Consider the following 288,358-nt stretch of genomic DNA (forward strand, 5'->3'; position numbering starts at 1 on the left):
CAAGGAAAAGGAATATGCAGTTTCAACTGGCAGAGATGGGTGAAAAGGCATCCAGCCATGTGCACACAAGCCTAGAGTGGGAATCACAAGAGCTCCAGCCACAATTCACTGAGCTGAAGCCCAGAGAGGGGAAGCAAGTCACACAGCAGGGCAAAGACCCAGCCAGCCCTCTGCTCGGGGATCTTCCCTCTGCTGCAGGCTGCAAACTAGACCCCAGTGAGGTGAGAAGGATAATTTGGATTTCAGATGGGTCTCCCCAGGGATATTTGGGTGAAACCCTGGAACAGCAGAGGAGCAGCTCTAACGGAGAAACGAGGGGCTGTGACAGGTTGGAACAGGCGACAGAGGGAGACCGTTGGGACAAGGTGGGCTGCCTCCTGCCTTCCAGCCCCTCTCCTCTGGATCTGGGAGTGCTCCTGGGGAAACCAGCCTCCAGTTGTCACCCCAGACAGAGAGACAGAGGCTGTTCCCATAAGAATGACAGTCACAGAGGTGAGGGTCCTCCACGGTCAGCCAGCCCGGCTGAGTCAAGCCTCCCGTGTCCTTTCCCTCCTGCTTCATTCCCCCGGGGGCCCAGTTACTTGGCCCCGGCCCCCCCAGGACTGGGAGTCAGTGGCATTAAGGAGGATGATTCTACTCGAGCTCTGTGGTGGACTGGCCAAATCCTCCACAGAGGGTTAGCAGAGCTCAGAGGGGACAGTGACTCTCCAAAGTCACACAGCAAGTCAGCAGAGGACCGCAGACTGCAATCTGGGCTTCCTGAGTCCTAGCCCAAGACTCTTTCCTGGGGCTTCCTATGCCCAAAGCCCAGCCCAGAAGGGCTACGGGCAGGAGGACAGAGCTGGATGGACGGGAGATGAGTGAGCCCACTTCAGTGCCCGGCAGCATGGAGACAGGGGGTCAGGATGTTGGTGCTGCATGAAGACCCCAGAATCGCCCAGAATTGTGGTTGTGAAAGGCAGGTCAAGAGAGGGGGCACTTGTAGGAGGGTCTCTGCCTGGAGTAAGGGGTGTGCTCCCTGGCCCCAGGTGTTCTCCCAGAGAGGGCTTCCTGGGAAATCCTCCAGAATCACCATGACAGAGGCTTTGGAAGATGATTCCAGAAAGCAAGATCAGGCCTCACTGGTAGCCTGAAGAGCTATTTCTGAGCCCTGGGAGCCTCAGACACAGAAGTACAAAACGTCTTTATTTCACAGAAATGAGAGCCATTTCCACGGTTGGAGGGAGGGAGATGTGAGGCAGGATGGGAGGTGCTGAGTTGATTGTCCTTTTCAGAAGGGTCTTCTGAACTGAATTGAGTGGGAGGCCCCCTAGGACCCCAAAGCCACGGCTGAGCTCCAACCTGGACATAGTCTGAGCTCCGAGCTTGGCTGGAGGGTGGGGCAGGTGTGAGAGCTGGAGGGGTCAGCCCCTTACTGCAGATTCCTGTACAGAGAAGGAGGGGCCTGGACATCGGGCACAAGGAAGCAGGGGTCACATTGGGGTGCTGCGGACCTTGCCCTCCTCCTCCAGGTTGTTCTCATAGGCATTCTCGTGCTCACTGGACCTGAAAGAGGATGACAGGGGTCATTGCTCCTCCTGTCCCATCCCCTTCTCCCTGACCCATCCTGCATTTGTGAGGGCAGTGTCTTCCAGAATAAATGTCTGAGCCTCAGAAGGGAGTTCCCCTGACCACATCTGGTCTTCTGCACCTGAGACCTGAGGCCTCTCCCCACCACCCCTGAACCCCTTCTCTCTCTTCCACCTAGCCCTTCCCCCACTGGGCCCCATTGAACCCACCTCCCCACTGAGCTCCCTCCCCTACAGATCCTCCCCCCACACACTGAGTCCCCCAACTCATCCCTTCAGAGTCCCCTTCCCGCGCTGAGCCTCTTTTCCCCACTGCACCCCTATGAGTCCCAATCCACCCCCTGAGGCCCCCACCAAGTCCCCATCCCCTTACTGAACCCTCTTCCCAAGCTGAGGCTGCATGTCCCCGTGGAGCCCTGCAGTGCCCTCAAAGCCCCCATCGCTCACCATCTCCCCGCACGGAGCCCCCTCTCTTCACTGAGCCCTTCCCCATATGAGCCCCCATCCTCTGAGCCCTCTCCCCTTCAGAAGCACCTGGTCCTGAGGTCCCCAGGGGACCCTGGAGCACAGGGTAGCCAGCCGTATACTAGCACCTCACCTGAAACTGGCCTCAATCGAGGAGTACTTGCCGTCCGTTCCTACCAGGATCCCATCTGCTTTGTTTCCGACGGTCATGACCATGTTCACAGGCTCCCTGGGGAAAGAGCTCACCATCAGGGCTCTCTGGGTCCCCTCTCCCTCGGTCCCCCCTCCTCCCTCTAGTCCAGTCAGGCCCTGTTCTATAGGCCCTAAGGCAGAAGCTCCTCTCTCCAGCAGGGCCCTGTCAACAGCCTGATTCTGGCCGTGGGGCCGCACACCTTTCTCCCTGCTCCACTGTGGGGCCCTCAGGTCCCAGCCTGAGATCTACCAAAGATGCACCCCAGGCCTTGCACCGGCCACCTCCTGGCCTCCCTCTGCTGTTCTCCTCTGGCCTCAGCTCAGCTCCAGGGCAGACCCAGCAGGACTCAGTGTCTGCCCTAGATTTCCGGAAGGTTCTCCTAGGCGGTAGGAGCGGTCACTGACGGCAGAGCTGGGGCCAGTGGAGAAAAGCAATATTTCCGACAAAAATCTCCTCGCCTCTTACTCAAGTGTGTCCTCTGTCCCCAGCTCCCCAGACACCACTCTTATGAGGGTCACAGGGACCCTAACCACTGCTCATCTTTCCTCGGACATCCCATGGGCACCTCAGACTTAATATGTCCCAAACTGCCCCAGATCTGCCTCTTGTGGCCTGTGTCTCAGTGGGTGGTCCCATCAGAAGCCTGGACGTAATCCCTGTCCTTCCTCCCTCCTGTTCTCAGTGTCCCCACCCCCTCCTAGAAAGCTCTTAGACGTGTACTCTCTCTCTATCTGCTCTGCCGCCTCCACAGCTCAGACTCTCCCCTGACCTCACCCTCATTGCTCACCTCGCCTGCAGACTGGCCCAAAGCATCCGCCACGGGGCAGCCAGTGATTCCATTCCGGCCACATCTCATCCCAAGACTGGCTTACAAACTTGCCCTGGATTCCTACTGCACTGAGGATAAAGCCCAAAGTTCGGGGCTTTGGTGCCCAAGGGTCTGCTTGGCCTGGGCCCTGCCGACCTCAGCAGTCTATCTCGGGCCTCTCCATCCATGAGCTGCTTCTGTTCCCTCAGTGGGTCCTACACTGCTGCTGGTACCCAGGCACCAGGCTGCCGGTGTGAGAGCTGGGGGCAGATGCAGCCTTGCCCCAGAGTCAGCAGGTGTGGAGTGAGCTGGATTTCAGCCCAACCCCTTCTACCTTTGTGCTCTGCTCCGAACTCAGGACCCCCAGTGACTCTTCCCTCAATGGCAGTGCTCTCCCACCCCACTCAGCTCCTGCCTGGGCTTCAGGATAAACATACAGTAGGAAGCCTTCTCTGACCCCCCGGCTCAGGCCCACACTGCTTTCTGCCTTCTCCTTAGCGTCAGCACTCACACTGCGATCACCCCTTCCATGTTTGCCTTCCCTTCTGGTCTGGGAGTCTGTGCGCACAAGAGTAGTGTCCATCCCATTGCCCCCCTGTAGCCCCTGCATGTGACACAGGAGCAGACTCTGAAGAAGGGCAGAACATTCCTGTCCAGGGGTTTTCACGGTGTCCATCACAGATGGGCCACTGTCCCAACTATACAGATAGAAACACTGAGACTCCAAGAAGAGAAGACGGCTCCCCGAAGCGCAGCAAGTGCGCTCGCAGGGCTCCAGCAAGCCTCAGCTCTGGTCCCTGAGACCTGGGGCCTCAGTGCCCCTTCCACACAGTGAGAGGAATGGGCTCAGGGTTTCTGCGGCCCTTCTCACTGCTACCAGAGCAGTGGCCGTGGTCCTGGGACCTCCCGGCTTGCGCCGGTGCAGCTCCCAGGGCCCCCGCACAGCACTCACTGTTCTTCCTGGCACCAGAAGTGGTTGACGGCAAAGGCGATTGCAACGAGGACCAGGAACACAGCCACGGCGATAAGGCCCTGCATCCAGGGCTGCAGGTTCCCCAGGCCTGGAAAGGGAGGAGTGGGGGCGGGTGCTGCAGCGGGCTGGGCACAGGGGGGCTGCCAGTGCAGGTGGGGCCTCACGCCCCCCGGGGCTGCTCAGAGGCTACCAGCCTGCTGCCGGGACCAGTGGAGACCTTCTGGGGAACGAGGACCCCTCTGACCCCTGGGCTTATAAAAGGGACTGTGGTTTGGAGGAGGACAGGATTGGGAAGAAGGAAAGGAGCTGAGGAGGGAACAAGCCTGAGAGAGCAGCATCTGAGGTCCAGGCAGCCCAGAGCGTCCCCTCACCCCCCCCACCCCTCCCCCGCTGCAGTGGGTCAGTGCAGGGCCCCCGGGGAGTGCCTAGGCCCCAGGGACCAAAGGGCAGCCCCCTGAACAGACGGCCTTGGCCTTTCCAGTGAGGGTGGCTCCCCTCCTCCCCGGCTCCCAGGCTAAGGCAGCCCAGAGCTAATAGGACTAGGCTGGCATCTGGAAGATCCTGTTTCGTAACAGAGGTTTCTGTGGGGTTGGGTAGGCGTGGGAGTGCAGGCGGACGGGGCTGGGGTGCCAGGAGTGCCCAGAGAAAGGGGTGGGACAGAACGTCTTTGGAAAGTCAAGACAGAGGGGCAAGCTCTCCTCTGGGTCTTTTGTCTTCTCTGGCTCAGCGCCCCAGGGACTGACTGGGCCAGAGACCAATTTGAGACCCCTTCCAGGCACCTTCTCTGCCTTTTGCCCCTTGCCCCTTGACACCACCTCTAACCCTCGGGTTTCCCAGAAGTCTCTGCCCTCAGCCACTGGCAGCCCCAAAGGGCTTTCCTCTCCCCGGACATCCCTGTGCTCTGTGAGCCCGAGGGGGCCCGGCCCCGCAGAGGACAGACACACGGTAGCAGTTAGAGGTCTCAGGAGGGGAGAGAGGCCAACAGGAGACTTTTGAAGCATCCTGCCTCCAGGCCAAAACACCTGCCTCCCTAGTGCCATCCTGTATCTTGAGGGGCCCAGGCTGAACATCAAAAATCTCCTTCTGCCTCACTCCTGCTCAGAAGTCCTTCCTTGAGTCTACCCGAAAGCTCTCCTGCTGCAGGGAGGCTCTGCCTCTTCTCCAAGCGCTCTCTGAGCCTGGCAGGTGTTGGGAAGGAGGGAGGGCTCTGGGAACTCTGTCCTGCGGCCAGGTCAGCCCTTGCTTATTTCCTTGGATAACAAAAGATACGCAGTATGCTTACTGTAAGTTCCGTACTTGCCAAAAAGCTGTATTTTGGACTCATTGTTTCCCCAAAAAACAATAGTTCAGACCCATTGTCTCCTCAGGTCAGTGGTTACTCAAGAACTGGGAGTTAGGGCTTAAGCCCTGGGAGGCTTGTCCTTGCTTCTTCCAGACCCTGCAGCCAATTCCTTCCAGACACACCAGGGACACTGCTCCTCCTTCCAGGTGGCTCTGGGATGAACATATAGCATAAGGGGCAGAGCCTGGGGCAGGAGAGAGGTGAACTGAGCCCTGTCCCTTCTTGCTCTGCTGTGTGACCCACACAAGTTACTCCACCCCTCTGATCTTCGATTCCCACAGAGGGCTTCTAAGACCTGAGAGACAGAGTTGAAGCAGACATGCATGAGAGCTCAGGGCATCTGCAAAGGAGGGGGGCATTGGGAGCATCTCTGCCAACCCGCCCTGGCCCCAAATCCCACCGGCAGACTCCCCACAGCTCAGGGCTGACACCGGATGGTGGGTGTGGTGCTTTACCAATGTGAAGTCCTTCCCCACCCCTGAGTGGAAGCTGCCCTGGGAGGTGGGTGGGGCAGGTTTATTGTCCTCATTTTATGGATGAGAAAACTGAGTCTCAGAGAGGGACAGTGATTTGCTCAAGGCCACACAGCAAGACAGAGGCAGAGCTGGACAAAGAGCTCAGGCACATGGTGGGGGCCACACTGGGACACTTGTCTTCTGGGTAGGAAGCGGAAACAACTTAGGCCAAAGCCATGGGCAAATGCCTGACAGCACTGCCCACCCCTGAAACAATCCTGCCGTTGAGAGTGGCTCACACACTATTCCCACCCCCCTTATAGCCCCCGACGCTCTGTCCTCAGCAACCAGCCACCTCTAGGGCAATTCCTGCTCCTGGAACGTGGGTCTCAACTCCCCTCCCCGACCCTAGACCCTAGATCCAATATTTCCCCTGCTGCCCCCATTTCTCACTCGTGGGAAACAAGTCACAGACAGAAGCCTGTGTCTCCTTTGGAGGTTCCTCTGGCTAAGCCCGTCCCTGCTCCCCCTCCAAAGCGTAGGTGCCAAGGGTGATGAGACGGGCCAGAAGGCCACCCCTTCCACCCCGGGGCTCCCAGCACCCAGTACTGCAGCCCCTATCCCCACCCCAGGCTGGCCCAGGCCTGTGCTACCTTGCTGACCGCTGGCGGGTGGCACTGCCGTGAGCAGGCCCAGGATGACCAGGCCGAGGGCTGACATGGCTGCAGGCAGCTCCCAGGCCTTCTCTCCGGCCGCTGGAATCTGGGCTCCTGGAGCTGCCCTGGGGCCTGTCGGTGTCTGCTGAGATCAGCCTGGTCTCCGTCTGACCCTGGAGGAGAGGTGCTAGTAAGGAAGGAGGAGAGGGAAGGGACAGGGCTCAGTTCACCTCTCTCCTGCCCCAGGCTCTAGTAAGGAGGACGGAGGCGGGAAGGTGGAGCGAAACTGCCCTCCCTCCCATGGTAATGTGCCAGGCCTGGCCTCCCCTGGCTGGAGCCCAGCCCACTCAGGCTGGCTTTCGGGGTCATCTTCTAGAGACCATGGGTCTGAGGTCCTGGGAGACGTGGGGAGAATCGGGGCCTCACCTCCAGGCCTCAGGCCTCCTGGAGTCTTGCGTCAGCTCCCCTTCCTGGCAGCGGGGCTGGGCTCTGGGGATAGAGTGACACATTCTTCTCCTGCCTTGAATGAGCCCAGTGGGTGGGGCCTCTGGGAAGGCTGAAGGTGGGATTAATTAATTTGCTGGCTGGCCCGGGGACACGGGGAAAATCCCGGAGGCTAGGGAAAGGTCAAAGCTCCTGCTCCCCGAGAGCCTGGCCCATTTCCTGTTCTTCCCCTCACCTGTCCCCAGTCAGCCAACCCAGACCCCGGGGCCCCAGTCCTGGGGCACAGCCCTGGCTTCTGTCCCTGCACTCCCTGCCCAGCTCAGCAACTCTCTAAATGCGGCCTCTCCCATGGGGATCACAACAGAGGGCCCGAGGGTCCCAGTCCCAGCCTTCCCCACACAGCCCAGCTGACCTGACCCAGTTCAGCTCCTCCTCCTGGCCCCAGAGGTGGTCCCTGGAAGCTGGGACAGGATCTGGGCTTGGTCAGAGGCCTCTGCACACACCTTCTGATCCCTCTCCACCCATCACAGGGAGAGAAGTAAGTGAACACAGCCGTGCTCTAGAGGACGAAAGAAGGACACCCCAGGTGGAAGGTCCAAGTCTGGGGCCCTGAACCCCTGGGCCCTCAACTCCTAAGATCCCGTGGAGCCCATGAGACCCTCCAGCTCAGGAACTGAGAATGACCCAAGTACCTGTCGAGGCCCCGGGGCCAAGGGCCATACTGGGTTTCCTTTCTCCCCACCCCCTCCCCTCCCCCAGGAGTACAGGAAGCCAGGGATGCTGGAGTTTGGCTCCACAGATGTCAAGAAAGAAGGAGGCAGAAGACTGGGGCAAAGTCTCAGAGATGGAGGGTCCTCAGAAGCCAGGGCGTGAGCTGGAAGCCCCTCCACAGCGTCCCTGCCCAGAAGCCACCAGACGGCTGCTCACAAGACCTCCTGGGCAGCCCTTTCTCCTGCCAGTGGTAGCACCCAGACATCATGCCTCGTCCCTGCTTCCTGTGTGTGTATGTGTGTGCCCCCTACCATGGGTGGTACACACAGCCATGCAATGACGGGGTCTCAAGATGACGTAGGGGAACGTGGCTTGGAGGTGAGTGACGCCTCCTATACCTAGACAGTTGTTGTCTGTCCTACCCCAACTGGGTGTCTTCAGAGTGTTCACGGCACAAAGTTTGGCCAGAGTAGGCACCCTGTGCGTTAATGAACAGCCAGGGAATCACTGATTAGAATGCAGGGAACTGGGTTGAATGTAACAAACAACCACTGACGCCTTCTTCTAAGCAGGGGAGTCACAGGGTCAGATTTGCATTCAAGAAAACACCTCTGGACAGCGTGGAGAATGAAAGGGGAGCACAAAGACCGGAGAAAGGGAGGTCATGGGGAAGCTGCTGTAACAGCTGGAGACGCGGGCTGCAGCAGGGCAGGGCAGAGGGGATGGGCTTGAGCCATATTTAGGAGGATTAAATGGACGGGACATGGTCACTAGAACACTGACAGCTGGGTGTGGGGAGTGAGGGACGGAGGGAGCTGAGGGTCATTCCCAGTTTCAGGCTTGGTAGTGCCTCCGAAGGGGCCAGACCAAGTTTCAGGAGGTAGGGCGGGATGCCGAGCTGCAGGTTCGGATGCTGTGCTTGTGGATGCTCCAGAGGGAAGCACCAAGAAGGCAGCGGGATCCCTGGGTCTGGAGTAGAGAGGCGCGTTTTGGGAGCCGCCTTCGGCATGGCGTTCGTAGCTGAGGCACGGGAGCACGTGGTCTCCCCGGGGTGTGTCTGTGTGGGTGTGTGCACGCGCATGCAGCAAGGAGAGAGCCAGGGCAAGGAGGGAAGCAGTGAGAGACCCAGACGCAGTCGAACGCATAGGGTCTTTCAGAGGAAGAGGAGTCAGGGTGTAGCAGGAGGGGAAACTCCAAGAGAGTGGGTGTCCCAGAAAGTGTGGAAGGTGAGATCCAAGAAGAGATGACAGGCAGGGACCCCCATCCAGCCAGTGCCCCCCCAGAGCAGCCCAGCCTCTCCCATCAGTCCCCAAGTCCCAGCGCCTGCCTCTCTCATCCAAGCACCCCCCTTCCCTATAGAACCCAGGGAAGGACAAGAACTCCCTGGGCCATGCTTGGGGACCCTGCGGGAGGGGGGTGAGCAGGAAGGACATCAGGTGACCAAGAGGAGGAAAACACACCTCCCAGGTCAAAGTCCCAAGCTTTAGAGCAAAACAAGTTGTTCCGGAAAAGGGGGGTGTGGGTGGACACTTGGCTTTGAGGCTGGTCCCTTCTCTCTAGGGGTCCTCATCCAGCTGAGGGGAGGGGGGGTCATCTCCCCAGCTATATGGACACAGCCCTGGGTCCCCATGGTAACAGGTTGGAGCCCCTGCTGGTCTGGCTTGGGTCCAAGATCTGGGCTCAGGCCTCAGCCGCCCCACAGGGCTGGACCCCGTGTCCTCATCGCTGAGCCACTGTTCCATCAACGCTCAGTTCCTCCCTCCTGTTCCCAGCCCAGCTCTGCCACTCCGTGTCATCAGGCCCCCATATGCCCTCCACACAGCTAGGTCTTGTGTGATTACCCTTCAGAAAAGCCAAAGTGGGCCTCACTGCTTCTAGGGGTCCCCTTTCTCCGCACCCCATCCAGCCTGCCATTCCACTTGTTGCCAGCAGGTGGCAGAGTCTAGCCCCGATCCCAGACTAGTTGGGGAGGGGATGGAGGGGAGCCAGTTTGCCGCTGAAGGTTCTGCAACTTCCTCTCTCCAGCGCCCCACTTCCGACCCCTTCCAGGGGTAGTTTGAAGGAAGGGAGGGTGGACGCTGACAATTAAACAGTCAGTGATGCTGTGAACAGCGCACCTGGCATGCTCAGGGCTATGCTCTAGGGAAGCACTACAGCTAAATCGTTAGGGATGGCGTCCTGGCGGGGCTGATGCTAGGAAAAGTTTAGCTGAATTGTTGGAACTAGCAGAGAGACAGCTAGGGGGAAGGCATCCAGGCAGAGAGCTCAGCCTGAGGAAAAGCACGGAGGCACGTTCTCGTTGGGGCTTAGAGCACAGAAGTAAAATGTTTCTTAATTCATTCTTATATTTCATCTTGCTAATGTCTTTGCTGCAAGCCCGAGAGCTCCTGGAGACCTTGTTTTATTTATTCAAACAGATCCTACTTAAACCCCTTCAGGGCTGCCAGTGACTTCAGATTATACGCAGTCTTCTTAGCATCGGCTTGAAGACTCCACCACCTGCCCTTACCCTCCTCTCCAGCTTCATCTGGCCCCAGGGCCCTTGTCACTTCCTAACAGCAGCCAAGCTCTCTCCTGCATCAGGGCCTCCTCCACAATTGCTCTTCCCCTCTGTTTGCCTGGAGGATTCTAACCACTCCTCCAAGTCTTGCATTCGGTGTCACTTTCTCCAAAGGGCTTTCTTTGATCTCCCTTCTCCCCCATCTGAAGTCACTCCTTCTGTGAGTCCCCTGTTCATCTCTTCACAGCCGTTATCACAAATTGCAATGACATGTTGATGTGTGTGTTTACTCATTTAGTCTCTGTCTCCCTGGAGAGAAGGCATCGTGTCCGTTTCAGCCCCAGCACACTAGTACTGAGCACACACGCAACAAATGTAAGTCTCAGTATATCCAGCGCCTACCTCTGGCCTGGCGGAGAGCAGCTCAGAGAATGACTGTTGAATGAGTAAGGTATTTTAGCTCTAGTCAGGATCTTATCTTTCTCTGTCCTCTAGCTGTGGGCACAGAGCAGGGATCTGCTTCATCTCTGGGTGAGAGGAGACAGGGTCACGGCTGTGCAGGGAAGCTGGACCTGGCCAGCCCGGGATGAGCATGAGTTCCCATCCCTAGAGGTGCACCAGCCAGGGTTGGGAACCAGGTCCCCCAGTGGGGGCAACTACAGAAGGGGTTCTGGCCCTTCCGTCTCTGGAAGCCTGTGATTCTGTGACTCTGTTAAAAGACTATGGTAGATTTTTGTATTTTAATCAGGTTCTGAGGAAGTGGGCTGGTTAGGGGTGAGTCTCTCTCCTCTCAGACTCAGCATTTGGTTCCCCCAGCTCACTTCACTTAGCACTCCCTCCACAAGAGCCCATGGGCAGTACTCGGTTCACGAACTTGCATGGGAAAAACATTACATCTGTATCTCACTAACCTCTAACTGAAATTCACCATATTCTGCCATTAGGAATGAAGGCATTAAACCACAGTCCCTCTGTGACCTTTTCCTGTCACCATACAATTGTTGCAGATATCTGGATGGATTATTTCTGCTCATCACTATGGAAATATAACAGTCATTGGGACTAGACTTCCACTAGGTCTTATCATAAAATACATATAGTTACTATATTGCAAACTTGTATTTTTAATATTTTAATAACTGTATTTCAATGTAATTGGTTTCCTTGCAATGCCACGCATTTTATTTTATGCATTTAAGAACATTACTGGGCTTCCCTGGTGGCTCAGTTGTTAAGAATCCACCTGCCAGGGACTTCCATGGTGGCACAGTGGTTAAGACTCCGCCTGCCAATGCTGGGGATACAGGTTCGAACCCTGGTCCGGGAGGATCCCACATGCCACGGAGCAACTAGGCTCATGCACCACAACTACTGAGCCTGAGTGCCACAACTACTGAGCCCACATGCTTGGAGCCCGTGCTGCACAACAAGAGAGGCCACCGTAGTGAGAGGACCACGCACCGCAACGAGGAGTGGCCCCTGCTCGCCACAGCTAGTGAAAGCCCGCGTACAGCAACAAAGACCCAACGCAACCAAAATTAAATAAATAAATTTATTAAAAGAAAAAGAATCCGCCTGCCAATGCAGGGGACACGGGTTCGAGCCCTGATCCAGATGCCGCAGAGCAACTAAGCCCCATGCATCACAACTACTGAGCCTGCGCTCTAGAGCCTGCGAGCCACAACTACTGAAGCCCACATGCCACAACTACTGAAGCCCACGAACCTAGAGCCCATGCTCCACAAGAGAAGCCATTGCAATGAGAAGCCCGTGCACCACAACGAAGTGTAACCTCTGCTCACCGCAATTAGAGAAAGCTCGTGCACAGCAACGAAGACCCAACGCAGCCAAAAATAAATAAATAAATAAATAAAATCTCAAAACTAAATAAATAAAATCTATTCAAAACTAACTAAATAAAAGCGCTACTCTGAGAAGGGGTCCATAGACTGCCCAAGGTTTCCATGGCACAAAGAGTTAGGAAGTCCTGACACAGGGAGCCTGGGGCAGGTCTGCTCAAAGCAAAGCCACACGATCTCAAGGTCAGACCTGAAGAAAGATTGTCACTTTCTGGACAGAGGTTTTCTGGGGCTCAGAGCTGGGGGCTACAGTCAGATTGCCCATAGAGGGCCCCAGTGCCCCGGGGGGCTGCAAGGAGCAGAAAGCAGAAAGGAATGTACTGGCTGGACTCCTGGGTCCTAGGCGACCCCACTGGGCTGGTGAGATTTAGGGCCAGGACCCCCCAGTGGGGGAAGCTCAATCACCTCCTGCTGCCCACTCACTGGGCCAAGAAACTAAAGGGCTGGCCCTGGGCCAAGAGCCCAGCCTGCCAGCAGAGGTCCCGAGACCAAATTTTTGCCCAGTGGTTCCAGCACGGCCCTGCTCCCCTGCCCCAGGCTGTAGGTCGACAGTGGAACCACATGGTGGGTGTGGTTTCTCGAATCACGGTCTCTCCTGGCCTAAAGGCTCCTCCTGAGTAGCGTGATCTTGCCCCTCACTTTTCAGCTGGGGAAATTGTGACCCAGAAAGAGATAGTCACTAACTGGAGGTCACACTGTAAGTTATCAATAGCAGGCAAGATAGGGCTAAAGCCCAAGCATTCCTATGTCCAGCCCAGTCCCACTGTGAAGCACCTACTTGTTGGTCAGCAATCGGTTGCTTTCATTCATTCACTCAGCACACATGTACTGTCTCCCATGGGCTGGAGACACAGTAGTGAACAAGGTAGCGCTTCCATTATACTATTATCTAATTACCGTCGCACCTAATATTTCACAGGAGATGGAAGGGCGCAAAGAGTATATAAATGGGTATGCCCTCTAGTTTACGAAATCAAGAAAAGGTAGTATTAAGTCTAAAATTCACTTCTTCATTCATTCCGCAAATGTTTACTGAATGCCTTCTGTGGACCAGGCACTCTTCGAGATGCCAGGGATAGAGCAGTGAACAAAACAAAGTCCCTGCCCTCACAGAGCTTATATTCTAGAGAGGTTAGCCAGGAAGCAAACAAATAAACAGATAAAATAGGTCACATGGCAGTAGGGGAAAGGCCAGACAGGATCAGGAAGATGGGGTCCTGGCAGGGAGGGTGTGCTGCTTTACACAGACACTTCAGGGAAGGCTCCTCCAGAGGTGACATTTGAGGAGAGCTGAACGTGGGGAAGCAAGGTATTCAGCTGTCAGAGGGGAGAGGACTGCAGGCAAGGAGAGCAAATAGCACGTACAAAGGCCCTGGGAAGGAGCAAGGAGGGAGGTGTCCTTGTGGCTGAGGGAAGTGAGCGCAGGGACAGGGCAGGAGAGGAGGGTTGAAAGGCTGCAAGAGGCCACTCCTCTGGGGCCTGTGGGCGCCAGAAGGACTTCAGCTTTTAGTCAGACTGAGACGAGAAGCTCTTCGAGGACTCTGAGCACAGAAGACGTGATCTGGCTGCTGTGTTGAGAAAAGGCCACGGGAGCAAGAGGACCAGAAGCAGGGAGGCCGGTTAGGAGGCTACTGAACACTCCAGGCAAGAGGTTCCAGTGGCTTAGGTCAAGGGCAGCCATGAGCTGGGGATAACGCCATTTGAATCTAGGTGTCTTTTGAGGGTAAAGCGACATGACTTGGAATGTGAGGGAAAGAGGATGGCATCAAGGTTTTGAGTCTGCTCAGCGCACTGGGCTGCGATGGGGAAGGCTCAGGAATGCCGGCCATTCTTGCTCAGAAGGGGCAGGATTTGCGAGTTTGGTTTGGAGACAGGCACGTGCATCTGGAGTTAAGAGGCAAGGTCCAGGCTGGAGATGTACATTTGGGAGATGTGGGGCAGTGATGTAAGGCTCCCCTGGGTCCCAGCGAGAGAAGATCTGAAGTGCTGGGCTTGGGCAGTGGTAGGGAGGAGCCCTTCCAGGCTGGATAAAAGCCTATGGGAAGGAGCCCCAGCAGGAGGAACTGATGGGGGATGGGCTTGGCCGGAGAGCAGAGGGTGGTTGGGAAAGGGGTCTTGAGGGCCTTGCAGGACCTGTTAAGAGGTTTGGTCTCTACCTTACAGAGGATACTGAGCCATTATGGGGTTATAGGCAGTCTTGCATTTCAGCAAGATCTCTCCAACCACAGCTTGAAGAATGGGTTAGATAAGGCAGGAAGCTGTAAGCAGGCTGTGTATGGGGGTAGGGGAGTAGGGGGGCGGGAATCCAGGAGAGAGATGGTGTGGCAAGGCTTAGAGCAGTGCGTGGAGAAAAGTGGGAGGATCAAAGATCAATTGAAGGGGTACAACTGGCAGGCTGCGGTGACCGCATGGATGCAGGGAGGAAGGGCCTCCAAAGAGAAGAGTCAAGGCGGCACCCGCGTCCCCACCTTGGACAATGCTTGGATGTTGGTACTGGTTTTTAAACCAGAGAATACTGGAAGAGCAGCAGTTTAGGAGTGAGGAGAGAGCATGTATTCCTTCATTTAACAAAACACTCAAAGTGTCTGCTCTGTGCCAAGCACTGTTCTAGGCACTACAGCTATGCAGCCCTGCCCTGGGGGAACCCACATGTTAGTGGATAGGACAAGCAATGAGCAATGAAACATATCCGGGCTTCTAGTGCAGAAAGGCTGAGTTCGCAGGGCCTGGGGGACAGTTCTCAGGATGCAGCTAGGGGTGTCGGTCTGGTGTTCCTGAGAGAGATCTGAGCTGGAATTAGAGGTTTAGAATTTAGCAGCGCATGAGTGGTGGCTGAGGCCTTAGGCAGAGATGATATGGCCATGATAGGGAAGGATGAGACATCAGGCTGGGCCCCAGCCTTAAGAAATGCCCTAATTAATATGGGGACGTGTGTACGCACATGGCTGATTCGCTTTGTTGTGCAACAGAAACTAACACGGTATTGTGAAGCAATTATACTCCAATAAAGATCTATTAAACAAACTAATTAATTAATTAATTTTTTAAAAAGAAAGAAATGCCCTACTTAAATGGATGGAGCGTGGGTCTCCATCTGAACTGAAGGGAAGATAAGCCGCACATACAGCCTTTATATCCTTACGATCTACAAGCATCAGGCATGCCTCACATTTCAGGGCCTTTGGAGTCATGGAACTGATTCTATTTCATCCTAACTAAAACTGTTTTCTTCCCTTGTTACTAATTTTGCCATTGGTCTATTAAATATTTGGAGAAGCTGAGCTTTCAGCCTGAAAAGGAGCCGCCTCAGAGGGTTCTGTCTCCAGATCCGAGAGCGAAATTGTGCCGTGTGCCCTCTGAGCGCCGAGCTGGGGGTGATGAGAGGAGTCACACAGAGGCTGGGTTTGGTTCAGCGAGAGGAAGGCTTGTCTAACAGAGCTGTCTAGTGATAGCAGAGATGACTCTGAAAGGTGCTCAGCTCCCCATCACTAGAGGTGTGCAAGCAGGAGCTGTGAGCTTGCAGGGGGGAGGTAGAGCACAGCAAGGGGCAGGGGAGGGATGAATAGACTCAATGCCTAGTCCCTGGGGACCAGGAGGTGTGAGCTGAGGGTCAAGGCTATCACCCACCAGTAGTTGTGTGATCTGAACAAGTCTCTTCGTTTCTCTGAGCCTTCGTCTCCCAGCAGTGCTGCACCAGATTGGTTGGAGGGTAATGCATCTGAATACCTTGTAGCTTTAGATACTCGATCAATGTTAGGAGCTCCCAGATCTGAACAAGGTGTCAAGTGTTTGAGCTGTACTGCCCTGTCCCAAACCGCTCCTTTTTCAGAACGGAAGCACCAGCAGGGTGGAGAGGGGTACGTTCTGCTGGCCACATATTCACCACCTCTAACTCAGTCTAGAAGGAACCACACCCAAACCATCGGGCCACTTCACGCTTGGAGCTTTTATCTGAAAGGTCAGACTTTGACCTTCAATATGAAAATAACTTTCAAAGGCTGCATGCAAAAGTTAAACAAAATGCAATTGCAATTTCACAGTTGGGAAAAGAAAAACATGGGCTTTTTGCGGGGGGGGGATGTGGTTTAAGGGAGGAAATACATGAAAACATTCAGTGGTGACCTGGGCTGAGTTTGTGTTTGTTTGTTTTTAATATATTTTTTATTTATTTAATTTGGTTGCACCGGGTCTTATTTGTGGCAGGCGGGCTCCTTAGTTGTGGCATGAAAACTCTTAGTTGTGGCATGCATGTGGGATTTAGTTCCCTGACCAGGGATCAAACCCAGGCCCCCTGCATTGGAAGCTTGCAGTTTAACCACTGCACCACCAGGGAAGTCTCTCTCTTCCTGTTCCTTCCAGATTTTCTATAACAAGGAATGTTTGTTTGGGGTGGAGGGTAGGGGGCAGTGGCGAGAGATCTTGTAGTTTAAAAATAAAATAAAATGTGCATTAAAAAGGCAAAATCAAGTTACTTTTCCAAATTTTTACTGATGCCCTTAAGTAGCCCAAAAGTTAACCCAGAGCCTTTCTTTGCCATCCCTGGCCAGGCAGGGCCACTAGAGTTCTGTGGAAGAGCCCAGTCTGTATGGCTAACTGGAGGCTTCCCCCACCATACTCTTCTACAGGGGCCGCTCAGGTGCCAGGACACACACAGGAAGCACCTGGGTCCTGCCATCCAGCTCAGTCCATGGTGAGAGAGAGGCATGTCCCATCAGTGATGCTGCCACTTCCAGAAGGAATGTTTACTGTGGGCCAGGCTCTGTACCAGGCGCCTCAGATCCATTGCTCATCTAATCCTCACAACAGTATGAGGGGAGTACTAGATCTGCATTTTACTGACAAGAACACTGAGGTTCGGAGAAGTTAAACTCGTTAAGTAAATGGATCTAGAACTTGAATCCACATCTATTTGATTCTAAATCTCTTAAGTATACATTACAATGCCTCCTCACATAAACAAAACAAAACCAAACAATACTAAAAAGCAATGAGTTCTGTGAAGAAGGTATACAATTAGAACCCCAAAGAAGGAGCCATTAAACACCCCTGGGAAAAGGAAGAATCAGGGAAGACTTCCAAGAAGAGGTGACATTTGAGTTGGGCTTTGAAAGATGAATAGGAATTTACCAGAATGGCGTAGCACACAACCAGACAGAATGGATATTCAGTAGATATTAATTTAATCAACTAATAGAGATTTTAACTGAATTTACAGATGAAATAACATGATGTCTGGGATTTGATTCATAATAATCCTTTTCAAGGACAGGGAGTGTGGGGAGGGATGAAGGTATAAATGAGAGAAGATTACCCATGTGGACAATTGTTGAAGTTGGTGATGGATTCCTGTCATTTATTATATGATCCTCTCTATTTTCATGTATATTTGAAAATGCCCACAATAAAATGACGGTAATGATCCATTTGTGCCCACTCACCCCAAGGATCTGATGAAATAACTCAGTAAACATTTACTGAGCACCTGTGTACCCCTCACACACACTGGGCCTGACGGAGGCACCAGTGACACACTGTCCCAGCAATGACCAACTCACAGACAAATAGGGAGATGAGGCCAGGATTCAAACATGGGCAGATGGCAGACAGCACCCAGATCTGGTTTAAGGGTCTCTGTGAGTTCAGAAATAGGAGAGACCCCGGTCCGGGGCGGGGCGGGAGGTGGACCAGCAGATGCAGCCTCAGATAAAGTTTAACACACAGAAGTGTTACTGGTGGTGGGAGTCTACAGAGAGGGCATCTCGGGTTTATACAAAGGCTTAGAAGAGGGAAAGTAAGGATGGATGTGGAACACTTGGGGAGCTCAACAGGCCCTAAAGAGAGTTTGGAGGAGAGAGAATGGGGCCACATTTTTCGCTCAGCTCTTAAACTAGCCTATTTTTTAGGATACTCCCTGGAAAACACAGCGGGGGGCGGGCACAGGACCATACTTGCTCCCCCTTCCCTCCCCGAAACTCTGTCCACACCCCCAGAGCACGGGGAGCCATCAAAGTGAGTGGCGGCAGGCTAATCATGGCCACTTGGGTGTGAGGAGGGTCCCTTGTCTCTCTCTGAGGACCCCAGCATGGACAAGTGCAAGACAAAAGCGGTACCTCCCCCTCCTCGCCTGCCACTGCCTTCATTAGCATCAGACAGAAAGCCTGCCAGCCAGGCTCCCCGCTTAGCCGCAGCCAGGCAACTGGACCGGCAGCCCAGCTTTGGCCGAGCCCCAACCGAGCAGATGTGAACCCTGAAGGGGCCTGTGGCCAACCCTGGCCCCCCTCCTCAAAATATAACCAAGCCAGGCAATCCCCACCCGACTCTGCCCACCCCATCAGCCTCTCCTTGCATTGCCCCAGGGAACCTGCTGCGGCCGCCAAAAAGCCAAAGGGAGTCCAGTAAGCGTGTGATCCCTGAATGACAGCTCCTAGGGCGATGGGACCTGAGGATCGTAGAGACATCAACGTCTACCTGTCATTAGACTCATGGAGTCAAATCTTAGCTCAGTTCAGGGTCATCACAGCATGTCGCCCCTTGTTTGGACCGCTGCTCTAGAATGCGCCATTGCTCAACAACAGAATTGCAGCCTCAGGACCTAGAGTCTTGAGCATGGAAGGCAGGTAGCAGGCATCATAGCTGCGAGGTCCCAGGAGGTCCTGGGAGAGATTGCCTGGGGGCTTGGGGCTGGGAGTGCCAGTGTCTGTCTGGATCCCACCTATTCAGGGGTAGTGGGGAAGGGGCGTGAGAGTGATGAGGAAGCCTGATAGCCCATTGAAGGCGGCAGCTCACGGGGGACTGATGGAGAAGGGGCGGAGCGCTGAGAGAAGGAACTGGGGCTGCCGGTGTGGGAACGGCCAGAGGGCAGAAGGCCTGGCCCCCGCCCCCCGCCCCCCACCGAGATCCCACAGAGCCTGGGACCCGGGAGCACCACAGGTCCCAGGCTGCTGGGGGTGAGCTGGGGAGGGCTGAGGACCCTGGGCTCCCGGGTCTCAGCTGGCTGGGCTGTCACCAGGCATGGGGTGGGAAAGGGTTTTCTACCCTGGTCCCGTAACTCCACTGGGTCTCAGAAACGCAAGGGTCTTGCAGGGGGCAGGGGGTGGTGGCAGTTATGGGATAAGAAGGGGGTGGGGGCCAATTGGGGGAGGGGGTGTTATCTTCAGATCACCATCTGCAGAACTGAGACTGAGTCAGGAGAGATTGTGTCTCCCCCATAACAGGGACTCACAAAAATAACATATAACAAAACATCCCCCCAACAATGTACGGGGGGCAGCCCTCCTCTGATGGCTCCTCTGAGTAGGCTTACACTAACAGCCAGGGACTGGGTGGTGCCCCTCTCAGTAATCCCGGCAGTATTCAGGGGCTCATCTGCATTGGGGTGAGGGAACAGGTTCCCCAAACAGCCCGGATCAGAATCCCAGCTGGGCTTCTCCCTCAGCCACTCGACCTTGGCCAGGTCGCTTAACCTCTCTGACCTTGGAATTTCCTCATCTGGGAAATGGGAGTGACTGTCCCCTCACGCCGGGTTCTTGGGAGGAGTCAGTGAGATGGCAGAGCTGAAAGCACAGCCCTTCGGTATAAACTGCAGACACTGAGCACAGGTGAGGCTAACCTTGGTGACCAACATCTTCTTCCCAAGCTCCCCAGGTCTGGGGCCAGGGGACACTTGGCCTCGCTCTACCAAAACCGGCTCTTCCCTGAGGGGATGGTAGTTTAACAGGTCTACATTAAGGTTAATTCAAATTAAACAAACTTCAAAATTCAGTTATGCACTAGCCACATTTCAAGTGCCGGAGAGCTGCACGCTCTGATCGAGAGGCTTCCATACTGGACAGGGCAGATAGAACGTGCTCATCACCACGGAGTTCTGTCGGACCGCACTGGCCTAAGGGGCTGAGGCAGCTCCAGGTTGCAGGTCAGGACGGCTGGGTTCTAGCTCCAGCTTAGCTCCTAGTTCATGCTGAGTTCAGACATTCCCTTTGCCTCTCGGAGCCTCAGTTTCCCCCTATGGCGGCCTACCCCACACTCTGTGCAAGGCAGAGCAGAGTCAGTGCTTGATGAGGACCTCTTGGTTGACCCTATCGCCCCGCTGCCTTGGATCAGGCCCACGTGGAAACAGGCGGTGGGTGAAGCCTGAGGGAACCACCTGCCCACCCACAGGCTCTGGCAACTCCAGAAAACACCCTGGAGTCCCGAGCTTGTCAGGCCAGGCTCCCTGAGTCTCAGCGTCTCAGACAGGCCAGCAAAGCCAGAGCCAGGAGGCAGGCCGTGCAGAGGGCCAGTGTGTATCTCTCCATGGGCTTACACAGGCCTGAGTCAAGCCTGAAGACCCCAAACTCATCCCTCCCAACGGGGAGAGAGGCCCAGGCAGACAGGGCCTTGGACAGGAGGCGGCCTCAGGGGCTGGTCCAAAGGGGAGGGGAGGCACGGAGAGCGGAGAGTCAGAACCTCGCTATCAGCACTGCCCGTCCTCCCCACTTCCTCTCTTCGAACGGATCACATCCTGTTATTGTGTGGACAGAGAAGGCCAGGAGCTGGGGAGGGAGGCAGGGCTCGGACCAAGTGAGTGGGGAGAGAAAGGAGGAGCCAGAGGGAATGTCCTGGTGGGCATGGATAGCTCCAGCAGCCCAGCCCTGCCCCAGGTGGCTTGGACCAGAGCAGGGCCTCCAGGACGGAGGACCAGCATCTCTGGAGCAGCTAGCCCCTGCCATTGAGAGAAGATGCTGGGGCTCGGGACAGGCTGTGCGAACCTGCAAAGGCACCCGGAAGAATGGAAATGACACCGTCTCTAGGAAGCCTTCCCCAGCCTCCTCCCAGGCTCCTTCAATTCAGCAAACATTTACTCTGGGCCTCCACTGCCAGAGCCAGGTCTCCCACACCCACTGGGCCTCCCTCTCACAGCACTTGCCTCCAGGGTTGTCCTGCTCTGGATCTCCTCCCCTACATCTCACTTCCACCCAGCCTGCAAGCGCCCTGAGGACAGGGACAAGGAAGGTCCCTTGCTGGCTCCCCAGCATTGCCCAGCATGGGGCAGGTCCAGAGGAATTCCTGCTGCTGTGAATGAGTAATGTTCCCACTTCCCCTCTGTCCTCTTTCTCTCTTCTGCCATTCCAAATACAGCCCTATCCCAAACCCATTTCCAGCGAGAGTAATGGTTCTTTCTACAAGACACAAGCACTTACATATATTATTGAAGTCCCATGACCGTCCTGTAAGATACGTGTTAATAACTTCATTTAACAGATGAGGAAACTGAGTCTAAGAGAGATTAAGTGATTTACCTAAAGTCACACAGCAGGCACAAGAAGCGGCAGCCCTGGAACTTAACCCCAAAGGCCAGGTTCTTTCTGTGGCCCTGCTGCCTTTCCTGCTCAGTCCCATTCCTGTCCTGGCCTCTCCCTCCCTGAGCTGATACCACATCAACTGTCCTCACTGCCCGCGAGCCTGTCCTCCAGCCGGGCCTGTAGCTATCGGCAAGCTCTCCAGCGCCCACACTGATTGCTCATGGTCCTGGGCAGATTGCTGGACACACCGAGCTGCTATCTGCCCCCAGCCTAGCACAGGCCCACCTGCTCTAAGAGCACTAACTACCTGTTGGCCATTTCTTCTTCCTCTCCTGAGGGGCCCTGAGCACTGGCTCTGGATCAGACCTGAATTCAAATCCTGTGTAACCTTGGTGAAGCCCATACCCTCTCTGGGCCTCATTTCCTCCTCTGGACGATAGAGAGGGTGCCTGGGTGATCTTGACTGACTCCTGTCCTTACAGTCATGATGGCTGAGCCTCTACTGCTGGACACGGTGCCCAGCACCAGGGCCCGTCCCCAGCAGTCTGGTCACACAGCCAGAGGGGGAGAGCTGGTTGCTGGGGAACACTTAGTTGTTTTGCAAGCTGGGGAAAGGGGAGTGGGCAGCATGGGGAGGTAAGGCTGCTATGGGCAGACCAGATCACCAGCCTCCTGATCTTCATTATACCCACCTCACCCCAACCCGGATCCAGTACGAGAACCAGGCTAGGGGGGCCCAACCCAAGAAAATACATACCCCACCTTCCTATCCACCAACCAAAGCAGCCCAAGGTCCTCTACCAGCCCAAAGGGGCAGAGCTGTCCGTCTGCCCCTGACCAGCCCAGGACCACGGTTTTAGGCGGAGGGCATCTTTGCAGTAATGACCCAGCCTCCCACCCATCCATCCCTCTACCCTTTCATTCCACACTGGCCTCAACACCGAGCTGAGAGATTCCATGCAGGGGAACCTCTTCATTCAGCAAATGTTGAAAGGGCCCCATACCGGGTCTGACACAGGGCGCTGGAGGCGAACAGACAAATCAGGCACGGCCTCACCTTCAAGGAGCTCGTGTTTTAGTGGGAAAGCAGATAAGTGGACAAGCAGACAGAGAGTGAAGGAAGGCCTGTGGGGACACAAAGGAGGCAGCTGACCCCAGTGAGTCAGGACAGTCTCCTGATGCTGAAGGCAACTTACCTAGATGAAAGGACGGTGGGAACAGACGATGGGTAGAAACCAAAAGTGCAAAAACTGGACAGTTAAAAAAAATAGTAGCAGGAGCAGAAAGGCTAGTGAAATACGAGCAGAGAGAACGAAGGGTAGAGTGGTGAGAAATGAGGCTGGAGAGACCATCTGGGCGAGGCCCGTGGCCACCCCTCCCCCTCACAGGCACAGCGGGGGGGGGGGGGGGGGGAGGGGGAGGGGGGCAGGAGGCCCGGCCCTGCCCTGCCTGCCGCTGTCCAAGGGATGTGTGGCCCTGGGAAGATTCCTCTCCTCTCTGGCCTCAGTCTCCCCATCTGGAGATGGGGCACCAGCCAGCCTGGGCAGTCGATGGCCTCGTAGTCTCTACCTGGTAGCCACAGAGCTGATGGGCTCTTCCTGAGCTCTCTGGACATGGACTGCCTCGCTCTCTCCTGAGAAAGGTCCTCCTGGAAATGGGTGCTCCTCCCTTCCGACTCTGTGTCCGCGACAGTCAGACTGTTGCCTCCACCCCTCCCCTGCTGCTGTTCTCGCCAATGCCACCAGTGACTTCCACGTTGCCAGGTCCAGCCAGCACTCTCAGACCTTTGCTTGCTTGCCCTCTCGGCTGCCTCGGGCTTGGCTAACCACTTCCCCAAACACCCTTTGGCCTTAGCCTCTGACACCCCACACTCACACTCTGCCAGTAGTTCTCCTACTCCTCTGACTGCCCTGCCCTGTCTCTCTCTCATGTCCCTTCACCATGCTGCTCCCACCACCAGCGCCAAGACCTGCAACCCACTCCCCCTGGTGTCCCCATGCCATGACTGAGTTTCACCATCTCTCTGCCCAGGGACCTCCTTGCTCTGGGCTGGCGAGAGGCACACTTGGCGTCTTTCAAAAGCCGAGGAGCTTCCCTACAGGCCAGAGCAGTGTCCCCATGCCCTGTTGTGCCTTTGCCCTCCTAGCAACGGTTGGAAGCACCCCCGGAACAGGGGCGGCCAAGATCAGAGCCTGGCAGGATGAGCAAGGCTCACCCCAAAAGAGCCAAAGTTATCTGTGGGCCCCTTGAGCTCCCCCCTTGGCTCATCTTCTTCCCTTAATACTAACCACCTTCTAACCTACTATACAATCAACATATTCATATGGCCGTGTGTCTGTGGGTTACCGTCTCCCTCCTAGAATTTAAGCGACACAGAAACAGGGATCTTGGTTTTCTTCACCGCTAGATCCTAGTAACCTAGAGCAATACCTGGCCCAATAGGGGCTCAATAAATATTTGCTAAATGAACCAAAGAAAGAAGGATTGGTACTTCGTTGGAAGTGCCTACCTGACCTCCTGAGGTTCCCGAAGATCCAACAGTCTGCACGCAGAGGCCTCACTGGCCTCCACAGTCCCTGCATCTGAACGGCAGCTCTCTGCCTGAGCCTCCACTCACTGCTCCCAAAGCCTCAGCCCCTGTCGCTGAGCCCCACGTAAGACCCGCACCCCCAATCCTCAAGAGCAGCCTCCACTGAGTCACTGGGGAGCCTGGGACCATTCTCTGGTGAGAACTTAATCTGCCCTGAACCTATGACAAAAGCCACTGCCCCAGCCATGGAGCTGAACCCGACACGCAGAGAGGACTCTCCAGCCCGAGGCCCCGTGCCCGAAGTGTGCGTGCACAGCACTGAGAAGAGGCCCCCCTCCATGAGGCCTGGCAGAGGGAAAAGAACAGAAACCCTAAGGGGGGAGCCTCAGGGTAGAAGGTGGGAGCCCCCCCCAGGAGAACCCATTTCAGGGGAGACAGGTTCGTGCCACGCCTTTCCTTTAATGTCCCATCCTAGGGGTGCAACACGCAAGCACAGAGTCTAGGCCCCTTTGTAAAACTTTTATTTAGAAATCTTCCCAATATATCCTTATATATATACACACATCATCACCACATGGGTTTTGTCGCTAGAGTCACACGCCCACAGTGTTGGCCTCTGGGCTGTACAAAGGTCAAGGTACCTGGAGCGGTTACTCCTCTTCTGCAGAAAAATGCAGAGACCAACGCAATGCATCACGTACAGTACAACATTGACGGAAAGTGCTGGGCCCGCCCGCAGGAACGATGCGCTATGTACATGGGCTGGGGGGCAAGCCTTCGGCGGGGGCCACGTACCATTGACATCACAAGTACGACACGACCACCCCCAAAGGCCGAGACAGTTGTCGGCTGACTACCGATGCTGTGCCCTTTGTTTTGCTTTCGGAAAAGGATAAAGGTTGTACCATCTTGTCGTTTGCCACTACAAATAAAAGAATACGAATTTGTCTTCAAAGACATGATTCCCTCCAGTCATTAACAGTCATCTTTGTCCTCCTCATGTTTTTTTACATTTTTTCCTTTTTGTACAGATATTATTCTTGGATGGAGAATGTTCATGGGTGAAGAGGAGGCAGAGGAAGGAGAAGAGTATGGTGGGGGGAGGTGCTGGAAAGGAAAGTGAAAATTATGGATCTTTTCTAGTACTTAACAAAGACACAAAGCTTTGCCCACCCCTACCCAGGCCTGTCTCGGGTAGCTGTAGTACTTTTTACATATTCTGCCTCTTTCCCATCTCTCTTTTCTAGTCTCCCTCCTGTGCCTTGCTTTGGAATGAGACTGAAATGAGGTCAATCTGGAGAGATAAGGATAACCTAGATAACTCAGGATAAAGTGGTTTAGAACCTAAATTACCCAAATGCTATGCAGACAGGCAGACTGGCCCACTGCCTAGGTCCCGGACTCAGGGTGGGAAACCCCACTGCAGGAACGACAGTGAGGGGGACAGAGTTCCATACGATCTCAAAATGCTTCTACTGTCACGATTCCATTCAGTCCACAGCACAGCCCTAGGAGACAGGCCAAGCTAGCGTATTTATGAGAAGTTGACTTTCAGAGAGAGAACTTTTCCAGGTCACACTGCAAGTCTGAGAGAAGAGGAAGCCAGTAGCTGGAGTTCCTCAGAGAATGTGTGATCCATCTCCTAAAACCCATCCACCTATGCTCACCGTGGCCACTTTTCACTCCCAGGTCAAATTAACCCACCGGAAGCAAACGCAGCCTTAGGACCTAGAACAGGTGCTCCATCTTTAGACAGGTGGGATTTTTCACAGGAGCGTCCAAGTATCAGAAAGGAACGAATCCTAATGTTCATCAAAATATGATTGGGGGGGGCGCTGAAATGGGACAGACAGAGTGCTACAAGGGTAACCATGTTGCTCCCACCCCCACAAACTGGACCTCTCCTCTCACAACTTAAAAGGAAGGGGAGGAGAGCAGGGATCATTCCCCATGGGCATGTGGCTGTCCCCAAGGTCCTGCCATGGTGAAGGCGAACCACCAGGCGGGAGCCCATAAGGTGTGAGGGCCTTTCCCGACAGCCGCAGCGATGGTTCTTCCACATTGCTATGGACAGGGCAAAGTCAGAGCATTGTTTTCCCTCTGACCTCAAAGGCAGCGCCTGGTCAGAGCCGGTTGGGGTGACTTGAGGGCACAATGACAGGTATGTAGGACTTGTGTGCGGTTTGTTCCAGGGGCTTGCGAGGTGGGTCACAGGCAGGCGTCACCTTAAGAAAACCATGTCCCACCATCTGGATTGACACGGGAGATCAATGAGGGGGCAGCAGTCCACTCTACAGAAGGATTCTCCACTTTACCAAGGGACTCGTGGCAGTATTTCTTTAAAAGGTGAAGATAAGGATTTGATTTACAAAAATGTCATGTACAGCTTCTGGGGGGGAGTATTCCTACTGCGTCACGCCAGCCTCCCATACACACCCTGGATGACCAAAATTTGTGCGCTCAGGAATGCCGAAGGTTCTGCTAAGTGAATGTCAATGTGTTTGGGTCTCCGCCAGGGCCTGGTCTCTCACTGGGCTCCCCAGGCCCTAGAAGTGGGGCTAGATCCTGGGTCATATCAAGACCTAGAGATCCCACAAATACCTGAAGTTAAGCAAAATCCCAAATGCCAGGAATTCATAGGACAGAGTTTGTTGTCGATTCAGTTTCAGGACACAGACCAGACCATCAGCAAACAGACATCCTGCAGCAGGGAGGCCCCTCTGAGGAGCTAGGAGAACGCGAGATGGGGCCGCACGTCTACTCTCAGCATCAACACACACCGATCAGCACACTGGCATCTGCTCCCTGCGTGAACAGCGACGTGTCGCTGAGGACGCAGGCAGGTAGCTCTGAGGCACCGCCACGATTTGAAGCCCACGTGCCCCAAATAGCTCTTGCTCAATTTCACTCTCATCATTCCTCCTTTGTCTGCCTTCGAACAAAGCTCACAGGGCACGCTCACAGCCGCAGACTCAGTCCCCACAGCCACAAGGATGAGGAAGGCAAGTCTCAGTGGGGAGAGAGCAGAGCTTCGATCCCCAGGGCAAGGAGTAAGGGCTTCTGGGTTTCTGACCCTCTGGCCCAGCTAGTCGAGAGCAGGCTGTCCACTGGCCGTCTTCTTCAGCCAGGCCCTGAAGAAGGCACCTCGAGGCTTGTGACTCTCTGCAGCTGGACGGACCAACAGGGGCCTGGGTGAAGACGGGGCTCAAGAAACGGGCAGCTATTGGGTACCTGTGTATTTGGACAGTGTGGCCACAAAAGCCACCCCAGCGAGTTTGGGAGGGGTTCAAGGCGAGGCAGAGGCTGCCGGACACAGGAGAGAGCTGACAACCCCAGGTCTCAGCGAAGACAGGGCTCCCGTGCGCCAGGCCGAAAGCGACGCCACTCCAGCCTCTCACTGGAGAAGTCTTAGGGATATGGAAGAGGGGGAAGACCGTGCCATCTTCATAAAAAGTACCTACCACTTTGCTCCATGTTTCTGTTCTCCTACTGAGGCAGGAAACAGGAAAGCCAGCCCCAGAGGCAGCTGGGACTTCCCACAGCTCAGACATCAAGGAAAGCTCATCAAAAGTCCATGCCCTGCTTCAGAGCTGCCCAATCCTCACCCCACCTGCCCTAAAGCCCATGGTGCCCGTGGCCTGAGGGCACCCTCCTGGCTGGTCCTGGGTGGCCCCAGACCCATCACCGAGGGCCGGCTCCATCCGCGGCGGGCAGCATGGCAGGATGGAGGCTGCGGGCCGTGTGCTTGGGTGCCGGCTCTTCCGTGTAGCTGTCCGGGCTGGCTGCCCCATCCAGGGAGCTGCCACAGCTGGAGTTCGGGGACAGCACGTCCTGCAGGAGGTCATCTGGAGGTGCAGCGCCCCCTCCGCCACCACCCCCTCCACCAGCCCCCACCGCAGGGTCCTTGCCAGGTTTGGCCCGCTGGCTGCCCTCCTCCTCCTGGTCATTGAGCAGCTTGGCCAGGAAGTTGATGTACTTCATGGCCAGGCGGAGGATCTCATTCTTGCTGAGCTTCTTGTCTGGGGGATGCGTGGGGATCAGCTTGCGGAGCTCAGCGAAGGCCCCGTTCACATTCTGCTGCCGCCATCGCTCCCGGCTGTTGGTGAAGATGCGCCGCACGACTTTGGTGTGGGGACCTGGAGGTAGGAGGACAAGGGTTAGGACAGTGGGTCGGGGATCCCCCAGGGCGTCTTCTCCTGTGGGGAAGCGGAGAAGCCATCCACCTGGAAACTTGGGAAACCTAGAATGCCCTCTTTCCTTTTACTCAGAAAACTCTTTACTTGTCCTTCAAAACCCTGTTTATCTGTTTCCTCCTCTCTGAGAACTTCCCTCATCCCTCCAGACAGATCTAACCAACCACCATGGCCCTATAATCCTGTAATCTCCATCACTCTTGATCATCACTTATGTTTCCATGTTTGTCCCCCTCTCTGAGCTGTGAGACATTTGAGGACAGGAACCATATATTATTCATTCATTCACTTGTGCTAAGAGGCCATATGGCACTAGTTAGAAAGATTAAACTCTGGAGCCAGACGTTCCAGGTTCAATTCCTGACTGTTACTCCCTAGATAGTAACTCTGGGCAAGTTACCTGAACTCTCTGTGTCTTAGCATCATCACCTGTACCATGGAGATAACACTAGTAACTCAAGTCATAAGATTGTCTTGTGAATCTAACAACTAATACAGTTAAAGTACTTAAGATAATACCTGGCTCTGATGAAACAGTCAATAAATGTTAGCTATTATTATCCATTCATCAGTTATTTCCTGACAACCGGCACTGTGCTCGGCATTAAGGAATAAAGGTGCACAGAGTCCCTGCCCTCGTGGAGCTTACATGTTAATGGGGATGACAGATGATGAACAATCGGCAAACAAATAACAAACAAACGGGAAGCTGAATGTAAACGAAAGATGGAAAGGAGCGGCCATGTTTACCTGAGGTGGTTGGGGACATCCTTTTGGAGGAGGTGACATCTATAAGGGAAGAACTTAAGGCCGAAGAAGAGCCAGCCAGACACAGGAAGGGAAGTTGGAAGGGCATGTGCACATGCCCTGAGCTGGGAAATGGCTGAAGCCAGCCCGGAGAGATTAGTGTGGGTAAGATCAGAGGAGCCTGAGTCCAGATCCCATAGGGCCCTGTGGTAAGATGTAGGGATTTTATTCTAAGGGTGATGGAAGCACAGAGTAGGCAGGAGCTCAATAAATATTTGCTGACCAACTGATCATGCTGGCAGGTACGGAATGGAGGAGAGAGCAGAGTGGTGGGGAAATGACTTACACTGCAGGCTCTCTTCCCCAGGAGAGGAGTGGAGAGACAGCCATGGCACAGAGACGCCATGGCCTGAGGCTCTAGGCAGGCGTCTGAGGGCTGCCTCCGTCTCCCCGTGTCTACAGTGCACTGATCACAGACTAGAACAGTATTCACTAGCGCTCATGTATTAAGACTTGCAGAGCAGGGGCAGACACCAGTGTGCATGTATCGAGCACCTATGGTATACAAAGCACTGCACTAAATGTCCAAGCGTGACCTGGGATTCCCAAAGCCAGCAAAGGCAGAGGAGCGCCCCGCTAGTGCTCCCAGGCTCCTGGGCTGAGGCGGCTGCTTCCTTCCGCAACCCTGAGGCACAGAGCCAGCTCCTGGCAGTCCTCAGGAAGCTCTGAGCACTGAAGGAACTGCCAGTACTGGGATGGTTGCTTGCCCTCTTCTGATGACCCTGGAACCGGATCTCAGAACGTGGAAAGCTGGGTAGGAGAGAAGACATCACCTAAGACCCATTGCTCATTTCACAGCTATGGAGACGGCGGCCAGGACGGAGGCAGACCTTGCCTCTGCAACCCAGCTCATCCGCGCCGACACTTCCCGCTTAATCATCTCTTACACATACACACACCAGTCTTACACACACACAGACACACACACACCATGTTTCCCCCAGGGAGAATCACTCATCCTCTGCCCACAGTGCCTCAGAAGCTATCTTTCCAAACCCCAGCAGGCCCCAGCCCAGCTGACTCTTTGCCAAAGGCCAGACCCAGGCTGGGAAAAACACAGCACGCCTGCTGGGCAGTCCTACCCTGGGTGCCTCAGAGGAAATAACTTGCTGTTCTCCGGCCTCCAGGACAGACAGAGGGGAGTCCCTCAGCTGTGCCACCAGGAGGACCTCTGCTCTGTGGCTGAAGCTGGCTGATCTTGAGGGAGCTCCTAGGTGGGGAGAGAGGCATTATGGCCGCTGTCACAACTAGAGCTACACAGACTCCAGAAGCCGTGCCTACCCCAAGCCAGGCCCTAAAAGCACTTTACCCCACTGTGCTCCTTCAACAACCTGTGAGGAAGCTATTATTCTCCCTACGTTACAAATGAGAAAACGGAGGCCCAGAAAAGTTCAGCAACAGGAATGCACGTCGAGTCCTGGCTTTAGACCTTGTGTTAGCCCCACTTTTATGGACTCTTTTCATTTAAATCTCTGATTTCAAAATCCTGTGGGCATATCCTGCACCCCTCCACCCTTCCCTTCACCTCCATTTCTGTCTATTCCTCTCTGGTCCTTTCCAGAGAACCACCCACCTCTCCACACCTTCCTCTTTCCTGAGTCTGTACCTCCCTCCATGTCCTCTGTCTCACGCTGGCAGGGCACAGAGTAGGTGCTTGGTAAATATTGGCATCATTCATGGGTAATCTCCTCTCTACACTCCTGCACTCCCCCCAAACCCTCACCCCTTGCCCCTTCCTCTGTGCCTGATTTCTGTCGTCTCTGACCTTTGTAGAAAATGCCTCTTCCCTGGGGAACTTCAGGGCTGGTCTTGCCTACTTCCTGTTTGGTACACCCACCTCCTGTCTCTAACCTAGCAGCACTGACACTCCAACACCCTTCCCTCCCGGCCCTACACCCCTGTGCCCCAGGCTGGCTGGGTCTTTTGAGATCTGTTCCTTGTCCAGATGCTAGCTTGCCTCCTCTCCAGAACACCACAGAGGGATCCCCTCCAGAAGCCCCAGCTCAACATACATCCCTCCCACCAGCAACTTGCAGAAATCCCAGTCTGGCTTCAAGGCCTCCGGTGTGCACCAGGAGCTCCAGGAAGTCCCTCGGCTCTGAAGAGCCTGCTCTCCTGCCCCCTGGTGCTGGGCCCCATCTACTACATCTAGTCAACCTTGGGAAGAGGGAGGGGGTCCTCCAAATTTCCCACTCATCCAACTCCTTCCCCCAAGTTCGGGGCCAAAGACTACTCGGGTAGTTCACATTAAAAATGCTGAGGCCTTTGGGGTCGGGGGGAGGGAGGGAGCAGGGTAGAATCTATGATGTCAGGAAGGGAACTCCGAGTCTCAGCTCAGAGTGTGGAAAAGGGCACAAGAGGGCCCCACTCTGCAGGGACCTGGGACAAGACCCTTAAAGGTGCAATTCCAGGCAGGGAGAAGACTTCAGATTCCAAAGAGGACTTGGGAGGAGATACAGAGAATCCCTGGAGGTTGGTGCTTAGAAACACTGTGTGTTTCTGCCCTCCCGGGGGATCCTTACCAACTGTAGGAATGGAGCTAGAGTGGGGACTACAATTGACGGTGGAGGTTAGGGCTAAGTGCCACAGTGTGTCCTCACTCCCATGCACTCTCTTCCCAGGACCGTGGTAAACCCCCAGCCCCACCCATGACCTCCCCTAGTCCCAGGTCAATAGGGCAAGGACTTCAACAGCTTCTCTTGGCTCCAAGAGAGCTGCCCATCTATGTGAGACACCTAGGGAGTAGTCCCCGATGATTCCTCCTTCAGGGTTCTAACACCTTGAGGGAGTGAGTACACAAGTGGAGCGGGGGGGTTGACTCACCATCAGTAATCTCCATCTCATAAGGGGAGGGTCTCCTCTTCACTCGGTTGTTGGTGGCAAACATAGGGAAGGCATCTGGCTCCCCAAAGAACCCACTGTGGGAGGGAGCAGGCAGATCACAAGATCACATGTGGGTGGAGGGGAGAGAGGGGCTCCATACAGATCCTCCCCACATGTTCTTGAGCCCCCGCCCCAAAAAACAAGGGCAACCCTGGTCCCTTCACATCGGAACTGGGGATAGAAGAAGCATGAAACACACACACACACACACACACACACACACACACACACACACACAACACCCCCAGACTCTCTCTGTGGTGAGACAAACAAGGGGAGGGTGGCCACACACCCCTACACACACACACACTCAGACACACACAAACACACATACACAGAATTAATGGTGAACACAGGGAGCAAACACAAAAATGAGCATACACCCCCCACATACAAGCGCACAAGCCATAGGCACCTCCACTCCCAAACAGGTGCTCACACAGGCAGACACGGCCTTCACACCTGGCAGTGTGCAATTCCTGCACCACATAAGGGCACCCTGTTCCTTACCCCCAACTTCACCCCACCTTCACTCCAGCCCCATGGGGCCCAAGGACAGACAACAGACAGGAAACCCTGACTCAGCCCCACTGACATGCCCCCCCATTACCCACTCGACTCTCCGTAGCTTCTTCCTCCAGTGTCCCACAGACTCACCGACTGCCCCCCACTGTCTCTCCCTGCCTCATCTTCCTGTCCCCACCCCAACCGTGTCTCCTGCTCTCCACCACCTCAGTGGCCCCAGCAGGGAAATGGATACCCTCACACCAAAGGGAGCACAGGTCCTGGCCAGAGATCGCAGCTAGGGGCAGAGGAGCTCAGGAGAGGAGGGAGGGATCTATTCCCCAGGCAGGCCCTGGCAGGGAGTTTCAGAGGAGGGAGACCTCTTGCAAGCACATCTCTTACCTGTCCACCGAGGGCTGCAGCTTCCAGAAGAATTTCACAGCGGAGCGCATTCAGACACATTCCTTCCTGGTACTCACACTCAGACTCCTCCTGTCCACCCCACGCCCCCACCACCACCACCACCAGGCAGCGCCCCGCGCTTCTGCTCACAGCCAGCCGCATGCCGGTACTCCCCCTCTTTGGCTTCCAAGCTCGCAGCACGCCGCGTTAACAAGACACCTGCACACCGCCCCCCGCGTGCGCACACATACACACACACACTAGCAGAGGGCTCGTTCCTCACTTGCACGGGGACTCCAGCCAAGACTTTTCCAACCCCGGGTGTAAAACGTCCCCCTCTCCCCCTCTCCTAGCGCGCTCAGCCACACTGCCCCGCCGGGAGGAGGGCAGCCGGCTCCCGACGTGCGGAAGAGGAGCCCCGGCGCCCATGCCTCCTGCCCACCCGCCCCTCCCGCCGGCCCTGACCTGCCGAGAGAAGCCAGCGGCTGGCTGAGACTGTAGAGCAGCGCGCGGCCGGGGGCGGCCGGGGCCGCCAGCGCGGGCGGGCTCAACTGCACCATGCGGCCGTCGCCGGGCAGCTCTGCGGGGGCCGAGGCGGGCGCGGGCCCAGGAGGTCTGCACAGCTCGGTGGTGGGTACCCGATGGCGCGCTTCGGCAGCCGCAGCGTCGCGGCCCTTTAAGTCTCGCGCGGCGCCGCCCCCACCGGCGGGGCCGCCCCCCGGGCCGCCGCCGCGCGCGCCCAGCTCGATGACCGGGGGCTCCGCCGGGGCCGCGCGGCTCGTCTCCTTGGCGACGCCGTTCAGCAGGACCAGGTGCGGGGGGGCCATGCGGGCCTCGGCCGCGTCCCGTCCGTCTAGCGGGGGGTCACTGCGTGCCGCCTCGCTCGGCGGCCGCTCCGTCATCCTGCGGGCAGACAGACAAGCGGACACCCGCTCTGACCACCGCCCCCGGCCCATCCACGTGGGGTGGGATCGGAGCGGGGGGTGCGGGAGGGGGTAAAAGGCAGAGAGAAACTCACGCACCGAAACGTGAGAAGAGGCGGACAAACTTAGCGCCACGTGGACACACACCCGCCCGCAGTGCTGGGGCAGGAGGGAAAGGGGGCCTCTGGTTTGGGAGAAGAGAAGAGGGTGCCCGGGAGACAGAGACTGAGGGCCAAAAGGACAGAGGTGGAGAAGGACGACAAAGACATTGGAAGAAAAGGAATACAGCCAGCGAAAGAAAAACAGAGGGTGGGGGGGAAGGAGGAAGGAAACGTAGAAAGAGACGAGAAAGAAATATCACCCCGTGCCCCTTCTCAGGCCGCAAGGGAAGAGGAGGGAACAAATCCCCGACCGTGTTCTTCCCGCCCCCCTTTTGGTTTTGGCGGGGAACCTGTCGCGCGGAGGTGGGGTGCTTTTCGAACCTCCCTTGCCTTTCAGCAATACCTGCCCCCAGCCTACCGCCACACACATACACCCAGAAACCTGGTGGGGGTGTGTGTGCAAGAGGGATCAGAGCTGGCAGAGAATTATCCGGAGGAGCCAGCTCTCCCTTTCAACACATATTCACCCCTGCGGGGACGGCGTCCGTCTACACTCCGCAAATCCACCTGTATTCTGTGTAGCCGCCAGAAACCCCAGTGGCCCTTTACTTTTACTCCTCCTGGGACTGGAGACGGGACATAAGGAAGGGAAGAAGATGATCCCGGCCATACCTCCCCGCACACTATATATACCCGCTTCTGCTCAGCTGAACTCAAAAGTGAGGTGGGGTCTAGAAGGGAAGCCTGCCTGAGGCAGTGTGAAGCCCCGACGTTCAAAGGGTGCTCCTGAGGCCACTGGGGTCTGGGCTCCCATCCAGGAGTGTGGGGCGAAGGGGTGTCATGATGGCTGCTGAACTCGTCCAGCACTCCCCCATCCCCCTCTCCTACCTCGGTGTTGTCCTCTGGGAAATGGGAGGTGTACCTCATATATGCATTTAAAAGCACTGTGCAAATGCTCAAGTAAACATTATTATAGACTGGGAGACTGGGCCAGCAAGGAGACTACCTTGCCCAAGGTCACACTCGCCTGTTTGCCACAGAGCAGGACTCGAACTCCAGTCTCGCTCTGTCTTTGTTATCCTCCCATATACACCCTCTCACATATCCTGCCCGCCCCCCTCCAGCAAAGGACAGTCCTCTCCTCCTCAACCATACTCCTGGGTGACCGCAGGCAGAGGCTCCACTCCCCACTACCGCTCCCTCCAGTTCTTCCAAAACCCACCACACACACACACCCCACCCCCGCAAGAATGAAAACAGAAAAACTATGAGACTCTGGGTCCAGAGTGAGGAAATGCTTGTGAGTTTTAATAAAACAATAAAAATATAATCAACTCAACAGGCTTCATAAGATGTTCAAAATAAGATTTCTGCTGTTGGAATTATATAATTGGCGTATTTTATAGCAGAAAACAAATACACAAAAATCCAACTCAGCACCAAGCAGAGTCCATCTGATCATTCCTGGCAGCCACTCTGCCACTGCACCACTCTGGACTGGAGTCGGCCTGGGAACCATCCTCCCACCCCAGAAGAGAGACCCGACCTTCTGAAACCTCCTCAGGAGCTCAGCTCAATGGCCACTGGACACACAGCTGATGGAGAATCACCATTCAGATTAAGCTCCTGCCCTAGCTCTGCCAGCCCCATGGGCAGTGCCCCAAAATGACAAAATTCCCCCAGACCTGGTGCACCCTGGCTGCAAAGGCAGTAGGTCTGCAACACTTCATTGGAAACGAGTTTATGTTCATGGTGGAAACAATAGGTCTGTCTGTATCCACAGAATGGGACCGACCGTCAAGACACCGCGGCCACTAGAAATGCACCAGTGGTATACCACTGGAGACTTCCTGGCTCCCCTGCAACAGTGAAATGCATTAGAAATATACCGTCCTCTGGCAAAGCGTACAAGCCCCAAGGAGCTGGCTCCCTACCTTACTGTCCCCAGGCACCGTTGTGCACCCAGTGACACGTGCTTAAGTCCCAGCTCCTAACCGAGTGACAAACCGTTCACTCAGCAATTGCCAGAATGAGCTCAAGCTCTCCATATGACACATTTGTACCTTCTGATTAATTCCGAGACTCTGAGTAGGAGCAGATCCCAGAGGGGCAAGGGGAGCACTTATCTCAGATGAGCTGACTCTGGCCCCAAATGCCCTCTCCAGACGCCTATAAATATCTATATCTCTGAGCCCCCCCACCAAACCTATGATTGGTCCCCAGGGGTCTGTGGTCAACCTCTCCCCGCCCCTCCCAGGACCTCAGGAAAACCCTGCCGGTTCATCTGCAACCAGGATCACCCAGGCCAGAGGGCCAGGCTCTCGAGGAAGCTGCCAGAGAACTCACAAGCACTTTCGGTGGTCGGTGACTAAATCCCATCACTTGGCTTTGGTTAAGATTATTAAAAGGAAAGCCGGAGTGATGTTTATTTATTTTTATTAGGGAAAATGAAAAAGGGGGTGAGAAGGTTTCAGATTTCGAACCGAACAGCACTAGACTATTGGACCATTACAACTCCTCTTTGTGCAACCAAGACCCAGCTCAAAGCCCCCTACACCGGCTCATCTCCTGCTGCCAGACAGCCAGCCACATAACTTCCATGTGTGTCTGAACACGACAGGGGAACCCGAGAGCTCCTGGGGGACAGGCACCTGGTCTCCGGCAGCTTCCAATTCCCAGCAAGGAAAATTTCTTATGTGAAAACAGCCTCCGCCATGCCCCGGCTAGAGCCGCCGCCTTAAACACAGCCTCTGGTCCCTGATACTGCATCCACACCCGCATGACCCACTGGGGGAGCCCCAAGCCTGCACGCAAACCCAAATCGCCCGTGAACAGAACCACTTTCCCGCTGCTACTGGAGTGGAGCGGTGTTTGAACGCAGCCCCACCCTAGGCCTTAGGCCCCAGCCTGGGCCCACCCGAGTTGGGACTGCGTTAGCCAGGATGGCTGCGGCCTTCTTCCTGCCAGAGCCCCGGGAGCACACAGCCTGCGCTATCCGGATATAGCCGCCCCAAAGTTATGAGCCCGGTGAAACGTCCACGGAACCAGGACAGAGGGGGACCTTGGGTGAGGGGGGACTAAGCCCAACTAGCTGTTTTCACCCAGGGCCAGGAAACGGCCCTGCTGGAAGCCACAGTGGCACAGAGGCCACAGTCAGTGGCAGAGTCAGATCCCGGATTCCCAACTCTGGGTTCGTCCTCCCCTCCTCCTCCCCAATCTGAAACTGGTCTGTCCTCTGTCCCAAGCTTTCCCCACCTCAGGCCAGATCCCAAGGCCTTCCTGGTGACTGTTTCCACCAGTACTATTCCCCCAAAAACTCACCTGGGGCATATTTAGAGAGAGCGGCCCCTCTGAATAGGATCTCCACTCCTCCTCCGGCGGGAGAGGGGCAGGAGCCGAGGTCCAGGTTGTGGAAGGGGTCTTTGCTTTCCCCCTCTCTCACTGAGAGACCGGCAGTTAGGCCGCGGTGTGGTCCTGGGCGGTCTGCCGCGCCCAAAGCGAGTTTCCAGGAAAGATGGGGGTGGAGAGAAAGAGGGAGGGCGAGAGGGAGGGAGAGAGAGAAATGGGGGTCAATGGCTGGGAATTACCTCATGTCCTCGCCAACCCGCCCCGGGAATCGCCAGCAGCTTTCCGCCCCCAACCTGCAGGTGTTTGAAGCCTCCCCCGCACCCCCATAAAAAAGAACCCTACACCTGACCAATCAGGAATAACTATCTAGTCCAACAACAACAACCCAGCCGCAGACTGCCCGGAACATTATCGGACCCTCCAACCGGGATGTCTGGTTCAGTGTGGCCATTTGTTTTCTAAGCAGACTCGTCTACGCCGTTGGCTCGGGAACCGAAGTCAGGCCGGAGCTGTGGCCACAGCGCGGAGTCGTCCGCAGCCTGGCATGGGTGGGTAGGGGGATGTGTGTCCGAAAAGGGGAATCCGATCTTCAGACCCTGGTCGGTGGGACAGAACCTCTGAGGACCCCATTCTCTCCATGACTCTCACCTGCCCACCTCCAACCCAAAGCGAAACCAGAACCCAATTCCAAAGGCTACTTTCCCGAAGGGATACAGTCTGAACGGCGCAGATCCCAGAGAAAGGGGTGGGTGGGGGGATATCTGATGTAACCCAGTCCCTTTTTTTCTTCCTACAGATTAAGGGGGGCGGGGAAGAGGAGGGAGAGGAGGAAAAGAAAGAAAGGAAAAGAAAAGAAAGGGAAAAAGAAAGAAAGGAAAGGCCCTCGCCTTTCCCTCAACAATCCCTACACAAGATTTTCGATTTATCGGCATTCAGATCGTCAGAGAAGGGGAGAATTTCAGTAATTCTTTTCAGCAATAAACAAGGAAAGGACGGAGGGTAAAAATAAATCCAGTACTGCTTCCCAGGGTGTAGCGGTAGTGAAATTTAGTTCACCTTTTTTTCCCTCCCTCCGGAAGGGAGGGAAACAAATTGTTTAATTTGTTTTGCCTAAATTGTCCAGTTTATGGTCACACATCGAAGTCTTGGATTAATTGCTAAGGCCACCTCCTTTTTGCCCCGGCTTTAGTGGAAATACAGTAATAATTATTCCCTGCGGTTTCAGTCCAATGCGGGAGATTTTCTTTCTCCTCTTCTAATCCAAATGAGGGGGGAGGTGTGGGAACAAGAAGGAATCCAGTCACGCCCGGTGTCTGAGGTCGGGTTTAATTTCTGCTTTAGGACGGAGTCTCTGTGTTCGTCCCTCTCTCCATTTTCTCTCCCTACCACAAACCCAGCAGTTTAAAGATCAGCGCTGGCGGGAGGAAACCCGCGCTGCTTTGTTATCGCCCCGAAGAAGCTAAAAGGGACAAGCCGCTTCGCTCCTGGACGATTATTTTAATTAAAATACGATGATGATGATGATGACGGTGGTGGTAGTAGTGGTGGTGGTGATGATGATGACATTAGCAACCACAGTAACTGGCAAAACAAAATCCTTTCTTTCGGAGCTAGGGCAGCACTGACCCCGTCCCTCCAGGAAGCCCGGTCCCGGTCATCGATGTGACGGGTACCTGACCCACGCGGGAATGTCGCTCACCCGGGGAGGGGGTAGAAAAATGTTCCTTGGAGATGATCCCGAAGGTCCCCACCCGAGGCGCGAGGCCTGGAGAATGCGCCCATTGTCTTTTCCGGGCCTCTCCCGCAGACCCCGGCGGCCGTACCCGCGAAACTGACCAGAAATGGACGAAGCCTGAATGCGGCGAGAACCGAAGCCGGCGGCTACCGGCCTGAAGGCGCTGGCCTCCGCGAGCGCTGCTCAGCTTCCAGCCTGGAAGAGCCTCCCACTCACTAACAACCCCTCCAACACCGAGGCACAGAGTGGCCTCTGGACAGAGCAGGGCTGCTCATCCAAGCCAACGCTGGCTTCCGAATACATCATAATTTGGAATAAAACGTGAAATCCCTCTCCCCGCCCCCATGCCGCCTCCTCAACTCGCGCATCCATCTCTCGCTCGCTCGCCCTCCCCTCCACCCCCCAGCGATTTACAAACGCACTTCCAAAGGACACCAGCACACAGGCACACACCCCGGTGCGGACAGGGCCACACGCGGTCCAGCTCCATAGAAGGGAAGCGAAGTAAGCACAACGCAACACTGCCCCACAAGCCGACTCGGTCAGGCCCACACATTGTCCAGCACGACACAACGAAATCGATCAAACGCAATCGCTCAGGGACGCACAACCCAACGCAGTCAGGCTCACACACGCCCGACACAACGAGACACAAACACAATCGCAAAGGCCAAGCAACCCCGCACACATGTCGAGAAGGCAAACGAGCGTAATTATATACAACGATGAAAACGCAGAAGGGCCTCGGAGAACTCAAATCTACACCCTAAAGAGGGCAAACACCATCACACTTGGACACACAACCTATCGCCTAGAAGACCACACTCAGAAGAAGTCAACACTGCCCACAGCTCACACACTCCCTCTCACAATCCCACCGCATGCACACAACCACTAAGGAGAAATGAAAACCAACCACCGCCTCGCGCATTTCTGTATATTGCGTAAGGAAAAGGGGAAGGAAGGAAGAGAGTCTCCGAGGCGGGAGGGGCGGCGGCGGCGAGCTCAAGGGCGTCGGTGGAAAATGCCCCCCATCGAAAGAAACCGAGGGAAAAGGAGCGAAACCTCTTCTGCGAGCGGGCAAAAGAGGGAGGAACTGGATGGGGATTCCGTGGGAGGTTGCAGGTTGCCTGCCCCTAGAAAAAGGCCAGAATGCTCACGTTTTGCCGCTAAGGGGGTACGCGTGTGGCCATTTTGAGGCCTGGTCCTTAGTGCCGAGCCCTCCCCCAGCCCCCCCCCCTCCAGTCCCCCGCTTCCGCGCCGCGGCGCGCCCGGCTCCTCCACCGCCGCGCTCTAATCCCGCTCACGTTCTAGGCCTCGTTAGCATGGGCCGAGGCGCGCGGGGGCCGTGTGTGCCGCGGAGATAAGGCACTGCCGCGGGTCCGCTCGCCCCCGATAAGCGCCTCGGCCATTACGGGCCAAATGATTCATTTTAATTTGGCAATTTCACCGGAGGGAGTGGGGACTGGTTGCGCGGCTCTGGGACCGTCTCCGTAATGCGCCACGGAGAGAGTTGGGCGGGCGCTCTGTCTAGGACCCGCCGGGTCCAGCCTCATTACTGATCCCGAGGCCTCTCGGGAACCCGGGCTCCCCACAACCTCAGTCCCTCGGCCTTCCAGACACATTTCTCCAACGACTCGCACCCCAGCAAGACCACAACACCAAAATGATCACATCCAACCCTTCCTTCCCTGACATTCATTCATACCAGTGTCCTGGATACTCGGATTTCAATGGGCAGTTCCTCTTATCCCAGAAAGCTCCCCAGTTCCCCCCGACTCTCACCCGCTTCAACCCTGGCTCTTTTCTGTTCTAAAATGGAGCCTGCTTGCCTGAATGTTGGGACTGAGGTCACACCCAAGAGGCTCTATGGAGGCAGAACTGGTGTCAACGAAGAGTTTAAAGTATCCATTATACCGAGTTTCAGGCTGAGCCCAGAGCTGGGAAACATCCCTCCCCTCATAATTTAACATTTTAATCTCGATACTGAAGCAGTCTTCTGAGCAGGGTGCAAATATTAACTCATTTAGTTCTCATAAACAGTCCTAAGAGGTTGGTGCAATTATTCAGTTTACAGATGAGGAAACTGAGGCAGAGTGAAAGTAACTTCCCCAGTGTCACGTATCTAGTGAGTGGTAGAACCTGGGTTTGATGGAAATCTGGCACCAGAGTCCTCTGGAGCCCAGCTAGAGCCTAGGCTTGGAGGAGGGATCTGGGCTCAACTCGCAGCAGGAGCTGAGATCTGTACTGTGTCCTAGAAATCTGGGTTCAGTGAGGGGTAGGCAATGGGCTCAGCCCATGGAGGGTATCTGGGTTCATTCTTTTAGGGTGGAGTCCCAAAGTCACTTAGGGACTTCCCTGGTGGCACAGTGGTTAAGAATCCACCGCCAATGCAGAGGACATGGGTTCGATCCCTGGTCTGGGAAGACCCCACATGCCACGGAGCAACTAAGCCCGTGCACCACAACTACTGAGCCTGTGCTCTAGAGCCGGCGAGCCACGACTACTGAAGCCCACGTGCCTAGAGCCCATGCTCCGCAACAAGACAGGCCACCGCAAGGAGAAGCCCGTGCTCCTCGCCACAACTAGAGAAAGCCCCCGCGCAGCAACAAAGACCCAACGCAGCCAAAAATAAATAACTAGAAGTCACTTAGTTCCAAACCTCAGTTTCACCTCAGAGAGCTGTTACGAGGATTATATAAGATGATCTTTAAAAGGTGGTGAGGGCAATAATCTGTGGAAACTTACCAGCCTGGAGCCCAGCATGACATCATGTGCACTTGCACACAGGAGTTCTGGTCTATCCTTATAGGGAAGGAAATTAGGTCATGAGGAGATGTGACTTGACCAAAGCTTACAGTGACCTAGAGGAAAAGCCAAGACCCAAACTCAATTATCCAGTTCCCAGTCCACAACTCTACCCAACATGCCAGGCTGCTTTGTCCTTCTAGCATCTCTGGTTTTGAGCTCCTTTTGGCGCCTGAGAATTCACAGACTGAGTGCCAGTCGAGGACTGAGCCCAGAGTGTGGCTGCAGTCTGAGTCTGGCCCCTCCTTGGCCATCAGGCAACTCTCCGTGAAGATACAGTTAATCCAGTGCAGCCTGTTCCCTCTGTTCCTGTCATGCTCTCTGGCGGAAGTCAGGATGCCATGTGGATACAGGTAACTTTTACAGAATCCCATGGGAGAAGGGCTACCCATGTCCTGAGGAAAAGAGTCTAATTCCTGGACTTGCCACAAGGCCTCCCCTGGCCCAGCCACACCAACTGCTCAGCAGGGACTCAGGGGACCGACCTCTGTGGTTTGCTCAGCCCCATCTCATACTCTCTCCCCGCGGCTCTAGCCACACATCACCCACTGCTATCAAATTCAACTCACCCTCCATTATGTGTCAGCCTCTGCTTTACCGCACCCTCTCCTCTCACATCCATCCTTCAAGACTCAGTCTTTCTGCTCCATCCTTCTTGAAGCCTCTCTGCAACGGGGGTTGGTTTTCATCTCTCCCTCCCCTGGTCCCTGTTGTCTTTGCTTGATTGCATCACTAAATATAATTCTGAATTCAAAGCCCAGCGCTGCCACCCTTGGGCTGTGGCACCACTGGGCCAGTCATTTCACATCTTTGAGCCCCTCCAAAAAAGGAGAGCCCATCCAGGGAATGCTTCTCTGAAAACTGATGCCTGGACTGAGATCGGAGAGTGGGTTCTGAGGGTAGGTAGAGGAGTGAGCATTGGGAACCTTCCAGGTAAGCCAAGGGCTGGAACCGAAGGGCTTGAGGTTCATGAAAGGCATAGAGAAGAGCCCAGTACTGGCTGGAGCAAGGCTGTGGACAATTCAAAGAATTGTGGGGGGGCACCATTTTGTTCATTAGGTTAGAGGGGGTGCGTAATGTCCTATAAAAGATCAGCTTTGCATTTCTAGAAAGCTCTTTGGCTGCACGGTGGAGAAGGGGTATGTGGGGGAGCGTGGACTAGGGTGTCGCCAGGAGAGATGGTAAGAGGCAGATGCAGATGACATGTATTTAGGATACAAAATCGGGTTTATAAGAATTGGGTTTGAGGGATGAGGGGGAAGGAGAAATCCAGGAACCCTCTGGGTTTCTGGCTGTATTTGCCTAGATGGGAGTGTTATTCCAGGTGATGGGGGCTTGGAAGCCAAGAGAAACGGAGAGGGATTCTGCATTTGGTTTTAAATTTCTTGAGTTTAGGTGCCTTCGAGGCACCTACAGGCTGTTGGACAGGCAAGGCTTTTGTCAGCCCTGCCGAGCGGGGAGAGAGAGACGCGAGGGGAGGTGATGTTCCCCATCCCCCTCTATTCTCGAAGCTCCAGATTCTGACAGTCTGGCAGCCATCCTGACCTGTCCCCCAACTCCCTGCCTGGGGTTGGGGGCTCGTGACGTCTACACTCTCCCCCCTTTCCCCGTTTCCGACGGTCGATGGAAAAACGGAAACTGCGCGTTGAGCCGAGAGCCGCCCGAAATAGCGTCTGGTGCCTGTCGATCAGCGCGCTGTCCGAGTGTCCGGGAGCGAGTGACGCTGCCCACGGCCCCGCCAGGAAATGCCACCCCTCCTCCGCCTGCCCCAAGCAGGGGCCTCGGACGGGCAGGAAACCCGGAGCTCCTGGGCTGGGGATGTCGAGGGGGAGGGGACGTGGGGACCCAGACTTGTGCGTCCGGAGTCTGGTCCTGGAGGGAGCAGCCTGGAGAGGACAGCCTAGCCCGGCTCTGGGGCTTTGGGCCTGCGGGCGTCGTCGCCACTCTCCGACCTGTCCCCTACCCCCACCAAAGGCCGGATTCTCCCCCAGATTCGAGGCTTTAAATTTTTTTCAAGTGTTTTCTGCCTACCCTGTCTCTGCGTCCTAGGCAATCTCTGAGCTTTCTCCCCAGAGCTAGTCCCCTGGAGGGATGCAGTGTGTGTGCACCGTTGTGGGCAGCCAGCTTTGTTTTCAGTACACGTATATGGTGGTGCTATGTGCCAGGTGCTGTCCTAAACACCTCATAAATATTAATTTCAGTTAATCCTCACAACAACCCAGTGACGAGGGACTACCGTTACCTCCATTATTGTAGGTAGCCAGTTGAGGCACAGAGAAGTTGAGCAACTTGCAGAGAACACCCAGCTGGTAGGTGGTGGAGTCAGATTGCACACCTAGGGCAGCAGAATGAGTACAATAGTCAGGCAGTCCTGAGTTCCCACCCTGCTCCCCAACTTGCCCGATGTTTCCAGGAAAGTTACTTCATCTCTGAGTTTCACTTTCCTCATCTGTAGAAGGGAGTTGATAATTGTCTATACATCATACTGTTCTTAGGATTATTTTTAACAGTAAAAACTCTGATTTGAGATGTCATTGTTTCCCCCTTCTACCTCCATATGACCACTGTCTCCATTCCTTGCCCTGGAAGAACCTCGCCTCCTCAGTAAGCACATCTGAGCCCAGAATTCCAAGCTTGAGATGTGAGGAGAGTCATCTCTGAGCTGCCAAACCCAGCGCTGCCATCACAATGCTCAGGGATGGAAAGGACTTCACTCTAATTCAGTTGTTCTCAAAGGGAACCATCACCATCACCTGGGAACCTGTTAGAAAAGCAAATTCTCGGGCCTCACCCCAAGCCTGCTAAATCAGAAATTCTGGGAGTGAGGCCCAGAAATCTGTGTTCCAACAGGACAACCAGGTGATTTCTGATGAGCACAAAACTGTGAGAACCACTGCTCTGGTTTACAACCCTCGTGTCACAAAGACCAATGTAAAAGAATTGAATGTATTTAGAAAGCTCTGTGCTTCCCAATGTTTTGAAGCCATTTCCCTTTCCCTAACCCATGCTTTGTACAGGAGCATCCAGAAGACCAGAGCTGCTCCCCAGACTTATAGAGCCGATAGTACCTAAGTGGGTCTGTCCTCACAAGGCGAGAACCCCACACAGCTCTGCCATAAATGATTTCGCTCCCAGAACTGTCAGAAAAGGACAGAAGAACATGTGTGCAGCCACCAGCCCTCTGGCCAGCAAATAGTTGTTACTGGTCACCCAGATGGGGCCCTGGCCCTTGTGTAATGTAAATACTTGTGGGTGGGATCAATGAGGGTGACTACCTGCTGTGTGTGCCTGCATTGCTCCTCGCTCTGCCTCTGTTGGTTACTTCATCCTCCACAATAACCCTGCTGGGCTGCTAATGTGACCCCAACTTAAGAGGTGAGGAAACAACTTACCCAAGGTGATTCAGCCAGTCGCACCCATGTCAGCTCGGACCCAGTGACCTTTCCATTCCTGCTGGCTATAAGGAAATATTTGCTACATTGGGAGAACTACTTAAAAATCTTGTGGTACGTCCTGGTTTAAATCCCTTGTGACCCTAAAGAAGATAAACAAATAGCCAAAATGTCATGGGAAGATGTGCAAACTTGCATTTGGGAAATGCAAATTAAAACTACAATGAGATACCATGATACATTCGCTAAAATGGTTAAAATTTAAAAGGCTGACAATCCCAAGTCCTGGTGAGGATGTGGAGCAACTGGAATTCTCATACGTTGTTGAAGGGAGTGCAGAAATGACTCAACCACTTCGGTGGGTCTTTAGCAGTTCCTTATAAACATGCAGTTTATAAACATACACTGACGTGGGAGAATCGAAAAACATACATCCACAGGACCCCTTGTACAGAAATGTTCATAGCAGCCTTATGCATAATAGCTAAAACCTGGAAACAATCCAAATGCCCAGCAACAGGTGAATGGATAAACTGTGGTACATTCATGCAACAGAATACCACACAGCAATAAAAAAAGAACCAAACTACGATACAGGCAAGCATATGGAATCTCAAAAACATTATGCTCGGTGAACGAGGCCAGACACAAAAGAGCGTGTTAGTGTCTGATTCCACCTATAGGGAACTCTGGAAAAGGCAAAGCTAATCTATAATATGACAGAGCTCAGATTGGGGTGGTGGGAGAGGGAAGATGACAGCAAATTGCACAAGGGAACTTTCTGGGTAATGAACATATTCTATATCTTGATTGTGGTGGTGATTATATGAGTGTATGCATGTCAAAACTCAACAAACTGTACACTCAAACAGGATGTGTTTTATTGTACATAAATCATGCCTCAATAAAGTCATTTATAAACCTTTTTTTGTGGCCCAGTTTCAATCGTATCTTGTCCAGGGAGCCTTCCCTGGTCAATCCTGCGTGGATATTTCCTCTTACCTCTTTCTCTTCTGATGAGCACCCCCCTGAACCCTCCACTACAGTCCAACTCGTGCTGCTCAGGGCCAGCACAGGAGGCAGTCGTACGTATCTGGGGACACGAGAGGAACTAAATGAATGGTGTTTAGAAAAGTGACAGAGACATCTGCCAGGAAGTAGTGTCATTCCCTCTGACTCTCAGTTTCCCCATCTGTAATAGGGAATGTAATGGGGTGAGGGGACCACAGGATCCCTCTCTCCCTTTTATCTCTTATCATTTCTTTCACTCTGCCTCTCATCTCTGCCACCTCTATCTCAAGCTTGCGCTCTCTGTCTGTCTCTGTTTCTCTCCCTGGGTCTGCTCTTTATCCTGCCTCTGGTCCTCACTCTCTGTCTCTGTCTTAATTTACTTCTCATCTTTGCCTCCTTCCTCTTTTTTCGGTCTCTGCTCCGACTCTCACTGAGAACTCCAGTTCCCCCACAGGTACCCGTACCAACAGACATCTCGGTTCCCTTGTCATATTTCTAACAAGTCAGACCAGATAGAGAGTTATAAGCTGGTCTGTCAGTTGTTCTGGGCCAGGGTGAGGGGGTGGGTGATGGAAAGGAAGGTGGAAAGGGAAGGGGAGAGTTTATAAAGTCACCATTTAAAGACACACACGGGCCTACTGGACTCTGTCACCAGCTCTGAGTCACCAGGAAAACATTGCAGCAGGAGCCCTCTTGTCCACATGGCCTGGGTCCTGTGTATCCAGCCCGGAACCCTCCCACAGGGCAGAGCCTAATGGTGTGGTTAAGCATATGTTACTGATTGTTAGGCCAACCTAGGCTAGAGTTCCTCCTTGGCTACTCAGTAGGTGGTGTCCCTATGCAAGTTACATCACTTTTCTGTGACTCGGTTTCCTCATCTCTGAAGCGGGGGTAAAAATAACATATGATTCACAGGATTGTGGGAAAGCTTATGAGACATATAGAAAGAACTTAGCACAGAGCCTAGCACCATCTGATACACAGAAGCTCTTATTTTTTATGAGGAGCCTCTACTTTGCACCAGCTCTGTATTTAGACCTAGGGATCCTAAGATGGAGGAGACAGACACACAAGCAAAGAATTATAGTGCAGCTTAATCAGTATGCTACTAGGGCGGAGTGTGCACAGTGTGCTGGGAACCCAGGAGAGACTCTGTGTGTGTGTGTGTGTGTGTGTGTGTGTGTGTGTATGTTTATTCTGCCAGGAAGGATAAGACCAGACTTCACAGAACTGGTGTCATCTGTCTTGCACTGTGAGGAACAGGGGCAGATGACAGGGAAGAGTAATAGCAAGTACAAAGGCCCAGTGGTGGGAAGTGAAGGGCACAGATGGGGACAGCAAGCAGCTCAGTGTGACTGTGGCTCAAGTGATCCGCAGGGACTCCGTGGTAGATGCAGCGAGAATGGGGGGCCAGGGCTCTCCACATCGCATGCCACCCAGCTCCATTCGTTCATTTTATTCCACATTTGCTAAGCATCTAGTTCGTGTCAGACAACATCTTAGGTGCCTGGGTGACAGAGACAAATAAGACATGCTCCCCTTTCTTAGACAGCATGCCCTGTCCTAGGGTAAGAAACCTGGGCTCCTTCTCATTCTGTTACTAAAAGCTGTGGTGGGGGAGCAATCTCCTGTCCTGTCTGGAATTCAGTTTCCTCATCTGCACAGTGGGCACAGCCCCTGCTCGTTTGTCCATTTTAAGCAAACACTTTTGGAGCGGTAGTTCTGGACCCCATGCTGGCTGCGGGGGATGGGAGAGGATGCAGAGCCCAGCTGGGCTGCCCTCAAGGAGCCAAGGCTCACCTTTAGGAGAACGGAGAGGAGTCGAATGAAATCATGTCCTTTGGCAGCACACAGTCGGGTACCTTGCTTCTCCTGGATTAATCCCAACACTGTCTTGTTTTCCCAGGACCGTGCGCTGGGGCCCTGCTGCACAGGGGAGGCAGGAGGAGGCGGGGGACAAGGGTGAACACCAGGTGAATCTCCTGGAGGAAGACAGAGGGAGCCAGGGACTCTGGTTGGCCTGGGACTTCCAGCAGAGTAGGAGTTCCTGCCTCCAGCTCCTTCTCCTGTGGCCCTTAAACCTCCCTCCATTGTGGTACCAACCACACGCGATGGGTTTCTGTGTACCCCAATGGGGGCCTCGGAGACAGGGACCGTGTCTGGTTTGTCCACGTCCCAGCCTATCACAGAGACAGAGCAGGAGCACCACAAATGTATTTTGAAGAAATAAGAGCGACAGAGACAGGACTGGAGAAAGAAATTGAGGGAGAGCGACACCACCCAGCAGGAACCTGGGCCATGAACTTAGAGGAAACAGAACTGGTCAGCCCTCCGGCTTCTAGAAAACAGCCCCAGAGAACGTGCAAGTGCGTCCTGTCTGGCCCTTGTAGGAGAGAGAAATGGTTCCGCGATTACACAGGCTGTGAGTCGCAGCCCCTTCCTGGGCGGCCCAGGGAATGCAGGCCTTGATGGGGGTGGGGCGCTGGACTCTCCCTGGCTCGGTGGTACTCTCCGTGCTGGGGGTGGGGGAGGGGAAGGAGGCAAGAGTCACAGCGCACCCCCTGGGGGTGATTCTGGGCGTTTGGAGCAAGTTACTCACCAGGATTGACTCAGCTGTGGTGAAGCCAGCATGTATGACCTGGTATCACCTTATCAAGGTAGGAACAGGATCTTTAGGGAATGGACACACATGCTTCCCTCAACCCTCTGCTCTGAGGGAGGAGGAGAAAAAGGAGAAGAGAAGCCAGACAGGCCTATATTCAAATCCTGCCTTCCACCGTGTGCCCCTTGGGCACAGCACTTTATCACTGAGTGTCCATTTCCTCTCAGGGATAGTCCCCATAGAATGCTCCAGCGAAGAACGAGGGCTCTGGAGCGAGATTGCTGGGGTTTGAAACCTGGTTCTTCACATTGGCTGTGTGACCTTGGGGAAAATTACGTAACCTCCCTGTTCCTGTTTCCTACTCCCTAAAATGGGGGATAATAAGAGTATCTACCTCATATTGTTGTTGTGAGGAATAAGTAAGCTAACAATGTAGGGGGCTTAGTACATAGCAGATGTAGTCAGTAAATGTTAACTATTGTTCTTAAGTCACTGGGTTGTTATGGTGATTAGATGAGAGAACAAATGTAATTGTGCTTTCCTCTGTGACCTGAAGGATCCGCAAGGCAGTAAGCAAACTGTACTGACTCTGTAACAGGCAGTTTCTGATCTTCAGAAAGATCTCTAAGAATAATCTTGTGTTCCTTTCCCCCATCACATGCTCCTACCACAGCCCTCAAGCAGGATCTTGCCTCTCGCTGCAGGTCTTTTCCTCTGCTTTTGTTCCAGTTTTCTGTGGTCGTGAGTACCTCTGTGACTGCATGAGAAACTGCACATTTGCTGCTGTTACCTCGCAGGACTGGGTGAGGTCTAACGAGACTGAGTAGGACTAAGATAAGTGTTCGATGAGTGGGATTCTGCACCTATGTCCATGCACGCATAGATGCATCTTTACAGTGGCAGGTGTCTACCAGAAACCTTCTCTTTCTTGGTTTTGCTCCCAAGGGTCTAGCACAAGGTCCCAGACATAGTGGGGACATTCAACAGACTTGTCCCTGTGACTCTTCATTGGACAAGGCGATCATACAGGGTCCCTGCCCTCAAGAAGCTCCCAGCTTGGATACTCACTACCAACATACAAGCTGGCTGTAATCATCTGGAAGAGGACAAGAAGAGGACCAGAGAGAGGGTAATGAGAAGTCAAGAGAGGAAAAAAATCACTCTCACAAGAAGATTCTGGGAAGGTTTCCTGCAGGGTGGGGAGGAGTCATGGAGCGGGGAAGCATCTAACCTGAGCTTTGAGCCCATGGAGAGTGTGGAGGCAAAGGGAGCAATTGGAGTGTGTGTGTGTGTGTGTGTGTGTGTGTGTGGTGTGTGTGTGTGTGTGTGTGTGTGTGTGTGTGTGTGTGTGTGTGTACGTGCCCGCGTGCACACAGAGCCTTTTCGTTCCTTTATGGTAGAAAGGCAAATGGGGGTCAGGGGAGGCAAGGCTAGGTTTGATGCTTGGTACTTGATTTACTGACTCAAATACCATGGCATATGACAGCATGCTCTGAGAGGCTGGAGTCCTGAGTTCCAGCCTGAGCTCTGTGCTTACTGAGCTGTGTGAATTTGAGCAAGTCCCTTTTCTTGGGGCCCTGATGTCCTCATTTGTACAGTGAGGACCAAGTGATTTCTGAGGGCACTGCAGCTCTGAATACCTGACATCGCCTTTTCCATTGTGTTTTTAATTAGTTCCTCTTGTCCTCCTGGTCCCAGACCTCCCGTGAAGAGGCAGGACACAGGGCTCTCCCCAAATCCATCCTTTTCCTGGAGTTCAGCCTCTTACCAGGAGGTGGGAAAGCAGGATTTCCTGTGAGGATGTTTTCTGTGATCCAAACAGTTCCCGTTTGGGGAGCGGAGAGGAGATAGGGAACATCACCCAGGCCTGCAAACCCTTAAGCCCCTTTCTGTGGGTTTGATGTTTTCTTCCACACTGGAGTTTGAGCTCCTTAAAGTCAGGGAATGTATTAATTCAGAGCTGGAGAACGAGATGTTGGTACCTCTTTGAACAGATATTATTACTCAACATTTTGGTGGTGAAAACGGAATTCTTTTTCTTTTTAAAGTGTTAAATAATTAGGTATTATTAAAAGTAAGGAAATCTTTTCCTCATCGATGACTGTGGAAATCCTTCAAAATGCTTCAAGGCCCAATTCCAATGCTATCTCTTGCAGAAGCCTTTCCCTCCTCTGGCCTTATAAATCACTCCTCACAGCCTATTTCTGTGTTAACATTTCATACAATCACAGAATGTTAGAGATACATGGCTAACCCCTTCACCTAAAAAACTGGGAAATAAACCTAGTGATATGAGGTGACTTGCCCAATGTTATGGAATTTTGAGCAGAGGGACAAGTGGAACCCAAATGTTGCTGACTCCTAACTCAGTGTTCTAGATGTGTCTTTTTTCCCTTCCTATCTTTGGTTTCCTGCCCCAAACCCCCTCCTCCAATGCTATACCTATTCAGATCTCCATGCTTTCCAATAAGCTGTTCCCTCTGTCAGAAATATCACATCTTCCCCTTCTCTTCCATATTGCTCCTGTAAGATTTTGGAAAAACCTGGAGCATTCGCAAAATAACTGTCCTCTTAATATATCCTCACGTCATATAGTTTTATTATAAGCCCTGACCTCACTGTATTGCTAATGTTTGCATGTGTCTCCCCCATTAGATCGAGATCCTACAGGACAAGTTGTCTTGTTCATCACGGTATGCTCAGCATCCCAGCCCAGAGCCCAGCAGAATCAACATTAGACACCTGCTGAATGACTAGGGGTATAAAAGGTGCCGGTGGGGAGAGGAAGAATGGAGGGAATGGCTACTGCTGGGCTGGATGCTATGAAGGGCTAGGTGTTAACTATAAGTGTGTGACCTTGGCCCACTTATACCTTATTTGTGTCTGTCTCATCATCTGTAGAAAGAGGTTGATGATGTCTGCCATACATACTTCAGTTGGGTTTTTGTTGTGAGGATTATATGAGGAAATGTGTGGGAAAGCACTTTGAAGAGTGTGAAGCAGTCTGCAAATCTAAGACATTATCATTAAATTTATTTTGCAGGCATAAAGGTCTCTGTTAATCTAGGAGCTAGGAAAGGTTCTGCCCTCAAGAGTAATGTCTAGGGGCTTCCCTAGTGGCACAGTGGTTAAGAATCCACCTGCCAATGCAGGGGACACAGGTACGAGCCCTGGTCCGGGAAGATCTCACATGCCACGGAGCAACTAAGCCCGTGCACCACAACTACTGAGCCTGCGCTCTAGAGCCCGCGAGCCACAACTACTGAAGCCCGCATGCCAGAACTACTGAAGCCTGTGCACCTAGAGCCTGTACTCCACAAGAGAAGCCACCACAATGAGAAGCCCACACACCACAACGAAGAGTAGCCCCTGCTCACCGCAACTAGAGAAAGCCTGCTCACAACAACGAAGACCCAACGCAGCCAATAAATAATTAATCTTAAAAAAAAAAAAAAAGAGAAATGTCTAGAAAACAAGGGCACAGAAAACTCTTTTGCTCCTCTAATTTCCTGGAGCCGTTACAGTACTCAGTAGAGGTTACCACGATGTAAAATCATTGACGTGAACTCTTTAATATTAACAGAGCTGGGGTTCCCTTCTTTAGGACTGTTGACTAAAAAACCAGTAGTTTCTAGTCTTGGCTAAAGGGCAGGGGGACTTCTTGGCAGAAAATAAGGCCGGCAGCTTGGAGGACAGCACATACCTGAAATAGCACTGACTGTAGTATTCAAAATCATTCATTCAGCTCAAGATCTGTGCCTCGTAGGCATGTGAAGTGCTCTGCACAGCGCCCTGTGAGCATGTAGTTAAGTCTTAAAAGATGGAAGCTATCGTGATTACACTGTTGTGGCTCTTCATAGTCCGAATCACTCGTTTTGGCTTTTCATCATACACTGTCTCATACTGTTGTGCCACTGTTTCCAGTGTGCATCTGTTTCCCCTAGAGCCTTTACAACTGGCAAAGGCAAGACTTATGTCTAACATGTCTACATCCACTTCTCTGGAGCTTATTTAGCACAGGCAGGGAAAGGCAGAGGACAAGTGAGCATAGAGTAATTAACCATCAAGGGGCTCAGAGGTTGAGTGAAGGGACATTTGATGAAGGGTGTGGAGGTGCCGACTGGCCAGGACCTAGACTAACAGGTTTCTTTCCCAGGTAATAGAAGCTCCATCATTTCCTTATTCCATTTGACGTAGCGCCCACATATCTATAAACAGTATTCTGTGGGACTGGATGAAAGAAAGAAATTCAGACAAACGTCACTTGAGAGGCAATCATCTCCAAAGTCTTTTCATCCAACTTTTCCCGTATTAATGCTGTTTCCAAAGATGCCGAAAAGCTATTGTAGATAGCTAATTTGTCAGATAGCTTCCAGAGTGAGTTCTCTTCTTAGAGAACTTCTAGAGAGGCTTCAGTGATGGTCCCTCTTCTCTGGATGTTAGTAGGAGACATGTTTTATTGAATTAATCTACAGTCTAAATTCAGTCTCCAAAACTGCTTAAGTGTCTTATCAGAGGCCTTGAATTAGATGTGCTAACAGTAGTGATGGAATTAAAAGCCTTGGGTTCAGTTTTTATTGCTAAAAAAAAAAAAAGCCTAAAAAGCCTTGAGTTCAGTTTTTATTGCTCAGATAGAGAGCTTCTTGTTTGGTGTGAAAATTACAGGATTCCCAGAGATAATGGTATAGTTAATGAGGTTGTCAGTGCATCAGCATTCTCTCAGTTTTTTAAATAATATGCAATATAAATTGTACTTACACCCACTTCTTGGGTGAAACACTGAGGGCTAAAGTTAAACAGAACACACTTGAAGTGGCGATGACAATTCCATTACTTAAAAATTTACTCCAATGAAACCTATAAGTGGATTTTTAAAATATTTATTAAAATAACCGAAGCCCCAGACATTGCCAATGGGAACAAAGGTAAACACAGAGAATCACCATCAGTGACATTTCTATATCTTGATTTTAACCTGAAAGGGCAATGTAACAGGGAAGTGTACACTAACTGGTGCCTGGCTCCAGTGGGGAACAGCAGAGAGCATCATGTTGCCATACTTTGGCTGGATAAGTATAAATTGTTTCATCAGATTATTACCTTACAAGGCCCCAGCTGGGTATTTAGAGACCCAAAGTCCATTTCTCTCCAGTTTACGTATCAAATTTTGATATAAGGCAACGACGTCTTAATTTAACTTCAGCAGAAGAGCTTTCTCTCTCAAGTGAATGAGGACTTTTTCATTTACGTTCAGAAATAACAATTTAAAACTTATTTCTTAAGAAGGTGAGGAAAGGAAGCAACTACTGATGCACTAAACAAGTTGGATGGATCTCAAGGATATTATGCTGAGTGAAAACCAGTTTCAAGAAATTACATACTATGATTCCATTTATATTAGCATTCTCAAAATGACAAAACTTCAGTGATAGAGAACAGATCATTGGTTGTCAGGAGTTAGTGTTGGAGGGAGGCTGTATTTTAAAAGAGCAGAACTAGGGAGTTTCTTTGTGATGATGGGACAGTTCTGTATGCTGATTGTGGTGGTGGTTATGCAAATCTATAAGTGATAAATTTTCATAGTTATACACCAAAAAGTAAATAAATGAGTGCAGCAACTTGTGAAACCTGAAAAGTCTGTGGTTTAGTTACTAATATTGTACCCAATGTCAATTGCTTGGTTTTGATCATTTACTATGGTTATATAAGATATTATCATTGGGGGTTGCTGGATAAAGGGTACACCTGAACTCTCTGTATCATTTTTGTAATTTTTGGGGAGTCTAAAAAGTTTTTTTTTTAAAGTGGAGAAGGATATGCTACAGCAGAGGACAAAGGAAAGTAGTCAATCTAGACATTTTTATTAAGTTCCATTAAAAAATATTAAAACATCTGAAAAACTCACAAAGTTTATAAAACACACTCATACTCAATAATTTTATTATGTGATCGCTAGTGCTGTATGTTGAAAATGTTACATTAACATCAACCCACAAGAGTGCAAAAGTTTTACTTCCACAGTATTTAACAAATATGCATCTTAAGACAACATCTATACTCCTTGTATAAAAGATCTTAAGTTACTTTTAAAAATAAAACTTTCCCCTTAAATTCAATAAGGGTTGATTTAGCTAATTTACTCAGGGTCATGATAACTTTATATTCTTTTGGTGATAATGGGTAGATGCAAAATGCTAGGAAAACAGACTTACTTTTCAAAATGTACAGTATAAAAGAGCAATTCAGATTCATAGTTGGATAGCATCTGCTTATCTAAATTTGTTGAAATAACTGATCTTAGGATTTGTTTAAAAAAAAAAAAATCCAGTGATGCTGAACACCACTATTTGAACAAAGGGCATTTAGCCCTCCTAATAGCCAGCCATCTCATAGACAATCAGGTCACTTGTTCAGCTCTTTGCCATCAGCTGCTACCAAGAAAGAGTGATCCCTAGAATGACTAGGAATTCCAAAACTACCAAAAGGCTCTGGCTTCCATAAGTATCTTCAGGAGACATCCCATCCTCATATCAGGAGGGCGGGGGAATTAAAAGTTTAAAATAATTTTGGCAACTGTCTGAGACGCTTCACATCTAAGAAGGTGCCTACTGAATTCATACTATTCATTTGCTTTAAAGTGTCAGAAGGTTTCAAACTTTCAGGAAAAATCGGAGTGTCCCTGACATTTTCTTTCTCAGGATGTTGGGTGAACTCTGCTTTTCCAGTTCGGAGTTTCACTGCAGGACTTGATTTAAGGTTCTTTAATAAGAAATCTGGGTTTTCATTCAACTGTGGTGTTGCTTTTGGCTGAACAACTTCATTTGTAATATTTCTCAATACTGGCATATCTGTGTGGGTGCCCATGGAGTCACAGTTACAAGTAGTTATCTCCCAAGCATTCCTAGAAGGCTCTTTCTGACAATCAAGTTGTTCAGCTATGCATGTAAGGTTTTGATTCGCTAAATGTTCACTCTTGGTATCTGTATTGTTTGGAGGCTCCTCTTCATCTTCACTATTGTCACTGCTTTGAATCAGTCCATATCTCTTCATGTATTTTTTGGTTGCAAATGACATGTTGTTTGGTGAAATTAAACTAAGGCCCACTGTGTTTCTGTCTGTATTAATATGTAGAAGACTAAAAGATGAGTCACAGTTATTTTGGTTTGATCGAGTGAGAGACAGTTGTGACAGCTGATTTTCATTTAAATATTTCAGAGCTATAGCATTTGCCTCCATGCTCAAATCCACACCGTTGGGGCTTAAGCCACTCATGCCAACATTAGCAAATGACATGCAGTTTAATCCAGAGATCACTGCTTCAGGGCTGATGCATGCCAACACACTGAAAGACAGAACAGAGCAGGCCATCATTTATCTTATTTTGAGTACTAAACAGTGTAATTGTAAATATGTTCCATTCTATGAAGGTAACAGTAAGTCTTCAGCTTTAAGCTTGATGGTGCTTTTTATCTGAAAGCTCAGACATCTAAGTCTTGATGATCCAGATACATTCAAGGGGTAACTATGATAACCTAGAAGGTAATCCATGATGCAAAGACTGAAAGTGGAACACAAATTAATTTTCCTAAATTTATATCAGTTATGGTTTTAAGACCAAATATAAGACCCCAAAATGTAAAGCTTTTTAATACTGGTAAAATAAAAATAAATAAAATCAAACAGAAAACACATCTGATAATATAACAAGATTTGGTGAGTAGCTCAGAATGTTACATTGTTCATAGTTGAAGAGATTCCATTTGTAATGAATGAAAAATATCAACCAGTCTCTGGATATGGACATGTGTGCGTGTGTGTGTGTATACACCAATTTTCTTTTGTTAGATATAATCCTCACTCACTTTGGCTGGTGTATCTCATTAACAGTAATCAACTGACTTGCCTTTTCCTGTATATCACATATACAATAATAGCTGCTAATTTTTATTGATGCCTTATTATGTGCTAGGCACTCTGCTAAACATTCAGTGCCTTATTTAATCCTTGCAGAAACCTTTCTCTGGGAGGTTGTCCCTATCATGTATTTCAAACTTATTCTCCATTACAACAATTCACATTTCTCTTCCCCTACTTTTCTGTTTTCTCCTCGGCACTTATGGCTACCTATATATTTAACTCACAGTTCTTATTTATAGTCTAGCTCCCTCATGAAAATCCATGAGGGCAAGGGATTTTTTGTCTCTTTCCCCCACCACTGCAGTATCCTTGGTGCCTGGAACAGTGCCTGGCACAGGGTAGGCATTCAATAAATATTTACTGAATGAATAGGTATTATTATCTTTATTTTACAGTTGAGAAAACTAAGGAATAGAGATTTTAACTAATTTCCCTAAGTTGAACAGCTAGTAACTGGCAAGCTGAGCCCAGGTCTGCCTTACTCTCTGGGACTCTATAACCACTGTTTCACTACACTGTATTCAGCAATTTGTATTTTGCTATCAGAGTTTTTCTATGCCCTAAAAATCAGAGTCCTCTGTGTACTATTATATTATATATATAATATTACAATATAGTATATTATTATTATATTACAGTCAAACAATATGCTATGACTTTCCATACCATCCAACGAAGAAATTCAGCTGTTTTATACATGCCAGCCACTGCCTGCATCCCTACCCTCACAAAACCCAAATAACTATCAGGTATTTTTATTCTCACAAGTACATGAAATTCTGAAGAAACTATTTTCAGCCATCAATATCCCCTAAAACCAGTGATGTCATTACCAAACAATGGAAGAATGTGCTTAATAATGCTGTTCTTTATAACTAACTTGGAATTCTTCCTCAACCTTCTTGGTATTTACTGCTTTGGAGACTGTCTTAATAAGATGGAAGAGATAGTACCAATCTATCTAGATATTATTCTTTTATGATATATTCATAGTGCTAATATCTTCTGAATATAAAGTCATTTTTCTACTTTCTTTGCCTATTTCCTCAAAATTATAAGCAATTTGCATATTAAATCAGACTTGTACATATTAAAAATATATCTATAGATAATATTAATGTAAATAATATGAAGGCAAATAAAAACTTCTAATTCAAAATGTTAAATATTAAGAAAAAGTAGATCTAATTTGAATTAGATCTTTTCTTTTAAACCATTTTTAAAAATTGAAGTATAGCTAATTTACAATGTTGTGTTAGTTTCAGGTGTACAGCAAAGTGATTCAGTTATTTATATATATATTCTTTTTCAGAGTCTTTTCCATTATAGGTTATCATAAGATATTGAATATAGTTCCCTGAGCTGTACAGTAGATCCTTGTTGTTTATCTATTTTATATGCAGTAATATGCATACGTTAATCCCAAACTCCTAATTTATCTCCTCCCCCCATCCCCTTTGGTAACCATAAGTTTATTTTCTATGTCTGTGAGTCTATTTCTGTTTTATAAGTAAGTTCATTTCTGTCATTTTTTTTTAGATTCCACATATAGGTGATATCATATGATGTTTGTTTTTCTCTGTCTTACTTCACTTAATATGATAACCTCTAAGTCCATCCATGTTGCTACAAATGGCATTATTTCATTCTTTTTTTATGGCTGAGTAATAATAGATCTTTTATAGAATGGTTAAAAGATCCATATAAATCCATGAAAACAATCAATACCAGTTCAAAAGGTTCTTCAAGTTTCATTGTCTAACACAGCTAGCTAGTTTCGATTTGGGGTCTGGAGGAAACACCATTACTTTGAAAACAAAACAAATCAATAATACTCAGGACAAATGCATATAAACACTAGTGTAATTAAGATGAAAAGCAAAAGTAGGCCATTCCACTGATCAAATCCTAAAAGCCTTGATCACAGATATACTATATTAGAATCTCATTAGATATACAGTCACAAAAGGATGATGAGAGTCCATTTATGTTTAAATATGAGAGTCACATGCCAACAATTAAGGGAACGATTCCAGCTTACTTAAAGATGAAAACCAACCCTGACTACTGTCCTGTTTGAATCCCAATTAGTTACCTCCTACTTATCCTACATAGGGTTTTCAACTAGAGGAAACATACCATTTTCAAGTAGAGAGCAAGGAAATAACTAGAGAGACTGCTAAGGATCTGTTTTGAATTCAAAATGTCACTCCAATTGGGAATATGCCTGTAGAGGCTGCTGCCAGTCCTCCATCTTCCCTACAATTTCTAGGTATGTCTGGGACCTTCTTTCATTGTTTTCCTGTTTTTGGACCTTCTTAATCTGCAGTGTTACGGAACAGGAAAACAGAAAGGAAATCTTCCTTCCCCTGTCTCAGCTACTCTTCTGGCTAGAAGATATGCTCCTGCAGTCCAGAACTAGAACGTGAAATAAGTTTTCACATAGGTACAATGACAAAGGTAGCTGGTTTATAGAACTAGGACAACAACAGGCATTACAAGGATTACAAAGATTACTTTTCTGGAATACCAAACTACAATTTATACACTATTTCTATAGGAAAAATGTGTCTTAAATTCTAAACAACTGCCTTATGAACTTTCAGCACACCAACTATATTATACCAATATCTGTTAAAAGATAACAACACAAGGCCATAAATACTGACAATAAGTATTACAGAGGTACTTATAAAAATAAGGCATTCATTGTAAACCTCAGTGATGACCCGAGTAGTTTGGATTTCCTTCCTTTATCAATTCATGAAGACCCACCAAATGTGGTAGAAGCAATGAGGATTCACAGATAGATAAAACTCACAATCTTGCTGGAAAGGCTATCACAAGAACATGCTATATAATTTATTAGAAACAAGGTACTCTGAGAGTACAAAACATCAATATTCTGGTGAGAGGTCCCAGAAACATTGACAAAGGAGGTGACGTCTGAGTTCAGCTTTGAAGGATAAGGATTCTGGCAAGCAGAAAGATAAAAAAGAGCATCCCAGGTAAAACTAACAGCAAGGAACTTTGCAAATGCCAAAGAGGGGTAAACTGGAATTTGGTAGAGAGTGGTAGGAGATTATACTAAAAGAACTAAGTTCAAGACAAACTGTGAAACAACGTGAATTAATTAGGTAGGCTTTAGATAGTCTTATGCTTGGAATCTCCTCTCAGCCTAAGACTACTGACAACAAAATATGACTTATATGTGTTAGAGAAATAGTTTCAGTGCAGTTTCATTTTTAATCACAATAACATAGAGAATCCATTAATAATGCATAAAATATAAATTAAAGATAATTTAAGAATTTTTGGTCTAATTTAGCACAGATCTTTAAAATGGTCAATTTTAATATAGGGTAATTATAATACAGTATGAAAATATGCTAGGTACCTCTCCTATGTGCTTCCATGATATACTATATCCTTCCTTTTCATAGCAGGTATCAGAGTATTTTATAATTGACTATTTATTTGTGCATCTTCTCCACTGAACTATAAGATCTATGAGGGGAAAGATGTCTTTCCTAGGTTATCTTGTATACCATGATATTTCTCATAGCTGGCTCACAGTAGCAGCTCATTGTATATTTATTGAAGTAAAATGAGTAAAAGTATTGGTGAACTACTAACACATATAGCTGGTAGGAAGGTAAAAATCTTACTCTTTCAGAAAGCAATGTAGTGACAGCCTTAAAATTTTCCTACCATTTGACTTAGTCTTTCTACTTCTGAGACTCTAGTCTAAGGAAATAATCCTAAACCTAAAAAATGCAATCTTGGCAAAAGGATGTTTATTATAGCAATATTTAAAATAGTAGACATTGAAAAAAATTTGACTCAGTTCTGACAAGAGGGGAAGGGTTAAGTAAACAAATACTATGCCCTACTTACTGGTTTATTAGTTCCCCACTAAAGATGATGCTTAGAAGACGTTACAACAACTTTGAAAACGTGATTATTTTCCAGTGTAAAACCAAAAACACTTTTTTGGGAGGGTATATACAGTATGGTCAAAACACAAAGCAGCAAAATATACACCACCGTTAAGACCCCACCAAAAACTTAAACAAGCAATAAGCATAGAGCAAAATAGTAAAAAAACAAAACAAAACAAAAAAACTATGGACTTTGGACTTAGAAGAGTAGGTTTAAAATTACAGGTGTGGGGTCTTGAGTAAATTGGTACTTAATTTCCTCATCTATAACACATGTATAATAATAGTATCTATCACACAGATTATTGCAAGGATTAACTGAAATAATGTTGCATAAAACTTCAGCACAGTTCCTCATACATTATGAGCACTCAATAAATGGTTGCTGTTAAAATTATTTTAGAAAAATAAAAGGAAATACAAAAGCAAAATTTTTAATAGTAAATGAAGTTGGTTGGTATGAATATGTTTTGTTTTGATTTTTTTGGCCTTGCGGCTTGTGGGATCTTAGTTCCCCGACCAGGGATCGAACCCAGGTCCTCAGCAGGGAAAGCACATAGTATTAACCACTGGACCACTAGGGAATTCCCCTGAATATGAGTTTTCCTTGTCTACTTTTCTAAATTTTCCAAGGTTTCCAAAACAAACATATTACTTTGACAATGGAAACAAAACAAACTCTATTTCCAAAGCTCTACAATATTTTACACAATTTATAACATAAAATAAAGCTTTTTAAAAAAAGTTTTCATGTGAAGATATAGCTATATCATTGTAAAATTTTAGCCAGTTTACCCCTCTATGGAAATGATTAATTTAATATATTGTTTTGAACTGAAAATAATTTTTTTCACATCAGCTTTTACTTCCTTGAGAAAATCATCTTACATGAAACTAAAATCCTATCTATGAATGTATATCTATGGATTTTTCAACTCATATAGGTAATTGAATTTTAAAAATGGGAACAGCCCACAATATTAAATGAAAATGTCTATTTTGTAATGGTAAGTAAAGAAAAATAAACAAAATTATATATATAGGAAAACAGCAACTATGTTTCCTAATTTTCTTTGGGTGTTATTAGTTCAGATGACATTTTCTTCACTTTGTAAAATTCCAACCCCGAGCATGTATTATTTTTATAGCATAAATTTATAATATAAACTGTCATTTAAATAAAGAGAAGAATGTGACTACTCCACACTGATACATCAAAAAGGCGTTACTTTCCATTTCATTATAGGCATTTAAAAACAGAATCAAGTTCATTATATACTGAAAATTTATTCATTTCAATGTTTCATACTTAAGAGATTAAAACAGGGTGGCCACTATGAAGAAATACATTACTTAGAAACTATTCCCGGGCCTCCCTGGTGGCGCAGTGGTTGAGAGTCCGCCTGCCGATGCAGGGGACACGGGTTCGTGCCCCGGTCCAGGAAGATCCCACATGCCGCGGAGCGGCTGGGCCTGTGAGCCATGGCCGCTGAGCCTGCGCGTCCTGAGCCTGTGCTCCGCAACGGGAGAGGCCATGACAGTGAGAGGCCCGTGTACGGCAAAAACAAACAAACAAACAAACAAACAAACAAACAAAAAAACTATTCCCTACAGGCAGCCATACCAAAACGTAAGGGCTCCACACAGATAGCAGGGTGATTTATGCATTTTAACAGATGTATATAGCCTCTATCCCAAGAGTATTGAAATAAAACCTTCAAAAATGCTAGACTCATTCCTACACTGGTGGTAGGCATATAAACTAGTAAAACTATTTTGGTCGGCAATGGCAACATCTACCAAAACTTCAGATGCACATATCCTTTGATCCTGCTTATTTCCAGGAATTTATCCTACAAAGACACTTGTACAAGTATATGTAGAATGATGTTCACTTAGCATTGTTTGAGATAAGAAATAAGAGATTCAGCCTAAAAGTCCATTAATAGAGAACTTGGGTTCACTATATTATAGTACATGGGCACAACAGAATATTATCCAGCTGTTTAAATGCATGAGAAAGAACTGCATATACCTATAAAGAAAAGTACCTAAGATATAACGTTAAGCAAAAACCCCAAATTGCAACACTTATCACACAGATACATACTTGAACATGCCTAGAGCATTTCTAGAAGAATACCAAAGAAACAGTTAAGAGAAATAATCTAGGAGGAGTCAGACTGAGGAGTCTGGGACGTGGGGGCTTTTGCATTCTATCTGATATTCTTGCATGTTATTTGATATTTTTTTAAATCATGAAATTGTATTATTTTTGTAACTAGAAAATGACATCAAAAATAATTAATAGAAAGCACACTAGCCTTAATAACATAATTTCCAGATTTTATCCTCTTTAAAACAAGTATGTGTTGAGGTGATCTTTGATGAAGAGGAATCTAAACAGAAGAACATGGCCAGTTGGAACTGGTGAGCAATAAGTAAGGTTCATATAACTATATTCTTCAAAACACATTTCTACAAAAAGGAATTTTTTTTTAAAGGAAATAATCTTGTTTTAAAATTTATTTACTTTGGGCTGCGTTGGGTCTTCGTTGCTACGTGCAGGCTTTCTCTCTAGTTGCGGCGAGAGGGGGCTACTCTTCGTTGTGGTACGTGGGCTTCTCATTGCAGTGGCTTCTCTTGTTGCAGAGCATGGGCTCTAGGCGTGCAGGCTTCGGTAGTTGTAGCACACAGGCTCAGTAGTTGTGGCTCGTGGGCTCTAGAGCGCAGGCTCAGTAGTTGTGGTGCACGGGCTTAGCTGCTCCACGGCATGTGGGATCTTCCCGGTCCAGGGCTCGAAGCCGTGTCCCCTGCATTGGCAGGCGGATTCTTAACCACTGCGCCACCAGGGGAGTCGCACAAAAAGGAATGTTTTTGCCTTTTAGATGGCATAACTGCATTAACTGTACATCCAGTAGCTGGCGCAGACTCCATCACCTCCAGGAAAACTTTTCCAGACATCAAAAATGAGCAAAAGCTCATTTCTCTTTCTATAAGACTCCCAGAGCATATTGTTGGCCAATATCCCTCAAGTTACTTAGGTATATAACCTGCTCCTCTACTAGAAAAATCTAAAGGGTAGAAACAATCTCTTATATTCATCATATAGTAGACCCTGAAAAAAGGATAAGCCAATTGAATTGAGTGGCAAGCTTATACCTTTTTTCATGAGACAGCTGCAATACATTTAAATTTTTCTTTATCTTTTAAAACAAATTTTAAAGTTACCTGGCATGATCCACTTTATGTACATTTTTCTTCATTTTAGTAGGAGAATCAATTTTTACTCCAAGGCTTCTTAGTTGCTTAAGGGTTGCATTAAGAACACAATCTTTGTCCACCGGTCCTGAATCATGGTTTTTTTTTTTAGTATGGTAAACATTCTGCATTCTGGTGCATTCGTGACTGATAATTACTGCTTTGGTGGATGGCTGCTCAGTTTCCTTGTGGGAGTTATTCAATAGGTGGTTCCCTTGACCCTGATGAAAAAAGAAAAAGGACATATTTGAAAAATCACTATTAACAGTCTTAGGAAACAAAAATGCAAATAATAGTGGTAAGTAATGCCAGAGAAGAGCAAAATATTATCCTGCTAAATTCTACAAAATATCAAATACATTTGCCAAGTTTTATGGAGTTTTTATAAAAGAAGCCCATCTTAATGAATGAATGATTTCATCAGATCCTACAGAAAACTTAGAATGTTTGTTCAGAATTTGTTCATTTTAAAACCAAAAGATTTAAAATCATTTGAGTAATATTTCAAGTATTTTTAAGGATTTATAGTAAATTCTTTATAAACAAAAGTTTAAAATCATGCCTTCATTTGAAAAATGATAATGTTTCAGAGTTATAAGTTTGATCTTTATGTTACTTTGAGAATTTGACTCCTCTCTTTTCTCGCTTTGAATGAGAATGACCTGTGATCCTATCTCTGCCTTCCTGACATTAAATCATATTTCATTCCCTTGAGCACACGGCTGCTAGCACCAGTCTAGGACCTAGCAGGCAAATAACAAATATGTGTTAACTCATGAATACTTAAGGCCCTATGACATATGTTTAATTAGCCTTCAATTATAAATGGAGAAATCAAATGTTCCAAAGTCTACAATTGGTAAGCGACAGCCACGGTCATTTGACCTTCAAGTCCCAGTTTACATTCTAGCTTTTCCAAGATGACTATTTCCTCCAACCAGAATTACCCCTTTTTATTGTGTATTGCCTTTGCTTACAGCACTTCTCAGCCTGTCCTATAGTTATTTGTTACTGGTATCCATGGGCTATTATCCATAGGTTTTCAAAGGCAGAGACGGTCATATTCATCTGTATATTATCCACTTAGTTCATTTTCTTATACTAAGCTAAATATTCAATAAAAATCTGCTTATCTGAACTAAAGTCAGTAAATATTATCATAAATATTCTACTACTTTCCAATTTTCAAGTTTCCTGCAAACTCTCGCTTATTTTTCTGGTACTAACTTTAGTTTGAATTTGGCATAATGTCAACATATTTTTAAAATAAGACATTTTTTCCCTGGCTATCTAAGTATCTGATGACTGGCATGCTTACAATGAGTTACTGAATTTAGGTTATCATAATTTATGAAAAGCTAAAAGAAATAAGTGACATATCATTAATTTGGGGAAAAACTTTTTATATCAAGGTCCCAATCAGTTTAAGGATAGGAAAGGCTTAACTCACATATCCTAGACTAAATAACCATCTCACAAAAGGTGAAATGCTTTACATTTTCTTACCAACACATCCTGGAATAGTTTCTGGTTATCAGATGGTTGATGAGGCAAGGGTTGCATTACTTGCTCAGTTTTGGGTTCCCCTGATGTTACAGAGCTATTAGTGGCACCCTCTGTTGGTCCACTTTGGAAGCACATGCTTACACTCTCCGCCAGCAGAGGATTTGGAAAGAATACAGGCACATCAGGTTCTTTTTCCACAAGTGGAGAAGAGCTGCTTGAAAGGACATACATATATAAAGTAAGTGTTAGTTATCAAGGTATCTTTAATGTATATTTGAAGTGCAGTAACTTTGGGAGAACGGGGTAAGACTCGGCAGCATTCTGGTTTGTACCGTCAGCTCTTAGTGGTACTAGATAAGCATTTCATCTTGATTGGCTGTATATAAATGGTTAAGATGGTAAATTCTATGTTATTTTGTTTTACAACAACAACAAAAAAACAAGCAAAAACCTTAAAAGGTTTATTAAAACAAACACAATTCCTTATACTGTCAGTCAAAGCTCTCTGAAATTTGGTAGTCAACTTGGCTTTTCAGCCAATCTCTTTCAATGCCTGTTTTATTTTATATTCTGAACAAACTGGATTACTAACAGTACTCTGAATTCTGCCCATAAATTTTGTCTACAACAGAACAGTTCTCAATCTTGGCTACAAATCAATATCACTTGTAAAGTTTTAAAAAATACAACTGTTTGGACTTCTCCCTTCAGAGATTCTGAATTGGTGAAGGGTCCAAATTTACCTGTATTTTCAAGCGCCACTGAGCCAAGACTTACTGTTCTAATGCCTTTAAATTGGCACACTCTCATCAAAATCCTATCTACTGCTTGAGGGACATTTTAAAACTTTGCTTCCTCTATGATGTTCTAAAACCTTAACTGGGTATGTCCTCTTGCTTCTTTCAACCCCCATTAGCACTTCCTTTTATCTCTTAGGTCACATATATTCTCATTTATAATATAGTTTGTTCATTGTGTCTGGGGCAAATTTCTTAATCTCTCTGGGCCTCAGTTTCCTCATTCATCAAATGCGAAAAATGATATCCACCTCCCTGAGTTGAAAAACATGAGACAGGATTACAGGAGATACAAAGTACCTAGCATAGTACCAGATAAACATAGTGGGTGCTCCATAACTGCTAGTTCTCTTCATCTCCTGCTGCTATCCCCTTGCTTCCTAAATATCACATTGAACCTTTATCTTCAACCATGTTAACTAATTTCACTTTAGTGAAAATACCAAAACTCAAATGTAGAAGCAGAAATCCAGCCTTTAGAGATTTTATGGCTTTTTGGGAAAGTACTTGTACTGAGCAGGATTTTTATCATGCAAACATTTGCAAAAGCACTTTATAAGGAGAGGCCATGTCAGTTACTGAGTTTGCCTTATACTACCTTTAGCTAAATGATGACAATAATTAGGTACTAATTCTGGTACTATTCTATGTGTTTTAAATACATCAACTCATCTAATCTTTACAATGCTGATAGGTACTACTTTCACCGTCTCCATTTATAGACAGGAAAACAGAGTCATCTAGACATTATGAGACCTGCCCATGGTCACACTGCTGTGATTCAAATCCAGGCAGTTTGGCACCATGCTCTTAATCACTCTACTATATTGCATTTTCAAGAATTTAAAAATATGTGTCTTGGTGTCTAACCTACCAAACAAAAATAAAAGCTAAAAAAGAAGACAAGAACCAAAACATTAAAGATTTCAAATTAAAAAAAATTGTTTAAAGATGATTCTAATATGGCAAGTATTAGTAGGTATGTCCAAAGCACGACTTCTTAAAAAAAAAAAGCAAGCTTGTGTCAAAAGAAATATCATCTACCACTCTCCCCTGGGAAAAAGCAACCAATTATCATATATGCTGCAAGCCAAAAAATTTATCTTTCACAAACTGCTTTAACATTAGACTGATTCAGCAAGACATCCAAAGAGGGCAGGGAACCCAGGTGGCCAGGTGCCATGTATGAATACTTAGCACTGGGAACCACAGCATGAATCAGACCAGATGTTTGGGAAGAATCTCCTAAAGAAGCACCCAAACCACCATATACCACACTGGAGATACTATTTAATCCAAGTCATATATTAAGCTGAACAAAAATCAGATTTACATCTGTTATATGTTGGAATCAACAGAGTTAGTTAATTGTCCTGAAAAAGCAATTAACTGCATTCTATCAATGAACTCAGATCTGTTTCTGAAGTTAAAAACCAAAATGGCTTGGAGATTTTTTTTTTTTTTGGATGTGGATCATTTTTAAAGTCTTTGTTGAATTTGTTACAACATTGCTCCTGTTTTATGTTTTGTTTTTTTGTCCAAGAGGCATGTGGGCTCTTAGCTCCCCAACCAGGGATCAAACCCACACTCCCTATATTGGAAGGCAAAGTCTTAACAAGTGGACTGTCAGGGAAGTCCCTGGATTGGAGACTTTTTAAAGTTCTGACTTAAAAACTATTTCAGGGGTAAAACCTCCTAATTCCTGATAGTCTACAGTTTACAGAAGTTAGGGAGAATAAATAAGGATAACCACAGTTCATGCCTCTTTGTTCTCAGTTTCTATAATTATTCCAAATAAAATGTGGACTTATTTTGGGGCTCACCCCAAATTGCTCTTCCTATCACTGAACGTTTATGAAGGAGCTAACATGGGGAACCAGACACTGGGTCAAGTCCTAAAGATATAGAAATGAGTAGGATCCCTATCCTGTAGGAATTCAGTCTAGTCGGGGAGACACATATACAGATCTTTTTAATACACTTGTGGTACATACTATGAGTACTTAATTGAATTGTAAGGTTAAGACATATACTCTACTGAGCAAAGCAGATAAATATTTCTAGTTTTCTGGAGGGGTGTATTTATTGTTTTAATCATTATTGTAACCAGAATAATTTAAAATGTCAAATATTATCAAAAGGCTTATAATTTTAAAAAGTAATCAACGGCCTGCCCCATGCCACCCCCACCACTGAATTCACCTCTTTTAAAACTGTTTCATGTGATATATTACCCTGTAGTGTTTTAACTTACATTATTGCACTACCTTTAACATTTATGCTACACCTGATCCCTTCCACCACAGTCAATTCCGAGGCACCTTCACCTCACTTGGTCTTTAGTCTATTAACGAGTCTCCCTACTTCCACTCTTAATCCTCATCAGTTCACTTGCCACAAAACAGCTAGAATGGCCTTTAAAAAAAGAAAATCAGATCATACCAGCCCATCATTTAAAATCCTCCCTGGTTCTAATGAACACAAAATAAATTCAGAACTCCTTTTTACAACCTACAAAGCCCTACATAATTTGGTTCCTGCCTGTTATCTCTGACCATATTTCCTGTGCTCTCTCAGTCACTAAGTTCAGCCACAATGGCTTTCCTGCTTGTTTCTGGAACTCTCAAGCTCACGCACACCTCAGGGTCTACACTTGCCATTTCCTCCACCTGGAACACTCTTTGCCAGATATTGTCATGGTTGGCTTCTTCTCATCATTCAAGCCACTGCTCAAATGTTACCCCCTCAGGGAAGGCTTCTTTCACCACCCTACTTAATAATGCCTCCTCACTCCCATGCCACTATCCCAGTTACACTCCACTTGGTCACCCTGGTTTATTTTCTTCAGGCAGTTGTCATTATATGAAATTATATGATTTCCTGCCGATGTGGTTACTGTTTGTCTCTACAACTCATGGAAATTCCATGATGTCAGGAGCTTTGTCTGACCTACTGCTCAATCTCTAGGGCCTAGTTCTGTGGCAGCACATACCAGAAACTCAAAGAATATTTGTTGAATTTATTTCCAAATTTGCTAAGGATCTAAATTACTTCACAATCCTTATCTTTTTTTAATGAAAATTTCATAATGAAAAATTTCAGACACAAGAGGGAATAGTTTAACAAATCACTATGTACCATCACTTTTTAAAATTACCTACTCAGTCTACCTTACTTCAACTATACCCCTAGCCATTTCATCCCCACCAGCTTATTCTGAAGTATATCTCAGGTAACAGGTTGTATCTCTCAGAAATAAAGACTTAGCTATACATATATAATTGCAATATGGTAAATCTTTAAAAATTTACAAAATTCAGGACCCCAGCTCCAACTGGGATCTAGTGTTATCAGAATCTCTACAGTGAGGCCTGAGCATACATATTTTTGAAATTTTCTTCAAATGTTCTGATTCAGCCAGACTGTTTTACACATCCAGTGAGCGACATCTGGGAATGGTTCTAGAAGGCTCAGAATTATCTGTTACAGGGAATTCCCTGATGGTCCAGTGGTTAGGACTCCTCGATTCCACTGAAGGGGGCACAGGTTCAATCCCTGGTCAGGGAACTAAGATCCCGCATGCCACGCAATGCGGCCAAAAAAGAAAATTCAAAAAAAAGAGAAAAGAATTGTCTGTTACATAGGAATCACATTAGGAAAGACACCAATGAAAATACTTTTAGAAAACAAACAGTTTCTGAGTTAGAGTACCAGAAGAATATTAGAATTTAAAAAGAAAAAAAGAGGTAAGATGAATACTGAATCAAAGAGATCTTACTTGGATATAGAAAGTTGCTGATTAAATTCTTCCACAGCAATGTTGCTCTCTTCAAAACTGGGAATATCAACAGCTTTTAATGAAGGTGCACTACCAGGAGTACTTGTGACTTCATTATTAATATCGACAGAAAAATTCATGTCCTCACTGGAAATCTTGGTATCATCTTGTCTCAGCTGAGATTCAGGCTCTTGATCATCACCTGCCGCATTCCAAAACAAGCTGGCACCTAGACGTTAGATGATTTAACAGATACTGAAACAAACATTCACTTATAAAAATAATTCTCTGACAAACCTTTGTTAAGTAACACTAGCTATATTAGTTTAACACAATTACCCAGAACTGTTTTCAGATTATATTTTCTCAGAAATGCCATGAAGAGGTAAGTGAAAGGTGAAAAGAGAGAAAACTGGGGTACAAAGGGAAAGAGGACATTCTGGGCCCTACCTCTTCAAGAGGTGTGGCTCTCAAATGATGTGTTTTACCTATCAAGGTTCTAAATATGATTTGGGGTGTATATGTGTTTTGAAAACTGCTGTTCTGAAAAACAGGAGAAAATATATAAAATGCAAATCCCTAGGCTCTCTGATTTTGATTCTTAAATACAATATTTATGATGCTATATTAGAGATGTATCAGACATACATAATATCAGGCGAGTATTTAAAAATCAAATGTCGGGACTTCCCTGGTGGCGCAGTGGTTAAGAATCCACCTGCCAATGTAGGGGACACGGGTTTAAGCCTTGGTCCGGGAAGATCCCACATGCTGCGGAGCAACTAAGCCTGTGCGCCACAACTACTGATCCTGCGTACCACAACTACTGAAGCTCGCGCGCCTAGAGCCCGTGCTCCACAACAAGAGAAACCACCGCAACGAGAAGCCTGCACACCGCAATGAAGAGTAGCCCCCACTCGCCGAAGCTAGAGAAAGCCCGCGTGCTGCAACAAAGACCCAACACAGCCAAAAATAAATTAAAAAAAAAAAAGGCCTTCTATTTTGCTTACCAAATGAAGTAGACATGGCTTTGTGAAATATGCAGTAAAGTCTCTCCATGACACAGTAATGTGTAGAGTACCAGACAACTCAGAACCCTGTGTTTCCCCACTGAGCCCTATTTTCTCTACCATCTGTTCTGCCATCTCTCAATTCCACCAAGATTCTACATTCCCTTCAAAGCCCAGAATCAATAACACTGCATAGATGAAACCTTCCCTGATCCCTCAAACCACAGATGACTTCTCTCATTAGAACTGGGGGTTCATCTTGAGAAAGCAGCAAAAACAAACAATATATTATGTTATATGGTTTCCAATCTGTTTTCAGGTATAGTTTTCAGAAAGAGTAAAATTACACAAAGACTTAAGTTATACTCTCATCACCTTGGTTTTGACATTATGTGTACCATGTACAAATTTAAAAAATGAAATTACCTGTGCTTACAGCAATGCTTACACTTTTTCTCATGTGCAAAGCAGGAGGAGATTGTGCTTCCATGGAAACCAACTCCATTTGTCTGGCAGCTTGCACTGTGTCTTCAACAGTGGTTGTCTTAGGGGAACAGGGCTGCAGAGACTGTGCTTCCAACAAACGCTGAATCTGTATCAATTAAAAACATACTTTACACTGACAGTGAAGTAATCAACCAAACTGGCATAAGAGTTTAAAAATGAATTACAAAGTGCCCCCGTTATAAATAACTGACTTTTAACTATATTTTCTCACATTTCAACTACATTATACCATAAAACTTAATCAATGTCGAAAATCATTGTCATTAGTTATTAAGAACTTAAGTGGGCTACCTATAAATTTAAAAATAAAAACATACAGGTGTTTAGATTAGCATTCATAAATTGACACTCACATAGAAAAGCCTTAATGTTAACACTTCAAACATTTTATTCCTATTTCACTTACAAACCAAAAGTAAGATAGGAGGCATACTCTAACTCCATATACCAAATTTGAACAATTTTTTACACAAGATTCATCTTATAAAAGCTAACCAGAATTGCCCGCATTTGGTCATGCTGAAACTGGAAATATTAATAACAGTCTCTAACACTGAGTGCTTCCTGTTTACAAGACACTACAATAAGAGCTCTTATGTATGATTTTTACAATGACTCCATGAAGAATGTACTACTATTAAGCACACTTTACACAGAAAAAAACTTGAGGCACTAAAAATAAAGTTACTTGCCCAGATCACATAACTAACAGGTAGCAAAGCTGAAGTTCAAACACCAAAAGCTTCCCCTACTCCTTTTAAAATTGAGATGTGATTCACATACAATAAAACTTATCCCTTTGAAGTATACAATTCCATGGTTTTTAGGATATTCACAAAGTCTGCATCCATCACCACCATCTAACTCTACAATATTTTCATCAACCCCCGAAAAATCTCTGTACCCATTAGCTGTCACTCTCCATGGCCCCAGAACCTAGCCTTTGGCGGCAACTAATCTACTTTCTGTCTCTGTAGATTTGCCTATTCTGGACATTTGATATAAATGAAACCAAACAATATGTGGCCTTACATCTTGCTTCTTTCACTTAGCATAACGTTTTCAAAGTTCATCTGTGCTGTAGTACCTATCAGTACTTCATTCCTTTTGATGACTGAAATATTCCATTGTATAGATAATGTCACACTGTGTTCATCTATTCATCAGTTGATAGACTTTGGATTATTTCATCCTTGGCTATTATAAATAATGTTGCTATGAACATGTGTATACAAGTTTTTGTGTGAACATATTTTTTCATTTCCCCTGGATATACACCTAGGAGTGGAAAAGCCTCCCTTTTTAAACACTGTAATTTTCTATTTCCCTGTAAGTTATACTGTTGTGTTCAACTCATTAACTTTAGTAGATTAACTTTATTAATATAGGAAAATAAGTATTATCAATAATTGTTGAGATCAATAGAAATACGACCTGCATTAATAATACAAAGTGGCATATGTACTTATAGTGGTTTGGAGCATGGGCTTTAGTGTCATGAGGATATAAGTTTAAATCCTACTCTGCTACCGTTTGGAAAAGCTATTTAGCTACTATGAGCTTCAACATTACCTAAAACTAAGGTTGTTGTGAGGACTAAGAGATAAACAAAATAACTGTAATTTGTTGAGTGTTTACTATAGCCTCATCCTACAGTAAGCACTTTATCTAGACTGACAGGTGTGTGTGTGTGTGAATATATATACATATACATATAAATTCATTTAACCATCAAATCTACATATAATACCAATCACTGCCCTCAATTTACAGCTGAGAAAAGTGAGGTTTAGAAAGACTGCCTAGGAAGTACTCGATAAGAGATTTATTATAAAGCTATAGAGATTAAACTGAATGGTAATAGTGCTGGAATAGACAGGCAGATCAATGGGGAACACAGTACAGAAACAGATACAAACACATGATACTTTAATTATACAATAAAAAATGCATTTCTAAATCACTAACAAAAAGATATATTATTCAGTAAATATATGGAGTCAGTCATCTAAGGATTAAAAATAAAAAAATCTTTTATCTCATATACCAAAATAAAGCAACAAATATAATCCTGGGGGCGTGGTGGTAATGAAGACTAAATTTTTTATGATCTTAAAGGGAAGAGGCTCTTCTAAACATAATACAAAACCCAAAAAGAAAATGACTGATAAATCTAATTATGTCTAAGCTGGAATATTCTGTACAAATGATTAAAACACAAAACACTTAAGACAAACTGTAAGAAATACCACATACAGATGATAAAGAACCAATTTCCTTAATATACAATAAGCTCTTATAAATTGATTAGAAAAGAACTTAATAGAAAAATGGGTAAATAGCAGAGACTTTATAGAAAGAAAATACAAATGGCCAATAAACAATAAAATGATCACTCATAATAATACAATGCAAATCAAACATTTCTATTAATAAAGACTGATAACAATTTAAGAGTAGATATGTCCAGTATTAGAGACATGGGAAAAATTTTCAAGTATTAAATTGGTATAGCCTTTCTGGTGGCCTTTTTCACTCATTCAAGTTACAAAATATGTATTAAACAACCGTTTTTTTTTTTTTTTTTTTTTTTTTTGCAGTACGCGGGCCTCTCACTGTTGTGGCCTCTCCCATTGCGGAGCACAGGTTCTGGATATGCAGGCTCAGCGGCCATTGCTCACGGGCCTAGCCGCTCCGCGGCATGTGGGATCTTCCCGGACCGGGGCATGAACCCGTGTCCCCTGCATCGGCAGGTGGACTCTCAACCACTGCGCCACCAGGGAAGCCCTGAACAACTGTTTTAAGTGAAGTATTATTCAAGGTGCTAAAGAATACAGTGATGAAGCTCCCTGCCTAGAGCTCCCTAGAGACAAAAAACTAAAACATGTAATTAAGGCCTGACTGAATGATGAGAAAGAGCTAGCCATTAGTAGAATTAGAAGAATGTTTCAGGCAAAGGGGACTAGAAGCTTAAGCACATAAAGTGGAAAGATGTTTGTGTTTTTGAAGAACAAAAAGCATACCACTGCAGCTGAAGTGTAGTCAACATGGAAGACAGTGGCAAGAGATGAGCGAGGAGAGGGAGACAGAAGATGAACCCAAAGGATTTTGAGGGTCAAGGTAAGAAATTTTGATTTTATTTTAATTGCAATGGAAAACCATTGTGTTTTAAGCAGGATCCCTATGATCTGACTTGGGCTTTTAAAAAGATGGCTCTCATGTTTCCAACTGCAGGAAAACATGAGGGAACAGTACTGGAAGCAGCATGTATGGAGAAGAGAAAATGATGGTTTGAATTAGGGTGGTAGCAGGAAAGATGGTAAAGAATAGTTAAGTTCAGGATACAGCTAGAAAAGTAAAAGCCTTGGTTTTTATGCATAGGATTTTGGCCTGAGCAGCAGGATGAGAAGTGATGTCATTAACTGAGATAGTAACGATAATGAAAATAATAATAATAGTTAACATTTACTGAGCACTATATGCCAGGCACTATTCTTGGCCCCTACCTAGTAACTCATTCAGCCCTTAGAACTCCATACACTTATGTATATTCCTCTTTTGTGGATGAGAAAACTTAAGTCAGACACATAAAGTAACTTGCCCAAGATTGTATAACTTACGTCACACCAAAATTGGATTAGAACCCAAGGAGTCCACTCTCTTTAACCACTACACCAAAATAAGACTTTGAATATTAGAAGAGGAGCAAGTTTGGGTACCTTTGAACATTTAAATGTGTGTTCCCTTTGACTTCAAAATTTTACTTCTAGAGATCTATGCCACAGTGGTACATGCATATATACAGAAGATACAAGTATAAGGGTGTTCACTGCTGCACTGTTTACAAAAGCAGAAACTTCAAACTGCTGAAATAATTGATAAGAGACCAATTAGACGATTTCTTGTACATAACAAGGGAATCCTATGCAGAATAAGACAGTTCTATAGAAACGTATATAGAAAATGTTATGATACTCTCAAAAAATTTAAATAGGGACTTCCCTGGCAGTCCAGTGGTTAAGAAGACTTTGCCTTCCAATGTAGGGGGTGCAGGTTTGATCCCTGGTCGGGGAGCTAAGATTCCACATGGCTCGTGGCCAAAAAACCAAAACATAAAACAGAAGCAATACTGTAAGAAATTCAATAAAGACTTTAAAAATTGTCCACATCAAAAACATCTTAAAAAAAAAGTTTAAAAAAAAAGTTAAATAAGATGTTACCTTAAAAAAGTTTTAAAAAATATGTTAGCAAAATACTATGTGAATTTATCATAGAAGCATTTTCTACATCATCTTTTGTGTTCTCCAAGTATGACTCATAATCTACACCAGAGCCAGTAGTCTATAATTTACATTTTAAGTATATAAATCCCAAGTACTAAGATTTCTAAATAGCTTAGAAGACCTTTTTAGCCGCTATTATCTTTTTTCAAAAAACAAGATCAAGGGCTTCCCTGGTGGCGCAGTGGTTGAGAGTCCGCCTGCCGATGCAGGGGACGTGGGTTCGTGCCCCGGTCCGGGAAGATCCCACATGCCGCGGAGCGGCTGGGCCCATGAGCCATGGCCACTGAGCCTGCGCGTCGAGAGCCTGTGCTCCGCAACGGGAGAGGCCACAACAGTGAGAGGCCCGCATACCGCAAAAAAAAAAGACCAGAAAGAAAGAAAAATTTCTTTTCAATGTGAAATATTTAGCCACATTAAAAATTCTGCCAAATGTTTATAATCTTTTGTTACATTTTACAATTTCAGAGGATATACCTGGGTTCAAAAAAACAGCAAAGCTGAATTTTTCTTGGGTGTCTTATCTAAAGCATTTTAAAGCAGAATTTGAAAAATGTCATTATCTTGTTTTTGCAAAATGCGAACACTATGACCCCAATTTTATAAAAGACTTTTAAAAAAAAAATCACACATGTATATATGTCCATTTTACATATATTAGTATAGTTATAGGGTCATGGAAAAAACTATGAAAGTATCTACTTCAGGTTGTTTCCATTGGTACCACGGGGAAAGGAAGGAGTGGGGGGTTTGCGGTAGGTATGTGGAAGAAGGGTGTCAGTTAGCAAAGAAAGAAAAAGACACAATACAATAAAGACTAAACTGTGCAAGGATATAATTAAAAGACTAAGAACTTTGTCATAAAGGCCTGAAGAAAGGAAGCATTTCAGAATAAAATGAGTAGAACAAGCCTAGTATAGATACACAGAGGCGGCACTACATGTACTCTGTAAGGGTACACTGGCTAAAGGTTAGTTTACACACTATAGGGTTGACAAACTACAGAGTATCAGAACCTACTGTGCAGGCTTTATATTTAGTTGTATATAGAGTTTAGTAAATTATACAGACTTCTCATTAGAGGCAAAAAGTGAAAGAAAAATACAATTATGTTGTAGGTTAGGATATGCACAAGACAGAGAAGAGAGGACTTGCTTTCTAGGCCTAGTTCTACTCCTAACTAGCAATGTGTCATTGGGTAAATTATTTTTTCTCTCTAATCCTCATTTTACTTACCTGTAAAACAGGGACTAGAATTCAGTTTCCAAGGTCTCTTCTAGTTCTGACATTCTACAATTCTACTCCATAAACTATAATTACTGAAGAGTTGCCAGTTATTTTTTCAAAACCCTATTAATACCAAGAATTTAACAGAAGAAAGCTAGCAAACCTGTGCCTGAAGTAGTCGCAGCTGTCTGTCTTGCTCTGTGACGAACCTATACGCATCCGGAGATAGTCCCATCATTCCATTATCTGACCCAGTCTTGGGGGTGTGCACGCATACTGCACAAGGCCATGGGTTACATGAGTCCACGTGTGGAGGTAGTCTTGCCACAGGCGATGGTTCTACATTGCTGTGGGAAGAACAACCCCCCATGTTTCCCTGAGGTCTCAAGGCTACAGGACTACTTGAGGAACAGAATGCATTATACTGAGCTGGACATCCACTTGGATGAAATAATGAATGTTTTTGAAGGGCTTCAGACTGGAGGTCTTGAGTGGATCCTACTGTATTCATTCCTTGCCAAGAACTTATTGGACTATATTGAATACAGCCATGATGCTGAAAACAATTGCAAACATTTGTGGAATAGTAAGATGGTGGTGGGGGAGTAGGTATCTGAAATTCCATTGGTCTTCCTGAATTATGGGGTGAAAAAACAAAATTGTGTGGGTGGGACTGTGGGGCAAAGGAAGACTGCCTGGAATTAAATGTGGAGGATCTTACAGGATACTCTTCTTTGTGTACATTTCCAGCAGAAACTGTTTGAAGCTTTTCAGATGCCTCAGGAGACGGTCCATTAAAAGAAGATGGTGTAACACTGCTCCTGATATGGGGGTTGTTCCCTTTCTTACAGGTAGATGGCCGTCTTACTTTGCAGTGTCTCAAAGGAGCAGTGTCCTGGTTTAATTGATTTGGTAGCCCTCTCACGGAAGGCTCTCCAGCTTCAACTTCTGGGCTGTGTTTCTCATCATAAAGCTGCGGTTGCAATGGCTCAAAGTGTTCAGAATGGTTAATCAACAAAGGAGGATTTTCATTATTCACCATTTCCAATGGGTTAGGCACAGGGTTTGATTCTATGAAGTTGCCATCCAATACAAGTGAAAGTTCAGGAACTGATGGCTGGATCTTAGAAACCTGTAAGTGGGAAAGAAATTAAAGAGGAAAAAGTACCTTTTAGGATAATGATATATGCTTCATTTTCCTTTGATTAGTATTTTCCAAATTACATCCAGTTATTTATTAAAAAGTGTTTATTCTTTATTTAGACAGTTAACAAATATTTTCTGGGCATCTATGTGCTAGTACTAGAAATGCAACTGTGAACAAAATAAATAAGGTCCTTGCCCTCACAAACTTATTTAACAATGAAACTCCTTTCACTGGAACACTGATTAATGTTGCTTAGATCACAGAACACAATATGGGAAACTATGTTATAACAGACCTCTTTTTACCCTCTCTGAAAAAAAAATTATCAGACCTGATGCTTCAACACATCTAGTAAAGAATAATGTTTCTGCATCTTAAATAAGGGTCTTCCAATAAGTATTCAGAATATTCTACTAAGTGAAATTATTCACTGCTATTCTTTTTACTGATATCAACTAAAAGAGTTGGAAGAGAGCCAAAAAGAATAAACAAAATACTAGCTGTGGCGAATTTGGTTATAATTTAATATTAATTTTAAAAAGTCTTTCTCATTCCTTTTTCTTCTAATAAGTAATTAAGACACAACAATTCTAAAATAACCCACTAGTTGGCCTCAATAAAAAAATTATGGCAGGTTATTAGCAATCTCCAAAAGGAAATAGAATGTTTTCTCAGAATATGGTAATAAGAAACGATGTTGAGCTCTGGTTAATGTACAGAATGTTGTGTCTATATGGGTTAAAAGCACCAGATTCTGAAACTAAACCTCCTAAATCACTAGGTTTACCAAATCCCAAACTTCCTGAATTCCAGCTTTACTACTTAATAGTTATATAATCCTAGGCAGGTAACTTAACCAATCTGTTCCTCAGTTTTCTCTGGGAATAATAATTATAAATACTTATTACAATATGTGTACATATTCATATATATTATTACATATAATAATTATATGTACCTGTGAGGAATATATATATATATCTTTATATATAGTCAAAGCCATATACATATAGATAGCTATAGATATCTTAGAATGAACTTAAGGAAGTTTTAGGTAATATTATTGAGTGCTTTAACATGAAGAGACTTTTAGGTTTCTAATCACAAAGGTGAGTTCTAAGATCAGTGATACCTTCTGACTCACTGGATGAGGACTAGGAATTGGTCTTGGAGAAACATCTTCATCTTCAACACCAGAGTCATGATCACTTATTGGCATTTTCCCTGGAGGTAACTTTTGAGAAGACCTAAAGAACAGAGGGGAGAAAATATAAATCTTCAGTAATTTAGTTTTCATTTGTTCTTTCTTTCTGAAGCTCAATAAAGTCCTTTAATAAGCCACAATAGTATCTGGATCATTTAATTTAGTATCTGACAACCAAAAATTATTTTATTTTTTCAGGCCAGTGCCAGATGATCAGGAAAGCTGAGCCAGTCAGACTCATGCTTAATAATCTACCCTCTTCTCCTGATCATGGCAAGTTTAACCCAGTTATTCTTTTTTTTTAATTTATTTTTAATTGAAGTATAGTTGAATTACAATGTTGTTAATTACTGCTGTACATCAAAGTGACTCAGTTATCTATCTATCTATCTATCTATCTATACACACACACACACACACACACACACACACACGCATGTGCGGGCACACATACATTCTTTTCCATATTCTTTTCCATTATAGTTTATCACAGGATACTGAATGTATTTCCCTGTGCTATACACAGTAGGATCTTGTTGTTTATCCATTCTATATATACCAGTTTGCACTGATAATCCCAAACTCCTAACCCAAACTTCTCCTGCCCCCCTCCCCCTTGGCAACAAGAAGTCTGTTCTCTACGTCCCTGATTTTGTTTCTGTTTCACAGATAGGTTCATTTGTGTCATATTTTAGATTCCACATATAAGTGGCATCATACGGTATTTGTCTTTCTCTTTCTGACTTACTTCACTTAGTATGATTATCTCTAGTTGCATCCATAACCCAGATAATCTTAATGTCATAATAAAGCAATAGTTACTGAGCATTTTCTGATTAATCACTTAGGGGAGTATAGAAATTAATAAGATACAGAGCTTGCCATCAAAAATTTATTATCTGATAAGAGAAATGTATACTCACTGTATTAAACATACTGCATTAAACACTGTGTTAGAAAGAAAAATCAAGTAAGGAATTACATTTTCTATGTACTTATATCTGTGATGGTAAAAAACTCTGAGACATTAATTGAAATACCTCCTTCCATTTAGTCAGTTGAAGTTATTGTGTCACAGGTGCCATGTCCCAGTAGAACATAGAAAAATTTTAAGTGCTGGTACTGAGTTTCAAAAGCTGAAATTAGAGTTTAAGACTAAAATTTGAAAGACTATACACATCCAGTTTTTTTCCATCCTAAACTAAATAAAATCTCAGTAGATGAGGTAAGGAAGACAAAAGAAAAGCCAGAAGGAAGCTAAGAGAGCTTAGACATCAATGGAACTCCTAAGAAAGGGTCCTGTCTCCTTAGCAGGAGAACAACAGAAACCCCCAAGTAGATATGGAAGATTTGACAGCAGAATAGACCTTAGTCCCAAACCCTGATAGTCTGTAGAGGCAAACACAGAGTTCTTTCTGTGCCAAGGTGCTATAATGAAACAATCTCACAAAGCTCTCCTCCCACACCCAAGAAGGACATGGAGAATACAGAATGATATTCCATATGCCTCAGTGCAGCATGGGCATGACCCAGAGAGCCAGTGACCTGAATAGGGTAAGGAGGTCGCAGCAGGATCTTGCACAAACCAACTGCCAAAAACCAGATGCAAATGAAAACACCTCAGGGACCTCCCTGGTGGCGCAGTGGTAAGACTCCACACTCCCAATGCAGGGGGCCTGGGTTCGATCCCTGGTCAGGGAACTAAATCCCACATATATGCCTCAACTAAGGAGCCAGCAAGCGGCAACTATAGAGCCCGCAAGCCAGAACTAAGGAGTCTGCCTGCTGCAACTAAGACCTGGTGCAACCAAAGAAAGAAAGAAAGAAAGAAAAAGAAAGAAAGAAAGAAAGAAAACACCTCAGCAGATGGCTGAGTGGTGTGGATGGATGATAATCATGTCACCCCACATCACCAGTAGTGGCAGAGCATTAGTCCCCTCTAAATTACATATAATCTCAGAAGAAACAGAATAAACAGACCTTGAATTAACTGAAATTTGGCTTCTATAACTGAGCAAAATGAATAGGGGCTCAAAATAGAAATTAATTTCAATTACTTTTTTTTTTGGCTGTGGCACCGCGCGGCTTGTGGGATCTTAGTTCTCCAACCAGGGATCAAACCCAGGCCCCAGCAGTGAAAGCACGCTGTCCTAACCACTGGACCACCAGGGAATTCCCTCAATTACTTTTAAAAAGAAAAAAAGTAGGGGACTTCTCTGGTGGTCGACTGGTTAAGACTCTGCACTTCCAATGCTGGGGAATCGGGCTCGATCCCTGGTTGGGGAACTAAGATCCCACATGCTGCACCAAAAAAGAGAAAAGAATAAAAACAAAAAAAGTTACATTTTTGGTACACCTGAGTTTGTGGCAAGGAATTAATATTTGCTACATACTTACTTATGATAAACATATACAAATATACACATAGATACACACATATAAAATTTCCCAACGCTGAGCAATAAAATCCATTTCTGAGGGACTTCCCTGGCCATCCAGTGGTTAAGACTGTGCTTTCACTATAAGGGGTGCAGGTTCAATCCCTGGTCAGGGAACTAAGATCCCACATGCTGCGTGGCACAGCCAAAAAAACACAAAAAACAAAAAATATTCATTTCTGAGCTTTTTTAGCACCCAAGACAAAAAGAAAAAACTTAATGTTGTATAATTTTAATACCAGTTATCTAGGTAAGATAAACATTTTATTAAAATTAAAATCTAAAAATAAGTGATCCTTGGGACTTCTCTGGTGGCGCAGTGGTTGAGAGTCCGCCTGCCGATGCAGGGGACACGGGTTCGTGCCCCGGTCCGGGAAGATCCCACATGCCGTGGAGCGGCTGGGTCCGGGAGCCATGGCCGCTGAACCTGCGCGTCCGGAGCCTGTGCTCCGCAAAGGGAGTGGTCACAACAGTGAGAGGCCCGTGTACCGCAAAAAAAAAAAAAAAAAAAAAAAAAAAAAAAAAAAAAAAAAGAGTAAAAATAACTGATCCTCATCAAAGCTTTGGTCAGAGTTGAAAATAGACACGGCCGGACTTCCCTGGTGGTGCAGTGGTTAAGAATCCACCTGCCAATGCAGGGGACACAGGTTCGAGCCCTGGTCCCAGAAGATCCCACATGCCGTGGAGCAACTAAGCCTGTGCACCACAACTACTAAGCCTGCGCTCTAGAGCCCAAGAGCCACAACTACTGAGTCCATGTGCTACAACTACTGAAGCCTGTGGACCTAGAGCCTGTGCTTGGCCACAACAGAAGCCACCGCAATGAAGAGCAACCCCCGCTCGCTGCAACTAGAGAAAGCCCATGCGCAGCAATGAAGACTCAATGCAGCCAAACGTAAATAAGTAAATTAATAAATTAATTAATAAATAAAAAAAGAAAATAGACACGGTTTTTCAACAATGTTAAAGAAATTCCAAGTGCCCCCTTAATTTGGCTTTTTCTTCCATAAACATTCAATAAAATCTTGAATAAAACCTTAAACCTTAAGACAATGAAGGTGGTCCTGCAAGTCTGTAAGAATATAGTTTTCTGCTGATCTAACCCGCTTCAAGAATAACTTAAGGGCTTCCCTGGTGGCGCAGTGGTTGAGAATCTGCCTGCTAATGCAGGGGACACGGGTTCGAGCCCTGGTCTGGGAGGATTCCACATGCCGCAGAGCAACTAGGCCCGTGAGCCACAACTACTGAGTCTGGAGCCTGTGCTCCGCAACAAGAGAGGCTGCAATAGTGAGAGGTCCATGCACCGCGATGAAGAGTGGCCCCCACTTGCCGCAACTAGAGAAAGCCCTCGCAGAGAAACGAAGACCCAACACAGCAAAAATAAATAAATAAATAAACTCCTCAACATCTTCTTAAAAAAAAGAAAAAAAAAGAACAACTTAAAATGCCCAAAGATAGCGTATACCTCAGACATCTTTCTAATCCCCAGAACCTGTGAATATGTTAGTGTAAAAGGAAAAAGGGAGTTTGCAGATATGATTAAGTATCTTGAGATGTGGAGGCTCAATGTAATCACAATGGTCCTTATAAGATGGAGGCAAGATGGTCAGGCAGAGATGGAGATATGAGGAGGATAGAAGTCAGAGAGAGATTTGAAGACGCTATGCTGCTAGCTTTGAAGATGGAGTAAGACAAGGAATGCAGGTGGCCTCTAGAAGCTGGAAAAGGGAATATGGATTCACCACTAAAGCTTCCAAAAGGAATGCAGCCCTACCATCACTTTGATTTTAGCCCCAAAGATCCATTTTGGACTCCTGACCCCCAGAACTAGAAGATAATAACTTTGTATTGTTTGAAGTCACTTAAGTTTGTGGTACTTTGTTAGAACAGCAATAGGAAACCAATATGGATATAGTCATAATTCCCATTTTACAGATGGGATAGTGATGTTTACAACCAAGACTTGAACACATATATGTCTTATACCATAACCTGAACTCACAACTATTATGTTATGTAGCCTCTATAAATAGTTGGCATAGCTGGCACTTATTTTAAAACTGTATCATAGTTAACTTCCACCTACAGAATCAAGTGTTAAGGACAGATGAATGAATGCTATTTAAAAAAGGTCAAGGGGCTTCCCTGCTGGCGCAGTGGTTGAGAGTCCGCCTGCCAATGCGGGGGACACGGGTTCATGCCCTGGTCCGGGAGGATCCCACATGCCGCGGAGCGGCTGGGCCCGTGAGCCATGGCCACTGAGCCTGCGCGTCCGGAACCTGTGCTCCGCAACGGGAGAGGCCACAACAGTGAGAGGCCTGTGTATCGCAAAAAAAAAAAAAGGTCAAGCTAGGGACTTCCCTGGTGGTCCAGTGGTTAAGACTCAGTGCTCCCAATAAAGGGGGCACGGGTCTGATCGCTGTTCGGGGAATTAAGATCTTGCGTGCCAGGTGGCACGGCCAAAAAAAAAAAAAAGGTGAAGCTATTTTCGCAATAATTGCAATAATCTATAATGAACCTTATACCTGCTTGTTTCTCATACAAGATACTAAACAGATAGTATTAAAGAGGCCCAAAGATAGGTTAAGGTTATAATCAAAAAGTTGAGAAAAGGACAAATCAGTTGTAAGTGCAAGTTAAAAATAACAAGTTTCTGAGCTACAGAATCAAAGAATAAACCAGCATTCCAAAGTAACTTTTAAATGAGGTTATTAAATACTTGGCAAATATTAACTTAAATTAATGAACCTCTCAAATAATACAGAGAATTCAACACTCCATTACTGAACTATAAATTCCATGAGGAAAGGGATCGTGTCTGCATCTGTTTTTAATACCACTATATCCCCAGCTCTTAGCACATTATCAGGCACATAGTAAAATAAATGAGAAAGCTAGAATAGGGATATGAAGAGTTAATTTTATGTGTCAACTTGGCTAGGCCACAGTAGCCAGATTTTTGGTCATACATTATTCTAGATGTTTCTGTGAAGGTGTTTTTAAGATGAGATTAACATTTAAATCGGTAGACTCTGAGTAAAGCATATAATCCTCCATAATGTGGGTGGGTCTTATCCAATCAGCTGAATGCCTTAATAGAACAAAGACTGACCTCCCCAAGAGGAGGGAATTCTGCCAGCTGACCACCTTTGGACTCTAACTGCAACTTTTCTCAGGCTGCCAGCCTACACTGCAGATTTTGGCCCCGACAAGCCTCCCCAACTGCACAAATCAATTCCTTAACACAAATCTCTCTATGTATATATATCCTGTCGCTTCTGTTTCTCTGGAGAACCCTAATACAAAGGAAATATCTACTTTACCATAAAAGGTATATATGGACCCAAAAATTCACAACCATTATTTAATATTCTCCAAGTGCATTTGCTTTAAAAGTTTTCTTTTTTAGGTAGACGAGTTATTTTTTATAGTAGTTTATCTGATAGGCCTAGGTTTAATACTACAAGGAAGGGAAGAAGAGAAGGCAAACTAAACAAAAACAGGATGCTTCTTCTTAAACAAGATAATGTCTCGACAAATACTTTTGTTCCCCTATGTAATAAATCAACTCAAATGAGAACCATATTAGAGTTGTCACTTCATTAAAATGATCATCCAACTTCTGAGTATGAAGGAATGCATTTAAAGCAAGGATACCTATGGTAAAAGATTTACAAATAGTTTCCTCAGAAATATTTAGGGAGTTATTTAATTACTCACCAAAAAACTAATAAAATTAATTTAAAAAGTACACATGACAATAAAATATCTTTTACCTCTTAATTGAAAGATTCTTGGAAACTTTGTTAAAAAACTCTCTTTCTGCATTCTGGCCTTCAGCACTCAGTTCAAAATAGACTGGGTTTTTGTCAGAAGGTTCAACATTCTGAAATAAAGTACGTCATACTTTGAGATGTGACTTACATAAACACCAGAGAATTCTATTTAGATGACAAGTAGCTCTGAAACACTGGGGGGAAGGCGACTTCTGATTTCTGAAACTATAATCTTTTAAAAAAAATAATTCTTTCAACTGAGATATAATTGACATATGACATAATACTTTCAGGTGAACAACATAATGATTCAATATTTGAATATACGGTGAAACACACACTACAATAAATCTAGTTAACCATCCATCACCATGCAGAATGATAAATATTTTCTTATAAGAACTTTCAAGGACTTCCCTGGTGGCACAGTAGTTGGGAATCCATCTGCCAATGCAGGCGACACGGTTCGACCCGTGGTCCCGGGGGTATCCCACATGCCGCAGAGCAACTGGGCTCATGCGCCACAGCTACTGAGCCTGTGCTCTGAAGCCCACGAGCCACAGCTTCTTGGCCCCTGTGCCACAACTGCTGGAGCCCGTGCACTGGGAGCCTGAGCTCTGCAACGGCAGAGGCCACCACAATGAGAGGCCTGCACACCGCAACGAGGGATGGCCCCTGCTCGCCACAACTAGAGAGCCTACGCACAGCAACGAATACCCAACGCATCCAAAAAGTAAATAAAATAAATAAATTTAAAAAAAAAAGAACTTTCAAAATACAATATAGCATTATTAACTATACTCACCATGCTGTATATTATATCCCCATTACTTATTTACTTTATAACTGGAAGTTTGTACCTTTTGACCACCTTTGGCCATTTTGGCCACCCTCAAACCCCCCCCCCCCAACCTCTTGCAAACCACCAATCTGTTCTCTGTGTCTGTGAGTTCAATGAAATGTTTTTTTGTTGTTGTTTAAATACTGCACATATAAGTGACATATGGTATTTGCCTTTCTCTGTTTTATTTATTTCACTTAGCACAATGCCCTGGAGGTCCATCTATGTTGTCACAAATGGCAGGATTTCCTTCCTTTTTTTACAGCTGAATATTTTCCCATTATATTAATATAATATGATATAATGTAATATAATATAAGATAAATTACATTTTCTTTATCCATTCACCCATCCATGGACACTTAGGTTGCTTTAATATCTTGGCTATTGTAAATAATGCTGCAATTAACATGGTGGTACACATATCTTTTTGAATTAGTGTTCTTGTTTCCTTTGGATAAATACCCAGAAGTGGAATTGCTGAATCATATGGTTCTATTTTTATGCAACCTTTTAAAAAAACTATCCGTCTCCCTACTACATAAATGAAAGTAAAAACCTAATTATCTTTACTATGTAACTTACTCAATAACCAGGGATTCAGTTAAAATAGTAACTTTAAACTGAGCATACAATCTGAAGAATAAAATGAGTGATATATATGTGAGATATGTCTCTAAAATGGAAATAGACCTCATTTAAGATGATTATGTTTATAATTAAAATACAAAAACTTGATTCATGAATCAATACAACCTATAAATGAAATTAAAGGCACAAAATAAGATCTGAGTGGTAACACATGGTTATTTAGGGCTAGTAAAATTTTTTTTAAATTTTATTTATTTTTGGCTGCGTTGGGTCTTCGTTGCTGTGCGTGGTCTTTCGCTAGTTGCAGCGAGCGGGGGCTACTCTTTGTTGCAGTGCACGGGCTTCTCATTGCGGTGGCTTCTCTTGTTGTGGAGCATGGGCTCTAGGCACGTGGGCTTCAGTAGCCGCGTCACGTGGGCTCAGTAGTTGTGGCTCACGGTGTCTAGAGCACAGGCTCAGTAGTTGTGGCACACGGGCTTAGTTGCTCCACAGCATGTGCGATCTTCTGGGACCAGGGCTTGAACCCGTGTCCCCTGCATTGGCAAGTAGATTCTTAACCAATGAGCCAACAGGGAAGCCCGGGATAGTCAATATTTTCGTAAAAAAAAAAAGCAGAATTATTGTTCATTTTTGGCCTTAGAATATTTTTACATAATGACATTTACGGTTTCAAAGATCTACTTTTTCTGCGACCATCACCTAAATGTATTGGGTTGGCCAAAAAGTTCTTTCAGGTTTTTCCATAAGATCTTACAGAAAAACCCAAACGAATATTTTTGCCAGTCATATTAATCTATTCTGATTCCTAGGGTTATATATTATAGACACTGACTTTTAAGTATGAGAAACCATTTGTTATACCCATACATTTAAAAATTAACAATCAGGACAAAGAAAACACTAAGATCACAAATTAACTCTCAGTATCATAAAATGATACAACACATACATTAAATTCTTGATATAGTCTTCAAAGGTTTTAGGAAAACATGGGAAAGTTACTCTGTAGATAACGTTTGATCCTGCATTAGAATTTGGTTCTGGAGATATGGCCTAAAATTTACAAAACAAAATTAACCATAAATGAATAAAGTTAATATTTAGTAAGACTGATTATAAATAAAGCCTAATAATTTGAGTACAACCCTGAATAGTCATAAGTGTGCTAGGAAATCAAATCACTTACTTTGAAAAGATGTAATGTTTCCTTACTAGTTAGTAGCTGGAATCGAAGGTCAGGCAACCTGCCATCACAAGGGAGGCATTCATAAAACTCAGGATCCTTATGTGTCACAGAATAGAGAACTATAATGAAATTTCCAGATTCTGAAAAAACCCTGGATAAAAAAATGCCATTTAATTAAAATTTACTGACAATAACAAGAATACACTCAAAGAATTCTATGTGAGTCCCTCAATCTAGTTAATAGACTAACTAAACAGTCCAATTTTTGGAAGAAAACTGAGGGGCAAATTTATGCTTACTTTTCCCTGACCAGGGATCGAACCCATGCTCCCTTTAATGGAAGCGTGGAGCCTAACCACTGGACCACCAGGGAATTCCCTATGCTTACTTTTTAATGTTACTAATTTTTAATTTTTAAAATACATTTATTACAGAATACATATTCCTTGTAAATACTTTAAACAAAAACAGGAATGTATAAAATAGAAAATGAAAACATCCCATTCCACTCTCCAGTTTACAGTATTTACTTCCAGAATTTTCCCCTAGGCATACGCAAACATTTTATACAATTTAACAAAAACAAGATACTATACACACTATTTGCATTTGTTCCTTTTTTTTTGAGGGAAAAGAGAAATAACATTTAATTAAAAGCACACAACATGATTACTAGTGTATTTCTAAACCACATATTCAATAGGTCTGTGATATAGTTTTTTTTTTAATTATTTTTTATTGGAGTATAGTTGCTTTACAATGTTGTGTTAGTTTCTGCTGTACAGCAGAGTGAATCAGTTATACGTATACATATATCCCTTTTTTAGATTTCCTACCCATTTAGGTCACCACAAAGCACTGAGTAGAATTCCCTGTGCTCTACAGTAGGTTCTCATTAGTTATCTATTTTATACATAGTAGTGTATACATGTTGATTCCAATCTCCCAATTCATCCCATCCTCTCCTTCCCCCCTCGGTATCTTTAAGTTTGTTCTCTACAACTGTGTCTCTATTTCTGCTTTGCAAAAAAGTTCATCTGTACCATTTTTCTAGATTCCACATATAAGCGATATTATACAATATTTGTTTTTCTTTCTGACTTACTTCACTCTGTATGACAGTTTCCAGGCCCATCCACGTCTCTGCAAATGGCACTATTTCGTTCCTTTTTTATGGCTGAGTAATAGTCCATTGTATATATGTACCACATCTTCTTTATCCATTCATCTGTCGATGGATATTTAGGTTGCTTCCATGTCCTGGCTATTGTAAATACTGCTGCAATGAACACTGGGGTGTATGTATCTTTTTGAATTATGACTTTCTTCAGGTATATGCCCAGGAATGGGATTGCTGGGTCATATGGTAGTTCTATTTTTAGTTTTTTAAGGAACCTCCATACTGTTCTCCATGGTGGCTCTACCAATTTACATTCCCACCAATAGTGTAGGAGGGTTCCCTTTTCTCCACACCGTCTCCAGCATTTATTGTTGTAGATTTTTTGATGATGGCCATTCTGACTGGTGTGAGGTGATACCTCATGGTAGTTGTGATTTGCATTTCTCTAATAATTAGTGATGTTGAGCATCTTTTCATGTGCCTCTTGGCCATCTGTATGTCTTCTTTGGAGAGATGTCTATTTAGGTCTTCTGCCCATTTTCTGATTGTTTGGGTTTTTTTTGTTATTGAGCTGCATGAGCTGTTTGTATATTTTGGAGATTAATCCCTTGTCAGTTGCTTCATTTGCAAATATTTTCTCCCATTCTGAGGGTTGTCTTTTCGTATTGTTTATGGTTTCATTTGCTGTGCAAAAGCTTTAAAGTTTCATTAGGTCCCATTTATTTTTGTTTTTATTTTTATCACTCCAGCAGGTAGGTCAAAAAAGATCTTGCTGTGATTTATGTCAAGGAGTGTTCTGCTTATGTTTTTTCCTCTAACAGTTTAATAGTGTCCGTCCTTACACTTAGGTCTTTAATCCATTTTGAGTTTGTTTTTGTATATGGTGTTAGGAAGTGTTCTAATTTCATTCCTTTACATGTAGCTGTCCAGTTTTCCCAGCACAACTTACTGAAAAGACTGTCTTTTCTCCATTATATATTCTTGCCTTCTTTGCCACAGATTAGGTGACCACAGGTGCATGGGTTTATCTCTGGGCTTTCTATCCTGTTCCATTGATCTATATTTCTGTTTTTGTGCCAGTACCATTCTGTCTTGATTACTGTAGCTTTGATGTATAGTCTGAAGTCAGGGAGCCTGATTTCTCCAGCTGTTTTTCTTTCTCAAGATTGCCTTGGCTATTTGGGGTCTTTTGTTTCCATACCAATTGTACAATTTTTTGTTCTAATTCTGTGAAAAATGCCATTGGTAATTTGATAGGGATTGTACTGAATCTGTAGATTGCTGTGGGTAGTATAGCCATCTTCACAATATTGATTCTTCCAGTCCAAGAACATGGTATACATCTCTCCATCTGTTTCAACTTTGATTTCTTTCATCAGCATCTTACAGTTTTCTGAGTACAGGTTTTTTACCTCTTTAGGTAGGTTTATTCCTAGGTATTTTATTCTTTTTGTTGCAATGGTAAATGGGATTGTTTCCTTAATTGCATTTTCTATTTATTATTTGACAATCTTGGATTTCTTTCCATGTCACTGTTCTATATTATACCTTAGACCTCCCTATTCTTTTTTAGTGACTATCCAGTATTACAATTTATAGATGTGCTATTATTGATTCACCCAGACTTCTAAAAGTGGATATTTAAATTATTCACAATAGTTCACTACTATAAACACTGATAAAATGAACATTCATTTTATTATTCACTACATGACTCAACAAATATCTGTAAAGTAATCAAGAGTCCTTAAAATACACACCAAAACCCACTATTTAAAAATGCTTTTAGGGCTTCCCTGGTGGCGCAGTGGTTGAGAGTCCACCTGCCGATGCAGGGGACACGGGTTCGTGCCCCGGTCTGGAAAGATCCCACATGCCGCGGAGCGGCTAGGCCCGTGAGCCATGGCCGCTGAGTCTGCGCGTCTGGAGCCTGTGCTCCGCAACGGGAGAGGCCACAACAGTGAGAGGCCCGTGAACCCAAAAAAAAAAAAAAACCTTTTAGTAGTTGTCTCTACTTTGTAAAATGTTGAATGAAAGATAATTTGGGGATATATTACACTATTAACAAAACAAAGCAGTGAGGGTTTAGGAGGCAGAATGCCTATTCTGCTCAATTCCTCTCTCTAGGGTCAGACAAGACCACTGATCAGAATGCTGTAAAGTACTAACCTAAGCTATGCCAAGCAGTGCTGATACCTCCCTGGTTAAAGGCCGGCAGTAATTAAAGAGTCCAGGTATCAAAGAAATTCCCTAACGCTTCATTTTGACAGAGAGAGCTTCAAAACTAACTTCACCAAGCATTTACTATCAATAAATAATTAAAGCAAGACCCGTCACTGATAATAAAACTTAATATTACTAATACGTTAAAATGAATATTTAATTTCTCTTTTATTGCAAATAAAACTAACTATATTATATAATTAAAATAAAATGTAAAAAGTAGAACTGTAGCTTCTGGAGAAAAAACAAGAGATTTTCATTTCAATAAAAATCCTTTCTAAGCAAAATAGAAAAAAAAAGATGGATAAATCGGACTTTAAAAAAAGTCTGGGGGCTTCCCTGGTGGCGCAGCAGTTGAGAGTCTGCCTGCTAATGCAGGGGACACGGGTTCGAGCCCTGGTCTGGGAAGGTCCCACATGCCGCGGAGCGACTGGGCCCGTGAGCCACAACTACTGAGCCTGCACGTCTGGAGCCTGTGCTCCGCAATGGGAGAGGCCGCAATAGTGAGAGGCCCGCGCACCGTGATGAAGAGTGGCTGCCGCTTGCCACAACTAGAGAAAGCACTCGCACAGAAATGAAGACCCAACACAGCAAAAATAAATAAATTAATTAATACACATGTATTCACACAAACACAATGGGATATTGGCTTAGAATGTATTGAACATATAATTAAAAGAAAAAAAAAGTCTGGGAAAAAATATTAACCAAAGTGAAATGAAATGACAATCTGGGGGAAATAAATTTTTGCCACATATCTATACCAATACAAATACATATATGTATGTACACACGCACATTTTTATAACATATTTATATACACATATATAAAATCTTTGCAGCATATAACATATATTTTAAGAAATATATACTTTACATATTATATAAATGTATATATACAGAGAGTGAAAAAGAAAAAGAGAGCTCTTACAAAGCAATGTGAAAAAGATACACAACCCAACAGAATAATGGCAAGAGACATGATTAGGAGGTTCCCAGAAGATGAGATTATAAAACGTCAGATTTGCAAAGATCAAAAGTCTAATAATGGGGGCATCCCTGGTGGCGCAGGGGTTAAGGATCCGCCTGCCAGTGCAGGGGGCAAGGGTTCGATTCCTGGTCCAGGGAGATCCCACATGCCATGGAGCAACTAAGCCTGTGCGCCACAATTACTAAGCCTGCACTCTACAGCCTGCGAGCCACAACTACTGAGCTCACACGCCACAACTACTGAAGCCTGCGCACCTAGAGCCCGTGCTCTGCAATAAGAGAAGCCACTGCAGTGAGAAGCCTGCGCACCACAATGAAGGGTAGCCCCGGCTCCCCGCAACTAGAGGAAGCCCACGCCCCAATAAAGACCCAACGCAGCCAAAAATTAAAAAAAAAAAAAAAAAAAAGTCTAATAATGGCCTTCCAGTTACTTCTCTGAGGTCTTGTTGTTTTTCCCTTCCCTCACTCCTCTCCAGCCACGCTACATCCTTGTTGTTCCTTGAAGATGCAAGGTGATCTTTCACCCACAGCTTTGTACCCATCACCCTGTGATACTGCCCCAGACAGCCACATGGCTTACTCCCCCATCTCAAGTCTTTGTCTGCCTGACTGCCCTATTTAAAACTGCAACCCTACCTGCCACTACCAGAGACACAACATCCACCTCCCCTGCTTATTTCTCCACAGCACTCATCACCTTGTAAAATACTATTTATTTGACTTATTTTTTCTGTTTACTGCCTATCTCTGCAGGGTCTTTATTTTGTTTACTGTTTATTGCCAATATCATGAATAGTGCTTGGTACATAGTAGGTGCTCAACAAATACTTGTTCCACAGTGTTAGTGAGGGGATGGAGAAAACAGGCACTCTCAAACACTGTTGGAAAGATTATAAACTGATAGTCTTTGAAGCACAAATTGGCAATATCTACAAAATTTAAAGTGATATACTATTTGACCCAGAAAAACCACTTTTAGGAATTTATTCCACAAATATACTAGTATATACACACAAAGATGTATACACAAAGTTGTCCGCAAGCAAAAGGAGTAGTTTTTAAAATATAGTATATATTATTTACTATTCAGTTGTAAAATATGTGTATTAAATCTGTATGTGCCAAGATTTAGTAATGATTTCCAAGGTATAATGATATAAAGAAAAAAGCAACAGAGAAAAGGTAGAACGGTTTGATCCCATTTGTGATTTAACTTTTACAGACCAGGGAAGGGTGTTATTTGTCTATGCATTGGTATTTCAAGAAGGAAGCACAAGATACTCCTTTAACAGTGATTGTCTCTGGGGATAGGATCTGGGGAAATGCGGTGGAAGAGACATTTTTATTATGTATCTTTATATATATCTGATTTAGTGCCATGTACTTATACTGCCTTTTCATTAAAGTTTTTTTTAAAAAGTGTATTATAGCCACCAAAGCAGACAGAAACAAACTCTGGAATTTTCATTTAATAGATGAAGAAAGTAAGAGGCAAATAATGGCAACATGTACAAAATAACAAAATTAAATGAGGAGTTGAGGTTAGAAATAAAGTTTCCCTATTAGTTCCAATGCTTGTGCTTTAGTTCCAAGAACATTAAACTTCATCCCAAGTGCTTCTTAAGGTACTATCAGCAGCACAGGGTAACAATAAAACACTTGAAACAAATTCAAACTCATTTTCAGTCACTTCCATGAAAATTAATCTTTTTTATAAAATAGGATGCTAGAGTAGATGATCCCTAGGGGTTTTTTTCCACTCATAAAAAGTATGTCTTTTGTGTTACAGTACTGTCATTAGGCAAGTGAATTCCTTCACATTTCCAAGTATAGCACAATGTCACCTTTTTTGTCTGGTTTTATTCCCATTTAATATAATGTTTGACTTCCTTAGTGTGCCTGTTCTTCTGGTTTCTAAGTATTATAAAAGGTTAAGGCATTGCATGAACTTTAAATAACACCAGTAAAACATGAATGGAGGTGAAGATCAAAATAAAACTCTACAGAAAAAAATATCACTTACCTTTCTTGAATAGAAGAACTGAACATATATCGCAAGCAGCAAGCCCACACCTGAGGACTATAGATATGTATAATTCCAGACAGCCAGCTAAAACAAAAAATAGAAATTAAAAACTATAGTCATTTTACAAATTAGTACTTAACATTCTTTATTTTTTTTTTTATTATTATTTTTTTAAATTTATTTATTTATTTATTTTTGGCTGTGTTGGGTCTTCGTTTCTGTGCGAGGGCTTTCTCTAGTTGCGGCGAGCGGGGGCCACTCTTCATCGCGGTGCGCGGGCCTCTCACTGTCGCGGCCTTCTCTTGTTGCAGAGCACAGGCTCCAGTCGCGCAGGCTCAGTAGCTGTGGCGCACGGGCTTAGTTGCTCCGCGGCATGTGGGATCTTCCTGGACCGGGGCACGAACCCGTGTCCCCTGCATTGGTAGGCAGATTCTCAACCACTGCGCCACCAGGGAAGCCCTTAACATCCTTTAGATTATGCTCTTCTCAAGGTAATGTGGCAGAAATTCTTGGCATTCATCAGGAACAGATAAAAGGGCTCATAAATAAGAAATCTATGAACATTAAACCATGCTGATAATTAAGAGGGAGACTATAGATATACATATAACCATAGACAGATTCAGAGACAGAGCACTACTTTCTGTCCTCTTCCACTGAAATGATGGTAAAAATGGTTAACAATAGAGGTGAAAGCAGAAATCAATTAGAATCAATTAGCCTGCACTAGAAAGAATAGGCTGAATTAGGGGAGAAAGAAGTTAGCAGCCTAAAACCATAGAGTTATTGAGAGGATTTAAGTCTATAATTATACAGGTAGGCTGAAAAACGGAAAACGCTTTTAAAAAAAATTTTTTTTTATTATTTTCTTAAGTATTTATTTATTTATTTTGGCTGCACTGGCTCTTAGTTGCAGCATGCAAACTCTTAGTTGTGGCATGCATGCAGAATCTAGCTTCCCGACCAGGGATTGAACCCCGTCCCCTGCATTGGGAGCACGGGGTCTTACTCACTGGACCGCCAGGGAAGTCTCAGAAAACTCTTAATAGATATTCACTTAGCAGCAATAACACACAGCCACTACCAGGACCAGAGCAAAAAGACTGTAAGGAGATTTCGTGGTCCACAGAACATTTCTGTACTCTCATTTTTTGTCTGCATACACCATTCCCACATATGGGTTCCCTTCCCAGTCAATCCTCTCTTCTATTATCTATACACTTAAAGGTCCAGCTCAAGTTTGCCTTCTCTAAGAAAATGTCCCCTATCATCTCTCTTGCAAACAGTAATAGTGCTCACTGTCTAAATTGTTTATTTCATAGTAAATCATACACTTTCTTATTATTTATCTTTCTATGTGGGAATATTTGAATATTTTATCGCCTCACCTTTAATTATTAATTCCTTGAGGAGCTTTAAATCCCAACACAGTATGAAACATAATACTATTTATAGGGTAAGCACTCATTAAATACTGAATTAGTATAAATTTCTGACTGAATAATCTATCTAAATGTCATTAACCACCAACTCGAAAAGAGATCTCCATAAACACTAAAGAGAATTTCTGCAAAATTGCCTGGCAGTGAATTTTAAACAGTGTTATCCTGAGTCCTGAGTTCTTCAAGATGCCTTAAGGACAGGGGTAGTGAATAAGGTTAAAGAAACAGGGCTCTAAGGCTTCAACTTCAACCAGAAGAATTCAGTTTTGTTTTATATACTGGAATTCTTCCTAAGATTGGACAAAAATCTTATTTTAACTGATTCAGCTGTTAAAATAAGAAAGCTTAAGCATCATTAGCATTTATGGTTTTATAAGGTGATCCAAATATTAATACATATTCATAGTACAAATGATTCACATGCTTATAATATACATTTGAATACATACATGGCTGAAAAGGTTTTCATAAGTAATGCAATACTTACATTCCCACTAATGGGAGAGAATAAATCTTGGGATCAGTTTCCAGCAAAAGTAACAATTTGCGTGTCTCATCCATGGTAAGATATCTAAACAGAAGACATTCATGTAAAAACAATTGGAAATATGCACTTTTACCTAAAAGAGATAATCTGAGTGCTGAAGAAGTATATTTTAGGCAGAGGAGAGGATTCAAATGAATAATTTCTTTTACATACACATGCACACAAAGAAAACAGTTCAAAGTGTAGAAAAATATTCTACTAATTATGAGGATGACATGGAAGAGATTTAATATCTTAAAATTTCTATGTATTAAAATGGTCACTGAAGATTACATACCTTTTGAAAAAGTTTGCTCTAAAAAGTATCAACTTTTTTAAATCAAAAGTATTAAAATCGAGGCTAACAAGTGCAGAACCAAATAGGTTTCCCTGGGAGAAATGAATTTCCTGTTGCTGGAAGTATTCAAGCATGCAGGTGACTTGACAAGATTGCAACAGATGTGACTTCTCACTGAAGGAGGCTGAATTAGGTGAGGGATATTCAATCTTCCATGTACTATATTCCTCCAACCGCTATCAAAGAATTTTGCAACCATCATGATAGAACCCCAAAGCTCACTTTTCCCTAAAAGGACATTATACTACATTTATACTTTGTTAATATAATATACTTATTACTGACAATAAGTTTTAAGAATTTGATAAGTACAGTACAACTGTCAAGAGTTTACTGTTATGGCTTTAAAACACAAAAGTAAAAACAATGCCATTTGTGATATGAAGTCTTAATAGTATCACTGAGGATACATTTTATTGCTATAATAACCCTAAAACACAAAGATGATGAATTTATCAAGCCATGTGACAATATGATTAAGCCTGAGTTGGCACGAGATTTATGTATCAACAATGACCCTTACACCTGCTTTGAGAGCTCTTCTGCCTTGACAACCTGATAAACCAGCTTAGGCTTTCCATGATTTTCCCAGGCAATTTGGACACACCTTCCTGCTTTCCCTGCACTATATATAAAACCCTATTACGTTTATCCACACTGTGTTTACATGATAATATACTTAGTGGACAGTAAGTACGGTTTTTTAATATATTTAATGCCAGTGTATAAAACAATACTATTCCACAATGGATCCTAATAAATATTAGGGTAAACAAGTGAATGTGGTCAAAGAAAAAGGCAAACGTCATAAATTAAATAATTCTAGGTAGAAAGGGGCAAGAGGAATAGGTGATTAGGTAGAATACTGAACATCCTGGGTTACTACTGGCATGCCAAGGGGTCACAAAGGAATAATTCAAAGAAAGGTAAATTCATGCTTCACTAGATGGACTCAGGTACTAAGGAAAATAAATTAATTTTTTGGTTAATTTTAACACAAATTTCTATGTACCAATTGAGAAGTATTTTATTACTCCAAGAGAATTAAATGCTCAATTTAATTCAAACACTTTTTAATCACTATCACCTTTGACCATTCCATGATTTTGGAATATAGCAACGCTTTTTCTTTTGTGCCACCCCAACCAGAAATGTGCTCTGATCAGCATGTGGGAACTTTCTTGCTGTTCCAGGGACACTCTGAAAAGAAAATCCTTTTTCTTATCCTCTTTTGAAGAGGCATATTTGGTAGACAAGACTTGAAGTTGAGTTTACTTTGCCAAACATTTCGAGCTCTAGAGACCTAACAGGAACTAGGGTGGAGTCAGTGGGAAAGGAAGCCAGAAGTGAACTGCTTAGACTTTAAAGCAGTTGGTGCTTACATTGTCTGATTTAGCTCAGTAGACAATGGATAAAGAAAGTGGATGAGGATTCAGGGAAGCAGCCCTGCTGAGGATCAGAAAGCAAGCAATTTGGCTTACATTTCCTAAGAAACTAAGAGTGTTAATAGGAAGCTAGAGAGGATGCTGCTTCAGCTATGTGAGGAAACTCCACCCTCAAGTGGTTGACAATTTGGTAAGCAAGAGTATCATACATTATAATTTAATAATCTCCTTTATCTGCAGTGCTCATTATTCACAATTAAAACTGCATATTATAGGACTTCCCTGGTGGTGCAGTGGTTGAGAACCTGCCCGCCAATGCAAGGGACACGGGTTCGAGCTCTGGCCCAGGAAGATCCCACATGCCGCGGAGCAACTAAGCCCGTGCACCACACTACTGAGCCTGAGCTCTAGAGCCTGCAAGCCACAACTACTGAGCCCACGTGCCACAAATACTGAAGGCTGCGTGCCTGGAGCCCGTGCTCCGCAACGAGAAGCCACGACAATGAGAAGCCCGCGTACCGCAACGAAGAGTAGCCCCCGCTCACCGCAACTAGAGAAAGCCCGTGCACAGCAATGAAGACCCAACACAGCCAATAAATAAATAAATTAATTAATTATTTTAAAACCCCTGCATATTATAAATAATTCTCCAGCCTCCATTAGGCTCATTATCAGAAAACCATATTCAGCAAAAATTAACAATTTTTTCACCTTCCTTGGTTGTTTATCTAGCTGCCACAGATCTCAGGCATGTAAACTGACCAAACAATTATTTCACATTACGTGAATAACATGAAAATATACTAATGTGACAAATATTTAAAATTTTGGATGAATAGGTCTTTTACTTACCCATATTTATAGGTACCTTGAACTTGAGAAATATTCAGATTACTGCTCAAGTTTCTTGCCAGAGCTGTTGGAATAATGGGGATGGGCTTCACAGGTGTGCATTTAAAGGTATTTGCTAGAGTTACTGCTGCCCAATCCAAGTCAAAATCCACGGTGTCCAAACTCTCCCTGGAAGTGATATGAGCTCTTAGGGAAAGCAGTTTACCACAATCCAAGGAATCTTTGCTACACACATGATGCTGCAGAGCCTGAGGAATCAATATTACACAATTATTTTAAAGCTTTGAAATTTGTCCTTATCTCTGAAGGTTTTGTTTCATATATCTTATATTAATAAAATTAAACAATTTCTGATTTGCAACATTTCAATTCTCTTATTTCTTCCATGTGACCAAAAGGTTATATGAATAATTATGTTAAAGCAAAAAAGATTTATATACCAAGCTCCATCATATATTTCCAACCTATATGTCCCAGCAGCATTTTAAACTCTTACTGGAGAATGTCGCTTTCAATAAATATTTATTACGTGGGTAAAAATGGACATAAATTAACTTTGACTCAGTCTCAGAGAATCTAAGGTCCATTCCTCTCCGGTTCTTTTCTATTACTCCAAATTGTCAAGTTAGTTCTTCCTCTGTAGTTGCTCATGCAGACTGTGCCCTTTCTGGTCTCACTGCCACCACTCTGCTATAGGCTAATACACCCCCCTCTAATACACACCTGACTACTGCAATGGCCTAACTATTCTGACTTCAGTCAGCCCTCCCTATCACATTAACCATCCCTGATTTAACAGTATTTCCTCTTTTCAGAAATTTTCAATGAAAAACATGGCCCATTAGATAAAGTTCAAATTCCGTAGCCTGGCAGACAAGGCTCTCTATGATCTAAACAAACTAATACTCAAGTCTGACTGCCCACAAATCCAGCAAAACTCTCCACCCTCAATGTTACCCTGAGTACATGTTGCACTTTGCTATCTTGGTCATGTTGCTTCCTCTTCTGGAATGCTACCCATATTACCTACCTAGGATTTCTGTCCTCAGAAACCATATCTAATTGCATTTTAGGTCAACATCATTTAGTCAGAAATTAAATGAATACCTATTAAATATGGGTTTATTAAAATATAACACAGTACACATAGTTTGATTCTTGTGTTGGATAAGAAATAATCACATATCAACAAATCTCACCTTAAAAGCTGAATTGAAGTCATCTGCATTGTGCACTATTATTTCTCTTGAACAAAGTCCTTGAGTATGAATTGTGCATGGGATCACAAAGTCCCCAGGAAGAGAAGCAGTAGGGGTTCTTTCTAAGCATTCAGGTACCTCTCGACCAGGATCAAAACGATCTATTGTCAATGTCACACTTTCTTCATCTGAAGAACAAAAATAGCAGTTATTATATAGCACGCCAATTATGAAATGTGAAATTAACCAAGCAAGCCTAGATTACAGGAAAGTATTTTGTTCATACTAAGAGTACATTAAACTTTCATTAAAAAAAAATGACTTACATATATATTTATCCACCTGACCAAACTGTAAAGTCTATGATGAGTAGTGTCAACTTTTACTCATCTTCATAACGTTGGTATACAGTAAAGAAAATTAGCCAAAGTACATTACAGTAATTGACTGAAACAGTAAACATAAAATCTATTATACTCATAAAAATAATTTTTCAAAGTATATTACCTTCATCTACTGTGAGAGAACCAAGTAAAAAGCATGGCAAGTTTTCTTTATTCTGCTTAGCATGACGACAAGCAAGTCGGATGGTCTTTTCAGTTACCACAAGCTTTGGATTTCTGAAAAATAACAAATGTCTTTTACGAATGTGGTGGATCTGACAGCCTAAAAAACCTTCCTGCCATGAAATGTTGCCTAAGATATAATACACATCTTTTAAAATGTACAGAAAGATCACTGTTGGGAAATCCTAGGGTCAAAGGCAGCAGGTAAGGAGGGCTACCTGGAAAGCAGAATTGCAATAAGCAGACACTGAAGTTATAGTTGTTCTCCAGGCATTCATAAAATTCTTAATTTTATGAATTTTAGGATCAAGAACCTATGAGCCCTCCTGTTTTTGTAAACAAAGTTTGATTGAAATAGTCACATCCATTTGTTTACATATGATCTATGGACTTCAGATACTAGCATTACTGAATACAGAATATAAATACAATTCACATGTTTAAAGAAATATAAAAAGGACTCTAGAATATGAGTAAGGAACAAGATACTATGAAAAAAGACAAGACAAATTTATTATTCTATAAACTGTGTGTATATATTATAAATAATCTTTCACATATATAGCATACTCCCACATTTAAAAACCTAAATGAGGGCTTCCCTGATGGCGCAGTGGTTGAGAATCTGCCTGCCAATGCAGGGGACACAGGTTCAAGCCCTGGTCTGGGAAGATCCCACATGCCACGGAGCAGCTGGGCCCGTGAGCCACAACTACTGAGCCTGCGCGTCTGGAGCCTGTGCTCCACAACAAGAGATGCCGTGACAGTGAGTGGCCCCCGCTCGCCGCAAGGAGAGAAAGCCCTCACACAGAAACGAAGACCCAACACACCCAAAAATAAAAATAAACCCAACCAAATATTTTTTAAAAATCAAATTAAGGTATATGTTCTAAACTACCCCAGGAAAAAAAAAAAAAACCTAAATGAACAGATTAGATGGCAACTAAGCACAGCTAAAGAGAAAATTAGAAGAGCTGAAGAGCAAAAGAAATTACTCAAAATGAAGTAGAGAAAGATGGCAATAGAAAATATAGGTTAACAGACATGTAGAAAATGAACAAGTCTGACAAATATTTAAACTTCCACAAGACACTCTCTGTTTTTGTCAATGATACCACCCTTCTCTGAGAACTTAAATACTTTTTTTTTTTTTTAAATTTATTTTTGGCTGTATTGGGTCCTCGTTGCTGCATGCGGGCTTGCCTCTAGCTGTGGTGAGTAGGGGCTACTCTTCGTTGAGGAGCACGGGCTTCTCGTTGCGGTGGCTTCTCTTGTTGTGGAGCACGGCCTCTAGGCATGCAGGCTCAGTAGTTGTGGCAAGAAGTCTCAGTAGTTGTGGCTCGCAGGCTCTAGAGCGCAGGCTCAGTAGTTGTGGCGCATGGGCATAGTTGCTCCGTGGCATGTGGGATCTTCCTGTACCAGGGCTTGAACCTGTGTCCCCTGCATTGGTAGGCGGATTCTTAACCACTGCACCATGAGGGAGGCCCTTAAATACTTTTTGACTTGTAATTTTCCTTTAGTTCCTCTATTCAGTTGATCATCAAATGCTATACATTTCTTCAAAACACCTTGTTTCATTCTTTCCTCTTGGTCTCAACACTGCTACACTGCTCTAAACCCTTATAAGAGCTAGCATTTATTGACTACCTCCTATGTCCAGGTACTGTGCCAACTGCTGCTTTACAGCCTGTCTCATTTAATCCTTACAAAAGTACTATGAAACAAGTGTCATATCCCCATTTTATAAATAAGGAAACTGATCCTTGGCTACTTTACTGAGGTCACTTAAATAAGAAAGGGTAAAATCAGGATTTGACCCTCCAGGAAGTCTGACTCCAGTTACACCACCTTAAACCACTACAGAATAAATCTACGTTCCTTGGATTACAGAAAACCATCTTGCATTAGGCTGACTCTAGGGTCTCCCCACTATGATCCATCCTTCTTAGAACTCTGCTTTTAGCAAGTAACTTTCTTAAATATAAAATCTCAGTGGATCTCTATTTTCTATTACTTGAAGATTAAGCTTCTATGTCTTTCTTTCACAATCCTGGCCATAACCAAAATATTTTATGTTCCTTCTAATATGGTCTATTCAACTCAAAATCAATCTTCTCAGTGTTCTTCAAAGACACCATGTGGAAACATGACGAAAAACTCAGTTTTTATTATATTTTGTCTCTTTTGATTTCCTATAATACTTAGAACTTTAGATTTGCAGAATATTTTAACTGTGAAATTAAGATTACTTCTTAAAAGCACAAGGAACAGATTTAAGAAGCAGCAGAAAGAATACTTTGTATGAGGGGAGCTCCTGAATAGAAAAGTTTAAAAAAAAAAATTGGGTCACTGTAATCATTGCCTTACATATTCTTTTGACTCCTGTTTAACCTGGTTTGATTTGGAAAGAGAAAAGTTTTATACCTGTGGTAATTGAGACGTAAGTAGATATAATCTCCAATTGGCATTGGGTTCCAAAGTGCACATTTTGATGGAGGAAAATAGAAAGGCACCATCCTGCTTGAAGAAAACCTTAAAAAAAATTTTTTTTTAAATCAAAGCACAATGAAAAACAGTAGAAATTTTACAAGAAACAGTTTAACTGTAAATGATAGGGTTTTCAGATTACTTTTGTAATTTTAGAATTGAAAAATATTTTTAAAAAGTAAAAAGGAAAGAAAAATCACTTGTAACTCTGCTATCAAGAGAATAAGCACTCAAAATTTAGGTATGACTTTCTGTCCTTTTTATCCTATCCATATATATATTTATATACACGTGAGTCTTTTTAAAAAGAACTGGGAATATCAATTCTATATAATCTTCTTTAAGTAACTGAAAAATGAATATAAACCATGTATTTACATTTAAATTTAAAATTAATATCCATCCTTCTGAACTGATTTCTAGATAACACTTAAAAAATCATGAAAAGCACAAAAACTTTTCAGGGTTTTCAAATTTGGTATCTTGGGCCCTATCACATGAGTTTTTTATGTTATTGTTCTGTGTTTTTTGGGGTTTTTTTTGGCAGTGCCACGTGGCATCAGGCACCAGGGATCGAACCTGTGCCCCCTGCAGTGTAAGCGTGGAGTCTCAACCACTGGATGGACAGGGAAGTCCCACACATAAATTTAATTAGTGAAGCATCAAAAGGACATCATTAATAAATCTCCACAAAGATCACGCAAGCAATGTAAAGCAAGATTTCAATGTTAAATCATATAGGATATCATCACAGAGTTTTTAATCACATGTAATTAAAGCAAGAAATCTCTGACAGTGAGCTACCTACAAAAGTGCATTTGCATGGTAGTAGATTATGAAATAGTTGAACTGAAAAAATATTTATCATATCATGCACTAAGAATATCTTGTTCTAGATCTTACTTTCATGTTTCATCTGATAAAACTTCTCAACTAAAATATTAGCCCCAGGGCCTTTCCTAATGGTCCAGTGGTTAAGAATCCACCTTCTGATGCAGGGGATGCAGGTTCGATCTCTGGGTTGGGGAACTAAGATCCCCCATGCCTCAGGGCAACTAAGCTCCAGTGCCCTCAACTAATGAGCACTCGGGCCACAACTAGAGAGAAGCCCATGCACTGCAGCGGAGGATCCCGCGTGCCGCAACTAAGACCCAGCACAGCCAAATAAATAAATAAAATTTTTTTTTTTTAAAAAAAGAAGTCAATTGCAGTAAAAAATATACATATATTAGCCCATTTACTGATCACCTACTATGTACCAGGCATCCTACTGGCCACTTTACATATACAATATTTCTCACTAAAACTGTTCCAGAAACACTTTATTGTCCACTTTATAGATAACAAACTGTAGCTTTTATAACTTGATACAGCAACTAAGTAGCAGAGCTGGAATTTGAATCTAAGTGTGGCTGATTTCAAAGCTTATACTAGTAGAAACTGAATGATGTAGTGCTTTATCCACCACATTCTTAGCTATTTGCTTTCAAATCTTTGTCTGATTTGAGCTCATAATATCTATAAGGATTTTTAATCTCCCTTTTTTGAAATGAGGACACAGTCTGAAATTAAGAAATTTGTTCAAGGTCACAAAGGTAGTAAGTGACCAACTGTCAAGTTATCTATACCTCTATATCTAATATATTTATTATTTACCAATTGGTGAGAGGCAGTATGATATAAGGGTTAAAAGCAAAGCCTGGAAATCAGCTGCTTAGGTCTGAAACCTGGCTTCAAAATTTGCTGGCTGTGTGACCTTGATCAAGTTATTTAATGTCTCCGTGCCTCAGTTTCCTCAGCTGTTAAAAAGAATAACATCAGTATCTCCTGGTAGAGTTATACTGAATATGAGTCAATTAATGTAAAATGCTTAGAAAAATTCCTGGCTTATTTTAAGTGCTCAATGTTAGCTATTTCTTTCTGCTCTAAGTAGTCCATTGTACCTTTAAAGCCCAACCTACACTACTTCAGGTTTACCTCCTTGCAGTACAGAGTAGAAATCATTTCAGGTTTAAATATTGGCTATACCATTTACCAACTATATAACTTTGGGTTAGTTCATCTCTCTATGCTAGTTTCCTCATTTAAAAAAAAAAGAGGGGGATAATAACAGTACCTACTCCTCATGGGTTTGTTGTGAGGATTAAATAAAAATAATGTATGCAAAGTGCTTAGCACAAGAGCAAGATGTCAATAAATGCCATTATTAGTCTTTTTTCTTAATCTAAGGTATACAGGTAGACTTCAGAGGCAAGAGAGACACAAATGCCCTGAAATTGGGTGCAAAATGTTGCATGTATGTATAAAAGTATTCTTCCTTATAGGGAATGAGATTCATGGCTATCAGATATTCAAAGGGGTCTGTAACCAAAAATAATTCAAAACTGCTGCCCTAAAGCCCACAGATTACTGAAAACCAGAGTTCAATAAATGAATTAAAAAACTAGAGTTGAATATACCAGGAATAATCAGTTTAAATCACACGAGTATATTAACTTCTCTAGAATGTAAGGAATGGATTTGACCCAATAATAAAATTAAAGAGAAGAACAGAGGTTGACAAATTTTCAAAGAATAAGAGGTAGCAACAGGACAGAACAGAAGGGCCAAAATTAAGTAAAAGGAATATGATAGCCTCTTTGGGTCATGCTTCCCATTGTCTTCATCAAGAACATCTGGCACAAAGAAAAATAATACAGAAAATAAAGGTAACTCATGGATGCAATTCTAGTTTAGAAGAAAAAAATTCACACGTCAGCATTAATTGTTCTTCTCTGGGGGAGAAAAGAACAATAAATGATCCAAAGAGCCAAATAACACAAGCCAATTTGCCTGGTCCTCACAGTAATGACAAACTGAGAAAATCAGGAGACAGCTGGCAAGCTCCTCCTTCCTATACCACTTGAGTGGGCAAAGGCTTAGGGACATGTAGGAAACTTGATACATCCAATGTGAAATTTTTCCCGTCAAGGAATTAGGGTTTAGAAGAAGGAACTCAACCACTTTCCCATTTGTCTAGGATGTAAATAAATATGTATGTGATCTTTAGCCTCAAAAGTTCAGGTACTATTTCATGAATAAAAAGACCCTCTGTGAAACTAAAATAAGGGAAGGAGGAAATAAGACTAATATTTACTGAGTGCCTACTATGTCCCAGATCCTTTAGTTTAGTAATCTTATTTAACCCTTCACAATTATCTTCTGTTAGAGATTACTGTCCCCAATTTACAGATGAGGAAACTGAGGCTTAGAGAAGTTAAATAACTTGAACACGGTCATCCACCTAATAAGAGGTAGAGCTGGGATATGGACCCAGATTTTCCTGGTTCTAAAGATTATTTTTTCCCTTCTATTCCAACCCAAGTTATATGAGCAGCTGTGAAAGAAAACATTTTGTAAAAATATTTCTATACCTGGTATTCATCTGGGTCCCTGTGAGAGGATACGTAGGCTCCATGATAGTTGGTGAATGATTTACTCAATTTCACATGCTCAGGATCCTAAAGAAGTAAAAAGAATATTACTAATGAGTGACAAAAACGAAAAACAAAAGGAAACACGATTTAACCACATATTAAGAAAATAACAGACAAAGTTAGGTTACTTAAGTGAAGTGTCTTCAACCATAATTAATAAGATAAAGTGCCTGTGGATTCTGATCATTTTCATACTTTACAGTATTCAGTATAATTAATGTTAATATTTATTCTAGGCAGCAAAACCCACCAATATATCTATTCATTAAAGAAAGTACAGATTCTGCCCCAAGATCCTTGTATGAATTTAGTGAGCTGGGTAGGGCAGTCGTAGTTTGGGCATGAGATTTTGACCAAAAGCCTCATAATATTCAGAAAACCACAAAGAAGCAAATAGGAACAATTTGGGCCAGATGTTTATTAGGTCTATAATAAAGTCAATGAATCTTCAATCTTGTGGAGATGGGAGGCAAATGCTGCATATCCACAAACTAACTTGTATCAGTGCCAAGTCAGTGGTGTTTATTTGGCTCCACATACCTTCTCTGGGTAATCTCATCCACTCTCAATTGTTTCCACACCTATCTGTATATACCAAACTTTCGGCTTCTGCCTCTCTTTTGAGTTTCAAGCCCATATTTCTAATTGCCCACTGGATATCTAAATCTAGATATTATCTAAGCAAAATACAAACCTCAAAGTCCTTTCTTTACAGTTCATTATTTGCTATGTCTTTTTATTAAATCTTAGAGTTAATCTTTAGGCCCTGTACATTCTACTTCAATTCTAGCAAAAATGAATTGTTTAAAGCAAGATAAGGAAGGAGAGAGTTATTCATGCTGGTGCAGAAGTCATTTAGAAGAATTTTTTAGTTAAAGTCAGAAGTTGGAAATATTTACAAGAACAAAATCCTATTGAAAGTGCCCTTGTAAGGTTGATAAAAAGTCCCTCTTAGAGGCATCTGGACGTCACACAGCTTCCAGGCAATGCATGTTTTAAACTCTAAAGTCCTTCTATGCTACTTGGTTGTCATGGATAACAATATTCAGATTGATAGTCGTAACTCTAGGAAGTAATAAAGTGCCGTTTTTCTTCATTAAACAAAAGAGTCTTAAAACTCCATATTTGTCTGCTCTTCCTTTATGCATTAGGGTAAAAAGATAATGTTGACCTACTTCTCATTATAAAAAAAACACACGAGACAGTTTATTCTGACAGTAACACACAAGCAATTAAAGCTAGTGAAACATAACACATATACCTAGCAAAACATATTCTCCCTGGATAACAGAAAGCATCAAGTCATCCTTACCTCTTCCTTCCTCCCTCTTCCCCGATGTAAATTCTGTCTTTCCATCTCTGCTACCTGAGTTCCTGACTTCATCAGCTCTCACCAGATTTACTGAAATGTCCCCACAGTGCTGCTAGAAGGGTTATTTCTATATAAATCTGATCAAGTTATTCTGCTTGAAGAGTTGATGGCTCTTCTTTATGTACAGAATAAAGGACCTTCAAAATCTGGCCCCATCCTATTATTCCAAACTTAACCCCTATTCACTCCTCCAACAACACAATCAAAGTGAACTACTTGCAGTTCCCGAGTATCTCTGCATGCAGGCTGTCCCCTTTACTTGGAAAGCTCTGGTAAACCCCCAGCATCCTTCACAATCCAATCCGAATGTCAACTCCTCTGTGAAACCATTTCCTAGGCACCATGGTGGTGTTACTACCGCCTGTGTTCACATACACAGCATTTTCACGCTTTGTTGTTTATACATTACTTCCAGTAGACCACGAACTTCAAACGTTAACTGATTCCCTACTATGTAGCTGTCCGAGCACACAGGGCTTTAGTCAAGAAATTTTCACAGTAAAAACTTTAAACGGCACGTTATCGATTCCAAACCACGTTCACACACCTATGTACAAACGATTCCCAAGGAATTCATGGTCCGCTTAATTTGTTTCTCCTACTAGCTTCCCTTCATTTCATTAGTCCAGGCTCCTGGAGGCCTGAACCCACCACTGGGCCCTGAGTGTTGCCCACCCTCCTTCCTCCCGTCCTGCTGCCGCTCCTCAGGGGAACCGAAGCACATATCCCCACTCACCTCAACCTCCGCCGAGTGGAGGTTTGTTTGTTGGGCCGGAACAGAGGTCGGCCCCAAGGAGCGCCTCCGCCGACGCCGCCCCGCCTCTGGGACGTTGAGGTCGCGGGAACCAGGGCGGCAAACAGAAACTCGCGAAACCGAAGTCCGCGCCGCGCCTGTTGACTGGTCAGAAGCCCAACCCGTCAGGGAGCAAGGGCGGTGCCGAAGGCGTCACTCACGGTCGCCGCGACACCCTGGCGCTCCAGCCAATCAGCGCCCCGCACTGGTCCCATACCGACCAATCCCAAGCTTCCGTGGAGAAAGGAGGGCGCCACCCGCCATCCAGGATTAGATTCCGGAGGATTTAAACACTTCAATTTCGTCAACGGTTAAGTTCCGGGGTGGGGCGGGATTTGCGCACGCGCAGTGAAAAGCCCAGCCTGGCGGATGAGAGGATGGCAGAGGAAACCGGAAGTGCTCGTTGCCCTGGTCCTCGCTCGGCGACTAGAAGCGTACCAAATCCCTTGATTGGACAAAAAGAGAGGGGAAGTTAGATTTCTTCCAGTTTCTTTCCTAAGAATCGTCCTTTCCTCTCAATAACATAAAAAAATTTTAGTTCCTTCCTGTTTGAGCAGAAAAGAACGTGACAAATTTATAAGTCATTTATACTTATCTCCACAACGAAAACTGGTATTATGTATGATGTATGGTATTGGTATTATATATAGTATTGGTATTATATATATAGCGTATGGTATTAGTATTAGTGTGATGATTTATAGTTATCTCCACAAGTATCGTTGGTAATTGAGCCTTCTCCATTATCGTATTTGACTGTCCTAACAGTCAACGTAGGTATTACTATCCCTATTCAACAAGGGATCACACAGCTAGTTATTGCAGAGTCCAGATTCGAAATGTCAAATGTCACGTTTCTCTAGACTTTTGTTAGTTTCTTGAGCAATGTGGGAGTGTGTTGAAGTCTGCGCTGCATTTGTAGCCTGTCTTGTTCTGAATATGCATCCACCCTTTTGACAGAGTGAAAACACCATCCTGAAAAATGTATCAAACGAGCCAAGAAATACATGCTCCATAGAGCGTCATTCTCTGCTTTCCTGGAAAAATTCCTAGAATCTAGGGCACACATTTTAAGAGAAATGCTGGTGAGTTCTTCAGCTCTGGTGTGAGAACAGGAAGAGGCTTAGCCAGTGATGCACGTCTGACAAAGTTGGCTGACCCAGTGGGGAACTCTGGAGCAAATATTGCCCATTGGAGGAGTCCCACATTAGGCAGAAATGACTAGAACCCTTGCTGTGCTCAGTCATTGCCTGGAGCTTCCCAAAAAGAGCAAGCACAAAATTAAGGCAGATCCAGAAGACCATAACAAGAGGCCGTCAGCTAAGTGTACTCTGCGCAGCTAATTGTCAAATTCTTTCTAGAGAGAGATACAGGTGGCACACTTAGATGGCTGCCATGCTTTACATTAAGTGCAAAGGCCCTGGGGTGAGAGTTTCCTGGCATCTTCAACGAAGAGCAGGAGGCCAGTATGTGCTGAGCAAAGTGGGTTAGAAGAATATCAGCAGCTGAAGAGGGAGGAGGTGTTGGTAGATCAAATAAGGCATTATAAGGACTTACCTGCACTCTTCAGTTAGACTGGAAGCCAATGGAAGATTTTAAATAGGAGAATGACAAGATCTGATTTTAGGTTTTAAAAGCATTACTATGGTTGCCACATAGAGAATAAACTGTAGGGAGCAAAGGCAGAAGCAAGGAGACCAGTTAGAAGGTTGCTGCAATAATGTAAGGGAGAGATTGATGGCTTGAACCGCAATGGAGGTGGTGAGAGGTTGCTGTATTCTGTGTATATTTTGAAGGTAAACTCAACAGAATTTGATTACAGAGTGAATTTAGGATGTAAAAGAAAAAAACTTTGTGTGGGCCCCTCATGATTTATGTTTTCTTTTAAGAACTACTTTAGGGCTTCCCTGGTGGCGCAGTGGTTGAGAGTCCGCCTGCCAATGCAGGGGACACGGGTTCGAGCCCTGGTCTGGGAAGATCCCACATGCCACGGAGCAACTAGGCCCGTGAGCCACAACTACTGAGCCTGCACGTCTGGAGCCTGTGCTCCGCAACAAGAGAGGCCACGATAGTGAGAGGCCCGTGCACCGCGATGAAGAGTGGCCTCCGCTTGCCACAACTAGAGAAAGCCCTGGCACAGAAACGAAGACCCAACACAGCCAAAAATAAATTAATTAATTAATTAATTAATTTAAAAAAAAAAAAGAACTACTTTAAAATATCTGAAAGAGAAATGTAAGACGAAATGAATTAGACAAAAAGGAAGGGGCAAGCATAACACACAACTCTCTACTCCTTAGGTGTAGGCTGGGCATATTGACAGCTTTCCAAGGTATACAGTATGTAAAGGAGTGGGGAAAAGAGTTACAGTAGAGAAACCTGACCATCAGTATTTCAGCCAGGTGATCAAGGCCAATAGTATGTATACTTGATATGCTGTGATGAAAATGGCACTTTACCTCTGTGGTCTTCCTTCCAATAATCTATAAATCCAGACTTATCCTGAGAAAAACATCAGACAAATTCCAACAGTGGGGAAACCTATTAAGTATCTGAACTGTACTTCTCAAAACTGTAAAGGTTATCAAAACAAGGAGAGTCTGAGAAACTAGCTAAGAGGAGCCTAAAGAGATAACTAAATGTAATGGGCTATCATGGAACAGAAAAATAAGACTGGGTTAAAAACTAAGAAAATGTAAATAAACTATGGATCTTAATAATAGTGACCAATATTGGACAGTTAATTGTAACAATGTACCATACTAAATATAAGATGTTAATAATAGGGGAAACTGGGTGGCGGTGGGGGGGTGGTATGAGGAGACTCTACTATATTCTCAATTTTCCTGTTAGTGTAAAACTGTTCTTAAAAATAAACTCTGTTTAAAAAAAAAGAAAGGAGGGGGCAAAAGGAGAGTTGAAGTATATGCTAATTTTTTGAACAACAGCAATAAAATAAGATAAATGCCTTCTTTTTTGCTTAATAATAACTCAAAAAGACTTCAATTAAACATTTTATTACCACTGGACTTCTAAGCAGGATATACGTTAAATGCTATGGATAGAGTAGATATTTTTTGAATTGAATGAAAAGTAATTACTGACTTCATTTTTGGATTGAAATGACTCAGCCTCATATTTAGGACAACGTGGAGGAGTCCAAAGGGCTTATTCCTTAGGTATTGAAAATTTTTTTTTGAAATATGGTATGATGTAACAAGCACTGGCTTTGGGCATCTGGCCCCAATTCTGCCATTTAAACTCTCTAAGATTGATTTTCCTCATTTGTATATTGTATATTATCATAAAAGAGTTAATTCATAATAAGTGTGAAAGTTAATTAAAAGGCTGCCCATATATTATTAGTCCAGGTATACTGACAACTGCCAGTGTTAATAAATGAGCAACACATTGCTGTACGTACATAGAGATTAAGGAAATTGATTTGTTAAATTAGAGAATAAGCTTAGTGAAATAAAATCTACAAATTTTCTACCAAGGATCTACTACACATTAAGCTTTGTGCTAGATGGCATGGGGAATTGGAAGGACATGACAAGCAAAGAACAAGGAAGGCACAATTTTATGGGGGGGGTAATAAGAGGTAATTATCCAAAGCAAATATGAGTTATTGTTAGATTACAGGCCAGTTTAAATAGACTGAATATATACTGTGCTATTCTTTGATCCTTGCTTATATATATTTATGTTATTTCAGGACACCATGGAATTGCTATGGCTATTGGCCCCTACAGAGAAAAGCTACCGGTATTATTTTTCAAATTTCTAAGCACTTTAATTTGCTTCACAGAGAACCATTTCCAGTATGTCATACTTTGTTTTTGTTTTTGTTTTGCGGTACGCGGGCCTCTCAGTATGTCATACTTTTAAAAAAATGTATGAATTTGTCGCATAAACAATGCTACAAAGAAAAAAATGTAAAGAGAAAAATTAATCCAAAATTCTACATTCTAACATATCAATTGTTTTCATTTTTCCTTATTCCCTTTCAGTCCCTGACCACGTGACATGCTCTTTATGATAAGACCTGGTAAATGTTCAGTGTTATAAACCCTGATGTGCCTGCTAATAGGCTAGTCGTGGGAATTAAAGAGCTATTGTTTTCACCAGGAACAGGGAAGTTGGAATCAGTTACCGGTTCTGCCCTTATTTACTAAATTTCTCCAAACACCCAACTTTCCCTTTCTGTATTTACACTTCTGAGCTAAGCTGGACTGCTGCTTTTTCAAAACAACTACAGCTTTGCTTTTAAGCAACATCATATTTTTAAGGGGGACTGTTAATCTGTTAATTTATGCACAATTCCTTGAGACTCAAACCTCTTGGGAGAGGTAATAATAATTTATTGTGTCAAGTCATGTGACTTATTTTACTTATTTTTTAGAGCTTGGATTGTTTGGAATAAAGACTAGAATGAGCAAATAACACACATCGGTAAATTCTCTGTAAGTATTGGCCACACTGATTTTTTTTACCATCATCCTGATTTTGCAGACAAAGACACTGTAGGCATAACCAAACTACCTAGGCTTGCAAAGTTAACAGGCAAAAACACTGTAAGACCTGCCAAAGACAATCTCCCTTCACTGGTCAGGCTGCCATTCTGCAGTATGGACTGAGCTTAGCCGACAGTCACTCCCAGGAGGGTAGGCATATTGTCTGTTGCCAGATTTGGCACATCAGCTTTTAAAAGACCATGTTTCTTTTAACCAATGCTCTCAGAATCTTTGATAAAAGCTCCTTTGATAAAGCATTACAGCAATAACCGTGCAAATCTGAATAACGTGAATCTTCATTTTAGAACCTCCATTAAGCATCAGGCTGTGTAATGGGCTAAGCATCCTTCCAGGAAATAGATCACAATATAACAGATGGCTGTGAAGTCCTGAATGCAAAGCATATGGCCTGCCACCCACCCACCTGTGCCACCCACATGCCCTATCTTTGCTCCATCACCCAGACTGATCCTAGAAACCAGTTCCTAGGTACACTCAAGAAAGGTATTTCTGGAATTACAAGGAAGTAGTTGCCAAAGACCATTGTAGATAGAACTTGAGTGGCAGCAACCAAGTTATATATTCTGAATCTTCCAAGAACTTTGGAGTTCCCTTAAGAGAGCAAATCACGTTGTAACAGTAGACATTGTTATGTTGTACAAAGAGTAATCAGACATAGTCTCTTCCTTCAAGGAGCTCTAAATCTAGTAGGGAGATACACAATACGCCACAGTGTTAGGCCAGAAGTAAACAAGGAACAGAGTAAGTGTGGTGGTGGTGGTAGTGGGTGTAGAAACAAAAGAGGGGCACCTAACCCAGTCTTGGGAATTTAGAGAGAGCTTCCCGGAAGAAGTAAAATCTGAGCTGAATCCTGAAAAATGAACAGCACATACCAGCAAACAGGTGTGGTCAAGAGTGGGAAAATGAAAGTATGGGAACAGATATCTAAAGGACAATTATGATAAACAGGACATAAATGGTGACAAGGCCCTACTTCTCAAGACCCTCAAGAGTTCACTAGGAACATAGCTATACTCTGGGAACAGTATGCATACACTGAATATATGCCCCGAAGACCTAACGTACTTGATAAATAAACTCATATGGGTAGGAGTGGGTTTTGAGGATAGCTCTTGTTATACATCTTTCTGAGATCAGTCTTCTCATCTGTAACAGAACTTACTTTGAAGGGATTTTGTGAGTGTGGAACTTCTTATCTCATAAAGGGTCAGTAATGTATAGAAAGAACGCATATTTTGAAGCTATACACGCTAAGTTTGAGTTTGACTTTGCTATCTACTGCCTCTGTGGCCTTGAACAAAGTACTTCCACTTCCTGGTTCTCTTTTTCAATCTGCAAAATGACAGTACTAACTTCATAGCATTACGAGCATTTTATAAGGCAAGGCTTGATGTTTAGCCAACAGACAACTGGTGAGATTGTGTTGGGGTTAAAAGCGAATTATTTCCATATGAGTTAGATATAGCTTCTCTCCTGAGAACTTTGAATGCCCTCTTCCCCTCTCCTGGGACACCTAGGACCTCCTTAAGACCCCACAATTAGAGGACTGATGCCTGGCACAGCAAATCCCCGCCCCAGAAATCTCTATAAATATTCTGATTGTACTGATTATTTAAAAGTTTGAATATCATCCAAAAACTAAGGAATATAAGTGAAATCCTTGGCACATAGTGGATATTCAATAGATATCAATCAAATTTATGTAATCTATGGATTCAATCTATGGATTTAGGTAGGAAATGGCCCTCTACCATTTACAGGTGACAGCCATTTACTCAATATATTCTTATTGAGACATTTTCTTATTGAGGGTCTGATTGTTTGCATCTAGGTGGAACTCATTGCTTCTCTGCCACCTCCAAGGAGTAGAAGCACTGATATAAGGCTAAGGCAAAATGAATTCTTTGGGGACAAATGAGGACCAAGGCACTAAGAGTTAGACCTTTCACTCTAGACAAGCAGAGGGGTTAAATGTTCGAGCATCAGAGTAGCACCGTGTCGTTTACGGATCCTAGCCTCCTTGGCTTGGCTCCATGGGACTGCCTGGTGTGGTAAACAAGTGTCTTGGAAAGACACTCCCATGTGTCTCCTCTCTCTACCCACAGCACTACTCAAACCGAACACTTCTGGTCACCAAATGTGTGTGACGTTTGGGCTGGGGGTGGTGTTCCCACGCCAAGCATTTCTTGTTGTTGTAATCCACTAAGGTTTGCTGTGTAAGAACAGATAACCAGAATAGGCCCAAAGAGCCAACAAATAATAAACTGTCCTTTTGGCCTAGTCTTGTTCTTCCTGGAAATAACTTCCTGGAAAACCCTTGGTGGATGTGGATATCTAGGTTTCACTTTTTTTTATATCTTTCTTCTTTAGTATTTTCCTCAGTTGCCTAGCATGGTTGGCAGGAGATGGGCAAGGTGGAGGATACTAAGAACTTAGCCTACTGTAGTCAAGTTCTCCAGGGAGTCAAAGAGAGAAAAGTCACTACATATTGCTCTAAGTATACAATGAAGTTTTGAACCCAGACTCATATGTGGAATCATTAGTACTGGTGGATTCTATCATGGGAGCCAGAAAGACTATCTTTTTGTTTCTCTCCTAACGCATGTGAAAAGGGCACAAGGCTTTCACTAAAAGCCAAAGAATAGCTTCCTAGGCCCTTTTCCACAGACCCCCATCCCCTTAACATCTTTCAAATCTGGCAATTATGCCATAAGATACAGAAAAGTCACTTAAGAGAACATGCACAATGGAAAAGAGGCACATTTGCTTCAATATGGCCTTTTTTTTGTACTCCTACTACCTCTTTATAACATGACCAGTCATTCTTACTTTCAGCTGACATGTCCTAGGTCCTCCTCCCTGGTAGGTGGAGGATTTGGAGCGTTCCTCTAAGCTTGGATTGGACTTCTAACACCAGGCATTCTGCTAGGCCAGGGGGCAGCAACTATAGCCTGTGGGCACCTGTTTTGGTATAGACTTACAAACTAACAATGTTTTTTGCATTTTTAAATGGGGGCTACCATATTAGACAGCATGGCCCCTATCTCCCATCCTAAATGAACTTTGCCTTGACCCTTATTCTCAGTATTGTTTTCATTTACTCATCTCCTACCCACTCCTTTTTCAATCGGGATTCAAATTAGATACAGTGTATGATTTGCTTTGGGCAGAACTGTAGAGTTCATAAGTTTCCCTGCTGCCAAATCCAATTTATCTGTACTCATTTGTTTTTAAGTGTTCACTACTACACCACCACAGTCCCACCCCAAACACTCTCTTTGCTGGAACACCACATTCTCCTGGTTTTCCTCTTAACCTTTCTGGCTCTGCCTTCTCAGGTTCCTCCTTCTCTCTCCAACTTTTAAAGGTCTGTTCGCTAAGACTCATTCCTTGGACTCCTTTTGTTCTCAAGGTTTTTCCCTAATGCAAGGGGCAGGGAAATGGAGTTATAGTTAAAAGGGCTTCCCGTTGCAATTAGAATATAATCCAAACTGCTTTCCTTAACCAAAGGGCCTGACTGATCTGCCGTCGGCCAAACTCTCCCACCTTTCATTCCCTCCTTCGTTTCACACAACTCTGATCTCACTGGCCTTTCAATTGCTCTAACAGTTGAAAGTTTTAGGCTTTTTGCACTCGCCTTTTCTCTTTTTGTGGGACACTCTATCCCAGTCTTTGCCTAGTTTTGCTCTTTGCTATCCTTATGCCTTGGCTTCTATGTCACCTCTTCAGAGGTCTGACTACCTTACCCAAATTACATTCATCTCTTGTTATTCCTCCTTTTGGTTCCTTCAAAGCCGATATTGCTATTTGCATTTATTTATTCGTGTGTTGACTTGTTCAGGTCGGCTGCCTGGCCCCTGGAATTTAAACTTGCGAGCAGCGACAATGGGCTTTGCTCTCCCGTGGGTCACATCCCTTACGCCAGCACAGGCCCGACACCAGGAGGCTCAGGATAAAAGACCCGCGGACCGAAAGAATCAATGAGCCAGCAGAGGGGCGGGGAGGACGCGAGCGCGGCCCCGCGTGGGGGACGTAGGGGCGCGGCTAACGAGAGAGCAGCGGAAGCCCGCCCCTTCCGGCCGCGGCGCGGACGCCTCGGCAGCCACGGCGGCTGGACCGCGGCTGGCGCCGGCTCGGCCCGCCCCCTTTTCCGTGCCCCGCTCCCGCTCCAACGCCTGCCCGGCCGCTGTCAGCTGCATCAGCGTCCTACCGACCACGGTGCATGCTTCGCCGCTGCGGCCGCCGGCTGCTGTACGTCCTAGGCCTTAGCTTCCCGCTGCTGACCGGCCGGCCGCTTTTCCTCTGCCCGCACCGCCTCATGAGGCCGCAGGTCGTGTTCGTCCTCGGCGGTCCCGGCGCCGGCAAGGGGACCCAGTGCGCCCGCATCGTCGAGGTGAGGCCCGGGCAGCCGGCGGCTCCCTGTGCTTGACCGGACGCCGGGCCGGCCAGTCCCGCAGCGCGCGTCTGTCCGCGCCTCCCCCACGCGCCCCACCCCACCCACCCCCCACCGCCCCGGAGCCGCGGACTACGGGTCCCGACGACCGGCGCACCGTCGGCGTGGCGGTGTTTCGGGGGTCCGCCGGCGCGCGGCATGTCGGAACTGGTAGTCCACGTCCGCCCGCCTCGGGGGGACCCAGAAAGGAGGGGGACCGTTTGGGATTGCTTTGTTCCTGCGCCCCTCTTTCCTTACATTTTGGGGACCAAGTTCGTCTCGAGAGTGGGCTGGGAGAGGTATCCCGGGAGGGTCCGCTTCCGGGGCCCCCAGCGCGCAGAGGTCAGTGTGTCGCTGGTTGTGGGGCGGCCGGAGGTGGCAGCAGCGTCGATTTGGGTTAGAGGCTGGGTGAGCTCACCGCTGCCTGAAGGGGAGACCGGTTTTTCCACCACGCCCATTCCTGCAGGCCCTCTAAACTCTGAACCGTCTACTAATTAGTCTTTATCCTAGAAAGGAGACCCGGGCGACAGGGCGTTACCTTTAGGTGTTCTGAACCCGTACAAGTCAGTACCAGCCCTGAGGCTCAGCCCGGGTTGGTGTGGTTGGAAAAAGCCGTGGAGTATGAGATCAAACTTCAACCTCTGGCCCGGCTGCCAACTTACCCTGAGTCGATGGCCAAGTCACTTCCTCTCTCCGAGTCTCGGTTGCCCCCACTAGAACAGTAGAGGCTGTGCACACAGATTTAAACTCAGTATGAAATGCCTCCCAAGTCTAAAATGGTGTTACTTTTTTTTTCCCCCAAAGCGTGGTAAGGTTAATGCTTCAATTCCGTTAACAATTTTCGAACAGATACGTGGTTAGCTGCAGTGTGGGTGAAAGGCTTATTGGAGAATCTGGGGAATGTTTGGGAGAGAAGGAAAACAGAAGATATCTAGAAACAGAAGAGCAGACCAGTAGTGCTGTAAAACACCAAAGAATCCTTGTGAAACTCGGTGACCAGCAAAAGTTTTGACCCAGAACTTCTAAAATAGTTACCTCCTCTTTTCCAGGATATGGCTTTTATTAGCTTTGGGATTTTACTCCTCACCCACTCCTGTCCTATATTTTATTCTCTAAAGAGCATCCAGAAAAAGTTGGATGGTAAAATCTTCATTATGTGTTTTACAGCTGTATTTATAATTGTTGATCATTTGTAAGACTATAAGTGGAGCTAATTCAACCAAAAGATACATAAATATTTTTCTCCTTATTTTTGTTCGTTCTTTTCACTTTTTAAAAGACATGACAATTGGATGGTTTCAGGTTTTTGTTGTATATATGAAACCTCTTACATGTAAATAGCATAGTAAGGGAAGGAGAAAAGACTTTATTTTTGTTTGTTTTTTATTTTTATTGAAGTATAGTTGATTTCCAATGTTGTATCAGTTTCAGGTGTACAGCAAAGTGAATAAGTTATACATATACATATATCCACTCTATTTTAGATTCTTTTCCCATATAGGCCATCACAGAGTATTGAGTAAAGTTCCTTGTACTATACAGTAGGTCCCTATTAGTTATCTGTTCTATACACAGTAGTGTGTAAATGTCAATCCCAATATCCCAATTTATCCCTCCCCCTCCCTTCCCCCCCCCGCCCCGTAACCATAAGCTTGTTTTCTACATCTGTGACTCTGTTTCTGTTTTACAGATAAGTCCATTTGTACCATTTTATAGATTCCACATGTAAGAGATATATGATACTTGTCTTTCTCTGTCTGACTTTCTTCACTCATGATGACAATCTCTGGGTCCATCCATGTTGCCACAAATGGCATTATTTCGTTCTTTGTTATGGCTGAGTAATATTCCGTTGTATATATAAACCACATCTTCTTTATCCATTCTTCTGTGAAGGACATTTAGGTTGCTCCCATGTCCTGGCTATTGTAAATAGCACTGCAGTGAACATTGGGGTGCATGTATCTTTTTGAATCATGGTTATCTCTAGATACATGCCCGGGAGTGGGATTGCTAGCTCACATGGTAGCTCTGTTTTTAGTTTTTTAAGGAACCTTCATACTGTTCTCCATAGTTGCTATACCAATTTACATTCCCACCAACAGTGTGGGAGGGTTCCCTTTTCTCCATACCTTCTCCAGCCTTTATCGTTTGTGGATTTTTTTTTTGTGGTACGCGGGCCTCTCACTGTTGTGGCCTCTCCCGTTGCAGAGCACAGGCTCTGGACACGCAGGCTCAGCGGCCATGGCTCACGGGCCCAGCTGCTCCGCGGCATGTGGGATCTTCCCGGACCGGGGCACGAACCCGTGGCAGGTGGACTCTCAACCACTGCGCCACTAGGGAAGCCCTGTTTGTGGATTTTTTGATGATGGCCATTCTGATGTGTGTGAGGTGGTACCTCACTGTAGTTTTATTTTGCATTTTTCTAATAATTAGCAATGATGTAATGATGCTTTTTAGCCATCTGTATGTCTTCTTCGGAGAAATGTCTATTTAGATCATCCGCCCATTTTTTGATTGGGTTGTTTGTTTTTTTAATATTGAGCTGCAGGAGCTGTTTGTATATTTTGGAGATGAATCTGTTGTCGGTCACTAATATTTCCTCCCATTCTGAGGGGGAAAAGACTTTACTAGAGTCAAACAGATATGGATTCAAACCCTAACTGTTCCATTTACTATCTCTTTAGTCCCAGAGAAGTTGTTGTTTTACCTTGGGTTCCTCTGTAAGAAGGAAGAAATAACACCTGTCTGGTATGGTATTTATGAATATGAAATGAGGTAAAATATCTGGCATGCATGGATGCAAATAATTTTTTCCTCTGTTTTAGAGTTCCTGTTCTTAATTTATGAGGTTGGTTGTTTTTACTTTGAAGTGCACTGTAGTTTTACTTTTTAAAAATTGGTTTATGGGGCTTCCCTGGTGGTGCAGTGGTTGGGGGTCTGCCTGCCGATGCAGGGGACACGGGTTCGTGCCCCAGTCCGGGAGGATCCCACATGCCGCAGAGCGGCTGGGCCCGTGAGCCGTGGCTGCTGGGCCTGCGCGTCCGGAGCCTGTGCTCCGCAATGGGAGAGGCTGCAACAGTGAGAGGCCCGTGTACTGCAAAAAAAAAAAAAAAAAAAAAAAAAAAATTGGTTTATGACTGATGTATTGGAATGTATTTAAATATTTTGTTTTTGAATCATAATGTGACTTTTAAGTGTTCACACCCAAACTGATAATACCCATATTACTCCAATGGGTTAAAAATAATCTCCACATTCTGTAATTAGTATTTATTCTTTACTCTGTTTGATAATGGTGGATAATATTTTAAACCTGTTAATTAAGAATTATAAGGTTTCCATGATGAGATATGTTCTATAATGTATTATCTTATTCTTTAAGATTTCAACACTTATATGAGCTTAAATTCAACTGTTTTCTTACAATTCCAAATAGCTTATAATTCAGCAGTTGCTGTCTTCTAGTGGATTAAACAATGGAATGTCTATGGTCAGTTAAGTCAGAGGATTTTTTGTTTTGTTTCTTTTGTGAGTCTCTTGCATTTTTACTCAGTGTTTTATTATACGGGCAAATGTAAGCTGAATCCCAAACGATTGTAATTTTTGGAGCTAATTTTTTTCTGTAGGGGAAAGTTATATAAATCAAGGTTAAATTCCCCAACTATCATGCCATTACTAATTTAGCTAACAGGGTACCTGAAATGTGGCTGAAACAGAATTGTTTCTTTGGGAAGATTACATTAATTTCCAACTCAGGCCACCAGAAGTACATCTTTGGACCCTTGCTACAGAACCTGAGAATATCTGGCCCTCTAATATCCTGGGACATTGCAGTTATGGTTGAGGGTGTCACCACAGGGAAGCTGTTGCTTGTTTTTTTTTTTTTTTTCCTGCTGTGAATTCTACCTGTACTACTTGCTCTCCCAGACCTTGAGGAAGAAAAGGCAAATCTGATGCAGCATCTTCTGAAAGTGTTGTGAACTGGAAAGGAAAGGTTTGAGGGAGGCTTTGAGATTGAATTTTGCCCATTTAGTTGAACTGATCTTTTTCAGTTTTGTTTTATTTTCTAACTAATTTTTAAGTCTGTCTTCTCACACTCAAATTTGTTTTTGAAAATTAGCCATTTTCTAAAGCAGTGCAATCAGGAGTCAAGTGCTCAGAGTGGAGTTATTATTGTGGAATAACTTGTGACTAAAAAATCATGATGGAAGATACTGTGTCATTTTTGAATTTTTTTAATTAAGCTTTATTTGTATTGTTTTGGCCCAAGAAAAATTATAGTGCCATAACCTAAACTTGTCTGAAAATAACAACCACAGTTTTGCATGTGTTAGCTGGGATATTTAAACCTACTCTCTTTTAAAGATGGTGAACATTCTCCTTAAATGAACAATTATGCTAAAGTTTATATCCATGCCAAATTGCTTTCGGTAGCACCCCAGAAGCATTTTTATCATCTTGTGTTTTAACTTCCTCCAGGACCTGTATGGATAACTTAGACATTGTACCCTACCTGCTATGCTTAGAAAGTTTTGGGTGATACTGACTTTAAGTATGTAGAAAACAGAAATTTGATTTTATTTATCTTTTGTCTCTAGTGTTGAACATTGTGCCTGACATATAGGTGCTTAATAAGTATTCTTTGAATGAATATATAGCACACCAGTTTGTCCTAAAGATGTAAAAAAATTTAAAATTCGGTCTCCAGGGGGCGCCCAAGGAGCAGTTAGTACTCCCAATTTCAGGACCAGAAGCATTTGAATGAAACCTCTGTCTTACTCTGATTTCTCATGTAACACTTCAGTTTACTCTCAGTGAATAAATGGTATAGTTGTAAAAATCTGATGAGCATTCTAAAACTTTTAAGCTCCTGGTTACAAATCCCTAAAGCAGACTACCACTCATTAAAGAAACGAGATAGGAAGATCCACTGGACATTAAGCTTGCTTCAGAACAGGCCTTTCTCCTTTTGGTGGGATGGGCTGGAGTAAGAGATAGGTTTTTTGGGCTTTTTTGTTTTTTTTAAAGGAAAGTTTAAATTATCTGTAAAAGAGAGTCCACAGAATCCTCGACTCTCCTGAAGCACCACCCTTTCATTAAGGTAATGGTAATGTGGGATTTTTGTTGTTGTTGTTGTTAAGAATTTGGAGGAGGGGAGAATATGTTCAGGTTATTTACTATTCTTACTTTTGAAAACTTCATTTTTTTCTTTCCATTTTAAGTTACAGTAGTAATACATATTTGTTGGTGACCTCTAACCCTGAGTTGGTGACCTCTCACCAGTATTTACTGTCTGGTATTAACTCTTTCTCAATATTTTTACAAATAAAAGTGCATATAGTTACCTTTTTAACCTCCAAATGGGACTATTCTGTTTTTTTTTTACTGAATGTATCATGGCCCTCTCAGGCCTCTACACATAGACTTAACTTATTTTTATTAGTAGCTGCAGAATAGTCCATAATATGGATGTTACCATAGCATAGTTGTACCATTCCCCCCATTGATGGACACTCAGGGTAGATTTCAGGAAATTATTCTGCTATTGCAAACAGTGCTTCAGTAAATTTCCTTGTAAATATAATATTGCATATGGATGCTTTTATTTTTGCAAGCAAAATTCCTAAAAGTGGGATTGCTAAGTCAGAAGATAAGTGCATTTTTAATTTTAATTGATAATTGTTTGATTACTTTTCAAAAACATTATACTTACATTTCTATCATCAGTTGTATGCTTTTTTTTTATTAGCACTGGATGATTATCAATCATTTTAATTTTTTCAAATCTGTTAATCTCCTCTTCAAAGTTTTTCTGAGTAAATTACTCATTTTTTCCAAGAAGTCCATTAAGGTGAACGGCATAATTAGACTTAAAAAAAAATTTCCCTTTACTTGTCATTTATTCAGAAAACATTCTTTGAGAGCTAGGCACTGTGATAGTTGCTAAGGTGAATAAGACACAGACCCTACTGTCAAAAGTTTACAGTGAGCTGTGAGATATAGAAGTTAAACAGTGACTGTGACAGGACAGAGTGATAAGTCCTATGACAGAAATATACACACAGACCATTTAGATAAGGGACATTTAAGTTACAGCTCAGTGGGTCAGGGAAGGCTTCCTCAGGGGCAGTGATATGTATGAGCTGAATTTAGAAGGACAGTAGGAAAGAAGCAGCCAGGAGATGTGGGGGAGTGGAGAACACTTAAAGCAGAGTTACCCTTGCATAGGGTAGTTGGAGGTTTCAATTCTGAGAAAAGGCTAAGGAGAGTAAATGGACGCAAGTGAGATTGACCCAGAAAACACTTCCTAAGTGCAAACTATTTGCTCTGTGTTGGGGGATACTGCCTTCTAGAGGGTCTCAATTTAGAGTAGAGATAAGACACATACTTAATAGAATTTCATGAGAAAAGATATGAAAGATTTTTGCAAATATTAAAGTTTAACATTAAATTGTTTTAAAATTGTTTATCAGGAGTTCCCTGGTGGCCTAGTGGTTAGGATTCTGGGCTTTCACTGCCATGGCCTGGGTTCAATCCCTGGTCAGGGAACTGAGATCCCTCAAGCTGTGCAACGTGGCCAAAACAAAACAAAACAAAACTGTTTATCTTTTAGATTTGCCTCCCTAACTAGATTGTAATGTCTTCAAGGATGGGGACCCTGTCTTTTGCTCCTGTTCATTCTACTGCATGGTGTTTGAGGTGCCTACTTATCCTTAAGATCTTAGCTTAATTCAGAGATTCCCAAACATTCTCAGTTCATGGTCCCCTTAGTGTGTCAGTATTTTTTTTCACAAACACCTTAGTCCAAAATAAGTATCTAACAGTTGTATTTATTGAGTAACTGGATCCAAACAATACTTAATAAGTATTTTCTAACAACTTAGTAGCTGTTTGAAGAAACAGTACATATACATTAAGAGAAGAAGTAGCAACTTTATTTCATTCTTATGTAACCACAATCACTTCTAATTGGATGTAAATGCCTGTTGGCACTGCCCAGTTTCTCATACCTTGGAATCAGGTTAGACGCTTCCATACTCATTTTATTTTCCACATTAATTTTCACGTAGTACTTATTTTTATCACAGCAACTGCCCACCAAAAAGTCAGCATCACAAAGATGTGTCTTCGAAAAGAATGTGCATGATCTAAAGTTGAAATTGTGAACTACCCTGAGCTGATAGTTCACATGGTATCTAATAGCTGATAGTTCACATGATATCTAACAGTGTTGCTCTGTTTCCCTTAAAAATGTAAACCCAGGGCACTCTTGTGAATTCGCTGCAGTGCTCCAGGGTACTTTGGCATTCAGTTTGGGAACCATGAGCTAAAAATGATTTCCTCAGTGAAACTGGCCCTCACATTTTTAGACTAGGTCAGATTTCTCTATTATGTGATCTCAAAGCACTTCAAAACATCTGTCAGTTTGTTATTCTTTTGTCCTTTCAGTTTTTAATTCTGTTGTCCTTTATAACATTTATGTTTGTAGTTCACGTTTAATTTCATGGTTATTGGATTGTCTCCCTCATTACACCATAAGCTCCATAAGGATGAGAACCTTAGATTTCTAAATTTACTCTTATATCTTCAGTGTCTAGTACAATGTCTGGCATAAATTGATGCTGAATAAACATTTGGTAAGTAGATTTTGAAGCCAGTCATACCTGGATTTCTGCCATTTAGTGAGTTATTTAAATTTTTGGCTCTTTGGTTTTCTCCCCTGAAAATTTGGGATATTAATCTACTTTACAGGGTGATTATGAGGACTAGCCAAGAGAATCCATGTAATAAAATGTCTGGCACAGTGCCTACTTTGTGTTTGCCACTTCATATATGTTAGCATCTCTCTCCTTGCCTATTCTGTGCTTATCTATAAATAGTCAATGAAAGAAATATCTTGAGCAGCGTCAGTAGCTACACTTCGGCGGTCATTCTTAGTCAGTAGACTGAAGAAAAATTGATTTGCAAGGATATGAACAAATGTCAAAGTGTCATACCAGTGTATTGTCTACTAGGCAGTATGTAGAGTTCAGACTCCGGAGTTAGACTGTCTGGGTTTGAATCTTATCGTAACACCTACTATGTGTGAGATCTTAGCAAAGGTTTAGTTTCTCTATGCCTCAATTTTCTCATCTGTAAAATGGGAACAATAATATATAGTATCTAACTCAGAGGGGTGTTGTGAGGACTAAATGAGCTAATGTATGTAAAGTACTTAGAGCAGTGCCTGGCATGTGATAATTCCTATATAAATGTTAACTATTATTTTTATTATCATCATCATCATCGTACTTTTTCTGTGTTAGTTTTGCCTGCCCTTTTGACTTGCTTAAGAATTTTTTCCTTCCTGATTTATTCCTTTGTACTTTGGAAGCTGTACAATCTGTTTTTAGTGGTTACCCTAGAAATTTTAAGCACACATATTATTTAACTTAAGTCTAATATTAATATTTTTACTCTCCCCCAAACAATACAAATACCTTAGGACACAACTCTATTTTCTGTCCTATTCTTTTTTTTAGGATTTTAATTCTATATTGACATTTTTTTTAATCCCCGCAAATGACCTGTTAATGTTTTATAACAAATGTTTGTTTAGAATAACTTACATACATACCATTTTCTTTACTAACCATTTATTTTTGCACCTCAGATCTTCCTTCTGAGATCATTTTCTTTCTTGAAGTATATCCTTCAGAAGGTTCTTTAATCAGTATGGGCTTGTGGTTAGGAAATTTTGCTGTACTCTTTACATGGTAGGTTCTTTTTTCCTAGTTCAAGCACCTAGGGTATCATCCTTGAGAGGTCCTGACTTTATGTGGAGCTCATTGATCTGACCTCCAATCCTATTTAGGTCTCAGTCTTTGTCTCCTTTCCCCTCTCTGTGGCTGATTAAATCCTGGGCTCTAGCCACCTGTGATTTGGGGATGGGGAAAGTCCCCAGGGCAGCCATAGCTCCAGCACTCTCTCGCTCTTCTGGATTTGTGCTTTCTTGATTTATCTGAATTTGAGTTACTCCTTTAATTTTTGGCCAGCTCAGTCATACATTAAAAAATAATAATAAAATTATATATTAATAAATATACAAATATTAGAGATTATGTATATGTATCCAACTACATGAGTGTGCTGTGCTGGGAGGGGTTCCTCTCTTTTTTTTTAGTAAGTTTTATTTATTTATTTATTTATGGCTCTGTTGGGTCTTCGGCACGAAGGCTTTCTCCAGTTGCGGCAAGCAGGAGCTGCTCTTCATTGTGTTATGTGGGCTTCTCATTTCGGTGGTTTCTCTTGTTGCGGAGCACGGGCTCTAGGCTCACAGGCTTCAGTAGTTGTGGCACACAGGCTCAGTAGTTGTGGCTCGCAGGCTCTAGAGTGCAGGCTCAGTAGTTGTGGCGCACGGGCTTAGTTGCTCCATGGCATGTGGGATCTTACTGGACCAGGGCTCGAACCCGTGTCCCTGCATTGGCAGGGGAATTCTTAACCACTGCACCACCAGGGAAGTCCTGGGAGGAGTTTCTCTGAATGAATGTATATTTTCCACCCCCATCAAAATTAGACACCTCTACCTAGGTCTGCCCTAGCTCAGAACACCTCTTCAATGTCAGTTCTTCCCCTTATCCTTACTCCCATTGAAATCTACTTGATTTACATCCTTTGGATTAAAGTTTTAGTGATGGTAATCGATTAAACACCTAGTTAAGATGCTAATAGGAGAGGACTGTAGTCACGTGAGACCTCCGAAAGTCACATAGGAGTACAGTATTTTAATGGTTGTTCTTCTGAATTGAAATTGAGAGCATTTCAGAGAAACCACTCTAGTAGTGGGACTTTCAGACTAGATAAGAGAGAAAAGGTGGAGACGGGATAACCATCTTACTCTTTGTGTCATGTTAGCTTGATCACACTGACTCTTGCTAACCTTAAAGCTAGTACTTTTAGCCCAGTTGGCATATGAGAATGTATTTATTCTAACATTTCAGTTAAATTAAGGACATTTTTATAGACTGAACATGTGATAAGAGCATTTAGAACTTAATAGAGAACAGGTGTGACTGAACATACTGTTAGCTGACAGTTTCCTGCTGCTGGTGAACAAAGCTAACCAAACAGCACTTTGGTAAAGGAAGAAGCCCCAGTTATTACGTACCATTCTTAGAAACTTTCACTTTGAGGAACTGGATCCCCAAAAAACCACATGTTCCATGCTTGGTTTCCATCAGTTATCTCCAGAAGACCGGTAAGTTGGTTCCATTTATCATTAGGGTATATTCTATACCAACAGTCAATTGAATATGCTTAGTTTGGGGCTCTACAAAAGACTGCTTCTTTGCTCACTTTGTGTTTGGAATTTCCATGATGCATTAGTCATTGATGTTTGCCACTGAAAAGTTCTATGTGTTTAACGTATAAGACTTTAAGTATAATTAGGTAGATAATAACATGAATTTCTGTTCTCTTGGTGTCTACTGGGAGTAAAGAGACAGTCCAGAAGATGTTTTATTGATATTATGTAATTGGGAATTGACTTGATGGTTAATTTAGGTTTTTAAACTGGAAATTTTTATTTGCTACTTATTTAATGATTGTTGGGTGAGGCAAGTGGAAATGGAAATGGTGTCACAAGTGGAGAAAGGCAAGAACGAAGCAAACGAAGGATGGTCAGAATCTGGCTGAATGGTGGGTCAGATATGCCTGGCTCTGTGTGTGGATAAAGTTCCTGATCCTCTCTCCATGCTAGGATACAACAAAATGATAAAGTCCATGAACTTGGAGTCTCCTTTTCAATTTCCACCAGCAGATTCTGTCATGCGAAGGCCATAGTAGCTTGATGGCAAGACTCTGTATTTCCATGTCTGTCACCTAGGAATTACCTCAGAGGCCCACTGTGGAATAATCGTCACTGAGAGTCAGGAGACCTGAGTGCCAGTTTCCTGTCTGCTAACTAGCAAGTCAGCTTATCTCAGTTTCCCCTTTCATAAAATGAGAGGTATGGAAATAGGTGGTCTTGCCAGCCCTACAACAGTTCTGTATACTGAGACTTCATTGTTAGATAGTGTTGTAATCCTGTGTAGTCACATTCAAGAGGCATGTTAATCCAATCATTATGAATATGTGTATCTTCTTTGCCATTCTATGCTGTATGAATGGGAGCACCAAGGAATTGTATTTAATAAATTCCCACTGTATTTCATGTTTACATAGAACTTCAGCGTGATAACAAACAAAGTGTAAAGGCTGGAAAAGGAGTAGTTTTTTGAAGTAGAACAATTGTGTGTGAATTTTTTTTAATTAAAAATATTTAAGAAATGGGACATTGGAGCCAACTTTCTTACAATATAGCATAGTAGTAGAAACAATGTAGACTTTGAAGTCAGTTGTTGGTTCACATCTCAGTCTAACACCTGTGGCTGTGTTGCTTAACTTTTCTGATTCTGTTATCTTCATTTGTAAACTGATGATAATAATGACAATTTCACTAGATTGTTATAAAGATGAAACAGCATAATGCTTCTACAGTGTTCAGCACAGTACATGGCACTCAGTAAATTTGTAAAGGCTAGCATTATTTTAGAAAAGATCTACAGTGAAGAGATCAAAGAGTAATTTAGATTAAAGTAGTTTTGGGGAGCATTGTATTCCCATTGTTTACTACAGCATAAGGAAATGATTACCCACACTAATCAGTTTACAGATTTTTAAAAACCCAGGATGGTATTTTAGAGTCTATCAAACATGAAAGGTCTTTCTACTTAGAGAAAATGTTTGGAGTTAACTTAGATTTTAAAATCCTAGAAAGGGCAAGTGGATTTAAGGAAAAGTTTATAGTATACATGCTCTTTATATTCAAAATAGGTTACTAGTTGCCAGATGGAGCTAATGACCTAATGACTGGATAAGTTTCATAAGTTAAGCCTGAATATGCACCTTAACTGTCCTGTTATTAAAAATATGCATACTTTTACTTTTGGTTACTTTTAAAAAAATATATTTATTTAATTTATTTGGTTGCACCGGGTCTTAGTGCAGCTCATGGGCTCCTTAGTTGTGGCGTGTGAACTCTTGGTTGCAACATGCATGTAGGATCCAGTTCCCTGACCAGGGATTGAACCTGGGCCCCCTGCATGGGCTCCTTAGTTGTGGCATGTGAACTCTTGGTTGCGACATGCATGTAGGATCCAGTTCCCTGACCAGGGATTAAACCTGGGCCCCTGCATTGGGAGTGCAGAGTCTTAACCACTGCACCACCAGGGAGGTCCCACTTTTGGTTACTTTTTAATTATATAAGTAGTACACATACATTATAGAAAAATTAGAAAATACAGATGAGTAAAAAGAAGGGTGTAAAAATTACCAGTAATCTTACCATCCAGAGAAAACCACCATTAATCAATATTTTGGGACATATTTTTCCAGAGATTTTTTTTTTTTTTTTACTAGGCTCATACTCTGGAAACCTGATTTTTACTTATAATATCACAAACATATCACCATGTTAATAAATGTACTTTTACTACATAATCTATATGATATTGTACTCTGTAGATTACATATTTAATTAATTGATTCCTTGTTTTGGAAATTTTGTTTCTGACTTTTCAGAAGTTGTATTCTGTGTTTTTTGAAAAATACTTGGAGATATAATTTATATACCATACAACTCATCCATTTAAAGTGTAGAATTCAGGACTTCGCTGGTGGCACAGTGGTTAGGAATCTGCCTGCCAATGCAGGGGACACGGGCTTGAGCCCTGATCTCGGAAGATCCTACATGCTGCAGAGCAACTAAGCCTGTGCACCACAGCTACTAAGCCCGAGCTCTAGAGCCCGTGAGCCACAACTACCGAAGCCCATGAGCCACAACTACTGAAACCCGTGTGCCACAACTACTGAAGCCCACGTGCCTAGAGCCCATGCTCCGCAACAGGAGAAGCCACCAGTGCGTGAGAAGCCCACGCACTGCAATGAAGAGTAGCCCCCACTTGCCACACTACAGGAAGCCCGCACTCAACAATGAAGACCCAACACAGCCAAAAATTAATAAATAAAATTATTAAAAAGAAATAAAATTTAAAAAGCATAGAATTCAGTGTTTTTGGTATATTACGTTATTAATTTTTTTAATTTTGGTAAAATATATCATGAAATTTACCATTTTAACCACTTTAAGTGTACAGTTCAGTGGCATTAATTACATTTACAGTGTTGTGCGACCATCACCACGATTTCTAAAATGTTTTCATCACCCCAAACAAAAACTCTATTAGGCAATAATTTCCCATTCTTCCCTTCCCCCAGCTCTTAGTAACCTCTAATCTACTTTTTGCCTCTGAATTGCCTATTTTAGGTACTTCATGTAAGTGGAATCATACATTTGTCCTTTTTTTTTAATGGCTTATTTCACTTAGCATAATGTTTTCAGGGTTCATCCATGTTAGCATGTATCAGAACTTCATTCCTTTTTATGGCTGAATAATGTTTCATTGTATGTATTTATTACATTTTGTTTATCCATTCACCTGTTGTTGGATAAGGGCTGCTTCCACCTTTCCGCTATTGTGAGTAATGCTGCAATGAACACTGGCATACAAGGATCTGTTTGAGTCTTTTGGGTATAGAGCTGGGAGTGAGATTGCTGGATCATATAATAATTCTGACTTGTTGAGGAGCTGCCAAACTGTTTTCCACAGCAGCTGTACCATTTTACATTTCTGCCCGTGATATGTGGTTTCTTTATCCTCACCAACACTTATCATTTTATGTTTGTTTGTTTGATTATAACCACCCTACTAGGTGTGCAGTGGTATCGCATTGTGGTTTTGATTTGCGTTTCCTTAATGACTAATGCCGTGAGCATCTTTCTTGTCTCACGTGTCCTTTTTTTTTTAAATAACCATCCTGAAGGGTGCACTGGCATCTCATTATGGTTTTGATTTGCATTTCCCTGACGACTAATGAGGAACTTTCCCATACTGGCCATCTGAATATCTTCTTTGGAGAAATGTCTGTTTGAATCCTTTGTCCTTTTTTTTTCCCCCCAGAATATTGCATTTAAAAAATTGTCTTTTGCAATTTTTAAAATTGGGTTATTTATCTTTTTATTGCTAAGTTGTAAAGTTTTAAAAATATATTTTTGGTACAAGTCCCTTATCCAGATACATGATTTGTAAATATTTTCTCCCATCTTGTGGCTTGTCTTTTCATTTTCTTGGTAGTGTCCTTGGAAGCACAGAAGTTTTAAATTTTGATGAGGTCTCATATCTTGCACTTTAGAACATACAGTATGCTTTCTATTGCCTGTGGTGCAGAGATTAAAAGATTGATAAAGTGAGGCCAGAACTGTAAAAGAGGTATAACTGGTAAGTGTATTGTGCCTGGGACTGAGAGTTGAGGGTGGAAGAGAGAGGAGATAGTGGTAGATGGAAAGGAAGAGTGGGAGCAACAGATTCTTGATACTTCCTTGACTGATTCCAGGGCATAATTGGGTCCAAGTTAAGTCAGGCTAGAGAGGTGGGAGAGGCTGTCCATTTTGCAAAATGGTTTTCAGCATTCTTCCTGTTGTGTAGTCGTGGCAGGAAAGAAAGCTTTCCATAAATATTTCCCATAAGCTTACCACTTTCTAGGACATTTCCTTTGTGTGAAGAAGTTAGATTCTAATCAAGAACCAGTAATCCCTTATATCCTGTTCTACATTATATAAATGGGTACAGTTGTCTATGGTCAACATTGAATCCCAGGCTGGGCTAGGATATGACGGCTATACCATCAAAAATGTATATTCTTAGACTGACTTTAATTTTAGATTGAGAAAAATGTAATCATGAAGGTAAATGTTACACCAAAAAAGTTTGGAAACATATACTATTTTTTAAAGCCAAATATTGATTTTCTTCACACTTTGTCCTATTAGCACAGGTTGATGGACTAAAAATGAAGATGATTCTTTGTTGTCTAAGCTAGATTAATTTTCTCTTTTTAAAAAAACGTCAGTTGAGAGTGGTTGGCACAATAAAGTTCTGAAAGTGCTCCAAGGGGTCATTCTGGAGACTAGAAGTAGTGTGGGTACATTGTCTGTCATGGAGGTGTCATTTCCAGAACATCTTGCTTATAATTTTGAACTCTAGTGTCTAGAGTAAGGCTTCACTGAAATATGTTTCCTTTTAAACTTTTGCTGCTGTGCTTTTTGGATCCTCTCAACTGAGTATGTCTCTAAATTTCCATCTGTTTTTAGGCTATAAAACTGGACTGCTTTCTGTCTCTTTCTATAACTCTTGACTTCATGCCCATGCAGTGTGTTTCAGTGTTGCTATATTATACTTTTGTTTCTCCTTTGTTTAAGGAATGGATCACTTTCCAGAGAAATTTTTATCTAAACATTTGACTTGATTTTTGCTGCTATTCTCTACAGTGATTTAGTTTTAAATTTTAAATAAGTTTGTGATTGTACAGGTACTGTTTTTCTTTTTTCTTGAACTTAGATAATGTTTTTTTTACAGCATTCCATTACACACATTATTGATGGAATATATTTTTATTTATTTATTTATTTATTTATGGCTGTGTTGGGTCTTCGTTGCTGTGCGCAGGCTTTCTCTAGTTGCAGTGAGTGGGGGCTACTCTTTGTTGTGGTGTGCAGGCTTCTCATTGCGGTGGCTTCTCTTGTTGCAGAGCATGGGTTCTAGGCACGCAGGCTTCAGTAGTTGTGGATCGCAGGCTCAGTAGTTGTGGCTCACGGGCTCTAGAGCGCAGGCTCCGTAGTTGTGGCACACGGGCTTAGTTGCTCCGCGGCATGTGGGATCTTCCTGGACCAGGGCTCGAACCCGTGTCCCCTGCATTGGCAGGCAGCTTCTTAACCACTGCGCCATCAGGGAAGCCCTTAGACAATGTTTTTTATGTAGGGATTTTTATTCCTAATGTGAGGCAGTTCATTTTGCTGTTCTCTTAGGATTTGATATTAATAAAACACTTAAATCAACAATCTTACTTTGTGATGCTGTATAAAAAATAAATTAATTAAATTAAAATTTAAAAAAAAAGAGTGTGATATTTGCCATTTAGAGATGTGTGGATAGAATATATGCTTTTTTTAAATTAAAAATTTAGTAAGTTTATATACATGTACATTGAGATTGAAACAATTCAGAAGTACGTAAGGTGAAAGTTCTCCTTAACCTTAGCCTACTCTTTTTTTTTTTTGGTTGCTTTGGGTCTTCATTGCTGCGCATGGGCTTTCTCTAGTTGCGGTGAGCAGGGGCTACTCTTCGTTGCGGTGCGCAGGCTTCTCATGGCAGTGGCTTCTCTTGTTGTGGAGCATGGGCTCTAGGCGCACGGGTTTCAGGAGTTGTGGCACACAGGCTCAGTAGTTGTAGATCGCGAGCTCTACAGCACAAGCTCTGTAGTGGCGCACGGGCTTAGTTGCTCTGCTGCATGTGGGATCTTCCCGGACCAGGGATGGAACCCGTGTCCCCTGCATTGGCAGGCGGATTCGTAGCCACTGCGCCGCCAGGGAAGTCCCAGCCTACTCTCCTTATGTAATCACCTACCAACGTTTTTGTGTGTGGCTTTCTGGTCCTCTTTTGATGTATTTATACACAGATAAAAATGCACGCACACAAACGTTGTCTATTGTTATTTTTTTGCTTAACAGTGTATCTTGGATAGCTTTCCATATCAGAACATGCAGATAGCTCAACTCCATTCATAATATATACAATAATCTATTTAACTATTCATATATTTGTGGACATTTAGATTTTCTGTTTACAGATGATGCTGACATAAACATTCATTACATATGTCTTTGTGCACATGTGCAACTATTTCAGTAGCACAGCCCCTAGAAATGGAATTACTGAGCCAAAGGGTATGCAAACTTAAATTTTGTTAGACTCTGCCAAATTGCCCTCTAAAAAGGCTGAACCAATTTACACTCCCACGAACTGTCAGGATGCTGGTTCTTCCCCACCCCCACCCTTGCCATAGCGAGATATGTCTTTATTTTAACCAATCTGATGGGTGAAAAATGAAATCTCATTGCTTTAATTTGCATTTTCATGATTACCAGTAAGGTTGAGCATCTGTTGTTTTCTCTGAATTGTTTTTTCTTTGCCCATTTTTGTATTGAGCTATTTTCTTTGTTAGTAGGATCTCTTTGTATACAACGTATATTACCCTATCACCTTTGTATGGTGAAAATATTTTCTCCCAAGCTATTGCTTGTCATTTGGTTATATCTGTGATAAGTTTTTATTGTTCACGTGGTCAAACATAAATCTTAGCTGTTTTGGTTCTTGTTTTGGAGTGTCTTTCTCTATCTCAAGATTATCTTCCCCTGATACTATCCTAGGGTTGTTTTGTTTTTTGCTTATATTGTATTGTTTTAGAACTCTAATTTACCTGGAATTTAGTTTTGCATATGATATGATGCAAGAGTCTAATTTTTTTTCAGATGGGTAGCCAGTTGCATAGTATCATTTATTAAATAGTTCATCTTTTCCCCATTGACTTTTAGATGATGACTCTGTCACTTATTGAATTCCCATTTATACTTGGGTCTGTTTATGGACTCTGTTGAATTTCATTTTTCCGTTTGTCTATTTTTATACCAGTATCATGCTGTTTTAATTACTGTAGCTTTATAATATTTTATGCCACCTGGTAGGACACGTTCCCATTTGTAGTTAATATTATTTTCGAATTTGGTCATTCTCTCACATTTACCCTTCCTGATAAACTTGAGAATCAACTCATCAAGTTTCATTAAAAAATAAATAATCCCAGGTGAAGTTTGATTGCGGATGCCATCAATTTATAGATTAATTTGTGGAAAATTTAAATATTTACAGTATCGAATGTTTCTATCCAGGAACATAGAATGCCTTCTTTTTATGATACTGATTTTAAGTGTTTCTAGTTTCTTCTTATAATTCTTATATACTAGTTTTAGATTTATCCCTAAATTTAAGTTTTTAGTACTGTTTTGTATAGGATTTTTTAAATTGAGGTACAATTGACTCGAATAGGATCTTTTAAAATGTATATTTTCTAATTAGCCATTGCTAATTGGTTGGAAGGCTATTGATCTGTTTGTTTATAAGAAGATAGTAAGCATTCTTGTTCTCATAAGATTTTTAATGTACTCAAATACATCTGTGATGCCAGTTTTTGGAGCCTGTGTGTTTGAGGGTATTTTCATAGTGAATTGCATTTTCATGTATCATATTTTCCTTGTTCTATAGTTATTCTTTGACTTCACTCCTTTATTGCTATGTAATTAGTAGTTTAGCCACTGATTATCTTGGACTTTGCTCCAGGAATAGCCTATATGAGTTAGTCTAACTCCTCCCTGACCCGTCTGAGTGCTCTCATAGTAGGTCTTGAATCTAGTAGCGTAGACCGTGTTTTTAGGAGTATGTTCTTCACACTCCTAGTTTTAACAGCTAATAATGATATTTGGCTGTGGCTGATAGTGTAATGTAGTATAGATATGATTTCTGGTAGTATAGATACTATTTGTTTTACAAATGAAGAAACTGAAGTCTAAAAAAGGTTAAATAAATTTCCTAGAGTCACACTGGATTGTGAAAGAGTTTAGTTATAAAACCTTATCTCGGGCTTCCCTGGTGGCGCAGTGGTTGAGAGTCCGCCTGCCGATGCAGGGGACACGGGTTTGTGCCCTGGTCTGGGAAAATCCCACATGCCGCGTAGCGGCTGGGCCCATGAGCCGTGGCTGCTGAGCTTGCGCGTCCGGAGCCTGTGCTCCGCAACGGGAGAGGCCACAACAGTGAGAGGCCCGTGTACCGCAAAAAAAAAAAAACCAAAAAAACCCTTATCTCACATTATTAGTTCAGTGTTCTAAGTATGTGACTTCATGCACGGTTCTTATGTTCTTCTGATCCTTGCTGAAGCCTCTGTGTTTCTCTAAATGCATTTCTCCATTTGTTTGATAATGTTGCAAGTGCTCAAATTTTATGTTTGCATATATTACTGAATTCAGTGTTTGGTATCCTTTGCACATTTTTCTCAAGTGTTGATTGGTAAATCCAAATAAATTCTTGTTCTTAAAGAGAACCCAAGCTGTTAAAATGTTGTGGTTATTTTGTAGTGAGGCTCTTTACAAATTGTATTCCCAAGTAGTTATATTTCTTAGGGTGACTTTCTTTTGGTATTCCCTGGGTAAATGGTATTCTCATTTTAATGTTACTTACCTTTTTTTAAAAAAATAAGTACAGTTGGTACTGTACTGCTTAGTGTTTAAGAAACCTCTCTTTCATAAAGTGAATAGAGGCTAGAGATTCATTTGAGTGGTTTGATGTATATCCTCTGAGTGTTCTCACAGGAATTGAATTAACTGTGAATTCTAGGCTCTTAGACCACCTGCAACAGCGTTTGTGTTGTAGTGATATGAGTGTGTTGCTTGTAGGCTCTGCAGTGACTATACGAATTGATTATTTAGGGCTTCCCTGGTGGCGCAGTGGTTGAGAGTCCGCCTGCCAATGCAGGGGACACGGGTTCGTGCCCCGGTCCGGGAAGATCCCACATGCCACGGAGCGGCTGGGCCCGTGAGCCGTGGCCCCTGAGCCTGCGCGTCCAGAGCCTGTGCTCCGCAACGGGAGAGGCCACAACAGTGAGAGGCCCGCGTACCGCAAAAAAAAAAAAAAAAAAAAAAAAAAAAAAGAACTGATTATTTAATTAACAAGATGAGATGAGTGTTTCTTAAGATTAACAAGACCTCTGTACCTATCCATTAATGTTGGAAATTTTCAAATTATTGAGCTCCTGGAATCCCTGGAGGCTTCTGGGCCTCATCTTCATCTTTGACTATTTTCCATCCCTTTCTGTTATAGGGAATGTGCATTGATTCAGAATGGCTGAGATGAATTAAAAGAAGTAAAAATACTGGAAATGACCAACTGGAATGAAATTGGAGTGTGAAAATTCCAATTCACAGTTGCTATAGGGTCCATTTGGTATGTAGAACAGATGCCAAAATCCTCAATATTCTGAGAAGTCTTCTGCAAAATGTCAGAGGGATATTGAGGCCTTACACAAATGAGAAAACAGTCTATTTCATGGCTTCTAAATCACCCTTTCTTTAAGTTTTATTTATTGTTCTACCTTCTTGTCATTGCCTCTGAAGAATCACCTCTTCCCCAAGCAGACAGTGCTGGTAAAGACTGAATTCCTTAGGAAAAGTTAATGCAAATATGAAAAATTGACTTTATTAATTAATAGTAGGGCTCAAGTCACTGTAAATATGTAAGTCATTATTTCATCCTTTGTGAATATAACCTATTTATTTCCCCAAATTAGCACATTGCCTGGCACTTTATAGAGACTTAATAAATATTTATGGATTTAAAATAAGTTCCATGTATTGCCTGAATTAAGGTTTTCTTACGTGAAGAGCAAAACATTGAGGAAAATAAAATAGTGCTGTAATTGTCTGCAGTTGAATGGATTATATCCTTCCTCCTTTCTCCTTGCAGGATATAAGCTTTTAAACTATCACTCTTTAATTAGAGAAAGAAATATGCTTCATGTTAATTTGGAGTCTGTCTGCTAAAGATTTTGCCTAGGAAAAGATTTAGCTTGGTTTATAACTTTCATAGTTTATAGTTAATATGTAGATTTGTAATTAAATAGGCATGGTCAGACGTGATGTACACATTTGGAAATACAATGAGGGCGGACTAAAAATGAGATTGGAAATCAGCTAGCAATTTAAGTCAGATATTCTATTTAACCTTTCTCCCACTGTCTTCTTTCCTTCCTATGCCTCCTTTCCTCCTTCCTTCCTCTTTTCCCTACCCCTTCCCTTTCTCTCTCTCTATCCACTCCCATTCCTCCCTCCTTCCCTCCCTCCCTTTCTTTCTTTCTTTCTAACCTCTGTAAAATGGTGATTATAAGAAAAATCCTTTTTCTAACCCTCTGTGGGTAAAACTGGAAGGAACCCTAAACAGTTCACCAATTTTAAGCATCTGGGCACTGTACAGCAGTTCTTAGAGTCAAAAGTAAGTTCTCCAAGACTGGCAGGTAATGTTACTGGAAAGTGCTTATCAGACATCTCAAAGTAATCAGAAAAAGTTCTGTTGGAAATGCCTTTTGAAATAAATGATAGCCTTACATGAAGTGTTGCTGGGATGCTGTAAGCTCTAAAGACATTGTTTGCAACAGTGCCAAACTGGTGAGTCTGGATGGCTCCGGATAGCATTTCCAGGTGTTACGCTGAAGGTGCCTTGTTCACAGTACATAATCAGAACTAGATTTTTAAGGTTCACTCATCTTACAGGGAATGCAAAGTAACTTAGTCTTAGATGCTTCATAGATGTGTCAGCTATTTAAAGGACCAATAGTTTTAATTCAGTTGCTTTAAAAATATATTTGTTTCTGCTATCTCTGCTGTGTTCCCTCTATGTAGCTCAAGGCTCAGTAGCAGTCCAATGGCACTTTCTAATTGCCATACTCACAGGAGGAGGTGCCTGGCATGTGATTCTCCTCTGCCCCCAAGGACTTGCCATTTACGCATCATTTGTACCTTGAACTCTTTTTTTTGCTATTGTTTTGGTTTTGATTCTTTTTGTTGTTGTTTTTATTCACATAGAACGACATTACCTAAATTTAGAAAGGAAGAAAGAGAATTGCTAAGAAGGGAGAGAAGTTATCAAGATGATTTGAGATTTGATACCGTAAAATTGTCAACATTTGCTTAGTTGTAGTAACAGAGTGCTGTTCTGTACTTGTTGAGAGTATGGTGCATTTCTCCTCCCTCCAAATCTTAGTGTCTAATTCACAGAAGTTATTGAGTTGTTTTTCAGCTTCTTAAAGGAGAAAATGAAAGTAAAAAAATTTAGACGTTTACTCTAAATGAATTGAATTTATACATTTGTCACTAGAAAACTACTATTTTTAGCTGAATAGTGGCTTGTAATTGTAGCTATTATAGTTTATAGTGTTTATAATTTGCTGTGGTTTAAATGTTGGTCTTAAGACTGTAATTAGTGACCCACTAGATTTTAATTGCTAGGAAATTTCAGAGAATGTGAAAAAGTTTGGGTTAAGCCTGGGAAATATCCATTCTTGCTTTCCTCAAAATTGGCATCAGTGACTATTTAATGACAGCAGAATGCTTTGAAAACATGCTCTTTAAAGTCTAGCTATAATTAAATACCATAATAACTAGTGTGTAAGTGATAGTTGCTTTTTTGTTGTAGAAACTCTGTGGTAAGTGGAAAGCTTCAGCAAAATCCTTAAGAAAAATATAGTATAAAAAAGTAACTGGTAAATAGAGGATTTTAAAAAATGGAATGTGGATGAGAAATAGACATATATAGATTTGACATGATAATATTTATTTAAATTCCTTATCTCCTTGGACTTTGCAGATAAGGTTGTTTTCTGTGTAATTTTTAAAAAACATATCATTTGTACACTTCTACAATTTACAACTAGTCTCTCTTTTAAAAAAGTGATATGCCAAAACCCATTGTAATGTAATGTAAGCTTGCAGATTTGAGCTCTTCAATGTCAGGAAACAAACAGTGTGTGTACTAATTTCTAAATTACTAGCTGGGTTTCTAAATGTATATGTTGTTCATACAGCCAAGGCAATCTGTACAGAGCAATCTGTATTGTTGGTGTTTCACTGAGCGTTTGCCATTGTTTAGCACTGTTTGTCTCTGCATTTATTCAATATTACCATATGCTATAATCTCTAGACCAGATGAGAGCATCCAGCAAGCATAGACTTCCAAGCAGGAGCCAGAGTAAGCAGTGGAAAATGAAGCTGCTGTAAAATTTTGTGGACAGCCGTTGCAAAATGCTTTCTGAAAATTGTACATAGTAAATGGGAAAGTAGGTCACATCTCGTTTTTTATAAAGTCTTTTCCATATCCATACCCGTCTTTCAAAAATTTATACTTGGTGATAAAAGTAGACATTTAAAAATGGTGTGGTGTGAAAATAATTTTAAAATAACAATTTAAATAATTAAGTACTTTTGTATTTATTTCCATTTTCTGTAAATGATGGGAGTGTTTTTAAAAGCCTGTTACAACAACTAAATACACTTTTGATCATTTCTTTTCATGCAAGGAGCTATTGTATGCCTAAGAGAGACATGAGTGATACTATGGTTTTTGTTTATTCTCCTCAAACTTTATATCCAATTTTAGTCAGCAAATAAACTATTTAGTTTGTTTTTCTTTGCTGACTACCTTATTGTTGGCTCACTTTAGTAATAAACAAGAACAAGTTTAGCCAGCAATTTTTAGAGATAGAAAAGGAGTAAAGAATGGCTTCTGCAATCTTAAAAAAAAAAAGAGAGAGAGAGAGAAAACTCACTGTAGCCTCAGTAATTGAGAGAGTTAAGTTTTGTAAAATGTGCAATTGAAACATTCTATTCTGGAAGGAGGGGTGGGAGTGTGGGCTGCCTCAAATCTTAACATTGAAATTAAAGATAAAATTTAAGTTATCAAATATTTATGGTACACTTACTATGAATGAGATAAAAACCCATTTAGGGAATCGTAAAAATTTGGGACTAGATGATTGCTGTAATTGAACATTGAATATAGATCTCAGTGTTCTGATATTTGAGAGTAAAAATAATCTATTTTATTATTATGGAAATTATTATTATGAAAATAGATTTTACAGTTCTTTTGATTTAATAAAAGGGAACATGCTAGTTCATGTGGAGGAAGAAGCTTTTCAGTATTCATAATTGTCTCTTAGATCTGTATTGTTTTCTCATTCCAACCACGGGGAAATGGCAGAATAACACTATAGCATCTTATGTGACTTAGTTCAACTATTATCCTATACCCTGACCTAATACATCATTTGTAAATCCTTAATAATGACTATCACAATTGTAATACTACTATACTCCTGACCTTTCACAGTGTATTCATATCTTTTATCTCACTTAAGTCCTTTGATTGGTCTCTCTGTCAAAACCTTTAAAGCCGGACTTCCCTGGTGGCACAGTGGTCAAGAATCCGCCTGCCAACGCAGGGGACACGAGTTCGAGCCCTGATCCGGGAAGATCCCACATGCTGCGGAGCAACTAAGCCCATGCACCGCAACTGCTGAGCCTGTGCTCTAGAGCCCATGAGCCACAACTACTGAGCCTGCGTGCCACAACTACTTAAGCCTGTGCGCTCTGGGGCCCGTGCTCTGCAGCAGAGAGAAGCCACTGCAGTGAGAAGCCCAGACACTGCAACAAAGAGTAGCCCCCACTCGTCACAACTAGAGAAAGCCCGCGCACAGCCATGAAGACTCAACACAGCCAAAAATAAATAAATAAATTTATTTTTTAAAAAACCCAAAAACCTTTAAAGTGAATACATATATATGCACACATGCACACACACGCGTGTATGTAATAATATAAAAATGGTGTGTATATATAATATAAAAATGCTTCCAGGTTATTTAAGATAAGTATCTTCATGATGTCAAGGAGGTAATTGATGGCTTTTATCTCCTGCTGCCTGTCAGGCTCTTTGGTAGGCATTTTATATAAATACATTATCTCATTTAATCATCACCACTGAATTATAAAATAGGTATCTATATTCCCATTTTACAGATGAGACCTCTCTAGTCACAACTAGAGAGGTGGGAAATGGACTTTTGAGAGTGGTAAAGAAGATACTGGTTTAGATGGAGAGACAGTGATATTCTAAGACACTATTTGATTATGTGTCCACTCTCCAGAGTGGTCAGGAAAGCTAATTTCATGGAGGGGTAGGACTTGTACTGTTTACTGAGAAAGGGAACAAAACAGAAGAATGGGGTTTGTGTAAGTGCTGATGAGTTCAATTTAGATGTGTTGAGTTTAAGGAAGGGAAGATCTTATAGAAGGTGGGTACAGCCAACTGTGGTAAGATTTGGGGGGGTTTTGCCTTGAATTATATAGATTTTTGTTAGACATTTCTTTGAACATTATTAAAAACATTTAAACTTTGTGTTTGTGAAGGAATATGATGAGCTGTTAATGCCTTGAATGGTTAAATAAGTTTCGGGTTGATTGCATGATTTGTGAACATTATAGCTACCATATGCTACATAGATTAAGGATATTTTTTAAGCAAACTGGATTGTATGAAATCTCTCTTCAATTTTTCTTTATTACTTATTTATTATATAAGCAGAGCTTGTTTATTATAGAAAAATTAGAATATAAAAGTTACCATGAAGGGAAACAAACAGTAGTCCTAACCCTGGGTTGAATGTATTTTGATCTTTTTCCTATGTGTTTGTTCTTTCAGAAATATGGCTACACACACCTTTCTGCAGGAGAGCTTCTTCGTGATGAAAGGAAGAACCCAGATTCACAGTATGGTGAACTCATTGAAAAGTACATTAAAGATGGAAAGATTGTGCCAGTTGAGATAACCATCAGTTTGTTGAGGAGGGTAAGAAGTATGAATGCCAACCAGTTAAAACCACCAAGGAACTGAGAAATTAAATCTGCTTCCCTTTGAGTAACGAAAAAAATCAGTATTGAATTTCTTGATTGTGGAGGGTGGTCGTGGTGTTTGAGAATGGCAGAACTGGAAATTCCACTTCACCTGGGAAGAAATTGGACCGTAGGAAACATTCTCTACCTTGGTCTAGGATCAGCTACAACTGAACATTCATATGTGTACGCTTGACCCTTCCCAGCGTGCAGACAGTCCATCCTCCTTCCATTTCTATTTCTTTTTCCTCCTTTCCCATTTCCGTTTTCTTCCAGACTTTGTCCCTCCCTCCCTCTTTCTTTCCCTCCCTCTTTCTTTCCCTCCCTCTTTCTTTCCCTCCCTCTCGCCCTCCCATGACCCTCCCATTGTTGCCATTCTCTCAGTCTTGATGTTTCCTTTTCTGGTGCATGCATCACCATCTTCAGTGTGAAATGCTGAGACTAACAGCTATCAAACTAAAATAGGTCCCATCTAAAAACAGATACCTTGCATTTACATGAAAACTCTCCACTATAGATTCTCAAGATTATAGTCATTAATAGATATTTTCACATACAAGAAACGTGAAGGAGAAATGGAAGAGTGGGCACAGCAAGAAATAGTTGAAGCTCAATGGAAAAGAGATACATGAGCTTCTGATTGGAACCAGAGAAACTTGAAGAGTGGCTCATTCACACACATTCTTAACTCTTGTTTCAGAGATTGGAATGCTTCCATTCAGAGTAACTAAATCCTCTCTCCTTGTTCTCTGGATTTAATGCCCTTTCTCCACTTTTATGCTTAATTGTGAAAGAATAGTCTACATTTTTTACTTTTTCATTTTCTACTCTTCAGCTCTTTGCACTAAGACTCTATTTCCATCTTCATTGAAACTATTCTTGCTGATGTTACCAGTGATCTCTATCAAATCTAGGGGATATTTTCAGTCATTTTTCTTGTAGCCTTTAACTTCCTGTCTTTTTGAAACTCCTTCCTCCTTTGTTCTCTGTGACACCATTTCTCTTGATTCTCTTCCTCCTTCAGTGACTGCTGTTTCTTAAATCTCCTTTGATAACTCTTCTTCTGCAAGTTTCTTAAACCATGATGCTTCTCGGGGTTTCATCCTTGGTCCTCCTCTTATTTTATACATTTCTTGCTGGATGTTGTTAGCCATGTCCAAGGTTTACACTGTGCTAATGATCCCAGAATCTATGTATAACTCTAGCACAAATCTCTTTTTCTGAACTCCAGACCTATATTTCTTTTTTTTTTTTTTTTTTGGCTGCACTCTGCCTCTTGGAGGATCTTGGTTCCCTGACCAAGGATCGAACCTGCACCACCAGCAGTGGAAGCACAGAGTCCTAACCACTGGACTGCCAGGGAATTCCCCAGACCTATATTTCTAACTAACTATTAGGCATCCATCTGAATGTCTCACAAGTATCTCAAAATCAACATGTCCGAGTCTGACTGTATCATCTAAAATGTGATCACCCTTTATTTCCTATCCTGGTTAATGGTTCTACCGTCTACCGAGCTGCCCAAGCCAGAAATCTGGGAGCCATCCTATATTTTCCACCTCTTCCTCAATTTCCCAAATCTACTCAGTGAGAAGATCCTTTCAATTATCTTTCTCTTTATCCTCATTTATTGATAGTTTTTTTCTCCTCTATTAGTACTATCATCTTAGTTCAGACCCTCTTTTTGTCTTTTTTTTTTTTAAATAATATTGGGAAGAATGCAGACATTATGTTGGGAGATCAATCACTGAAATATATTTTTCATTTTTTACTTATTTATATTTTGGCTGCATTGACTCCTCGTTGCTGTGAGCGGACTTTCTCTAGTTGTGTCGAGCAGGGGCTGCTCTTCGTTGTGGTGTGCGGGCTTCCCATTGCAAGCCCGTGCCCTTGTTGTGGAGCACAGGCTCTAGGCATGCAGGCTTCAGTAGTTGTGGCTCGCAGGCTCAGTAGTTGCAGTGCATGGGCTTAGTTGCTCCGCGGTATGTGAGATCTTCCTGGACTGGGGATCGAACCCGTGTCCCCTGCATTGGCAGGTGGATCCTTAACCACTGCACCACCAGAGAAGTCCCAAGATCCTCTTTTTTTCTTATTTGGACCATCACTAGAGCCTTATCATTAGTCTTTTGCCTTTAATCCATCTTTGTCCCCTTCTAATCCATCCTTCATGGTACAGTCAGTGATTTTTTTTTCTAAAGGTGATGGGAGCATGTTCTTCTATTACTTAAAATTTCTCAGTGATCCTGTATTGCTTGCAGAATAAAAACCAAATCCTTAGTGTGGTATAACAAGTTCTTCATTAATTTTGGCCCTACCTACTTTCTAGTCATTTCTCCTTCCACTCTCTACACGCATCCTAAGGTTCACCTCTACCAGCTTATTTCAGATTCATCAAAGCTGTTATGCTTCTTCATTTCTGAGCCTTTAACATCCAGTTGACACCATCTGGAGTACCTTGATCCCTGTCTGCCTGCCATTTCATTATTCAGAATTCAGCTCCTCTGCCACCTCTTTGGTAAAGCTCTTCCTGGCAGTTTCCCAGGTAGTTTGTGCTTGCTTCTTCGTTTTATCACAGCATCCTTGCATACCTCAGTATAGAACTTAGCACGTTTACTTACACATATTTGTTACGCACTGGACTGTGAGCCCGCCAGGGGCCATGACCTTGCTCTTCATGTTCCCTGATGGTAGGCCTTGAATGAGTGTATGTTGAGTGAGTAGAATATTGATGTACCCCTTCAGATATCTTCTACTACCATAATTGTGATAGAAATGCTATAGCAGGAGTCCAAAAGCATTCTGAAATTTTGTGGATATTGGAGAAGCTAGATGCTGGGTTAAAGCCAACCCTCAGATAAAGGAATTAGGGGTCCTGACAGCCATTGTTCTTCTTGAGGAACCAGGAAAGTTTGAGCACTGAGGGAACTGGATGTCGGTTTGCTTTAGAGTAGAGGCTCCTCTGGAGTTTGTTGAAGGCATGCATCTGTGCTTACCTCATGGTGATTGATAGCGGTAAGGATTTGGAGATTCGAGATCTGCATCTCCCAGTCACATATTTCCACATTCTACCTAAATTCAGACTTTGGAAGAGGATGGTGAAATGTGCAATTCTTGCTGTCTTTCTGAATGTATTGTTTCCTTTGCTACCTGTGTTTTGGTGTGGCCAGTGGCATTTAGGTTTAAATTAGCTTCAGTTTAAAAAAAAAAAAAAAGAGTATTGACTCCTACACTAATAATTAATGCTAGCAATCTCTTTATATATCCAAAGCTTTTTGCAGTTGGACTTGAATTATTGCAGAGAATCTGAGTACCTATAGAAGCAGCATACTTCCTACCATAGCAAAATGACCTGGGACGAGGAAAGGGAAGGCAAGATAAGGGTCTCTATTGACTGGAGCAAAGATACTGGTTAATGCTTATTTTTCTCTTTTTGCTGTTTATAACTTCGTGAAAATAATATATGCTTAACTGTAGAAAATTTTAAAACTACAGAAAAAAATTGTGTGTGTATGTGTATAAAATGGGGGATACATAACCATAACTCTACCAGTTTGAGGCAAACATGTTATTTCCTTGAAGTCTTTTTTTTCCTATGCACCCTCCATGCTTATGATTTAAAGAAGAATAATAAAACACACCCATATAGCTACCACTCTGCTTAAGAAATTGCATTAATGTAGTGTTGAACTTAAATCTTCCCTTTTTCATTAGGAAATGGATCAGACGATGGCGGCCAATGCTCAGAAGAATAAATTCTTGATTGATGGGTTTCCAAGAAATCAAGACAACCTTCAAGGTTGGAACAAGACCATGGATGGGAAGGCTGATGTATCTTTCGTTTTGTTTTTTGACTGTAATAATGAGGTAATGAAAATCTTTATCTGCCTATATGGGCTTTAAACAGCTGATGGTCAACTATTAGAGAAAAAGAAAGTGATTTGTTTCACTTATATTTACATTTTATATTGACAGCAGTATTTTTTGAATTGGTAAGTTGGATGCACAGAACAGCACTGTCTTAAGCTATTTGGCATCAGCAATATTGTGGGCCTAAAACTTGCTTTATTTTCAAAATAACAAGAATTTGTGTTTTGCGTTAAGAATTGACTCATACCATGTTAGGTAATGAAGCTGCATTGTTACTTCTTGAGTAGGCACTATTATCAGAGAGTATCTTGCCTTAGGATGTCGTTTGCTGGAAAAGAAACACACATTTCTGGGAAGTTGGGAAAACTTTCTACTTTAAAGAAACATGTATGATAGCCTGATTTGTCTTCTAAGAGTGAAATGAAAAAAAAGCAGGAAAGCAGTCTTTTTCTTTCTGGTACTTCTAATAACATACCCAGACATACTTTCGAATAACTAAATGAATTTCTCGGTATCTTTTTTTTTTTCCCGGAATCATTTAATTAAAAGGCCTGACTCTGTATGACAGCTGTAATATAAACTTTATTAAATTAATGCCAACGGCCTGAAAGAATAAGAATCAGCAGTACTGCCTTGAAGGAAGTTGACTATTCTTAGGTTGAATTGCAAATGTGCCTGTGGTGGAGAGACTTGCTGCAGCCTTTGAGTTGTTTTAAAATGTAACTCTCTTTTTCCAACCCCCAAAAATATGTTTTCACTTATTCTTCAGAGTTAATTTTAGAATGTTACCACAGCTTTATAACTAAGGAATGTTTATTCACGATTAACAAGGGATGCTTTATTCAAATGCAAATATGTTAACTCTTAAATATTTGGATATTTATGGAATTATCAAAAAGTAAGCAAAAATGGAACAAAGTTTGACGCATGTAATTCATACCTAATAAGTTAATAATAGATGGAACCATACACATAGAGATCATCTCTTTATTGCGGTTTGAAAAAAAATACACAGGAAAAACTGAGTCATGAATGAATTCTTATTATGCTCTGTACTTATTTAACCTAGTTTATATAAATTGAACCACATGTTTCAACTTTGCATGTTGATTAATGAATTAAACACATTGGGTTTAATGCAGGGTTTTGTTGGTAATCTCTTCGAACTTTCTTCTCTTTTCAGGTTTAAAAGACTGGCAAATTCATATCTTTTTAAAAATAACTTTTTATATATTTCTCTTTTTAGATCTGTATTGAACGATGTCTTGAGAGGGGAAAGAGTAGTGGTAGAAGTGATGACAACAGAGAGAGCTTGGAAAAGAGGTACTTTGCAGTTTTTACACATTGCCACCACGTCTCAGTTTGGAACTTGAGTAACAGATTAAACACGTGCCCCATTTTGGACCAGAAAAAGAAAATGTCATGCTTAAATATGTAGAATGGCTTGTCTAAAAAGCTGATAAGGGAGGGAGCCAACTGGGTTTTATTCTGTATTGTCCCCCGATCTGTCCTAAACAGGGGAGAGAAGTATGCTTAGAACTTCGCAATATTTGCTTCTGTTGCAGAATTCAAACCTATCTTCAGTCAACAAAGCCAATTATTGACTTATATGAAGAAATGGGGAAAGTCAAGAAAATAGATGCTTCTAAATCTGTTGATGAAGTGAGTATCCCTAGCCTGCCTAATAGTAAAGTAACAGTGTGATTTGGGGCAGGGAGGGGAGCAATATGCAGGAGAAAAAGAAATACCATGACAGATTAGTTTGCTTTTCAAAACACTGGAGACTGAATGAAAAGCTAGGCTTTTTCTTCTTTTTTTAAATTAAAGTATGTATATTTTATCAATTTACAATATTGTGTTAGTTTCAGGTGTACTTCTTTTTGAATAGAGTCTAAAATGGGTTTTACAATTTCAGACTTGTTCTTTGTAAAAAGTGGGTGGTGTATTAATTCCAAACCTCTTTTCTCAAGCACTGGAAAATTGGCATTTTCAGAACTGTGATTTGGACCATGATCATTTTTTAAAAATCTGTAACATGAATAGCAAATCATCTAGCTGAAGAGCCCCCGGTTTCTTTCATCTCTTCCATCACAGAGCATGTAGCTCCAGAGGTACAGGGTTTCCACGACCCAATGCTTGCCTCTTCCTTCATGAATCTTGGGTCTCTGTACTGTGGTTTGTGGACTCTCAGTGCCCAGCCGCTACTAGTGTCTCTTAAATTCACCTCATCTTTCCCTGATTCCCTGAATCATCTTCCCCTGGACCTTTTTTTAGCATGTAGTCATTTTTGGTTTTTTATCCACGGTCCCTTCCTGTAGAGGTGAGGTAATACAGAAGACTTAGTGTTTTAGAATCAGAACTAGGAAGATAAGCCACTTCAGTTTACTTTTACTTTTTATAATATTGGTAGCCTATCAAGAAGTTTGTTTTGTCCTAAAAGCACTAGTAAAATTGAAGCAACATGTTCATAATTTTATATTGAAGCAACACGTTCATAATTATTTACGGTATTGTACTACTGTCTAAAGTAAAATAGATGAAACTAAGAAATTATAATGTGTTTTTTTTAATAATCCATTTTGAAAATTCATGTAAAATTGACTTTTAACAGGAACTTAGCCATATGGTGTTTTAACAATATTTGCCTTTTAAATTATTATTATTATCCTTTTCCTTTACAGGTTTTTGATGAAGTTGTGAAGATTTTTGACAAAGAAGGCTAACTCTAAACCTGAAAGCATCCTTGAAATCAGGCTTGAATATTGCTTTGATAGCTGCTATCACAACCCCTTTTTAAGGCAATTTTAATCTTTCATAATTACATCTCAATTAATGGCTGGAAAGTATGTAGTAAGACAAATTAAATTTTTTATCTTCATCTTTTTTTTTTTGGTCACAGGAGTAGACAGTGAATTCGAGTCTAACTTCATCTTAGCTATGGTGCTCACAAAACAAAGAAGGGTGTTAGCTAGTTCTTTGTTTTTATTCAAAAAGAATATCCCTTTTATAGTTTGTGCCTCCTGTGAGCAAGACTTTTTAGTATGTGCGTATATCCCTTAAGTAATTACAACATGTTTGGATTAGGGATTCCCCACGTCTTCTTTCTCTTGCAGGATTTAAATTTCCAACCTGTTAAGTGAATTTATGGACCAAATTCTAAGGAACTTTTTGTGTAGTGAGTTCTTGGACAGTGTGTTTGGTAAACAAAGTCATGAAATGAATTCCTAGAAGTATTTTAGTATTTATCAAATAGCTGACCATTTCCTATAGAAAGGTAAGAAAACTTAAGCTTTGTTTTACTACAGTTTGTACAGAGTTGTTTGCAGGGCATAGTCTTTGCTTCCAGGGGTTGGGATGGGGGCACTGGGGTTTCAGAGCCTGGTGGAATTGTCAGTTTTATTCTGACATAAATCTGAGGGTAAGGGGCAAGGATCACATCTAATGACATGTGTTCCTTTTGCTCTATTATATAATGTTATTAATGATTAAACTGATCTTAACAAAATTCCTAGTAGTGGAACCTTGAAATGCATGTACTTAGTAGATTTATGGTAAAATGATTTGGTTAGCGTTTTAGTAAAACTTCAAAGCTTTTTTTGTTTGTTTTCTAGACTAAGCATAGGGTTAGTACAAAGCAGAAGAAATCTAATGGTTAAATTTCCCATTTGTATTTTATTTTCTTGAATACTTTTTTTCGTAGTTGTTTAAGAAGATTTAAAAATTGCACTTTGGTCAGAAAAATAATAAATTTATCTTACAAATGTTTGATTCCCTTCCTGGCTACTTTTATTCAGTGAATTCTTTTCTTGGCATCATGTTGAAGTATTAAAAGGTACAGAATTCTTAAAAAAGTATAGAGTCCAAAGGAATTTTCTCTTACATTCATTCTTCCTTTAAAAATCTCTGGAAAATTTTTCTCCTTACCTTTTTCCGCCATCACTAATGCAAAGTGGTATCCAAGGTTCTTAATGTGAGATTTATTAAAATTTTTCTCATTTTCAGCACTTATACTGTTTGGTATACAGGGTTAAACTGGGCAAGGAATTTTGATTTTGTATAATTACATTTTATATTTAAATCATTGGGAATAGTGAGGACAATTTATGGATGTTCTTAAATTGTAATAGATTTATTTATTTCTGTGTGTGTTATGAAATTCACTTATTAGTGATGAATTTTCAACATACTTGCCATAGAAAACAAAGTATCCATAAGTACTGTAACATATTAGCCACTAAAATCTGTGTTAAGATTATCTTGGTTTCTTGGAAGAGATTGTAATGAATTCTTATCTAGTGATTTAATCTAGCCAATACTGAGGGATTTTACTGGTAGTGGTAGTTCAATCAAACAGCTGTAGTATGAAGCAAGAGTAAAGACTAAGATTTTGAGAACATTCCTGCTCACATAAGTGAAGAAATCCATTGGATGGGGATCTAAATATTTATATTTATATTGTGAAAGCAAACTTAAGGTTTTTAAGAAGACTGCTGAGACTAGGTGCTTTGCTTCCTTTCATCACATATCTTTCTGTGGCATTTGAGAGCAAAAACCCAGAAACATAGTAATTGCTAAATTACGAGGCTTTCCTTTTTGTTTGCTTTTTAAGTAGAAAAACATGTTGGCAATATTGAGTTTAGGAGTTGATTGAGTTACATCTGACTTCACTAGTTTTGGTCATTTCATTTATTAAAGATACAGTCATCAGTGAGTTTTTGACTTTAAAGACCCCAATGGAAGGCTTGCTGTTTTTAAAAAATTGACTAACATTATTTTTATTCGATGATGTTGGATGTGTATGAGTTATCAATATTTAGTGAGTAATCCCAATAAATTCTGTGCTGTGGGCTTTGCTGTTTGCTGGTTCAGATTTCTGTTCTCTCAAGCGTACCGAAGATCCAGAAGTATCATATTTAACATGTGGGTCCTCACAGGGCAAAAGCAGAGTTCAGGATCCAAGAGAATTTTCCGCTCTGTGTGTGATGTTGATGCGTCTTGAATTAAGCAGAAAGCATGACTTTATCCTGTTCCTTCAAGAAGTAATCCAGATTGAGGCACAAGTAGCCCAATTCATTACTGGCCTGCAGCATTAATTGCTTGTCTCTTTGAGGGGGAAATTGGCAGCAGGCAATGTGTATCAGGATGCGGGGTTTTCTGTGGCCTTGTAGCTTTGTCCATGTAATTTAAGTGGTTGCCTGACATTCCAGTGGTCCCTGGAGATAATAGTGGTTGACAGTTTTGGCCAGACAAGGTCAGCATCTTTTCCCTGGAGGTTTGGTCCTTCATCTGCAGACATATACTAATTGCACAAGCCACAGTGCTATAAACACATACTCTGCCTTCCAAGAGTTTTCTATCTAAAACTAACACTCTGACGTGGACAGACCTTCAGATGTCTTCTGTTGGCTAACTTCAGTCATTTTTATATAGCTTATTGCAATTCTCCCTAGCCTTCTTGCATACTTCAGCTTAATTAAGTACTCCTTTATTCTAAGCAATTTTTTTTAAATGAAAGGAAGGAAGTTCATATATTGTGTACCAAAGGAAAAGGTAAAAATGGTCCTAATCACTTATCCCTTTATTTCTTCATCTCTGACTTCAGTGTAAGTACTCTCTTGGATTCAAGTCTGCTTTCCTTTGAAGGGGTGTGGTTATTTTGATTGTGATGTTAATTCTGGACTTTAGCTAAATTCTGCAGGTCATCATCTTTCCTGTTCTGGGGAGAGCTGAAGGACTAAGTTGAATTTCTGGCTACCACCCTATGCCCTATGTCAGCCATACCAGCTCCAGGCTTATCACCAGGGCTCAGACTCCTGTGGGATCTCTGCCATCCCATTCATTCTTCAAAGAGGCTTTTGTTTCATGACTTTGTCCTTCTAAGACTCAGGCATAAGAGAAGCGGGCTTAATTATTTTGTACTGTTCAGTGAGACAGAGGTAATTAATCAGCATTTCTCTAGGTGGTGAAGTTCTTGCAGCCACAGAAAATTGTTTTTTTTATTTTGTGATACATGTTGAAGTAACTTTATGCAACTTCTTAGCACTGGTCTTTGATGCCCTAGCCAACCAGAGGAAAAGCATCTGCAGAGGTGGGTTACTGCATCCCAACCCTAATGGTAGATAACCCTAAGAAATATTAAGAGCTGTCTTCCACACAGTGAAATCAAGCAGTTAGGCAGCGTACTACAGAATAGCAGATGTATTCTTGTTTGGTTGAGTAACCACACTTAAAAAGAGAATGTAAAATTTTTAAAAAGCCACGTATGTGAACTTCGGGAACACACATATAGTTCCCTTTAGAAGGCTCCCTGGAAGAAATGTACTTTCGGTGGCAGTGTCTATGAAATTAAGGGGAAAAAATTGCTACAGTGGACTCAGGATGGACTTCCAAGAAAACTCCTGAATTGGATAAGTTTCCCTGCTAGTTGGTAAATACTTGCAGCCCTTTGAGGACTGCGGGTGGAACTGGCTGTCTCACAGCCACCTGGCTCCAAGGGCTTCCTGAGCCAGAGGGGAAAGATGTTGAATCGGTCCAGCAGTTAGTACTGAAAAGCACAAAGCTCTTGTACGTGGCTCACCCTAGATTGTTTATTAGTTTTATAAAGAAGCATTTTTATAAGTGGCTCCAAAGCAGCTGCCAGAACTTGGCCAGAGTACCTATGAGCACTGCGAGGCTGCATCAAAGTGGCTTTGTCAAAACGTAAACCTCTGTTTTGTTTTCTTTTTATTCTACTATTTAGTTTTGGCTGCGTCAGGTCTTAGTTGTGGCATGTGGGGTCTTTTCTTGCGGCTCGTGGGCTCTTCGTTGCAGTGCGCGGGCTTCTCTCTAGATGTGGCATGCGGGTTTTCTCCTAGTTGTGGTGCGCAGGCTCCAGGGCGCGTGGGCTCTGTAGTCTGTGGCACGCAGGCTCTCTAGTTGAGGCGCGCGGGCTCAGTAGTTGTGGCACATGGGCTTAGTTGCCCTGTGGCATGTGGGATCTTAGTTCCCTGACCAGGGATCAAACCCATGTCCCCTGCATTGTAAGGCAGATTCTTTACCACTGGACCACCAGGGAAGTCCCAACCTCTTTTAAGTTATCAGGTAATGTGCGCAAAAGGCACAACTGTCATCCTATCCTCAACTGGGATGGTGGTCAAGATGAACACATTATTTACATTATTTAAGGGGAAAAAATGCTAAAGTTTCATGGCTAACTTTTCGATTGAGTCAATATTCCCACATCAAAATGACCAAGTTAAAACAGCAGCATCAAAACTCCTCTGGTGTTGGAACTTCCCCAGCGGTCCAGCGGTTAAGAATCCGCGCTTCCACTGCAGGGGGTACAAGTTCAATGCCAGGTCTTGGAACTTAAGATTCCACATGCTGCATGGTGGGCCAAAAAGTAAAAACAAAAAAACAAACACCTAGTGTCAAATTCTGTGTCACAATGTCTGTGTCATATCCAATATCAAACGTGACTGAGCAGAGACTGTATCTGTGTTCCTTCCTCTATTTAGGGCCTTTACTTAGGTCTGGATAAGTGCTATTTAGGGAAAGAAGGTAACTGCTGACTTGAGGCTGCTGCTGGTAGTGTGTACTAATGGAAGATTCAGAAATTTAGGGGATGGGATGGGATGAGGGTAGGGAGAATAAAATCATTTGTGTAGAGAAGCAAGAGCTGGTTGAGCCCAGTTCTGCTTCATACATAATGGATTTCAGGTGTTAAGGTGATGTCCTTAACACCCTCTATCTTTATCCTGTGGTTTGAGTAATTTCATGGATATTTCTGAGTTTAGGTTGTGTATTTGACTTAGGAAAGGAGCTATTTAATTTACAGTCATCAGCTAAATCATTGTTTTATATGACAATACACAGATTATGGCCAGTTGCTGAAATAATAGGTGCATATAGGAGGCATTAGTACAGTCTATAATCACATTCATGCAAGGATCTGCCATCTTAATTGAGCTAACTGGTCACGTTAGCAAGCCAAATTTCAGAGATGCTACCCCTTGTGACTGAGATCAGAGGGTTAGTTACAGGAGATGACAATAGCACTAAAATGATGACATTACAAAAAAATTGGCCGCTCCTTCAAAATATGTTTGATGCAGGTTTGTGAGGAATACAACAGTGTACAACCTTTGGTTTCTTAACTGTATTGTGTTTCTGTAGAGTGCTTTTAATGCTGGCAAACTTTTTTACCTCTGATCTCATTTTGTTTTCCCAGCAAGGCAGGCTGCGATGATTCTCTTACCGACCTGTTTCATGGGTGATTAAACTGAGGTCCAAGGAGCCCAAGTCAGTTGCCCCACAATCTTTACAGCTAGTAGTTGTGCGTCTGGAAGCAGAGCCCAGACCTCTGGGCCTTACCACATCTGCCTCCTGTCTTTCTGGTAGTCCATGCCTACCTGTAATTAAGCCCAGTTTTGAAGTGTGACCTCTAATACCCCACCAGACTTCCTCCGTCTCTAGCCCATTACCCACATTTCTTTCTCTATTGCACATATGCATAATTTGTGAAGTTTCTTTGTTTACTTCCTGTTGATCTCTGCTAGATTATAAGTGCCAGGAGAGCAAAAATGTTGTCTGTCTTGTTCATCTCTGTTTCCTATTACCTGCACATAGTAGTCACTCAATAAATATGCATTGTAGGGCTTCCCTGGTGGTGCAGTGGTTGAGAGTCCGCCTGCCGATGCAGGGGACACGGGTTCATGCCCCAGTCCGGGAAGATCCCACATGCCGTGGAGCGGCTGGGCCCGTGAGCCATGGCCGCTGAGCCTGCACATCCAGAGCCTGTGCTCCGCAATGGGAGAGGCCACAACAGTGAGAGGCCCGCGTACCGCAAAAAAAAAAAAACAACAACAACAAAAAGAAAACAAATATGCATTGTAGTTCTTGATTAATGGAGTCTTTGGGAAAGAAGTTTCTAAGAGGTCTTAGTTGTATTTTTTTATTCTCTTACTGACTTGGCACAGAGTATATTCTTAATAGGTTTTATTATTAATACATTTTATTGGCTATTGATGTAGCAGGGAAGAGAGACTGAGGAACGTGATGAGAGTCTGTGCCTTCACATAAGAACTCAAATACTGAGAAGTTTCCCTAAGCTTTCTTTCTGCTTCCTGGGTCCCCTCCCCAGTGCCTGCGATAGGTACTCAAAGAAGTTTGCTGATGGGAATGCTGTCGGTGGTCAAGAGGTGCCTGGTTGGCATTGGAGAAGAGGAGAAGTGTATTCCAGGAGAGGGAAACAGCACTAGCAAACCCACCCACATAGAAGCAGAACTAGGCCTAGAACCCAGCTCCCATTCCTTAGCACCACTATGCTTTTACCTCTGTCGTTACTAACGAGGATTTGGGAAGGCAAAGTAATATCTTGTGATGCTTCGGAACCAGTACTTTTCAATGGATTGCATTCAGTGTGCTGAACTTTTAGTCAGTGTCTTTTAAGCCATTTTTTAAAAGCCAATGCCTCAGGCTCCACCCCAGAAATTCTGATTTAATTTTAAAGGCTCCCCAGGTGAATCTAAACCAGTGGTTCTCAGACTTTCAAGTGTATGAGAATCATTTGCAGGGCTTCTTAGACCCAGATTGCTGGGCCCACACCCAGAGTTTCTGGTTCAGTAGATCTGGGGTATGGTCCAAGAATTTGCATTTCTTTTAAAGTTCCAGGTGATGCTGATATTGATACTTCGAGAACCACTGTACTAAACAGAGTGGCCAGAGGCAGTATTGGAAACTCCCAGCCTTGCATCTTTACGGGCAAGGGACTATGTGTTCTTGGTCTTTGTTTCCACGGTTCCTAGCATAGTGTAGGTACTCAGTGCATGATGAATTGACAAATTGATAACAACCTTAATGGAAGCTCACAGCTCAAGCAGTTGCCTAGCCTGCCATCCCTGAAGCTCATGGGTTGAGGCAGGAGAAGTACTTCGAGAAGATCACAAGTGTTCCCCCACTAAGGAAGTTGTCAAATGGCCACCAGCTTGACATAGGAGAGCTGCCTTTATCTCTCTTAGTAGCTGCCACTGTCTTGAAAGGTAAGGCGAGCCCAGGGGGCCACTGTCACTTTCTCTAGACTTCTGAAGAAAGATGGAGTAGCTGTGTTCAGTGTGGGCTTGAGGGCAGAGCAAGGGCAGCAGAAGCAACATAAGGAAGACCTTTGAAAGTCAGAGCTGACCAACAGTGAATTGATCTGCTTGATCAATTGATCAATTGATCAATTGATGAGCTCCCGATCACTGGAGGAAGCAGAGCCTAGGACTCTACTCAGCAGGATGCTTTAGTGTCTTCTAGCCCAGCGATTCTTTCTTTCACAGACCATCCTGTTCAAGTTGTAGTCTCAGTCTGAAGTCCACCTGGCAGCCCAGCCACATTCTCTGGTCCCTCCTGAAACCCAGGACACAGAACAGCTCTCTGTCCATAGTAGCAGGGAGGAGAGACTGAGGAACGTGATGAGAGTCTGTGCCTTCACGTAACTCAAATACTGAGAAGTTTCCCTAAGCTTTTCTTTCTGCTTCCCAGGTCCTCTCCCCAGTGCCTCGGATAGGTACTCAAAGAAGTTTGCTGATGGTAATGCTGTTGGTGGTCAAGAGGTGCCTGGTTGGCATTGGAGAAGAGGAGAAGTGTATTCCAGGAGAGGGAAACAGCACTAGCAAAAGGATGGCAGTGAGAATGCGTGAGGCATAGGGGAGACCATGTTCCAAACAATGGGAGATGGGAGTATGCAAAGATAAGGTGGAGAAATACAATGGACGGACCTTAAAGACAAGTAAAAGAATGTGGATTTGTCCTGTGTCTGTTTAGCTGGGTCTAGACCAGAACGCTGGGTAACTGCTAGGCTGGATGAGCCAGTGTGACAGAGTCTTTTCAGATTTTGGAAGCTGCACTTTGCCTCCTCTCACCCCTCCTCTTTATTCTTCTCTTTCTCCTCCTCACTGTAAGCTGTCCCTTGAGTTCTATTCTGAACTCTTAATGGTTTTTCCATCTCACTGGGGACAGTGTGCAAACCCTCCTTGGCTTGGCCTGGTTGGGGCTGGGCCCGGGGCCGGCTCAGGAGAGCCGGGGAGAGGAGGCGGCTCCCAGCAATAAGCAACCCACAGAATTGTGTCTGTTATTTATGAAAAAGTTTCTGGGTTTTCGGCTAATTGCAAAAATACATAATGGATGCTTTTCGCATCTGCTAGTTATTCTGGAACAGGCCTGCATCCAAGAGCAAACTTTAAACAAACAATAAGATTATGGAGCTTAACTATTTCAATGTGTGACAGAAAAGAAAGCCAAGGCCCCAAAAGTTGCATTAATACACATGCACTCAGACACAAGCAAAGGAGCGACAGATACACATACATACAAATACACAGATTCACATCCTGGTACCAGTGCACACAAATGCGTGCTTGGGTACGAGCACCTAGTACATACGTGGACATACAACTCGAACACATGTGCCCAGTCACAGGCACCAGTGCATATACACACGAAGACAAATGCACATGCATGCACTCATGTACATGTATACCCCTACGCAGTTGGGCAGCGCAAGTGCGCAGACACAAAAGCACACAGACACACAACCCCAGACACCAGTGCAACAAGCGGTCCTCCTAGGTGGGTGAGTGGGTCTTCCCAGTCCAGAGGTAAGTAAAGTACTCAGCTGGGCACTGGCTGTGCCTGGGTGGTATCGGGTGTAGTTATTCGGTGTGGCCACCAAGGGGCACCCAGGATCCATACTGCATCCTCTTTTTTGCTGGTTCTGTCAGCCCGTCAATTGTTTTTGTACCCACAAGCTTGCGTCTTCCTGTTCCGGATCCCTGAACAGAGCTGAGAGGCTCCTTGCTCCCAGCTCCAACCTTCTAGGACCCACCGTATTCATTCTCACCTTGTCCCTGTCTCAAACCACTGAAACAAGCACAGGTCTCCATCCCTCCTCCCTCCCAGCTGAACATACACTTCAGAGCCCCCTGCTCAGTCCTCAGACGGCTCTTTGGAGAAGTGGATCTGTCAGGTCTTGATCATAATGTAGCCTCCACCAAAGCTTCTCTCCCAGGAGCAGCTGTGAAAATCCCACCTATTTTTCAAAGTCTGCTTCAGCATCTCCCTGTGCAGGACTGCCACAGTTAACAATGTGTGTTAAAATAATTGAATAGATGAGTTAATGTCCAGCTCAACACCTGACTCTGCCTCGTCCACTGACCCCAGCCCGAGAGGTCTCTCACCCTCTAGTACCTGCCTCCCGGCTTTTTATGTGCTTTTATGAAACAAATCCAAGCTTTAATACACAGCAAAGCAGAAGTCAACCCCTTTCAGCATCCCTGACAGGTAGCTACCCTAGTAACAGAGAAATCACCCCTTCCTGAACAGCCCTCCTCACTGGGTCTAGAAAGTTCCTCTGTGTTCCTTCTCCATAAACATTCTCAGAGCTCCTTCATGACAGGGGCTGTGGCAGGCTCCGAACAGACAAGATCTCTGCCCTTCAACAAATTAGTCTAGTGAGGGCGTTTAACCAGTACAGCATGAAGCATGCAATAGTACAGTAAGTACAAAGTGCAGGGGAGAGTGTGATGAACTTTCCAGAGGAGTGAGGTGGGGAGTCAGGGAGACATTTACAGAGGGAGTGAGAGCTGAACTGAGACTGGAAATGAATAAGAACAATCGTTATAGTTCTGCGTACTGAATGTTTACTGTGTGTGTGACTGCTCATCCTCAGAGGTGAAATTCTAGCTCTAACCCGTGTCTGCCTATCTGCAGCCTGAGAGCTTAGCCACTAGTCTAAAACACCTCATATGACATAAATCAAGTAAGAGTTTGGGGGCAGCAGGGAGGGGAAGGGCATGCCAGGTGTTTTAGTTTTCTATTGCTGCCTAACACATCATCACAAACTTGGTGACTTTGAACAACACCCACTTGTTACCTCAGTTTTGTAGGTCAGAAGTCTGGGTTCTCTGCTCACAGTATCACAAAGCTGAAATCAAGGTATCATCTGGAGGCTCAGGAAAGAATCCACTTCCAAGCTTCCATACTGTTGGCTGAAGTCAATTCCTTGCGGTTGTAGGACTGAGATTCCTGTTTCCTTGGTGACTGTTGGTCATGGGGTACTCTTGGCACTAGAGGCTGTGCTCGCATCCTTTCCATGTGCCCCCTCCATTTTCCAGTCAAGAAAGGCAGACAGAATCTTCCCCATGCTTCAAACCCCTGACTTCTTCTGTCACCAGCTGGTCAAGCGAATCTTTTATGCTTTGTTTATAGATGCATCTGAAAACTTAGAAACTAGTAAACTGTTTCTCATGTAATTGTGTTATCATTGTTCATTGCCGATCTGGGGATTCCTAGATTGCATATTCTTACTTGCACCACTTTTTCTTTTCCTCAAATTCCTAACTGCCTTTATCTCTCCCTCATATTTATCCAGTCTCGCTTTTATCCAGTCTTCCTCTCTCACCAGAGACTTCCTTCCAAGTCCCTCTATTCTCATGCTGTAATGTGATCAGCTAGTGTCCAAGCCTGCTGGAAATCCATCACTTTAACTTCCTTTCACAGCTTTCTGTGTGGGGTCCACCCTTTTTTGAAACATGTTTCCGACTTTCATGATTTATGTCCATGTTTGTCTAGAGCACACCCACACCCTCCAAGTAACCACCTGAGGAAGAATGCATAGGATGTAAATATTCTCACTCCTGGCGTGTCTTCCTATGTCTTTACTATATCTGTATAGTTGATGGTTCATACGACTGTGTTCCCTCAGCACTTTGAAGCATTTCTCTACTAACTTATAGCATCCTGTGTTGCTGCTGAGAATTCTGAAGTCACTCTGATTACCATTCCTTTATGACCTTTTCTTCTTTATTTTTATCTTTCTCCCATCTGAAAGCTTTTAGATCTCCTCTTTATCTCCCTGTATTAAAAAAGTCAGGATATGGTACCCAAGGGCAGGTCATTTTTTCATTCATTTTTGGGTGCACATATGGAGCTCTTTTAATATGGAGACTTTGTGAACTTTGTTCAAGGGAAATTTTCTTAGGTAACTTTTAAATATAAATTTCTCCATTTTTATCTGTTTTTGCTAGAATTCCCATTTAGATTTTTAACTTCGTGTATTGATCCTTTATGTCTCATATTTTCTACCTTCTTATCTTTTTATTTCACTCTCTGAGAAATTTCCTGAACTTGAAAACATTGAAACCTACTAAAATTTGAAATATATATTTAAATTTTCAAGAGCTCTCTCTCGTTCTCTGGTTGTTTCTTTTTTCTTCATACCAGCTAGTTTTTATTTTATGGATACACTGTCTCCTTGAATCTCTATAAGGATTCTATTGAGTGTAAAACTTTTTTCATTTTTTTTTAAGTTCTTTTCTGGTCCTTGCATTATTTCCATTTCCTTTGGGGTCATTTTATTTGTTTGTCTTACTCTTTCAGTTTGGTGGCTTTCCTCAGATGTTTGGCAATCCTTGGATGTCCATTCATATTTACAAATGAAGAACCAAAGAGCTTGCTGATTAACTAGTGTGCATGCCTCAGGTTGACTGGGCAGTCAGTCAATCTATAGTAGAGGACTTGCTTCCCCTACTCCCACCCCGATACCAGAACATGAAGGTCTTTCATCTGGGGACAATAGGTTGCTCCAGAAGCCCCCCTGATCTCCCCCTGGAGAGTAGACCCTGACCTCTTGGTGCTCTGTGCCTGGCGTTGGGGAGAGACTGTCCAATGTCGATTTTTAATTAATCCCCTGTTTTAAGCTCTGTGTCTTGCTGGTTCTGCCAAGACAGGCTGCCTTCTTCCTTGGCTGTATCTTCCTCTCCGCACACTCTGTCCTAAGACTTTCTCTGCCCTCCTGCATCAGTTACCACTCCTCCACCTGCTTTCTATTGTTCTGTTGTAATAGCTTGTCTACTGAGGTTACCTCACCCATTATCTTTATTGTTGTGGTTTGCATCCTTTGTATTCCCTAATAGTCATTTTATCAATAGAAGTCTCTCAAGCAAAAGGGGCATAAAACAAGAGTCAGTTTATCATCCTCAAGGACATGTCAGCCCAAGCTCTTCCTTATTATCCCTCTAATTACAGCACTGGCCCAGTTGTGAGGTCTTCCAAGTGTGTCTCCTGTGCACACTCTCTCCTCTCCTGGCCCCAGGCACCTCTTCCTCACCTATCAAGTCTCTCTCCTCCTCAGGAAAGGACCGTAAACTCCTTTACTCTGAGGGTGCCTGTCAGAGGGTGAGAACTTCAGAGAACACAGTCCCCATTGGTTCAGACCTAACAAATGAAGAGTGAATGGTGGGATCTCAGTTCTAGGGCTTAGTTTAGGGAAGTTCTACCTCAAGTGTGAGTGCGGGTCTTCTATGCCTCGAGGCCCTAAAACGCTCCCATGTTACTCACTGGTGATAATAGTACAAATGTGACTCCACCAGAGGACTGAGACGGCCCAACTGTGGCTGGAGATCGGCTGCTGCTTCTCTGCACTACAACCCCTGCCTCCGGGCCTGGACTTTGACAGAAAATCCAACTCACTCTGGCTTAAGCCTTTAGAACATTATTTGCATACTTAAGTCCAGAGACTGTGTGGTGGCTCATAGGTAACAAGGACCATGACCCTTTCCATCTTCCACATCATCGTCCTCAGGGTGTAGGTGTGGTAGATTACATTTTCCAAAGATGGAGGCAGCAATATCTCCCATGCCACTTGCTCTTCTGCAATGTGACCTTGCCATGCCTTCGTTAAGAGGTGGAGTCATGGATAAAGAAGACGTGGTATATATATATACAATGGAGTATTACTCAGCCAAAGAAGAGTGAAATAATGCCACTTGCAGCAACATGGATGGACCTAGAGATTATCGTACTAAGCGAAGTAAGTCAAGCAGAGAAAGACAAATGCCATATGATATCATTTATATGTGGAATCTAAACTATGACACAAATGAACATATCTACAAAACAGAAACAGACTTACAGAGAACAGACTTGTGGTTGCCAAAGGGAAGGGGGAGTGGGGGAGGGAAGGATTGGGAGTTTGGGATTAGCAGATGCAAACTAGCATGTATAGGATGGATAAACAAGGTTCTACTGTATAGCACGGGGAACTATATTCATATCCTGTGACAAACCATAATGGAAAAGAATATGAAAGAGAATGTATATATATATATAACTGTGTCACTTTGCTGTACAGCAGAAATTAACACAACATTGCCAATCAACTATACTTCAATAAAATTAAAAAAAAAAAAGGTAGAATCTAATTCTCTTCCCCTTGAATCTGGGCTGGCCATAGTGACTAGCTTAACCAATATAATGTGGTAGAAATGACATTTTGAACTTTCAAGGTTAGGTCATAAGTCTTGCAGCATCTGTCTGGGCCTCTTAAAATGCTTACTGTTTGAAACACTTGCCCTAGGAAACCAGCAGCCATGCTGGGGTCACCCAAGCCACATGAAGGGGCCATGTGCAGGTGTCCTGGTCAAGAGCCCTGGCTGAGCTCTCACTGGACATCCAGCATCAACCGTCAGCTATGTGAGTGAGCCATCCAGGACATCCAGACCAGGTGAGCCTGCAGATGACTCCTGCCCGAGCCTCCACCAGATTGTAACCTCACAAGAGACCTCAAGTGAGAACCATCTAGTTGAGCCCAGGCAACCTACAGAATGGTGAAAGATGATACTTAATTGTTGTTTTAAGATACTGAATTTGGGGAGGTAATTTGTTACATAGTAAAAGATGACTGGAACAGTTGGCTTTCTTCCTCTCGCCTGTAGCCTCAAGTTACAAGATGGCCTCCTCAGCTCCGAGCATCATTACAAACAACCACATCTAGAAACAGAGGTAAGGAAGTAAGTACAGACCAAAGTCTTTCTGCTTGAGTGACTTTCAGGGGGAGGAATATCTTACCCAGAAGTCACCCAGCAGAATCCCCCGTATTCTCATTGGCCAGAACTGGGTCCCACAGCCTCTCCTAACCACTAGACAGGCTGGGTACAGCCTCTTCAGTGGGAGGTAGGCAAAGGAATAGGAGGCTGGGAATCGCTGTCGTTTGGTCAACCAACAGCGTCGGCTCTACTTTGTTGATGTGGTGGTGGTTCTAGGGGGAAGAACAGTCAGGTGGGAAAATGACCCCATGCTAAAGACGGAACCTTCACTGCTCCTTCCAGAAGCGAAGCTGCCTCAGTGGGAACAAGTTTATTGAAAACTCCTTTAGGTAGGAAGCATGGTGTACTGCCTGGAGTCCCCCGCTGGGAGGCAGAACCTGGCCCTAGAGCTTGCTAGTGGTGCGGTATTAGTGGGTTAGTTCCCCGTTCTGTGCCTCAGGTTCCTTATCTGCACACTGAAAGGATTCCTTCCAACTCCGTCACGTTAGGAGACGCTGGGGCAGAAGGGAAGTGCTGGACGCTTACAGTGTGTGGAGGCCATGCACTGCCCAAGTCAAGCTCGGCAGAGCCTGCCTCTGGCCACAGATGTTGGGATTTGCCAAACAAACTCTAATCACTTAATGAGAAATGAAAATGGTGCCTGGTTCCTCCACTTAATTGCCCCTTTGAAAACAACACACGGGAGATTTACAGTGATCACCATAATCGCCTCGTAAAAACCCAAGAATTTGAGGACTGACATGCCTCATTTCTGGGAGGAATTAGAGGCAAAAATTAAGGCAAGGAATTCCTGGCCTGCCTTGGCCTTGGCTCCCTGGAATCCAGGACTCTGCCCACAGAGAGCCTGCCACCCTGGACAGCCTCCTGGCCCCAGCAAATACGGCTCCAAATGCTCCGCAGCAGTGTTTCCTCACAGGTCTGCTCCCTGCATCTCCTTGTCATTGGTACTGCCTAAGGGAGGTGGACCAAATGCCAGAGGGCCTGACATCCCTGAGGGTCCGATGGAGGTCCTCAAGGAGGAGAGAGCGGAATCTTGCTGCACCCACTAGCGACATCTGAGCTAAAGGACGGGAGGGGAGGGGAGATGCGGAGGTGGGAGCACAGTGTCCCTAGTCACTGGAAAGCTGCAGCTCTCAGGTTCTCCTGAGGCCATCCACCTTGATTTGCACACCTCCCACGACAAGGTGTTCTGACCTCCCAGGACATCTACTAAGGTAGGCTGGCAGGGAGAAGCTTCACACTCAGCTCAGCAGAAGTCTCTTGCCTTTCACTGCCTCATAACTGGACTCAGAATCACTGAGTGTCAAGGTTAGAACTGTCCTCTGGGTTTGCGTCTCCAGCTTCTCCCCTCAACAGCAATATTCCTTTCTTTCACTCTACTCATTCATTCAAAAATATCTATTAAATCCCTGACGTGCATCAGAAACTACCGATTCTTACCACAGTAGCCAGCGTGGTGCTTTTAAAACCTGAATCAGATCACTCTCCAAATCAAAGGGAAGGCGGCTTCTGCATGGCTCTCATGCCCCGCCCTTCGCCCACTCTGCTCCAGCCACGCTGGCCCTCCTTGCTGTTCCTGGAAAACACCAGGGACCCTCCCACCTCAGCGCTTTTGCCCTCGCTGTTCCCACTGCCAGGAAGGCCCTTCCCCGGTATATCCAAATGCCTCCCTCCCTCACTTCCTTCCAGGCCTTTCCTGACCTCCCTACATAAAATTGCATCCCTACTCTCTCTATTATCCTCCCCAACTTTATTTCTGTCCATCGTGCTCGTTACCTTCTGAGACACAGTCCACGCTAAGATTTGCTGATTGTCTCTCTTTCTACACTAGAAGGTAAGCTCCAAAGGGCAGGGATTTTTGTCTTTATTATTTTTTTCACGATTATATTAAAACACTTAGCACAGCAGCTGTCACATGGTAGGTGCTCAACAAATATCTGTTGAGTGAATGAACCATGTGGAGAGAGCAGAGAAAAAGATAACCCCCCCACCCTTGTGGAGCTTAGAGTCTGGTGGCAGAGGCAGATGTTAGGCAGATAGTCACCTGTAGGACTAAGTGACTCAACTGTGGTAAACGCTGGTGGGAACGCGGCAGGTGGAATGAGGGTGATCTGACCACAGGCCAGACAGGCCAGTTGGCGGAAATTTGGCACAAAAATCCTCTGTTTGCGAGAGGATTGGACATGTAGGGGGATGAGGGTTTGGGCCGCGAAGCTTCGGGAGGAAAAGGTGCTGGAGAAGTTTGGGGTGCCACCTCTAGACGCTCTAAAGGCAACGGGACTCTGTGGCGAGAGGGTGGCCGTCCGCAAACTGGGTTCAAGTCCCCGCTCCTCTGCTTCTTCCCAGCCACTCACCCTGGGGCAAGCCACCTCAGGGCCAGAGCACTAGGTTCCTCGTCTGTGGGCTGGAGAAGGGATAACTAGGCCTGCCGGGAGGAAGGGATGAAATATCGGGTAGAGCCGGAGCCTGTAGGTGCTTGGTGAGTGCCAGCGCCTTTCTGGCCCCTTTCTTCTTTGTTGAACTTTTCAACACCCAATCTCTTTTCAAACGGCTGCTCCGCCTTCTCTCCTGGCCCCTCACAGCCTTTGGGAGCAGTATGAGGAAGGGAAGCATCTAATCAACCTGAATGTCAACTGCAGGTTAACAGAAATGAACAGGACCTTTGGGGGCAGCATGTGACAGAGGATTAGACTGATTTCTGCTGAGCCCCAGCCCCTCCTGGGCTCCGGGCCAAACAGGGTCGGCTTTGGAGCTATTGACTACATCTCCCGTCAGCCTCCGGGCCGATGCCTGCTGACCCATCATGGGACCATGTGACTAGAATGAAGCTTGGGGTGGGGGATGGCTGACAAAGCTAGTGACACAACTAGTGTTGCCAACTGCCAGGCTCTGGGAGGAGCCCTCCTTGACTGACAACCTAGAGAGAGCTCCCAGCACCCATGCACGCATATCCACGTGCTCGCGTGCGCACACACACACACACGCACACGCATATCCACACACAGCTCCTGGCTCCACAGCCCCCCCCAACCCCCATGGGAGGACGAACTCCCTGCTCCCTCACATCCTGCTCTCTCTCCTGATTGGTAAGTGGGGGAGGGAGGTTGGTAGGAGGCAGCAAACACATCACTTCTTCCCATGGTTAGCGTGGACAGTGGCTACACTCAGGCGTGTGGCAAACTCTCCCGTACTGTGGGCTGGCTCCAGTGTTAAGCAACGGAGAAGCAATGAATCAGATCTGAGTCTTGGCCTCAGGGATCACATTCTATTGGGGACAACAGACATTTGCACAGATAATTACTATATAAACTACACAGTAGAGGATCCAAGAGGGAACCTGCAGAAAGAAAACCTGGATTACACTTTGGGAGTTGAGGGTGGTGACAGGAAAGGCTTTGGGATAAGGTAGCCTTTAAGCTGGGCTGAGGTTGGATGGAAGGGCTCCTAGGTTGGTAGAACTGCGCAAAGTCACAGAGGCGGGAGAGTGAGGGGCCGGCAGGAAATGGCAAAATGCCTGATGTCAGCCTAGAGCACAGGTGGGATGTAATTGCTTTCACCACAGCGATTCGGTTTGTAACCAGCCCTGAGGAACCCTCCCAGGGGCTACTGCCTCCCAACCCTTCCCTGCATCCGCCGGACACCTCGGATGGCTTTGGATGGCTCCTAGGGGACCAGAAGACCACTGTCTTTCTTGTTTGCTACTTCACTGCCCTGCTTGGCCCTACATTCGACTCCTTCAAATTAGCCTCTCTTGCATCATCTCAAGTGTCCCCTGGAGGTGCTCCTGCCTCTTCTCTCCCTGCTTACACGCATCTCATCCTTCAAGGACAGAGGAGTCCTGCTTCCTCCAGGGAAGCCCTCCTAACCACTCCAGCTCACTCTGGCCTCCTCATCAGATCACCTGAAATGCCTGAAGTAACCATGTGGTTCACTCAATGACCCCTTTTCAGTAAAGGTGCTTTGTCACATGCTGTAGAATGATGCTACTTTCACAACAAGAAATCCACTAGAGTCTGTTTAATATATGCATATGTATAACTGATTCACTTTGCTGTACAGCAGAAACTAACACAACATTGTAAATCAACTACACTCCAATAAAAATTAATTAAAAAAAGAAATCCACTGTCTAAACAAAGAAAGGGAGATTGATTACAAGGGACTTAAGAGTCTCAAGTGACCTAACGCAGGAAAGGACTTGACCTAGCTCAAGACCCCAGGGGGTTGGTTCTCCCCACCTCTATCTCTGCCCCTTTGCTCTTTTCTTTTCCCAGACTGGCCTTCTCTGCCCTTCTGATCAGATGGGGGAAAACATGACAGTTCACAGCACCCATCATATCCAGCCATGTGGAAAGAATCTCCACATTTTCAAGAGAGGGTGATTGGACCAATTGGAGCAGGTGTCCCACTCTAGGCCAATCAGCTTTGGGAGGGGAATGGGGTCACATGGTGCTAACACGGCTGCCAGGCTACCCCTCTGGGAGTCATTCCTCACAGTCCTGGGGGTTGGTGAGTGGTCTGTTCTAAGAGAAAGGAATTGTCATGAGCAGAGCAGGTACCCCAAAGGTGCCTGTTACATATCCACTGATGTAATGTGACTATGTGCTCATGAATTTCAGTTCCAGACTATCCTACTGACCTACTCTGCGACTTCAGGCAAGTCCCTACCCTCCTCTTGGGGTTGCAGTTTCTTCATTTGTACACAGAGGATGGTGGGTCTAAGTGTTCTTTTGGGCTCCCTAACTCTCTTGGACTTTGGGCCAATTACCCTTTTTGGATCTCAGTTTTCTCATTTATGAAACGGGATAATGATATCTACCTCACAGCGTTATTGTAAGAGTGAGCATGAACATATCTAACAAGCGTTGGGTACAGAAATGCTCAAGAAATGCTAGTGACTCTCGTAGATTTAAATTGGGGTGGCTGCCTTGCTCACAGTGATTTCCCCCAAGGGTCATGGCTGTGATGCCCTCATGTGTTTGGGAGAATTGCTCCTCCTTTAGTTGGGGGCTGCCATCCTCTGATAGTGATTTGCAAGGAGTGAGCATGGGTCCCAAATTGGATCATTCAAAGTGCTTCTCGGGGGCTTTTTTCCAACTGCTGCCCTTTTGTCTCTGTTTGCAGAACTGTGAGAGCAGGAAGCTTGCCAACAGCCAGGTCCCCAACCTTGTGGAGAAAGTGGTCTGGAAAAGTGATGCTGACATGAAGAGGATGTTTGAGTACTTGGTTCCAGACCTCACTAAATCCAGTTACATCCTTGCCATGAACCAACGGCTCCTGATAATACCTTCTCCCTTCCCTTTCTAAGCCTCAGTATCCTTATCTATAAAATAATGGGGCTGCATCCTTCCCCCTTTATCTCTGATGCTCTATTACTAGGTTCATTAATTTATTCTTTCCATCAATTAGTCAGTCAGCATCCCTTGTGCATCTGTTCTGTCTCCGGCCCTATGGTGGACACTGAGACTCTTGGTAAAGGAATAATTCCCATCCCCGGTTCTCAAGACTCAGAGTTAGGCAGGGGAGGGAGTTAAGCAACCATTCAGGACTGAGTGTGGTAACGGCTGTGACAGAGGGAAGCACAAAAACTGTGGGGATGTCAGAGAAGGAGACATATCCTCATTTGTAAGTCTTCCTGGAGGAGGTGGCAGGAGCTGAGTTTTTCAGACAGGGGTGGGCGCGGAGAGAGGAGGAAGAGTATTCCAGGCAGAAGAACCTGCCTTTGTAAGGGCCCAAAAGAGAATGAGAGAAAGTAGCTGCCTGGGGCCGGAGGGGAGGGGACACAGGAGGTGACCTTCTTTGTATTTTCTACCCATGTAACTTCTGGGAAAACAAGAAAAAACTCCATTTTTTAAAGCTTGGAAAATCCCCAGGGTGGAGTCTTTAAACAGGGATGAAAAGAAGTGACTTCTGACCACAGTAAAGCCCTGGAATGAATGATGCTTCCCCTAGTAGGCTGCCCCATGGGTCCTTGGTCCCATCACGAAATCCACGCTCACAGTTGCATTCAGCGGCTGGTCCTAAGGCTGTTGGATCCATCTAAAAATAGGAAGGCCTGGAGCCTAAGGCCAAGCAGATGACAGAAGAGCAGCCCAGGAAGGCCCGGGAGGAGTGTAAACATCCCCACCTCATAGGAAACACACTCATTACATTCTGAGCAAAAGCGGTTAATGATGCACCCTGGAGAAAATATGCAGTTATTGCCCCCAAACATGCCAAAGCCCTGCTAATGACTGCACGCCTGCTCCGAAGCAGAAGCTGTTCCAGATGCTGCCGCTTGTCTCTGGAAGAGCCCTTCCTTCTTCCTGCCTGAGGTTCCGGAATTTTCCTTGGATTCTAGTCCTTAGGGAGACATATGGTGGGCTGGGGTGGGGAAAGTGATTGCCCTCCTGGGCCTCATAGGGGCAGCCTAGGGGATCTCTGCCTTACAGACTGCTGTGGAGGCTGTGCCTTCCTGCCTGCCTGGCGTGGTGGGGGAAGAAGGGTGCCAGGCGCGAAGCTGGGAGCCAGCGCTCTAGATGACGCTGGGCTGAGGGAGGTGAGCTCTAAACTTGAGCATTTTCAGCTTCTGCATCTATAATGAGTAATGAGTCTATAGGGAAGCAGTAATTTGCACACTTGAAGCCCCAGAAACACTCAGCGATGGCTGCCACTGGACGAGCCCTGGGCTTGGAACTATCTCCCGGCTGGGTGACTCTAGGCAGTTGCCCCACCTCTGTGAACCTCCATACCCTCATCTGTAAACTGGGGATGGTTTTGGAAATTAACATTTTTTTCTCTTGTTAAAGAACTCATGCATGCTTATTATCTATTTTTTAAATATGTAATCAACCCGTCTTTGTGATACACTCCTATGATTTCAATTCAAGAGATGCAAACGGAGGAATTCCGCGGCGGTCCCGTGGTTAGGACTCTGCGCTTTCACTGCTGAGGGCCCGGGTTCAATCCCTGGTAGTGTCTTCCTCTCACTCCTGTTTTATAACCGCACCATTTCTCTTCTACCTTGTCAACTGCTCTTGGTTTCTGGTGTATCAAATGTATAAATTTTAAAAACTTTGAGGTATTAGCACATATAAACACAGCAAAGTGCATATATCTCAAGAGCAAAACTTGGTGAGTAATGTTTATAGTTTTAATTCCTAAAAAAAAAAGAAAAATGACCCCAATCTATCACCTAGAGATAAAACTGTTGATATTGTGGTGTACTTTCTTCCCATTCTTTTTCTATGTATGTATACATACGTAAACATTGATACCATACTGTGTGACTGTTCTGGGGTTTTTTTTGCGGTACGCGGGCCTCTCACTGTTGCGGCCTCTCCCGTTGCGGAGCACAGGCTCCAGACGCGCAGGCTCAGCGGCCATGGCTCACGCGCCCAGCCGCTCCGCGGCATGTGGGATCTTCCTGGACTGGGGCACGAACCCGTGTCCCCTGCATCGGCAGGCGGACTCTCAACCACTGTGCCACCAGGGAAGCCCTACTGTGTGACTTTTGTATGCTGTTTTTTATATCTAACATTATATCAAAAATATTTCCTCATGTCCTTAAAAAGTCCTCAAAAATGTTCTACTTTCAACGTTTGCCCAATGTTTCAAGGAACAGAGCAAACCTACTGCAGGACATTAGGTTCAATTTTTCCCCTATTATAAATAACACAGTGATGACCACCCCTGAATGAACATGCATCGTTGAGCACGTCCCTCAAGGTGAATTCCTAGCAGGGGAATTACTGAATCAAATAATATGAACTAAGTATTAGAACTCAGAATAAAACGGAGGGGGGCGGGGAGCGGTCAGGTCTGGCTCGCAGAGCTGCTGTGTTAGGGATGTTCTGTAAGGCTCTGGCCTAGTGCTGGACACAGACACAGGGTTCCAGGAGTGTGAGCTAAGGGGTCCCAGAGCGAGGACAGGTCAATGCCTGCTCCTCCCCCTCCCCCGGGGCCCTGCCCTCTAGGGCCTCCCTCCCTGGAGCCCTCTGACAGCCACAAAGGAGAGTCTCGGTCTTGTCTGAGCTTTATTATTTTAATCACTGGTGCTTTGCCAAGTGGTGGGCTGGTGAATGTTTAACAGCTGGATTGGGGGGAAGGGGCACGGAGTAGAGAGGAGTAGCTTCTGATTTATAGCATTTGTCAATTTCTGGTATAAAACCGCCCACCGTGACTGATTTCAAACTACCGACATGTCACTGAAAGCAGGGCTGGGAGGAGATGCGCTACTCTCACCAGCGGGTCGGAGCCAGCTCCAGCACTCCAGTTCTAGTCTTTCTACCTGCCCGTCTCCCACTTCTCCCTCTTCTTAACCCCTCCCATTCATCCCCCACCCTGAGGCTCATCCAAGGTGACAGAGAAGGAAGACTCTGTGGGATGTGAATGTGGCTAGAGAGCGAGAACATCCTCTCCCAGGTCTCTAAAGGTAAAACTGAGGCTCAGGGAGGTCAAGATGATTGCCCCGGCTCACCCAGCCAGGGGATCCTTCACAGGGTGTTCTTCTCTGGCCCCTGCTCGGGGACACTTCTCAATGTTAGCCTGTGCCTGCTACTGTGGGAATACACTGGCTTTTCTAACCACTCCTCTTCCTCTCTGGTGACTCCAGTGCTTGGATCCACAAGAGGTTGGGTCCCAGGCCTTGCGTTCAAGGAGCTGAGAGCCACGTAGGGAGGCAGACACCCGAGGCAGAGAGGCGAGTGCTCTATAGAAGCTGCCCTGTTCAGTGGACTCCAGGCTGGGCTTCCAGACTCCTCGCTTCTCTCTTTATAGCAGACTTTGTCCCTTCCTCCTTCTTAAGGGAACCTGTTTTGTTTAACACACAGCAACCCACTTCATGTGAAAGTGACCCATTCCTGGGAGTATGTAGGTTCTGATTTGTCCTAGTCAAAACTGTAATTCATTCCTCCTTGCCAATGATTGGTTTAGGAGTGGGGAAGTGATCCAACTCTAGCCAATGAGAGCTGAGGAGACATTGGGGGAGGGGGAGGGGAGCTTTTTTCTCCTAAGAAATAGGCAGAGAAGGAGACAACCTCTCTTCTTCTGGATACTTGGAACTCAGTGTTGTAGTTCTGGGTGCTGTAATTATCTGTTGCCAGCCTGAAGATGAAGCCAACCCATGAGGGACCACAGAGCCAAGAGAATCACAGAAAAGGGGAGCCAGAGCCCTAACTGTATCCTGCCTCTGACCTTCTTGTTAGGGAGAAAGCATATTTCCCTTCAGCCTAAATCACTTTGAGTTGAGATTTTCTGTACTTGAAGCCCAAAACATCCTAAATGATAAAACCCTTCTGGTCTATCATCCACATTGCAAATGCAGTGATTACTAGACAACAGCAATCTTATCATATCACTTCCTGATTCCAGTCCTCCCATGGCTTCTCTGAGGAGTTAGGATAAAGTCTTTGTTCAGTGTCTTCTCTCCCTGACAGATAATGTCAGCCCCTCAGGATAGGACTGTGGTTCTCCATCAATGGCTCCCTGGTGCCCAGCATAGAGTCAGCCACAGGCAGGTACTAGTAAATACCGTTGAATAAGTGCAGAGAAGGAGGAGTTGGGGGACAGAGTCCTAGCCTCCATTTCTGGCTTTGCACTGACTTGCTTTGAGACTTTAGGCAAGTCTCTCCCCTTCCTGGACCTCAATATCCAAAACTGTGAAGAAGGTATATTGGACTAAAGTGGTAGTTTAAGAATGGGGATTAAGGGACTTCCCTAGTGGCACAGTGGTTAAGAATCCGCCTGCCAATGCAGGGGACATGGGTTCGAGCCCTGGTCCCAGAAGATCCCAGATGCCAAGGAGCAACTAAGCCCGTGCACCACAAGTACTGAAGCTGGTGCGCCTAGAGCCCGTGCTCCGCAACAAGAGAAGCCACTGCAACAAGAAACCCGCGCACTGCAACGAAGAGCAGTCCCTGCTCGCCGCAGCTGGAGAAAAGTCCTCGTGCAGCAACAAAGAACCAGTGCAGCCAAAAAAAAAAAAAGACTTTAAAAATAGTCCACATCAAAAAGAGCTTAAAAAAAAAATGAATGGGGATTAAAAAATACCTCTCAGCTACTCCATATGATAGTAGTTGTGCTTCTAATATCCACCAATGGATGAAAAATTAAAATGACCACAAAGCTTTTCACTGAGGGTATTTCTCAGTCACAGCAGCTTCGACATTTGCAAAGCATTCATACCTGTGTGTGAGATACATTGTGCGTCCTCTTTACAGACAGCACAGGGTGCCACGTGGTTTCCAGATGACGTGCTTTAGCTAAAGGGCCTGTAGGTTGGGAATCAGTGGCCCAGGTCCTCTCAGAGTTCTCCAGGCCCTGGGTTCATGTGTCTAACATGGACCACAGGAGCTGTGCAACTTGCTCAGGATCACACAGCGAATGAGTGGTGGATTCTAACTCACTCTTCTCCAGCCCGACTCCCTTGGCTCAGCCGGCCTGGCTGACAGCACCGCTCTCTCTCTCAGCTACCCTGGAAATGAGAAGCAGGGAGGCCCGAGAGCCCTGAGATTGCCTAGGGTACAGGTGAGGTGGATGGCAGAACGCTGACAGTCCCAAATGACATGGAACATGCTTCAGATGCCAGGTGTGTGGTTTAGGAGCAGCTGGAATTACACGCTCAGGGCTGCACCAACATTGTCTGCGTCTGAGCATGAACCGAGTCTGGACCTTGCAGAGGCAATGACTGCGTTGGGGGTCTCAGCCCAGGGCCACGGAGCTGAGCAGAGAGGCAGCAAGGGCAGGAGGCAGATTCCTAGCTGGAAATCAGGCACAGGGATCTTTTCCCTTTCCAGACACTTGTGGTCATTTGTTTGTTCGTTCGTTCGTTCGTTCATTCATTCATTCAGCAAGGTAGTCAGTCAGTCACTCAACAATGCTTACTGAGCTGTACACCTCTGCAGCCTGGCACAGGGTCCAGGGATGAACTGGGCACAGAGGACAGCAAACGCAGAGCACGTGCTTAAGGCTCAGTCAGGCCAGAGGCGCGGGTGGGCCTTTTGCCTGCCAAAGGAGAAATGGGGAAATGTTTTCCGGAAGATAAAATGATTATCTTCTGTGAGTGGTTCTCAAAGGACAAGGCGGAGTCCATCAGGCAGGTTAGGTGGAATCCTTCAGAGGGAAAGGTGGGCCTTCCCGTTAATGAAAGTCTTAGGAGATCGAGGGGCTGGCTGGAAAAGTAAATGAGACTGCCTTTGTACCCAAAGCTGGCAAAGCGGGTTTGCTCACTTCAATTAGCAAAGGCTCCGAGTGGGACAGGACCTCGCACTTTGCTGAAAATGGCTCTGTAGAGAACGTGTGTGTGCTGAGGGGGAAACAGGGTGCAGGGGGACCGGGGAGAAAGGAGGCGGTGGGGCCTCGGGTGGGTCAGGTCGTGCGGCCCCTGCCAGCCGTGTTAAGGATTCAGCTGACTTCTGAGCTGATGGGGAGCCACTGCACGTGTTTAACCGATGAGGCATTGCTCCAGCTGCTGAGGAGAGAAGGAACCGGAGTGGGAGGTAGGGGTCCCAGCCAGGAGGCTACCGCAGTCGGCAGTGTGAGAACTGACACTGGCCTGAACAAGAACTGAGACAGAGGGACGAGAGAAGAGACAACAACTGAGAGAAACTTCTGAGAACCAACAGGTCTTGGTGAGTGGAGGTGGTCAGAGAGGGAGAGAAAGGAGTAGAGGGTGATGGCCCGTTCCTGGATGTGTGACAGAGTTGAGGTTTAAGGTACCATCTGAGATGGATGCTGGAGGCCCTCCCTCTGCCCTGGTCTGAAGTGAATGGGTGTGAAGGGTCTGGTGCTTTCGCAGAAGCAGAGCCTCGGTTCACATGGCATCGTGTGCTCAGCCTCCCATCTGGTCTCTTAGCCTCCAGCCTCTTTGCTCTCCTGTCTCTCTGCTGTCACACTGATCTAAACAAGGAATCTGATCTTGTCACTCCCCTGCTGAAAACTTTTCAAAGGCTTCCTGTTGTCTCTAGAAAGAAGTAATCTTCTTAGCCTGGCAAATAAGTCATCTACAATCTGATTCCATCTACCTTCTTGGTCTCAGTCCCCTGACACTCTACGCTAGCCACAGTGAACTATAATAGTAACAAGAAAAACAACAACAGCTACAATAGCTCCACACAGTATTGATATGTTCCAGGCAGTGTCCTAAGAACTTTACACATATTAGCTCATCGAACTTTTAGTAGAAAAATACTGAAAGCCTTGCGCTTCCCAGAATGGACTATATCCCCTTGCCTTTAGACCTTTGCACCTGAGGTTTTCTTGTCCTGGTAGCCAGCCGTCCTGCCAGCCATCTGATTCACATTTATCCACCATCAGCTTGTGCCAGGCACTATACTAAGTGCTAGGGATCCAAATATGAGTGAGACATGGTACCTTCCCTCGAAGTATACAGAGTCTAGTGTGGGAGACAGACACATGGAGAGTCAGTAAGGTAAGTGCAGTGATGAGATGAGATGGGGCACAGAGAATGAGCCTTCATCCAGCTTGGGCCTGCTCGCCCCCCAACCCCTGCAACTGGAGTTCTACCCCCTCCAGGAAGCCTTCTGGCTTTGCCAGGCTGGGTGGGCTCCCTTTTCTGTGTCCCTGCAGTCCCTGCTCTGCCCGCATCACACACTGACCACACAGTGAAGGGAGAGGACAGTCTGATTCATCACTGACTCAGGACCCAGGGCAGCCTGGACACAGATCCTCGGGACTTGCTGAATGGAAGTGCCTGAGGTATGAAGAGGCACCAGGAGGAGCATCCTCCTCCTGGCTTCTTCTCTGATGCTGTCTCCAGAGTCAGGCCTGCCCTTGTTCTCGTTCCCGAGGCTGGCGCAGGCCCCTCAGCCCAGAGAGCACTGCAGGGGTCAGGCTCTGTGGGTAAGGCTGGGGCTGCTGCTTTCATCCCTAGTTCAGGAGAAGCCTGGTTAGAAAAGACCACACCAAAATGGGCACCCAATATGCCCCCTCGCCAGGCTGCAACTGTCTGCCCCAGGCTTCCTCTTTTTTTTTTAATTTAATATTTATTTATTTATTTAGCTGCGTCAGGTCTTAGCTGCTGCTCGCAGGATCTTTCGTTGTGGTGCAAGGGCTCTTCGTTGGGGCACGCGGGCTTCTCTCTAGTTGTGGTGCGCGGACTCAGTAGTTACAGCACGCGGGCTCTAGAGCGCACGGGCTTAGCTGCCCCACGGCATGTGGGATCTTAGTTCCCCGACGAGGGGTCGAACCTGCGTCCCGTGCATTGAAAGGCAGGTTCTTAACCACTGGACCACCAGGGAAGTCCCTGCCCCAGGCTTCTGAGGAAGGAGCACCATCTTGGACAGCTCTGGACTTGGAAGAGAGAGGAGGTCCTGCAGCAGCCCTTGGGATCCCTGGGCGGCGGGGGTTGAGGTGAGGGTGTCTCTGAGAGTTCCCGAGCCCCTCCTGAAGCCTCTGGGCTGTGGGTTCTGTGGCTGCTACTAGGGGCTGCTTTAGAAATAAATGGCTCTTGAGTGGTCTCAAACTGGGGGAAACTTTCTAGGAAGCCTTACGGGGTCTGGTGACAGCTCAGGCCGGTCCCTTGAACCCTCATTGGGTTAACATAGTTCTTTCTCTCCAGAGCTCTGGAGGGGCAGTCGGGGGCCCTCCTACAGTGGCTGTGAATCTTGGGGCAAGGACCTGAAATGCCTTTCAGCCTCAGCCCTCTCTCCCAGGCGGAGTGGCTGGAAGCTCGGTCCCCCACCCTCTGCTCCTTGCCTCGAAGCCCATCTTGGCTCACGGTGCCTCTGTAGAGGTGGGGCTGGGGGCAGGGAGCCTTGGGGGCTGATGCTAACAGCTTTGGACAGGGTGGGAATTTCCACTCCTATCTAGGGAGCCATCAACACTGTGTGCCCTGACCTGGGCCTTTGGCCTCCAAAGGGCAGTGGGAAGGCCGGCCCCAGGGCCAATCCCTGGCCATTAATCCCTCCTGCCAGCCTGAATATCCACCCAACGTGGTCAGACAAAGGCCTGCCCAGCCCAGCCACTGTGTTCCTCCCGCCCCAGGGGCTCCACTCAGACGCTGGGCCGCCTGGAATCCAGGCCCATGAGAAAGGGGCCGCCTTCACTGGCCATCTTATGCCCGGATGCTCAGCCGCATCCCGTCCGGCCCAGGGCCTGTGAAAAGAGGGCCCAGCCACGCTGAAAACAAGGATTAGCCCTTGGGCCACTCCCTGACACCGGCCTGCTTGGCTCCGGGAAGCAGGCCCAATGGAGGGGGCCAGGCAGACACAGAGAACTGGAAAAGTCTGGGTTCTCACCCCTTTGGCCCAGCTCCCTGCCCCCACCCTTCCCAAGAGTAGCACAGCCAACCACACATTCAGTATCATTTATTGAACATATACTATGTCCCAGTCTCTACACATGGACAGGAAAATCTAAAGTGTAAGAAAATTGCAGTCTGCCAGGGGAGGTAATAAGAGCCATTCTCCACAACCCGCCCCCTACCCCAGGAGGCTGTGGGAGAGGCATCTGGAGGGGAGCTTCAGCCCTAAGGGAAGGTGAGAAAGATGGTGGCTCTGGTTCTGTGCGAGTCTAGCTGCAGGGTTCTGCTGCACCTGGTTGAAAATATGCAGGCTCTGAAAGCACTTCTCTGGCTCTGCCTCTCTCCTTCCCTTCCTGGTTTAATACCAGACGTGCCAGATGAGTAGTAGAAAGGAAATCTCCTATTACCAGTTGCCAATGTGGGCCAGGCCCTTTCATACACGATCTCATTTGAACCTCATAACAATGCTGAGAGTGTCCATTATTGTTCCTCTTTGGCAGGTGAGGAAACTGAGGCTCAAATGAGCAATCGGCAGCCCAGGTCACTCGGCTCTTGGAGCCAGGTTCCCTGCTGCTGCCGCTGCTTGTCTTGCCTTCCTCTTTGGTGAGCTGTTCATTGCGACTGTACCATCTTATGCTCCTAAGGCCTGTGTCAGGCAGTAGCATGCAAGGTGGAGAGGGTACTGAGGTCAGGTCTGTTTGTGTATAAGCCAGGCTGACTCTTCACTGTTTTGAGTGTGGCGGGGCGGGGGGAGGGGTTGTCTCTAGATCTCGGAGTGTCATCTTCTCCTTCCTCTCTGCTTCTACAGCCCCCTCTGCCTACCTCTCTCCGAGTTGTAATTGTTTGTGTGTCCATCTCTCCACCAGATTGTGAGTCTCTTCACCTCTGTCTCCCCTGAGCACTGGCAAAGGGCCTGGCACAGAAGTGCTCAATGAATGATGTGGGCTAATGAGGCCAAGAGAACTGAAGGAAGGACGGATTTGGATTCATGTGGAACTGACAGCACTTGCAGATCGCTTGGACGTGGGGAGTGATGGGGGAGGTAGGAGCCCGAGATGGTGTCCATATTTCTGATCTGGGTGGTGAGGGGCAAGGGGTCCACTGGCTGAGATTTGAAACGCAGGACGGGGAGGAGGATGGGGTCGGGGGTGCACGAGGTTGAGCATCATGCCCAATGCACACTTGGACATGCTGACCTGGAGGTCAGCAGAGTGGCTAGGCATCAACTTTGCAGCTGAAGTCGTGAGAGCTGGAAGGCCTCCAGAGTAAATTATTTCTACAGTCTCGGCTTTAAGCTACGGTGTTCCTAGTCTTGGTGCCAGGGCACTGAACTCTGGGTTTAATCCCATTTGCCACCTACTAGCTGCGTGAGGTTAGACAAGTCTCTTAACCTCTCAAAGCCTTCGTTTCCTTATCTGCAAACCAGGGGTATTAATAGTACCTACTTCTCAAGATGTTCACGTTTAAGTGAGCTAATGTGCGTAAGTGTTTACCACATACACAGTGCTCTGTGATGGTGGCTGGTGTATTATCAGCTGAGATTGGAGCTGGGAGAGCGGAGTCCTGGAGCTTCAAGTTTGGAATTTGAAGTCATAGGCCCTCTGGCTGCTATAGCTAGTTTTGATCATCTGTACCCAGGGGCACTCCACATCAGGGCCAGAACTGGGGTGAGGCACCTAGGGCCCCAAATTTAAGGAGGCACTGGCTCTCAAATGCCGACCCTGCACTTGCACCACCCCAAGAGTGAGAGGCCCCTTAAATCTGGGCCACTTCAGTTGCCTTACCTACTCCCAGCCCTGTTCCCTTGAACTTGCCTACCTCTAAGACAGACAAGTCTCTTTAAGACAAGACTCTTTCATCCTTTAGTTCCCTCCAAGCCAGGTCTGGCTTTCCTGTCACTTTGGAAAAGTTTCCTGAAATAGGCTCAGGGTTGCGTCTCTTCTGAACCGTGTGGTGTGTGCTGGTATTTCCTAGAGCCGGGTTTTAATAAAGACTAAGACCACCCCGGCTTCCCCAATGAGATGCGAGTCTGGCATTTCTGGGCCAGTAAGCAGCTCTCTCAGACCTCCAGTCTGTGGAAGCACTTGGGGGTCACTCTCTGACCCAGTAACTGCTCCTTGGAACTCTGGGCTGTGCAGGCTGTGTTTTGTGCATCTTCCCAGTGTGCATGACATGAGTGTGTGAGAAAGGGAGCCCTCTTTCTAGAAGAGAAAGTGCATGGAGAAGAGGCAGCCAGAAGGCAACTCCAAGTTATAGATTTTCCAGGGGGCTCTTGATTTAAAGCCGTCAGTCCTCCAGTTCCCAAATCTGCTAGCTGGACCACTTTTCACGATTTTGTTTTTTCAAAGGATGCTGGCCTGGATGGGACAAGATTGTGGGGGAGATAGCAGAGATCGGAGATGCTGACCCTGGAGCCAGGAAACATCCTCCCCTGAGACAAGCCGGCCTCCTCCTCTCCCCTTCCCTCACCCTACCTTTCTCCATTGCCTAATGTCCCAGGGTGGGCCTGGCATCTCCCCGACCAGCACAGTAGCAGGATGCTGAGGGCTAGCAAGGCGGCAGGCCCTGGGTGGCTCTCATCTCTGCCCCAGCTGGGGTTGGAGGGACCGAGAGGGGACTAGGAGAGAAGAAGGATGGAGGGGACAGGAGTTGGCTGGGAGAAGCATAATGGGGAGGGGGCCCAGAGAGTGCTCTGAATGGGTGGATTTGTGATTGGCATTGAGCCAAAGGGGTGGAGGTTGAGGGAGGAGCAGAAAGGAAAGGGGGCTGACGGAATCTGGTGGGATGGGGCCGGGGCCAGGGCCAGGGACTGACCCCACGGAGATGAGGAAGGGATGAGGCTGGGTCTGGGGCTGACTGACCCAAAGGGACGAGACCAAGGGAGGGGTGAAATGTTGGGGGGTGGGGATGGGAATGGGGGAGAATTGTCAGCATCGTAAGAGGATTGGGAAGGCAAATTAGAGGGGAGGCGCTGGCCAGAGGAGAAGGTCCGAGCCCTCGCCCCTGGTTTGGGGCACAGGGGGAGGGGGCCGTGTCCATATAAGGAGGGTCAGCGGCCCCAGCTCTCTCCGAGAGCTCGGGCAGGCCGCCGCATTCTCATGCCTGGGCGCAGCGACATGGAGCCGCCCGCTGCTTTCTCGGGCTTCCCGGCCCCGCCCTCGGTCGCGCCGTCGGGGCCGCCGCCGTCGCCGCTTGCCGGAGCCGAGCCCGGGCCGGAGCCCGAGGAGGCGGCCGCGGGCCGCGGGGAGCCGGAACCTGCGCCAGCGCCGGGCCCGGGCCGCCGCCGCCGCCGGCCCTTGCAGCGAGGGAAGCCGCCCTACTCGTACATCGCGCTTATCGCCATGGCGCTGGCTCACGCCCCGGGCCGCCGCCTCACGCTGGCCGCCATCTACCGTTTCATCACCGAGCGCTTCGCCTTCTACCGCGACAGCCCGCGCAAGTGGCAGAACAGCATCCGCCACAACCTCACGCTCAACGACTGCTTCGTCAAGGTGCCCCGGGAGCCGGGCAACCCGGGCAAGGGCAACTACTGGACGCTCGACCCGGCGGCTGCCGACATGTTCGACAACGGCAGCTTCCTGCGGCGCCGCAAGCGGTTCAAGCGCGCCGAGATGCCCGCGCTCCCTGCCGCGCCGCCCGCCCCCGCCGCCGGCCCGCCGCCCTTCCCCTACGCGCCCTACGCGCCCGGCCCCGCGCTGCTCGCGCCGCCTCCTCCCGCCGCTCCGGGCTCCACGCCGCCCGCGCGCCTCTTCAGCGTCGACAGCCTGGTGAGCCTGCCGCCCGAGCTGGCGGGGCTGGGCGCCCCCGAGCCGCCCTGCTGCGCTGCGCCCGACGCCGCCTTCCCGCCCTGCGCGGCAGCCGCCTCCCCGCCTCTCTACTCGCCGCCGCCCGACCGCCTGGGGCTGCCCCCGACGCGTCCTGGCCCCGGACCGTTGCCCGCAGAGCCGCTGCTGGCCCTGGCAGGGCCGGCGGCCGCGCTCGGCCCGCTCGGCCCGGGGGAGGCCTACCTGCGGCCGCCGGGCTACGCGCCGGGGCTGGAGCGCTACCTGTGAGCCCTTCCAGCCCGGCGGAGTGGCTCGGGCCCCTCTCCCCCAGGACGGGGCGCTGCCTGGGAGCCCCCATCTGTGCCCCCTTGGCTTGGAGCGCACCTCGGAGCCCCAGTTCTGCTTGATGGACTGAGCACACCTGTTGCATCTGTCTCTAACCCCCATCTCTGGGGAGCCTCCCGCTGTCTCTCCACCGGACTGAATCCCCCTCCCCACCGCGAACTGTAAGGCCCCCGTTTCTTCGCCCTCCACTGTTTACGCCCCCCACCCGCCAGCGCCCTTTTGGGTCCCACGTCTGGAGACCCTGGATCACCACCTGTGAGCCCTCACCTCGGGTTTCTGGTGAAGTCCAAGCCTTCTGAAGCCAGACCTTCGATCTCAAGCCACTTCCCGACTGGCTCCTCACTTCTTTAACCTTCCCTGGTGTTTTTATAAGACAAGGAGTCAAACCCAGGTCAGACTCCCAGGTTTATGACTCCCTTGCTGTTGTCCCTTCATCCCCCCGCAAGTTTGTCCCCGCACCCCCCCAGTTACCTGTACGTTCTCGGTTTCTTACTGGGAGAGCGCTCCCCTTCCATACAGACGCACCTAGCTGAGCTCTTGCAGACCCTGAGGACAGTTCTTCATCTCTGAGACAAGCAGCACCAGGGGTTCCTTGACTGCAAGGGGAGTTAGTGGGCTGCCCCACCATATGGAAAACTTGGGACTTGTTAGGTTATTATTTTTTTTAATTAAAACTAGTTTAATTAAAAAGAAAGAAGAAACCTTCCTCTGGGCCCGGTGTGTCGGCTGGTGACTTGGGGGAGTGGTCTGGGGAGGCAGTGGGGGAGCTTTGCTCAGGATCTTGGGTCACCACATGGGGTGAGCCCCTTGTGAGTTATTAGGCAGAGGTTCATGAAGTAGGATTAGGATGCAATTAAGCCATAGCTGTGCACATAGTAGGCCTGGTAAAATGCCATCACCTGCCGCGGAGGTTGGTAGAGGTGAGATGGGGCTTGCAAATGAGTGTATTTGGCCAGTGGGTTTGTCTGCTGTGTGGGATTATTCCCAGCTCCCATGGATAAGGGAGCGCTGGCTACTCCTCCAACAAGGACTTACTGAATGTGCCGAGCACTGGGAATATATCACTAAACAAATGGGCAAGATCCCTGCCTTAAGGAGCTTACGGATCCGTGGGGAAGAGACATTACCAATCAGTTCTCAGAGAAATGAGACAAGAGGTCTAGAGCCTTCCACTCAAACTGTGGTCCAGGTCCCAGAGACCTGGGAGCTTGTTAGAAATGCATAATCTCAAGCTCTAACTCAGATCTACTGAATCATCAGATTCCACATTTTAACAAAATTCCCGGGTGATTAGTATATGCACAGTATTCTGGAGGAAAGGCACCGTGCCAAGGCTGGGGCTCAGTTTAAAAGTCTACTCCCTACTTTAAGGAGTGGGACCAGGCTGCAGAACCATACATGCCCCGCTGGATGAAGCCTGAGTCTGCACCATCAGCTATGTCCCCTGTTTTACCTCCCCTGCTGGATTGGGAGCTGGGGCAGCAGGGACCTGAGCTGACTCATGACTGTCCCCAGCACCAAGGACAGGGCAGCACTGAGCAGACACTAGGAGGTTGCAGCATGAGGGAGGGAGTTGGCCTTTGACCCTATCCTGCTCTCTGGTGCTGACCCAAATGCTAAGCGTCAGGCTTTTCCAAGCTCCTTTGCCCCAGGGTTTTCAGTCTAGTAGGGCCTGGATGAGGTGTGGGGAAGGGCGGGGGAGGGGACCAGTGTGTCTGAGCCCCGGGTGAACGTGATTTGCATGTTGGACGTGCCTGGTGCTCCTCTCTTAGATGCAAGAGTTTAAGGCTCCAGGGCAGTGATTGAGGGTGAACATGGAGCATAGGCAGCTCATAGAGAAGACCGGTTCAGGAAATCTGAGAAGGCAGGGAAGGCCCTCTTTGGAGGTAGGGCAGTAGGTATGCACAGTCTTGGTATGAAATACCCTGGATAGACCCTGCTCCCTCAGCTATTAACCCCTGTGGGCAAGAGTCAGATCTAATTTGCCTGATGCATAGTGGCCCTTCACTTAATATTTGATGACTGACTGACTGAGTGAATGAATCCCTAGTGTCTAATATTGTGCCTGACGTACTGAATAATGATTGGGTTGACAGTACTTTGGCACCTTCTTACCCATTCTCACTTTTAGTCCTTGTGGTGATCTGCAAAAGAGCTGAAAGAGGTGAAAGAGGTGGAGGTGGAGACTAGGTCCCCACTGGTCCAATAAGAAAATTGTCCCTTCCCGGGGCCCAACAGGTTATCGAAGATCCTGCCCTCAGTTCTCTAAGGAGTAGAGCTCCACAGAGATGAAAATGCAAACTTTCTTCTGCTCCAAATGGTGTTACAGCCCTTCCTCCTGCCTCACAGCACTTCTTGAAAAATTCCTTCTAAATCCAAAAAATGTCCACGGAAGGGAAGGTGAGGACCCTCCTTACTCTACTGAAGCCAGGAAGTGCTTCTTGAGTTCTGAATTCAATTCCTGCCTCTGCCACATAGGTCTCTGTCCCTGGGATCTTGAAATAGTGAGGACAAGATGGAAAATGTCTGCACAGAAATACTAGAAAGGTCACTACTGAACTGGAAAATCAGAAAGATTTTATTTCAAAAATGCCTCTTTAATTTTCCTTTATTCAACAGCATTGAGGGCTTACTGTGTGCCAGGCCCTGTGCTGGGCTCTGAGGCCAATACAGATACAAATACGGGAGTGTTTATGCCCTTACAGAGTTCATTGTCTGGAAAGCTACATGTCATAGAGTGCCTTAAGAATTTTGACACCTTGGGAGGTGTTAAAAAAACAAAACAAAACCCTAATTCAATTCTGTCTTTAAAAAATCACCAAGTGGGACTTGCCTGGTGGTGCAGTGGTTAAGAATCCGCCTGCCAATGCAGGGGACATGGGTTCGAGCCCCGGTCCGGGAAGATCCCACATGCCGCGGAGCAACTATGCCCATGCGTCACAACTACTGAGCCTGCGCTCTAGAGCCTGTGAACCACAACTACTGAGCCCGCATGCCACAACTACTGAAGCCTGTGCGCCTAGAGCCTGTGCTCCGCAACAAGAGAAGCCACCGCAATGAGAAGCCCATGCACGGCAACGAAGAGTAGCCCCTGCTCACCGCAACTAGAGAAAGCCCGCGTGCAGCAGCGAAGACCCAGTGCAGCCAAAAATAAATAAGTAAATAAGTAAATATATTTATATTTAAAAAAACAACTGATAAAGAAGGGGTGAACACGCAAAATAGTCATTCTCACATATGAAAGAAGATGCAGAGCTCCTCAATGAAATATCAGCAAATTGAAGCCAGTAGTGTATTACAAAAATGCACAATCAAGCAAGTACAGTTTATTCCTGGAATGCAGGATGGCATTATTAGAATTCTCAGCTCCACTTAATAGATGATGAAATTGGGGCTCATAAAGGTTAAGTGACTTACCCAGGTCAAGCTGCAAAGTAACTGACTCAGAACTGGACTCCAGTTTCACCTGGCTCCAAAGTCATTCTCTTCCTCTGAGAAAGAGGCCAGTGGAGGTGGAAACTTAGATGGAAAGCCCCAGACACCAATAAAATTCCTCAGCTCACCCCAATATCCATGTCCCCCCAACTCACACCCACAGTCCTGATCTTGAAAGCTACTTTTCCAAGCCAAATGACAAGTTCTGGTTTCCTTTTTCTTCCAGTTTTCCACTTCCTCCCTCTTGGACACTTCCCCTCTCTCTCCCCTTTGCCTGAACTCCTCTCTCTCTCCCCCCTTCTCCCCTCATTAATTTTGTGGAGACAAAAGCGCCACCTATTGGCCACCTTGTATGCACCTGATTTGAGCCGGAAATCAGTGGAAGGAAGCCAGGATCCATTTGGATGCTATTTGGGGCTGGGGGTGGCTTCTGGTGGCTGAAAGGCACTTGCTCATGGGGAGCCCAGTGATTTGTTTTAGAAGAGGAAAACTGGCTGTAGTTCCCACCTCCCCTGGGTAGCCCTCCCAGATCTCCTTTCCTCCCCCATTCTTCTTGGCAGCCCTTGATGCTGACCCATTGTAGAAGGGCTTGGAAAGTGGGTGGGGTGGGCAGTCCTAGGTGCAGAGGATTGAGCCACTCTGTAAGAGGGAAAGAGAAGAAAGCGTGCTGGGCTGGGGTCAGAAATCTGGGGTCTAGTCCCAGGTCACACACTTAGACAAGGCATTTCCTTTCTCTGTCCTTCACAGCAATTCACAACTCTCTCCAAGGTCCCTGATTGTGTGCCCCTCCCCAGCTGAGGACTCAGAGCTGAATCAGACACTGCCCTGTTCAGAAGAGTCCAGTATCAGCGGGTGACAATAGAGTGTGCAGAGTGCTGACAAGATGAGGGAGCTATTAGGTCACTTTGGTCACTCACCAGTTTGGGTCTCTGCCCTGAGCCCAGCCTCAGGCTCCTTTGAAACAGGGGGGATGTGCCCTGGCCTCTCTGCCTGGGTGGGATGGCCTTTGTAACCAATCAAGCCACTGCGACCGTGGGTAAGGATATTCTGACCCGCCTGGCTGGGGGCTTACCAGGACAGGGTCTGTGTCTTTTCTGTCCACTATCTCCCTCACTGGGCAGCCTGGCCAGGGCTGGGCACACCTGGCTGTGGCCTGAGATATCCCTTGTCTAGAGGCTGGACTTGGGGTTTAGAGGATGAAGAGAATTAGAGACAAGAGGCCTGAACCCTGCTTCAGGGAGACACAGGCCCCATCTTGGGCATCAGACCACCTCCCTGAGTTGAGGAGGGGCTGGGGCTTGGTGAGTTTCACAAGGAATTCTTCCTGGAGGAGGTGAGCTTAGTTTGGGTTTTGAAGGAAGGGAGGGGAGAGTCTGCTGCTCCAGTTCCTATGAAATCCCCTTTCCTCAATCCTAATCTTTGTCCAGATTGGCAAACTGAAAAAGTCTGACTACTTCCAAAGCCATTTAGGTGGGACCAAGAGGTCCCAAGGACAGAGGGCTGGGAACAGAAGAGAAGGAAGGCAAGGAAGGAAAGAAGTCTGGGGTCCTAGCTTCCAGACTCCCTACTGCTCTGCCTGAGGGTGGCAGGCCAACGCTCACAGGTACCCACTAGGTGGGGCTCTGACGTCCCTGCTTTCCACACTGCAGCCACCACCCATTTCCTCAGGATGGAGCCCAGAGAAACTGTTCAGTGCACAGTAATGGTTTTTATTACTCTTATGTGCTGCACACTCAGCCTTAATTATTGGAATGATTCCACTGTTTATTTTAAAGTATTTATTTAATTGTTAAATAGGCAATACATTTACTTGGCTTTGAAAGTATAAAAAAGTATTCAATGAAAAGTCTTTCTTCCATTTGTGTTCCGTATTTGCCCCAACGGGTAATCAGTTATTAGTTTTTAATTCATCCTTCTAGATATTTTTGTTGCATATACAAAACAAAACAAACACACATTATTTTCTCCTTAAAAAAACAATTGGAAGCATAATATTTACACTGTCATGTATCTTGACTTTTTTCACTCAACAATGTATCTTAGGGGACTTCTCTGGTGGTCCAGTGCTTAAGACTCTGCACTTCCACTGCAGGGGACACGGTTCCATCCCTGGCTGGGGATCTAAGGTTACCGCATGCTGCATGGCACCGCCAAAAAAACAAACAACAGCAACCCCCCCCCCCCAAATATATCTTAGAACTCTTTCCAAATCAATACATAAAGAAATTCCTTATTCTATTTTACACAGCATACTATTCCCTTATGTAGATGTGCCATTATTTGCTAATAAACCCACTATTGATGGGTATTTGCATTGTTTCCAACCTTTTGACATTCCCAAACCAGCCACAATGAGATCTCGTACATATATCATGTGTGCAGGTATATTTGCAGGAAAACTTCCTAGAAGTGCATTTCCACACAGCCCTTATCAAGACACCAACCTCCCTGTGTGGTCACAATGGTTCTTTTGGCAATTGTCCTCTTTTATTTATCAAAGGGACCCTTAGTGACGGGGTCAGAATTTCACCTCTCAACCCTCACTGCCCTCCTCCCCAGTGGCCTTCCCGCAGATGCTTTGGCCTCTGGATTTGGGAAGGCCGGGCACTTGCCACCTCCACCTGGGTGGGGTCTGTGCTCTGGCCGTCAACCTGTGCAGGGTGATGGCCCCTTCTCCCTTCTAGCCCCCAAGCCCTGGGCATTATTGACAGGTGCAGGGAGCTAGCTCTTTGGACCTCTACTGTTCCAGCCTCCAGGCCTCCTGTCAGATGCTGCCATCTCCCCTCCTGGCCCTCCCCGTCCGGGCTCCAGTCATGACTCCCTTTTCCTGATCATAGAATCACATTCTAAGATCTGCTCCTCTCTGGCCTCGGATTTCCCATTTCATTGCTTCTAATGCCCCAAATCTGAGTAGCCCCTGCTTTGTGAGACAGAGTGGACAAGGGAAGATCAAACAGAGCCCCTTGAGAGGCAAGCATGTGACTAAGGGGAGACAAACTCCTGGCTGAAAGCAAATCCCTCCATAGCCTGGGAACCTTGGGGGTCAACCCAGACCTGTGACCTCAGCTCATGTGGCTGAGAGCGTGCCATTCGGGGCTGACCTGGGCCAGAATGAGAAAGAACCTGGGTAAAGCCAGGCTGTGCAGAAACATGATAATTAGTATTGCTGTGAATGGTAATTGCTCACACTTGGAATTATAGGTAGGGCACAGTAGTTAAGAGCCCTGATTGTGGGGCTTCCCTGGTGGTGCAGTGGTCAAGAATCCACCTGGCAATGCAGGGGACACGGGTTCGAGCCCTGGCCTGTGAAGATCCCACATGCCGCGGAGCAACTAAGCCCGTGTGCCACAACTACTGAGCCCGTGTGCCACAACTACTGAAGCCCATACGCCTAGAGCCCGTGCTCTGCAACAAGAGAAGCTACTGCAATGAGAAGCCCGCACACTGCAACAAAGAGTAGCCCCCGCTCACCGCAACCAGAGAAAGCCTGCACACAGCAACGAAGACCCAACGCAGTCAAAGAAAAAAAAAGAGCCCTGATTCTGGATCCAGACTGTCCAGAACAGAAGATGCACTTCTCACATGTCAGATGAGGATACTGAGGACCTGGGAGGGACAGAGGTTACACAGGAAGAAAGGGGCAGGACTGGGAGAAGATCCCAGGCCTCGGGACTCAGGTGCAACTGCTCTTCTCCAGTCTCACGGACAAACCAGGGGGAGGTGCATTCTCTCGGCAGCTTGGAGCAGGCATGCTCAAAAATGTCAAGGTTGAAGAGAGCGAGGAACCTCACGAAGGCCTCCTGACTCATAGTTCGTTCCAACTAGAGTACTGACTGGGTCTCAGGAATCCCTGCAAGGTAGCGCTAGGAAATTCCCTTGGTCTCTGTCTCCAACCCAGCTATCTGGATACTTTACAAATGAGAAAACTGAGGCTGAGATTATTTGAGACTAAGAGTGGTGAGAGCACAATTAAGACCCAGCTCTAAGACCTGTACTCCTTCTGCTACACCTGGATGCCTCTAAGATTCCTGCCCAGTGATTATCCAGCCTCTACTCATGCATTTCCAGCGATGCAGAGCTCACTACCATCAAAGCAGCAGATCGAATCTCTGAGGGACAGCCCTGTTGGAATTCTTTCCTTCCATGGAGTCACAGAAATTGAGTCTCTTTACAACCTTCAGGCTCCCTTTTGCCCTGGCCTTTGTGTTCCAGGTCAACCCTGCAGAGGTTTGGAGATGGCAGCTGTGTCAGCCCCGAGCCCTTTATTCTCCAGGCTAACACCCCAGACCAGGCCTTTATGTCTATGGGACGTTTCCCCACCCCTCCCTGTGTTAATTAGGGTTAAGTTCAGCTGTGAGTAACAGACACCCCTCCCCCGGAACCTCGCCAACCAAAGAAAATTCCACAACAGTGGCTTAACCAAGATTGAAGTTTGTTTCCTTTTCACATAAAAGTCTGTGCAGGCAGTTCAGGATGGCGTGGCACCTCAATGGTCTCAGGAACCCAGGATCCTTCTTTCCCGTGGCTCCGCTGTTTGTGAAGTTAAACTCAACCAAGCAGAAATTTGATGCAACCGACCTTAAGCAAAAAAGGGGAATTATCTTTAGAATATGTGGGAAGTCTAAGGGTTCTAGTTTCAGGCAGAGCCAGAGGACTGAACATTGTTACTAAGCTGTGTCCCTTTAGGGTGTTTTCTTCTGTGGATGGGCTGTCAAACAGCTCTCTCCACAGGACAGGAAGGATGGTTGCTGGCAGCTAGGCCTACGTGCTAATCTTCTGATCCAAAAGGAGAAGCGCCCCTCCCAGAGCCCCAGAGTCCTTATATCCTGGCGTCTCAGAGTCTATATATCGAATCTTGTAGAAGGAGTGATTGATTGGGTCAGCTTAGGTCACTTACTCCTGCCTAGACCTATCACCAGGCCTTGGATGGGCAATGCTATGTTTGATCCAGACAGGTTGCCTGTCTGCTCCTGGAGGTAAGTGTGAGGGGTACAGAGATTGGACAGTCCCATCAGGACCACATGGAATACAGGAGGGGAGGTGTTACCCAACAGAGAGGTGGGACATCTCAAAACTGAACATGTTCGGCTCACTATGCTAAGGAGATTGAGTTTTGTCTCATAAGCAATGGAGAGCTCCTGGGAGACTTTGGCAGGGTTCGGCTGGTTTGATTGGTCAGAACCATTTTAAAAGAAGGAAACTGAGGTAGAGAGCATGAGAGAGAAATCCAGTGACTGCTGGGGTCAGGGACCAGGGAATAACTCTCTCTGATGGGGGGCACACATTCTCCTCCCTTCAGGGATGGGGACTGATGGGGGAGAAACAATGTCTGACCTTAGAGAACGCATATCTCTGTTGATGACATAAGCTAGATACAACCTTATCTAGAGTCGCAGAGTGAGAAAATGTTGTATGATTCACTCATTCGTTCAGTTTCCACATATCTAACATTAATTGAGTACCTATTATGTGTTGGATCTTGTGCCTGGCAGGAGGCAGAATGTTTAATGATGATGAAGATAGTGATAAGAAACATTTATTGAGCTTCTTTCAAAGTTTCAGGCACTGGGCTAAGTGCCTTCTATGCATTATCTCATTTAATCTTCACAACAACAAATGAGGTAGGTACATTATTGTCCCCATTTTATATAGAAGGAAAGATGAGGATGAAGACAATATAATGCCTGTTCTCAAGGAGCTCACAGTCTACAGAGGGTGACGGACTAGAAAACAAATCATGACAAGAGAGGGGAATTAGCATTTTGTGAGAACAGAGGCAGGAGCCCCTCATAGCCTGGCCAGTGTGGGGTGTTATCGGGGGAAGCAGCTTATAAAACTTGACATTTGAAATGCACAGAGGATTAGGAGGAATGAGCCAGGAAGGAATGAGCTGCATGCAAAGCTGAAGAGGTGAGAAAAAGCAAATCAGAGGTAGTGTAGTGCAGGGGTTGGCAATGAGGCTGGACAAGCAGGCAGGGGCCAGGCTGCCTGGTAGCCTGTGCAGAGAAGCACATGATACCCAGTAGGAAAGCGTCTCTGAGGAGGCCTCAGGCTGCCAGGCAGGTATCATTGGAGCCTCATACAAATTACATGCAAATCACCACCCTTCTCCCACAGCTTCTCCTTTAACTTTCTAACTGCAAGCACCAGAAGGCCTCCTCCTGCTGGCCTGGGATCTCAGAAACATCCTCTGGGTATTTATTAATGCCCACTCTCTCCTTTTCCCTGGCAGAGGGGAGGGTGGTATTTGCCTGAATTGAAGCTGTCTGCAGCCTCCAGCAGACGTGACTGCTGATGTAAGACACTCAGCCAACCCCTGAAATATGCAGCCCTTCAAAGTGGTTTGGGAGCTGGGGGAAGGAAGAGTCTGACCTTCCAGGGCAACTTTGCCCTCCCTTCCTTCCTACTACCCGGTCCTGGAACAGGAACCCGCCCCCTGCCTCACCACACACACACACACACACACACACACACACACACACACACACACACACACACACACACACACACACACACACACACACACACACACACACACACACACACACACACACACACACACACACACACACACACACACGTGTTCCTTCTTGCATTTTCCCTCCCCATTCCGGTGAAATGGAGAGGGCTCTGGGCTGAGGAATGGGAGACTAGGGATCTGGTTCCACCTCTGCAATCGATTTGCTGTGTGACCTTGGGCAAGTAAGCCGCTCTCTGGGTCTCTATTTCCCCATCTGGGAAAGGAACTTTGAAAATCTACAGTCCAATTTTGGGATAAATGACTTCATTCTTTATTTACTGGTGGGGTGGGGTGGGGAAGAAAAACAGCACATCCAGCGAGGAATGCAAAGGGTGGGTGGAGTGGATGGACTAATGGTTTCTTTGAAGAAGGGGAGGCAGGAAGCAGGTGGGTCGTGTAGTGCAGTGTACTGCTGGAGTAGAGGTTTCAGGCTTTAGGTTCTGAGGAGCTCAGAGCAGGAAGAGGGGAAGATGAGTTGGGTTCTCAAAAAGGCTTCTTTCTGGAGAAGGCGGGATTTGAGCCAGGATTTGAAGCCTGGGTACAGGCTGGGAAAGGAAGCAAGCATGCGCAAAGAGGAGTCTGGAGGTTGAGTCTCTGGGTGACTTTGCCAAAGGAGTGGGGTGGGGAAGGGGCGCTTTGGTCCCAGACACGGTCGTTCAGTTCCTGCCTCTCTGCGTGAATGCGCGGTTCCTCCAGAGGTCGCTGCTTCCCAGGAATCCGTCACCAGCGTCCGCGCCGCAGGGCCAGAACTCCCGCTGGTCCCCTCGCTCGGCTTCTGCGGGGCTTATGTGACTCCGCAGCAGCTTCGGAAGGCTCAGGCCCGGCAATGTTTCCCCGCCCGCGCGGGGGCTTACCGCTTCACCAGTTACCCTGCCGGGGGCTCCGAAAGGCTAAACGTGACTGCGTGTGTGTGCGTTCGTGTGTATAGGGTAGGGGACCGAATTCGGACGGCTCTGCACGCCCACCCCCCTCGCCGCCCCAATTCCGGTCTGCGAAAGGCCGTCCGGTTCCCGAGGCACTGCTGCCCTCGCAGGCGGCGAGGAATGGGGAGGAAGGAGGCGGCCGCTGCAGTTTTCCTGGCTCTCCGCTCGAAGCCCCTGTACCCTCTTCCTCCCTCTCCTCGCCACTGTCGCAGCCCCCTGCCCAGGCTCGCATTCTCACATCCTCCTTCCCTGCCGGGGTCACGCTGTGGCCCGAAGTGGGTCTGCAGCCCCCGACCAGGTCGCACCCCTTCAGGACCCGAGGCGGAGCTGTGGGCCTGGCTGGCGAGCCTTCCAGGGCTGTCCCCATCACAGATGTGCGGTCGTGAAGGGAGAACTCGGCACCGGCGCCAGTCGCTCACGGACGTACTTGGGCACACAAAGCCACCGTCGCCCGGAGGGGCAGTCACACGCGCGCGGACCCGGCAACACAGGACGCACTTACACAGCAGGGCACTTTGACCTGAGGCCCACGCTCTGCCACACCTGGAAGCGTTCCCTACTCCCCTGGCCCGGCGGCACATCTCCCACGCGTGTGGGGCCTGCCCTGGTCACTGCGAAGCCGGCGCCCCAAGTCGGGCGGTTTGGGAGCCGCGCTGTTTTCACCCTCTCCTAAGCCCGCAACCCTCTTCCCGCGAACGAACGGGAGTGCACAGGCTCCGAGGCGCCCTGGTACAGCAGCGACCGCGCAGTGCTGCGGCCGGAGGGTGCTCGCGGGGGCCCCGACCACGTAGCCAGGGGGCGGTGGCCGTGCACACTTGGAAGAAGAGAAAGACTTTTCCTCCAGGAGGTGGAGGGTACCCGAGCTGTGAGGGGCCGCAGAGGCGCCGACCCCTGAGCCCGCGCCTGGGGGTGAAAGAGCGCACGCGGAGGCCCTGCCGTTTCTGTGCTCGAAGAGGGGCCGGCGTCTCCCTGAACTCCCGTGTGTGGGGAGCCCCGCCGCCTGCAGTTCGCCCCTGCAGGTCACACAATCTGGAGTCTCCCGCCTCCCACTCAGGGCCAAGAGAGCCGATTGCCTTTGAGCAGGCGAAGATGTGGAGGAGAAAGGGGTCGGGAGATGAACCCGCTGCGGCCACAGGGAGGGACGGGAAAAGGGGGTGGCTGCGCGGGTCTCGTCGCTTTCCCTGAGCCTGGCCACGTTTGTGAATAAAATTAGAGAAGTGTGCAGGCGTGGGGTCCCCTGCCCGGTTCAGGCGGAGCTTCGCAGCCCGGCTGCACCGAGGGCGGACCTCCGCGCTCGCTGCACTTGAGCCCTCGAATCCTGGGAAGGCAGAGGGAAATCTCCGCGCTGCGCCCCCGCCTCCAGCAAGCTCAGCGCCGCTGTCGGCCGGTTTTGCGATTGACTTAATTACATTCTCATAACCATCCGAGAGTTCTCCTTTCCCGCGAGGCGAGGAGAACAGCACGTCTACAGGGAGCAAAAGAAGGGAAGGGAGGAGCTTGAGGGGAGGGACGCCATTGACAGCAACACATCGCAATAAACACGCAACAACCTCTCCCCGGTGCTCCGAACATTTTGGAGTGGAAAACCCCTGAACAGGCGCCCCCCAAACGCATCCTCCCAATCGTTTCTGAGCTGCTCAGGGGAGGTGGCTAAACAGTGAGATAGAGGAAGGAGGGGGACTGGGAACTACCAGTGACATTGTAACCAAGACCTGCTAAATCTGTCGCCTCCTGCTTCTTGGAGGCTGCAGGCATGGGTGCTGGTGCCCGGGCTTCTGGGAGAGCACCCAGTTTTTCGCGGAGCGCAGTGACAGACTCACCCGGGGACGCACACACGACCCGAAGACGTCAGAGAGGCTGAGCCTGCAGATGGGAAAGCCTGGAGCCACGGGAGACGGGCAGGAAACTAAACGAATCCCGAATACCGGGTCGCCCTTCTCCCATCCCCAGTGCATGTACTTCTGGCATTGTTCAAAACAAATTTGCCCAGAGCCTTGGGAAGAATGAGAGGCTCCCAGAAACACCCCTCCCCAGGCAAGAGTCGAGCTCGTCCAGGGGTTAAGCAGAGTTACTTGGATAAATAGAGGAGCTCTAGACTGGGAGCCTGGACATCTGGGCCCAACTCAACTCGGGGGCCCTTCGAAAGCCTTGCAAGTCACTGGATCTCCTGGCCCTCAGTTTCCACTCCTATAAAACTGTGTGTGTTTTTAAGAATCTGGAGAATTTCTTAAGAATCACCTTCCAGAATGGGTTGGGGGGCCATGTCCCCTTTCCTTAACTTGGGTCTCAGCAGCATGGAGTGTGCAGCAGGGCCAGGCAGAGGTGGGGGCTGGTGGCTGCAGCCGCTCTATAGAGAAGTAGAGTCCTGACTGGAGCAAGAACCAGGATATTTGGGCAACAAATGCCTCCGCTAGTCTTACCCTGAACTTGGGCAGGGCGCTGGAGCGTGGGGAGCCAGGAGAGAGTGCTGGCAAAGAAAGAAGCTACTGGTTCACGTTTGCCGTTTTAGAAATGAAGACATTTAGAAAGTGAGACGGAGAAGCGTGATGTCAATGCTGATTTCCCTCCACTTACTTAGACATTAGCAGAGCTGAGCTGGGTTGGAGCTGGTGTGTATGTGGTGGATGGTGAGTGTCAGAGAGAGCTCCACGTAGTAATGAGCAAGCCTGGGGTGTGTGTAAGTTTGCCAGATAAAATAAATCTGCTAAATCTAGCAATGCTGGGTATCTGAGTTTATCTGGACTTATGCAAAATATCAATACTTCTCTCCAAGGCCTTCCCCCTGCCCCCGGAGGGACCTATCACCTAGGAAATTCTGATTCCAGGGCCACTAGTCCCTGTCCAATTTCCTGACAATGGTTTGAGGACCGGATCTCTTCTTTTTCCCAAGGACAGTCTTTTTATGCAGACCCAGCATACTGGGTGGATCCCCTTGGTCTGAGGTCCCAGAAAGGGGTGCCCAGTGGACGTGCTCTCACGGGATATGAGCAGCCAGACCTGCCTTCCACTCTCTTCTGCTCCTAGCCGGATGGCTGGAGAGGATGGAGAACCCTATCATGAGGATTCCATGACAAGGGTGCACCTGGCCATGCTCTATCATGTTGTAAGAGACTGAGTCCTCACCCGCCCACCGCGGGCTTCTGTTGCCCCACCTGTGGAATACACTACATTGGAGACTACTGTTGGGTGAAAGGGAGATTTCATCCACCCTCACATGACCCTACTGAGATACAGCCTGCAGGGGCTGCAAATCCCCTCCCACCCCACTCCCAGCACTTATCTACAGAGGACCTAATTCAGCACCGGAGAGGATTAGATAGCAGCAGTAACCCAGTCCAGGGCTAGACCCTGGTTTGAGACCCAGGTGGGAGGTGATACCACCCCTAACCCGTTTCTCTCTCCCCAAGAGTCTGCAAAGTGCCTTCAATACCCTCCTTTGTAAGTAGCCTAGAATGATATGGCTACATTTACACATTAGTCAGAGGGTAGCTGTTTTCAACCTCATTTTTACAGAGGAAGAAACAAAGACACAAAGACTTATAGCAACATATTACAGAACAGGTAAGTAGTGAAACCAGGACTGGGATCCCAGCAGCCTGGCGCCAGGGGCTCTTAACTTCTATTCAGAGCAGGAAACTGAGGCTGGAAGGGGGAAGTAAGTTGCTGACTGTCCTACAGCCTGTGACAGCTGAGCGCAGCCGGGTCTCGCGCCTCGCATGCCCGAGCTTTGACCACGGCGGGGCGCTGTCGGGGCAGCAGCCCGTCCATCGGCTCAGTACTTGACCACGTCCAGCGCCCATCTCCCCTGTCACCCCCAGAGGTTGAGATGGGCCCAGTCTGAGCTGGAGCTACTGGTTGCTGGGTTCCTGGGGGGAGGCCAGGGGAGCAGGAGGACTATGGGCAGGACCCCAGCTGGCGAGAAAAAGGGCACAGGACCAACACTGTGTGCACAGGATCCTGAGAGATGAAGGCAACATTGGCTTGCGGTTGAGGTCAGGGTTCATTGACGGACGTCTCGGTGGGGGTCCTGCTGCCTGTCTGTAGAGCCTGCAAGACCGGCCAGAAAAGAGGGGAGTGGGGAGGAGGGCTAGTGGCCCTGCAGTGCGACTGGGGGTGGGAGAAACGACGAAATCGAGCGAGGGATTCTCGGACCCACGAACAGACATCCAGATAAATGCAGAGTTTCCACAGGAAACAGAGGCAGAGATTCACCGAGGGCGAGAGAAACACAGAGTTACAGGGCTTGAGTGAGACAAACGGATACCAAGACAGAAAAAGGTCGGATACAGGCAAACTCGGCGATGGACCGGTCCGCGCTCCCAAAATACAACCGAAGCGCCCCGGAAAAGTTCTAGGAAGCGGGCGGCGGGCAGGCGGAGCGCTACCCGGGTCTCCCCGCACACACTGCCGCGTCTGGAGCCACGCGGCGCGGCGACGGGATGGGTGACGGGGTCCCGGCCTTGGAGGGGAGGAGAGGGGCGCAGCCGGAATCTCTCACCTCTCCGAGGCCCGAGGCTGAGAACGCCAAGTGTGCTCCTCGCGATCACTCAAGTGCGACTGCCCTTGGGCCGGAAGCCGCTCGGGCTCCTTCGGGCCCCCCTCCGGCGGCGTTGGTCCGGGCGTCTCAGGCTCCGCTGGCGCGCCAACTGCGCTTCGGCCTTGGTGGCCCGGGCGCTGCCTTGGGGAGATGATGGGTGGGGACTGTCGCTACTACTCCCACCTCCGGCTGGAGCCCGCGTGAACCTTAACATCCAGGGCTAAGCGCACTGAAGGCAGCGGCCCCAGGGAGCGGAGGGTTTGCGGGATCTGCGGTGAAAGGAGGACCCGCCTCGAGCCACCCGATCCGCGCTCCCGCCGCGGCGGCTGTTTGTTCCCGCCGGGCCCCTCCGCGGAGGCACTCCGCCCGCCCCCGCCCCACCCAGCTCAGGGAGCTCCGCCCCGGGCTCGCGTTCTTCCGCCTTAGGCTGCCGCCAGGCGGGAAGAACTAATTTACCGACCTCCCCTCCCGGGGTAGGGGGGCGGCTGGGGGCCGAGACCGGCTGTGTAAGGGAAGGCCTCAACTCCTTCCGCCCGCGCCCGGGGCGCAGGCCCCCGCTCGGTTTCCCAGGGCAGCGGAGAGAGCCGCCCCCAGTCGGGTGCTCATCGAGAGGTGAGAGCGGCCGAGTGGGCCACGAGGGGGCGCTGCGGAGCTGGGGGACACCCCTCCCTGCCAGCCTCAGTCCCCCGCCCCCTCCCCGCCCGCGCGCAAAACACACTCGCCCCAGAGGCAGCGCGGCGGAGCCCGAGCCGCGGCCGGAGCGGAGCCGGAGAGCGGCGGTGGCGGCGGCGGCACCATGACCCTGGGCAGCTGCTGCTGCGAGATCATGTCCTCCGAGAGCTCCCCGGCCGCGCTGTCCGAGGCCGACGCAGATATAGACGTGGTGGGCGGCGGCGGCGGCAGCGGTGGGGGGGAGCCCCCTGCCCGTTCCGGACCCCGCGCCCCCCGGGACCTACTCCCCCACGGCCCCGAGCCTCCTCCAGAGGAAGCCGAGGGGGACGCCGCTGACGACGAGGAGGAATCCGGCGGCTGCTCGGACGGCGAGCCCCGCGCTCTAGCGCCCCGAGGGGCGGCGGCCGCAGCGGGAAGCCCAGGGCCAGGCACTGCGGCCGCCCGGGGCGCGGCGGGGCCCGGGCCCGGACCGCCGTCGGGGGGCGCGGCGACTCGGAGCCCGCTGGTGAAGCCGCCCTACTCGTACATCGCGCTCATCACCATGGCCATCCTGCAGAGCCCCAAGAAGCGCTTGACGCTGAGCGAGATCTGCGAGTTCATCAGCGGCCGCTTCCCCTACTACCGGGAGAAATTCCCCGCCTGGCAGAACAGCATCCGCCACAACCTATCGCTCAACGACTGCTTCGTCAAGATTCCCCGCGAGCCGGGCAACCCGGGCAAGGGCAACTACTGGACGCTCGACCCGGAGTCGGCCGACATGTTCGACAACGGCAGCTTCCTGCGGCGCCGCAAGCGCTTTAAGCGGCAGCCGCTACCGCCGCCGCATCCACACACGCACCCTCACCCTGAGCTGCTGTTGCGCGGCGGGGCTGCGGCGGCGGGGGACGCCGGCGCCTTCCTGCCGGGCTTCGCGGCTTATGGCGCCTACGGCTACGGCTACGGGCTAGCGCTCCCGGCCTACGGCGCACCCCCGCCGGGCCCGGCTCCGCACCCGCATCCACACCCGCACGCCTTCGCTTTCGCCGCCGCCGCTGCACCTTGCCAGCTGTCGGTACCCCCAGGCCGTGCCGCGGCGCCTCCACCCGGACCGCCGACGGCTTCGGTGTTCGCGGGCGCAGCCTCGGCTCCGGCCCCTGCGCCGGGCACAGGATCGGGCCCGGGCCCTTCAGGCCTGCCAGCCTTCCTAGGCGCGGAGCTTGGCTGCGCCAAAGCCTTCTACCCCGCGTCCCTGAGCCCTCCCGCAGCAGGCACCGCGCTCCTGCGCCAGGGCCTCAAGACGGACGCGGGCGGCGGGGGCGCCGGGGCCGGGCAGAGGCCTTCCTTCTCTATAGACCACATCATGGGCCACGGTGGCGGCGGGGCAGTACCCCCGGGCGGGGGCGAGGGCTCCCCGGGATCGCCGTTCTCGGCGGCGGCAGGTCCTGGGGGTCAGGCCCAGGTCTTGGCCATGCTGACTACCCCAGCCCTAGCTCCAGTGGCCGGCCACATCCGCCTCTCGCACCACGGGGACGCGCTCCTGTCCTCAGGGCCCTCGTTTGCTGGCAAAGTAGCAGGCCTCAGTGGCTGCCACTTCTGACCGTGTCGGGATCTGGGCCACTGAAGCCCGCACTCCTCAGCCTCTCCCGGGAGCTCCTGCGGTCGCAGCGGAACTCAGGGAGTCTATTTATGAAGAGTCTCCAGACCTGGGGCCGGCGCGCGTGACTTAGCACTTCAGGCTCCACGCTCAGAATCTCTCCGATAGTTGGGACGAAGCGGGCTCCGTCGCTCAGGGGGAGGCCCGGGTCTATGCGACGAGGTCGCTGGCCATGATCCCGTTCCAGTTTGAGCAGTAAAAGGGTGAGGGGGAAGTCTTCGCTTTTCCCCAGTCTCTGCGCCTCTCGGCAGCCCCGGAAGAATGCTCTCCCGGAGAGGTGCCCGCCCAGGCCCGGCAGATCCCGCCAGAAACACCAACTTCGCAGAGAGGTCTCCCTTTCTGCCTCTCCCACACTCCTTCCCCAACTTTGAGGCCCTGATTGTCCAATATTATAATTTAAAGACACCTATTCTCTGCTTTGTGCTTAAAAGAAAAATTCAACTTTTTTTTTCCTTGCTGTTCTCCAAGGAACTTCGTTCTCTTGGAAGCCTACAGCAATGTCCACACAGGCGAAGTTGAACGGACAGGTGAAGCGAGGGGTCTCCACAATCCGTGCGCAATCCCGGAATCCCACTCCATTGAGGAAAATCCTCCCTCTTTTGTGTTGGGGCGCTTTTGAAGAAACTTTACCCCTTTCCCGTGGCCGGCTGGGTCCAGCCATCCAGGGCCAGCAGCCCTCTCAGCGGTCTGCTACGTCCCAGGCCCTGGGATATTTATTGTAGCTAAAGGCAATGAGGTTGGGGTGGGAGAGGAGGGTCTGGGTCAGGGACTGGAGAGGCGGGGGGCGGCCAGGGCACATCCTGTGGCAGGGGTCCTGTAATTATGTGTAAATATCTGTACAGCGGGCTGCTATCTGCATTCTCTGTCCACTGGGTGTGCATTGATTTAGACTTCTCCACTTGGGGAGACTTTGTGAAACTGTCTGAAGGTTTGTGTGGAAGAAAAGAAAAACCTGTCTCCCCCCACCCCACTCCCCATTGGTGTCAATTGAATAAATGTACGTGAACTCTAGCAGTCACCAGCTCTGTCTGCTTGTCTGCACTCCCCTTTCCCAGTCCGGGGCCTCCCGGACTCCTAGGCAGAGTGGAGTGAGGAAGGGCCCTGGGCAGCCCAGGCAGGCAGAGGAGGGCTTGGGCTTATCAGATACAGGGGACAGTGTGGCCTTGGCCTTTGGCTGTTAATGGGGCCAGGATTCTGGGAAGACTGTGACCCCTCCAGCGCTTTCATTTTCGCTCTGGTCACAGGAAGGTTTCTGCCTGGGGTTCCGCAGAGAGGCTTTGTTTCAAATGCACCTGGGGATTCTCATCTTCCAGTTTCGACTTTAGCGTGGCCTGGGCTGATCTGGGTGCCTCGTGCTCATGGACACTATCTATACCCATTAAGTACAATTTGAGTGAAAGTGTTTACTGATGCATATTCTGTAAGTCTTTCTGTGCTACTATAGTTGGGGGGTTTTATGGAGCTTGTGTTTGTGTTTGTCTGGGTTGTCACGTAGCCTTGCTTTTTGTCCTTTTTTTGCAGGGGCGGGGCGTTGGTTGTATTTCAGGATATCTGTGTTTTTATTTCTGTGTGTGTCTGTGAACGTGTCTCTGTGTTTTCTGTTCTCTGTCACCATCTCTTTCTGTGTCCCTAAGAGGAGAGAGGTCTCTCTCTGGCCATTGTAGGGCCTTCTTTGCATTCCCCCCTGCCACCCCCTCCCACTCCTGGCACATGGAACAGTTAGAGTGAAAGGCCTGAATTGGAGACTGTGAAACCCCTCTCTCCTCCAGCCCGAGAAGCTTAGAGGGGCACTATGAACTAGGAGAGAGTCCGTGAGGCCCTGCTCTGTTAAGGTAAACCTCCCCAACCCTTGAGCCACGCTCAGAACTGGAACCTGTTGCCAGAGTTGAGTGCAAAGCCATTGGGCTGGCTGGAGCCTTCCATAAGCCCTGTGCCTGGAACTCCCAGTGGCCAGACTTGCAAGTGTGTTGGGTGAGAGGTGATGCTTGGGGTGAAACAAAGATGGTTACTTAGCTCTTTTCTCTGAACATTCAACTGCGGTCATAGGAGAAAAAGAGGAATATGGAGGTGCAGTGAGAGGCAGTTCAGCCTTCACAGAAAATAGACACATGCTGGGGGTGAGTGTTGGGAAACAAGTGACAGAGAGAAGGAAGAAGAAAGGGTCAGAGAACCAGATGTAGAGAACTTGAGAGGGGCAGACAGGGAGAAGCCATACAGGCTGCTTTAGCCAGATTCTCAGGCAGTAGGAGCAGTAGGAAAGAAAGAAGAGGTAGAGGACAGAGTACCCTGTACGAAGAGGGTCAGAATCAGGATCAGGGTGAGAAGAACACACCAGGGCTGAGGAAGAGGGGTTGGGACTTCTAAGTCTCTTAACCGCTTGCCCAATGGAGACAAGGTTCGAGGCGCATATGTTAAATGCAGCCTCTCTGCCGGAGGTGAGGTGCCCTTTCCTCCATCTTGATGAGAGACTGCAGGAGTGGAGGGAGATTGAATGCAGGGAGCCACCTTCCCATGATTTTATCGAATAGTCCAGGAGAAGTAAGGTTACATTCAATGGGAAAAAGGGAATGTCTGCTGATACTGGGATAATGGCCTCTGGCTGCCTGCTTCATTGACTTCTGTTGCTGAATTTGATTTCATTTCTTTTCACTTGAGGAAGGTTGAACATTTGAACATGACCATGTGTTTGCCCTTAGTAAAACACTTTATAGCTTACATGGTCTCATTTTCCATGAATATGTCAGTTCCAGATAGTAGGTTGGAGCTTCAAGTAAAAGACACCAATTTGTTTCTCCTGTAGAAGAGAGAAAATTAAGTCAGCCAGAATTCATATCTGATGATGTAGTTAGATATTTCCACACCTGCTACTTCCAGGAGAAGCAGTGGATCCTTCTGGATTCTTCAGTGTGTCTTTGTGAAGGGTGTGTGTGTGTGTGTGTGTGTGTGTGTGAATTTATCTATGCTTACTGCTTGGTGTAGATGTATGTGGCAGAGGGTCTGCATCAGGAAGAGCGAGAAATAAGAGGATTGGGGAAGAGTGAGATGCATCCTTACAGGCAGGTGCTTCTAGGGAGCTTTGGGGTCCCAGACCAATGATTCAGACCCTGGTTTCCCCGTGGGTCAAGAAGGCCAGATCTGGGCCAGATATAATTACTGGCCTTGAAAAATACTAGAAAAGAATTGTTGAGATATGTGCACTGTTGAAGGCAGGGGAGAAGGCAGGGTGTTTTGAATTCAGAACTTTTTCAGGTTGTGTGGGCTGGGAACCTGTTAATTAAGAGCTGGCAAGGACCCACCTGGGGCCTGGAGTGTAGGGAGGGGCAAGGAGAAGACTGAGGGAATTGTACGTTTGTATGGTAGAGTCCTGGGACTTTTTTTTTCTCCCCCAGACCAGAGAGGTTCTGTAAGAGGTTCTGTGGGCTCCCTCCCACCCTCTGGGTGCATAAGGATGGGTGTTCAGTGTAAGTCGGCTTACCTAGGAGGGAGCCCAGCCTCCTGGGAGGAGAAATAGGCCGTTCCATCTGGAGCGGCTCTTGTGGGTTCCCTGGCTGTTTGGGTGGATACAGCTGAGCCTCTGCCCCCGCAAGCTACAACGATCAGTGACAATAATAAGAAAATATCCAGGGCACACCTTCATGTCTCCAGGTGAGAAAAAAAATGCTAAGAAATCGGCTTGGGGTTCAGAGAGTGCTGCTGAGAGCGGGCAGTTTAAAGGGGAAGAAAATTGGCGAATTTCACTGGTCAATTTCACTTCATTTCGTTCAATTTCGTTCAATTTCATTCCTTTTCATCCGGCGCCGGGAGGCCTGAGGCCACAGAAGAGGGAGGGGGTTTTTCCGGGCAGAATTTCCCCATCTTGCAGATTTGCTTTCTATGGCTGAGAACAGCCTTGATTCTCAAACTTTGACATACATCTTTTAGCCAAGGCTAAAGGCAGACATTTTATTTCATTTTTATTTTATTTTATTTTACTGAAGGGTATTTTGTTTGGGTGATCGGGGCACATCGGTGAGCCTCTCCCCATTTCTCTCTTGCAGCCCAATTAAAGTGGTTAATTCTTTTCACCGCCGATTCCTCCCCATCTTTCTTTCTCCTGGGGCTCCCCGGACCACCCAGGAGCGGGAGCTGAGGTGGGGGCGGACACTTCCCCTCCATATCCAATTTGTTCTCGCCACAGCGGGCGCGTCTTCGTGGTTACAAAGCGCTTTTCCCCTGATGACTTTTTTCCCCTTTTCAAAAACTCTTCTCTCCCTCTCCGGTTCAACTAGCAACCCACCCCTCCTCCCTCTCCGCTCCGGTTTATTTAAACTTCGCCTCCTCCAGCGCCGCCGTAGCGCGCACTTAATGAAGTTGAAGGCTCGGTGAGCCCGGGTGAAGAGGGTTTGGAATCTGTTGAAAGGGGCGTTTTGTGACACTGATTGGGGCGGGGGTGGGGCCGGTCGCGGACCAGACAATGATGATCAGGCGGGTTTTCCTCTGCTTAGGGTCAGGCGAATAAAGGCGCTGACGCTATTTAAACGAGGGACCCGGCAAGAAAAAGGGAGAAAAGATTTGCGTGTGGAGCGTGCCTCGTAGGATTTCAAGCTTAGGGGGGCGGTGTGAGGAAGCAGATCGGCTAGGGTCTTTATGGACCGGAGTCGGAGTTTAACTCAAACGCTGCGCATGCCGCCAAGAGAAGCGAGGCGAGTTTGGGTTTGCGCCTAAATTATTCCGATACGTGGTTCAAAAGGTTGTCTGGGTTGGGGCCTGGTGATGCATCCAGGAGGACCAACTGGGATGCTGAGACTCAGCTCACATTTGACCTTGGGGCTGGAGCTCTGAGATTTCCGGAGAAACGGTGAAAGAGAACTAAAGGTGGGCAGAGGTCGTACAGGATAATTCAGCGTCCTAAGCTCTTCGTCTATCAGGGCATCTGAGAGCAAAACAAATGCTAATTGGAGTTTTGGAGCGGAATTATTCTGTTCTTTAAGGTCGGCATAGACGTACCAATATAGAAAGATGCAGGGAGGATTGAGATTCCCAGCTCTGGTTTAGGGAACGAATTTTTCCGCGAGCTAGTGGGTGCGGCGCAGGGCGGAGCTGGCACCGCCTCCTTTCGTAGCGGAGAAGCAGGGCGGCCCGAGGCTGGGGCCGCTCCGGAGCCCCCGAGGCTTCGGACCGTGGCGGAAGGAAGGCGCTTTCCTCTGGTGCCTGCGTCCCCGGGATGGACTGGGCGCCGACACCGCTGGGGTTGTTTCTGACCCTCGCTCGGCTCTCAGCTCCGAGTCCTGGGTGTCTGCGGAGCTCTCTCTTTTCGATCCACACGGACTCAGAGCGGAAGTCGCTCGTTGTCTGCGCCTTTGCTTTTCTCCACGCGTCAGGGGTCTGAGCTGGTGCCCTCCTCCCGGCCACGCCAGCCTCCTCGCCGCAATTTCGTCCTCCTGAAGGAGCTTGACAGGGCCCCGGTCTTCAGCCCGTACCCGCCTCCTTCCCGTCCAGCTATTCGGAGATATGCTCGGCTCCCGAGGGTTACGCGTCAGATCCCGCACGCCCGGGCGGCTGGGGAGATGCTCACAGCAGCTGCTACAGGGGTCCTGAGCGTTTCGCCCTGGGAAGCCGGGGCCTTGGAGGTCTGTGTTCGTTTCCCCCGATGTTGGAAAAACGCCTTAGGATGGTCTTACCTCCGGGGCATTTCTGCCTACGCAGGCAGAAGTATCTTGGGAATTGCGGTTACATGGATCTTAGGACTGGAAAAGGCGAATTATTGGGGGAACAAGATATTTAAATCAGTCCCTTCGATTCCTAAAAATCACGGCAGCCCTGAAAAGCGTATTTCAAACGATGTGTGGGTACCGCCAAACAGTGTGTGTGTGTGTGTGCGGCGCGGTGGGGGCCTCTGAGGGTGCCGGAGCGGGGCTTATTGTCCAAATTAATTCGTCGCCCCTTACAGAGGGCCCTTGCTTTGTGTCCCCTTCCCCAGCAGGTGTCGGTGCTGTTAGGACTCCTTGACAAGTTCCCCCATCCCATTCAGATGCAGATGTGCGGGTCCCGGCTGGGTGGGGGGAAATCACCTCTCCCACCCCCCACATACCCTAGTCCACGCCTTCCCTCGGGGTTGCGTCTTCATGGCCCTGTGGGCTCACGTCTCAACTGAATTCCTTGTAAATATCCAATCATTTTGAGCTAGTTCTCCCTTCCCCACGTGTCACTCCAGTCAGAGAGGGCAGCTAGTGAGGTTATCACTTAAACTAGCCTCGGACCCAGATGGCAAGAGCCTAGAGGGTCCTGAGCACCGCGTGGCTCCACTTACTGCTTTGGAGCGGGAGGGACCAGACCAAGATTACATAGCGGAACAGCTGCGGAGCCGGCGAGTAGATCCAAGAACCGGGGCTCCCAGTACAAGGAGTAGGATTCCAGGGCTGGAGATGCTGGTAGGACGGCCTTGCGGGCTGGACAACCCAACGCCCCAGACAGCCATGCTTTGTGGAGCCCCAGGCAGGCTGGAGGATCAGAGGACTGTTCGTAGGGTCCTTTTGCAAACCCATGAGTCTTTGATATAGCAACAAAAGGGCAGACGGACTGTGAGGCGCGGCTTCTGGGTTCTGATGCCCCAGGCAGCAGCTCTGGCCTCTGATCTACTTACCCTGTCCCTCCTCCCTCTGTTGACCAGCTGAAGAGTGTAAGGCCAGCGTCAGGGCTCAGTTTGTGTGAAGAACAGTTTTCCTGTCTGAGGAGGTACCTGGTAAGGATCAAACACCAGCGAGTTAATTTGCCTCCAGCCCTGGACATCTCTTAACTCTCTGGCTCCTTCGTTCCACAAATATTTATTGAGCACCTACTGTGTGCTGGGGATTGTACTGGAGGTATAAGCAGCAAACATGTGCCTAGTGTCATTAGATGCAGTCTAATTCCGATAGTTGAGAACTGAAGAAAAGGCAAAAGAAGTGATTATCACCATATTTGAGGTTAAAAAAAAAAGCTTAGTATTTTAGGGGTTAAGGATGGTAGCTTTCCACTTTGTGATGATGGTATCCAGGTATCACAGTCCATGTGTATGTGATTTTTGGGTATTTGGGGTCTGTGTTTGTGTATATGTTTGTGTGTGAGAGGAAACGTGTCTGTGTGGGTGACTGCTTGGGGCTGAATACTTGTGTGCTAGCATGTATATTTGTGACTGTATCACTGTGAGTGTGAGAGTGTGGTCCCTCCTCCTTGGGCAGAGGCAGAGGCTGGGGGGATGTGGGTGCAGAGAACTGGAGTGGAAGAGTTAGGAAGGGGTCTCTGTGATGGTGGGGAGGAGGCCTCAGTTTTGAGCCTCTTCCCTTATTCTTCTAGCTAAGACTGAGACCTGCCCACCTTCTCCCTACTTCCTTCTCCACTGCAGACACAGCCGGGATTGCGGAGCAGCCAGTGAAGGTGCTGAGGGACACAGTGACCGGACCAGCAGTGGATCAGGCTAGCCTCCACCCAAAGCTCCCGCTTCATCCCTAACCCGCTGGTGTCCAGTCCCTTTAGCCTGCCTTAGATGGGTAGATCCAGGTTGTTCCAGAGTAGCTAAGAGGCTCCATTGTCTGGCCTCTGACCTGCTCTCCTGCCTGGTGCCGTGAGATGCCCCCGCCCGACTCCAGCCTGCACAGAGGGACCTGGTCAGCAGTCCCCAGGTGCTTTGGAGTTTTTCCTTCCATTCCTAGGAAACTGATCTCCTGCAGCAAGGGGGCAAGTGCAGTGTGTAGAGCCGGTAACACCGGAGCTTGCAAGGTTTCCAAGGCTAACATTGAACGGATGGGGAAGCAGGTCTAGAGGAGGGGTGAGGATGGGGTTTGCCCAGAGTTGCTCAGCAGGATGCCAGGTGTAAAGTTGGAGCCTGCAGCCTCTATGCACCAGCATCAATAATTAAAGTATTCACCTAGATCTTTTGAGGGAACTAAAAACCCAGCATCTCCCCTGGTACTCGAGGGAAATCTTAAGTGTTGTCTGCACTATGGATGTCTCTGAATTCTCCTTTCTTCCCAGAGGCAGGACTGGAGGAACGTTGAGATCAAGGTGTGGGAGAGCAAACAATTATCCGGATAAATCAGGGCATGAGCTAGGTTGCCCTTAGGTGAACGAGGGGGCAGCCGGGAGGAGTGTGGGTGAGCAGGAGCATCTTGTGCTTAGCTTTACGCTGGGTCCCTGGTCTGGGCAGGCAGCCGAGTCCTTCCCCCGGCCCTAGACTGAGCCTAATTTCGGGCAGCAGCTTGGCTGTGAGGAAGGGGGGTGGGAATGGTCAGAGTTTGCCAGTAAATTGCCTCTTTCCCTTCAGTTTTCCTAGGCAGTAGCATCCCTCCCTCCTTGCTTCTGTGAGTCTGTTGGCAAATCTGTCAGTTAGTCCATCCATCTGGCTACTCCAAGCCTTGCTTCCCATGCCCCGTCAGAATCTAGACCTTTCACACACTGGAGAATAACTGAAGAAAATCTGGATCATCTAGGCCTGAGGCTGCCTTGGCTGGAGCCATTCCTTCCTGGATCGGGATGGATGTGCTGGCCCAGCTTCAGGGCTTTGAAGGGTGTTGGTTGGCTGTAGGCCAGTGTGTGTGTGTGTGTGTGTGTGTGTGTGTGTGTGTGTGCGCGCGCGCGCGTGTGTGGCTGGGGCACGTGCACGCGCCCACAGGGGCACATAGGAGTTCTGAGTTACACTGACCCCTAAAAGATACCAGGCTTTGATGGCTCTTTCGCCTCCTCTGCAGTCTTCACTTTAGCACCTACCCTGAAGATGATTAATACTGAGGGCGGAGAGGGGGCGGAGGGGAGAGGATTCCTGATTCTGGCCACGGTGCTCTCTGTGACCTTGGGCCAGTCCTTCCTGCCCTCACTGAGCCTCAGTTTCTTTGTGTGAGAAATGAGCTGGATTATGTCAGCCTGGATTCGCCTTCCCCGTCTGGGGTCAGTGGCTTTGCCCAGCTCCTCCCTCTAGTCTGCCGAGGAGTGCTTGCTCCTCCCTCAGCTATCACTCTGCAGCGAGGGTGCAGGAGGGTACAGAGCTGGCCTGCCACAGGTTGTGCTGGGACTCCAGAGACACAGTCCATGTGGCCACCTCAGGGCTTCCATTGCACAGACAGAGGGGCAGGAGAGTGAGGGGCTTGGCTCCCTCCTTTCTGGACCCAAGAAACTTCCAACCTAGACCCTGTGATTTCTCCTCCCCTGCCAGGGCCATAGCGGGTGGCCGAGTCTCCAGGTGTGTCTTTGTCCCTGGATTCTGCATAATCCTATCTCCTTTGTGGACCATGTGGAGGAGTGTGAAGGTGAGTCACCATCTGGCAGCCTACCTGGCAGCCTGCTGAGCTCCCAGCCCCACCCATTATGGCATCGGGATAGGGTGGCAGGGGGTAGGAGGCTGGCCCAAAAAGTGACCGGGAGCCTCTCCCCCAGCTCCCTTTACTCCAGTCTCTGTTCACCCAGAGACCCCGCCCCCCTTTCTGGGAAGCGCTGGGTGAGTTCGTGTGTTTAGCAGGAGGTGGGAGAGGGGCTGGATGGACTGGAACCAGTGTAGGTGGCCCGCGATGTGGGAAGAACAGTTCCAAAGCCGGGCTGGGAACCAGGCTGTGCTCTGCCTCTTCCCCAGTGTCCCGTCCCAGGCCAAACTTGAGAACTTCAGAGTGTGTGGGGTCGTAGCGGGAAGTACCCAAAGCCTGGGGGTGGGGGGTGGACCGCTGTCTCAGAGACAAGTCCGCAGAATGTGTGCCTGCAGACTGAGACCCAAGGCAGTGGGGAGAGGCGGGAGGGGAAGGGCCGGGCTCCGTGGTCGCTTCCTCAGGAGCTGGGGTTGGAGTTTCCCGGTGACTTGTCTGCTCGCCGCCAGCATCTAGGATTCTTGCTCTCAGATACGCTCGGGCACGCAGTTGCATGCTGTGAGCAGAAAGAGCCCCAAAGATGCGTGTAAGGAACATTGGGAAGCAAAGCACTTCCTGCAGGGCGAGGCCGGGGGCCTGGGTCGACAAGGCTCCCCACCTGAGTGTGAAGGACGAGAGGTTCCTGAAACCCTCCCCGAGCCGGATCCGAGCGCCGGCGGGGCCCTGCCACTTGGGGGCGCCGCTGGCCCCAAAGTACCCGGAGCTTTTCCACCGCTTACCGAGGTGACCCCGCCCCACCCGCTCTGACCCTCCGTTAGAGGCTGACTCTGCAAACCTGGAAGCTCTTGCTTTAAAGCGGGCCGACCCAGCGCTAAAAGGGATGACCCTGCGCTGACGGGGACGACCCAGCTCTGAGCGAGCCTGACCCTGCGCTAACAGGCGTGACCCTGCACTGACCCGGGCCGATCCGTGCTAAAATGCTAACGGGATGATCTTGGGCTAACCGGGGTGGCTCTCTGCTCTCGCTCGCAAGGCTTTCCCGCACAGATTAGGTGCTGAAGCTGTCCCCTAGCTCTAGCACCAAAACTGGGCTCCTCATACCCACCCCCGCCTCCACACCGCTCGCTGCTCCATCCTTTCCCCCTCTGGCTCTATAGGCCGATTCTGGGACATCCGTTTGAAGAGAAGGCTGGGCTTGCCCTGACGGTGGCTGAGTGTGCGGAGGGGGCTTCCTAAAGGGAACTGATTCCGTGGAGGCTGGGGCATCTCGGGGGCCAGGGCTATGAGCGCCTTTCTGTGTCTGTGCTCCCACCTCTGCAACAGTCCTCCCTGCCCTCCCACCCCTCCATATACATTGGCAGCTCTATCTTGGGGCAACTCCATCCTCTTCTGGACCCAGTGCCGCTCTCTGTGAAATGAAATGAGCTTATCACCAGGCTGCCCCTCATCTGCTGGAATGTCCTTCCATATCCACTCATCAGTCTCAATTCATTTCAACAAGTCTCTTATTACCTGCTTGGTGCTTGAGGATACAGTGGTGAACAAAACAGATGTTGTTCCTGGCCTTAAGGTGGTGATGATCTAGCGGAGGAGAGGAAGAAACAGACAAGTGCATATCTAATTAAAACTGTAATACGGACTCTGAAGGAAGACACCTGGGACTTTGCGAGAGACTAGCTGGAGGATGTAATTTAGGAGGTGAATCACTTCCCCACTCTGCCAGGCTGGAACCTATTGGCAAGAGTGGCCATCACCCAAAACTCCATCCTGTTTGACTTTGCCTCCAGTCAACAGAGCTCTGACCATTGGGCTACCAGTCACTGCATCTGCAGGGAGTCAGGGTCCCTTCCTGGTGTGCCATTGTCCATCCCCGAGAGATCCTTTAATACCATCAGGGGGGATTCACCCTTCATTCGACACCTAGGGCATCTTCAGACCCCTTTTCCTCTCCTCAGGTCCTTGGAGTTGGAAGAGACAGTCTGCCCCTCAAGAGCATGGTATGGAAGCCAGGGTGGCTTTGGGATATGAGATCCCTTTGATTCTGAGATCTCTTTACCCAGCATGGCATCCAGCACAATAAATGGTTGTTCATTAGAAAAATGATTCTAGGAGTCTGAGTCTACCCTTTGATGAGCCCGAGAGCCAGTGATTCTATGGTTCATGCATCTGATTGTCCCTTCTCCCCCTTTCTACCTGGTTCACTCCCAGCTCAGGTGTCTCTTCCTCCAGGAAGCCTTCCGTCCTCTCTGACCCCTATCCCCCAAGCCTGGTGTGAGATCCTGTCCCCGGTGCTTCTACAACGCCTGGTGCTTTTGAAGAACTTATTGTGGAGTGTTTTCTGCTCACTGCTCCACCTCCTTCACCAGACTGGGAGCTCCTTGAGGGCAGGAGTTGAATCCCGTGCATCACTGTTCTTAGCACGTGACACAAGCCCTGGCACACGAGTGAATGGATCGACCACGTGTGCGTGGAAGTGCTCCAAAAACGCGTCACATTGCTCAAAGCCAAGTGGAGTTAATGTTATTCAGAAGTTTGACCCTTAGTAGAGCAGTAATGGTCTCTGGTGCCCTGTGTGGTGGGGGAGAAGTGGGCACAGCAGTATCTAGGGCAGGGCCTGGGGGCCCCTGAGCGCCAGTGTAGCAAGAGAACCTGAAGGGAGAAAGGTGGCCTGGACTCTAGCTCAGTTCTTCTCCGTGCTGAAAGGAGCTTGGGCTGGTAGGCACCCTCTGAAAGAGGGGACCAGAGAGTCACTCCCCACCATCCCCACTCTCCCATGGTGCAGCAGCTGTCCAGGGAGCAGGTCTGGGCTCCCAGAATTGCACGGAGAAGATGAGTGTTCCCTGTCCAATGCCAGAGGCTTCAAGTGCCTGTTGAGGGTGAGGGTGGGGTGGAAGAGAAGGGAGTGGGCAAGAGGAAGTGGATTTCAAGGGTGTGGAACAAAGAGGATGACTCAGCTGGGACCCACAGGAGGTATCTTTCATCCAACTCATCTTGTTTTTAACTCCTTCATGACTTCTAGTCTCATCTTGCTACCCAAACTACAGAGACCTAGAGGACAAAATGTATTGGTTGGAAATCCAGACTGAGCAGAAATAATCTCAAGAGAAGGGAACTTGGGGCCCCAGTGTGGGAAAGCACTAGTGCCTTCCTCCCCCTTCCCCCCATTTTCCTTAAGCAAGCACACAGTGTGGACCTGGACCGGGTTATAAGGGAGTAGAACTGAATCAAACAGACAGTTCCTTGACCACTCATCTGCCTCCCACGCAGCAAACATTTACCAGCCCTACCATGGCTGGCATCCCTGGCCTGGACCCACTGTAGGGGTGGGTGTAGGTTAGGGGACAGGAAGGGAATTTATCCAACGTCCTACCCCTGGGCAAGCTCACAGTCTGATGTTGCTAGCCCTTGGTGCTTCAGCTCAGGGGCAAGGGACTTTTGGGAGGGGGAGAAGGCCCGGGAGACTTCCTGCAGGAGGTGGCGTTTGAGCTGGGCTTTGAAAGTCTGGGAGCATTTGGACAGTAGAAGTTTGGGTATGAGGGGAAGGCATCCAGGGCATTCCATCCTTTATGAGCAAGGGCATTTAGGAGAGCTAAGAGTGAGTCCAGAGTTAAGTGGAGAGGTCCACCCTGGACTCCTATTGGAGTCACAAGGAATCCCCTCTGTATTATAAAAGGTCCTCAAAGTCTTAGTAGTTTAACAAATAAAGATTATTTTTCAGTCATCTCACAATCCAAATGTCAGATCAGTGGTGGTGGTAGTGGGCGGGGAGTCATTCAGAGACCCAGGGACTTCCCTCTAAGGGCTCCATCATTATCTAGGGGAGGAGCTCTTATCTTTTTTGTGTCCTAGGTCCCCTTGGGCAGGCTGTTGAAGCCAATGGACCCTTAAGAATAAAGATTTTTGGGGACTTCCCTGGTGGTCCAGTGGTTCAGACTCGGCGCTTCCACTGCAGGGGGCACGGGTTTGATCCCTGGAACTATGATCCCACATGCTGCACGGCGCAGACAAAAAAAAAAGAATAAAGATTTTTCAACGCATAAAATCCAATTCACAGGAGTCCAAAAGCAACCGATTATACTGAAATTCAAGTATCAAAATATTAAAATTTTTTTTGACATAATAGGATGTGATAATACAATAACATTTTGATATAATAATAATATAACAAGTTAAATAGAAAACAGCAAAGGGATTAATAGTACAATTTCAGCATAAATGACCTTTTGATATTTCTGCAGCCACTTAACATGATATAGAAAAATATCTGTGATTTCTGTGGATGGCACAGTTACAGGTATGGGGAATACCACTGTGGTTTGTTGCCTCTCTTTGTAATCGAATAAAATACTGAATCTCAGTTTGGAGGTTTGTAAAAATAAAGGTAAAAATGTTCTCATCCAAATTTATGGAGCTCCCACATAACGGATTCTATAATTGACCCCCTGGGATTGTGGACCCCAGTTCTAGGTGCCTGGCGTCCTCCACTGGACCTTCTAAACTCAGCAGAGGAGGAGAGAGAGTAGAGAATTCTGGGGGGAATTTTTAAAAGGGCCAGTTCTGCAGGTGGCAAATATCACTCTGACCACTTTCCTTGGCCAGAACGTAGTCACACGGCTCCAGCTAACTGCAGGCAGGCTGGGAAATAGTGTCTGGTCTTGTACGCAGGAGAATGAATAGGGAGAGGAGTAGACTGACCTTGTCACACTTCTATCTGGGGAAGGTCATCTGAAACCAAACATAGAAGATGCTTGGGAAGGAAAGGTTGAATGTCTGAAGGAATGACCTTTTCCCCCTGGAAGTCTCTTGCCCTCTTGTTGCCTCTGTCTTTATTCCTCTGTCCACCCATCTGTCCTTCAGTCAGTCTGTCAGTGATTTTTTTTCCCTCTCAGACAACTCAGATCCTTTGTGGGAGGAGGCAGGACACAGCAGCACACATAAGTATTAAGAATAAAATCTCCATGTTGGCAGATAATTGCTCTCTGTCTGTCTCATGGCTTCTCCCCTGCTGGCACCTCCATCAATGAGGAGGCGCACAGACCTCGCCAGAAAGCGTTTCCATCACCATTGTCTCATTTGGTCCACATGGGGCCTTGGGATCGGCATCTGTATTTTCCAGATGAGACTTGGAGAAGTTGCAGGGCTGCTGCAAGGTTGCACCGGAAATAGCAGCATCAGGACTTGAACTCTGATCTTCTGACTCCACCGGTCCCTTTGCTCCCTCTCCCCTACTGGCAGGTCTTTATTTTCTTCCCTCTCGCTGGCTTCCTGCTCCTTCCTGGGCCTCCAGGCGGGGTCTGCGGAGGGAAGTATGTTCACCCCTCCCCCTCCTCTGCATGGTCCAGGCCCCAGGGAGGTTTCCTTGAGGATTCTAGCAGCTTGGGCAGGTAGGGCAGGACCTGCTTTTCATCAGTGGCTTGCTAAGGCTGCTGGAGAGACCCTGGTCCTTTTATCTGCTCCTGCTGCGAGAGTTCCTGTCCCTTATCTCTCAGTGCAGCCCTGGGTCCTCTTTGGGCCTCAGTCTTCTCATCCGTACTACTCAGACATTCCTTCTCCCCTACCCCCTCCTTTGTTCTTCCCTCTCTTTCTCTCCCCATTCATCTTTCCGGGATCTCTGCCCCCAGTCTGAATCTCCTTTGTCAGAAGGCAGCTCTGCAGGGCTTCTCAGCTCAGGCTCACTCTGTCGCCTCCATCCCCTGGTGCCTCCTAGACACCCTACCTCAGCAGCTCCAGGAAGGGGGCTGAGGACAGGGGGCTGACCCCTGTCCTCACAGATCTGGTGACCCCGGAGGGCTCCCAAGGGGCTGGAAGCCCATGTCCTCCTCAGACCCTCAACCGGTCAGTGTCCACGGCTCTGGACCATCTTCTTGGTGATTACAGAGGAGCACGTGTTCCTGAATCTATTCTCCTCTGGACTGACTGGTCCCAGTTCCTTCCTCTGTTCTCCTGTATCCCCTGCTCCCTCGCCTCTTTCAGAATGCCCCTCCCCCAACTGCTACATTAACGGGGGCGGCGAGGGGATCTGGTTTCTGATGTGTTTGCTCTTGGATAGTTATGCAGAGGGCAACCCTACTCTGCAAAGACTCCCTGGGGAGAGGGCTGGCAACAGAGCCACAGCGCTGGGTCTGCTCTGTGCAAACACACAGAGAGAGGCAGCCGTGCTAGTGTGAGAGCACATGCACACCCCTCAGCCCCACCCCGTCCCACAACACATGCAGGCACCGACACACAGACGTAGTCAGGGGTTTAGGTATACACACCAGGAGGAACGTTTTCAAATACACGCAGGAGCAGAGGGAACAGTACAATGAACCCCCTGTGCAGCCACCACTCAGATAAAACAACGATCAGGTACGGGTACGTCCAAGTGACAGCTGTATTTAGCACAAGTAAGTGAAAAAAAATCTATTCAGGATTTTTCTGGTCACATTAATGCAGAGTTGGGTGTGTGGATAATTTTCCCATGAATAATTACACGGGGAGGGCATATTTCATGGAATTGGGTATGAGATGGACATTACTAGCAGTCACAGCATACCCTCAGCCATTATCCACGTAGTGTCTTGCGTGTTGATGACAAGAGGGGTGTGAACTGGTTGGGCTGGGGATCTGTGATACATATCATGTGTTGGTGGGTGTGTCCTGAACAGCGAACTCGGATCAGTTTGTGATGGTAATTGTGTGTGTGAGGGGTGTCTGTGTGTGATGGCTTATTTGGCATGCGTGCACGTGTGTGTACGCCTGGGGCCAGCAGGAGAGTTGTGCAAGCATCAGGAGAAGCTGAGAGGCAGCCATCCTGGCTCTTGGGAGAGACACTCGTGTGTGAAGAGCTCGGCGCTCAAAAGCGGCTGTCTAAGAGCTTGAGCGTCAAATTATAGCCCACGTGGACAGAGGTGTCAGCGGTCGCTGGTTGCTGTAAATACTTCAGTGCAATTGACAACAGCTTGTGGAGGGCTAAGGGAGATAGGGAGGGGACCGAGGGAGGGACAGTGCCTCCTGCAGGGATCCTCTGCCCTACAGTCCTGCCTCTGCTGGATCGAGTGTTGGTGGGGAGGGGGTTCGGGGCACAGAGCAGTGGGTCTGTAACGGGGTGGACTTCAGAGCTAGACTGGTTCTGATAATCTGTCATTTACAGCCGGGTAACCTTGGGCAAATGACTTACCTACTCTGTGCCTCGGTTTCTCTACCTGAAAAAAAAAAACCAACCAATAGAGATCTTTGTGAGGAATTATAGGAACTTCTTTCATCTGAAAGCACTTGAAGCTATACAGACATTAGCTTTTACCGCCTTGTGCGGGATAATGCATGGGAATGAACACAGTGCCCCTCCCATAGGAAACTCTCAATAAACATTAGCCAATGCTGTTAGCCTAGTACTATCGTCTTCATAAGCCTGGACCCATAACTGGAGGTACCACAGCCCTTCCAAATATGCATGGAAAAAAGGCTTCTCAGAGGGCAGCCCGTGGGTCTTTGTGGGTTTTCAGAAGATGTTTTTTAGTTTCCAGTCTTTCAGAGAATCCTGCTGGACAGGATCTGAGAGAGTCTGCCCAGGGAGCTCTCTCTGTAGATCTGCCTGCCTTTATTAGTGCCTTGGCTGCCGCGTTCTTGAAAAGTCCCGTGTAAATGGTTTTCTGCAAACTCAATCCCGTTTAAAATGCGCTAGCAGGGCTGAGAGCTTAAAGGGACCCTGGGGTGAATTCTTTTGTAAAGCATAGCATCTCCTGAATGTACCTGTTTTGTAAAGCACAGAGAGTTATAAAGTAGCAGTAGTCAGGATTTCTTGAGTGCCTACTATGTGCTGAATACTCAACACCTATTAATTATAGCCTCAACATCTATTACTTAAATATAGCCTCCTCCTGTGGAGGACAATATCCTAATTTTCGGGAAGAAGAAATAGACGCATAGAGAGTATCACAAACCTACCCATGGTCACACAGCTAAAGGTGCGATGGGAACTGGGTCCAGCTCCTGTGCAAAGCTCACACTCTTTCTGCCATGCCCTCCCCTGCTTTGTCCTGCCCTTCCCATCCCTCCTCCCTTCTCCCCCCTTTCCCCTCCCTCTCTTCCTTCTTTTTTTCTGCAATTACATAAGAATCTTTATTTTGCATGTACTACAAAAGAGGGTAGTTCTAAGAATCAACAGGCACGTAAACCACAAAGACTTCAACAGTGTTTAAAAGGTAGGAGCAGTAGTTGTCACAGGCCTCTGAATTTTTGAGAATACTTGTTCAAAAAATTTTTTATGAACATTTTCAGAGAGAACAGTACAATGAACCTCTTATATATACCCATCATTTAGTTTCAATAATTATCAAGATTTTGCTTCATCTATCCTCTACTTTTTCTGAGATCCTGTTTTAATTTTGGGAGAGTGGAATTATTGCATCAGTTGCACTGGTTTCTGAGCACGCTCTGAACTATATATACCCTTGGAGATGTTTGTTTTTATTCAGAACAACTTGATATAATTATCATATATTGTAAGCAATAGTGTCTTTTCCTGCATTTCTATGGAAAATTATCACAAGATCCTTCTAGGTCTTGTGGTTGCTTAGCTTTTATTGTTGGCTTCCTCCTGCACCATGTTAACTGTTTCCTGGTCAGACCCCTTGAGGAAGGGCGTTCCCGGGACGATGGAAGGTTCTCCAGCAGCCCGTTCTCCAGGGCTCAAGGCAGTTGGTGGTCACCAGACTATTTGCTTTCTTTTGTAAGGATGCAGTGAATCTCTCTCCTCCTCTTCCTCGAGTTAATAATCGTGATAATAGTTAAAATAATAACCATGACTTTCTACAGCTTTGCATTTTTCAGAAGGGCCATTTTCTTTTTGCTTTAACTTTTTTTTTTTCCATGCCACTTGGCTTGCGGGATCTTTAGTTCCCCTTTTGAACCCAGGCCCTGGCAGTGAAAGCGCGAAGAAGGACCACTTTCTTAGTGCTCCTGTGAGCGGTCCTGCTTCTCTTCCAATTATTGGCTTTTGTGTGTTGAATTCACCCGTGAGAAGTCCTGTCAGTGGTGATGGTGTCTTGGACAGGTGCTTGGCTGGAAGCACCTGGAGAGAGATTTCCATCCTAGAGGAAGCCTTGGCTTCCAGGTGTGTTTTGTTCCTCCACGACATCTGGACCTTCGGTCATAGGTCTGTTGGATGAGTCTTGAGCACTCTCTGCGTATGGCTACGGGTGTGGAGTGTTCCAAGCACAAGTTACTGAGGGAGGTGAGTCCTTGGACCACGAGACCTGCCCTTCTGATGTGGGATGAAGGTTTGCCACGTGGGACAGTGGCTTCTAAAGCAGTTGGCCGAGTAGAGCAGACCATCCTCAGCGTGGCAGATGGTTGCCATGCACAGCCCCCCCGCCGCTGCCTGGGTGGTCGTCTCGTGGGATCGTTGTAGGAGAGTGTGGTGGGCTGGCAGCAGCACTATGCCACTACCTCACTCAGCGGCCAAGCCTCCCTACTTCCCGCCAGCTCACATTCCCATCCATCCTGTTTAAAACAGGGCAGGGCACTTAACTCCCCTGAGAAGCCAACACCCCAGGAAAGTTGAACAGTTTCTCCAAGAATTCTGGGACATGATTGCATCTCAGATTGGATTTTCATTACCTTTGTGTGATACAGTCCCCTCCTCAGTGCTTGTCCTAATTACAGAATTTGATTTATCTTTCATCTCTTTCTAAATTTACTCTAAAATGAACATGGCCTTACCCTGATTCGGCGTTTTCCTCACTGAGTTACCTTGTCTTACCAAATTATCTTTGGACAGCAGTCATTCGTCAAAAATTTTCATTGTTCCAATTCCTGAACAATTTTGGGGCCAGTCAATGGCAAAAGCTGTGTCTGTCAGCCCTGCGGTGTTTTGTCTGTCAAGTAGCCCCCTTACGAGCTATTGAAAAGGTTTCAGAACACTACCCAAGATAATAATTTTGAGCAAAATTAAAAAAAAATAAATGATCTGACTTTAACCATAAGAATGACACTGCTCGGCACAGACTTCAGTCTGTACGGTCAACACCGAGACGTTGCAGGCCTGCACATTATAGAACAGACGGGCCCTATGAACATCCTGGCTTCACTGGATGCGTCCAAACCTTGCTTCGACAAGGCACCCGGAGACCATCCTGGCCTTTGTATAGCACACTGGGTAAGTGGAAAGGGATTGTGGTCAGAAGCCCCAGATTGTGGGGATCAGGGGTTACACTCACTGTGTAAATGGAATCATGAGATTCAGCACAGGGCTGCCCACAGAGAAGGTCCACTGAAACCAGGAGTAAGTTCAGAGGAGGAATGATTATATCTGGACAGTGGGGTTCTGGAAGATTACCTGGAGGAAGTGGGCTTTGGTCGTAGGCCTTAAAGATTTCAGAGAATCTCCGTTAAAAGCAGACAGTGGTGGAAGGAGAGACTGATGGTATTTTTGAGCACTGCCAGGTGATGGTGGCAGCACTGGGGCAGAGGGGATGTGAGCACAGGTGTAGCAGCGAAGGCTCTTCACCATTTGCAATTGTACAATCACTTTTTTTTTTTTTTTTTTTTTTTTTTTGCGGTACATGGACCTCTCTCTGTTGTGGCCTCTCCCGTTGCGGAGCACAGGCTCCGGACGCGCAGGCCCAGCGGCCATGGCTCACAGGCTCAGCCACTCCGCAGCACGTGGGATCTTCCTGGACTGGGGCACGAACTCGTGTCCCCTGCATCGGCAGGCGGACTTTCAACCACTGCGCCACCAGGGAAGCCCTACAATCACTTTTTAATAACTATCTTGAGAGCAGAGACCCTATCTCCCTTATTCATCTCTGTATCCCCAGCAGGGCCTGGAAGGATGGTGGGTTTGGACACAGGGCAAGGAGAAGGGAAGGCATTCCTGGAGCGGAAGTAGTGTGGGCAAAGGCACAGAGGTAGGAAAGCATGAAGCATGGGTTGAGATCAATGAGGAGCCTGGTTTGTCTGGAAAATAGAGTGTGTGCCGGGGAGTTGTGGGCGATGAGGTTAGAAGGTGGGCAGGAATGCTACATTTTCCAGGTTGGGTCTGAAGCCACAGCAGTGATTCCCTGCAGAAGGGCAGGGGAAAGGATTGGGCAGCAGCGGGGTTTGCTGTGTGGCCCGTGGCAGGCTGGGGATGGGTTGCAGGAGGCTGCGGCCACCTTCCTGAGTTTCTTTCCAGCCCCTCGTCTCTTCCGGTGTTATGCAACTGGGTGTTGATGGAAGGACCAAAAATGTCATTTTTCCGATGTGGGCAGACACACAGACACACACACATCAATCCTGAGAATGAATTTTTTCCCATTTGTCAACAGCCAGAAAAAAGCTGAAGGTATAAAGTTCGGAACTGGCAGGGCTGGAGGACCAACAGGAGAAGGGCTGAGGATCTTTGAGTTTCATAAGCTGCAGCAACAGTTGGGAGCTGGGGAGAAAAAGAAAGAGGAATTTCCACGAAGCCTCTGCGGTGGCCTGTGGAAGACCATGTGGAGTGCCTGGAGAGGGTATGCGCTCTCTCCTGAGCCTGCGCTACGCAGGGGGTGGGCACCCGTGCCCATCAAACACTTCTTTGGGTGTGGAGGGTAAGGCCCTCCGTGCCAGGGCTGCAAGCACCTGGTCTCATTGCCAGGGCCTTGCTGCCTAGGTTGATATCTTGAGTCCATGGCCTGTCAGCTCCGTGACCTTGAGGAAGTTGCTCCACATCTTGGTGCCTCCTTTTCTTTGTCTGTAAAACAGGAGTCACAACATCTATCTTCCAGGGTTAGGACAATTATATGAGTTAATATTTCCTTAGAACAATGCATGTGGTAAGTGCTCAATAAATGTTAGTTGTTGTTGTTTTTGTTATTATTATTATTATTATTTTTGAGGTACGCGGGCCTCTCACTGTTGTGGTCTCTCCCGTTGCGGAGCACAGGCTCCGGACGCGCAGGCTCAGTGGCCATGGCTCACGGGCCCAGCCGCTCCGCGGCGTGTGGGATCTTCCCGGACCGGGGCATGAACCCGTGTCCCCTGCATCGGCAGGCGGACTCTCAACCACCGCGCCACCAGGGAAGCCCCTATTATTATTATTATTATTGAGAAAATGGAGGTCAGAGAAAGGACATGATGAGGTTATATACACTCAGTTCCATCTGGGATTAGAATGGCTGCCTTTGGGCTTTAAGGAAGGTTACCTTACTTTCTGTATATGCTGATTAAGAAGTCAGGGAAAGAGTACATATTTTAAAGAACAATTTTTGAGAATTATTAAAATTAAAAAACAAAGTTGATGTTTAAATCTGTAGCTGTCCAAAAGCTCAGGTATCTGGAATAATGCATCAATCAAAGGTTCTAGATAGCTGAAGTTTCACCGTATGTGTATTTAGATATGTGGCAGTTGGACACACATGATAATTAAAAATTGAATGTAAGCACTGCCAACATCGGGAAGATGTCATATAAAAGTGTTTTGTTTTGTAATGTAAAGATCGCTAGACTTGGAGACCAAAGATTTGGGTGCTGGCTCAGCCAGTAACTGGCTATGTGTCTGGGCAAGTATGTCTTCCTGAGACTCGATTTCCTCATCTGTAAGATGAGGATAAAAATTCATTATCAATGATGATGATGATGGTAACAATAACAATACCTATAAATGAGAATCATCACAAGAAATAGCAAAACAGGAAATGCCTGTGTATAATTTCAAAATGCTAAACTTTTCTCCATTCCTAAGTAGAATTTACTTTTTCAAACTTCAGTTTTCCCACGTTATTAAATAAGTAATTCTTGTTTACTGTAACAACATTAGAAACTACCATGAGCAAAGAGAAGAAAATTAAAAATCAGCTTAATGTAATTATGTATTTGGTTTCTCCTGAAACGTTGAAAACCTGTTTACCTTTAACAGATGTTCAGGAGGTGACCATTTGCATTTCACTTCATTCTTCTCAGAGTCCTGGGGGGCAGGCAGGGCTGGGATTATTAATTTTGTTTTATAGGCAAAGAAATTGAGGCCCAGAGAGGTTCCTGACTTGATTAAAGCCACACAGCTAACTTTGTTTCTTCTGGATGGAGGAGAGAGGAATCCTTTCCAACTGAGCCAGGAGAGCTGGGCAGTGTGGGCAGCCGGGCTACTGACTGGGGAAGAGGGAGAGGGGAAGGCAGCTGGGCCAGACGTGCAAGAAGACATGCGAGCTCAGGCAGGAGCCTTGATGTGTGTGGAGCCTACCCTCTCCAGCTGTGGGTTTGCTTTTCCCGGGCACAATTCCTGGTCACCCCTTACCGGGCCATCCTCACCCTTGGAACGCTCCAAGGATGGGAAGATTTTTAGGTAGATGGAGGAGATGGAAAGAAGGGGACAGGGGCGGGTCCATTAGGTGGTGAGATCTGCACAAGCGAAAGCACGGACAGAAAGACTTCAGGATCAACTGGTCCCTGAATGAATTTATATTTCCCAACTTCATGTCCCCTCTCCCATCCACCAAAGTGCTCCTCCTCTGGTGTCCCTGTCTCAGCAAATGACACCATCCTTCACCTTAGCTTAGGTGTTACCTCTTCCAGGAAGCCTCCCCCGTTCGCTCTGCCAACCTCTGGTCGTGTCAGACTTACCTGGACTGACATCCCTTGAGTGGCCTTGGTCTAGGGTGTGTGTGTGCCCCCACTTGTCCTTTCATGTACCCTCATCACTCCTACCCACCTCCGGACCCAGAGGTTGCCTGTGGGTCAGACCTTTGCTCTCACTGACCAGTTGTGGACCAGAACCACACTCCCAGATTCCCCAGGACGATACCTGTCATACATTCCATTCTGCTGTCACTCTGTTCCCTAGAGGCTAGAGTTGGCCAGGTGTGCTGAATTTCAGTTCAGAAAATCCTGTTGCTATGGCTGTGCAGCCTCAGCTGAGAGAGTACTAGGATGTCAAACCTGAGCTTTACAGCTTTGAAAATTTTCAATGAGACAAAAATATGTCGGCATTCTTTGCAAATTTAAGTGTTGTCTTCAGAGGTAAATTTTCATCATCACTATTACTATTACTGTTATCAATAAGGTCTCTCTATCTCTCTCAAGGTGAGAAATTACCTTCTCTATCAAGCTTCACTTTTCTTCGATCTCCTTATAGGCAAGTAGACTCTGCTCCTGCACCTGGGTCATCCATTCATCCACATTCAACTGCTTATGCAATCAGTTTCTTCCCTCCCTCCCTCCTTCCTTTCCTTCCTTCTTGCCTTTCCTCCATCATGTATGCTGATCTATCCACCAACGACCGTCCACTCACCATATTTTTCAACTTATTTAAAATAACCCTCCCCGAAAACAGTTCATCCATTTTTCCCACGCCTAGCCCCCACCTCTGACAACCACCAATCTGTTCTCTGTATCTGTAAGCTTGGTTATTTATTTATATTCCACATAATAAGAGAGATTATATGGTATTTGTCTTTTTCAGTCTGACTTATTTCATTTAGCATAATGCCCTCGAGGGCTGTCCATGTTGCTGCAAGTGGCAAGATTTCATTCTGTTTATGGCTGAATAATATTGCATTATCTATGTCTATGTCTATGTCTATGTCTATATATCTCACAGTTTCGTTATCCATTGGTGGGCACTTAAGTTGTTTCCATATCATGGTTATTGTAAATATTACTACAATGAACATGGGGATGCAGGTTGGTTAGTGTTGTCGTTTTCTTTGGGTAAATACCCAGGAGTGAAATTACAGGATCTAATGGTAATTTTATTTTTAATTTTTTGAGGACCCTCCGTACTGTCTTCCATAGTGGCTACACCAATTTACATTCCCACCAGCAGTGCAGGGGGTTCTTTTTCTCCACATCCTCACCAACACGTGTTATTTTTAGTCTTTTTGACAATAGCCATTCTGACAGGTATGAGGTGATAGCTCATTGTGGTCCTGACTTGCATTTTCCCAGTGATGCAGAGCATCTTTTTATGTACCTGTTGGCTATCTGTCTGTCTTCTTTGGAAAAATATCTATTCAGATCTTTTGCCCAGTTTTTAATCCGACTGTTTTTTTGCTATTGAGTTGTATGAGTTCTTTATATATTTTGGATATTAGCCCCTTATCAGATATATGATTTGCAAATAGTTTCTCCCATTTGGTAGGATAGGTCACCTATTCATTTTGTTGATGGTTTCCTTTGCTATGCAGAAACTTTTAGTTTGGTGTAGTCTCACTTGTTTATTTTTGCTTTTGTTGTTTTTGCTTTTGGTGCCAGATTAAAAAAAATAATCTCCAAGACCTCTTAATTTACCCACTATTATAAAGATGGTATGCTAGATAATTGATTTAATTTTCCATCCATCCATCCATACCTCCATCCATCCATCCATCCTTCACCATTTTCTTTATACCTCTCACGTTTCTTCACCTCAACTCCCTCAGCTCTCTGAGTGGCCTCCCCAATCTCTCAGCCTTCCAATTTAGACATGTCCGTTTGAAATTGTAGGTACCTTCTACAGAGTATCTGTAACCACCTTTCCTAGCTCAGAGGGGTTTTTCTGGACTCTTCAGTTGTCCTTCCACCAGGGACCACCTTAGCCTGGTTTGTTTCCAGAATTTCAGTCATGTTGTCTCCTTATTGAATTCTCCCCATTTGCCTGGTCTTTTTGTATTTCATCCAGACTTTTGTGCCTTGTCTCAGATCATTTCCTCTGCCTGGAGCGCTCTTCCTTACGCCCTTTCCTGCTGGTGACTGTCTATTTATCCTCCAGGACACTTAGTTCAAATGTCACTCTTTTGTGACACTGTCTCTTTTGCATCTTTCCACATCACCTTTTCCAGCTGAATTAACCGTCTCTTCCTCTGTGCTCCCTCAACAATTTGTACATCTCTCTAGCACAGCACTCGCCACTCTGAATTTTAATTAATTGCTTGCTTGTCTGTCTCACTGGCTGGAGGGAGCATGCTTAACCCATCACTGCACTCTGGTATCTGGCACAGAGCTGGGCTAGTAGTAGCATCTATCTATCTATCGTGATCATCATCACCGTCATCATCACCTATCCAGCATTTGTCATCTGTGTATCTATTATCTATCAATTATTTATCATCAATCAGTCATTTATCTGTTTATTTTCTATCAATCATTTATCACCTCTATGTTATCTATTTCCTGTCTAATATCAATCTATCTATCTATGGAATGAATAACTAACTCACTCTGTGGGTAAATGGTCTCTGTCCCTCACCGCTGTGGTCTCCATTTACCTAGTCACACCCCACTCTTCCTTGAAAGCTTTGCTCAAATACATGCTTCATGAACTCTTCCTTGATTTCACTGCCCCAGTCAGAATTTCCACTCCCTGTTCTAATTGTCCCAGTGCTTTGTTGAAGGGGAGATGGGGGGGAGGGAGTGGGAAGCATGTGGAGACTGATGGCGCCTCTCTTCTCCTCCCACTTCTCCTCTGTCTTAGCTGTGTGTCCTTATACAGGCCCCTGGCCAGTCTGGCATGCTTGATCCTTGGGAATCCAGCTTCCCCCACACCCCCTACCCCATGTCCCAGGTGACCTAGGCAGGCTAAGAGAGGAGCCTTCAGAGGTGCTGAGACAAAGCTGACCCTTTCCAGGATAGGAGGGACATGTTCACCAAGAGAACTGTCCAAGAGGATGGGCCCAGGCTAAGGGACTTATGTAAATCAGAAGCAAATGGCATGCAAATATTATGCAAATATACATGTGGTTCTCCTGATTGCTTCTTTCAGTGGGAGGGGACCCTTGGCAAGCCTCTTGCCTGGGTCACTGGGAACAGGATGAGCAGGGAACCCCCCCGCTTCCATTTATTCTCCTTCCCTCCTCCCACAAGACCCATCATCTCTATCTGTGACTATAGCTACAGCCAATGCTTTTGTCATGAGTGTGTGGGGCTAGGGCTTCCTATCCCCCTCTCCTTAGGGGTGGGCTGGCTTGTGTCTCCCCTGTCAGACTGGGGAGTCCCTGAGGGGAAGTGGGGGTAGGAATGCTGAGGTCAGCTTATCTCAACCCCGGCTAAATCCTGAGAGGATGTATATGGGGAGAGATCCTTCTGCACAACTGTCTCAACTTTACCAGAGGAATTCTGTCCCTTTATACCTCACTGTCCCCATAGCCCATGCTCCCACAGAGGAGGGAGACCCAGGGAAGGAGGCTGGAATGAGACTTGAAATTTTTGGTTTGGAGTGTGGCAGAATCCTGTTTTGTTTACTCCACCAGAAAAAAAAAAAAAAAAAAAAAAAAAAGGTTGTTTTTCCCGAGGGAAGAGAAGTTCAAGTCATTTCCATAAACAGGTCCACCTCCTCCCCTGAGCCAGAGAGCAGGCTCCTTAGCCGAGGCTGGCTCTTGGTCCCAGTGTGAATGAGTCAGTCCCCACAGGCTGCTCCGTGATCCAGGGCATGTCTTTAATTAAGGGGACAATTGCTTGGCTCTAGCCAACAGGTCCACCCCCTGGCAGATACACTCCATCCTGCGAATCTTCTCGCAGCCTGTCTCAGAGTCAGCCCTCTTTCCTTTTTCTTACTGAAGAGACAAGATGTGGACAAATTGGGATGAGAGATGGGGGAACAACCACCTTCTATGATCCTGTCTGGACACTAGTGAGTGCTTCTCCAAGAATCTGGAGCTAGTAATAGCAGAGATACGCTGGACCAGAGCCCTCGACATCTGTATCCTTCAGTCTTAGAGGGTGAGAGACCAACCCCTCATTTTACAGGGGCCCAGGGATGGAAGGCTCTTCTTAAGGTCACACAAAAAGGCAGTGACAGAACTCGGATGCTAGAATTCTGAGCTTGTGCTGAGTTTAGTTCATTGACTTCCTTGTCCAGTGGGCATTGATCTGAGCAAGCAGTAGATGAATGAGATGATGGAGGCCTGGGCTTCTGGGCTCATCACTCAGTAGGCTATTTTCTCAGCAGTTGTGTTTCCACCTGCAGAAAAGTTTTTTTTTTTCCTTCTTTGTTTCAAACTGTGCTCCTTTTGTGGACAGAGCCTCTGTCTGTTGTTTGGTTCTGCCAGTTAGTGAAGTTCTTGGAGGAGTCCTTTGTCATCTACAAAGGTTGCTAGTGCTGGAGCTGCTGCGCTGGGGTTCCCGGGTGACCCCTAGAGTCTGGGAGGAGCCTGGGTCCTGGGATGCTGAGGATGGAGGGGAAGGGTCTGGGGTGTGGGCACTGGATGGATGGTGTGCTGGGCATTTCCTAGGACTGCTGGGTTCCCAGATTGTCCCTGGAAAAGAGCAGGGCTCAGATACCCAGGACCCGTGGGGAAAGAGGAAGTTGTGAGGTCTGGAGCGCTTTTCTCTCCCCAAAGACAACTGAAAGCTGGGGATGTGTGCAGGGAGAGCTGTGCCCCACACATCTGCTTCTCCAGCAACTCAGCCAGGACTGCTGAGTCCCTTCTAAAGGGTAACAGATGGACCGCAGTGCGGGCACTGGAAAGCAGCGCCAAGTCCTCATATCATGATCACAGTCTGAGGCCCGTGGTATTTGACTAGCAGCAAGGCCTGACAGGGAAGTGGTGCCCCGAGGCTGCCTGTGCACCGGGATGGCTCCTTCCGTAGTGGGCCTTGGGAACCTGGTGTCTTGGAAGCCAGGTATGTACCTCCACCCACATATTCTTATCTAGGGACATCTGGATATAACGTAGTGAAAGGTGGGGTGGGGCCATAGGAGGTATAGTGGCCTGGGTCATTGGGAATGCCGTGTGTGTGTGTGTGCGTGTGCGTGTGTGTGTACAGGGACATGTTTCACCTCTCAGCATCTCCAGTATTGTGTGTAGAGGTTAAGCTTAAGGGCACAAGGTCTGGAGCTACAGTACCCAGGTTCAAATCCTGACTCTGCCACTTACTAGTTGTATGACCTTAGGCAAGTCACTCCACCTCTCTGTGTCTCAGTTTCCTCATCAAGAAAATGGGGATAACCTACCTTATAGGGTTGTTGTGAGATTGACTTCATGAACACTGGCATCTAGTAAGAGTCATTTGTATTATCTTGCACAACAACACTTCCTGTCAGTCTCTCTTATGAGTCTTAGAACTGGGGTTGGCAGCAGCTCCACAGATGGTCACTGCTTTCTCTGCATTTCAGAGGAGACCTGGATCTGGGGAGCAGCATGGTCCAGTAGAGCAAGTCCAGGCTTATGCAGCCAGGTAGACCTGGGTTCAAAGCTACTTATAAGGTATGTAACCTTGGTTAAGTGACCTCAGATCTCTGCACCTCAGTTTTCCCATCTGTAAAATGGGGACAGTTCTTATCTCATAGAGAAATTGTGAAAATTAGATGAGAGGACATATGAAATCTCGCAGCTCACTGCCTGCCAAGTAGTAGCCTGTCAGTGATTAATGTGGTTTGTTCCTTTTCGATTTTCAGAATGGCTACACCAGAGCTGAACTTTTACTCTATGTGTATCTCTTGAATTGCAACGATTATTTGATTGGCGGTGATAATAACATTCATAATAGTAATATATCCCCCCATACTGTTGTTTATTGATTACACATTATTCATATATATCATCACATGTAATCCCCCCAATAGCCCCGTGAAGTACATGGTATCATTATCCCCACTTTTAAATTTTTTTGCACGTCATAATTTTTAAAAAACTTTTAATTTTATATTGGAGTATATCCAGTAAACAGTATTGTAATAGTTTCAAGTGCACAGCGAAGTGACTCAGCCATACATGTGCATGTACCCATTCTTCCCCAGACTCCCAGAAACATCCAATCCATTATCCCCCTTTAAAGATGAGGAAAATGAGGCACCTTAAGAAGGCAAGTGGCTTCCGACAAGGCACCAGGCGGGTTTTGCAGAGGGATCCCCTTTCCAGCCAAGCAGAGGCCATGGCTCAATTGGGTCCGGGGTGGGGAGGAGGGGGGGAGCATGTGCTTATGCAAATGGATGAGTGCTAATCGCTTTCCTAATGGGAAGCACGCGGGGAGATAGGATCTGCAGCAAAGCGGAAAGGCCTTCCAGAAGAGTGGAGTTGGGAGAAAACCCAGAGAAATCTGGGAAGATAAGGCACTGCCCTGAGAACTCACTGCACTGTGGGCGGGCGCCGGGCAGTGAGTCCAAGGCAGGCTGGGATGTGTGTAGTTAACCGACTGCTTTGGGCCAGGAGCAGCTTGGAGAGCAGGGTCCCTCTCCCTGAGCCAGACCCACTTGCTGGACAGCCTAGCACAGAGTTCCTGGATACCTCCTCCTCTTTACTTTGCTCTGTGTTGGGTCCTGGTGTCATCCAGACACGTCTAAACCCTGCCTCCTAGAAGAAGAGTTCAGGAGAGTGAGAACCTGGGCTCTAAAGCCAGATCATTTGGGTTCAAATCTAATTTCTGCCACTTTACTAGCTGTGTGACCTTGGACAAGTTACTCAACCTCTCTGTGCTACAGTTTCCTCATCTGTAAACTGGGATGTTATATGTTAGTGATGATGCTATACTGAGGATTAAGTGAATTAATCCATGTAGAAGGATTAGAAGAAGGGCTGAGACATAACAAGTACTGGACAAGTGATAGATGCTGTTGTTATTATTATTACTTTAGAAAGCTAATAAAATTTGGCCAAGTCCCTTCCTTGCTTAAAACCTTTCCAGCGTGTCCCATTGCCCTCGGGCTCCAGCGCATTCTCAGCGCTGTGGTCTGCATGTGGCCCCTGCTCATGCTTCAGCTGTCACTCCCAGATCCACTCCCCTGCAGCCACCCTGAATGACTTGTGTTTTCCTGAATGTTCCATACTCTTCCCTCTGGGCCTTTGCATATGCAGTTTCCTTGTCTTGGAGTTTCCCCTTCAAAGGATGTGCCTTCCCCCACACCCTATGTTTTTGGCTGTTGCCAAGGAAGCTTATTTCTGAGGCCCATCGGATTTTGATACCTACGTCCTCATGGCCTCTCGTGTCCCACTATCCCAGCACTTGCCACTGAGTTGTGATTGCTCAGGGTCTGTCTCCCCCATTGGGCTGGATCGCCTCTCTGTACCCCGTGCACAGAGCAAGTCCTGACCCAGAGAAGTTTTGACAAGCGTTGAACAAATCTAGAGGGGAACTCAGACAAGTACCCCAAGCTAACTGCCCTGAGGTCCTATCCGGCTTCTATAGACGAGACGACACAATCTGAGAACACGGCAGCTTGATGGGCAGTGGAGGCTGGTGGTTATGGAACAGGCTCTCCAGACAGACAGACAGACTGGGGTTTGAATCTTGGCCCAGCTTCTTGTGAGCTCTGTGACTTTGGGCAAATTGAGTAACCTGCCTGAACTTCAATTTCTACCTGATAAATGGGAATAAAAATACACACTAAGCATGAAATGAAATAATGACCTAAAGTGCTTTATACCATACGGGGCACATAGTAAAGGCCGTTAAATGGTGACTGTCTGCTTCTCCATCGTCACGATCCGTGCCTAAAGTTGCCTACCACACGTGCTGTCTTTATAGCCACAACCTCTAACCTGGAGGCGGCAGCCAGTGTGCGAACTGCATTCAGAGGTAGTAAAGCATCTCTGGGCACTGCCTTTCACACCGTCAGCAAGGAGGGGCCACCTGGGAATCTAAGTGGAAAGAGGACCAGCTCGGTGATCAGACCTCCACCGGCGGCCCTGCAGGACCCGGCAGGAAGATCACTTCCAGAGATCTCTTCTGGCATTTGGATTCTAAGGTTTGGTCCCCTGGATTCTAGAATTTGAAATTGTCTTACTCTATCTGAGATTCTACTGTATGATGAGAGCCACACCGTGTATGGGCCAAAGCTAGGATGCATTCATTTATTCATTCCACACTTACTGAGGACTTGCTCTGTGGCTGGAGTTGCGGATACCAAGACTGATAGGGTACCGTGAGCCTGCACTCAAATTGCTCACAGCCTGGAGGGGCAGAGATGTAAATGAGCAATTAAAGACCAAGCTGTCGGGGACTGTGAAGGGGTCGGGGGGCTATGGGAGCCCCAACTCGGACACCTGACACTCCTGAGCCCTTTCTCTGTCCCAGGTACCACGCTAAGTGGCCTCTATGTGGAATGCCGTTTGGTCTTTCAAGAGCCCAGCAGTTAGGCATGAACGTTGAACTCATCTGAATGTGTTTTCTGTTGCTGCTGTAACAAATTCCCACCAAACTTAGTGGTTTAAAACAGCACAGAACTATAATCTTACAGTTCTGGAGCCAGAAGTCCAGAATCAGTTTCGCTGGACTCAAGTCAAAGTGTTGGCAAAGGCTGGTGCTTTCTGGAGGCAACGAGGGCAAAATCCACTTCCCTGCCTCTTTAGCTGCTAGAGGCTGCCTGTGTTTCTCAGCTCGTGGCCCTTGCATCACTCCAATCTCTGCTTCTGTCACCATATCCCCTTCTCTCACTCCGACCCTCTGCCTCCCTCTCATAGGGACCCTTGTGATTACATTGGATCCGCCCAGATAATCCAGGATAATCTCCGCATCTTAAAACCCTTAATTTAATCACACCTGCAAAGTCCCTTTTGCTACATAAGGGTAATGCATTTCACAGGTTCCACGGGATTAGGATGTGGACATCTTTGGGAGGGGGTGTATTCAGCCTACCGCGCCATCTTACAGATGAGGAAACTAGGGCATATGAAGGTTAAGGAATTTCCTGAGTCCTTTAGCCAGTAACTGGCAAATCCAGCGCTCCCTGGTTTTAGGCCTCAAGCTCTTAGCCCTAAAACAAGAAAGCTGCTGGTGGAGGTGACCCTTGAACCAGGTTTTGAAGAATGAATCGGAGTTAACAAAAGGTGTGGCAGGTAGGGGAATGGTGTGGCCACGGCATAATGGGGAACATAAGCTTAGCAGCCGGTGTGTTTTGGGGCCATAAATTGCTCAGAATGGCTGGAGTGTGGCGTGGGTGACAGGGAGCAGGTGGGTAGGGTCTGGATCCTGGAGCTGCAGAGCGTGGGCTGAGATGCCCGCAGTTCAACCTGAAAGACGTGAAGATCCATGGGGTGGGGCTGGGGTTACCTGTATGTCCTGGGTCCGATCCCTTCCCCTCTCTGACCCTTGATTTCCAGTCGAGGGAAATGGTGGGCCAGCTCTTCTGCTGTGACTGGGTGAGTCTCCCTGCCCACTCATTGCCTGGCCTGGTCCCATCCATCTCTGGGCAGAAACAAGGGCTGGATGAACTGCTCCCTTCCCCCACACCAGGACAGTGACGGTTTCCAAATATCTGTCTGTTGAAATAATGTTCTCTGGGCGCTGGGCCTCCCTCCCTCCCTCACATTCCTGGGTGAGCCTGCCTGTTTGGCTTGCTCGGACAAATATTGACTTTCTCTGTCCTTCTCACTCTGGGTCTGTTTAAAAGGCATCAATCTTTGCCGGGGTGTGAGCTCCCTCTCCGTAACCTGTGGCCTCTGCGGTCCTGTCTGGGCAGGGAGCGGTGGGGAGGGGCTCGCAGGCCCTGGGGACACCCCTTGGGCGGTATTCACGAGGCTTTCATGGAACGGTCAGGTGCCTCCCATCCGGTCCCTGCAGCATGGCATCCGCATGGAGACCCTCCAGACACCTTCCTCCTGGCTTCACAATACCGAGCGGGGGAGTTGTGTGATCCTCTGTTAGAAAACCCTGCTGACTCTACCTTCAAAATCCTACCCACAGTCCAGCCACTTCTCAGCCTCCCCTGCTACCTACCATCTGTGTCCAAGAACCATCATACTGCTCCTGGATTATTAACCTCCTAACTGGTCTCTCTGCTCCTGCCCTCTTCCCTTCAGGCTGTTCTCAAACGTTGGAGCCAGAGTGGTCCATTAAATGGTTGTCAGATCCTGCCACTCCTGTGCTCCCAGCCCTCCAGTGGCCTCCCAGACACTCAGAGGAAAAGTAAAATTCTTACAGTGGCTTAAAAGTCCTCCATCATCTGTCCCTGCCTTCCTTCCCTGACCTCCCTCCTTGCTCACTCCTGGCCTCTATGCTCCAGCCTCACTGGCCTCCTGGTTGCGCCTCAGCCTGAGAAACTTCACACTCACTGTTCCCTCTGTCTGGACGGGTCTCCCTCTCCCCTACTTCTTTGTTGTTTTTTGCTCAGATGTCACCTTCTCAGTGAGCCCTTTCCTGGGCAGCACTCCCTGCCCTCCCCCTAGCACTCTGTGTCCCCTCCTACTTTATCCTTCTCCATAGCCCTTCCCTACAGCTAAGACACTGTGTATTTTAATTTTTAAAAAAATTTTATTTATATTTTGGGCTGTGTTGGGTCTTCGTTGCTGTGCGCGGGCTTTCTCTAGTTGCGGCGAGCGGGGGCTACTCCTCGTTGCGGTGCGCGGGCTTCTCGTTGTGGTGGCTTCTCTTGTTGCGGAGCACGGGCTCTAGGCATGTGGGTTTCAATAGTTGCGGCACGTGGGCTCAATAGTTGTGGCTTGCAGGCTATAGAGTGCAGGCTCAGCAGTTGTGGCTCACAGGCTTAGTTGCTCTGCGGCGTGTGGGATCTTCCCGGACCAGGGCTCGAACCCGCGTCCCCTGCACTGGCAGGTGGATTCCTAACCACTGCGCCACCAGGGAAGTCCTACACCATGTATTTGAATCATTGATTTTGTTTATTGGCTGTCTCTCCTGAGGGCAGCGATTTTTGTCTGTTTCATTTGCAGCTGCATCGTTCACACCTAGAACAGCGCTGTCCCACAGCAAAGGGCCCGACCGTCTGTGGAGTGAATGCGTGACTCCCTGCTTTGTAGATGAGAGTTGATGGGTTGTTAGTGTAATAGCCAATATTTATTATATGCTTTCTGGGCACTTTACATACACAAGCTCGTCAAATGCTCACCACAACCAGTCCATAAGGTGGGCATCTCTATTGCCCTCTCTCACGGACGAAAGAAAGGAGGCCCCAAGTGGCACAGGGCTGGGTCCTGGCTGCCTCACCGGGCTGCGTCCAACCCCGAGTGTGTGCATGCGTGTACCACAAAAGGCCAGCTGTGCGGTGAGCTGGTGTCCAAGCTCGTGAGCCTCCACCACCTCCTCCCCTCCTGGCCCTCCCACCTGTTACCAGGACGGCCCGTGCAAGAGCTCGCAGATTCGTCTCGGTCCATCTCGCCCCATGGCACTTGGCCAGGCCCCTCACTCATCTCCTGCTTCCAGCTTCACCCTCTATCTCTGTGTCTGTCTGTCTCTGTCTCTCTTTTTGGCTCACCACCCAGCTTGCTGCCCACACATTGCCCTTAGACCTCATCTCCCTCCTCTCTTTGCCCAGAGCTCTGTGGGACCAGGACTAAGCCCCTTCTGGATTTCTAAGCCCCGTGGTATCTGGCTCAGGAAGCCCACTCCCGCTCCCTCCCTTTCTCCTGTAATGAAGGCCGGCCCCACTGTTTACCCCACCAACCCTGCAGTCATCCCCTTTTACTTTGAAAAAAATTTGAAGAATAGAGAATCTGTAAGAATCATACAACAAATACTCCCATACCCTTTCCCTAGATTCACCCGTCTGAATACTTCTCCCCTTCCTCCCTCCCTCCATCCTCCCCACCTCTTTTCCTCTCTCCCTCCTTCTCTTTCTCTCTCTCTCAGCATTTGTGAGTGAATAACAGACCGCCCCTCAAACTTCAGTACGTATCTCTTAAAAAAGGACATTCTCCTACATAACCACAGTACAATTATTGCCCTAAGAGTTTAACTTGGAAACTCTATTATTATCTAATACATAGTCCACATTCAAATTTTCCCAATTTTCTAAATAATGTCCTCTAGAACATTTTATTTTAGTTGTCATGTCTCTTCGGTCTCCTTTAATCTAGAGTAGTTTCCTAGCCTTTTTGGTCATCTTTCATGACATGGACTTTTATTTTATTTTTTTAAAGAATAACTTTAAAAAGAATTAATTAATTTTTGGCTGCGTTGGGTCTTCGTTGCTGCGCGGGGGCTTTCTTTAGTTGTGGTGAGTGGGGGCTACTCTTTGTTGCGGTGTGCAGGCTTCTCATTACGGGGGCTTCTCTGCTTTCACAGCATGGACTCTAGGCGCGCGGGCTTCAGTAGTTGTGGCTCGTGGGCTTAGTTGCTCTGCGGCATGTGGGATCTTCCAGGACCAGGGATCAAACCCGTGTCCCCTGCATTGGCAGGCAGATTCTTTTTTTTTTTTTTTTTGCGATACGCGGGCCTCTCACTGTTGTGGCCTCTCCCATTGCGGAGCACAGGCTCTGGACGCGCAGGCTTAGCGGCTATGGCTCACAGGCCCAGCCACTCAGTGGCATGTGGGATCTTCCCGGACCGGGGCACGAACACGTATCCCCTGCATCGGCAGGCCTACTCTCAACCACTGTGCCACCAGGGAAGCCCTGGCAGGCAGATTCTTAACCACTGAGCCACCAGGGAAGTCCCGACATAGACATTTTTGAGGAGTCTAGATTGGTGGTTTAGTGAAACGTCACCGATTTGGATTTGTCTCAGTGTTTCCTTATGATTAGATTCAGGTTAACCATTTTTGGCAGGAATACTGTTCTCCCTGCCCCCAGCCTCTCTCTCTCTCTGGATCATCCCACCCATGCCCAGCCCCATTCCCAACCCCAGGTGCTGGGTCAGCGAGAAGACCTGCTCCGGCACTAAGGGACTGGAGTGGAGAGGCCACCCTGTCCTGCCCACTCGGAAGACATGAGGGCATCAGGGACCCTTCGCCTGGAGAGGCTCAGGAGGCAAGGGTTTGCTCCTGAGATTTTTAGTAGCAGAATCTTCCGTTCAGATACATCATACATGGAAAAGTGATGGAGACTGGCCCTGCTCCTATTGAAGGAGGCGTGTGTATGTGCACGTGTGTGTGTACATCTGTGTGTGCATGTATGTGTGCCCGCGCAGCTGTGTTCTTGGGCTTGGGTTCTGAAGCTCCAGCTCCAGGCACTGCTCCTCTGCTCCAGAGTGCCTCCAAGAAATTTTCATAGAGTCTTGGGGGCTCTGCTGATCCAAGCAAGCTGAACCCCGCAAACATTGTGAGATTTACAGTGTTGAGTCTAATGCTAGGCCCAGGGAGGAGGGATTGGAGGTGGTGTAGCCCCCTGGCTTTGAAGTCATGTAGAGCTGCCTTCCAAACCCTACCCTGCTTCCTATTGGTTCTGTGGTCCTGGACAAGTTACTTAACCTCTTTAAACTTTGGTTTCCTAATCTGTGAAATGGGATACTAACAGTATCTACCCCTGTGTGATCCTGTGAAGTTGAAATGCGGTAATGGCCTTGCAGGTTTGGTACGTAATAGATGGATATCTCCAAGTGGAGTGAGGAGAGCAGGGAGGGGGTCCACAGGCTGGGATGCTGAACCCCCCACCCGGCAGGTTGAGCTCAGGAACTAATTGTCAGAACAGTTGTTTCTGATACACAGAAGGCTTATGACTTTCCACTCCAAGCCTGTCATTCTGCGGTGGGTAATCAAGTGGGACTTTGATGGTGGATGCAGTGGATTAGGGCTGGGAGGGGTTTCCAGGCCCAGCCCTTGGCAGTGACTGTGGAGAGGAGAGAATTTCAGAGCTGAGGGTGGGAATGGGGAGGCGGGGAGCCCTAATTCACATCAGCCTCTGCTTGGGGCTTACCCCACCCCGTGCTTGGAGAACATACCAGCTTGTCCACATGTGGGAAAGGGGTTGGTCCCCTGGCTTGGCAGTTGGGGGGTCTGAGGTCTTGTCCTGCTCAGCTGCCTGCTCCGGGTGTGACCCAGGGTGTCATTCCCTGGCTCCCAGACTACTTTCCTCATTTGTAAATTGTGCATGAGCATGCATGCACGTGTGTGTGTGTGTGTGCGCGCGTGTGTGCACGTATTGGATTCATTTATTAATTCATCAATATTTGTTGAATACTTACTATGTACTGGGTGCTGGGATAGAGTGGTCAGCAATAAAGACAAGGTCCCAGGCCTTGTAGAAGTTCCATTCTAATGGGAGAGACAAACAAATAAGTAATTAGAACTGTGATAAATGGAGATGAGCAGAGTGCTCTAAGCTTGTTAGTGATGGTGGGGGAGAGTCAGGGAAGGCATTCCTGAGAAGGTGACATCTAAGCCAGGCCTGAAGGATATGTGGGAGTTGGTTATGCAAAGGGCAGAAAGAGGTGTGTGCATAAGGGCAAGAGAGAGGTCTAGGCGGAGGAAACAGTATGTACAAAGGTCATGGGGCAGAGAGAGCACAAATGATTTACAAGGACTGTTTCAGCTCAGCCACCTGAGGGTCCTTGACACGCACCCTTTTTCTCATATGATCCATGGGAAGTGCCTCTCACAGTAGATGGGATGTTCAGACTAGGCCTTCCTTTCCTCTGTTCTCTGTGGGCCCAAAGAGTGGAAGGGGCAGGGAGGAAGCTGGAGGAGGGAAGCTGCATTCCTCCTTCAAGCCTCATCAAGACATTCCTTGTATCTTGGGTTCTCTTTCCTGTTTTCTCAATCTTGAAATGACAGATGACAGTCGAGATTTTCTTATTTCTTATTTATTCTCCTCTGCTTCTGGCTCTTTCTCCCTGCTTCCTATCAATATCTGTTGGGCAGAGAAAAATGTAGAATTTTTGTTATCTGTGTCAAACTGACTCATTCTCACTGTAGGTGACCCAGAGGAAGTGTGTGTGTACGTGCACACGCATTCCTCTTTCATGAAGTCATGGCCTCCACAAGGGCCCAGGGAAGTCCTACCCGGTTCTGAGAGTTGATGGGGGAACCACACCAAAGGCAGTGATAAGAGTGGGTGCTGGTGGTCGCCGTCAGGAGGCTGCAGGTTGGAGAACTCAGCCCTCAGCCCTGCTCAGGCTTTGGGACTAGCTTGTGGGTGACAGGAGAAGGGGGTAAGAAGAGACCCTCCCAACCTTGAAGTCCCCTTGGCCAGGCATGGCTATGATTTCGCTCAGGGCTCTGCTGGGAGGGGAGCAGGGTATTGTCTTGGGCTGGCTAGTTACAAGGCACTGCTGCTGGTGCCCTAGAGTCACTGAGGACAAACTGCTCCATCAGGCCCCTGACAGCACCTGAGGGCCTGGGGACTGCTGCCTGAAGCCGTACTGTGTGCTGTACGTGGCCAAGAGAGCTGAGCACACCCTGCAGCCGAGTCTCCCGATGGCTCAGGGCTGCAAGCAAACAACAGTTAGGGAGCTCATGGGGAGGCTGAAAGAGCAGGGAGGAGTCAGTGCACACACAGCCTGTTACTGTCTGCCGGAGTCTGCAGAAAGAGGGTCTGGGTAGGGGATGGTCCATGGATCTGCATTTGGGGACCTTTAAGAGACTTGTCTTAAATGAATGTCTGAGAAAGTTGTCAGCATGGTTTGAGGTTGAGGGGCTGAAGGACTTGGGCTCCACTAGCCTGCGGGGAAGGCAGGCGGTCCTCCGAGGGCTGTGGCTGGTTTGGGAGCACACTGCGTGGAGAGGTTGAGTAACTCTTCTGCAGGCCATCTGCATCTGTGCTTTTGGTGGCTGCATTATTTCAGGTCCTTGCGGGCCAGTCTAACTCAGCACTGGTCCATTCGACTCAGCAGGTAAGCTCAGCTCAGGCCAGCTACACGTACCTCCTCTAATCTGAACTCCACCTAGCTCTGCTCAAGGAAAGTTGACTCAATATGACTCAACTAGACACAGCTCAGAAACTCAGCACAAGCTCTCTCCCTCTACCCAATTCATTGAAGGTCTGTTTCATCCAACCTTGTTCTGGACAATCCATCCCAACCACCAAACTCAGCTCACCTACCCCACATCTATTCAACTAGAAGCTTGACTCAGTTCAGCACAAGAACTTTATTCAGCACAAATGACACTTTCAACTTGACTCAACTCACCCCTCTCCCCTCAGCTCAGCCTGACCTAATCAAACAACCCAGCCTAATTCAACGCCACAAAACTGAGTTGACCGTAGCTCAGCTTTATCCAGCCCAGTCCAAGTCAGCTGAGCCAAGACTAGCCCTGCACTGCCCAGTTATCCCAACCCAGTTCAAAACAACTCAGTCCATACTGAATCAACCCAATCTGACTCAATTAGGTTCAACTAAAGTTTTCTAGGTTTGAGTTAATTGATCTCAACCCTTCAGTAACTCCTTAGAATATGAACTCTGAGGGCAGAGATTTTGTAGGTTTTAGTCACCCAGGTTTCCCAAAGACATAAAACAGCATCTGACACATAGTAGATACTCAATAAATCTTTGTTGAATGAACCCTTCCTGACCCAACTTAAACCGACTCCATTTAACTCCACTTTTCATTCTTACTTTGAATCGGATTCTACAGCCTCTTATATCAAACATCCAACTTGTAAAAATTTCATGTATTTATTCAGCTATGTACTGGGAAGGGTTCCAGTGCTGTGAGTATCACAGTAAAAAGGCTGACAAAGTCTTTCCTTGAGCTTACATTAGGTGGAATGACAAAAATAAAATAAAAATATATAAACACATATACGTGTGTGTGTGTACGTTATAATGTTATGTAGTGATAAGTACAGTGAAGACAAATACAGCAGAGTAAAGGGGTAGAGAATGATGGAGGTGGAACAGTGGTCTTCATGCTATGAAGAAATATGGTGGTCATAGAAAGCCCCTCTGAGGAGATGATATTTGAGCAGAGACCTGAACAAAAGAGCAAGCCCTTTGGTTATCTGGGGCAAGTGTTTTCCAGGATCAGGATACAGCAAGTGCAAAGGCCCTGAGGCAGAAATGAACTACGTTTGTTCAAGAGACAGGAAGGCCAGTGCAGCTAGAGCAGTGTGAGATCCAAGAGATTTTTCTCCTGCTAGTCTGTTAGCTTTGAGAGGGTTGGGACTGTCTTGTATGTGGCTGCATTCCCTGCTTCTGTCATGTGCTGACACACAGTAGCCACTTAGAAACAAATTTTTGAATGAATGGATTCAACTGAGTGTAATGCAAATTGATTTAACCCTAATTAGCATATTTAACTCAATGCACTTCAATTCAGTTGGACTTTGACAAGACTTTTTTGGACCTTGCAACCTTTGGACAAGTGGGCTGCAATTCTAGAATTTGAAGACTGTAAGATTCTCTTAACTTTCCTAAGCCTCAGTGAACTCATCTGTTAAAGGGGAACAGTAACATCTGCCTTTCCTCTTTTGTGGGTATTGTGAGAATTAGTGAGATTGTGAGTGTGAAAGTGCTTTGCAGGCAATCAAGTGCTCAGGTGACCTTCCTGACCTTGGAGGTGTGTGACTCCAGGGGGGAGGGCAGATTGTGTGATCTCTCTGATCCCTTCTCTTTATGACATTCCACAAATCTGTCATTCTATGAGAGTATCTAAGACCCAAATCTGAGCAAGTCCCTCCAAAGTTTAAAACCCGCCCAGGGATGCCTGGTGGATGTGAGATGAAGTTCAAAGTCCTCACCGTGACCCACTGCCCACTGCAGCCTCCCCTGACCTCCAGGCCCTCTGCCTGAATGCTTGCTCTCCTGTGTGTCCTCCCCCAGGCCTCTCTACTGTCTCTGGGTCTCTGCACCTGTGGTTCTCTCTGCCTAACTCCAATTCCTTCCTGCCTTTCATTTTTCTTTTTAAATCTCAGGTAGGTGCAGCAAGTTTAGTTGATGACCCTTCTCCACATGGCAAAGCATCCTTCTCATGTTTCCTGCAAGGCCCTGCTCTTGTTTTGTTGTGTTTATGATTTTCCTACCCCATTTATTCCCAATTCCTCCTCTCAGTTCCCTCTTCCTCATAGGTCCCAACTCTAATGTGTTTGGTGTATGAGCTTGGAAATGCACATTTCTTTGAAAAAATACATGGTGTTGTTTTCTTTGTGTATGTTTTTAATTTATATAAATGGTATTTTGCTTTCGAGCGCCTTCTGTTTCTTATTTTTTTCCACTTAACAATGTTTCTAAGATCTATCCGTATCATTGTATGTCCCCCTAGAGTCTAGTTCCTTGCGTCTAACTGCCTACACGCTGTGTGCATTCACCGCATTTTTCTTACCCACTCCCTCGTGACTCCTTGCGCCTTGGCCACAAGCAGTGCTCTGATGAACATTCTGGTACCTTTCCCTTCAGGGGCAGGGTGTGAGTTTCTTTGTGGTGAATATCCAGGAGGAGCATTGCCGGAGGGCCCAGACCTGGATTTAATTTTCCCAACTCTTGCATTGTATCCCACAGTGCCCAACGGCTCAGGTTTCCCTAAGTCTTTGCCAGCATTTGGTATTATTCAACTTTCACACTTGCAATCTGATGGGTATAAAATGGAACCTCACAGTTTTGATCTGCATACCTCTGATTAGGGTGAGGTTGGGCATCACTCCCATACCTGCTGCCCTTTGGCTTTCCCCTCCCTCTTTACCTGGGCCAAGTCATGCTGGTGCTGCGGGTCTCAGTGCAAGCGCAGTCCTCCGGGAAGCCTGCCCTGACTGTGCCCCCTCATTGCGTTTCCGGCCTCCCATTTGTTTCCTTAACCCTCTGTGCTCTCCATCACCATAGAACATGTCCTAATGTATGGTAATCATCTGTCTCTGCCACTAGACTGGGGGGTCCTTGGGGGTCACCTCCAGGTTTAATTCATCTCCTTGTCTCTGGCACTCGGCACAGGACCTGGTCTGATGAAAGTGCGGGGCAATGTTTGATGACTGACTGACTGATGGAGAGAATCAGGGTGGTGGTTTTGAAGGGTTGAGAGGTCATGCTGGCAGGGGGCAGTGTGCACCAGGCAGAGGGCTGGGAGCTTTATAACTGGAAAGACAAGGGAGAAGCTGAGAAGGAGACTGTAAAGCTAGATCAGCGTTCATAGGCTGAGCCGTAGGCTCAAGACCCAGCCGGAAGGTTCCCCCCACTTTGGGGCTTTCGTTCGCTGTCTGTCATCGGAGGGGCCCGCCTAGGCTGAGTGTGGGACCATGGCTGGGGGCAGGGAGAGAGCCGAGGGAGCCTCTCACACCTGGTAGTTATTGCTTTTCTCACCAGTCCTGACCCATTATCAATCTCCACCTAACGTCATCCCGGTTCTCTTGTGCCCCCGCCCAAACATTAGTCCGAGATGCATCTTCCTAACTCGCTCTTAGCCTTTGTCTTGGGGCCAAAGCTGCCGCGAGGGCTGTTGGCAGGGTCTTGGGCTTTGGCCAGCCTGGCATCAAAAGCCCCTGCAGTGACTTGCAGCTGCAACCGTGGCTTGCTCCAGCTGAAGGGCTCTTTCCGCGGAGCCCGCTGCCCTGGCCCGCGGCTGAGGTAATTCCCCACCAGAGTCGTCTCCCTTCTCCGCAGCTCCCTTCTTTTCCTTCCACGTGGTTTGGCAGAGGCTGAAAGGCAGAAGATTACAGGCATGCAGTACAACCCCGCAAACCAGCGTGAAACCCCATGGTTGTCTTTTTCCACCCTCTGCCTCTACTTAGTTTTTCCTTTCTCTGAGGAACTGGGTTCCCAACATCTCCTCCTTCCCCAGGATCAATCAGTTGGCAGGGTGTTGTGGGAAAGAAATTTGCATTCAATCATGCCCATGGCAACCATCATAAGCAGGGCCCATGTTCCTGTCCTGGAGCCCAGACTCCGTTCTGTTTTAAAAGCCTTGGGGTTTACAAAACTAAGCGGACTAGAATATAACTTTTAATAGCACATTTGAACAGAATTTAATGACAGAACTATAAAGTGGTTTTTCTGCAAGCACTATTATTAATCATAAGAATAATCATAGCAGTCTATTTCATTTGGCCGCATGTTCCAGTGTTCAAGACGTTTTCACATTAGTCATCCCATCTGACACTCTTAACTCTCCTGATAGGGCAACAGGGCTGACATTATTTTTCTGTAGCTTAGAACTGTGTTTCTCAAACGTGAACGTGCACAGGGATCACCCGGGGATTTGTTAAACTGCAGATCCTAATTCAATAGGTCTGGGGTTGGCCTGAGATTCTGCATTTCTAACAAGACCCCACGTGACACCCATGCTATAGATTCATGGACCACCCTTGAAAAATGAGAATGAGTAACTCAAAGTTCACATAGATAAATGGTGTGAGAGCCAGAACTGATTCCTTTCTTTCTTCCTTCAGCAAGTACCAGCCAAGTGCTTACTGTGCGCTTGATGTGGTTCTAGGTGCAGGAGAGAGTGATAGTTAAAATACCTGACCATGGGCACAGGTGCTGACCCGTCAGATCATCAGGTCACCAGCTATGGCACAGGGCATTAACGCTTCAGTGGCGGATGGAGGCAGGTCCAGAGGGTCTCAGGGGAGAGTGTGGCTGGCCAAGGGAATTCAGGGGGTATTCGGGGGTGGGGGGCTCAGGTCAGAAGCTTCTCAATAATTAGTACCAGTTATATAAGAGCCCTGGGCAATTATACAGAGAAGTATCAGGCAGAGCTTCTGGCCCTGATGGGCACCCAGTGCAGTGGGAGAGCCAACATGGATCCACGAGGTCGGGAGAGCATTGTGTTTGTAAACTCCTCTAGGGCAGGCCACTGCATTCATCTGTCCCCTTCACTGTTATATCCCCAGTCCTTGGCCAGTGGACGTCCTGGGGCATAGTGAACACTTCATAAATATATTTTTTTTTCTGGGAATGAATGACTGAACAGGGCACAGGAGGCGCAAATAAGGGAGCAGTCAGTCTACTTAAGGTGCAGTGAGGTGGGGAGGAGCTATCAAGGAAGGCTTCCCAGAGGAGGTGAGATTGGAGCCACGTAGTAAAGATCATGGGTGTTTGCTAGGCAGTTGGTGAAGAGGAGCAGGCAGGCCTGGAGCAGGGACTCCTGCTTAACCCCACAGCTGCCTTAGTGCAGGGAGCTGGCGAGTCTGTCCTTCATTCAGGATGCTGGGCCACTCACCTGAAACTCCCCTTCTCTAAGGTGTCTGGCCATTTGGATGTGATGTCAGGGTTCTCCCAGCTCCCTAGGAAGTCCTCTCTTCACAAGATGAAGGGGCTCCTCTTGGAGGATGACTCAGGCCTGCTTGAGCATACTGTGTTCAGGGTAGGCTCAGACCCAGGAAGGGACCTCCCCAGTGTTGGACATCGGGGCCTCAGGGATGAATCGGATGACCCTCCAGGATCTCCCATCAAGCCCTCCCCAATTTAGTCTCAGGCCAGTTGACTTCCCTGCTTGACAGTGTTGGCCACCAGGTGCCCCCCACCTCTGCACTCTGATAGCACAGCCTCTGGTCCCATCTCCTGCCACCTTCTCTTTCTCTCTGTTCCACCTTTACATGTTTAATATTATTTAAATAATAATACAATGGGCTTCCCTGGTGGTGCAGTGGTTAAGAATCCACCTGCCAGTGCAGGGGACAGAGGTTTGAGTCCTGGTCCAGGAGGATCCCACGTGCCACAGAGCAACTAAGCCCGTGAGCCACAACTACTGAGCCCGCAAGCCACAACTGCTGAGCCTGTGCTCCTAGAGCCCATCCGTGCTCCACAACAAGAGAAGCCAACCCAATGAGAAGCCCGCGCACCGCCACGAAGAGTAGCCCCCGCTCCCCGCAACTAGAGAAAGCCTGCGTGCAGCAACAAAGACCTAATGCAGCCAAAAATAAATAAATAAAAAACGTGGGGATGGTGGTGGTGGTGGGATGAATTGGAAGATTGGGACTGACATATCTACACTAATACATATAAATGGATAACTAATGAGAAGCTGCTGTATAAAAAAATAAAATAAAATTCGAAAATAAAAAATAGTAAATAAAATAAATAAATTAAAAAATAATACAATATTTTCTATACTAATATAATAATAATTTAATATATTAAAGAGGTTTTCAAAGGCTCTTTTTATATGGGAACCAGAGCAGGTGACATAATCCCCATTTTATGGATGTGGAGACTAAGACTAAAACTTTGAGAGAGGGAGTGTTTGACCAAGGACATAAGGGGCAATTAGTCTCAAACTCAGGACTCTCATCCTGGGTCCAGTGACTTGCTTAAGCAGTGGCCTTTTAATCAATCAATGAATCAATCAATCAACAGATACTTATCAACTGTCTACTGTGCGCCAGGCTCTGGTCTAGGCTTTGCCCTCATGGAGCTGTCTCTTTAGTGGGGGGAGACAGACAGTTAGAAATATAAGATGACATATAGTATGGCAGGTGATGATCTTATGGACAAAAATGAACCTGGGAAGGGGGATGGGGAGCACAGAGGGGTTGTGTTTGTAATGTTAAGTGGAGTAGTTAAGGACTGCTTGAAGGAGGTGATGGAGCCAGCTATGCATGTATCTGGAGGAAGAATGTTCCAGGCAGAGGAAGAACAAAGGCCTGGAGGTGGGAGTGTGCTGGAGCCCCCCTGCTTCCCAGGGGCTCTAGAGCTCCTTCTGATGTGAGTCTGGTCTTCTCAGCCCTTCAGGCACAAGATTCTCTGTTCATCTGCTCTCTCCATCTCCCCATGGGGCTCCCAGCATGTGGCTTTGATAAGCCGGGGCCCTGGGAGCCCCTGCAGTTGCTGGGGTGGGTGGTGACAAGCCAGAGAGGCCGCGAGAGCCCACGATGCTGGGATGCCCACTCTCCCGCTGCCCTGCGACATGTCTCTTGAGAAGCAGCAGTAGTATTGAAAGGTTGATCTCCCTATTAGAAGGGATTTGTCAGCACGAGCTGGGGCTTAGCGGCCTAAGCCGTGGGTCTGAAGGCTCAGACAGGTTCAGGGCCTGGAGGAGGTGACTCAGGCCTGGCTCCCCAGGGAATCAAGGAAAGGCCACCAGCTGAGATGGCCTGGGTCAGAGTCAGAAGGAATCGCTTGGCGTCTCCAGGGGCACTGCCAAAGCCACTGGCGCTCCCAACATTCTTCCTGGGATCCAGGAGCAGCCTAATGCCATGGCCTGGCATGCAGAGCTGAGCGGGGCCTCAGGGCTCAGCTGGGCACTCACGGGGCTCACTCTGTTCTCTTCCCCAGGACAGCCCCTCCTTCTCTGTGGCTCCGGATGCCATCTGCACCCCAGTAATTCCCTGAGTTCCTCAGACCACTCTCCTGACGTCCAGCAGTCTACCTGACACCCCTGCCGGGATGTCCCATAAACCTCTTCAACTGAATGCATGCAAAACAGGACCCCCATCCTCCCCCAAATCTGCCTGTCGGTCATAGCTACCTTTCACCGTTCCACACCCTTCATAGTGCATCAACTCACCTGCGTACTTTCAGCAGCCTTAAGGGTAAGGTCCTGTTACAGCCCCGTTTTACAGACGAGAGAACCGGGAAGGGGGAGGTTATGTCACATAACACTTGTACTAAACTGCTTTACCGAGTCAATTCCACATCCAGAATCTACCCGGAAGCTCCACATTCCTCCGTCTCCTCTGCCATAACCCCAACCAGTTCCAATTGTTCCTATAGTTTCCTAACTGGTCTCCACTCTCCTTCTCTCCAGTCTCTTCTCCCCAGAGCAGCCTTAGTGATTAAGAAAATACAGAACTGATGATGTCACTTTCCACAGTTCTTAGGTAAAATCCAAACTCCTTACCATGACCTGCAGGGCTGTGTCCAGGATGGCTCCTGGCCGCCCCTCCTGACTTGTCCCCCGGCCCTCACGCAGCTCACATCAACCCCCGGTCTGCTCTCGGGTCCTTAAATATGACAAACCCCTTCCCACTCAGGTCCCTGCCACTTGCCACTTCCTTTGCCCAGGGTGCTCCCTCCTGAGGCTCCCTCAGCCAGCCTCATCCTGGCTTTGCAATCGTTCTTCAGGTTTCAGTTTAAACGTCGTGTCCTCAGGAAGCCTTCTTTGACTTTTTCAGACCTCACCACCCCGTTAGATGATCATGGCTCCCTGAACTTCACGTTGACGACATCTACGTCCACTGCAATTAGCTAACTGTCTGGGTCCTTCCTTGTTGAGCACGTGGCTTCCCTGAAAGGTCAGAAGGCCCATGGGGCAGGGCCTGGGCCTCTGTGGTTCCCAGCTGTATTCCTAGCATAGCACCTGACACATCGTGGGCACCCAGTAAATGCTGAAGAGCAAGCGAATGACATTCTCAACCTTTCTTTCCAAGGTGTCCCTTGTTGCTCCCCTTCATACGCGTCACGCTTCACCGAAGCTGCTTCCCTTCTTCCCCTTCACGTAGCCACACTCACGGCAGCCTCTGTGCTTCTGCCCTTGCTGGTGTTCCAGCCTGACGCCCTGCCCCTTCTCCTCACTCATCCACGACCTATAGATTCCTCGAGGCTCTGCTCTGGCCTCCACTTGCCAAGAGGTCTCCCTCCTAACAGGTTGCATAGCCCTTGTTTTCCTTGCTGTCCTGTGCTATTTCTCCTCCAATACTGCCCGTGCAAGAATCCTTGACGTCAGCTGCATGTAGGCAGGGACCGGGTCCTCTTTTTCGGTGCTCTCCCCAGAAGTGATCAGCTCAGGGCTGGTGCAAGAGATGCATGTGAAGGTGTACTGAGTCAGCCGAAGCCCCCCGTCTGCCGTCTCCAGCTCTCCTGGACTTTCAGGTTCTCTTGGGAGGCACCCCAACCTCCCGCCCCATTCCTCGCTACCTCTGCTTGTACCACCTGAGCGCAGGTTCTCACCCACTAGATCCTATGAGCAAGTTTGATTGTGAGAAAGCACAGGCAGTGGAAGTAGCAAGGGTTTTGGAGTCAGACAAATCTAGACTAAAAGCCTATTTCTGTCAGGTTGAACCACATGAAATTGCCGTGTCTTAGCCCCAAACTATTGAATAGAAAACAGTTTCATGTGGCTCAATTTAATACGTGTGCTCAGGCAGCTGGTCTGATCTCTTTTAGGCTTAGTTTCTTCATCTGTGAAATGGGAGGGTCGGGGGGGAGGAGAAAATGAAGTGTGGAATTGTGAGTAAAAGCTTAAGTTCCGGAGCCAAGTTTGAACCCTGGATCCACCATCTTATCGGGGTTCCTAATTACAAGCAACAGAGTCCATTATAGCTAGTTTAAGCAGAGGGGAATTTATTACAGGATGTTGGCCAGCTCGCAGAATCTCTGGAGGACCCCAGGAATGAGGCCTAACTAAACCATGGGAGCATTTTGAGTGAAAACATCACTACCCCATCACTCAGTCCCTATGGCGTTCTAGGCTGGAAGCCAGAGGCTCATCGCTGCCATTCCCCAAGCACTGGATGCCTCTGCCACTGCCCCGGCCACAGGATCGATCCTCTCTGCATCCAGGTTTCACATTGGTGTGCATCTGGGTCACGTGTCTGCGTCTGAGCCACAAAGGGGTCTGAGGATGAGGCTTTTCTGGCTCCTACTTGGAGAAGATTGGACTCAAAATGCAGGCAATAGCTAAAATGTAAGGAGGACATTCAGCGATGACAGCTATTTGCTACTGCTTCTTACTAGCTATGTGATCTCAGGCAGGTAACTTGTTCTCTCTGAGCCTCAGGTTTTTCATCTGCAAAATGGGGATAATACTAATCTCTACTTCATAGGGTTGTGGTGAGGATTAAATGCACTGAATTGTGAAAAAGCTCTTAGAAGAGAACCTGACATGTAGTAAACTCTCAATAGGTGCTAGCTAGAATTATTATTATATTATTATTAATGGTCCGAGACTTCTTGGCCCAAGGCCTAGAGAAGATACTCTTTAAATGTCAGTTGAGGGCTTTCCTGGTGGCACAGCGGTTAAGAATCCACCTGCCAATGCAGGGGACACGGGTTCGAGCCCTAGTCTGGGAAGATCCCACGTGCTGCAGAGCAACTAAGCCCGTGCGCCACAACTACCGAGCCCGTGCTCGAGAGCCACAACTACTGAGCCCGCACGCCTAGAGCCCATGCTCTGCAACAAGAGAAGCCACCGCAATGAGAAGCCTGCGCACTGCAACAAACAGTAGCCTCCGCTCGCTGCAACTAGAGAAAGCCTGCGCACAGCAATGAAGACCCAATGCAGCCAAAAAAAAAAAAAAAAAAAAAAAAAAAAAGTCGGTTGAATGCAAACCCTGGGCTGAGATGCTAGTGTTCAGAATTCCTCTCGCCAGCCCAGAGCACTGCAGACAGGTAGGATCAGTGGTGTGTTGGAACTGACCTATACTAGCTGATTGTTAACTTGTTGGGAATTTTACAAGCTGGTTAATATAACAATGGTAACTAGAAATTCACCACTGTGGGAGAATTTACACCATGGAAATTGGCAAAGGCTACAAATCGGGACTCCCTTTTCCCTAGAAACAGCGACTTCATGTGGTTAACACTTACCAGCACAGCACAGGCTAGAACACAGGGTAGGAGGTATTCAGTGTGCCTAGCACTGTGCCATCTCTGCTGGTCCTTTTGCATGAGGTCCTTCTCCCCAGTTAGCAGATTCTTAGCATCGTCTTTATTCTCCAGATGTCAGGACACATGTCAGAACTGAATCCCTGGATTCGTGGCTTGTTTATGTGTCTCTAGGTGGATACCTCTTCTGCACTGATGAGTTCCGACCAGACAGTGAGTCCTCTGAGGATGGCCCCAGCACCCAGCACAAGGTCTAGCCCATGGTAGTGCCTCAGACATTTGTAGAATGGCTAAGTGGATGAGATTTCCTTCCCCACACTGCTTAACAGCATTCTCTCTCCCTTCCTGATGCCCTTAGAAAGGCATCATCTCTCCTGTTCTCCTTCTTCATGCCCTTCTGCCATGCAGATCATGTAAGAAGGGAGAGTGGTGGGGTTTGGGGAGGGGGAAGGGCCACTCGAATATTGGTGAACCTCGTAAGGGGGGTGGTGGGGGGCTGCCTCCCGCTTTGGAAACATTCCTCTGATTGCTCTGCACGGCTCAGCAGGCTGCCCTGGCTTAGTAGGAAAAGGAGGGAGAGGCAAACACCCTTCATTTTAATTAAAGCCAACTTTACATTGTTATTCCATTTGCCTGTGTTATTGCACGAGCTTACAATAAAGTTATATGGCGCCCCCAGGGCGGCTTGAGCTGCGTGATAGAATGTGTCCAAGTTCAGCACTCCAGGACTGTGCTTGGCTTCTCTGCAGGGTGAACCAGAGCCAGCCCTGGGTCCTCTCTGGGGCTCCAAGCCATTGTTCGAGCTCAGATCTGTCAGCAGGGCCTTTATTTATATTTCATTCATTTGAAAAACATTTATCGAGTACTTTCCATGTGCCCAGCAATTGACTAGGTGCCGAGTCTACCCCTGGCACATTGCTGCACACCCCCAGGAGTACACATACCCAGTCTCCAGGACCTGGCCCTGCTCAATCTCTCTTCAGCAACTCCGAGCTCCATGTGGAAACCCCCACCCCAAATGCTTATTCTGGTCTTTCTTCTTTTGTTCAGAAGAGGCCTCAGTGGTTGAGAGGCATCAGTGGTTGAGCTGAGCAATCCTTTATATTTAGCAGTTCCCTAAGTTCCTTCATATCTGGCATCTCGTCTGGTTCTCGCAGTACTCCTATTCAGATTCTTCAACGCTCAGTGAAAATGCCACCTCCTCCTTGAAGCCTCCCCTGGTCACACCTTTCCCTAGACTTCTTTGGTACTCCCTTTGCCCCCCTTTCATGGATCTCATCACAAGTTTTAGAACTTTTAACATTAAAGCTGATTTAAGACACAGTGAAATGTACAGATCTTAAGTGTGATTGGATGAGTATGCGTATACCTATGTGACCACCACCCAAATCGTACATAGAACATTTTCATCACCCCAGAAAGCTCCCTCAGGACTGTTCCCAATCAATTCCACTATCCAGAGGCAACCAATTTTCTCAATTTTGACACTATTCGATGAGTTTTTGTCTGAACTTCATATAAATGGAGTCAAACAATATGTATTCTTTTATGTCTGGCTTCTCTTGCTCAGCATAATGCTTTTTAGCTTCATCCACGTTGTTGTTGGTTTAGTGGTTTGTTCTTTTTTTTTTTTTTTGGCCACGCTGCTCGGCTTGTGGGATTTTAGTTCCTCACCTAGCAGGGATTGAGCCCCGGGACCTCGGCAGTGAGCGTGCAGAGTCCTAACCACTGGATCGCCAGGGAAATCCCAGTGGTTTGTTCTTTGTGATTGCTGGGTTGTATTTCATTGTGTGGAGATACCACTTTTTGTTTATTCATTTATTTCGGTTGACCATAGTTTGAAGCCATTATGAATAAAACTGCTATAAACATCTTTTGTATAAGAGAAATGGGCATATGTCTTCATTTTTCTTGGGTAAATACATAAGGGTTGAATTGCTGGGTCATAGAGTAGATACATTTTTAACTTTATATGAAACTGCCAGAGTTTTCCAGCATGGTTGTACCATTTTACAGTCCCTCCAGCAATATATGAGCATTTTGGTTGCTTCTGTCAACACTTGCTATTGTCAATCTTTTTTCATTTTAGCTATTCTATGGGGTGTGTACTTGTAACACTTTATAATTTTAGCTTGCATGATTAAGGATATTGAGTACTTTTTTATGCACTTATTGGCTATTTGTATATCTTTCTTTGTGAAGTGACTCTTCAGTATATGCCCAGTTTTTAATGGTTTGTTATTTTATTATTAAGAATTCCTTATATAGTCTGAATACAAGTAATAGGCAAGCTATGCTGAGTTTCTTAATAATATCTTTGGTGGACAAAAGTCCAATTTGTCAATTTTTTACTTTATGGTTGGTGCTTTTTGTGTCGTAAGAAATTTTTACCTACTCCAAAGTCACAATTATATTCCATGTTTTCTTCTAGAAGTTTTGTAGTTTTAGCTTTTAAATTTAGGTCTAGAATCAATTCTGAATTTTTTTTTTTAATTGATATGAGGTGAGGTAGTGGTTGAAGTTCAGTTTTTCCCGTATGGATATCCAGTTTTTCTAAGACTATTTGTTGAAGAGACTTTCATTTCCCTATTGAATTGACTTGATCAAAAATCAATTGATGGGGGCTTCCCTGGTGGTGCAGTGGTTGAGAGTCCGCCTGCCGATGCAGGGGACACGGGTTCGTGACCCGGTCTGGTAAGATCCCACATGCCACGGAGCGGCTGGGCCCATGAGCCATGGCCGCTGAACCTGTGCGTCCAGAGCCTGTGCTCCACGATGGGAGTGGCCACAACAGTGAGAGGCCTGTGTACCGGAAAAAATAAAAATAAAAATCAGTTGATGTACGTATGGATCTATCTCAGATTCTATGCTATTCCATCAATCTATTTGTCTATCCTTATGCCAGTTCCAACTTTTCTTGATTACTGTAGCTTTTTGGTAACCTTTGAAATCAAGCAGTCTTAAATCTTCTAACTCTGTTCTTTTTTACAAGATTGTTTTGGCTATTCTAGGTTATTTGTTTTTCCGTAAAAATTCTTCAAACAAGCTGTTGTGATTTTGATTGGTATTGTATTGAATATATCAGTTTATGTGGGAGACAGCTTAACAATAATAAGCAGACAATCCATGAAAATGGTGTACCTCTCCATTTCTTTAGGACTTCTTTAATTTCTTTCAGCAATGCGTTTTAGTTTTCTGCGTAGAGGTCTTGCACATATTTTGCTAAATTTACCTCTAAGTTTTTGTTTTTGATGCCATTTTAAATGTAATTTAAAATTTTTTCATTTTCTAATGGTTCATTGCATATATATTATATATAATTGACTTTTTAATATTTACCTTGTATCTTACATTCTTGCTAAAGTAACGTATTGGTTCTAATACATTTTTTATAGAGTCTTTAGGATTTTTGATGTTCACGATTATGTCATCTGTGAATATAGAAAATTGTACTTCTGCCTTTGCAATATTTATGCCTTTTGTTTCTTTTTCTTGGCTTATTGCACTGACTGAGATCACTAGTACAACGTTGAAGAGAAATGCTGCGAGTGGCATCCTTGCCTTGTTCTTGATCTCAAGGGGGAAAAGGATTTAATATTTCATTATTAAGTATGAGGTTAGTTGTAGATTTTTCACAAATGTCTTTTTATCAGATTGAGAAAGTTTTCTTTTATTCCTAGATTTCTGAGAGTTTTTATGATGAATGGGCATTGAATCTCATCAAATGGTTTTCCAGCATTTACTGAGATGATTTTATGCTTTATTGTGTTAATGTGGAGAATTATATCTGTCAACTTGCCATATATATATATGAATTTGATAATTTGATTTGACAATAATTTGTTAAGGATTTTTGTGAGGGATATTGGTCTATAATTTCTTTTCTTATAATGTCCTTGTCTGGTTTTGGTATCAGGATTACACTTATCTCATATGACGAGTTGGAGGAGTTCCCTCCTACATTTTCTGGAACAGTTTTGTATTATTTATTCATTAAACATTTAGGAGCCTTCACCATTGGAAACATCTGAAGCTTCATTTGTGGGAATTTCAAAAGAATTATGAGTTCAGTTTCTTTAAAGATATAAGAGGCTGTATTAAGATTTTCTACTTCTTCTCGTGTTAGTACCAGCAATCTGTGTCTTTTAAGGAATTTGTTCATTTCATCTAAGTTGTTGGATTAATTAGCATTAAGTTGTTCGTAATATTCCCTTATATCATTTTAATGTCTGTAGGATCTATAGTGATGTCTTTTATTTCTTTTTTCTTAAAAAATAAATTTATTTATTTATTTATTTTTGGCTGTGTTGGGTCTTTGTTGCTGTGCATGGGCTTTCTCTAGTTGCGGTGAGCGGGGGCTACTCTTTGTTGCTGTGAGCGGGCTTCTCATTTTCGTGGCTTCTCTTGTTGTGGAGCATGGGCTCTTGGTGCACAGGCTTCAGTAGTTGTGGCACGTGGGCTTAGTAGTTGTGGCTTGCGGGCTCTAGAGCTCAGGCTCAGTAGTTGTGGCACATGGGCTTAGTTGCTCCACGGCATGTGGGATCTTCCCGGGCCAGGGCATGAACCTGTGTCCCTTGCATTGGCAGGCAGATTCTTAACCACTGAACCACCAGGGAAGCCCTTTTATTTCTGATATCGGCAATTTGTATCTTCTTTTCTTCTTGATCAGTCTAGCTAGGAGCTCATCAATTTTATTAATCCCTTCAAAGAGCAAGATTTTTATTTCATTGTTTTTTCTTTATTGTTTGTTTTCTATTTCAATGTATTCCATTCTTATCTATAATATTTCTTTCCTCTACTTACTTTGCTCTTCTTTTTCTAGATTCTCAAGATGAAAACTTAGATCATTGATTTTAAATCATTCTTCTTTTCAAATAACATTTAAAGTTATAAAATTTTCTTTAAGCACTGCTTTAGCTACATTCTACAAATTTTATGTTTTATTTTCGTTATCATTCAGTGTCCATGCTCTCTCTCCACTAGGTCTGTGCTCAACTGTCAGTTTCTCAGTCTTTTCATGATCAATCTATATAATCCAATTCACCCCTACCAGTCACTATCCCTTACCCTGAAATATTTTTTTCATAACACCTGCTATATTACAATATAGTTACATATTACATACATATAATATATAGGGTATGATTTTATGTTATAATTTATTTATTCATCTTTTTATTATCTGTCTTCTCTGCTAAGCTCCTTCAAGGCAGGGACTATTTATTTGGTTCACTGATGTAGCCCAGTACTTTAGAAGAGATTTGAAAATATTTGTTGAATGAGGCATAAATACATTATTTAAGACCCTGTGCAAATATCCCCATCACAGAAGTCTTACTTGACAGCCTTCTCCAATTCTCAGACAAGTTCACCCCACTTCTTTATAATGTTTTTATACTTGCTTATACTTTGTCACTGGTTATAACTGTAGATTATTGTCTGTGTCTTTCTCTCCCACTGACCACCTGCCCAAGATCCAGGACTGTGTCTCTATTCACCACTGCCCAGTATAGGGCCTGAGAAGGAGAGATTAGCAAATGTTTGAAAATAGATAAATGAAGTGTCATCAATCACCCCTGTCTTGCAAATCAGCCCTGAGCTAGACTTGTTTGTTAGAGCAAAGGACTTCTCATGAATCCGGGAGATTTGAACTAGAAAAAGCACTTCAGTCTGTAGGATGACGTTGTTTGTCTGTGATTTGGGCAATGAAACAAGTCTACACCATGGTTTCCAGTTTTGAAAGCACTTTCCTATATGTCGTCACGTTGGATCTTCACAACACTCCTGGGAGGAAGGCATTGTTAACCCCTTTTTCCAGATGAAGAAGTGCAAGCTCAGAAAGTTGAAACCATGTAACCAAGAACTGGGGAATCTAGACTGGATTCACGGTTTTTGAATTCTCCAGGCTTTTCATAGCAGCAAGGAAAGAAGCCTGTGTGTGACCTGGAGGCAAGATAGGTTTCAAGGCCTCATGGACCAGGTGGTGGGAAGTTTGGTGTCTGTCGAGCTGGATGGGCCCGTTAGGGGTGAGGGTGCCTGCACAGGCTGACATGGGCACTGGCTTCAGGTTTTATTGTTTTGATCTACAGGCTCAGTCTTATGTAAAGGAAAGAGCTTTTGAGTTTTAAACCCAGCTTTTCCCTACTGTTAGTTAAGGACCTTGGGCAAGAGAGTTTCTGTCTCTGGACCTTGGTTTTCACATCTCTAAAATGGGGCTGAAATACTTCCTAGTGTTGCTGTGAAAATGGCATGAGAGATTCATGTAAGTAGATCTTGTAGGGTCTCTAATCAAGCAGCTGCTTTCCTTAGATAATTTTCATTGGGTCCCTGAAACAACCTTGCATCCACAAGAGTCTCCCTGATGGCTTGCCTCTCACTGATATTGGACAAAGGAGAGACAGAGGGGTGGCATAGCTGGGTAGAGTATGGAATCTTCCAGCTGCCATTGTTCTATCATCTGGGCTCCCAGTGGGTAAGAAATGGCCTTGGTTCCATGGGGACAGTCTGGGGGTGAGGTCAGCTTGTTCCAAACCACAGCGTATACTAAGCACCTGAGAATAATGACAACTAAACAGCTACCATTTACTGACTGCTTTTATTATTTATTTTTTACACAGAAGAGATTTGAGCCCAAATTCTCCGGCTGGATCCTGGAGGTCCCTTCTCCTAGGGCATGCCAGTTTTCCTTCCCCTAATCTCCGGGTGGCTGGGTCCTGCCCCCTGTACCCCGGTGTCTGGCTGTGATCCTGCTTCAGTGCAGACCTCCACCAGACCCCCACCCCCAGTATCAGCAGCAGCACAGATCGGATGTGGTGTGATCTGTGATCCAGCGGACTTTCCACGCATCTCTGCCTCTTACAGCCTGCATCCCACACCTCTGTCTCCTATTAGCCTTTCCTGGAACATGCCCAATACCATCCAACCTCTAGGCCTCTGCCTATGCTGTTCCCTTTGCCTGGAGCACCCTTCCACAAAATCCCTACTGGCTCTTGACCACAGATCTCTACCCAGCTTGATGATTTTCCCAAGACCACTTAACCTGTCAAAACCTAGCTTGTTCTGGTTCGATGGACCATGAGGCCATGGCCCTTAAACCTCAGTGCATCCAAGGTAGGGGTGCCAGATTTAGCAAATAAGAGTAGGGGGTACACAGTTAAATTAAATTTCAGATAAACAATGAGTGGTTTTTAATATAAATATGTCCATGCAATATTTGGGATATACCTATACAGAAAATTATTTGTTGTTTATGTGAAATTCGAGTTTAACTGAATATTCTATTTTATCTGGCAACCCTAATCCACGAGTTTGTAAGCATGTAGTAGCTCTGAAACCTTCTGGGGAAGGTGATGCTTTTGTTGCGGCTTAGACGGGCCGGGGGCCTGGGGACCTGGAAATGGAATCGGCCTGAGTGCCCACTAGTCTAGGGCCCCCACTTTACAGACCGCTGACCAGAACTTGGAAGGATGTGCCCAAGTTCACACAGTGGGGGGCAGTGGGGGGCGGCAAGGGGAGGCTGGAACTCGGGCTCCTGATTCCAGCCATGGCCCCCTCCTGTGCCAGCAGCTCTGTGCTCTGGGCTGATGGGGCGGCTCGAGTTCCCACTCCCCTGCGCCTGACCTGCCCTTGGCCAGCTTCAGAGGGGGGTCTGATGACGAAATGTGATCCTGCCATAAAATCTACACCAAACCAACTCTTCTCACAGCCCACCCGCCCGCCTCAAAGGGGGTCGCCTAATCCCCATTTATGGGGCCAAGCAGCTGGGCCCGGCCCAAGTCTTTGAACGTGAGCTTGGGGCGCTCTGGGTCAGCCTAGCTTTGGCCAGAGGAACCTGAGAGTGAGGGGATCTAGGGAGGCCGAGCAAGTTGAGGGCCCGGCCAGTCACAGGCCCCCCAGCCCAAGGAGCACCAGTAGGGTGAGAATATAAAATGAGAGGGCTGAAGATGGAGGGTCAGTGTGGACACATCTTTCCAAGTGTGTATGAGGAGGCTGGGCTTTAGTCCAGCAGTTGAGAAGAGATACTGGAAGATTTAAAGCAGAGAGCAACATGGTCCTAATAGAAAGATGGCTTGGAGACCCCTTAGTTAGAAGACTCTGGAAGTAATTCAGACAGAATGATGACAGCTCTGACTCTGAGACTGGTGGCTGGTGGAGAGGAGTGAAAGGATACCACTGAGATGTAGTGATAGGACAGCTGGGCCATGGGGGAGTCCAGAATGAGGCCAGCTTTCCGGTTTGGGTGATGTGGTGGGCGGAGGTGCTGCCACAAAGGCAAGGAACCTCAGAGAAGGTGCAGGAAGAAGCTGGGTTCCCTTGGGTGTGCTGAGTAGGAGGGGCCTGTGCGGCACCCAGCAGAGATGCCAGACGGTGGCTGTGAGCCTGGGGTCTGGGAAGAGAGCTTGGATGTGGAGATCAAGTTGGGCATCCTTAGCCTTTGGACCTTGAAACTATTACTGAGGGGAGAATGAAAAGAGAAGAGGGTCTAGGAGTGAGACCCCAGGAACGCCAACAGGAAGGGCTGGGTAGAAGCAGAGGAACCCACAGGGGAGACGGTGGGCCACACGGGTAGGAGGAAAACCAGACAAGGGGAGGTCGTGGGAGCCAAGGAAACAGTCAGTGCCCCCGAGAGCCCCGCAGGCAGAGCCTTCATTGGATTGAGCCGTTGGCTCATGTTGGCTCTGGGGGCGGGGCGTATGCTGATTTGCCGAAGAATGGGAGGTGAGGGTGTGTAGATACTGAGTGTAGACAGCTCTCTAGAGAAGGTTGGTTGTGTAGAGATCTGGGGGCGTGGTTGGGCAGAAGGGGTGCGGTCACTGGAGGAAAATGTGGGCTTAAAGGAGAGACTGTTTCTGAGATTCTAAAGGATGTTTAACCGCTGATGGGAAGGGGGAAGTAGAAAAAGAGAGGCAGAAGGAGGCCTTTCCCTCTTTCCCTCCTGCAACCAGGTCAGACCTACATCGTCTTCCAGACCCAGGACGCCTGCACACAGATATACACCAGAAACAAAGTTTCATGACGTGTACTCACCTTTACTGAGTGTGACACGCTGATATTTCCTTTCCTGTTTTACTTTTTATAAACTGCTGGTCACGGCACCCCTGATTGAATTTGTGAACGTTGAATGGTTCACCATGGTCAGTTTGAGAAACGCTGAGGTGGAAGGGATGAGGAGAGAGTCGGGTGCGTGGAGGGGGTGATCTCTCTGGTGGTGAGTGCTGGGATCCGGGGGTGGCGGGGGCGGGCTTCCTCTGGGGAGGGACCGCATCTGTCATTCCAATAGGAGAAAAGGAGATGAAAGTTGGAGGAGGCACAGGGAAATATGCAGGTTTTGTGGCTAAAAGTTGATGGCTTTTGTTTTCTCCATGAAGGTCACCTGTTAAAAGGTCAGGGGAAGGAAGAAAAAGGTTAGAGGTTCTGAGAAGGAGGAAGATTTGAACAGCCACGGGGAGGAGTAGAAGGAGCGGGGCAACAGCTTTGAGGCTTGATGGACGTGGGCAGCCACGGATTTAAAATCCACGATGTTCCTGGAATTTTAGTGAAGCCTACGCAAGAGAGTTCCTTCTTTGATTGGGGACAGGTAAGTCCTGCTATGGAACAAGGGCCAGGAGTTCTTAGCTGAGTGAATGAATGAGCAAACAGCTCAATGAACACATTTATCAATTCAACAAATATGTGGTGAGTGCCCACTATGTGCCAGGTACTGTTCTAGGAGGGCAACACAGACGTGACAAGGCAAAATTCTCGCCCCTTTGGAAGCAAAATGTGCATCAGAGCCTTTGGACTTCATGAGGCTTTTCTGAGGCTTGCTCCCTTCCTTCCTCTTTCTCTTTCCTTCCTTCCTTCCTTCCTTCCTTCCTTCCTTCCCTCCCTCCCTCCCTCCCTCCCTCCTTCCTTCCTTCCTTCCTTCCTTCCTTCCTTCCTTCCTTCCTTCCTTCTTTCTTTCTTTCTTTTAAAGGTAGCTAGCCCAGTCCTGTGACAAATTTGGAGGCATGGCCATTATGCTGCCACATCCCTGTTTGTGTTCTATTTCAGCCCAAGACGAAGGAGTCAGGAAACATGGTCTTCATTTTCACCAGCTCAGAGAGCCAAAGCGACTTGTTCCAGGACACAGCACATCAGCAGAGCAGCTGAGATGGCTTGAGGCTGAGTTTCCCACTCCCAACGCTGAGGAGTTATTCCTGCTCTCCACACGGTACTGCCTCCACAAACCTTGACTTAGGTAGGATGCTGGGGTGGGAGGTGGATGCTTGGATCTCGGTTTTCTGGAGGGAAATCTTAAGATGCTTTTTTTTTTTTCTTGTTTCCCCAAAGTAGAGCAAACAGAATGTCTGCATTGCCTCAGAAGGAAGTGGGTCCATCAGGCCAATGAGTACCAGTTGTCGAATGGCCTCTCTGGGGGAATGTGTGCCCTCGTGGAAAATAAGGGTGTGTGTGTTCAGGACCCAGCCCACCCAGCTCCCCCATACGGACACCAGAGAAGATGGTGTGGGAAGTGGGGAATCAGTATTTGTTAAAGACACACATCAAGAGGTACAGATGCTTGCGCAAACATGGATCTACACGTCCTTATTCAGACTCGCAAGCAGGGATGTACAGTCGCAGGTATAGGTACACCCACAAATACACTCATATTCGCATCTAAATGCTTACCCATTTACACACACACACATCCAAGAGGACACACACGTTTGGAACAAGCACATGCACGGCGCACATTTGGAGGCGTATTTAAACTCACATACCTTAGGTGTATATTCACAGGTGTGTAAGCAAGTGCATGTACGCACGCACGCACAGGCACAGACACACACACAACGAAGAATCAAATCTAAAAGTGCTCACTGAAAGTTGTAGACTGTGTGTTACACTCCCCCAGCCCCTCTCCATCAGCCTCATTTCTGTCTCGGGGCCTTCACCAGTGATCATATGCTGTCTCTTGCCTCCTGGCCTTTGCACAGACTGTTTCTTCTAGAATATCTTCCACGGCTGCCTTTGCCCCTCCTCACCTTTCAGTCACAGTGTATCTATCCTTCCCTCTGTGACCCCTGCCTTGGGCACCCACTTGGCATTTTCTATGCCCCCTTTCATAACACTCAGGCTCTTTTGTTCTAACTGCTTGCCTGTTTTCCCCAGACTGTCAGCTGTTTTGTTCATGACTGTACCTGGGAGGGCCTTAACAAACATAGGTTGCCTGAATGAATAACTACTGTGTGTGGAGTGCTTAGCTGTGCCAGGAGCTGGAGTATGTGGGAACAGGTATTAACTTTCTATTATTGACCGCATTTCATAGTGGAGGAAGGGGAGATATCCCAAGTGTCAGAGCTGGGATTTGAACCCAGGGTGGACTCTTTCTACTCCCAAGTGTTTCTCTGATTTCCCTCTTGCACTGGAGTCGGTACATCTAGACCCATCGAGACTGGAGTTCATCCTTCCTTATCCTGCACCCCTGCCCAGGGGCTTCCCACCTCCCTGGCCGAGGGCCTTGAGGTCCCTGTGTTCACATCTCAGGTGTGCCAGTTCTGCTGTGGCATGGGGCGGGGGCTGAGCTAAATCTTCCCGGCAGGAGCAGGAGGGAACCCCCGGGAACAGGTCTGGGGAGATGCGGTGCGGGGTGCAGCTGGGGGCTGCGTTACTTAACTGACTCCAAAGCGAACCCCCGCTGGGAGAAAGCTCTTTCCGAGCCCAAGCCAGGCGGAAGTGTCAGGGCCAGCGCTATGCCCTGGGCTGGAAGCCGGGGCGCGGGGTCCCCGTGGGCAGCGCTCTCGGCCGGGCGGGGGGTGCGCGGAGAGATGAGCGGAGCTGGCTGCGGCTGGGCTCGGGCTCCGGGCGTGGGACGGGCGGCTGGCCGGCTGGCGGGGTGGCGAAATGTCTTTTCCAGATTAGGGGCCCAGCCCGCGCTGTTGACACAGTCGTAAGTTTTAATGAGAAATTGTGAGTATTTGCGTGGGAGACGCCGCCTCTGTGTGCACAGATGCCGTGGGCTGGCGGCGCGGGGGGCCGGGCCTCCCGGGGGCCCGCTGCCACAGGCCCGGCACGGATTCCTTTCAGGCAAAGGGGAAACATTCAAACTCGCTCACCTTTGAACTGCCAGGGACGCTGTTTACCTTGGCTGCCCGAGTGGCAGTTTTACAGATATTAAATACCGTCCTGAGGGCGATCGGGGGCCTCCCGCAATCCCCACGCCCCGCCTGGGGCTGGCCTGGGCGCGGGGAGGCCGGGGCGCCCATCCTCGCGGAGGTCGCCGGGGTACGGCTTCCCGAGGGGTCGCGAGCCCCTCCCTGCAGATGGCTTTCTGTATTTGGCGCTGGGGAGACGCCCTGGGGCTCGCCCTTCTCATCCACTCCCCAGACCATTCATCTCATAATTCGATTTTCTGTGTCAGGGCGGGAGCTGTGTGGAGGAGGCGGAGGGCTGTCTGGGGCCGGCTCTGATCACTTTCTTGATCACTTTCTTGATCTCTGCGTCTAGAAAGGGGATGTGTCAAGTGTAGGCGCCTCCCAGGCAGGACCCAGGTTGCCTGGCTCTCTTCTTCTCAGGGGAGACTGGAGACCCCTCTCCCCAAAGATCCCTGGGGGACGAAGGAGGGCTCTGCCTGAGGCCCAGGCTTCAGTCCTGGCGGTCAGAGGGCTCCCTGCAGAGGAGCAAGCCATGTTGATTTTACGGAGAAGGCTGCTATGCACACTTCTCTGCTGATTTATTGGTTTTTAACTAGATCCTTATGCTGGGCTAAAAAAGCCATCTTGCACTTTGCAGGGCTCTGCTGACTGCCGCCGAAAATGACACACGGGGTCTCCTCCTGCCCCCCACCTCCCCAGCTCCACCAAAAGGGCCATGGTGGAGGTGTGAGCCTGGAGTCCCGTTCTGAGCAGGGAGCCTCAGCCCTCAGCCTCCCAGCCACTGACCACCTGCGGTGTGCACTCCGGTGAGTGTGTTTGTGTGTGGAAGAATTTATGGACTTGAAGGGAGGGGCTGGGAAAGAGGGAGGGCCCATATGGAGCCCTGAAACACACTGCCCATCTTTTCTCCCTCGGGGCTCGCAGAGCACTTGTCATACATTTTGATGAGCTCTGGAGTCAGGCGAACCTAGACAGACATGCTGGTAACTGTCTCAGCTGAGACAGTAAAGTTTGGGAAGGTAGCTAGCCCGCTCTGATTCCTGATTTTCCTCATCTTTGGAGTGGGTATACCTCTGATCTAGGATGTGGGAATCATGGGAAACACTGTATGAGTGGCACTAACCCAGTGTCCAGCACACAGAGGGTGCTTCCTGAGTAGATACCCTCTCGATTCTTCGTCTCAGCCCTGACTGGTCGCTCCTGGTAAAGGGGAGTCTCTTTAACACGGCGGGAGGGTGACTCACAGGCTGCTGGTACCATGTGCAGTGCTTCGTGAGTCACATGGAAAATTAGATACTAATACAGACCGTTCAGTTTGTAAATCATACAGCACTTTTAACACATTATTAGCTCATCAAATCCTCCTAAAAGTTCTGTGAGAGAAGAGACAGGATAAAAGGAAGGAGCAAAGTCATTGGACCTCGACATTTATCTGTCGGATTTTAGCATAGAACCATGATTTGAACAACTTCTAGCCCAGAGCACTTTCCTTGATGGCACGGCTGCCTCTCCTCTTATTCAACATTGCTTCTCTTCTCAGGGAGAATGGCTTCATGGAAAAGGAGGGTCTTAGGTAGAGGGATCTTAGGTACACAGATGGGGCACTCGCAGACACGGGAGCAAAGAAGACCCGCATGGACACTCGCCTGTAGGAGAGGCCAGCCCTGGAAGAGCAACAAGAGCAGGGCGGGCACAGTGAAGACAGGTCTGATGGAGACCCCCAGAATTCGAGGAGCCAGAGGAGGACGCTGGCCGCATCTGCAGAATCCATCAGGCAGCTTGATGGGTCGCCGTTAAACAAAGATGGGATAAGGTTACATGTGTTTTCCGTGGGAGTCGGCTCCGATTTCAGCCTGATGATTTAGTCAGGTGTAAGCATGAAGTTTCCAATTTAGAGAAATAAATCTCCAGTGATTTTATTATCCCCTGTTTTACCCTGACACCCAGCTTCACCCCGGCCCCCTGTCAAAGCCCTCGTGATGTGTTTATATAGGGCGCACTGTAATTGATTGGCGTGCAATAGAACATGACACAGAAAATGTGGCCTTCTCCACCAGGCCCAACTCTGGGAGCTTCCATATTTCATCATCCCCCGGGCCCAATCTCAGGCCCCCACTACTGGGGCCGCAAATTCCTGGGATTCTGAGTTGTCCAAGAATAGGAGTACAGGGCCAAGGAGTCCAGCCAGGCACCCCAAGGTGGGCTCAGAAGGTATTTTGACTTGGAGATGTGGGGTGGACACCAGAGAGAGGCATCTGCCCTGGGTAGAGGCAGGTTGGGTGGCTGGCCTCATGACCTCAGAGGTCCTGCCTTTTCTTTGTTATTTATTTATTTTTGGCTGCGTTGGGTCTTCGTTGCTGCGTGAGGGCTTTCTCTAGTTGTGGCGAGCAGGGGCTACTCTTCGTTGCAGTTGCACGGGCTTCTCATTGCGATGGCTTCTCTTGTGAAGCATGGGCCCTAGGCGTGCAGGCTTCAGTAGTTGTGGCACGCGGGCTCCGTAGTTGTGGCTCGCAGGCTCTAGAACGCAGGCTCAGTAGCTGTGGCGCACGGGCTTAGTTGCTCTACGGCATGCGGGATCTTCCTGGACCAGGGCTTGAACCCGTGTCCCCTGCATTGGCAGGCAGATTCTTAACCACTGTAGACCTGGGAAGTCCCAGGTCCTGCCTTTTCTGAGAGTTGCTTAAATGAATTGTCCATGGCTCTGAGGTTTAGTAATTCTAAAGTTCTAAACTTCTGAGATGGTCAGATTCTGATAATCTGTTATTTCAATCTATGAATCTGTGGTCCTAGATTTATGAGTCTATGGCAATAGTAAATAATACATGTAATGCTATGATATACTATGATAATATTTCTCATAAATACGAATACAAATGTAGATGTGGATTTGAATACTGACATCAATGCAAAAACCAATACCAGTTCCAATATTATTTATCAAGGGCTTTCAATGTGCCTAGCACTGCACAGAATTAAATGTAATTCTTTCATTTAATTTTCCCAGCAACTCTGTAGGAAGACATTGTTGTCTCTGTTTTACACATGATACCATTGAAGATCAGAGAGGATAATAACTTGTTCAAGGATACACAGTTGGTCTCTTGTGTTTTAAGATTCTGAGACTTTAGTATTCTTGCCTATAAGCCAGCCAAGACAAGTGGAAAAAGCAGACAGAGGTAGGGTGAGAAGCAATTCCAACCTCATGGGTGTTGTTAGGAGTGTGCCTTATAAGTGCCCAGTTAGCCCAGCTGTTATTGACTCAGTCCTCAGCCCTAGGAGAGGTAACAAGATAGAGAATCCCCAAGGTTCGGGTTAGAGAATGAGGGACCCGCCTTCACCAAATCTGGATGATGGAGGAGTTCACTTCTGGTTTCTCTAGAATCACATCATTTTTCCATCTGAAGGAAGGAGTCACTAGCCCAACCTCCCAATTAGGATCTAGATTCTTGCCTGCCCCAGCCCCCTGATGGGGGTGGGGTGCCTATTTTCTATTTGCATATCTCTAGGACAGGAAGATTCTACCTCCGAATGAGCTGAAACCTGTTTTTCTGTAGCTTCGATTTAGGGATCTGAACTCTTTCCTATAGGTCCACAAGCAAATCTGCTTCCTCTGTTCCATGACTTTGGAGATTCTGAGACACAGTAAGTCAAATTTGTCTACTAACTTATCCGTCATCCATCCATCCGTCCACCCATTCCCACTATCATCCGTTAACCATACACTCATCCATCTATCCATTTCTTCATCATTCATCTATTCTTTCACCTATTCTCCACTCATCATCCATCCATCAATCAATACATCCACTCTTCCCTCCTTTTTTCCTATTTCTTCATCTCTCCATCCATCCACCACCACCTAATAGCCATCCATCGTTCACCTATTCATCCACCCATTTAGTTGACTCATTCACTTATTCGCTCATTCATTAATTCATCGAGGGATGTTCACCCCAATGGCACTTTTTAGACGCTCTGAGGGACACAAAGATGAATATGCTCTCAATGAGCTTGGGAGAGAGACTAGACTTACATCTACAGAGTTTACCCATTCCAAGACATCAACAATGAAGGCACTGGCTCAGCCATTTGTACATCAGTGTTGGGCGAGGGGTTCAGGCTCTAAGTGCCACCAGGGGCCAGAGGAGAGAGGGGCCAGTGTGGGTGTGCTGTTCAGGTTGGGCTTCCTGCATATCATTTTCTTCACTTTACAGACTGGTTTCTTAGACGTGATTCCCCCCACTGGACCAACACTGAAGTTCTGTACTGATTCCATTCATTCATTCTTTGGTTCAAGAAATGCTTTTTGAGCATTACTATCTGTCTAACTCTTCAGATATGGTGGTGAATAACAGATCCTTATTTATCATTTAGTGTGGGAAACAGATGATAAACAAATAAATGCCCAATATAATTTCAGATAGTAATAAGTACCATTAAAAGGAAAAAAACTCAGAAGAGGACAGAGCAGGAAGGAAGATGCTATTTTAGATGGGGACATTGGGAAGACTTCTCTGAGGAGGTGACATTTGGGCAAGGATAGGAATTCTTGCGGATTCCTAGGGATGGAGGCCCTGGCCCTTGGCTTCCTGTTTCCACTGGAGAAAGGGAAAGATATGGACCAGGACTGGAGTCATGGGAGGCTGGGGCCCTTAGCTGGAGAAAGAAGGATGGCTCATCAAGAAGCAGAGCTGAGGGCTTCCCCGGTGGCTCAGTGGTTGAGAGTCCACCTGCCGATGCAGGGGACACGGGTTCGTGCCCCGGTCCGGGAAGATCCCACATGCCGCGGAGCGGCTGGGCCCGTGAGCCATGGCCGCTGAGCCTGCGCGTCCGGAGCCTGTGCTCCGCAACGGGAGAGGCCACAACAGTGAGAGGCCCGCGTGCCGCAAAAAAAAAAAAAAAGCAGAGCTGAGGTTTCTTTTGGAAAAGCTCTGCCCAGGAAGTCAACCCCTGTGGTCCTCAAAGGGCATTCACTTAGCTCCCCTCACCTGGCAGGGCACTGTCCTCATTTACAGTGAGGAAACAGAATGGGGACAGACTATGACTTGCCTAAGATCTCAGAGTGGGTCAGGGGAGGATTCACACCAGTTCATGGCGTGGAAGCCAGCCCCTGGTGCACACCCTGCCTTCCAAAGCTCTGGTCCTTGGTGGGATGTGTGGGGAGGTTTCCCACCCCATTGGTCCTCTTCTGGAGGGGAAGGCCTGGTGGGATTCAGTTCCTGGTGACTCTTGTGTTCTCTTCTTAACAGATCCAGGGGAGTAAAAAAGATGAGTCTCAGAAGCCCCAAGGGGCCAGGACAGTGCGGGGCCCAGGAGAGGTGGAGGGCCAAGGCGAAATCCGTGCCTTTCCTTTGGGGAGAGAGGAGAGAATGATGTACTCAGCATCAAAATGAAAGCTGAATGGAGGCAGTCATAGGCTGGGAGTCCAGACACCTGGTTTCTGGCCCTAGTCTCTGGTTTGCTGTGGGACCTAGGAAAATCCCTTCCCTCTAGAGACCCTCACTGTAAATTGACGGGTTTAAACCAGATAGACGACTGTTGTGAACCCTTCTAGTTAGAACATGCTTGATTTGCATTGATATAAAACAGGCTGACATTTCAGCAAGATGGAGGCAGGTGAGCTATCAAATGCAACTTCCACTAAAACAGTTTACCCACCATGGGAGTACACCTTGCCTTCCAGAAACTTGGTAGGCAGACACAGGGATCTGTTCTGGGCCTGGGTGGGATCTAGGCCTCAGGGAATTGATTATACTTGTATAACTGATTATACAAGTATTGATTATACTTGATTATAATTGATATACTCATTTATATCCAAAGATATCCCCAGATGAAGCACGCTTCCTGATATTCACAGCCTGTGTGGCCCCCATTCACAATGACCTGGGCTGGCCCTGTGACTCCTCTGACCAATAGTGTAGTGGAAGTGATGCTCTGCGAGCTCTGGCTAGAAGGTCTACAGCTGTGTAACAAATTACCACAAACTTGGAGGCTTCAGACAAAACCCATCCATTAGCTCACATTTCTGTAGGTCCAGGCATGGTGTAGCTGGGTTCTCTGCTCACGGTCTCACCAGGCTGAAAGCAAGGTGTTGGCTGGGGCTGTGATCTCATCTGAGGCTTGGGGGTGGTCCTCTTCCTGAATTCTCTTGGGAGCATTCAGGTCTTTGTGGCTGTAGGCCTGAGGTCATCATTGTCTTGCTGGCTCTCCGCCAGGGGTCTGTCTAAGCCCCTAGAGGCTGCTCTCAAGTCCTAGCAGCATGGCCCTCTCTCTGTGTGGCAGCTCGGTTCTTCAAAGGCAGCAGGAGATTCTTCTTTTTTTTTTTTTTTACATCTTTATTGGAGTATAATTCTTTACAAGGGTGTGTTAGTTTCTGCTTTATAACAAAGTGAATCAGTTATATATATACATATGTCCCCATATCTCTTCCCTCTTGCGTCTCCCTCCCTCCCACCCTCCCTATCCCACCCCTCCAGGCGGTCACAAAGCACCGAGCTGATCTCCCTGTGCTATGCGGCTGCTTCCCACTAGCTATCTACCTTACGTTTGGTAGTGTATATATGTCCATGCCTCTCTCTTGCATTGTCACAGCTTACCCTTCCCCCTCCCCATATCCTCAAGTCCATTCTCTAGTAGGTCTGTGTCTTTATTCCTGTCTTACCCCTAGGTTCTTCATGATATTTTGTTTTTCTTAAATTCCATATATATGTGTCAGCATACAGTATTTGTCTTTCTCTTTCTGACTTACTTCACTCTGTATGACAGACTCTAGGTCTATCCACCTCATTACAAATAGCTCAATTTCGTCTCTTTTTATGGCTGAGTAATATTCCATTGTATATATGTGCCACATCTTCTTTATCCATTCACCCGATGATGGACACTTAGGTTGTTTCCATCTCCAGGCGGCAGCAGGAGATTCTCTCTCCAGTTTGCATGATGGCATCTTACATAGTATAACATAATCTATGCCATTGCATTTGCCCTATAATGTAACCTAATCAACAGAGTGACTTTCCCCTATTTTCAGGTCCCGCTCACACTTAAGGGGAAGGGATAATATAGAGCATGTGCACTTGTGGGTGGGAATCTTGGGGGCCATCTTAGAATTCTCCCTATTTCACTGGCCCAAGCTTTAAGAAGTCCTGGCAACTTCCACTCATGTCCTTTTGAGCTCCCTGAGCTGTGACCTAAGAAGTCTGGCTACCCTGATAGAAATACTACGTGGAGAAGCCACCTGGGGAGGGAGAGGCCCTGAAACTACATGGGATGAGAGAGGCCCAGATGCCCGAGTGTCTCAGCTGGGTCTAGCCTTCCAGCCATCCCTGCCAAAATGCCAGACATACAAGTGAGCCATCTTGGATATTCGAGCCCAGTTGAGCCCCTGAAGTCTGCAGCCCCAGCTGACATCATGTGGGGTAGAAGAACCACCCAGCTGAGCCCAGTCAACCCACTGAGCATAGAGAATGATCCCAGGGCTTTTCACTGATTCCACCTGCCAAATACTCCTTGTTCTAGGAGGAAACATGGTTCTGCCCATTGTATTTTTGGGGTCATGGGAAACCTGTCTGTTGCGTAGAAATTCTCCACAGCAGAGTACCTATTGTGAGGGTGGTACCATCACTGAAGGGTGTATCTGGTCCCAAGGCTGGTCCCTTCTTAGTTATCTTGAGAGGTGGTGTGGTGGAGTGGGGAAACTTCTAGAAGGGAAGCCCAGGGATCTGGACAGTAGCACCAACTGTTGCCCTGCAGTGTGGTCTTAGAACTATAGGCCTCACTTCTATGGTGCTTTACGCATATTAACATATGACATATTAACATATTAACACAACACAATAACCCTGGGAAGTAGGTACCATTATTACTCCAGTTCATAGATGAGGAAATGGAGGTACAGAGATGGTAAATAACTTGCCCAAAGTTACACAGCTAGGCAGTGGTGGAACCTGTATCTTCCCTGGACACAATGGTTCTGACTCTGAGATTCTAGAATTTCATGGTTCTAGGCTGTCTAAGATTCTACAATTCTTAAGGTCCTGGTAGCCCCAAATTCCGTTAGTTTGAAGATCATAGAATTCTCAGATTCCAGGTTGAAAAAGCAAATGCCTGACATCTGCGGGAGTGGGGGCCCGGGGCCATGAGGGGGAATGACACAGCTTAAACCTTCAGCCCTGCTCAGCCCTCTGCTCCAGCAGTTAAAGATGCCACTGCCCCTTTAGGCACTTACTTCATTTCTCTGAAACATAAAACCTCTCTTGGAACTGGGAGCCTTTGGGAGTAAGAGACAACAACGTCTGCAGCATCCACGGAGAGGAGCCAGAACAAGCAGTGCGAGCGGGACTCGGAGTTCCCTGGGAATGACAACATTCTTTGCATTCTGCAGACCCCAAATAAACCCACATCATCCTCAGGCACTACCGAGGCCCGAGGAGGGAAGTGAGGCGAATGTTTGCATAGGGCCCACCACCCTGGGTGTTGTGTTTCTGTTGGAACGGGGGCCACATGACTGGTGGCCCTAGAATAGCTGTTTGCTCCGGGACTGTGGGGACGCCGTCCAAGGCCCGGAAGCAGAGCTGGCTGGCTGTGTTCTGCAGGCAAAGATAAGAGCCAGGTCAGGGTTGACATGTGGAAGCGTTTAGGAGTCCAGGAGATTGGACACTGTAGAATGAAATGTGCTGGAGGGCCTGGGGGCCCAGGGGTGACTGACTCCAGCAGCCTCATTCTACAGATGGCGAAACTGAGGGAAGAAGAGTGGCTGCCTCACAACATTTAGTGTGGAGCACAGTAAAGCCTCTGGAATGGACCCTGTGCTTCATCTCCACCAGAGTAGTTAGTGCCTTTAACCCAAACACTTTCTCATCTCTGGGCCTTTGCTCAGGCTGTGCACTCTACCTGGAATGCCTTCCACCTCTTATTTGCCTGTGGAAATACTTAGCTTTCAAGGCACAGCTCTGAATCTTCCTCCTCCAGGAAGCCTTCCTTCGTCCTTCTCCTGTCTCTGATATCCTCTCACCCACTTCTCTGAGCACTGAGACCATTTCACCTGTCTCTCTCTTTTGCCACATGTTGCCTTTCCCTTCCAGGTAATAATAATAGTTGCTATTTTTGTTCAGATACTATAGGCCAGGTAATTGACATGCATCTTCTTTTCTTTTCCTTTTTTTTAAATTCCCATTTTACAGATGGGCAAACTGAGGAGCAAAGAAGTTAAGCAATTTACCCAAGGCTGCACAGCTAATGGGTAGCAGAGCCTAGCAGAGCCATGGTCTGGCACCATAATCCACACTCTTATTTTCTATATTTCTTTTTCATTCCAGGACCTAGCATAGTGTCTTGCACCTAATAGGTATGTTGTTCAATAAATATTTGTTTACTAAGTGAAGGAGCAGCTCTAATAAGAAAGTAAAATTTACCTGTAATCCTACCACATAGAGATTCTGGAAATTCATCCTTTAGATTTTTTTTTCTAATGGAAGGATAAACTTTTTATCATCATTTTGAGGATCACAGATCAATGATCTATGATCAATGTACATATGATCTATGATCAATACACATTGTACATGTACAGTGTACATGTGCATTGTACAACGTACGTAAGGCATCAGTGTACAATATGTTTGACATTTTGTTGTGTTTTTTTATATCTAATAAGTATTCACTGGACGAATGAAAATACATAAGCAACAGTCTATGCATATTAAGGAGATCTGAAGAGCGCTGCAAGGCTTGCCAAAAACATTTCCTCTGCCTCACGACAGTAGTCCTAGAAATTCCTATCGTTAGACTCACTCCTCTGGATTAAGTCACTGCTTCCAGGTGGTTCTAGTTAAATATATCAATTAACTGAGAAAAAGTAAGCCAATTAGCACTTGTGAATAGAACTGTTCTCAGTCTTAATAGAATGACAGGTCATCTTTTTCAGGTTAAGGAAGTGTTCTTTTCTTCCTAATTTGCTAAAAAGCTTTTCACTTTTCAATCATGAACAGCTGTTAAATCTTATCAAATACCTTTTCTGCATCTAATGAGATGAGCACACTGTTCTTTAATCTGTTTATATGGCAAATTACATGAAACATTTTTGTACGTCAGATCATCTTTGCATGACTAAGATAAATCCAACTTGCTCATAATGGATTATCCTTTTTATACATTTCTGCATTCAGCTTTTTATTATTGTTTAGAATTTTTACCTCTATGTTAAATTGGCCGATAATTATCCTTTCTCATACTGTTTGCTTCAGGTTTTGATACCGTGTTTATGATAGCTTCATATGATAAGTTGGGAATATTCCCTCTTTTTCTCTATTTTGAAACAGCCCTGTAAGACTGAAATTACTTCAGTAAAGAGTCTGGGTCTGGATTCTCTTTTACGGGAAGAGAATTTTTAAAGTACAGATTTAAAATAGTTTATGACTGTAGAGCTACCTAGATATTTTAATTTTTTTGAGTCAGTTTGGGCAAATTGTACATTTCATCCACATTTTTATATTTATGTGCAAAAATTTGTCATAATATCCTTTTATCTTTCAATGTTTGCAGCATATTTAGTTATAACTCCTTTCATTGCTCATTTTCTTTTTTCCCTTTTTTATGAGATATAATTGGCATATATTAATTTCATGTGTACGACATAATGATTTGATATATGGATATATTGTGAAATGATCACCATAATAAGTCTAGTGTATATTGATCACCACACAGGTACAAATTTTCTTTCTTGTGATGAGAACTTTTAAGATCTGCTCTTAGTCACTTTCAAATACACAATAGAGTATTATTAATTAGAGTCACCCTGCTGTACTCTAGCAACCTCTTATTTAATTCTCACAATATTCCTCTTTGATAGATAAGGAAATTGAAACCCTGAGAGGTTAAGTTACCTGCCTGAGGTCACATACCCAGAAAGTTCCAGAGAAGAGATTCATACCTGGGTCTGCCTGGCTTCACCACCCACACCCAAGCTGCTGGATTCCCACCTTCCTAAAGGTCACCCGTCTTCAAGGACACGGTTCTTGCTCATGCTGCCTTTTACTTTTTCACCTATACCTCTGCCCCCACTGCCTGTCAGCTCTTCAAGGGCAGGACTCCCACCCTCCTCCCTGAGCTGTGCCCCAAAGAAAGCGCCCAGTGAAAGTTGGGTTAATTTAGGGATTATAAGGCCATTAAGGTGGAATAATTTAAGGGCCCCAGGGAAGGGCCCAGGTGGTGAGTGTCCAGGATGTTTCTGGTCTCTGTTGTCCCTGAACACTTAGGACAGCTTCCTGGAAGATGGGCGCTGACCTCTGCCTTGAAAAATGGCATTAAGAGGAGAAATCAGAGGCAGCATCGGGGTAGGAAGAGGGAACCTAAAGAAGCCATAGGGAGGCCTGTTCAGCTGGAGCAGAGCCCCTTGATGCTAAAGACCAAGAGCCATAAGCCACAGCTGGAAAAGCACTGAGTCTTGGCGAGAGAGGCAGTGGGGATCCAGACTGGGTTCTCGGGTGGCAGAGTGACGGAGATTCCCAAGGCGGCCCAGGAAGGAACTTCACTAGCCATGTCTCCAAGCCTCTCCCAAGGCACTTGCCTCTGCTTTCAGTGACAAGCCCTCGCCACCTCACTGGAGGATGATCCTATGGTGTTTCCTGGAAGAATTCCTAGGGTAGAGGTACCCTAGAGATGATGGAGGAATAGACGTGAGTCGCAGGAAGGCCAGGGAAGCCACTGGGAGGCCGTTTAGTCCCTCAGTGCTGACTGACTGGGCACCATGTGTGATAAACACGGTGCTGGGAAGTGGTATCCAGTTGCCCTGTCTTCTGACCAATAGTGGGTCTCTGGGTTATAGTTTCCAAGCTCATTCGAATGTGCACAATGTGTACTAAGGGCCCAAGCTTTGGGATCAGGCAGGCTGAGGCCATATCCCAGCCTTACCACCTACCAGCCAGGTGCCTTGACACAAATGGCTTAATCCCTCCAAACCTTGGTTTCCAATTTCCTCGTGTAAAATAGGCATGATGCCCCCTGTCTCTCAGGGATGTAAAACAATTGGCCCACAGGAGTGCTTGGAAGATGATGGCCATCCCTACAATGGCATCTCACCCTCATCCCATCCTTATATAGCTGTCTATCCACCTAGGGTTTGCAGGTCCTTCTGCAGTTCCAATTACACTCCATGTGCCTCTAGGTCTTTCTGGAGCTACAGATGGGCTGTTGGCTGCCTTCTGGTCAGTGGCTCCTGGATTTGGGACCAGGAGCCTGGGGCCTCAAAGTTGTTTGATTCTCTGGTTCTCTGATTCCAAGGTTCTCAGGCCCCCGCTTTCTTCTCCAGCCTCTCCGTCAACAGCTTACCTCCCTCCCTCCTCCTCCCGTCTCTGTCCCCTGGGTGTGACCCTACTTGCTCTCCTGCCTCCCAGCCTTTGCTCACACTCATACTGTCTGGAGCACCTCCTCCTCACTGTCCAGTCAGCTTTCTCTAACTTCTCCTTTTGGTTTAGATGTTCCCTCCCGAGACCCGGATGGCCTGGGTGCTTTGGCTCTTCCCCAAGGCTACAGGGCGGGTATTGGGTGAACGTCTTTAAAGGGCCCGGGATAGAAGACACATCTTCAAGTGTCAGGATGACGGGCAACCGTCCATCCATCCATTCATTCATGAAGCGCATACTCTGACCAGGCCCTTTGCTGGTACTGGGACACTGAGGGAGACGGCATAGCAAAGGCTTAGGAGCAGCAGTTTTGGTGTTTGCCTGACCAAAGTGTGAGTCTGGATCCTGCCACTTTCAGACTGTAACCTGGCAACTGATCTCCCCTCCTGAACTCTACATCCCACATCCGCAAGAAGGGATCGCTGTGAAGATGAATAGGGATAACCCACGTATTCGTCTGCTTGGGCTGCAATAACAAAATACACATACTGGGTGGCTTAAACAACAGAAGTGTGTTTTCTCAGTTCTAGAGGCTGGAGGTCCGAGATCAGGCTGCCAGCAGAGCTGGTTTCTGGTGAGGCCTGTTTCCTTGGCTTGTAGATGACTCTGTTCTGGCTGTGTCCTCACATGGTCTTTCCTTTGTGCATCATTTCTGTCTGATGAGAGCTCTGCCCTTATGACCTCATTTAACCTTAATTACCTCCTTAGAAGTCCTGTCTCCAAATACTGTCACATTGGGTGTTGGGGCTTCAACGTAGGAGTTTGGCGGGGACACAGCTCAGTCCACAGCACCATGTTAAGTGGTTAGCTGAGCTTGGACAGTGCTTAGTGACTGCTCCCGTGGAGTCTCAGCTTAATGGCTGCAGGTTACGATGATGAAGAAGAAGACTCGGTCCCTGTGTTTTTCAGAGTCTCTGGATCTGGTGGCAGAAACTGGCCTGTATGTAGGAAATGATAAGAAGGGGATAGTGGTACGCAGAGACGTTATCTAAGGGTAGGGTCAGGACGGTGACCCAGGTCTTTGTCCATAGCGTTGTGCTGCTCAGCGTTGTGGTCTCAAAAGTTAGGTGTGGGGTTTCCCTGGTGGCGCAGTTGTTGAGGGTCCGCCTGCCGATGCAGGGGACGCGGGTTCGTGCCCTGGTCCGGGAAGATCCCACATGCTGCAGAGCGCCTGGGCCTGTGGGCCATGGCCACTGAGACTGCGCGTCCGGAGGCTGTGCTCCGCAATGGGAGAGGCCACAACAGTGAGAGGCCCGTGTACCGCAAAAAAACCCCCCAAAACAAAAAACCCCTCAAAAAACAATAAAGTTAGGTGTGTGTTGCACTGGACTGTGAGCTCCCCGAGGGCCAGAGCCTGCTGATCCAACTCTGGGGCTCGAGCACGGGATCGTGCACCTGAGAATGTTTGATGCCTAACTGAATGGGTACATGAGATTATGAATGGATGATGGAGATGGGTGGCTGGAAGGGTAGGAGGGTAGATGGGTGAATGGATGGATGATGGGCTGGGAGGACGAGGAGGAATAACTGCCCCAGTCAGTTAATCCTTTCTGACTTTAGTTGCTCTAGCTGTAGAAGTACATTCACACTGTTGGGCAAACATCACCACCATGGATCTCCAGGACTTTTTCATCTTCCCCAACTGAATCTCTGTATCCCTTAAACACTAATGCCTCTCCCCACTCCCTTCAGCCCCTGGCAACCCCCGTTCTACTTTTTGTCTCTATGCATTTGCCTATTCTAGGTAAGGAGGTGAGTTTTTAAAACGGACTGTTTACAAAGGTGTGGGTAGGGTTTAGGGAAAGCGACCGGCTATGGGCGGTGGCCTGGGGCTGGTAACTCAGGGCACTGTTACGTCCCAGAGAGGCGAAGGCTGGGAGCGCCCGTAGGGGCTCAGGAAAAGGGCGGAGGGAGGGGGTGGAGAACTACGGGAGATACTGAGCTCAAAGAAAGCCCAGGGAAAGCCTCTGAGCAGTTTATAAAGACACTAAGATAAACCACAGAGGCAGCGACTACATCGAAAGGCTCCTGTGGCAGTCTGTATATTGTAGGAGAATGACAATGGGAAGGTGTAATGAGTTTCCTTTTCCTTTCCAATGCTCCCTAGCAGCTTGGCTCACTCAGTGATTTGCTTGCAAATTTGTTTTGCTTTGTGGAAGATGATTTGCATGATGAGAGGTGCACCCCTGCCCCCCAGTGTCGGATTCTTCACTCCGATCCAGCCTGCGCCTCTCTGATTTTACAGCAGCAGCCTTGCCAACTTCTCCCTGCCCCATCCTCCACCCTCCCAGAGATGCAGAGTAACTTGGATGTTGGAGAAAGAACAAGCAGAGGAGAGGAGGTATTTCCTAACTCCCCTCACCTATGCCTGGGCTGTGGCGTCTTAGCTACGCCAACATGACTGACTTCTCGCCAAAACCTCTCCATCACCTCCGTATACGCACTTGTTTTCTTTCTCCTCCTCTTTCTCCTCTCATTTTCTTCCTCCATCCTTGAATATTCTAGGCCCAGCACATCCATCTGAGAGCACAGCTCACCCTCTGACACTCAGCTGCCCAGTGCCTTCCTGCATCCCTGAGTTGATGGGTGAATTCTGACTTCCTATGTCTGGGGAGAAACCTCAGGAGATCCTAATCTCTTGCATCCCTGACTGGGACGAACAGGGATGTTCAGGAGGGAAGGAGTCACTCTAAGTGGCAGATCCCTGTGTTCCCTCTTGTTCTCACCTGCTTATGTAATAAAAACTGTCGTGTGCTGATTACTTTCTGGGAATTTTGCACACATTTATAACCTCATTTAATTATCACAACAACCCTGTTCAGGAGGCTTTATTCCCGTGTTGCAGAGGAGAAATTTGAGGAGTAGAGACGTCAAATGACTTATCAAAGGTTGCACAGCTGTTTGTCACAGATTGAATGTAGGTAGATCTGTCTCCAAAGCGCTTTTCAACCAATTCTTTCCAACCAGTCCAGGAGGTAGTGAGTTCCTGGTCTCTGGAAGCATGTAAGCAGAGGTTGAATAGCCACCTGTCATGGAGAGAACACAGTCCAGGAGAAGTTTCCTTCCGGTACTGAGACGCTAAGATTCTAGGACTAGGTTTAGGTTCTGATGTGGATTTTCTCTAACTGACATGCATCTCTTGGGAAGCAGCATCGGGGCAGGTGCCTCAGTGAGGTCTGGTCATACGGAGGCAGGCATCCTGGGTTGCAAGGGGCAGGGAGAAGGGGCAGGAGGGCGGGGTGAAGGAGAAGTAATCAGGTAATAAGTTCTCTCTCCTTCCTGTTCTTGCTAGTTTTTCCTTGTTGCCCTGGGCTGGTCTTGGAGTCCCAGAAGGGCAATATTTTAAAATCCATTCAGTTTTTGAACAAATGTGTCACCAGGGTTGCAATGTGCTCTTTATATGTTGCAAAGAATCAAGCCCAGGGCAGGGAGCAGAAGTGCCGGCTCTAATCCTGCTGCTGCTGCAGGTTCGTGGTGTGATTTGGGGCAAGCTTCCCCATTTGTTTAATGAGGGCTTGGGGAGGCTCACGGCCGAGGACCCTCCGGGTCCTGATGTTCAGTTCCCTGGGAGGGAAGCAGGCTTGCCTGTGTGTCGAGCCGGGGCTGCACCAGGGGGCTCCGTGGCAGGCAGGGTGTGGCCGGTGTTGACTCGGTTTCCCCTGCTCTTGCCAGCCCCCAGATTCCCGTTCCAGCGAAGCTGCTCCCAGACTCCCGACCCTCAGAGACTGAGTGAGATAATAAATGCGGTTTTAAGCGTCTTTGGGGGTAACTGGTTATGCAGCAATAAATAATGAAAACACTCACGCATCTGTGATCACATGGCAGAGATGGCCTTGCTTCCATGCCTGGTGGGTGGGTAGCTGGTTGGCTGATGGCCGGGATTCTTCACTTGGGGGCTGTCCCAGGCTTCCCAGAGCAGCAAGAGGGGCCAAGTCCCGATGTGTAAGTGCTTTTTAGCCTCTGCTTGCATCACATTTGCTAACAGCCTTTGGCCAAAGTAAATCACAAAGCGGACTCATGTTCAGAGGGCGAGGAAACAGACTCCATCTCCTGAAGGCTGGGGAAGACTTTGTGGCCACTTTCTGCAATTACAGAACATGGGGCTCCCGTACTAAACACCCCTTCCTTCTCCACTTCCTCACTCGTGAGCAGCCTCCCTTTTGTGAGGCTCTGAGTCTAAATCAACACTTAACTGAGCACCTGTGATGTGGCAGGTGTTTTCACCATCATGGCCTTAATGAATCCCTGACAACAGCCCTTGCAAGGTAACCCACCTCGTGGGTGAGGAACGCAGGTTCAGAAAGACAAGGCGGTGTCCTAAAGTCCTAAAGCTGGTAACTGGCAGAGCCAGGATCCAATCCACATCTAGGAATTCCAAGTTTGGCATTAGTTTTACTTTCCCTGTCAAGATGCCCAGAACTTTCCATTTAACTTGGTCTTTTCAGACAGACACAGGCAAGATATGTGGAGACTGGTCCTGGCTGGGTTCTCCCCAGGAATCCCAGTTCTGGGACAGCTGGCTGGGGCTGAAGGGGATCAGTCTGGGGCAGGAAGTTTGGGCAAAATGAACAGACTCTAGGGGGCGACAAAGGCCAAGACGCCTTCTCATTGCTACCCTAGGCTCCATCCACTACTTCCTCAGAGGAGAGAGATGCTGGCCTGTAGGAGAGAAAACTGTCATCTTCAGGCTCTAAGAAACCAGGGGAGGGAGGGGAGGAGGAAAAGGAGTGGGAGAGAGGGGAGAGAAGGAGAGAAAGCAGAAGGAGGAGGGAGAAGAGAGAGGCAATAAGAAGGTTAAAAACAGGGAAACTAAGAAAAAGACAGAAAATGAAACAGATAATGAGACAAAAGACAGAGAGATATGGGGATAAAGAGAAAAAAAGAGAGGGAAGGAAAGAAAAATAAACTCCTAAGACAGGGATGGAGAGAAACAGAGACAGGGAAGCAGAGATGTGTGAACAGAGAAAGGAAACAGAGAAAGGCTGAAGGGAGAGAGAGAAAGGAAGTTGGCAGGGTGGTGGATGAAGGAGAAGGGATGAGAGGGGAGGACGAGGGTTCAGTCATGCTGTGTGACCTAGGTCAGTGCAGCTCTCTGAGCCCCATTTCCCCATCAGTAAAAAAGGACCGCCTTCTGGAGCAGTTGTGAGAATGACCTGAGCAAATACGCGTGAGGACTTTGGAAACTCTAAAGCGCTATACAAACCTACATTGCTATCACTGACAGTTTGGGTTGGCCAAAAAGTTCGCTCAGGGTTTTCCATACCATCTTATGAAAACACGAACGAACTTTTTGGCCAACCCAATGTTATCATTCTCATGTCATGGTGGGACAACGTAATGCTAGAAAACGGTGTCAGAACAGGCGACACATGTCACACCTCTATAATGAGTGGCGTAGAGTCAAGGGAAAACTGGAGCTTCTTGATTCTAAGACACTGCTCCACGTGAGATGCCCGACTGATTTAAGTCCACTTTGGGGTGGGGGGAGAACTGCCACATCATAGGCACATAATTAAGAAAAACAACTGAGAGCACACAGTTCTTCCTACAAGCGCTCCCTTTGTTTTTCAGGATCACAGTCAATGTTTGAGTGTGCCCTGGGGCGTCTATACGATATGCTGTGGCTCCCCTTTAGGTCATCAATAATTATGCAGAATGTCATGGTGATGGTGCTGCCTTTTTGCATCTCATGTAAGTGAACTTAATTTTTAAAAGATTAACAGTGTTATCTTAAGACATATTGAAGACTATTGGTGTTTCATGTGGATTTCTGCTTCGGATAAACACACAGTGCCCCTCCTCTCTCCACAAACTGCACTGCATATTGCTGGAGGTGAAACAGCTTTTCTTGAAAGTTAGCTGGAAGCTTCTGACAGGTAGGTGTTTAGTGTCTGCGTTATAGGACCTGATGGATCAATTTGTCAGACCCACCTCACGCCACTCAGAAAATTCTCTGATGTATTTGGGAAGACTGGGCAATTGTTACTGCCGGTAACTGCACTGACTGGTGGGTGGCAGGCCATTTCTTGCATAAACAGTAACTTTTTCTTTGTATCACTATGAAATCTTTTTGAAGACATTTAAAGCAGTAATTAGGGATCCAACTTTAAGTTAATAACCAACTCTTTCATTGTAAATCACACATCTGAAGTAACACTGCATAAACCTGACAACTACCTGACAACTTGTTCCTCCTCCTGGAGGCTGACCCATTAATATAACACACATTCTGATTTCAGAAATTCTAAAGGGTAAAGAAGAACAAATCTAGGAAATGTGAGTGGCTAAGAACAATGGAAATGACCTGATATAGTTTGTTGATAAGAGAGAGAAAACCAAATGTTTTGAAAAGATCTTGACTATATCTAATATATTAAAACAGTTCAAAATTGATACTTGGGATACTTCTGCCTCATTTGAGTGAATGAGATGCTATGACTGCAATACTCATTGCTGCCACTAGGTAGTGGTAGAGTCGTGCATGGCCTAAGCGTCTGGACTTTCTCCACGTGGTCTATCAAGTGTCACAGATTCATGGCACTTACCTAGCCAAACACTGCTCTCCCCTCACCCACTAAAATAAGTCTGGTTTGAGTCATGGTTCTGGCACTTACTAGCTGTGTGGCCTGGGGTAAGTTAGCTTCCTCACTTGAGGGGAGGGGGATAAAGCAGTGCCTTCCATGACTTAGGCATTTAATATCTGTAGAGCACTTCTCACCTAACAAGAACCCTCGGACTGTGTACCTCTAGGTGCCTACACACACTGGCATGAGGTTAACCTTCCCAGCTCAGCTGTGAGCTGTGTAGGGCAGGGAGCATAATTTATAACTGGACTAACCCCTTACATTGGTACATGTATCAATCCGTATTTACACAATAGTAGTAGCTACTCTTTATTGAGCATGTACTCAATGCCTGTTCTTTTAATCCTCACAGCAACCCTATGAGGTTAGTATTCCTGTTATGCCCATTTCACAGAGGAGGAAATCCTCAGGGTTGTGGGAAGATTAAATGACTTAATGCATAAAACTTGCTAGCACAGTGCCTAGGACATAGCAAGTGCTCAGTACTTATAGTGCTTATTATTTACAAGTGAGGGGATCAGGCTTGTAAAATGGGGAATATGAAGCAACAAAGTATTGATACAAGGGGCTGTAGAAGCACAGAGGAGGGGATGATGAATTCTTCTTGGGAAGAGATTCAGGAAGGCTTTGCAGAGGCGGCACCGTGCAAACTGGATGATGAAGGACAAGTAGGGATGGCAGAGTATGCTGCTTGTTTTCCCAGTTCTGTTTTTCTCCTCTTCCTCTTAATAATAGAAATACCCCTCCCAGTGAATTGCTTCCCATGGCTGGAATCGGGACATGGTGTGGGTGGACGAGTTTGGGCCATGAAGGGATGGCAGAGCAACGAAACAGAAGGAACCTGGGTCCCTGGATGACCTTGGAGAGCACAGCTGCCTCATGCACCTTGGATCACATGCCTATCTTCAAACCATTGCAGTGAGAGAGACATAAACTTCTATCCTGTTGGAACCACTGTATTGCTGGCTCTCTTACCTAAAGCGTATTAGTCTGGAGCCTAAACAGTGTAGCAGATAAAAACAGAGGAATGTTTATAGGGCAGAAGAAATAGCATGTCCAAAAACGTGAAATGTGAAAGAAGTCAGCAAGTTTTAGGAAACCATCTCAAGGGTATTTCTGAGGATCAATGCATAAATGTACATAAAGTGCTTAGTACAGTACCGAGCACATCCTAAGTGCTTGCTAAGTGAAAGTCATCTTTTTTTCCACCTGACGTAAATGACTTCTCAGAGCCTCAGCTATAAAATGGGGGTAATGTCACCTGTAGGATGAAAACAGAGGTCTGGACCTTTCTGTTCTAAGAGAGTATGAATAATGTGGAGAAATTGTATTAGAAGCAAGATTTAAATAAAAAACAATTACCAAGGGACGAATGAGTACCCTGCCTTCTCACTGATTTAAATAATTTAACTTAACAAAACCTCTGGTGCTCTCTTATCACTCTAGTTAACACCTGTCCTGCTCAGTGGGCCCTAAAAACTATTAGCAGTTCCTTGAAGGAGTTCTGGATATCCAGTGCTCCATACTTTTCATAGGCAGGTTTCTCAGTTCTTTCTCCTCCAAGGTAACTCCTTTTATCCACCTCACAAGACTCTGCACAAACATCACGTCTACTGAGACCTACCTTGACCTTCTGGGAAGATCTGCCTGATGTTCTGTGTGTAACAGGCATCTCCGTCACGGCTTTATACCCTTTTTATTGGTTCAGCTGCCGTTTTCCCCTTGCCAGATTGTGAGCTCTCCCAGGGCAGGGAACATGAGTGTTTCATTTTTGTTTCCTCAGCACCCAGCCAGAGTAGGAGCTCTGTTCATATTCACTGAATAAATGAGGTGTTCTTGGGTAAATATGCAGGGTCAGTTGTGGGGGCAGATTTAAGGGATGTTAGAAAGTCAGATGTAAAAAAGAGAACATGTTTCTCATCTGCACAGTGATGTCTGAGCTTTGCCATTTAGGCATTGTTATTCCTTCTTCTGGTATTCTTAAAATGCTATTTTCTGGCGGTGAGGAGTCTGCTGGTGGGGAGTCTAAGAGGTGGTTTGGAAGAGTGAGGGAATACTAACTTGGTCGTCAGACTGAGGTTCTAACTACGGCTCTGCACTGACCTGCTGGATAAACTTGGGCAAGGGCCTTTTCCTCCGGGGTTCAGTTTCCTCAGCTGTAAAAGGAGGCAATGAAACGTATCTCACAATAGTGTTGCGAGAATTAAGTAAGTGTGTAATAGCAGCTCGTAGGTTTTTGTAGAAATATTAGTGCTATTAATCACATCCGTTAAGTTGCCCTCATCCTTGCCTTCTCCCTGTGAGTTCCAGATTTTTAAAAAATTATTTAATTAATTTATTTTTGGCTGCGTTGGGTCTTCGTTGCTGTGTGTGGGCTTTCTCTAGCTGAGGCGAGAGGGGGCTACTCTTCGTTGCGGTGATCAGGCTTCTCATTGCAGTGGCTTCTCTTGCTGCGGGGCACGGGCTCTAGGGGCGCAGGCTTCAGTAGTTGTGGCACGCGGGCTCAGTAGTTGTGGCTCGTGGGTTCTAGAGTGCAGGCTCAGCCGTTGTGGCACACGGGCTTATTTGCTCCGCGGCACGTGGGATCTTCCCGGACCAGGGATTTAATCCGTGTCCCCTGCATTGGCAGGCGGATTCTTAACCACCGCGCCACCAGGGAAGTCCGTGAATTCCAGATTGTATGGTGATCAACAGTGTGGAGTTTTGAACCAAACTGCCTGGATTGCCCGCCATTTCCTAGCTGTTGACCTTCAACAAGTCATTTCACTTCTCTGGGGTCCAGTTTCCTCATCTGAAAAATGATAAGCACTGACCTTAAAGGGTTTCTGTAAAGATTAAATAAGCATTATTTTATTTATGATATTTCTAATATTTCATTATTATCTATAATATCAACTATATATTATATTATATATATCTATATTATATCTATAATATCTACAATATATTATATTTTATGTATATAAAACTTACTCTAGTGCCTGGCATGAGGGGACCACTGCCTAAGTATGTGTCAGTGTATTCTCCCTCTCTCCTGGTAGAGGGAGGTAGGTGGCAGGAAAGCACCAGGCATCTGAGACGACGGGAGGCCGTAGAGAGTGAGGTCAAATGGTAGTTAGGGGCACTGATGGCAAACTCCCTCCATCAGATCTGAACTTGGGAATCTGTATGCTGGATTCACATGGAATTTGCTGCTAAAAGCCAATGAAAGAACCCAAGTTTGCAAATGATTTTTTTCTTTTTAAGAAACCCAGGGGAATTCCACGTCACCTCTCCAAAATAATGCTCTGCACTCCCTGCCTTGTGCAGTGTTTCCCTGGGCGTCTGGAATAGGCCTGGGGCCTTGAGTGTGCACCAGGGCATGTAGCCTGGGTTACCTGCTGCAGCCCCTCACTCTGGACCCTCCTGAGGCAGTGAACCGTTGCTTTGTTTGTATTGAGGTAGAATAATGGCTGAGAACTCCTGGAATGGATAATGCAAATCCCCGGGTAATCCCAAATTCCATATTAGCCAGTAATTTTCATTTCCCTCTCTGCAGCTGAACCTTTACCAGAGCTTCCTGAAGGGGGTCGGATTACCTTGCTTGCCTTTTCCATGGAAGGACATCAGCGAGCACATTCCCTGGCACCAGGTGGGTACTCGGGAACCATTTGTTGAATGACTGACAGGACAAGCTCATTGTAGTACTGAATACTGCAGGTGTCATTGCAGACTGGACTACGCACCCTGCATTTTCTCATTTCACCTGCACCATAACCTAGGGGGATGGGGTTTGTTATCCCCATTATACAGATGAGGAAACTGATTCTCAGAGAGGGTAGACAGCCTAGTCATGGCAGTGGCAGGCTCAGAAAACTGTGCAAAGGTTGTAAAATATAGGGCCAGTTAGAAAGAGCAGAGGATTTCAGGGATGTTAGAGAGTCAGATGTAAAAAAAGAACATATTTCTCATGCACACCATGAAGCCTGACTTTGCCGTTTAGACATCATTAGAGGGAAAAGAAAAGGCAGTTTGGTAGAATGGAATCTACTTACTTCAGGAAACAGGAGGCTGGGCCTCCCTCCAATCTTGCCCAGGATTCATCTGTGTGACCCTCTTAAGTGTCTTTCCCTCTCTGAGCCTAGTTTTGGCCATTCCCTTTCCTGTCCTCTAGGAATCTGAGACCTCTCAATTTTCCTCCGGTCACTCCAAGATTCCCAGGGCCCCACTGGTCTGGTGGAGAGAACAGGCCTGGCTCTCTCAGGGCCCAAAGGATGCCTCGCTACTTGCCATTAACCAGAGATGGCGCTGGGCACCGGCCGCTGTCCCGGCCCTTCCTCTGTGTTCCTCTTTTTCCTCGCCACCCTCCCCCGCCTTCGCCCGTCGTCCTACCCTTCTTCCGTGCCTCTTCCCTCTTCCTCCCCTCGCTCCTCCCTCCCTCCTTCCCCACGATCCGGCGGCCGGGGCGCGGGCCGGGCGCGCGCTGGGTGGTCCGGCGGCCGGGGGCGGGCGGTAGCCTGCAGGCGTAATTGGCATGCACGCCGTTGTAGCTGAGACCGCTTAATAAAGCATTACATATCTCACCGCTTCCATATTTCATTACCTCACGCGGAGCCTGTGAGAGGGCCCTAATGGGAGTCAGCTGTGTTTTTACTTTCTGTTGTCGGCCGGGGACGGGTTTCTCTGCGGATTCTTTGAAATGAAATAATGTGATGCACGCCGCGATAAGGGCCGGCCCGTAATGAGGCCCAGGCCGCGGGGCGGCTGCTATTGCTCCAGGTGTCGCGTATTTGGGCTCCGAGGACGCTGAGGAGGAGGGGGCGGCGCCGAGGAGGAAGGGGAGGGGAAGAAGGTGGGGGAGGAGGGGAGGAGGGAGGAGAAGGGTAGGGGTCGGGGTAGGGGGCAGTGGGGCTTGGGGCTGGAGGCCGGGGAGGAAGCCAGGGAAGGCGGAGACGGCGGGATGCGGAAGAACAGACTGACTGGGGAGAGGTGGGCTGGAGAGTGCTGGGGCCCCGGGTTCAAATCCTGACTGGCCCCTGACTGTCAGTGCGAGAGAGCCCTTTGCCCCATAATATTCATATCCCAGTGTTGTTGTGCTGAAATAAATGAAAGCGATTTGTAAATTGGAAAGGGCAGCATCACACACATGGAAAAAATGGAAACATTTATTGAGAAAGGATCTGATGACCTTTGAGCAGCCCCTCTGGGCATGGCACCCGTCAATAATTTCAGCAGCCTTGCTTGCTAAGTACTATTACCTCCCCTTCACAGAGGAGGAGACTGAGGGTCAGAGAGGTGAGGGACTGGCTCCAAGGCACTTAGTAAGAGGCTGAGGGCAGCCCTGGGCATGGAGCCAGAGAAGACAGGAAGAAAGGGGGAAGGAGATAAAGACGGAGGAGGTTGGGCCACTGCCCTACGATGTCTAACCCCCTCCCCACCAAGGCAGCTGCGCTTTCTCCTCCACCCTGGCTTGTGGGTCTCCTTGACTGGGCCTGTGGCCTTTGCCTTACTCGCTGGGATGGAGGGGAGGGTGGGCAGGCTTATGGGGATGGGGCGTTTTGGAGGGCTTTGTAGGTGGGGCAGCAGCTGGGTGTGAGGGTGGGGCGTCAGGAAGCCCCCTCTCTTCTGAGTACTCTCCTCTGCTGAAAATCCCACAGCTACTGTCCGCTGAGTTAAAGGTGGCGCTTTGTGCTTGGGTTAGACAGATTCAGAATCATCAAAAGTGGCTACTTCTATGTCTACTTTGTCTCCATCTCTTTCTTCTCCTCTAGAAAGTAAATGCTCTTTGAGGAGTCTTGTTGTATCTCCTCAGTGTGTCTCAGATCCACCCACTTCTCCCCGTGCCTCCTGGCCTGGCCCTGGGTTAAGCCTGCACCTGGGTTAAGCCCACAGTCTTGCTTCTTGCCCTGTAGGACTCTTCCTAAAATGCTGACCTGACGCTGCTGCCCTTCAGGGCTCCCTGTTGCTCTCCGGAACGTCCAGCTTCCCAAACACGCCCCCCACGACCCTCCCTGCCAGGACTCGAGGACCTGCCCCCAGCTCCCAGCTCCAGCTCCGCCACACTCCAGCACAGACCCTGACAGACCAGGCGGCTTGTCTTTCTCCAGGTTCATCAGTGACGTCTGGCTCTTGCTCATGCTGTTCCCTCTGCTTGGTGCGCCCCTCCCGCCTGCACCTGCCCGTGGAGTCCTGCTGACTCTCCAAGCGAGGCTCAGCGCAGTGGCTGAGCATTCCAGGAAAGCTTTTCTCCAAGAGCTCCTCTGCCCCCTGCTTCCAAGCTGGTTATGCTCACTTCCTTTCTGAACCTCAGTTTCCCCATATGTACGATGAGGGGCTAGGGGGCTGATCCCTGGGCCTCACAGTCTCTTGAATTGACCCTATTGGGTGGTAGTTTCTTCTTAAAGCAGAAACAGTTTGAGTTTGTCGATGTGATGGATGATAACCGTGTCACGTGTGCCTACTACATGGCAGGCATCGAACTGGCTCTTTATATGCAACAGATACATGCCTGGCTCAGAGTCCCTGCAGCAGCAAACGCAAAAGCTGGGATTTGAAGCCAAGACTCTCTGATACGTGAGCCTGTGCACGCGTGTGTATGTGTACGCATATGCACTTACATGGATGTGTATGTCTGTGTGTGCACGTGTAAAACAATGGTACCCAGTGTTGGTGGAGCACTTTAACCTTCTCAGAACTTTCTCACCTCCAGGAGGGAGCCCTTTGAGGCAGGTGTGGAAGGGGTGATAGGGATATATAGATACAGAGAGATTGGGTGACTGCCTTAGTTACACAGCTGTAAGGAGGAGACCCAGGGAGGAGGAAGAGACATCCCATGGCCCCGGAAACCGAGCTGGACCCTCTCAGTGCAGAATTCTTCACACTTTGACTTCAACGTGACTTTGCCAGTGTCGCTTCCCAAATGCCCCCCTTCTGTGCAGCCTAACTTTCTGCATACAAGGCTTGCTTCAGAGCCCTCGCTTGAGCCCGTCTCCATCTGGAAAGCTTTTCGCCAGTGCCTGCCTGTGGGTATTCTACTCATCCTTCAAAACCTGGATGAAATCTCCCCTCTCCACAGAAGCTGGCTGGATTCTCTGCCCAGGACCATCTCTCTCTCTCCCTGTTCCAGGCTGTGTACACATTTCTCTTATGGTCTGTCAGCTCGGAGCGTCTTTGTTTCAGGACCCTGAACTCCTGAGGTCAGGGATTGAGCCCCGCTCTTGGCCAAGAGAGAACTGTCTGGGAATGGGTGCAGAGAATAGGCTTGTGAATGCCTGGCTAAGCGGGGCATGCTTCGAGGAGGGCTGAAAAGGTCTGCAAGTCTCCACTCATAGAAAACGCTCGATAAACGGCCGCTCGTGATATTGTCATGATTTATCCCTGGGCTCTTGCTCTGAGTCAGGTTTTATGTCGCAATCTGTATTTTTATTTAATTCTCACAGCATCTTGATGAGATTGATGTTATAAGCCCATTTTACCACCGAGAAAACCGAGGCTCAGTCAAGCCAAATAACTAACCCAAGACTACAGAGCTAATCAGCGGCAGAGCCAGGGCTTACGTCCAATTCTGTGTGCCTCTGAGTCCCGTCCTTTCTGCACGCATCACACACATCGTGTTGTGAGCTGCTTGTGTCCTCTGTGCCTGTCAGACAGGCTGCTCTATTGATTAACATGCAAATGATTTTTGGAGAGAGGGCTTAAGTGTAGTTGGTCCCAGCCAGCCACAGCTGAGATTTGCAACCCAAGCCCCAGTCCTCACCAACTGCTCTGCTATCAGGTTTTCATCTCTAAAGTGATTGACGGGTATTTTTTTCCCTCCCTGACCCAGAACGCCAGGCCTCCAATACTACTGAAATGTTTGCACAATCTTGAAGCATTTATTTAAAAGTTGCTTTTCCCCAAAGGGTCCGGCCTCAGCCAGATCCTGAGGCAGATCCAAAAAAACAAACAAATCCTATCTTTACAAGCTGCTCAGCTGGGCTGTGTGGGGAGGGTGGGAGCGCGGCTCCCCTGGGTCCTACCTTTCCCTTGACTGGCTGACAGGCCCGCCCCGGGGGCGAGGAGCCCGCTCTCGCCTGTTTATAGCCCTTTCCAATTCACAGGC

General features: G+C 46.6%; 6 protein-coding genes across 15 annotated transcripts; 3 read left to right on the forward strand and 3 right to left on the reverse strand.

Moving 5' to 3' along the window:
• Positions 1–1,472: 1,472 nt before the first annotated feature.
• On the reverse strand, positions 1,473–6,524 carry PDZK1IP1 (PDZK1 interacting protein 1; the record flags this gene model as incomplete). The annotated part of the gene is made up of 4 exons (XM_079941305.1): positions 1,473–1,545; positions 2,167–2,262; positions 3,987–4,095; positions 6,458–6,524. The coding sequence occupies 4 exons, from the start codon at positions 6,522–6,524 to the stop codon at positions 1,473–1,475; spliced, it is 345 nt and encodes a 114-aa protein (XP_079797431.1).
• A 17,771-nt stretch (positions 6,525–24,295) lies between these two features.
• TAL1 (TAL bHLH transcription factor 1, erythroid differentiation factor) lies at positions 24,296–38,689 on the reverse strand. 5 transcript variants are annotated; one of them, XM_079927549.1, is made up of 5 exons: positions 38,646–38,689; positions 36,920–37,081; positions 33,040–33,477; positions 31,609–31,703; positions 24,296–27,921 (listed from the first exon to the last, which is right to left on the reverse strand). In XM_079927549.1, exons 3-5 carry the CDS (start codon positions 33,474–33,476, stop codon positions 27,467–27,469), a joined length of 987 nt encoding a protein of 328 aa, XP_079783675.1. In that variant the 5' UTR covers position 33,477; positions 36,920–37,081; positions 38,646–38,689; the 3' UTR covers positions 24,296–27,466. The 5 variants fall into 5 exon arrangements, with proteins under 5 accessions (XP_079783675.1, XP_079783674.1, XP_079783673.1 ...); XM_079927548.1 differs by lacking the exon at positions 38,646–38,689 and adding an exon at positions 37,364–37,423; XM_079927547.1 differs by lacking the exon at positions 38,646–38,689 and having other exon boundaries at positions 36,920–37,238.
• Positions 38,690–54,345: 15,656 nt separating this feature from the next.
• On the reverse strand, positions 54,346–198,004 carry STIL (STIL centriolar assembly protein). Of its 6 annotated transcripts, none has more exons than XM_079913261.1 (18): positions 118,349–118,389; positions 108,660–109,161; positions 106,489–106,575; positions 103,013–103,120; positions 100,530–100,642; positions 100,023–100,210; positions 98,824–99,071; positions 96,190–96,273; positions 94,258–94,344; positions 87,902–88,052; positions 85,284–85,393; positions 78,998–79,112; positions 76,882–77,850; positions 71,131–71,296; positions 69,695–69,923; positions 65,120–65,333; positions 63,584–63,834; positions 54,346–55,836 (listed from the first exon to the last, which is right to left on the reverse strand). In XM_079913261.1, the coding sequence occupies exons 3-18, from the start codon at positions 106,530–106,532 to the stop codon at positions 55,050–55,052; spliced, it is 3,864 nt and encodes a 1,287-aa protein (XP_079769387.1). In that variant the 5' UTR covers positions 106,533–106,575; positions 108,660–109,161; positions 118,349–118,389; the 3' UTR covers positions 54,346–55,049. The 6 variants fall into 6 exon arrangements, with proteins under 6 accessions (XP_079769387.1, XP_079769386.1, XP_079769389.1 ...); XM_079913260.1 differs by lacking the exon at positions 118,349–118,389 and adding an exon at positions 117,465–117,603; XM_079913263.1 differs by lacking the exons at positions 108,660–109,161; positions 118,349–118,389 and adding an exon at positions 197,593–198,004 and having other exon boundaries at positions 79,010–79,112.
• Positions 117,145–153,668, forward strand: CMPK1 (cytidine/uridine monophosphate kinase 1). Its single transcript, XM_079913328.1, has 6 exons — positions 117,145–117,647; positions 142,964–143,110; positions 146,866–147,018; positions 148,268–148,344; positions 148,587–148,683; positions 149,703–153,668. The coding sequence occupies exons 1-6, from the start codon at positions 117,477–117,479 to the stop codon at positions 149,742–149,744; spliced, it is 687 nt and encodes a 228-aa protein (XP_079769454.1). The 5' UTR covers positions 117,145–117,476; the 3' UTR covers positions 149,745–153,668.
• Positions 181,206–182,232, forward strand: FOXE3 (forkhead box E3; the record flags this gene model as incomplete). Its single annotated transcript, XM_079914799.1, has 1 exon — positions 181,206–182,232. One exon carries the CDS (start codon positions 181,206–181,208, stop codon positions 182,157–182,159), a length of 954 nt encoding a protein of 317 aa, XP_079770925.1. The 3' UTR covers positions 182,160–182,232.
• Positions 198,005–198,136: 132 nt separating the features above from the next.
• On the forward strand, positions 198,137–201,042 carry FOXD2 (forkhead box D2). Its single transcript, XM_079913312.1, has one exon. It carries the CDS (start codon positions 198,428–198,430, stop codon positions 199,877–199,879), a length of 1,452 nt encoding a protein of 483 aa, XP_079769438.1. The 5' UTR covers positions 198,137–198,427; the 3' UTR covers positions 199,880–201,042.
• Positions 201,043–288,358: the final 87,316 nt, after the last annotated feature.

This window comes from Stenella coeruleoalba (assembly GCF_951394435.1).
Source record: "Stenella coeruleoalba genome assembly, chromosome: 1".
Lineage (NCBI taxonomy): Eukaryota > Metazoa > Chordata > Mammalia > Artiodactyla > Delphinidae > Stenella > Stenella coeruleoalba.

Coding starts and splice junctions, on each gene's coding strand:
- TAL1 (XM_079927546.1), bottom strand. CDS start 33,530: ATGGGCCGGGGGCGGTGGTCAGAGCGGGTGTCCGCTTGTCTGTCTGCC. Junction 31,704..33,039: donor CCGCTGGCTTCTCTCGGCAG/GTCAGGGCCGGC, acceptor TCCCTCCCACAG/TGGGTTCTTTGGGGAGCCAG. Junction 27,922..31,608: donor TGAGATGGAGATTACTGATG/GTGAGTCAACCC, acceptor TCCTACCTCCAG/GTCCCCACACCAAAGTCGTG.
- STIL (XM_079913259.1), bottom strand. CDS start 106,532: ATGGAGCCTACGTATCCTCTCACAGGGACCCAGATGAATACCAG. Junction 100,643..103,012: donor TTACGTCTCAATTACCACAG/GTATAAAACTTT, acceptor GTTATTTTTCAG/AAATCCAAAGCTTGTGGTAA. Junction 69,924..71,130: donor AAGCATTGCTGTAAGCACAG/GTAATTTCATTT, acceptor TCTAACGTCTAG/GTGCCAGCTTGTTTTGGAAT.
- CMPK1 (XM_079913328.1), top strand. CDS start 117,477: ATGCTTCGCCGCTGCGGCCGCCGGCTGCTGTACGTCCTAGGCCTTAGC. Junction 117,648..142,963: donor AGTGCGCCCGCATCGTCGAG/GTGAGGCCCGGG, acceptor TTGTTCTTTCAG/AAATATGGCTACACACACCT. Junction 148,684..149,702: donor CTTCTAAATCTGTTGATGAA/GTGAGTATCCCT, acceptor TTTCCTTTACAG/GTTTTTGATGAAGTTGTGAA.
- FOXD2 (XM_079913312.1), top strand. CDS start 198,428: ATGACCCTGGGCAGCTGCTGCTGCGAGATCATGTCCTCCGAGAGCTCC.